Here is a 288,358-nt window from a genome sequence, read left to right as displayed (position 1 = left end):
TAGTAATAGTAGTAGAGGTAATAGAGGTAGTAGTAGTAGTAGTAGTAGTAGTAGAGGTTGTAGTAGAAATAGTAGTAGTAGTAGTAGAGGTTGTAGTAGTAGTAGTAGTAGTAGTAGCAGCAGCAGTAGTGGTAGTGGTAGTGGTAGTGGTAATACTACTAGTAGTAATAGAATAGGTAGTAGTAGCAGTAATAGTAGTATTGGAGGTAGTAGTAGTAGTATTGGAGGTAGTAGTAGTAGAGGCAATAGTAGTAGATGTAGAGGTAGTAGTAGTAGAGGTAGTAGAGATAATAGAGGTAGTAGTAATAGTAGAGGTAGTAGAGGTAGTAGTAGTAGTAGTAATATTAGAAGAGGTAGTAGTAGTAGTAGTAGTAGTAGTAGTAGTAGTAGAGGTAGTAATAGTAGTAGTAGTAGTAGTAGAGGTAGTAGAGGTAGAAAGTAGTAGAGGTGATAGTAGTAGTAGAGGTAGTAGAGGTAGAGGTAGTAGTAGTAGTAGTAGAGGTAATAGAGGTAGTAGAAGTAGTAGTAGTAGAGGTAGTAGTAGTAGTAATAGTAGTAGAGGTAGTAGTGGTAATAGTAGTAGTAGTAGTAATAGTAGAGGTAGTGGTAGTAGAGGTAGTAGTAGTAGAGGTAGTGGTAGTAGAGGTAGTAGTAGTAGAGGTAGTAGTACTAGTAGTAGAGGTAGTAGTGGTAGTAGTAGAGGTAGTAGTGGTGGTAGTAGTAGAGGTAGTAGTGGTAGTAGTAGAGGTAGTAGTAATAGTAGAGGTAGTAGTAGTAGTAGTAATAGTAGTAGAGGTAGTAGAAGTAGTAGTAGTAGTAGAGGTAGTAGTAATAGTAGTAGAGGTAGTAGTAGTAGTAGTAGTAGTAGTAGTAGTAGAGGTAGTAGAGGTAGAAAGTAGTAGAGGTGATAGTAGTAGAGGTAGTAGTAGTAGAGGTAGCAGTAGTAGTAGTAGTAGAGGTAATAGAGGTATTAGAAGTAGTAGTAGTAGAGGTAGTAGTAGTAGTAATAGTAGTAGAGGTAGTAGTGGTAATAGTAGAGGTAGTAGTAGTAGAGGTAGTAGAGCTAATAGTAGTAGTAGAGGTAGTAGTAGTAGAGGTAGTAGAGGTAGTAGTAATAGTAGTAGAGGTAGTAGTAGAGGTAGTAAAGGTAGTAGAGGTAGTAGTGGTAGTAGTAGAGGTAGTAGAGGTAGTAATAGTAGTAGTAGTAATAGTAGAGGTAGTAGTGGTAGTAGTAGAGGTAGTAGAGATAGTAGAGGTAGTAGAGGTAGTAGTTAAGGTAGTAGACGTAGTAGTATTAGAGGTAGTAGTAGTAGTAATAGTAGTAGAGGTAGTGGAGGTAGTGGTAGTAGTAGTAGTAATAGTAGTAGAGGTAGTAGTAGAGGTAATAGTAGTAGTAGTAGTAGAGGTAGTAGTAGTAATAGTAGTAGAGGTAGTAGTAGTATAGGTAGTGGAGGTAGTAGTAGTGGTAGTAGTAGAGGTATTAGTAGTAGAGGTAGTAGTGGTAGTAGTAGAGGTAGTAGTAGTAGGAGTAGTAGAGGTAGTAGTAGTAGAGGGAGTAGAGGTAGTAGTGGTAGTAGTAGAGGTAGTAGTAGTAGAGGTAGTAGTGGTAGTAGTAGAGGTAGTAGTAATATAGGTAGTAGTAGTAGTAGACGTAGTAGAGGTAGTAATAGTAGAGGTAGTAGTGGTAGTAGTAGAGGTAGTAGTAGAGGTAGTAAAGGTAGTAGAGGTAGTAGTAGTAGTAGTAATAGTAGTAGAGGTAGTAGTGGTAGTAGTAGTAATAGTAGGAGTAGTGGTAGTAGTAGTAGAGGTAGTAGTAGTAGTAGAGATAGTAGAGGTAGTAGTTAAGGTAGTAGAGGTAGTAGTATTAGAGGTAGTAGTAGTAGTAATAGTAGTAGAGGTAGTGGTAGTAGTAGTAGTAGTAATAGTAGTAGAGGTAGTAGTAGAGGTAATAGTAGTAGTAGTAGTAGAGGTAGTAGTAGTAATAGTAGTGGAGGTAGTAGTAGTATAGGTAGTGGAGGTAGTAGTAGTGGTAGTAGTAGAGGTATTAGTAGTAGTGGTAGTAGTAGAGGTAGTAGTAGTAGGAGTAGTAGAGGTAGTAGTAGTAGAGGTAGTAGAAGTAGTAGTGGTAGTAGTAGAGGTAGTAGTAGTAGAGGTAGTAGTGGTAGTAGTAGAGGTAGTAGTAATATAGGTAGTAGTAGTAGTAGACGTAGTAGAGGTAGTAATAGTAGAGGTAGTAGTAGTGGAGGTAGTAGAGGTAGTAGTGGTAGTAGTAGTAGTAGAGGTAGTAGTAGTAGAGGTAGTAGTAGTGGAGGTAGTAGAGGTAGTAGTAGAGGTAGTAGTGGTAGTAGTAGAGGTAGTAGAGATAGTAGTAGTAGAGGTAGTAGTAGTAGAGGTAGTAGTAGTGGAGGTAGTAGAGGTAGTAGTAGTAGAGGTAGTAGAGGTAGTAGAGGTAGTAGTAGAGGTAGTAGTAGTAGAGGTAGTAGTAGTAGTAGAGGTAGTAGTAGTGGAGGTAGTAGTAGTAGTAGAGGTAATAGTAGTAGTAGTAGTAGAGGTAGTAGTAGTAATAGTAGTGGAGGTAGTAGTAGTATAGGTAGTGGAGGTAGTAGTAGTGGTAGTAGTAGAGGTATTAGTAGTAGTGGTAGTAGTAGAGGTAGTAGTAGTAGGAGTAGTAGAGGTAGTAGTAGTAGAGGTAGTAGAAGTAGTAGTGGTAGTAGTAGAGGTAGTAGTAGAGGTAGTAGTGGTAGTAGTAGAGGTAGTAGTAATATAGGTAGTAGTAGTAGTAGACGTAGTAGAGGTAGTAATAGTAGAGGTAGTAGTAGTGGAGGTAGTAGAGGTAGTAGTGGTAGTAGTAGTAGTAGAGGTAGTAGTAGTAGAGGTAGTAGTAGTGGAGGTAGTAGAGGTAGTAGTAGAGGTAGTAGTGGTAGTAGTAGAGGTAGTAGAGATAGTAGTAGTAGAGGTAGTAGTAGTAGAGGTAGTAGTAGTGGAGGTAGTAGAGGTAGTAGTAGTAGAGGTAGTAGTAGTAGAGGTAGTAGTAGAGGTAGTAGTAGTAGAGGTAGTAGTAGTAGTAGAGGTAGTAGTAGTGGAGGTAGTAGTAGTAGTAGAGGTAGTAGAGGTAGTAGTAGAGGTAGTAGAGGTAGTATTAGTAGAGGTAGTAGTAGTAGTAGAGGTAGTAGAGGGAGTAGTAGCGGAGGTAGTAGAGGTAGTAGAGGTAGTAGTAGTAGTAGTAGTAGTAATAGTAGTAGCAGTAGAGGTAGTAGAGGTAGTGGAGGTAGTAGAGGTGGTAGTGGTAGTAGTAGTAGAGGTAGTAGAGGTAGTAGTAGTAGAGGTAGTAGTATTGGCAGTAGTAGAGGTAGTAGTAGTGGAGGTAGTAGAGGTAGTAGTAGTAGAGGTAGTAGAGGTAGTAGTAGTAGAGGTAGTAGTAGTGGAGGTAGTAGAGGTAGTAGCAGTAATAGTAATAGTAGTAGTAGTAGGAGTAGTAGAGGTACTATTAGTGTTGTTGTATGTTGTTGTTTGTTGTTATTTCCGCTGCTGTTGTTTTGTTTTTGGAGTGAACCAGATGCAGTCAGGGGGCACGTAGCACGAAGCGAGAAGAAATTATAGGTTGAAGGCTGGAGGCCAAAGGTGGGGTACTTGAGAGATGAGGCACTCTGGGGAGAGGTAGAATACAAGCATGGAGAGGTAAAGTAAGGGTCTGGAGGGTAGCTAGGAGAAAATAGGAGAGGGCTGAGACTAGAGGGAAGGTAGATAGCAGAAAATAGGAGAGGCTTAAAGCTAAAGGGGAGTTACCATAGAGGCCTGGGGTGTTATTGAAGGGGAGGCGGAGGTTGTGATTGTTGCAGCCCGGAGTCTTCAGGGCTTGTTATGAATGTAGGCTTGGTTTCGACAGCACAGAAAAAGTCAGGCAGTCTAAGTGTCGAGCTCAACCATTCCTGTGCCATTATCCTGTCTTCCTGCTGAACTCATAAAGACAGGTAATCAATCTGAGCGATGCCCATGTGTAGGTCAGTGTCAAGGAGCAATACGATCAGGCTGTTTCAGCATCTCCTCTAATCCCCTCCACCTTCAAAAGTCTGGGTTGTTACTCCTGTTTTGAGAGATAGCAATCTTCCCCTTATAACCCATAGTAACCCTTGGCACTCCACTCCTCATCCTCCTAGGATTACTGACTTGAACTGTGGTCAGTGCAGAAGCATTGAAGCTTATCCACAGATACAAGGACGGGGCTGTCCCGTCTGCATTCTATTTCACTTAGCATTCCACCCACTGTTCCACAGCTCCACTCACATGTCCGCCCTCATCAGGCCTGCCTGTAATCAGTGGGGCCGGTGACAGGAAAACACAGAGTGAGTGAAAACAGCAGGGCTTACTTAAAAGAGAAGCCAGGGTAAACAGTGACAGGGCCAATTCAATTTACCTATCTCACAGCAAATAGAATTCAGCAGGTAGATCACCACTGGTTAATGAAGATACGAGGGGAGAGGAGGAGAGGGATGAGAGGAGGAGAGGGAGGGAGGGAGGGAGGGAGGGAGGGAGGGAGGGAGGGAGGAGAGGAGGAGAGGAGGAGAGGAGGAGAAGAAGGAGAGGAGGAGAAGAAGGAGAGGAGGAAAGGGAGGAGAAGAGAGCAGAGCATCTCAACTACGGCAGAGAGGAGAGAGGGTCCAGTGGCTCAGAGATAATGTGTAGTCTGAACACAGACACCACATGGAAACACTGAGGGCAATATCCCCCTCTTATCTGTTTCTCTCTCTTCCATCTAGCTTTTCTCTCTTCTTTCACCTTCCACTCTTCAGTCCTCCTCTCCATCTGTTGCCTCCACCACAGACACAGGCAAGAGAGCATCCAGCCGTTTTCCCTGCAGACTTTCCTCCCTTCCCTCTCCTAATATCTGGCAGCGAACCAGCCAACTTTTAAAACATTACGTGCAAAAAGTACTCCACTTCTGAACTTTTATAACAACCTCCAGCAGCCTGTCTGAGCTGTCATCGATAGGGGAGGGGAGGGGCTCTGTGGCGTGTGCTGCTGTGGCATGCGTGCTCTGCTGATAGGTCAAGAGCTTCTCAAGCATCCTAATAAGATATGTGCCAATTAAAGCCTTCTGGTGCTGCGGCTTCAGCACAGATAATTAATTTAACCCGTGGATCGCTGCTGACAGGTAGCATTTGTTTACACGTCTCTGCTTTCATGAGCTGCCAACCAACCATGCCTCTGACGACTCTGCGTAATATTTACACAACCGCCCCTTCCCATCCGACTACATACAGCATAACACTGTTACCTGCAGTTTCCATGGGAATCACCTATACGAAGGGACTGTCTGCATTCCCTTACCTTGAGCTTGTTATAAACTAATAAGCAGCAGTGTGGTGATGCCTTGGCTAGAACAGCTGTAATGTCTCAGAGCATGAAAGTCAACTACTCTGAAAACAATATACTGAAGATGTTCATGTGGAGGCAGCAGGCGTCTCCAACTTTATTTTAAATAGCTTTCTTTCAGCTTTCGCTGCTTTCAGTTGTATTCCACTGAATATTGATGTGGTTCATTATGCTTAGCTTGTACTCTTACAGCTGAGACATATGAGTCAAGCCATGTGTTATTTATGCTTCTTGGGCTGCTGATTAATGCAGTCTGTTTGTATACATGCTGGCCTGCCCTCAGACTTCCACTAATAAGACTGTAGCCTACGACCCCTGCGATCCTGTCCAATCTCTGACCTTCAGTTAGGATCAAAGGTTGAATAAAAGCCAATACATTTGCAGCGTCATGCAGCGCATATCAATCAATCAAGTTTATTTTATATAGCCCTTCGTACATCAGCTAATATCTCGAAGTGCTGTACAGAAACCCAGCCTAAAACCCCAAACAGCTAGTAATGCAGGTGTAGAAGCACGGTGGCTAGGAAAAACTCCCTAGAAAGGCCAAAACCTAGGAAGAAACCTAGAGAGGAACCAGGCTATGAGGGGTGGCCAGTCCTCTTCTGGCTGTGCCGGGTGGAGATTATAACAGAACTATGCCAAGATGTTCAAAAATGTTCATAAGTGACAAGCATGGTCAAATAATAATCATGAATAATTTTCAGTTGGCTTTTCATAGCCGATCATTAAGAGTTGAAAAACAACAGGTCTGGGACAGGTGGCGGTTCCATAACCGCAGGCAGAACAGTTGAAACTGGAATAGCAGCAAGGCCAGGCGGACTGGGGACAGCAAGGAGTCACCACGCCCGGTAGTCCCGACGTATGGTCCTAGGGCTCAGGTCCTCCGAGAGAAAGAAAGAGAGAAGGAGAAAATTAGAGAGAGCCAAGATTTTCAAAATGTTCATAAATGACAAGCATGGTCAAATAATAATCAGGAATAAATCTCAGTTGGCTTTTCATAGCCGATCATTAAGAGTTGAAAACAGCAGGTCTGGGACAGGTAGGGGTTCCGTAAACGCAGGCAGAACAGTTGAAACTGGAATAGCAGCAAGGCCAGGTGGACTGGGGACAGCAAGGAGTCATCATGCCCGGTAGTCCTGACGTATGGTCCTAGGGCTCAGGTTCTCAGAGAGAGAGAAAGAAAGAGAGAACGAGAGAATTAGAGAGAGCATACTTAAATTCACACAGGACACTGGATAAGACAGGAGAAGTACTCCAGGTATAACCAACTGACCCTAGCCCCCCGACACATAAACTACTGCAGCATAAATACTGGAGGCTGAGACAGGAGCGGTCAGGAGACACTGTGGCCCCATCCGAAGAAACCCCCGGACAGGGCCAAATAGGAAGGATATAACCCCACCCACTTTGCCAAAGCACAGCCCCCGCGCCACTAGAGGGACATCTTCAACCACCAACTTACAATCCTGAGACAAGGCCGAGTATAGCCAACAAAGATCTCCACCACAGCACAAACCAAGGGGGGGCGCCAACCCAGACAGGAAGATCACGTCAGTAACTCAACCCACTCAAGTGACGCACCCCTCCTAGGGACGGCATGAAAGAGAACCAGTAAGCCAGTGACTCAGCCCCTGTAATAGGGTTAGAGGCAGAGAATCCCAGTGGAGAGAGGGGAACCGGCCAGGCAGAGACAGCAAGGGCGGTTCGTTGCTCCAGAGCCTTTCCGTTCACCTTCACACTCCTGGGCCAGACTACACTCAATCATATGACCTACTGAAGAGATAAGTCTTCAGTAAAGACTTAAAGGTTGAGACCGAGTCTGCGTCTCTCACATGGGTAGGCAGACTGTTCCATAAAAATGGAGATCTATAGGAGAAAGCCCTGCCTCCCGCTGTTTGCTTAGAAATTCTAGGGACAATTAGGAGGCCTGCGTCTTGTGACCGTAGCGTACGTATTGGTATGTACGGCAGGACCAACTCGGAAAGATAGGTAGGAGCAAGCCCATGTAACGCTTTATAGGTTAACAGTAAAACCTTGAAATCAGCCCTTGCCTTAACAGGAAGCCAGTGTAGGGAAGCTAGCACTGGAGTAATATGATCAAATTTCTTGGTTCTAGTCAGGATTCTAGCAGCCGTATTTAGCACTAACTGAAGTTTATTTAGTGCTTTATCCGGGTAGCCGGAAAGTAGAGCATTGCAGTAGTCTAACCTAGAAGTAACAAATGCATGGATTAATTTTTCTGCATCATTTTTGGACAGAAAATTTCTGATTTTTGCAATGTTACGTAGATGGAAAAAAGCTGTCCTTGAAACAGTCTTGATATGTTCGTCAAAAGAGAGATCAGGGTCAAGAGTAACGCCGAGGTCCTTCACAGTTTTATTTGAGACGACTTTACAACCATCAAGATGAATTGTCAGATTTAACAGAAGATCTCTTTGTTTCTTGGGACCTAGAACAAGCATCTCTGTTTTGTCCGAGTTTAAAAGTAGAAAGTTTTCAGCCATCCACTTCCTTATGTCTGAAACACAGGCTTCTAGCGAGGGCAATTTTGGGGCTTCACCATGTTTCATTGAAATGTACAGCTGTGTGTCATCCGCATAGCAGTGAAAGTTAACATTATGTTTTCGAATAACATCCCCAAGAGGTAAAATATATAGTGAAAACAATAGTGGTCCTAAAACGGAACCTTGAGGAACACCGAAATGCACAGTTGATTTGTCAGAGGACAAACCATTCACAGAGACAAACTGATATCTTTCCGACAGGTAAGATCTAAACCAGGCCAGAACTGGTCCGTGTAGACCAATTTGGGTTTCCAGTCTCTCCAAAAGAATGTGGTGATCGATGGTGTCAAAGGCAGCACTAAGGTCTAGTAGCACGAGGACAGATGCAGAGCCTCGGTCTGACGCCATTAAAAGGTCATTTACCACCTTCACAAGTGCAGTCTCAGTGCTATGATGGGGTCTAAAACCAGACTGAAGCATTTCGTATACATTGTTTGTCTTCAGAAAGGCAGTGAGTTGCTGCGCAACAGCTTTTTCTAAAATTTTTGAGAGGAATGGAAGATTTGATATAGGCCGATAGTTTTTTATATTTTCCGGGTCAAGGTTTGGCTTTTTCAAGAGAGGCTTTATCACTGCCACTTTTAGTGAGTTTGGTACACATCCGGTGGATAGAGAGCTGTTTATTATGTTCAACATAGGAGGGCCAAGCACAGGAAGCAGCTCTTTCAGCAGTTTAGTAGGAATAGGATCCAGTATGCAGCTTGAAGGTTTAGAGGCCATGATCATTTTCATCATTGTGTCAAGAGATATAGTACTAAAACACTTAAGTGTCTCTACCGATCCCAGGCCCTGGCAGAGCTGTGCAGATCCAGGACAGCTAAGCCCTGGAGGAATACGCAGATTCAAAGAGGAGTCCGTAATTTGCTTTCTAATGGTCATGATCTTTTCCTCAAAGAAGTTCATGAATTTATTACTGCTGAAGTGAAAGCCATCCTCTCTTGGGGAATGCTGCTTTTTAGTTAGCTTTGCAACAGTATCAAAAATAAATTTTGGATTGTTCTTATTTTCCTCGATTAAGTTGGAAAAGTAGGATGATCGAGCAGCAGTGAGGGCTCTTCGGTACTGCACGGTACTGTCTTTCCAAGCTAGTCGGAAGACTTTCAGTTTGGTGTGGCGCCATTTCCGTTCCAATTTCCTGGAAGCTTGCTTCAAAGCTCGGGTATTTTCTGTATACCAGGGAGCTAGTTTCTTATGACAAATGTTTTTCGTTTTTAGGGGTGCAACTGCATCTAGGGTATTGCGCAAGGTTAAATTGAGTTCCTCAGTTAAGTGGTTAACTGATTTTTGTCCTCTGACGTCCTTGGGTAGGCAGAAGGAGTCTGGAAGGGCATCAAGGAATTTTTGTGTTGTCTGAGAATTTATAGCACGACTTTTGATGCTCCTTGGTTGGGGTCTGAGCAGATTATTTGTTGCGATTGCAAACGTAATAAAATGGTGGTCCGATAGTCCAGGATTATGTGGAAAAACATTAAGATCTATATATGATGTATTTTATGTGTTCACTAATAACACTATCCTTACATGTACCCTCTGAGGACCTGTGAAATGGAATTGTGTTTAGATGGAAATTAGGGAGGAGTGGGTATGCAGGAGGTCAGAGGAATTTAGCAACATATTTGAGATTTGTTTCAACATGTATCAGAAGAATGTCTAGCCTTACGCACTCGGGAAATATCTTATTTTTAATTATACCAGAATCATAAGACGTATGATCAGCCATGATTAGCTATATTTTCATTATCACATTCTCTGTTTTTGAGAGTTAAATATCCCCATTTGAAATTCTCTGAATATCTTCTACCGCCCATAACCGGTCATCCCCCTGTATCAGTTCCCCATGACTTCCACCATACAGGAAATCTCTTTTTTTTCCTCATACAGCTGTGCCATCAAGCCGTTTTAAATACTGTCCAATATCGACCAAGGTGATGAGATCATACTGACCTGATGTGTAATTACAGGGTCATAAGAGCCAATCACCATCCTGCTTCGTAAGAGCCATCCAACAGACCGCCCAATAGGCCCACAGACAAACCAGAACTCACTCATTACCAACCCTTCACAGCTGCAGGTCAAAACGGAGAGGATTTTGGCACTAGCTGCCGAATGCTGTAACGTCTTTTTATCTATTATTACAACCTGCAACATCAATGGACCAGAGCTTACAACCTAATGCCACTGTCTGGAGTGATTTCTGCTGTTAAACCACGTCACAGTTAGTCAGTGTAAAAGATGGAGTCTGTATTCCCACACGTTGCGAAGGCATTTCAGAAGCACGAGCGTGTGTGTGGGTGTGTTTGTGTGTCTGTGTGTGTGTGTGGGGGGGGGGGGGGGGGTCATGCGCAGTGCTGCGCCACGTTAATCTTGTATTGCTAATTACTTCAGTAAATGTGAAGCTCAAGTTCCTTGTATTCGGAGACTTCCTTATTATACTGCTGAAGTCATAAGAGCTAAGACACTACAGGCTCTGTGAGCTGAATGACTGATGAAAAGCTAGTGGCTGCTGGCTGTGCTGCTCTTTACCCACCGTGGGCACAGGCCTGGAGGGGGCCTGGACACTAAGTCTCTCTGTCTTCCATCAGGCTCTCTCCTGAGTTTCCTCTGGTTAAGAATAGGGCATTTAAAAAGTTCCTCCCTGTGTCCATGGCAGTGATCCTTCATTTAACAAGCTCATTATTTCACCTTGTTTTTGTCCTTCATGCTCCTCTCCGCCACGACTGCGTTTGCATGAGGCGAGCGGCTGTGGTGGCAGCCATCAGGGGAAGGAAGGAAGCGTTTGATGTGTGTCAGTATCGGAGGAGAGCCGTAGAGAGACAGAGGTCTTTCAGAGGGAAAGGCGGTAATGGATCCCACTAATGATATGGCCTTTGCTTTCATGACTCCCACAATAACACCGACCTGGTTCTACATTGATTAAGATTATGATTACCATGGCGACGCTGAGGAGGTCACGCGTCTTGCCGGTTCCTGCTCCACTTTTTTATTGCAATTTTCCTATTCTACTGAACCATTTACTTTATGTTCGTATTTTTATATTTGATTATTTCTTATTGTTGTTGCATTTTCGAGAAGGAACCTGCAAGTAAGCATTTTGTTGGACGATGTATACCATGCGTATCCCGTATATACGACAAATAAAAAATTATGACTTGAAACATGGATATTCAGGGCCCGTATTGAAAGGATAACCTTGGGAAGCTGAAGGTTCGGGGTGTGGGAATGTAGACTGTTCTCTGAAGGTGTTAGGCAGGAAGACAATGCATCTGAGGACATCACATAACAATGCATTAATATCCATTATCCACCTTCAATTTGCTCTCAATGTCAGCTACTGTAATGGAATATAAAAAGAACTGAGAAAATTGTTATTGAATGAAAGGAAGTATATTTCAGCTATGCTATCCATCACAATGAATATGTTAAGTCAACTTGCATGCTCATTTGATTCACCTGGGTTTTGTACTATTGCTGCAATTTGTGACAGAAATAAAAGACAAATGAACACACGTTTACTTGCATCACTTCGGCAGAGTTTGTGAATTCCTAACTTGTAGAAGCAAATTTGCTGAACCTCATAAGGAAGCAAATTTGAACAATTGATCATTGTTTCACAGCCTGGAGAAAATCAATAGAATATTTTCTTTAAGGGTCAAATTGCAATCAAACAGCAACATATATTAGTTTCAACCAAATTCATGGTATAGACATAAATGTTGCTGACGAAACTAAACACAGCTTTTTACAGTAAGGCATTATGATGCTATTCAGGGCATTGCCTAGCACCCAGACTGCATTGGGAACCAGATAAACTAGGGGAAAGAGAGAGAAAATGTATTAGTAAAGGCAAAGATTCATTTCCTTTTAAATAGAAAAATCAGTGAAAGACTGAGATTTTTACAGCTATCTATTGCACATGCAATTACCTATCCACAAAGTCAATTCCATCTAAATTCAAAGCAATTCAGGAATTGAATTGCAATCAAGTGAAGAAATGTACTCAACTGCATTCAATTCAACAGACAGAAAGTGAACTTGCATTGAACCCAACAAGGAGAACACTGGAATTACTGATTGTACTAATTTGAGGAGAATCCAGCATGGGGTAAAGATGGCTATAATCCAGCACATTAAAGCCACATAATTAAATAGAACACTATTATATTGTTTCTCTATGGATAAAGCTATGGTTGTGACAGTGAGCAACATCACGGACAAAAGCCTGGTCCCAGATCGGTTTGTGGTGTCTTGCCAACCCCATACAACGTGACAATTACTATACAGTAGGAGTTGGCCAGACAGTACAAACACATCTGGTTCCAGGCTAGTGAGCAGAGCAGTATGAGTGACAACACAGTGCTCCTGACAAAAACAGCACTTAGTAGGAAGCCGTTATTAGACCTCAGGAGATTTCAATTACTGGCCTGATGGGGTTCCTGATCAATGGTGAGGCATGTATCTAGATGAGATAGTCCAAGAAAGATGCTACAGTGTGTGTGTGTGTGTGTGTGTGTGTGTGTGTGTGTGTGTGTGTGTGTGTGTGTGTGTGTGTGTGTGTGTGTGTGTGTGTGTGTGTGTGTGTGTGTGTGTGTGTGTGTGTGTGTGTGTGTGTGTGTGTGTGTGTGTGTGTGTGAGCCATTGGAGCCTAGCAGTACTGTGTGTGGTGGACATTTTATCTTGGTAATAGTGTGGTGTGTCCTGTTAGATATGCATGTGTTTTATATTCAACAATGTCAACTGACATACAAGATGCACTGAGCCATTATTAGGGTTAGGAGATCAAATAAGGCTCCGACAGCTGAACAAGATTAGAAAATGTCGAACTGTGTGCCATCACCTCCCTAAACCTGCTACAGAGGAATAAACAGAATCCCAGACACTACAACAACCAACCCCCCAAGCCCTTCTGCAGTGCATACTAATCTAAAACAACATTGTATCTGGCTGTATGGTTGTATGGTTTTCTCCCAGCCCCTCTGAGACGTATCTAAGTGTTAGAGGAGACGGGGGCCTTGCAGATCTCACCAGTTAAGGGGGGTGGTGGGCCGTGACCCACATCTGGGGCCCCCTCACTCTGCAGGTTCCTATTACTTACCTCTGTAGATTGGAAGTGACAGGCCACTCAGGCAAAAGTGTCTGAGCCCCTCTCCCATCAGCAGCTGCACAGCCATCCGCCGAGCATCCAGCCTGATTACACATCAACGAGAGAGGGGGACGGGGGAGGGGATGGGGGACCCCGGGAAAGGAGATGTCCAGCTGGAGAACACACACTAAACACAACGCCTGTCTGTCCTGTCCCACTGGTTGACTGGCTCAGTCACATCTGCCAATAGACACGTCACCACCTGTCTGTCTGTTTGTCCCTCAGCTCAGACATTCCTCTCTGTGTCAAAGAACCAATCTATCTTTTCTAGCTACCCTGCTAAGAAATCAACCTAGCAAATAGTTCACAGACTCCTTACTCACCCCACAACTAGGACCATCAAAACACAACTCATTTACCAATGTTTCATGGTGCTGCAGGTTCATTACTTAAATGGATCTAGATAGCTACCTGTCTCTGTGTCACCCTCTGTGGAAAACAGCTGGTGTGGAGGAGAGGGGAGGAGAGGAGAGTCAGCATCAGGCCTTCTACCTGATATTACAGCAGGAGGAATTCACTCCATTGCCTGGGTCTGATGCATCAAAGGACTGCCTCTCCTCCTCAACAAGCAATAACTAAACATGTTGTCTCGTTTACTTAAGTGCTCACTCTCGCTCTCTCCCTCCCTCCCTCTCTCTCTCTCTCTTCTCTTCTCTTCCCAGGTGTGAAGCTAAGAGGAACAGCTCGGCAGTCCAGAGAGGTACGTTGTTTTCTACTCCTCCTCCTTTCAAACAGAGAGAGAGTGTATATGTTTTTTATCTAATATGGTGTTGAGTGGCAGTGCAGTGTCTGTGTCTGATAACATCAGTGTAGAGAGGCTGACCTGAGGCTTCCCCCAGTGTGCCAGGGGTGGGCCAGCTCTCTGCAGCCCATGGAGAGTAAAGTAGTCTTGGTTTATGTGAGCTGGAATGGCTCATAGGAGCAGAAGCCTGTTTCTGTAGCATGAGGCAGCTTGATGAACAAGTACAACCCCGGGGCAGGATGCTAGTCTATTGCAGGGCCTTACCCCCAGTCTATCTCCTTAATGCTGAGTGCCAAACAGACTGAGGCGCATTTTTACAGTCTTTGGTATGACTCGACCAGGGATCGAACTCCCAAACTTCCAGTCTCAGGGCGGACACTCTAACCACAATGCCACTGAGTTGGTCCAGCCCAGGGAGAGCCAGGGGATAAAGGCTCTGTGGAGGTCTTGGTGTGAGAATGCAGGAGCGAGTTAGAAAGCGAGAGAGAGGGCACAGCCAGGGCTCCGACTACTAGATACTGTAATACCAGCCTGGAGATGAGGGGGTTGTGTCAGTGTGTAGCTGTAGGAGAGAGAGAGAAAGCGAGAGGGGGCACATCCAGGGCTCAAACTACCACCTCTTGTAATACCAGCCAGGAGACGAGGGGCTTTAGTGTGAGACTAGGAGGCTTTGAGGCTGCAGGAGAGAGAGCAGCTGGTTGCTATGTTAGGAACGCTCCTTCTGGTTCCTCTCTTTCCTCCCGCTGACCTCAGTTTGCTCTGGTGTCCTGCTCTCAATAGAGATGAGAGACTTCCATTAGTGTGAGTCCTGCATGTGGGTGTCTGATATGGGCTGGCTACACTGTGGCTGATCCTGCTCTGCTTCCCAAAATGAAACGGTCAGGGAACCATTCCTACTACTGCTTCCTCCTTTGGAGGTTTCCCAGGGGATATAGGTGGGAGTACTGGGCATCTGATCCAATGGATGTCAGATAGGAGATGAGCACAAATTCATGATGTGTTCCCATCACGTTATCCGTTGTACAATTAGGATTATACATGCAATCTATTGCCTTAATGGCGCCATAATGGCTTTTAATTGAAATAAAATGTCAAAATGCATGATAGCCTCAGGCCATCTTACCATGGTAATCTGCCTGTAGATGATTCAAATTTAGATTTCCCAATAAGTGTTTATAAGACATTTACATGACATTAGAGCTCTGTTTATTGGTAGTTCACCCAGTCATTTACAGTGTGTGGCATTTCAATTGGAAAGGTTGGAGAGTTGGTCAAGATGTAGAGAAACAGCGCCACTAAGTGTTGAGTCTGAGCACTACAGAAATCAGGAACGTATAGATTTTTAAAGATTCCACCAAAGGTTTTTAAAAGAGGGTTGGTGAATTAGTTCACAGAACACTATAAAGAGTGTTTCACTGAATAAACACATTTTATTTTGAATGCCAGAGAAGTTTAAATAATAATCAACACCAAATCAATAAAATGTATTTATAAAGCCCTTTTTACATAAGCAGATGTCACTAAGTGCTTTTACAGAAACCCGGCCTTAAACACCAAAGAGCAAGCAATGCAGATGTAGAAGTCTTGCATACATTTTACATCTGTCAGCGCCATTTGTAAAGTCGATGCGTTATCTTTGTCCATCAGGCGCTGTGTACTCAGGACAGTGAGGGTGTGAGAGTCAGCCCAGGCCAGGACCAGAGACTGGCTGTGGAAGGCCTAACCAGCACCATCCCCCCCATGCAGTTCCCTGCCTTCCAGTGGACTAGACATTCAGCCACCCCTGGCTCTAGGGAACAGGACATGGGCTCCCTGCGAGTCACCAAGCGCCACAGGAAACTACTGAAAACCAGCCCTGTGGTCTCTAACAACTCACTCAACTCCTCCTCGTCCTCCTCGGGTTCCCCGGACTCTGCTGAGGAGAGCTGGCAGTGGCACAGACTGTCCCACATCCAGGAAGCTCGGCGGAGGCTGATGAAGGAGGTCTGTGCCAAGTACAAGAGCAGCATCTCCAGGACCATCACACCTCACCACGTGTCCCGGATCTATGTGGAGGACAAGTACAAGCTGCTGTACTGCGAGGTGGCTTATTGATGATCTGATTATTGCATATTGATAATTGGACTTTTGAATATTGCTGTTATATACTGCTATCTATATTTATACAACTTATTGATTATTGGTGTATTTTTGTCATTGTGACTGTGATGCTGGCTGCAATGATTTAACAAACCAATTAATAAAGTATTTTTTAAATCTAATCTTATTTCTTTAGGTGCCCAAGGCGGGCTGCTCCAACTGGAAGAGGATCCTCATGGTGCTGTCTGGCCTGGCGTCGTCCACCCACGAGATCAAACACGACACCGTCCACTACGGCAACCACCTCAAGAGGCTGGACAGCTTCGACCGCCAGGGCATCACGCAGCGCCTGGAGACCTACACCAAAGTCCTGTTTGTCCGCGAACCCCTGGAGAGGCTGGTGTCCGCCTTCAGGGACAAGTTTGAGAACCCCAACACCTACTATCATCCTGTATTCGGGAAGCCCATCATCTCCAAGTACAGGGTAAACGCCTCCAAGGTGGCCCTCAGGACAGGCAGCGGAGTGACCTTCCAGGAGTTCATGCAGTATCTGTTGGATGTGCACAGGCCTGTGGGCATGGACATTCACTGGGAGCCTACCAGCCAGCTGTGCAGCCCCTGTCTGCTGGACTACAACTTCATCGGCAAGTTTGAGACCATGGAGGAGGAGGCTAATTTCTTACTAGGTAGAAGTGGTGCCCCGCATAACCTCACCTTCCCCAGGTTTAAAGACAGGAACCCCAAGGCTGAGAGGACTTCAACTCATTTAACCCATCGCTACTTTGCACAGCTCAGCACTTCACAGAGACAGAGAGCTTATGACTTTTATTACATGGACTACCTTATGTTTAACTACTCCAAACCTTTTAAAGATTTGTATTGATTGACTCTCTAATCTCTGTTTGAGTCCTCAAATCTCCCCTGGCTTTAAGTGGAGGAGCGCACCATAAAAATGACTTCCTTTTACAAGTATTACTAGAAGATCATCACATGAAAACAATGTCTTGGTCAGGCATGTCAATGTGGTCCTGTATTAAATACCGATGCCTAACTGCAAAACATCGAACTCACAAACAATTTATCACTGCACAGTCAGTGACGTGAAAAGACAGTTCAATGCTTTAAAATGTGTTACGTGAAGTGGTACCCACCTATCATTTTTTGCACTTAGTGTAGCAAATTCTTTCTCCAAAAACATATTGACTCAGACTGAGCATTAGTCTGCCACACTACTGCTGGAGAGTGTGTCTGGACAGTCTTATAGGGGAGCATCCCCCTTAAGTATCCCTAAGTACTACTTTACCACACCATCCCACTACCCTTTAGAATAAACATCCTCATCACTGTCATCAAGGCTTTTTCTGACACTAATATTTAAAAACTGTACAAAGGGCATTCAGATGACTATATATATTTTTCTATGTATTTCTATAATGGATATATTCAGTGCTTCTTTGTGGGGATTTAAATTTCTGATATCACTGATTGTTATTTCAGTAATTATATGGTGAGTGTGTTCAGAGAATATCTGGCTATATTTAGGCCTCTTAGGTCCCCCTGTACATCAGACCCTGTAAAACACGTGTCAAACTCATTCCATGAGGGCCAAGTGTCTGCAGGTTTTTGCTCCTCCCTTGTACTTGACTGATCAATGAAGGTCATTTATTAGTTAGGAACTCCCCTCACCTGGTTGTCTAGGTCTTAATTCGACACAAATATAAAGGAAATAACAAAAAACAGCATACAGTCGACCCTCCATGGAATGAGTTTGACAACCCTGTTGTAAAACATGCTGGGTAACACATGGACATGTAAAAATACCACTCCAATCTTTCCCTAATTACCCAATAAGCCCCTGCAGTGTTAGAGAGAGCAGAACACTGACACCATCTCTTATACTGACACTGACAGAGTCACAAAGCAGCTTATCCTACCCATCTCTGCCTGTGTGTGTGTGTTTGTGTGTGCGCGCGCGTGACAGAGAGCGAGACATGTGTGAGAGAGAACAACTGGAGCTGCTGCTATGATCTCTTTTCATGGCTCTGAGGAGGAGTAAGCCCTGGCCCACAGCCCAGACACACTCAGACCTGCTACCGTAGGTCCCACACAAGACAGACAACTGTGAGGACAGCTTTACGATGAGATCTCTCAACAGGGTAACAACTTACACAACCCATAATAGCACATAATCTACTGTCCCACAAACTGTACAGGCAATGGGTTGTAGGATCTGTGTGAGAAAGCTAGTGTTCAGAGAAGCCAGCAATTGGAGCAGTATTTCAAAATATCCTCTTTTACCTCCTATGAACAACACTGATGTATAGCTCCACAGTAGAGTACCACAGCTATTCTGCACAGTGGGAAGGCAGGGAGAGGCAAGCACACTTGGGGCCAATCAAACACAGTTTCCTGGATAAGTCAGAAACATGACTCTTTCCTGGCTACTAGAACGCTGGGTTGGTTGGCTTTGTGAAATCCGTCTGTAACAGAAAGAAACTCAATTGCATATGCTGTTGTGTTGTGAAGTGTATACAGGTCATATTATCAACTTGTCCCTGAATCGTGGTTGCTGCTTTTAACTAAATAGGCCTCTAATAAGTAAGTAGAATGATCCTCATATTCAGTTGTGTTCTACTCTGCAGCTCTAGTCAGAATGAATACCCCAGACAAGCCAGGGGGGGGTCTAAAAGGATACAGCACAGGGGGAGATGCCTTTCTCTATGTGACCAATTACAAAGAAATGCAGATTATTTGAATTATATATAGACACTATATTGAGATTTTATATATTTTTTAAGAAGAAACAGAAAGAGATCACATATTTATGATGGCAAATATTATAGGATTATGTCAATGTAGTGTGTTGGCTTTTGCAGTTCCAAAATCTATATGTTGTTAAGATGGTGGTCTGATTCTATGTAGTTAGCCAGACTCTGTTCCAAAGCTAAATAGCATAATGTAGGTATTACTTTAACCTACAAATGCTCCCTCACTCACCAACCCTGTTCTATGGGGTTTCTTGGAAATGTAAGTATGTGGGTCTATGGGTACAACACAGATATATCAAAACTATTTACGGTAACAAGTGAATGTATACCTGTTTTATCGTTGGTGCAAAAGTGTATAAATACCTGTACATGGTCTGGAACCCTTTGCCTTATTTTACACTGCCAATCAAAAGGTGTATTTCAGGAAGACATTCTGCAGGTGGTTGGTTTCTGTCTGCTGAGTGTCTACTAATAAACTGTCTTTGGCATTTTCACAATGCTGCTTCTTTTTCATGCTTAACACTCAACAAACCATTAAAATGTTATTGTCTCCAACAGTTTCCGCATGTGGAAACAGTCAATAAGACACTTTTTCAGGTAAGAAGACACACTCAAACCAAAGTTGTGCACCCCTGGTTTACACATACTCTTTATTTTGTCTTTCCAAAATATACCTATTCCAACATCCATTGGAAATATACTCAATTCATAGGCGAGGAAAGATGGCCAAGATACTCTTTCCCAGTCCACAAGAAATGTTATATTGAAGGAGTAGGTATATGGCTCCTGTGAATGTAAACAGGGCCGGACTACTGCATTTGGGGCCCTTGGGCCATCGACTTCCTTTTTTAGCAGTTTTACATATTCTGCCATGGGGCTGAGAGAAAATGTTCCATTTCAAAGCAAATTTCAAGCTATTCTACACATTTTGCCATGAGGCTAAGATGTCATTTTTCTGTTTTAAAGCTAATTTCCTATAATTCTACACATTTAGCTTTGTTTTTTAGTGGAGCCGAGTGGTGGATGAATATGTCAACTCAAATTGATCAATATGTAGAGTAGAGAGAATTTGAATAAACGCTGTAGGCTGATTTCCACAACAGGCTTCTGTATAAGTCATGAGAACAGTCAGGAAGTTTAAAATTCTGTTTAAATCCATTCAGAAAACAAAGGCCATCCATCTACCTCATTAGTGGGAGAAATCTCTTGACATGCAGTGGAGTGAACTTCTATGTTCTTTCAGCTCCAGGCTACAGAAAACAAGGAATACAAGAAGTCTGCTGAAGTGAAAACAGAAGACAACTTCTCAACTCATAAACATTGTACTGTGTTAGATATAAAAAATAATCATGATTTGAATTTCAATAATAATTATATTTTCTACTAATGTCATTTAAGCCCACAGCTAAACATTCTAATTCTGCCTGTGAGGTAAACTTTAACATGGCTGAAGAAAATTGTGGCAATGTTTCTGCTGTGAAGAAATAATACAGCTCTCTGTTGGTGAGCGTAAACACTTTTGCACGCACCCATACACACACACAAATGTGCTCGCTCGCACACACACACACACACACAAATAAATGATTGACACTGTGATGGCATGACGACCTGAATCAGATCAACGGGTTGGCCCACTCTCCCATTCATTACCATAACAAATTTGCTGCTTTGCTTTCACTTCTCAATTCAGCGGGTTTTATTCCAGAGACATCTATCTAAATAATATTTCATCAAAGGTTGATGATGTGGGTGAGCTCATCTGATTCATATGCATGCCAGAGTCATTTTCTCACTTTCACATGAATTTCTTGTTTATTTTGACAATGTGCTGGAACACACCCAAGACGCACCCTCTGCATTGAACTATTTGGGAGTAAAGCTCATTAAAATGATTTGCTAGGGGTCTATTAATAACTGTTTGATTCCAAGCAAAACGAAACATAAGAGATGTTTAGCTTTTTCTATTGAAAATCCACAGAACACATCATTATTGTGGACATATCCTTAAACACTCGGCTTTAAGACGTCATCTCATTTGGTTAACTGGCTCATCCACCAACAAGCTGTTGAGCCTGGATACAGGCCTGGTTCAGCATTTGCCAGGATGGCAAGGCTGTGTCTGGCCAATGTCTGAATAGATATTTATTACACGGTTAAAATCTTTGGTAACACTTTAATTGAAGGGCACCTACAGAAGGACGTCATAACATATTCAAAAACCATACATAAACACTTTCATGACAAGTACATTAGCATTTCTGAAATGAATCTGTGTAATTTTATGTTAATTTCTATGGCACATACACCAACGGCCACATTATTGCACTATTCCCTGTTATTGGACAAATCCAACATGAACACAAGGTGGCAGCACATGATCTGAAACAAATGGCATGATGTGAAAATTCTACTGAACAAAGAAATATTGCATACTGGACAGTAGTATCCAGTGCTTCAATAGAACGTGATGTAACCACAGTGTGAGTTCATACACATGCCATGTATAATAAAATTGCCACTTGTTTCAGCATATAATTCAAAAGTTGTCACGGCTGTTGTCAGAGCTCAGATTTGAAAGGAAAACTTCCATAAAATCGGCTGCAACACTTTTAATTAAGCTATATGCTGCCATTGACATGAATTATGCAAGAGCTTTAATGAACTTGTATCAATACACATAGGATCTATAATTAAGCTGGTCACGCAAGCTGGTGGGTGGGCATAGAGTCGTTCTCTAACCTTCAGGCTATAGCTTCTACAGAGGCGATAAAGCTTGTTTGGATCGCTGCAACATTTGGGTGATAAAAAGATACTCCTGTGTGTCTGTTACTATCTAAAGAACAGTAGTATTCCCCTCATGAAGACATTATGCACATGTTTTTTTAATGTAGAAGTACATTTAGGCTGTGTGGAACATCTGTGCAGTGATGAGGATGGACAGGAGTAAGTATTTTCTGATGAGACGGTTTAGAGAGGGAGAGGAGTGGGGAGGAGAGACAGGGAAAGGACAAAGATAATATATTGACACTTGGTAGACAGTTAGTACAAGTTTAGTACAGGTAACTGACAAAATTAAGGAAACACTTAAGTAAATGAGGGATGCAAAGTATATTGAATGCAGGTGCTTCCACACAGGTTAATTAAGTTAATTATGCTTAGGGTCATGTATAAAAATTCTGGGCAGGCCATAATGTTGGCTGCCATGGCTATGGCCCCGTATGATCAGCAGGCATATGATGACAATGCCCCATCCACAGGGCATGAGTGGACACTGAATGGTTTGATGGGCATGAAAACGATGTAAACCATATGCCATGGTCGTTTCAGTCACCAGATCTCAACACAATTGAACACTTATGGAAGATTCTGGAGCGGTGCCTGAGACAGCGTTTTCCACCCCCATCAACAAAACACCAAATTATGGAATTTCTCGTGGAAGAATGGTGTCGCATCCCTCCAATAGAGTTCCAGACACTTGTGAATCTATGCCAAGGTATATTGAAGCTGTTCTGGCTCGTGGTGGCCCAAAACACTATTAAGACACTTTATGTTGGTGTTTCCTTTATTTTGGCAGACACATGTATCTCGTTCTATATATCTGACAGACATACACTAGGATTGGCTCATGTAACCACTAGTCCTTGGTTATAATTTATACATTCCATTAACAACCCTTCAGTTCATAAAGGCATGTTTAGTGATGCTTGTCAAATTGATGATGAAAAAATGGTGTCTCCTTTTTGTCTCATGAAACAAAATCATATTTCATGCATGTATGTATTTGAATGTCTATTTCAAATATCATGTGATGCTTATGAGGGTCGAATTAATAGAACTACTCAGACAGGATTGCCCTAGTCTACAGGTGCAGAGGTTGGCTAGCTTCTGTAAAGAATTAGTCTATGGTGTATAATGTTCTCCATTCGACACCTCCTCACCTTCAGGCACAGCCAACAAACAGGCACAGATATAGAATCTTAATTTGAGCCAGTTTGCTACAGCAGGAAAATAATCCGGCCACAGGAAATGTGAATTATTATGTGGATTTTAATTAAGGGACATTTTTGGGGGGGGTTGAAACATTTGTAGGGGTTGATACATTTTTAAGTGGAAATTAAAATCTTTAGAAGCCTTTTTAAGTTTGTGCAAGAAAATTCTCAATAACAATTTCTCAGTGATAAAAATGAAGATCCGACATCTGTAGGTATCCTATAGCACAATGCAGAAATCCGCAGGGTTCCTTTACCAATTGAAAAAAAATCTCCCTAGATTTTAATCATCGCAGATCAGAGTTGTCTTATGTGTTCTAAAGTACTCAAACTGCAGTCTGAATAACACCTACAGCACACTAACAAGGTTGAAATACTTTGTTTCACTCAGGCTATTTTTCTTGCCCGTGGCTCACAGCATCATTATCTCACACACCTAAAAAGCCCTGCATCTATTTCCCTCTATGCCTTCCTCTACTGCTCCTTTCAAGGAGAGAGAGACATACCGAACACAGCATTCAGTGAATCATTTCCATTCTCTGACACCTTCCTTCCTAGCTGTCTATCTCCTCCATCAAGTAGAATGAGGAATGAGAGTGACAGAGAGACACCTGGCCCTGAACAAGTGAACGACTGCTGACAGAGAGAGGATGGGAAAGAGAGGAAGAAGAGTGAGGGGCCCACATCGCACTGCCTGATGGGATAGAATCGCACGCGGAGGCAACAAACTACATGGGACTATCAGTTATAGTGACAGGGCAGGCGGTGGCGTTCTATTAGCAGGCCGGGGGATAGGCCCAGAGCAGAGCCCGTCCCGCCCAGGATGGATGGGCCTTTCTGGTGGGACTAAATTAATACTGGGGAGTCTAGTCTAGTGAATTGTTTTTGGAACAATGTCCTCCTGAGGAGCTAATCAGACAGGAGTTACCAGAGAGTGCCTGTGGGGTTAGGGCTCTGTGTATCAGGGCTGCCTGGGAGAGAGAGAGCAGGTGCACCACCACAGAAACAGGAACTCATTCCAGGGCAGGAGATAGGAGCTCTTGTCTCGTCCCTCTTGGTCACGATGGTACAGTCTTAGACCACTATATACAGACTCTTTACAATATAGAATAACTAAATGTTTTTGATGTATTCACGAATGGCAATTAAAGGTTGGTAGTTTTACAGGCTGTAAACTTAGATAGTAAACTGATACACCACAAGTAACTTATTGAGGTATCTGAGGACCCTTATAGAAGTATTCACATTTCAAATGTGCCTCAAAATGATGTGGTTAGGTTTCTGTGAAACTGAAGATAAAAACATATTCATTTTAATACCCACTATCAAAGTCTAGTCCAGTCCACTGGCTACTGAAACCTCTGCTAGTCTAATGTGAACTCACAGAAGTAGAATAACTTTATGTATTTCTGAGTTAGGACCTGACAGGATGAGGTCAGGGATAAAACAGAGTGGATAGCAGCACTGAGACCATACATGACTGAGTCGTTAAGATGTGTAAGCGAACACACTGTATGGTTGCTCACAATGGAAACCCGGCGTAACTAATGGCTACTTAACGCAAAGTGTTACTGAAAGAAATCTATGACCACAGGGTGGGGAAGAGAGTGAATGCGCCCCGGCCGGCTAGCGTTCCTTTCAGCCTGACATCAGGCCAGTGCGGCACAGTGGAGAGGCTTGCCTTGCTGCCCTGAGAGAGAAGAGTGCCTCTGGCCAAGTGTCTGTATCACTGCAAACACATTCACAGTGTGATTCACTGCTCACAGGAGACACATCACAGACTCACAGGCTCATGAAAACACATACCATATTCTATTGTAACTGAGGTTTACTGTAGTGTTGGGAATGCTACTGATTGTTTTGGAGCAGCCATTGTCTTTGTTTACCAAAATTGATATTGAGGATTTCCTAATGATAATATATGACTAATAATAACCACTCACTAATGACTTAGGGTCTAAAATGCCTTATCCTGCTCCTTGTAACAAAGGCAAACTCAAAGACTATGATGATATACAGTAGTACTATGTAATATTCTATATGAGGATGAAACAAAAACAAAAACATGATGATTTGTTGCACGTTCAGTGTGCAAAACTGTTTTTTCCATGTGAAGTTGGTGGGATTGCATGTTGTGACCATCAAATGTCATCAGCTAGCAGCTCTAGTCCCTATCAGCCAGCTTGCTGCACAGCACAGAGCTCTCTCCCTTCTCGCCTCGGGCAACGGCCACACTCGCACCCTTCCCCCCTCCTGTGTCTGTCTGTCTGTCTGTCTCTCTGTCTCTCTCTCTCTCTCTCTGTCTGTCTGTCTGTCTGTCTGTCTGTCTGTCTGTCTGTCTGTCTGTCTGTCTGTCTGTCTGTCTGTCTGTCTGTCTCTCTCTCTCTCTCTCTCTCTCTCTCTCTCTCTCTCTCTCTCTCTCTCTCTCTCTCTCTCTCTCTCTCTCTCTCTCTCTCTCTCACCAGGCCCCGGAGACCCCCCCACTGCCCCGGGGCCCTGTGCTCCCACAGTGTCAGGGAGGCCTGAGTGTTGACAAAGCAGCAGGCCTTCAGAAGACACATCAAACCCAGGCCCTGGTTGCGTTTAGGGGCTGAACACTCAACAAAAGGACTCCAAGTTTCAGTCCTAGGCCATTACTAGCCCCAACAACAGAACTACACACCCATAGACAGAGAGAAAGCAGAAAGGCCCTCAAGGGGACATAATATATTATTTTCCCTGTTCGAAACAGGATCCCTGATTGTTGTATGAACTCAAAACACGTCCCATACATGGTGAATATTCAGAAGATGGCTGTGGCGTGATGGATTATCATAAATGTAAAGCATAAATTGAGGTTAGGGGGTTGGTGTCATTTTAACACATGCATCCTAATGACAATTCTGGGTCTCCCTAATGCTGATTTTCTCCCCCTAGGCAACATTAACCGGGCACCTTGCATGGGATGTATATTAGACATGAGAGGAAGCATCACTCTTAACATTGTTACTGTAAATAAAATAGTAGACACCCGCCAGTAACAAAGGAAAGTGTATTTGTTTTATATTGGTCCCTTCAACTTCTAAAAAATTATTGATCAAGTCCCACAATTAGGAATTGAAGAGAATAGTTCTCTTAGAAGACGAGAACATTTTTACTCTATTAGTAGTAGTATACAGTGCATTCGGAAAGTATTCAGACCCCTTCACTTTTTTCACATTTTGTTACATTACAGCCTTATTCTAACATGGATTAAATATTTGTTTTTCTACACACAGTACCTCATAATGACTAAGCAAAAACATTTTTTTAGAAAGTTATGCAAATGTAGAATTTATTCTCTTTTTAAATACCTTATTTACATAAGTATTCAGACCCTTTGATATGAAACTCAAAATTGAGCTCAGGTGTATCCTGTTTCCAATGATCATCCTTGAGATGTTTCTACAACTTACCTGTGGTAAAATCAATTGATTGGACATGATATGGAAAGGCACACACCTGTCTATATAAAGTCTCACAGTTGACAGTGCATGTCAGAGCAGAAACCAAGCCATGAGGTTGAAGGAATTGTCTGTAGAGCTCCGAGACAGGATTGTGTCAAGGCAGAGATCTGGGGAAGGGTACCAAAACATTTCTGCAGCACTGAAGGTCCCCAAGAAAACAGTGGCCTCTATCACTCTTAAATGGAAGCAGTTCGGAACAACCTAGACTCTTCCTAGAGCTGGCCGCCCAGCCAAACTGAGCAATCGTGGGTGAAGGGCCTTGGTCAGGGAGGTGACCAAGAACCCAATGGTCACTCTGACAGAGTTCCAGAGTTCCTCTGTGGAGATGGGAGAACCTTCCAGAAGGACAACCATCTCTGCAGCACTCCACCAATCAGGACATTATGGTAGAGTGGCCAGACGGAAGCCACTCCTCAGTAAAAGGCACATGTGGTGGCAGCATAATGCGGTGGGGATGTTTTTCAGCGGCAGGGACTAGGAGACTAGTCAGGATCGAGAGAAAGATGAACAGAGCAATGTCCAGAGATATTCTTGATGAAAACCTGCTCCAGAGAGCTCAGGACCTTAGACTGGGGCGAAGTTTCACCTTCCAATAGGACAACAACCCTAAGCACACAGCCAAGACAACGCAGGAGTGGCTTCAGGACAACTCTCTGAATGTCTTTGAGTGGCTTAGCTAGAGCCCGGACTTGATCTCTATCGAACATCTCTGGAGAGACCTGAAAATAGCTATGCAGAAACGCTCCCAATCCAACCTAACAGAGCTTGAGAGGATCTGTAGAGAAATCATGAGGAGGAAAATTATGTGGATATATTGAAGCAACATCTCAAGACATCAGTCAGGAAGTTAAAGCTTGGTCGCAAATGGGTCTTCCAAATGGACAATGACCCAAATCATACTTCCAAAGCTGTGGCATAATGGCTAAAGGACAACAAAGTCAAGGTATTGGAGTGGCCATCACAAAGCCCTAACCTCAATCCTATAGAAAATTTGTGGGCAGAACTGAAAAGGCGTGTGCGAGCAAGGAGGCCTACAAACCTGACTCAGGTAGACCAGCTCTGTCAGGAGGAATGGGCCATAATTCACCCAACTTATTGTGGGAAGCTTGTGGAAGGCTACCCAAAATGTTTGACCCAAGTTAAACGAATTTAAAGGCAATGCTACCAAATACTAATTGAGTGTACGTAAACTTCTGACCCACTGAGAATGTGATGAAAGAAATAAAAGACTAAATAAATCATTCTCTCTACTATTATTCTGACATTTCACATTCTTAAAATAAAGTGGTGATCCTAACTGACCTAAAACAGGGAATTATTACGAGGATTAAATGTCAGAAATTGTGAAAAACTGAGTTTAAATGTATTTGGCTAAGGTGTACGTAAACATCCGACTTCAACTGTATGTTTATGCAATAGTTGTTTTTTTGTTGATAGATTTGTTTGTATTTGTATTTTTTTAATTTTAATTTTTTAATTTTTATCCCATTTTCTCCCCAATTTTCGTGGTATCCAATCGCTAGTAATTACTATCTTGTCTCATCGCTACAACTCCCGTACGGGCTCGGGAGAGACGAAGGTTGAAAGCCATGCGTCCTCCGAAGCACAACCCAACCAAGCCGCACTGCTTCTTAACACAGCGCGCCTCCAACCCGGAAGCCAGCCGCACCAATGTGTCGGAGGAAACACCGTGTACCTGGCCCCCTTGGTTAGCGCGCACTGCGCCCGGCCCGCCACAGGAGTCGCTGGAGCGCGATCAGACAAGGATATCCCTACCGGCCAAACCCTCCCGAACCCGGACGACGCTATGCTAATTGTGCGTCGCCCCACGGACCTCCCGGTCACGGCCGGCTGCGACAGAGCCTGGGCGCGAACCCAGAGACTCTGGTGGCGCAGTTAGCACTGCGATGCAGTGCCCTAGACCACTGCGCCACCCGGGAGGCCCCTAAATTTATTTTTTTGAACTATTTTTGCTTTGTCTTTATGGGGTATTGTGTGTAGATTAGGGTTGCACATTTTGGGGAATATTCAGAGGTGGAAACTTTCCTTGGGAATTAACGGGATTAAAGGGAATATATGGGAATAAACGGAAATACATGCAAATTAATATTAACACCATTTAAATTTAGATGTTTTTTGCATTGGATATATTTACCATATCATATGGAGACAGAAACATAAACTTTTTATCTTATCATAGTAGATAATTGCAAATTATTAAAACCTTCCAATAGAAATAAAAAATACAATTTAGTTACGAATTGAACTTTAATTAAATGAGTTGACTCTTCACATGGTGTCACTTCTGCTCCCACTCTTCCCTCCCCTGGGGCTTGAGGGCGCCAGGCTGCCCTGCATTACGCACTCCTGCCATCAATTACACACACCTGCCTTCCCTCGTCACATGCTTCAGCAATGTTGGTGTCACATTCTGACCATAGTTCTTTTGTATTTTCTTTGTTTTAGTGTGGTCAGGGCGTGAGTTGGGTGGGTTATCTATGTTTTGTGTTTCTGTGTTGGTTTTCTCGTTTGGCCTGATATGGTTCTCAATCAGAGGCAGGTGTTAGTCATTGTCTCTGATTGGGAACCATATTTAGGTAGCCTGTTTTCTGTTGGGTTTTGTGGATGGTTATTTTCAGTGTGTGTGTCTGCACCAGATAGAACTGTTTCGGTTGTTTCTTTGTTGTTTTGTTATTCAGTGTTCAGTTTTGGTTATTATTAAATATCATGAACACTTACCACGCTGCACCTTGGTCCTCACCTTCTTCCACCGACGACGGCCGTTACAGTTGGACTCACCTGGATTCACTTATCATCTGTTTTTTTACCTCCCCTATGTTTGTCAGTTTCCCTGCTCTGTTCCCTGCTGATGCATTAATTGTTTTTGTCCGTTCGTTATTAAATGTTTGACTCCCCGTACCTGCTTCGTCTCTCCAGCCTCAACTCATGTGACAGAATGCATCAGCCATCACACGAAGCATCGGGGAGTACTGGCGTTCCGGTTGGTATGGTGGCATCGGCTCTGGGTCGCCACCGATGGAACCGGGGGTGCCAAGCCAGCTTGTTGGGCTTCCATGCCCTAGCTGTCAGTTCTCGTTCGCCCAGCCGGTCCAGGAGTTTATTTTGTTTGTTTTTTGTTTTGTTGGTGACGTCGGGGTGGATTCTGCCGCCGATGGAACCGGGGGTGCCTAAGCCAGCCCGTCGGGCTTTTACGACCTGGCTGGCTCGAGAGGTTTCCTTGCCTCGGTTGGCTCGGCGGCTTCCCATCCCACGTCACTCTCCACCGGATCATCGGGCTCACTCGCTGCAGCAGGATCGACAGGCGTCTTGCCTAAAGTCGGATTGTCTGGCTTCCATACCTCAGCCGGCTCGCCAGGCTCTCACGCTCCCGCCGGTTAGTTGGCTTGCCCAGCACCCATGTCTCGGCCGGTTCGCCGAGACATGTTGGATGTTGGACTCACCTTGACTTACTTATCATTTGTTTATTACCTCTCCTATGTTTGTCAGTTTCCATGCTCTGTTCCCTGCTGATGCATTAATTGTTTTTTTGTCTGTATTACGAGTTTGCTGACACTGTTGCTGTCTCGTTCCATGTCCGTTCTTTATTAAATGTCTGACTCCCCATGCCTGCTTCGTTTCTCCAGCGTCAACTCATGTGACATGTGGGATGATTTCACTGACAAACAAAATAAAGGGAATATTGAATGATCCCCAATGATCCATCGAATCTCCCAAAAACGTTTTCAACATACATCGGTAAAATGATACATACATCGGTAAAAAGTATAGAAACTAAAGCTTTGGTTGTCTTCCTCTCAGGCTTCCATGTCTTCTCCCTGGACCTCCTCAATGTCCACCTCTTGATCATCAGACTCATCTTCACTGTCATTTTCCAACCTTGTTGAGGATGGCTCGTTGTCAGGCTCAAAAAGCCTCAAATTTGCCCGGATGGCCACCAATTTTTCAACCCTTGTATTGGTCAGCCTGTTGCATGCTTTGGTGTGTTTGTTCCCAAATAAGGACCAGTTGTGCTCTGAGGCGGCTGATGTTGGTGGGATTTGGAGGATGATGGAGGCAACAGGGGGAAAGAGCCTCAGATCCACAAAGTCCCTTCCACCAGGTGGCTGATGAGATAAGTTGGCACGACTGCCATATTGCATCTCCATCCCAAAGCCCTTGCTTGGAAGTGTACTTTGCCAGACTGCCAAGAACCTTGCCCGCATTCAGGCCTAGGTGGCGAGACAAGGTAGTGATGAGACCATAGGCCTTGTTGATCTCTGCACCAGACAGGATGCAGACAGGTCCAACATGTACGCTGTGGCGTGTGTGGGCTTCAAGCAGAAGTCTTCACGCTTTTTGATGTATTTCATAACTGCAGTTACCTCTGCTTGGAGCAACAGTGAAGTGTGCAGGGCAGTACGGATTTCTTCTCTTACATCTGCAAGCAGAGTCTGAACATCAGACAGGATGGCAATGTATCCCTCAATCTGTGCAATGGCTACTGCTATAGGTTTCAGGAGTTTCAAGATGCTTACCACTCTCTCCCAAAATATATCATCCAGGAGGATCCTCTTGATGGGGCTGTCCATATCGGCAGACTGTGATATGGCCATTTCTTGGAGAGACTCCTTCCCCTCCAGGACAGTGTCAAACATGGTGACAGCACCACCTCAATGGGTGTTGCTGGGCAGCTTCAATGTGGTGCTCTTATTCTTCTCACTTTGCTTGGTGAGGAAGATTGCTGCTGTAACTTGATGACCCTTCACATAACTAACCATTTCCTTGGCTCTCTTGTAGAGTGTATCCATTGTTTTCAGTGCCATGATGTCCTTGAGGAGCAGATTCATTGCATGAGCAGCACAGCCAATGGGTATGATGTGAGGGTAAGACTCCTCCACTTTAGACCAAGCAGCCTTCATGTTCGCAGTATTGTCTGTCACCAGTGCAAATACAGTACCTTCTATGGTCCAAGGTCATTGTTGACTGCCTTCAGCTCATCTGCAATGTAGAGACCGGTGTGTCTGTTGTCCCTTGTGTCTGTGCTCTTGTAGAATACTGGTTGAGGGGTGGAGATGATGTAGTTAATTATTCCTTGCCCACGAACATTCGACCACCCATAAGAGATGATTGCAATACAGTCTGCTTTCTCTATGATTTGCTTGACCTTCACTTGAACTCTGTTGAACTCTGCATCCAGCAAATTAGTAGATAAAGCATATCTGGTTGGAGGGGTGTATGCTGGGCGAAGAACATTCAGAAATCTCTTCCAATACACATTGCATGTGAGCATCAGAGGTGAACCAGTTGCATACACCGCTCGAGCAAGACATTCATCAGCATTTCTCTGACTACGTTCCTCCATTGAGTCAAAAAACCTTTTGATTCCAGAAAAACCATAAGCTGTTGCTATCGATAGTGTGTCTGATTCTTCATTTGCACCTCGAATAGAAGTAGAGGGACTTTTGTCAGAGGTTGCTTGTTGTGAGCGCTGAGGGAACTTTATGCACTTGGCCAGATGATTCTGCATCTTTGTTGCATTCTTCACATATGATTTGGCACAGTATTTGCAAATGTACACAGCTTTTCCTTCTACATTAGCTGCAGTGAAATGTCTCCACACATCAGATAGTGCACGTGGCATTCTCCTGTAAAGATTAGATAAAAATGTGTAAAAAAAACAAATACAATTCCATGTACAGATAAATAGTTAAGCAGTTAGATTAAACAACTCCTTTGTAAGATAAATGTTTTTAAATGAAACATGTATGGAAACAGGTGAATTAACACTCCTCAGTTAGCAGGCTTAAGCAAGCTAAAACCCACATGGTAGCAAAAACTAAATAGCAGAAATTCTTAACAAGTTAGAAATGATTTAAACACACTTTGCTGTAGGCTACTATTTACTAGTTAACAAAAAAAATGATGTATGTCATATAAAATATATTCACCCCACCCAGTATTGTAATCAAAGCTTACCAGAAAGCATGTAGTCTTTGGCTCAGACAGTGTAATAGTGTGGGTTCAGTACCATCTCATTAGTGTGCAAGGTCTTGGAAATCAGCAGTACATGTGATGGAAAAGTGCACTGCACATGTGATGGGAGAATGCACTGTTTCCGACCCTTTACAACCCTAGTGTAGATTGATGAGGGGAAAAAATATTCAATACATTTTAGAATAAGGCTATAACATAACAAAATGCGGGAAAAGTGATGTGGTCTGAATACTTTCCGAATGCAACGTAGACCTGTCATCTACAGAAGTGAACAGATGAGAGATTTAACTGAATCACTGAACATTTCCCCCTGTGATTAGTGTCTTATAGACCACATGATAGCACTAGAAACGATTCTCTATCAAGACTTGACATAAATGGAAAAGATTCTCCAAACAATGTCAAACTAGAAATAAGGTAAAAACAAAACAGGAATAGCTGAATAGCTAGGGTTAGGGTTGGGGTTAGGGTTAGGGTTGGGGTTGAACCAGGATGTGGACATGAAGCTATGGTTAGGATTAGGGTTGAGAATAGAGTTAGGGATGAACCAGCATGTGGTAATGAAGCTATGCTTAGGGTTAGGGTAAAGTCCAATCCATGTCATAAATGTTATTAGCATTTTTCGAGACAATAAATTGCATGTTGCATTTTTGATCCAACCCAAGTAAATGCTGTTTAGTCTGCAAAACTAAGTTGACATTCAACAGCAGCATCAAACTCTCACCGAGGATAAAGTACCAGCCCTCGTTCTGCACTTTTCCCAACTTAATTGCCAGCATTTAGGACTTGGGGGGAATCACTCTGTGCCTGTTAAAAGGTGTCTCTATCTGTCTATATGCAACACAATTCCACAAATTCTATTAATAAACTGGCACCTCTCATACTGCCTTTGAAATGATGAACAATGAGTGTCGCTGCTGCACCTCAGACACATGCCAACATCAAGCAGAATGTCAAATGACTGAGAAATGGAGCAATTGACAGGAGCGAGACTCCATAAAGCATGCATATTAATAAAAGCAAGTTCTGGATGTTCTTTTAAAACTTCCGCCACACTTGCCAGGGGAAACAGAGGAGTGTCGAGAAGGGGTGCAATACTCGGGTTAGGTTACATTTGTGAAGAGTAAGCAGGCATTTAGATAAAGTGAGTACGACTACAAACTGTTTCCTCTTCAGTGTTTCATACAGTTACAGGGTTCACTCGATGAACCTCATTAAAGCATAAAGGAACAGAATGCTTCAATTCAAAATGTGTGATTTGTGGTCAGGCTGAATATTCAAATGCATTACTTAGACAATGTTTCAAAGATCCTAGCAGGTAGTACTATGTTGCACCTCTCAGGCATTACTGGAGCAGAAAGGCAATTGAGCAGAATGGTAAACAGATTAGTGACTTGTGTTATACCGATGATCCAGGTTTACCCTGCCTGTTATATTGGTGCTGTAACTCAGGTGATGTCCATACAGAGTGTGTATGAGCCAAAGGGGAGAAGTGTCACAGTATATAGCAGATTGGGTTTGGCACCTTGACTGAGATCTGAAGTCTCCCAGATGTTTCTAAACTTTAGCTCAGCAGGTTCATGTGGTCTTGAGTACCACCAACAAATATGTAAACAGTTTTCTCAATGTCCCTCTAAGATATCAAATACGATTTCCCTCAATGCAGACACACATTAAACATCTGAAATAATGGAATGGCCTTTACAGTATGTTTCCTGGTGCACTGTACACAATATTGAAATGTCATCCAATCAAACATATTATCAAACATAAGCTTATACGATGCTGAGTGCAGAGGATGGCAAATTGGATGGATGTTGTAATTCCTGTGCACCAATGCCCCACATCACATCATACAAATGGATCTCCCAAGAGCAAAGTCTCACATACCTTTTGTACAGACCAGAACCAAAAAGCATTCCAATTACTGCATGTGTCAAAACCACACAAACACTTTATCAAATGAATATTCTTATGGGTCTACGAAATCATACAAACCAGGTATAACCGTTTACAAAAGGGACAAAATGTTGGATAATAGAATAGCACAATATTGTAGTCCTCAACATGTCGATTTGGGAATCACTATTAGTGACACCTGGTTTAAACCTCCAGGCTCTTATTATTCTCAACGGGTCATGAATGAATGCATACAGCACATTAACATAGGATCTCTCCAACAGGCCTAGCACATCCTGACTCATTCTTTCTTTCTCTGTTTTCCTGGTGTTAGTACACTGCACTCTATCGTGCAGAATACATTCACAGTTCTGTCTCTGACACTGTATTAATATTCATTTGGCTTTGTGTAATTGTAGGCTACTTTCATTTTACTTAATGAAATACTTGAAGTGTGTAGGCTTTTGAAGGGAATACTATTTAATTTGATCAAAAGGAAGATTATGTTTGTGTCTGACACATTGCAAATATGAGTGTTACAGTAGCTCACTAAGTGGTCAAGTGGTGTGATTTTTTTCATTCAAGGTTGGACTGATACACACTGAATAAATAAGCAATTATTGTTTCAGGAAACACACTGCTAGTTTAAAAATGACCTCATTTTGATTAGTTTACAGACTCAATTACAATATTTTGACACTGTTATTGGAGTGTGAACTCCAAATATTAATGAATCTGCTATTCTAGTGGTCAAAAGGGCCATATATGAGGCCTGTATTAAGTCTACACTACATGCAAATCTTCAAACTGACCTACTTCTTCTTTTCACATCAGACACTCAGCTAAAATCCATAAATTAAGGAAATTAACTGATGGGGCCCAGGGCAACTTTGTAAGCTATTTAAATCTTTAAATTTACAACATCCCTGCATACTTCATGTAATTGAACTAACTGCAGGGCTGTTACTTTAATGAGAAAAAAATCCTGTCTTCTTGCCTCCAGTTTGTACTCCTGAAGACAACAAATGCATGCCAGAGGGCAAGTTTATCTTGCCCTGTTAGGGGGGGCTACTTCCTAAGGCAGCTCTGATTTATATCCAATTCTTAGAACCTTTCAGTTTGGCGCGCCAATCACCAGACATGAACCTGGAAACCACCTCCTCTACGTGATGCGTTTTAATTCGATCAATCAGTTAAATTGGAGTACAAAAGGCAGCCCTTATTGCATTATTATTGTATTCCTTCACTATTATTTTTTTGTTGTTGACCAATAATCATTTCCCACACTGGTTGGCGCCAAATATCAAGAAACCAGATAGCTGAGCGCGGTGGAGAGTCTGGATTCGACAGTAGTCCTACAGTAATTACCGTGTTCAGTGCAACATCAATTATTCACAGTTATTTACACGCAAATAAACAAACACGCAAATAAATAAATAATCACAAGCCTATGTGAGCACCTGTACAGGAAGGAGGAAGATCAAAGGGATATCAATTTGACTTCCACAGGGTGCCTTTCAGCCTACTATAAGTGTGATGCAACATTGATTTATATTTTGGGGGGCATAGCAGCGTTTTATATAACAAAATAAAAATGTTGCCAAACCGTTTTATTAATTTAACATAATGCATCTTTAGGTAAATTAGTCAAATCTTCTAGCTATGCTAGCAGTCTGCCTCGCTGTTTGCATAGGAAATCTTCACTGCAGACATCTCCATCTAGCCCTGTGCTATAATTGAAATGGCGCGTTTAGCTGGAGGCAGGTTGTGAGGGCGCTTTCTGCAATAGCAGAATGCATGTCGATAGACGTCATTTGGTTTTAATGGCCTACAGGACATTTGGTGTTACTACTGGAGACATTAGTGGAGAAGGGACAGGGGAAAATCGCCGCATGAATAGTATCCAAGGATATCTACATATTATTATTGTATTGACACTTTGTCAACAAGTTACTAGTGTGCCTTTATAATAGCTGTAAGTACACGACTAGGGAAGCGTGCCCTGTTTTACTTATTTAACTGGAGAATGGAAATGTATGCCTAGCTGGAAATGCCTGGGGAAATTTTACATCAGAGGAAATGACAATGATTAAAATCTGCTTTTTTCCTGCTCTAAATATATTGAGCGACGTGACACTTGCTTGATATTGAATAGCACTTAACCGTTACCCCCTGCAAACCAGAACGTTAAACCGTTACGGGGGCTGGTATATTTATATTTTTCACCGGAAAATACGAAAAAACTAACATTAATTATTATATCTGGTCATAGACATCATTTTTGTAACAGGGAGAGTGTATCACTTATTCGTTTTTAAAATCTGACTGGGTGCGAGTAGAGTTGAGCTAATTGTAGCCTAATCCTTGCCCCAGAGGCGTTTGGGCAGCCCGGAGCGAGAATTCTTTTTTAGTGCTGCTCTGTTATTTAGAGACAGGATTTTTGTCTTTCTTTTCATAAGAGACCGGCAGTATCATTTAAGCAAAAAGGCACCCAAGAAGCTAAAATACGAAGCAGGATTTGACCGACTCAAATTTTAAGTGCATACAAATAAGAACCGAAAAGAGAAAGGAGAGATCTCTTCTATGTATAAGGTAAGAACGCTGCTTTGCTTCTTCCTGTGTCGCTTTTGTGGAAAGAGCTTGGTCTGAGCAAGTCAGCCAGCATCAGCTATAGATAGATCTTTAAAGCCACAGTGACCCTTCTTTTTAATCAATGTAGATTTCACTGGTAGATTCACATGCTTTAGAACAGTTTGTGGATACAGTGTTGGCAGTTTCGTTCCAAAGGACCCGATTCTACTTGAGGAATGCTTGGGTCAGCTATTGGATGGCACTCTAGTTTTACGAAACTCGGGGCATGTGAAAAAGGGGAACGCAGTCATCAGCTGGGACTGATAGATACTGGAACGGATTCCCTCGGACTCCTACGATGTTTGAAACGGTATGACTAAATTCACATTAAGATACGGCATTTCCTCATGGTATGATAGCCTACAGTATCAGCGAACAAACTATACTCAACACCAGGTAATTTGGAATAACTTCACTTGTAGTAGGGCTATGTTTTGTCCAGTCTGGGAAAGGTGTGAATGTTTGTCTAGGCTGTAGTCTTTCCCTTGTTGTCTATTGATGCTGTTGGCATATTTACGCATTCATTTTACGCATAGTTCGCTTTTGAATCAAACGTCTCTGGATCATAACTTCATGTTGGTAGAAATGAGTAAGACGCCATATTGTGCATCTGGTAGAAGGAGGCTATCCGTGGGCATCCATGTAAACTGTGTTCAAGAGGGCAAAAGTGGATACACTATGGATCTCTGCTACTGTGCATGTTCTTTTGGGCTATTTTATTTTATAACAATTACGCACATTCTAATCTTTGCTTTGTACAATTGTCAAATATCTTTCTTTGGTACACCATTGCCCACAGTGAAACCCAACTCTTGTGAACGTTTCAAACCGGCTTATTGGCTAGAGTTACTACAGCTGGAATGTTGGTCAATAAGAAACTATTATAACACAAAGCCACGGAGCAGATGTCAGTTGATCTCATTCAAACGAGTCAATGGTAATAGTTCCGGTATTTGTCTTTTTTTATTTGAGAACTCTTGTGAGACTATAAGGGAATCGAGTTTCTTGGCTTATAGCCTTTTAATAATGATCATCTTTGCCCCCCCATATTGATCATATATATATATATATATATATATATATATGTGCGTGTGTGTGTGTTTTCCAATATTTCACGTTACCCTCCACTCCGTCAACTCCTCCCATCTTAACCCTGTGTGTGTGTGTGTGTGTGTGTGTGTGTGTGTGTGTGTGTGTGTGTGTGTGTGTGTGTGTGCGCGCGCGCGCCTCCTATCTGGTATATATTCCCCCAACAATATTATCGGTATTGGTTACTGTGGCCCATGGCTAAATGAAGAGATGGGATAGCCTCATACGCCAAAAACTTCTTAAGTCTTTTGAAGTCTTTCCTTCACTGGGGCCTGAAATGTATCATCCAGCGTGCGTATTAAATGATCATTATTCCTGAAGGCTTGGTGGTGTACACAGCGAGGCGGGCAACACCCTGGAAAATTCTGTAGTCTTCAACAACACTTTGTGCCCCAGGGCATCTCGCCTGGAGCAAAGGGCTGAATGAGCCCTAACAACTGCCTTCTGTTGACCTTTTACGGTTAACATTCAAAGCTTAGTAAATGTGCTCTTGCATGGAAGAACTAGTTGATGAAATGCCTTTCTTTCAAATTATAATAATTTAGTTTATTCCAGCGACCCGCCATTTTTGCAGACATGATGGATATATATTTTTTCATGAAACCACATCCTAATGTAAGTTGCTTGACATGTTCTAACTATATCTGTTTCCAATGAAACTGACTCTGATATTAATTAAACTTGTGTGAGTTGAGATGTTGGGATTTAATTGACAGGCATGTGCGTAATTTTCGCAAATTACCAAGTAAATCCCCATGGGAAAACATGTTATTTTGATCAATCTTGATTAAATTCGATTGTGGTGATTGGTTGTACGCAACTATGATCCCCAATACCCACATGTCTGTTGAATAGCCTACATCATTGTTTAACCCAACTCTGACGAACTGTATCCATGCGCCTCGGACTGCGCTGTGGCCTGAAGCGCGCCAACCCACTGTATGCTACCTAGTTTGGGAGGGATTCATGTAACGGATAGTTGACATTCATGAAGTGGTCATATGTTTCTCATGCCTTCCATCCAACATCCCCAATATTCACACCAGCCTGAGGACTTGCATCCTTTCTAGGTTGAACATGTGGCAAAAGCGTGCCCACGTTTCTAAAAGGTCATTGGAGGATTCCCGAGCAATTCATTAAAACTCCTGACCATGTACATTTACATACATTTTCATGACAGATATTATAGAGTTATTAAGTAGTTTGTCTTCACATCTTGGTTGGTCCTGTTATGTTTTATAGTGTTTGATACATATAATTTACCTTGACTCCTATGATATGAGATGCTATTTTTGATGCACCAGTAACTTTTTTTATTTAATTTACATGTATAGGACATTATTGTGTGGGGTTAAAATAAAGAAACAACACAACAGTCTTGTAAGGGATGAATGTTTTCTTATATCTGGTTCAGGAACAGAGTTAATCGGGAACAAATGCCCTGGATTCCGTATTCTCAGATTGGTGGTTGGTGTGTCTGAGCATATCACGTCTAACACATAACACGACCTTTAATTAGAATATTGCAGTTTGTTTTATCCCCCTAGAGGCTGACACCTAGCATTCCTCTTTCGGGAGCCGTAATAATCATCCTCCTATCCTGCCCTCCGGCGTTGAATGAAAAGATGCAAACATACTTCATTAGAACGATGGCAATAATTTGTAGCTAAATATGCGAGCAGACAGACATGGAAGTGATCTGATAAGGATCAGGATCTCACTGGTGGATGATACAGACTTTCTGGAGACCGGAGTCATTTATGATGTCTATGGCTTTTCCATTTACTTGTTTTCAGGAAGGAAGAAGCATGTCACGACTGTCTTTGACCCGGTCCCCGGTATCTCCTATGTCCACACAAGGAATCCCTCTACCGGCTCAACTGACAAAGTCGAATGCTCCGGTTCACATTGACGTCGGGGGACACATGTATACTAGTAGCCTGGCTACTCTCACCAAATACCCAGACTCAAGGTAAGGAATCGGATATTCTCATTCAATAAGTGAAATGTGTTTGACTCGTTTATTATCCACAGTGCCAAGATGTGCCACCCAAGGTGCTTTTGTTGCAGGATTCATTTTGAACATTTTTAATATAGGAGTGTAGCCTACTGATACATATTGTACTTGAAATTGTCTCCCACCATAAACTTAAATAAGTCATTGTGCTCAGTAACACTTTTGATAGGACATGATGCTCCAAACCCCTCATTATAAGTTTTTGATATCAGTGATATACTTGATTGCTTTAATGATTGTTTCTCTCTAGTTTGATATTGTATATTGGATTGCCTAACCTCCATATGGCCTCATTTGAATTGTATTTGATTATAACATGTTTATAACACATGGAAATGTGTTAATTGCAGTTGCTGACTCTTTTATTCACTGAAATGATGCTACAGGTTTATGCACTTGAATTGTACATTATGGAGAGAGAAAATGTCAGCTGTTATTTCCCCATTATAATAACAAAACCAATTTATCTAAAACCATCTCTAATCCATGTCCAAATGATTTGCAACTAAAACCAGCCATGCAACTTTATAGTAAAGCTAATAGTATATGCTGAAGTTAGTTCATGCTTTCTATAGAAATGACCCCTTATGTTATATATTCCATGAGCTACATGCTCTAGTCAATTGCTATTACTTGAAGCCAGAGTTTCAGCTAAGCCAAGGTAAACATACATCAGTTTGTAGGAAAATCTAAGGAAATGCTGAGAGGAAAAGTATCAACATAAGCCGTGGATATTCACACAGCTCTGACAGGAAATCACTGTCAACTACTTTGTTTTCTATGTCCATGAACGAGCATGATTTATCTTGTTGTGAGAAAATCTCCATGCCTATAATAGGCCATTGTTTATCCTTGGTATCATTATGTCATGTCTGTCCTTACTATAAGCTGTGTGTTTGGTTCATTTAAGAGGGTTGGACAGCAAGACAGGACAAGACACTGCAGGTACACAATACCTGAGTGAATGTTTTTGTTATTACTAGCATTATGTGCACATTACCCACCGTTTTATGACATTAGAATTTGAATTTCAGTAAATCAATAGTTTATATATTTGGATGACTTTCCAGATGTTCAAATACTGGTTGTTTCATATACACTCACTGCACAGCCACACATATACCCGGATGTACATTATGCAAATTATACCGTGTTGTTTTACACTTATGTTTATACTATTTATCATGTAACTTTTACACTACCATGTACCTCACACAGTGGCGGTCGGTGCCGTTTAAGACGAGGGAGGACGTTTTTTTAATGAACATGGCCTTATTTGTATTACAGCATATTGGATGACTACTATTTTCCCTATACCAATTATGAGGTTGCTACAACCTAGCCTATGAATGAAAGTTTCTAACGTTGGTGCACACAGGTCGAGAGAAAAATTTGAGGCTACAGACAGTGACACATGGACAGACAGTGACACTTTCAATACCGCCTTGCACACTCTTGCCTGCATCTAGCTGATCTAGGGTGTAACAGTTGCAACAGTTGCAAACAAGAGTTTCTATTGGACAAATTTAGATATGTTTATCCCTGTTTCGTTCTGTTTGCTAAGAAACGTTTTTCAACAGAATCGGCAGAATGAATACCCCTCTGATCATGCGTAAAAACAGTTGACTTTCCTAGCAGCCAGATTGTATTCCTTCTCGCATCTATGCGCTCTCCTCCTCTCACCTTTTCCCTTCGCTTGTGGACTTCAATGCACAACACATCAGCTGTATGTGACCAGGCGAAAAAACCTTTCCAAGCCAAACCATATCATAACCGCTACACACAGCCTACATTGTTGTCACCATATTAGTTAAAGTAACGTCATAGTCAACATAGGTAATAGAACTAACACGTTAGTAAACCCACTACAATCATGCAGTAAAGTTACAGTGTACAGTCAGTAAGCAGTTTAGCACTTACACTGGCGGTCCCCGGTGGCAATAAATAACTAAATCAAAAGCTTACCTTGACTTGGAAGAGTTCCAGTGTTGTGTTAGGCTAAACTAGCTAGCTGCATTTGCTAGCTAAGTAAGTGAAATTGAAAGTGAAAATGATTAAATCCCTCTCTCTATCTCTCTCTTGCTTCTCCTTCATGTTGGAAGAAATGTATTTGTTTAACTGTTAAACTATTCTCTTTCTCTTTATTTGAGTCAACTACTCACCACATTTTATGCATTGCAGTGCTAGCTAGCTGTAGCTTATGCTTTCAGTACTCATTCTCTGATCCTTTGATTGGGTGGACAACATGTCAGTTCATGCTACAAGAGCTCTGATAGGTTGGAGGATGTCCTCCGGAAGTTGTCATAATTACTGTGTATGTCTATGGAAGGGGTTGAGAACTATAAGCCTCCTAGGTTTTTTATTGAAGTCAATGTACCCAGAGGAGGATGGAAGCTATCTGTCCTCCGGCTACATCGTTGTGCTACCCTATAGAGTGCTGTTGAGGCTACTGTAGACCTTCATTGCAAAAAGTGTGTTTTAATCAATTATTTGGTGAGATGTGAATATATTTAGTATAGTTTTATCTAAAAATAATAACTTTTTTAATGTTTTACCATTTTTATTTTTATGAAATTCTGTTTTATGAAATTCATTGAGGACAATGGCCCTTCCCTTCTTCCTCTGAGGAGCCTTCACTGTTCTCACATATTGATGTTGCATAATGATGTTACACATTGCACATACATTATACACGAGGGTGAAAAGCCATACAAATGTAGCATACATGCTGTATAGTAGGGAGTAGCAGTGCTTTTACAGTAAAAGTAATGACAGGATACCACTGTGTATGTGAGAGCCAGTTCTCTCTCTCTTTCTCTCTCTCTCTCTCTCTCTCTCTCTCTCTATCTGCCTCCTCAGTGTTCCACACAGTCTACCTCAGGGGTTCACTTTCCTCTGGAGCCAGTGGAGGAGGAGCCCTTTTATGTGAATTAGGATAATGGCTGACAGAAAGCAAAACAATTATACTGCAATAACCAGACTTATATTCAGTCTTTTTAGAGGACATCCGGTGTGGTGTGCATGGAGGAGTCTAGTCCTAGTCCGCCATTCATGATCCACTGAAACTTGACAATTAAAGAACAAGGTTCAAAGAATTGTAAGTTGATGATTACTTTTAATAGATTGCTGCGTTAATAATGCAGAGTGCGTAGAGAAACTTAGTCTAGTAACTAATGTCTGGGTATTCATCTTCCTCTGAACAGACTGCATTAAGGGACAGGGGTCATCAAACATTGATACCCGCTCTGGGGAGTTCACAGTTAAGGAGATAAGCTTCAGAGCTCCATTCTACTGAGGCTGAGGAAAGTAAATGAGAAGAATATTACACAGACAAGGAAACTATTTTGAAATGACCCTTGACACAAGTTATTACTTATTTTGACAATTTCTCTTGTTTCCATTAGCTATGAGGGATGGCATATAATATAGCTTAAAAAAAAAAAAATCACCTTGGCTATTCAAACCAGCAACCTTTTGGTTACTGGCCCAACGCTCTAACTACCTGCAGCCATCACTGGTACTGTCTACAATGCCAGGGGTTCCCAAACATTTTCACTTATGCCCCCCTTCCAGCATTCGGGACCCCCCCATGTCTATGGGCACAAGCACTGTTCATGACACAAACTGTTCACACTCCTCTTGTTGGTGGAGAGAAACATTTTCTGGTATGAAGCTAATTTTATTGCAATTCTACACATTTTGCCATGTCTAATGTGTATTCATGTAATATTTCAGTGAGTCAAACATGACAACAACAAAATCTATGGGCAAAAAAACCTAGCTAAAAAACCTTAGCTGACATGGGCTAGTTGATCTGGACATTTCTGACAAGTTATAAATATCTCTCTAAGGTATGCAATGACTGACATGACAAGAGGAATACTGATGATGCACTACCCAATTTCAAAATTTCATTCTACAATTTTCTTTTTTTTTGAGGGTGGGGGGGTGGACCCCCACAGTTTGGAAACCACTGTACTGTGCTACTATACCACTTGTTCTACATTCACTCAATATACCACTCTCCAAACGCACTCTACTTTCACTCAATATACCACTCTCTAAAAGTACTATTACTCCCCTTTATGAATGCCTTTTACACATGAACAACATTATTCATTAAAGTTCGAAATAGTCAAGAGTTCAGTAATTTTTGAACATTCAGTTTTAATTTCTGTGTACACTTGACAATGGACTTCCCTACCCAGTTGTAAATCTATTCACAGAGCCAGTGTACACCCTTGAAGTTGGGTTTGATACATTCATCCAAACACACTCTCTGGGCATTTGTTTTCACAGACATATGTAAGATGTCCTGCAATGTATGTCTGAATTAATTGGGAATCTATTGAAGACAGCTCAGGTCTTTCATTTTGGAGACAGTGAAAAGCTGCACGTGTCTTGACCCAACCACATCCCTAGCCATGAGTTTCAGACTCTAATCTGTTAGTCTGACATGAGTGGGTCCATGAGATGCTTACCTACAGCCTGCTCAACCACGCTGCCTCTACTCAGCACCGCTGGGATGGGAGATCAGAGACGCTCCTGTCCTTCACAAACTCCCACTCTGCCCTTCTCTCTCTCTCTTGCTCTCGCTCTCTCACTTACTGTTCTTCTCTCTTTCTCTATCACCGTCTCCCTCCCTCCCTCACTCCCTACCTCACCCTCACTCTCTCTCTCTCTCTCTCTGAGCCAGGCAGGCAGGCAGGATGGTGTATAGCTCTCTCTCTCTCTACCTGTCTGACATGACAGAAACAAAGCTGGGTGAGGGCGGGGGTCCATCTTTCAGGTGTTGAGGGCCCCCAATCGGTGATTTACCAAAAGGAAACACTGAGACCGAGGGAGATACAGAAATGGGAGAGGGAAAAAGAAAGAAAGAAAAGAAAAACAGGCAGCATTTTAATTGCTTTAAAAAAAGTGGAGATGAAAAACAGAGTTAGCCTGGAGGGGTATGGTGAAATTCTAGCTGGAAGAATTGCAAGACCATATGAGAAAGGAACACCTCGGGCATAACAGGGAGATGAGTATTGGTTTTTTATAAAGCATTTTGCATCGATTTTCAGAGAGAAAGGGAGAAAGAGAGAGGGGCAAGGTGGAGAGAAAGAGAGAGAGAAGAGGAAGGAAAGAGAGTGGAGAGAAAGAGAGGGAAAGCATCTTTGAACTGGCTCTCTTTAAACAGTTAACAGGAAAGGAAAAACAGGGCAAATTCTACATGATAGGATTCAGTCTATACCTGATGAAGCCCTTTGATACAGTCACTGTGTGTGTCTTTACAAAGCAAAGGATTGTAATGGAAAGTAAATGCAATTCGCTTTAGAAATTTAAACTATAAAATCAAAACTATAAAACGGTCCCGTGTGGCTCACTTGGTAGAACATGGTGCTTGCAATGCTGGAGTTGTGGGTTCGATTCTCATGGGGGACCTGTATGAAAAAGTATGAAAATGCATGTACTCACTACTGTAAGTTGCTCTAGATAAGAGTGTCTGCTAAATTACTAAAATGTTATACAGCTGTGTGTGTGTAGAGATTCCCATAGCATCTCTCTTTCTTGTGTTATGTCTTATAACAAGATTTAACAGTCACTGGGCGAAAGCAGCTTGTGAGAATGAGACTTTCTGGTGATTTTCTTTGTGGTATAACTGTACTCAGCTGACCTAAAAGCTGTTAGCATGATTAGAGAGCTGATTACATCAAAACAATGATAACAGAGAAGCCTTCTCTCTGCCAAGAGCTGTTTCTGGGAGAGAGGAGGGAAATGTTTCAGTGAAACCATTTTAAACGTTACTCCAACCTGGACTGCCACTTCTACAGAAAACTGTGATAGAGACACCATGTCAATCATGTCTCTAATAATGACCAACATAAAAGTCCTATTTCTCTTCCTTCCAGGTCTATAGCTATTATCACCTAGTGCAGATCTGAGGTGAAATGAATGAACTAATGGTTGAGAGCTACAGTAGCTAATGATGTAGGATCTTAATTTGGGCCAGTTTGCTACATCAGGAAAAGAATCCTGCAGCAACAGGAAATGTGAATTATTATGTGGATTATAATTAAGGGATTTTTTTTGTAAGGGAAAATCAAGTCTAAAATTTAAACGTGGAAATTACAAACTTCAGAAGCCTTTGTAAACGTCAAATACACTACACATTTTTAATTTCCTGCATTGCAGGAAAGTTCTCCTGCAACAGGGTGATCAAATTAAGATCTTACACCTGTACCATGACAACCTCACAAGAGATGAGAGAAATGTGTAGTTGTCCAACCATATCTCAAGGCATCGTATCGACAGTATATGGTGGGATGAAAGCTAACAGATTACATCAATTTCCAGTGTTAGCCAGGCTCTTTATTCACTCCTGGTTACATTTCGAGAGGCCGACTATGGATGGATGCTTGGCAAGCTACAGGTGTCTTATTACTTAGAAGTTATGTCCATAATTCATGGAACTTCCCTCTGTTGTTCTGCATTCTAATGGGAAACCTGCGTCAGTGATTTTAGAGAAATTACTTTTTGAGTGAATGCTGATTTTTATAGTGAATGGCACGAGGTGTAATAGTCACACTTGGGCTCTTACTTGTCTTCAACAATGAACCAAATCAATACATAATTCAGTGGAACATTTGTATTTAAAACACAAATAGGTATCAGAGTATGAGCATCAGAGCATCATGGATTCAAACACTATAGAGAAATATATATCATATTTCATTGTAGCAAACCCCAGGTAAATGTTTTATTTACCCTTTAGTAATCGAGCTTTAAACTGAACCCATAACATTCATTTCTGTAAGTACTGGCCGAGACACTGTATGCTGTCCTAATCACACAACAGAAGGGACACTTCAAACAGGCCTGGAACACAGGAAATGTGCCTTAAGCCCTTTGTTTCAACCAGGATGCTAATACATTTCAGACTTAGCGCTAATAAAATGGAAAAAATAAATGGAGGGTAATTGTTTGAAGGCAGCCGCTCAACTCAACCTCATTCCATTATTTGTGTGTGTGTGATTCAATTTCCAGAATCAGCCGTCTGTTTAATGGCACAGAGCCCATCGTGCTGGACAGCTTGAAGCAGCACTACTTCATCGACAGGGATGGAGAAATATTCCGTTACATTCTCAGCTTCCTCAGGACCTGCAAACTGCTTCTCCCAGATGACTTCAAGGTACATGATGATTTGTATTTGCACACCATAGCATCATGTGTACAGTATGTGCGCTGTATGAACTCACACAGTGTAGAGATATACAAAGGATAGATGATTGATTCAAAGTTTGAACTTCCCTCTCATCTGAGAAGAATGTCCAACATGTTAGTTTTCACTATCTATCAATTTATATTGTAAACATTATTAACATTACATTCACATTCAATATCAGCAGTCATTTTTTTTATTAATAAAACATTGGAAATCAAATTAATCCCCACTGATTTATCATTAAAGTGATGCTTTGAAGGTTTTGTATAATTTCAGCCAGTAGTTCTGAATTTGATATGTTACGAATTGCAAATTATTATATATATATATTTTTTTTAATGCAATTTGTACAATATGTTACAAATTTGTAAGTGCTTAAGATCCCAGACTGAACCTTTAATATACAGTGGAGGAAAGGTGAAAATTCGGTCTAAAACATAACATTGTTCTGTGATGTGAACAAAGCCCAGAGCTGTTGTTTCTCACAAAAAATATATTTCTATAGAGGTGAGGCCAGGTGAAACAGGCTGTATAGCCCCTGTTCCACTTGTTCCAGTCTGACAGTACCACCCAGTCTCCCAGCCACTGCCTCTCTCTCTGCTCTCAATAGAGTGCCATGACAGTTTAAAGGAACTGGGCTTGAGAGGGAAGTAGGAATACTAGAGGAGGCGAGAATAATGTGGTCTTGATTCTGACAGAGGGGAATGTGTGGGGAGGGAGTGTACTGTAGGGGATGTCTACAGACACACACACACACACACACACACACACACACACACACACACACACACACACACACACACACACACACACACACACACACACACACACACACACACACACACACACACACACACACATACACACACACACACACACGTACACACAAAAACACACACTTTTATACAGTGCTCTATCTGGGAAACTGGAGCGACTTTGGTCCATGTTAGCCCACTGTGGCTGCACACACCTGTCTCCTGTTTCAGAGTGCGCATGAGGAGACTCCTTCCTGGATGCGCTTGGCTTAGCACAACAACCGGCTCTGGAAATATACACATATTATTGTTACTAAGTTATTCTACTTAGTAACAGAGCAAAGATTCAGGCCAACGCTCGATCATGGACTCAGGCCAAATCTTCTGTGATATAACAACTTTGATCGATCTAAAACACAATTAGTAAAATGTAAAGTTCCGGTTGATGATGTCTAAGGAGAGCATATTCAGTGCTCCATCTGTTCCTGTCCATCCGGATCCCTTTTAGTTCAGCCTATTATACCCACATTTCCATCTCTTTCCCTGTGGGCTTGGAGTAGTTCATCACTCTGGCTAAGGGGAGTAGAGGAGAGGCAGATCCCCCTGGCTAACTCTCAGGGCCAAGCATTTGTGTGAACTCTAAAAAAAAATGCAAATATGGTTAGGATGACTTGAGCATGTTCTTATCTGAACACAATCAGTGTTGGCGTTGCCCCAGGCCTGGGTCTCTTCTGCTGCTGGCAGCCAACATGCTATGTGTTTAGCTAAATCAATGTGAAAGCCTGCTTAGCAGTATAGTAACAAATATTCAGCATATATCAGTAGATGTAATACAATATTCACCCTTAATGTGCTTTCCACATGACATATTTCAGACATTATTCAGACTACAATGAATCACAAAGTGTGTAAGCAATGCTCAGTCAAATTAGGTGATGGTCCTTGACCATTCTGGTGTGTTTTTGCATGTTACAATTATATTATTTTATCAATGAAGAGTAAGTTCTATCTTTCTCAGTACGATCCAGTAGATTTCTCAGTCACTCACAGTGCTAGACAAACTGTTATTGTAATATTATGGCTAATTAATTTCCCATTTCACATTCATTATCGTCTTGTTCATTATCACTGCATATAGGTCAGTGGTATTGCCATATCCATGTCAAATGACAGTGCAGAAGGTAACTTCTAATTTTGTTGGTTTAGTTACCTGTAAAAAGTATTTTGTTCCTGTTTTGGATCAAGATAATCTCTCTCCGTCTGCTCCTTCTCTGTCGCTCTTTCCCCATCTCTCTATTTTGCTCTCCCTCCACCCCCCCTCCCTCCATTCTCCCTCCATCCTTCCCTGCGATGTTGCCTTGCCAGTGGGTGATCAGGTTGGATCATTATTTTGGAACTCAACCGGCCTGTCTGGACACAGGATTGTGGGATAGATTGTCTCTTGGAGCTGGCAGCATACAGCCAAGACAGAGCTGTTGGGCCTGTCTCCCCTCTCATCCTCACTTCAGCATTACGTTAGGATTATTCTGTTGTTGTCTGTTCTGCCCGGCTCAGGCTCAGGATAACTAAAGTGCCTCGCAGACAGACCCCTGTTAAAAACACATCCATCTCTGGCTTCAGACCTGTGAAGGATGAGGAGCTACACTTCGATACAGAGAGCACCCCTAAGGGGGAACGTCTCTTTATGTATTTTGTCAGCCGCAATGAGAAGGGCCAAGAGAAGGGAGAGAAAAAAAGTGACCGACCCACCTCTTCACATTCTGTAATCTTAAATATTAGAATGTCGGCTTAAGATGTGTTGCGTCACCGCCTGCTTCAGCTAGAGTTGGTTTTGGGCCATTCCTGGTTTTCAGATGGGGGGTTGAATGAGGGTTAAAGAAGCAGAAGGTTTTTCATGTTAGGGTTTTTCATGCAGGGGGATTTGAAAGTGGCTATTTCTTCTATCCTGACTGAGCCAGGCAGGGTTAATAATATGCTGTTTGCTGCTATTGCCGTACCATACTCTGTACCCAGCAGTGTTCTGGAGAGGCGAGGGAAAACTCTTTTTAGATTTGGTTCCCCCAGCACCCCTAGCACCCAACACCCACAGCCAATGATGATGCAGTCAGACTGAAACAGGCACTCTCTCTTTCTTTCCTCTGCACAAACCCTAACTTACTTTATAAGTGCATAAAGACTATAATACACTGCGATCATCAACTTTTCTCTTGAACCAGATTCTTTCATAAAGAGAATGATTAGAAGGTCCTGATACCGACCAAATACATGGAGGGTATGGCAACTCATTATGTCATGGGAAATATTGTTTGCCTTTGTGCTAGGTTGAAGATGACAATTGTTAAGACAACAGGATTCTAATATCTCATAGCTCTTTTCAACAATGTGACCAGCTATGCTAGTTAGCAATGCTGCTGCTAGTTAGCAACAGTGCTGGTCCAAGATTTGTGACGACGTTATCTTAACCTCTGTGTATTTTTAACCTACCCTTTGTACAGGAAATACATCAAATAACATTTTTAGGAATGCAGTTACCATAAATGTAGCAACTTAGAATTGTATAATTTCCAGCTAGAGCTTCCGGTAGCTAAATCAATCACTCATTGTTTTGCAAGCACATTTACAATACTCATTTGACACAATATAAAAGTGTGATATCAGAGCTTAACATCGGGCCACTATTCACATTAGACATTACCATAAAATCCCCTCTGTGCAAAGCATGCATAAAAAATCAACCATGGCTTATATTATAATTATCCTCATGTTCACTTCTTCTCCCATATATATTCCCCTCACCTCCCCTCTGTTAGCTAACTACCAATAGCTTGCCTTTCCTCCTCAGTCTTCCTGGTATTTTCTATGGTAGTGTTGAACGATGGTGCCATCTGGTCTTGTGGGAAATTAGAGGCAAGAGCGCAGGGGCAAATGGCCCCCAGCAAGCACAGCCCAGGGGGGGAGGCAGCTAGGCAATCTGCTGCAGCTAGACTGTCTGCACACAGGAATGTACCATCCCATCCCACATCACTGCAGCCTGGGCTCACTGAGCCTCGCCTCGCCTCACTGACACAGGCCTCTATAGAGTAGAGCTCAATACAACATGCTAGAGGATTACTCAGCCCTGCCACCAGCTACTGTTGGAGTAGAGAGTGACTGGCTGATTGCAGCTATGGCCATGGTTAGCATGGCTGTGGTTCTGGTAATATAAAACAATACAGGCCTTTCTTGTAAACAACTGGAGACTGATCTGGTTTACCAGTGAATTATTCTTCAATCTGAGATATTTTAACGTTCAATGTGGGCCTAACCGAGATCATTTGTAACCAGGAAATACCATGAGATTAATATGAGGGACTATAAAATACACTCTTTTAAAGCCACTTTGATACAGAAGTGCAGGTTAGGAGAATTTACACAGCAAGTTAGGAGAATTAACGTAGCAGGTTAGGAGTCTGAGGTTAAGGTTAGGGAAAGGGTTATTGTTAACAAAAATGCTCTCCTAACTTGCTAAGAAAATCACTTCGTATTGAAGTGGCGTGAAAAGGACAAAGAGGTCTGACATGAAAATTACTTGGATTTGAGTGTCTGTGCATGTTTCCGATCCTGTCCCATCCAGGAGTTCCACCTGCTGTACGAGGAGGCTCGGTACTACCAGCTGTCCCCCATGATTAAGGAGCTGGAACGTTGGAAGCAGGAGAGGGAGCAGCGCAGGACGGCCCAGCCCTGTGACTGCCTGGTGGTGCGGGTGACGCCTGACCTAGGTGAGAGGATCGCCCTTAGCGGGGAGAAGGTGCTCATCGAGGAGATCTTCCCCGAGACTGGAGACGTCATGTGCAACTCGGTGAACGCCGGCTGGAACCAGGACCCCACGCACGTCATCCGCTTCCCCCTCAACGGCTACTGCAGGCTCAACTCTGTCCAGGTAGATACCGTTTTGTCTGTGCATGTATGTCGGCAGCCATCTTTAATCATCACTAGAAGATTTTCTTCCTGGTGATGTAAACCCCAGAGGGCCTCTGTGACTTCTGTTTTCCTATAGTCTTGAGGGAGCAGGGTTTAAAGTGGGTATAGTGGTGTATCACGTTTTACAGGTGTGAAGTTGACTGTTGACTGTTCTAAAGTCATCACTGGTGATCTACAGGACAAGGACTCCATTTTGAAATGCCCATGTAAAGGCATGTGACATGATTTGTAGCCTGCGTGTAGCCACAGACAAGATGACTGTTCTGTAGCAACAACCCCTCATCATAACTCACATGGGATAATAGTTACTCTGATGTGATTTAGAGTGAATTTGTTTAAGATGTTCGGAGATAGTGACATGCTTTTTCAGCCACTTGTAGGCGTATGTCACAGAAATAATATTAATCTTCCTCTCAGAAAGCACTCTTCCCTCTCCAAGGTTTGAATGAGGCTTTAAGGAGCAGAGCAGCCTCTCACCACAGCTCTATGGTATCATCAACACCTCATTGCCAATAGCCATACAGATCAACACATAGAGGAGCCTCACCCAGCGCCCAGCATGCCCCACACTACCCCCAACACGCCAGGCAGGCGTTCTGCTCTGACACCTCCACCGCCCTCCTGCCAATGTGAGAGACCACCTCCGGGGCTGCTGCCTAGCTGCCTGAGCAGCGGGACAAAGTCTTGTCTCCTCTCCACTGTCTGTCTGCCTGCACTGCGGCCATGTTTCCTTCTCGCAAAAATGAGAGGGGTGAAAAAAAATGATATGCATAATTTACGTTTGACTCCTTTTTAAGACACAGCTCCTCTTTTTAAAAAGACTCCAATATAACACCGCCCGGGGAGATTGAAATACACGTATTGCATTTTTTAATACCATACTTACAATTTCTCAAACAGCCTAAACCGGTTTATACTTCTTTTATAGATTTTTAAATGGCTTGCAATATAATTAATTGGCCGCATCAACTAACACAACATTTTCCCACTATGTTTACCGCCGAGTCTGGTCTCAGTGTGCGCCGTACATCTGTCTCAAATGGACTGGGAAGGATCCCTCCTATTTTAGTTTTCATTATCAGGCCTTTCCCACAGACAGTGGGGCTGAGGTGAAACCAACCCACAGACTCGCTCTCTGTGTAGCTGAGGTGAAACAAACCCACAGACTCACTGTCCCTCTGTTGAGCTGAGGTGAAACAAACCGACAGACTCGCTCTCTCTCTGTGTAGCTGAGGTGAAACAAACCCACAGACTCACTGTTTCTCTGTGGAGCTGAGGAGAAACAAACCCACAGACTCACTGTTTCTCTGTGGAGCTGATGTGAAACAAACCCACAGACTCACTGTCTCTCTGTGAAGCTGAGGTGAAACAAACCCACATTCTCACTGTCTCTCTGTGGAGCTGATGTAAAACAAACCCACAGACTCACAGTCTCTCTGTGGAGCTAAGGTGAAACAAACCCACAGACTCACTGTTTCTCTGTGGAGCTGAGGTGAAACCAACCCCATTATTCAGTGTCTGCATCCCAAATGGCACCATATGCCCTGCATAGTGGGGAATATGGCACCTTATATAGGGAATAGGGTGTAATTTGGGACTCAGACAGCGTGTGAATAACTTTGCGCTGGTAGAAACGGAAGCCTGCCTTCTCTTCAGGGTTACCTGTTTGTGATGTTTGTGTTAGTGAATGAGGGACACAGTGGGGCTCTAGAGGGCTTTGTCTCAACATATAGCCTTTGCCCGGATGGGGAGGTGTTGTTCGCGGCAGGGCTCTTTCTCTCTCTGGGCTGACCCCTTTAAGAGAAACGCGCATGCGCACAGACACGCGCACACACAAACACACACACACACACACATACACACACACACACAAACACACACACACACACACACACACACACACACACACACACACACACACACACACACACACACACACACACACACACACACACACACACACACACACACACACACACACACACACACAAGCACACTGCAGGGGTTTGCAGATAGGCTCATTGAGCTGCTGTAGGTGAGGGGAACAGAGAGCTGCTGTAGGTGAGGGGAACAGAGAGCTGCTGTAGGTGAGGGGAACAGAGAGCAGATGGAGGTGTTTTCTGGTGTAAGGGGAGATTTTTCTAAACAACTTCCTCATCCTGTCCTGTGTCATTGTTGCATGAAGGAGTGAGAAGGTTATGAGAATAATCCTCATCTTACCTGGCCAGACAATGTGCCTGTGATCTGATTACAGTCCTGGACCCCGACCCAAGGGAATGCAACCACACCCTGCCTACAGAGGAAGAAAGAGAAGAGAAAAAGAGAGAGAAAGTTTTGAGAAAGAGATGGAAAATAGTGTTGCGAACTTGTGTATTTACATGTTGCCCTGGTTTGGATTCTTCAGTCTCAGTTTTAAATACAGAGTCATCTGATGCCCTTAGTTACAGCATTTCTCTTCCGGTACAAGGGCAAGTACATTCATTATAATTAATCCCCAAAAAGATTTTGGGTGGCTTACTAACTCATTCTGTCTGAGAAATCGTTCTTGCCAACTCCAATGTAATAGAAAACCTATAAACAACCCCACCTTGGTGAGTGAACGATTCATTCCTCCAGTCATGAAAGGAATTTAGGGGGAATAATGCAAACCACCTGTGATGTAGAGCCATGGGAAAACATTTAGCTAAATAGCCACAGAGGTGTACACACACACACACACACACACACACACACACACACACACACACACACACACACACACACACACACACACACACACACACACACACACACACACACACACACACACACACACACACACACACACACAGTCCCGAAGCAGGAGCCAGCCGGTACCCACCTCCGTACATCACAGTGATGGAGCACTGTGATCAAGCCAGACGCAATCCTTCCTTCATCACCCTGACAGCAACACTACTCTGAGACGGCCCCTGTCCTTCCTGTCCCCTCTCACTGCCAGAGCTGCCAGGGCCGAGGACATTACATGGCCCAGCCACTCTTTCTGACACGTCATGTCACATAGCCAGCCTATCAATCCATACTGGGTCAGCTAGTAACAGGGAAAACATGGCTCAAACCTGCAGTCTGCCTCAATCACCACCACCACCCTCACCACCACCACCTCCATCACCCACACTACCACCACCATCATCTCCATCACCACCACCACCTCCACCACCCTTACCACCACCACCACCACCCTCACCACCACCACCTCCACCACCCTTACCACCACTACCACTCTCACCACCGCCACCTCCATCACCCACACTACCACCATCTCCATCACCACCACCCTCACCACCACCTCCACCACCCTTATCACCACCACCTCCTCCACCACCAGCACCACCACCTCCATCACCACCACCACCTCCATCACCACCTCCACTACCCTTACCACCACCACCACCACCCTCACCACCACCACCTCCACCACCCTTACCACCACTACCACCCTCATCACCACCACCTCCATCACCCACACTACCACCACCACCATCTCCATCACCACCACCCTCACCACCATCTCCACCACCCTTATCACCACCGCCTCTATCACCACCACCACCCTCACTACCACCCTCACTACATCCATCACCACCACCTCCATCACCACCACCACCATCACCACCAGCAGCACCATCACCACCGCCATCACCACCACCACCACCACCACTACCATCACCACCTCCATCACCACCCTTCCGGGAAAAAAACACAGAGCACATGATAAACTTAGCTACCAACACTATTTCTGGCCCTCCTGTGTCAAACCTTTACTATAAAACTTATATTGTGAACTTGTCTCTTAGACAAGGCAGCAGTTGTCCCCCCTAGAAATGGAACACTTTGGTGTGATCAGACAACCACTTTCTAATAGGTCTTTTGATGCTTGTGATGAAGTGGAGAATGAAGATGAGGTAGAAACAGCGGTGCGCCTTGTCACATTTTAATGGCCATGTATAGTTAAACAAAGTAGGACTCCCTCCGTGCAGCACCACATTACTCTGAGTCTGCTCTACCTGTCACTCACACCCAGCCCTACATCCTGACAACTGGAGACTTAGACCCCCAGCCCTACGTCCTGACAACTGGAGACTGAGACACCCAGCCCTACGTCCTGACAACTGGAGACTTAGACTCCCAGCCCTACATCCTGACAACTGGAGACTGAGACATTCAGCCCTACCTCCTGACAACTGGAGACTTAGACTCCCAGCCCTACGTCCTGACAACTGGAGACTTAGACTCCCAGCCCTACATCCTGACAACTGGAGACTGAGACATTCAGCCCTACGTCCTGACAACTGGAGACTGAGACATTCAGCCCTACATCCTGACAACTGGAGACTTAGACCCCCAGCCCTACGTCCTGACAACTGGAGACTGAGACACCCAGCCCTACGTCCTGACAACTGGAGACTTAGACCCCCAGCCCTACGTCCTGACAACTGGAGACTTAGACACCCAGCCCTACATCCTGACAACTGGAGACTTAGACACCCAGCCCTACGTCCTGACAACTGGAGACTGAGACATTCAGCCCTACCTCCTGACAACTGGAGACTTAGACTCCCAGCCCTACGTCCTGACAACTGGAGACTTAAACCCCCAGCCCTACATCCTGACAACTGGAGACTTAGACCCCCAGCCCTACGTCCTGACAACTGGAGACTTAGACCCCCAGCCCTACGTCCTGACAACTGGAGACTGAGACCCCAAGCCCTACGTCCTGACAACTGGAGACTTAGACTCCCAGCCCTACGTCCTGACAACTGGAGACTTAGACCCCCAGCCCTACATCCTGACAACTGGAGACTTAGACCCCCAGCCCTACGTCCTGACAACTGGAGACTTAGACTGCCAGCCCTACGTCCTGACAACTGGAGACTTAGACACCCAGCCCTACGTCCTGACAACTGGAGACTTAGACCCCCAGCCCTAAGTCCTGACAACTGGAGACTTAGACCCCCAGCCCTACGTCCTGACAACTGGAGACTTAAACCCCCAGCCCTACGTCCTGACAACTGGAGACTGAGACCCCCAGCCCTACGTCCTGACAACTGGAGACTTATACACCCAGCCCTACGTCCTGACAACTGGAGACTGAGACATTCAGCCCTACGTCCTGACAACTGGAGACTTAAACCCCCAGCCCTACGTCCTGACAACTGGAGACTGAGACCCCCAGCCCTACGTCCTGACAACTGGAGACTGAGACCCCCAGCCCTACGTCCTGACAACTGGAGACTTAGACTCCCAGCCCTACGTCCTGACAACTGGAGACTGAGACATTCAGCCCTACGTCCTGACAACTGGAGACTGAGACATTCAGCCCTACGTCATGACAACTGGAGACTGAGACATTCAGCCCTACGTCCTGACAACTGGAGACTGAGACCCCCAGCCCTACGTCCTGACAACTGGAGACTGAGACCCCCAGCCCTACGTCCTGACAACTGGAGACTTAGACTCCCAGCCCTACGTCCTGACAACTGGAGACTTAAACACCCAGCCCTACGTCCTGACAACTGGAGACTGAGACATTCAGCCCTACGTCATGACAACTGGAGACTGAGACATTCAGCCCTACGTCCTGACAACTGGAGACTGAGACATTCAGCCCTACGTCCTGACAACTGGAGACTTAGACCCCCAGCCCTACATCCTGACAACTGGAGACTGAGACCCCCAGCCCTACGTCCTGACAACTGGAGACTGAGACCCCCAGCCCTACGTCCTGACAACTGGAGACTGAGACCCCCAGCCCTACGTCCTGACAACTGGAGACTGAGACCCCCAGCCCTACGTCCTGACAACTGGAGACTTAAACACCCAGCCCTACGTCCTGACAACTGGAGACTGAGACCCCCAGCCCTACGTCCTGACAACTGGAGACTGAGACCCCCAGCCCTACGTCCTGACAACTGGAGACTGAGACCCCCAGCCCTACGTCCTGACAACTGGAGACTTAAACACCCAGCCCTACGTCCTGACAACTGGAGACTGAGACCCCCAGCCCTACGTCATGACAACTGGAGACTGAGACCCCCAGCCCTACGTCCTGACAACTGGAGACTTAGACACCCAGCCCTACGTCCTGACAACTGGAGACTTAGACCCCCAGCCCTACGTCCTGACAACTGGAGACTTAGACCCCCAGCCCTACATCCTGACAACTGGAGACTTAAACCCCCAGCCCTACGTCCTGACAACTGGAGACTTAGACACCCAGCCCTACGTCCTGACAACTGGAGACTTAGACCCCCAGCCCTACATCCTGACAACTGGAGACTTAGACCCCCAGCCCTACATCCTGACAACTGGAGACTTAAACCCCCAGCCCTACGTCCTGACAACTGGAGACTTAGACCCCCAGCCCTACGTCCTGACAACTGGAGACTTAGACTGCCAGCCCTACGTCCTGACAACTGGAGACTTAGACACCCAGCCCTACGTCCTGACAACTGGAGACTTAGACCCCCAGCCCTACGTCCTGACAACTGCAGACTGAGACACCCAGCCCTACGTCCTGACAACTGGAGACTTATACACCCAGCCCTACGTCCTGACAACTGGAGACTGAGACATTCAGCCCTACGTCCTGACAACTGGAGACTTAAACCCCCAGCCCTACGTCCTGACAACTGGAGACTGAGACCCCCAGCCCTACGTCCTGACAACTGGAGACTTAGACACCCAGCCCTACGTCCTGACAACTGGAGACTTAGACCCCCAGCCCTACGTCCTGACAACTGGAGACTTAGACCCCCAGCCCTACGTCCTGACAACTGGAGACTTAGACACCCAGCCCTACGTCCTGACAACTGGAGACTGAGACCCCCAGCCCTACGTCCTGACAACTGGAGACTGAGACCCCCAGCCCTACGTCCTGACAACTGGAGACTGAGACCCCCAGCCCTACGTCCTGACAACTGGAGACTGAGACCCCCAGCCCTACGTCCTGACAACTGGAGACTTAGACACCCAGCCCTACGTCCTGACAACTGGAGACTTAGACCCCCAGCCCTACGTCCTGACAACTAGAGACTTAGACACCCAGCCCTACGTCCTGACAACTGGAGACTTAAACCCCCAGCCCTACGTCCTGACAACTGGAGACTGAGACACCCAGCCCTACGTCCTGACAACTGGAGACTTATACACCCAGCCCTACGTCCTGACAACTGGAGACTGAGACATTCAGCCCTACGTCCTGACAACTGGAGACTTAAACCCCCAGCCCTACGTCCTGACAACTGGAGACTTAGACCCCCAGCCCTACATCCTGACAACTGGAGACTGAGACATTCAGCCCTACGTCCTGACAACTGGAGACTTAAACCCCCAGCCCTACGTCCTGACAACTGGAGACTGAGACATTCAGCCCTACGTCCTGACAACTGGAGACTTAAACCCCCAGCCCTACGTCCTGACAACTGGAGACTGAGACACCCAGCCCTACGTCCTGACAACTGGAGACTGAGACATTCAGCCCTACGTCCTGACAACTGGAGACTGAGACCCCCAGCCCTACGTCATGACAACTGGAGACTGAGACCCCCAGCCCTACGTCCTGACAACTGGAGACTGAGACCCCCAGCCCTACGTCCTGACAACTGGAGACTGAGACCCCCAGCCCTACGTCATGACAACTGGAGACTGAGACATTCAGCCCTACGTCCTGACAACTGGAGACTGAGACCCCCAGCCCTACGTCATGACAACTGGAGACTGAGACATTCAGCCCTACGTCCTGACAACTGGAGACTGAGACCCCCAGCCCTACGTCATGACAACTGGAGACTGAGACATTCAGCCCTACGTCCTGACAACTGGAGACTTAGACTCCCAGCCCTACGTCCTGACAACTGGAGACTTAAACACCCAGCCCTACGTCCTGACAACTGGAGACTGAGACATTCAGCCCTACGTCATGACAACTGGAGACTGAGACATTCAGCCCTACGTCCTGACAACTGGAGACTGAGACATTCAGCCCTACGTCCTGACAACTGGAGACTTAGACCCCCAGCCCTACGTCCTGACAACTGGAGACTTAGACCCCCAGCCCTACGTCCTGACAACTGGAGACTTAGACCCCCAGCCCTACGTCCTGACAACTGGAGACTTAAACCCCCAGCCCTACGTCCTGACAACTGGAGACTTAAACCCCCAGCCCTACGTCCTGACAACTGGAGACTTAAACCCCCAGCCCTACGTCCTGACAACTGGAGACTTAAACCCCCAGCCCTACTTCCAGACAACTGGAGACTTAGACCCCCACCAACCCCCAGTGTGTGTGTGTGCACTCCGGTGTGTGTGTGTGTGTGTGTGTGTGTGTGTGTGTGTGTGTGTGTGTGTGTGTGTGTGTGTGTGTGTGTGTGTGTGTGTGTGTGTGTGTGTGTGTGTGTGTGTGTGTGTGTGTGCACTCCGGTGGCCATCAATATTACATGACGCTCTGTTTCCAGCCATGAGGCTCATCCACTTTGATTCCTGCCTCACCGGCTTCTCTTGTGTCTCTACTGTGTTCTGTTCCGTTATGATGCTGGGAGGTTAGTGGAGCGAGCTTGATGCGTATCCCCTGCTCATCCCCATGGCGACCCCAGGTTTGAGTGGCAGCGCTGTGATGTCCCTGTATGCTGTACAGGGGGGGTGGGGGTTGAATGTGACAGTGGCTGATCCCTCTGCAGCCAAGTCAACCCTGCAACAGTGAGAATAGTTTAGTAAGCTACAGTAGGCTACGTTTATGAAGGTGCACAGGGGATGAAGTAAGGCAATGCTTTTGTTCACATTCTGAGCTTCAAACATAGAGTCAGAAAAAGGGGAACAGAAAGTGTTGCTACAGTGAAGAACTGTATGCAACTATGCAACTTTCAGAAACCACTGTAACTCCTGGGAAATGAGTTTTGGGTTCTGTGAAAGAGCCAATACCTTATTTACAGCAAGAAGGGTTAAAGACACTTAAACATTGGAACATTTGTCATTTTGAATCAAAGATCAATGTGTTGAAATTCAATATGACATTTTGAGGTTAAATGCAATATACAGTATTTACAGTGTAATAATGCCTCATTATCAAAATGTTTTAATTAAGAGTATCTTTATTGATCGACCCTACTCTCCTTTGTGACTGAACGCGTCGCCTAACGTGACAGAGTCTCACATATGTAAAAAAAAAAAAAAAAAAAGAAAGAAAGAAAAAAAGATATGGGGTGAAAATGCAATGTGATGCAATGATCAAAGCAGGGAGTGTAATATAATTTCCATAATCGTTACTCCTCTCCATCGTCTGTCGTGGATTTGGGGAGCGTTCGTTTGATGCTTCGGCAGGTCTCTTAATTAGTGCCTCTCTTAAGCTCACCATCAGCCGTCTGCCGCCTCTCTTTCCCAGAAATTACTGACTCCGTCATCGTCACAGAGCTCCGGAGGGGAGGGGAGGAGAAGAGAGAGGGAGAGGGGGTAGTTATTGTTATTGGAGTTAGTTAGGTGAAAGAAGAAAAATGCTGCTGGCCCACATTTAATCTCAGGATGTGTCCCAATTGGCCCCCTGGCCTATTCCCTATATAGTGCACTAGTTTAGACCAGAACCCTATGGGCCTTGGTCAAAGTAATGCATTACATAGGGAATAGGGTGTAATTTGGGATGCATTCTCTGCCTTGTTTTTGCATCAGGGCAGGGGGGGGAGCAGGGCGAGGTGGTAGGGGGTGTTTAAACCAGCCATTAATAGTTGAGCAGGCCTGTTTAACAAGTCCTATCGGTCTGTGTGATCTGTGAATTCCTCAGCAGGCATCCTAACCCCTAGACTGAGGAGGCTGCATGGCTCAACCACCAGGACTAATTGTCCCGCTTTAGCCCTCCAATGGGGCCACCACTCTCGCAATTAGAGAGGCCTCACTTGTGTGTGTGTGTATGTGTATGTGTGTGTGTGTGCGAGTGTGTGTTTATTTGGGGCAACAGGCGAAACGCATGTATTTTGCGTGATCTTCGTCTCTGACTTCGTATCTGGCAATATAAAGAGAGGGAAGCTAGCCCTGAGCGAGACCTTTCATTTCCATATGCTGCAACACTCCATTAAAGGAACTGGGGAATATATAAATACACAGCACTCCTCACATTGGGATTTAGAGATACTCCCTCTCCTAAAAAACCCAGAAGGATTACAGGAAATGAAAAAAATCTGAGCCTCACTAACGTGCATCCATCCCTCTCACATCTCAGTTTTCTCCCTCCAGCTCCATTATCCAGTCAGGGGCATATTCTCCCTCTTCCTCATTCATCACGGGTCCCTCACAGCTCTTCACAGCTCCTCACAGCCCCTAACAACCCCTCACAGCTCCTCACAGCCCCTCACAGCTCCTCACAGCCCCTAACAACCCCTCACAGCTCCTCACAGCTCCTCACAGCTCCTCACAGCCCCTAACAACCCCTCACAGCTCCTCACAGCCCCTAACAACCCCTCACAGCCCCTAACAGCTCCTCACAGCTCCTCACAGCCCCTCACAGCTCCTCACAGCCCCTAACAGCTCCTCACAGCTCCCCACAGCCCCTAACAGCTCCTCACAGCTCCTCACAGCCCCCAACAACCCCTCACAGCTCCTCACAGCCCCTAACAACCCCTCACAGCCCCTAACAGCTCCTCACAGCCCCTAACAACCCCTCACAGCCCCTAACAGCTCCTCACAGCCCCTCACAGCTCCTCACAGCCCCTCACAGCTCCTCACAGCCCCTAACAGCTCCTCACAGCCCCTAACAACCCCTCACAGCTCCTCACAGCCCCTAACAACCCCTCACAGCCCCTAACAACCCCTCACAGCTCCTCACAGCCCCTCACAGCTCCTAACAGCCCCTAACAGCTCCTCACAGCTCCTCACAGCTCCTAACAGCTCCTCACAGCTCCTCACAGCCCCTAACAACCCCTCACAGCCCCTAACAACCCCTCACAGCTCCTCACAGCCCCTCACAGCTCCTCACAGCCCCTAACAGCCCCTCACAGCTCCTCACAGCTCCTCACAGCCCCTCACAGCCCCTAACAACCCCTCACAGCTCCTCACAGCCCCTCACAGCTCCTCACAGCCCCTAACAACCCCTCACAGCTCCTCACAGCCCCTAACAACCCTTCACAGCCCCTAACAACCCCTCACAGCTCCTCATAGCCTCTCACAGCTCCTCACAGCCCCTAACAGCCCCTAACAGCTCCTCACAGCCCCTAACAGCTCCTCACAGCCACTAACAGCCCCTCACAGCGCCTCACATCCCCTCATAACTCCTCACAGCTCCTCACAGCCCCTCACAGCTCCTCACAGCTCCTCACATCTCCTCACAGCCCCTCATAACTCCTCACAGCTCCTCACAGCCCCTCACAGCTCCTCACAGCCCCTAACAGCCCATCACAGCCTCTCACAGCCCCTCACATCTCCTCACAGCCTCTCACAGCCCCTCACAGCTCCTCACAGCCCCTCACAGCTCCTCACAGCCTCTCACAGCCCCTCACAGCTCCTCACAGCCTCTCACAGCCCCTCACAGCCCCTCACAGCTTACAGTATCTTACAGGCCTCAGCCTCACTCCTCAACCCCTACTGCTCATTACTCCAATTAGGAGCCCTAGTTATCTCTCCATATACTGAACTCAAGCCATCTCCCTCCAAACACACCTAGCTAACTCTCTCTGATACACCCCCAACCCCCTCCATCTCTTTGAGCTCATGCCCTCATATCATCATCAGCAGATCCTTCAACACCACCCACCACCATGAATATTAGAGACAGTATGACGTCCGACCGCCCCTCCGGCACATATCCATCTATGTGATTGGGTTAGTGACATGTGCTACTGTATACGTGACTCATCACCAGTAAATGTGCTTCGATTGATGAGGAGGTGGTGGGTGGACAAGGTCATTATTATTGATAAGTCTGTGTTAACCCTTTGGGAGTTTCTCCTGGCCACTGTGCTTGTTCTCTACTTGTTCTTTCGGGTCTAGGTCGAGTTACTGCAAAGCATTTTGTGGCTGCTAATGTACAAAGGGCTTTATGAATAGATTTGATTGATTAAACCTCTGTTGTTGCTCTGTCCCTGCAGGTTCTAGAGCGTCTGTTCCAGAAGGGTTTCAGTGTGGCAGCGTCCTGCGGCGGCGGGGTGGACTCCTCCCAGTTCAGCGAGTACGTGCTGTGCCGTGAGGACCGGCGGAGTATGTCCATGAACACCCCCATCAGGATAAAACAGGAGCCCCTGGACTAGAGAGACTTTAGGAGAGGAAAGGGACTAGCCACGAGGGGCTCCTCACCCCCCTACTGGACAGAACAAACCCAAACCCTAATATCCCTCCACCTCACACCACAAAAACCAACCCAGCAAGAAACACCTAAGTATTAGCAGACGCCTGATAACGTTGCCAGCTCTGAGGAACTCAGTGCTCTAAGGGGAATGTAGTATAAACACAAAAAAGGAAAGAAAGAAAGAAAACAAAAGGATTTGATTCTGTTTACTAATAACACCCAAAGAAATATAGGACTATGATGATGAACAGAAAGACTGAAACAGCAGCTCCATCTCTTGAACCATTTAAGCACCGTGACCAATCTCTTTTTCCTCCAGTTGTAAGGCTCTCTGACCCCTTGTGAAGAGGTGTCCTGCAATCAGTGAGGAGCACGGCCCCCTTGCCCTCAGTGCAGCGCATGGCGGTGTGTCGTCCAGTCCCGTACGTGTCTGTGTGAGGCCCATGTGTTGTGTGTGCCGTCCAGTGCAGCTGAGTGGGGACAAGACAGGTGCTATTTAGGGAGGCCTGGCCTGACAAGGGACAGGGCTGGATGAGAGGAAGAGGAGGAAGTGACAGCCATCCAGCCCACATTGCTCTTACAGCCAGCAACCAGGCCTCGCAGCCAAGGGAGGTCCGATTGATTGTCTTTCTTATTTTCATTGTTGTTTATAAAGTACAACTTTTTTCTCTGTTTTTTTGCTGTTTTATCACAACATGGTGTAAACAATTATTAATAGGATTGTTTTATGTTTTTTTACCTCCTATATGAAGGATGTATGAACGTTGTATTCAAAGTCATTAGGTTTGAAAGCTTGAGAGAATGAGAGGCAGAGAGAGAGAGACAGAGAGAGAGAGGCAGAGAGAGAGAGAGACAGAGAGAGAGAGAGAGAGAAAGAGACAGAGAGAGACGAGACAGAGAGAGACAGAGAGAGAGAGAGAGAGAGAGAGAGAGAGAGAGAGACGAGACAGAGAGAGAGAGACAGAGAGAGAGACAGAGAGAGAGAGAGAGAGAGAGAGAGAGAGAGAGAGAGAGAGAGAGAGAGAGAGAGAGAGAGAGAGAGAGAGAGAGAGATGAGACAGAGAGAGAGAGACAGAGAGAGAGAGAGAGAGAGAGAGACTTGGCAGTGGCTATAGAAACACTATTATGTCTGGAGGCTACGTGGCTAAAGCAGCAGTCTGGCTGGTAATGCATTCAGAGCTGGAGAAGGTCTCATTGTTTAAATGGGTCTGCAAGGGAACCTGGCTATTTCTACATCTTTCAGAGGAAACATTTGTAGCATGCATAAAAAGTGCAATGGCTTTGTCGCAATTAGCTGTCAAACATATCTTAAATCAAATAAGATTAACAATGTGAGAGCACATATATTTATTACAAAGTTAAAAGTCAAAAGGTAAAATGATCTGCAATGTGAAATGAGAAAATGGAATGAAATTGTATATGAAGGCTCTGAATGTGTTGCTGGTTGTGGAATGCCAGAATGTTCCTAACTTGAAAAGGAACATGTGAACTGAGGTAGATCAGTGTATCTCCATGATCGTGATGAGATGTACTCTAAATGCTTGATAACTTTGTTTGCACTTATAACACATCATCTACAAAACTTCCGCCACCCCAAAATAACTTCCTAGTATATGTCCTGATGACCAGCGCCAAATCAACCCACACATTATCTCATTGTGTTTATAGTAATTAGCACATATGAATATGTTCAGAGAGCCCAATGTAAGTAATAGCAAACTTCGGTGATAAAGCTAAGTTGCCTATTTGATGATTGTACAAAGTTCATATTTTCATAATTGTTTATTTTACACAGAAATCACTATGATTATTCAAAACTATTTTATACAAACAAACACAGTACAAATAGTCTGACAATTGAAAGAATACTTCAATACTTCAACAATTTAATTCAATACTTCAATCATGGAAGCCCCTGATGTTTGTCTTGCTGACTGTCTCTCATTTAATTTCTAAGGCAGGATTATTTCAATTCACGTGTCTGCAGCAGCATAACCTAAAATGAACTGTAAGCTGAGCATCAGAGCATTGTTTACAGAGAAAAAGAGTGGGAGGCACTTACTCTATCCTGCTGTGATTCCATGGTTTGATTCTCTACATTTGTGGATCAAAGAGAGAAACAAGAAAGAAAGAGTATAAAGTTGTCATACTGTCTGTGTAACTGTGTTTCTTCCATTCCAAAATAATTGTTCAAAAAGAGGCCCATTCTGATCTTGGTTCAGCACCGGCTTGTTAATGAGTTTGTTTTGAAACCTCCTATGGTGTGTGTTTCACTAAACATTACAAAAATTAATTTTTAAAAATTCAAATGGGATGGTACTTTAATTAGACACAAACCAACTCTCCACTTGGTCCTAGTGTTCAGTGTCCTCTCTGTGGATGTCCACTGATTAAACAAGCCGCAGGACTTCTTCCGTCTTCAGTTCTTAAAGATGGCCAGGGTTAGTTAGTTAGTTTAGCTCCAAGAAGTCCAGAAGGCAGCACAGACCTCCTGGGGGGCCTCCCTCCCAATCAGGCTCCTCTTTGTTCTGACCTGCTACTGGCCTGGGCCCTTGCATCCAGTCGCCTCAAAGGGAATGGCCAACCAGGCCTTTCATGTTGCTGAGGGATGTGGGGCTTCAGAGCCCAGCGGGGCCCCCGGGCTCCCATGCACTCCCAGCTCCTCAGCAATGCCAGTAGAGACAAGGGTTGTGTCCCCCACTGCGTCATCACATTTCCTTCTGTACAGAGCACCCTCCTAACGTTACCCCCATGGCTCACTGGACTGCACCACACCGCACCAGACCAAACAAACATTCCCTCCCTATTTTATGTCCTCTGGTATCTCTAGATTCAACTTTAACATCTGAAGGTAACCAGCTCAGTTCTCAATGGTTCTGAATAGTTACAGTATGTGGCAGCATTTAGCTCACCTTCATCAGTTCACTTCCTTGTTGACACAAGAGTAAAGCAACTCAACAATACCTCTTACAGGTGGCAGGTTCTCACAGATACCTCATACATTACTGGGCCATTTCCTCTAACATATTATATGTTTTCACACATACACTCAGAAAAAAGGAGTGTTGTGCAGCACCATTTGTCCCTGTAGGAGAACCCCCTGAAAGTTGGCTCCAGATATAACTGTTTTGGGTTCCAAATAGAACCTGGATTCCAAATAGAACCTGTTAAAGGGTGCTATTTGGAACCAGAAATAGCTCTATCTGATCTTAAATGGTTCTATCTGGAACCTTTTTTCAGATGGTTCCCCTACAGGGACACATGGTGCCACATAGCACTCTTTTTTTCTGAGAGTGTACCATTTTCTTTTAGTAATTTGTGGTCAGTAAGTTGGTAGACCATAATTAACAAGGAGTCATACCACTTCTCTGTGTGGTGTGAAGTCCAGAGACCGGAGGGCAGTTGTACAGTTGTTTGTATATTAAATTGTTATCAGGACTCTTTTACTGAGTCCTCGACCGTCTTATTAAAAAAGAGACCCCTAAGTCCTCTCACTCACTACGAAACAAAAATAATGAAAATAATTTCCAATTTGCAAGCATTATGTTGTGTACATATGGATTGAAAACATTTCAAAAGGGTATACTTAAGGTACAAAATGTATATTATTTAAAATGTTTTAATAATTAGACTGTGGTATTAAAGGGCATGTGTTCACTTACAGTGTGTCCATTTGATTTTTCTTGCATATTTGCGATAATAAAAGGATGTACTGTATATTTTCTGCCTCGGTCCTCTTTGCCTCGGTCCTGTCTGCCTCGGTCCTGTCTGCCTCGGTCCTGCCTGCCTCGGTCCTGTCTGCCTCGGTCCTGCCTGCCTCGGCCCTGTCTGCCTCGGTCCTGTCTGCCTCGGTCCTCTTTGTGTCATTTCTTGGATAATAGGGTGTTGTTTTTTCCTCCTTTCATCTGCACTAACACTGTCTCTTTCAAGAGGGAAAATACACTACACCTCATGCAGTTACATGTAAAACAGATCTCTTGTGGTTTCTTATGTGGTCATTAACTTTTCAGTTTGACTTGTAGTGAACTCTCAATATACTATAATCACCAGAAAAATGTGTCAGACCCCACACAAACATATCTTTGCAGTGCACCAGTGTAGTCGCTGCATGGGTAAAGTAGGGGGCGTTAGGGGTTAAATCAAGATCAGCAGTCTGAGGGGCCAAAGGGACTTTCAAATGGGCCTGCTGCTGCATCTAGAAACCCCCCCCCCCCCCCCCCCCCCCCCGCCAGAATCTGCTCCCAAATCCCTGTGTTTTGCACCGAGTTAAACGTTTTGGTCTTTTCAAAATGCTGCCGCTTAATTAGCAGTAGAATCCGGAGGGGACTTCTTCTTGGTCTCTAGTACTGGTACTTAACTCAATTTGTACTTAGCATGTGTAATGCTAGTAAATGGATATGAAGTTGGTTTCAATAGTCAATTTCAGTTTGGGTACAACTAACTGTCTTGTAAAAACATTACTGTTGATTTTGTGGTTAGATTTAAATAATTAAGAGAAACTGATTACTATGCGTAGCTAACATGCTAACCTGTTATATAGTACAGTAATTACAACACTTAAGCTACAGCTACACAATTTAAGTACAGTACTTTAATAAAGCTGTACTACCAAATCCAGTTACTCTGCTTTAACTACAGAACTGTACTGTATGGTATCAAGTGTTACTAAACATATTACAGATGGATATGGATATTATGGATATTCAAAGAAATTGTACTCAAATCACAAAAGTCTGTGTCTGCTTAATTTAGTAAACAGTTTATTTATTATTTTACAAAATAGGTACAAATACAGAAGTATGTTTTTCACACAAACAGGACATTTTCAGGATATGTACAGAGTTTACCAAAAATAACATAGTCCTAATAAACACATGGTCTTGTAAACAATATTTACAAATTATCCATACATTAAAACATCTTCCAACTGGGTACATCAGTAATCCTTATATTTTGGCTAAAAAGCTGAAGTAGTAGAAATGTTCTCCTGTTTATTTATCAGAAATCATCCAAATAATTATTAAAATATTAACCACTGAACAAATAGGTATTTTTGTGCTTCTTTTAAACTTCAATTTTTTCAACGATAAGTACTTTTGAGATAAAATTGCATTGCCTAAAATGTGGCAAATAAAATGCCAATGAAAAAAGAACTCAAAAGAAAAATATATAAATAGTTAAAAAATAAGTTTCCCTTTCAACACCAACTGACAATACTGTTCGATGCTTAAGAGACAGGAACTCTTTTTTTCTATACATTGGTAACACAGCGTTCTGTTTTTCTCATTGTATAAGTAATAAAAAAACAGTATATAATAGTGCTGTTAGAAAAAACTTCAATGCACTTTCATTTCAAATGTTGCCCATTCAACAAATAAATGACAAAGCGACACAAGACAGAAGCTGCATAGAGGCTAGGCTATTCAAAACCAACCAATAAGAGAAAGGCCATGTTAATAAGAGGATGGTCAGAAACAGGTGACAACACTGAGGCCTTGCAGAGTTGGACCCTAATGACACGGATCTATAACTACTGACAGAGAGGCATTAGTCTCCCACCTCTCATTCTAGAAAGAACATAAAAACATACAACTCTAAAAACATTGCAATGTCAATATTAGGCTAAAATGAAGAATTCTCAAAACTGTACTCCAACAACTGTCCAGCTCCTTACACGTCTGATATGTATTGTTAATAGTCTTGAAGTGAAACAGAGGAAACCCTAATGGGAGCTGCTTGTCGAACGACCATACTGCACTCTGGGCGTCTGCTGAGGGTATGGGCATGGCTTCACAGAATAGGTTCTTCAGACAACCTAAAGTATTGTGGAAATGGGCACAAACAATCAGACAGATGGCCAACATCTAAATTCTACAGGGACATCTTGAAAAAAGAGTCTCTCAAGTCTCTCCATACGTTTGGGTACAGAGAGACTACTGTGCATTGCTCAATGAGGGTGACTGGCCAGAATCCACCATATTGGTGGACTGTGGTAACTCTGACCATTGTTTAATTATTGACCTGTTGGATTGGACTATCTGCATTGCATTAAAACAAAGTTTATAAAGTGAAAGAATACAAAGAATACCATTTTTCCTAATTACAGTTAAATGTTACCTTTCAGATATTTTACATTTGTTCATGTTTTTTAAGTGTACTGTATGTAAATTATAAAGTATTTTTGTCTGTAATGTCTTTTTCGTTTCGTGTCGGACCCCAGGTAGACTAGCTGTCGTCATGGCGTCAGCTAATGGGGATCCAAATAAAATAACATCATAACAAATTTCAATGCACATGAATTTACAGAATCTCAGTACTGAGTAATACATGTACAAGTAATTACATGTGGTAAAAATATCATACATGCTGTTTAAAAGTATTCAAAATTAATATTTACATTTAAAGAGCTCGATTTCTGTTATGCTGTAATTCATTTCTTGAAGATAAACTTTCCAAAAAGCTGCTCTGGTAAGTTTCTGGTATAAAGAATCAGATCCCTCTATGACTTGTTAGTTTTGTGTAACTATATTCACTAAACTTTGTTCAACAAATAAGTTCTAGAGAATATTGTAGGCTGTATTAAGTTCAGAATATGATTATTTTAAAGAAAATAACTTTGAGATGGTTCATTCAGTATTTCGCCTGGGACATCAAATTTACAACTGACATGGAAAAAGTACTGGCTCAGGTCCTTAGACACAAAAACACATCTCTCCTTAAAAACCCAGTCCCAATAATACCCAAGGAGTTTGCATCACCATGGCCTTAAATTCAACACTCTAAATACATATACACTGAGTGTACAAAACATTAAGAACACCTGCTCTTTCCATGACCAGGTGACTCCAGGTGAAAGCTATGATCCCTTATTGATGTCACTTGTTAAATCCACTTCAATCAGTTTAGATGAAGGGGAATAGACAGGTTAAAGAAGGATTTTTGAGACATGGATTGTGTGTGTGCCATTCAGAGGGTGAATGGTCAAAACAAAAGATTTAAGTGCCTTTGAACAGGGTATGATAGTAGGTGCCAGGCGCACCGGTTTATGTCAAGAACTGCAACGCTGCTGGGTTTTTCACACTCAACAGTTTCCAGTGTGTATCAAGAATGGTCCACCACCAAAAGGACATCCAGCCAGCTTGACAACTGTGGGAAGCATTGGAGTCAACATGGGCCAGCATCCCTGTGGAATACTTTCGACTCCTTGTAGAGTCAATACCCCGACAAACTGAGTTGGTCTGGGGGCAAAAGGGCAATATTAGGAAGGTGCTCTTAATGTTTGGTACTCAGTGTATTTATCATGAAACTAAAACAGATAAAGACACATACAATACATTTTATTTGTTTTTTCTCTAGCCTTTATATCAAAAGCTACATTAATATCAACATCACAACACAGACACTGAGCTGAAACATCTGACCCGATTGAAGGCACGTTGCAGGGGTAGAAGGAGATGGTAAGGGAGAGAGAGGAGGGTGCTGGAAGGGAGAGGGTGCTACTTGAGCAGAGCCCGGTAGAGCAGAAGTGAGTGGGCTGTCTCTTTCTCCTGCTCCATGTAGAAGATGAAGTCCCTGAGGTTGACGCGGGTGATGCGTTGACGTTGCCGCTGTGACGACGTGGAGGGGGAGGAGGCGGCACCCGGCGACCCCACTGAGCTGCCTGATACCTGGGGAGAGAGAGAGAGGACAGGGGGTGAGTCCTGGGACAACAGATCCATCTCAACATCATGTACACCTGAGGATAGAGAGGGGAGAGGAGCAGAGGGTCTGCTCCAAGGCTAGCGGCTGTAGGTGGCTGGTAAGAATTAAATAACCAATTAAAGTTAAAAATGTTTCGGTTGGCACTCAAACAGACAGAGAGAAGAGACAGAGAGAGGGGACAGAGAGAAGAGACAGAGAGAAGAGCCAGGGAGAAGAGACAGAGAGAAGAGACAGAGAGAAGAGACAGAGAGAAGAGCCAGGGAGAAGAGACAGAGAGAAGAGACAGAGAGAAGAGACAGAGAGAAGAGACAGAGAGAAGAGACAGAGAGAAGAGACAGAGATAATCAAATCAAATGAAGAGACAGAGAGAGGGGAAGGTAAAGTAAGTAAGGGACAACATATCTCTAACATCAATATCATCCAATCATGACAAGGCTTTCAATACTGTGAACGCCTTCACTGCTCTGTGTCTAAGTCACCCAACCTGTTGAAGATGTACCGTGACTGTTTCCCATGTCTAAAAATGAACACATCCTTGTTAGACAGGAAACATCTGAGTGCTGCATATAGGCTAGCCTCTCTCAACAATTAGGCACATACACTTACTTCACATCAAATTAAATGTTTTTTGTCACATGCGCCGAATAGAATAGGTGTTTACAGTGAAACCCTTACTTCAGTTTTAACAAAGTAAAACCCTCTCGTAGAGTAAGAGAACGAGATCAACGCTGATTCATTAATAAAGTCCAGAACTTTACGTGCATTCTAGTAAACAAAGAAATAATGTATAGCATTACATTGCACTTAAACTAGCAGGATGTGAAGATCATTTAAACTGTCTTTATAGCTCATTATATCGCCCTGGAAATGAACACATTTTGAGCTGACTTCCATTCTGAAAAGGAACTCCTTGTTTGTTCAATTCTATGCAAAGAATTATATTAAAATATAGAATGAGTGTATACAGAACCCTGATATAAATCACAGACAACCGTTTACGTTTCCAAATGAAAAACAGGTGGCAAATCCACCAAAATGACCACTCAGCCATTTCCGTTAGGAACTCCCCATAACACCCTCCCACAAATACATTGATTGCACCGCTCTATAAACATACAGTTGTATAGACAGAGCCTAATTGCAAGCATATGAAAGGTATGGATTTTCAGGACCCAAGACTACAGTGCAGTTGTACAAACTCACCCTATAGACTTTGTATACATGACTGTATCTAGCTTCAAATACCCTGCAAACCCCTGGAGAGTAAGGGTGGCCACAGCCTCCCCGTAGTCTCAATGTGCGTCCCAAATAAAACCTTATTCCCTATAGAGTGCACTATAGTACTCATAGGGCTGTGGTCAAAAGTTATTCCCTATAGAGTGCACTATAGTACTTTGGTCAAAAGTTATTCCCCATAGAGTGCACTATAGTACTCATAGTGCTCTGGTCAAAAGTTATTCCCTATAGAGTGCACTATAGTACTTTGGTCAAAAGTTATTCCCCATAGAGTGCACTATAGTACTCATAGTGCTCTGGTCAAAAGTTAATCCCTATAGAGTGCACAATAGTATAAAATGGCGCCGGAGAAAAGGGCTGACGTTTTACGTGTCCCCAACCTATTTAGTTTTTTTGTTTGTTTGCAACTTATTTTTTTTACATATTTTGTACATAATGTTGCCGCTACCTTCTCTTATGACCGAAAATAACTTCTGGACATCAGGACAGCGATTACTCACCATGGACTGGCAGAATCATTTTTGATACACTGCTTTCTCGGGAACAGGCCCAGATACCCGTGATTTGCGTGAAGAGGAGGTGGAGAAAAAGTGGCCAGAGGGCGGGCTGCCTCCTGAGAATTCGTAGGCGATCGAATAAACCCCCACTTCCTTCCATTCTGCTAGCAAACGTGCAATCTGGAGAATAAAATCGATGACCTACGCGGAAGATTAAACTACCAACGGGACATTCAAAACTGTAATATCTTATGCTTCACGGAGTTGTGGCTGAATGACGACACTATCAACATACAGCTGGCTGGTTATACGCTGTATCAGCAGGACAGAACAGCGGCATCTGGTAAGACAAGGGGCGGCAGACTATGTATTGTTGTAAATAACAGCTGGTGCACGATATCTAAGGAAGTCTCGAGCTATTGCTCGCCTGAGGTAGAGCATCTCATGATAAGCTGTAAAACACACTATCTACCTAGAGAGTTTTCATCTGTATTTTTCGTAGCTCTTTTACATACCACCACAGACTGAGGATGGCACTAAGACAGCATTGAAGGAGCTGTATTCCGTCATAAGCAAACAAGAAAATGCTCACCCAGAGGCGGCGATCCTAGTAGCCGGGGACTTTAATGCAGGGAAACTTAAATCCATTTTACCAAATTTCTATCAGCATGTTAAATGTGCAACCAGAGAGAGAAAAAACTCTGGACCACCTTTACTCCACACACAGGAAAGAATACAAAACTCTCCATCGCCCTTCATTTGGAAAATCTGACCATAATTCTATCCTCCTGATTCCTGCTTACAAGCAAAAATTAAAGCAGGAAGCACCAGTGACTAGATCAATAAAAAGTGGTCAAATGAAGCAGATGCTAAATTACAGGACTGTTTTGCTATCACAGACTGGAATATGTTCCCTGGATTCCTCCGATGGCATTGAGGAGTACACCACATCAGTCACTGGCTTCATCAATACGTGCATCGATGACATCGTCCCCACAGTGACCGTACGTACATAGCCCAACCAGAAGCCATGGATTACAGGCAACATCCGCACTGAGCTAAAGGCTAGAGCTGCCGCTTTCAAGGAGCAGAATCTAACCCGGAAGCTTATAAGAAATCTCGCCCTCCGACGAACCTAAAAACAAGCAAAGTGTCAATACAGGACTAAGATCGAATCGTACTACACCGGCTCTGACGCTCGTCGGATGTGGCAGGGCTTGCAAACCATTACAGACTACAAAGGGAAGCGCAGACGAGAGCTGCCCAGTGACACGAGCCTACCACACGAGCTAAACTAGCTAAACATGCATGAGAGCACCAGCTGTTCCGGAAGACTGTGTGAACACACTCTCCGCAGCCGATGTGAGAAAGACCTTTAAACAGGTCAACATTCACAATGCTGCAGGGCCAGACGGATTACAAGGACATGTACTGCGAGCATGCGCTGACAAACTGGCCGGTGTCTTCACTGACATTATCAACCTCTCCCTGTCCGAGTATGTAAAACCAACATATTTTAAGCAGACCACCATAGTGCCTGTGCCCAAGAACACAAAGGTAACCTGCCTAAATGACTACCGACCCGTAGCACTCACGTCTGTAGCCATGAAGTGCTTTGAAAGGCTGGTCATGGCTCACATCAACACCATTATCCCAGAAACCCTAGACCCACTCCAATTTGCATTCCGCCCCAACAGATCCACAGATGATGCAATCTCTATTGCACTCCACACTGCCCTTTCCCACCTGGACAAAAGGAACACTTATGTGAGAATGCTATTCATTGACTACAGCTCAGTGTTCAACAACATAGTGCCCTCAAAGCTCTTCAATAAGCTACGGATCCTGGGACTAAACACCTCCCTCTGCAACTGGATCCTGGTCTTCCTGACGAGCCGCCCCCAGGTGGTAAGGGTAGGCAACAACACATCTGCCACGCTGATCCTCAACACAGGGGCCCCTCAGGGGTGCGTGCTCAGTCTCCTCCTGTACTCCCTGTTCACTCATGACTGCACGGTCAGACACGACTCCAACACCATCCTTAAGTTTGCCAGTGACACAACAGTGGTAGGCCTGATCACCAACAACGACGAGACAGCCTATAGGGAGGTGGTCAGAGACCTGGCCGTGTGGTGCCAGGACAACAACCTCTACAGGAAAAAGAGGACCGAGCACGCCCCGATTCTCATCAACGGGGCTGCAGTGGAGCAGGTTGAGAGCTTCAAGTTCCTTGGTGTCCACATCAACAACAAACATACATGGTCCAAGCACACCAAGACAGTTGTGAAGAGGGCACGACAAAACCTATTCCCCCTCAGGAGACTAAAAAGATTTGGCATGGGTCCTCAGATCCTCAAAAGGTTCTACTGCTGCACTATCGAGAGCATCCTGACTGGTTGCATCAGTGCCTGGTATGGCAACTGCTCGGCCTCCGACCGCAAGGCACTACAGAGGGTAGTGTGAACGGCACAGTACATCACTGGGGCCAAGCTTCCTGCCATCCAGGACCTCTATACCAGGCGGTGTCAGAGGAAGACCCTAAAAATTGTCGAAGACTCCAGCCACCCTAGTCATAAACTGTTCTCTCTGCTACCGCACTGCAAGCGGTACCGGAGCGGCAAGTCTAGGTCCAAGAGGCTTATAAAAAGCTTCTACCCCCAAGCCATAAGACTCCTGAACATCTAATCAAATGGCTACCCGGACTCCCGGACTATTTGCATTGTCCCCCCCTTTTACGCCGCTGCTACTCTGTTGTTATCATCTATGCATAGTCACTTTAATAACTCTACCTACATGTACATATTACCTCAACTAACCGGTGCCCCTGCACACTGACTCTGTACCGGTACCCCCCTGTATATAGTCTCTCTATTGTTATTTTACTGCAGCTTTTTAATTACTTGTTACTTTTATTTCTTATTCGTATCCATATTTTTTTAAACTGCATTGTTGTTTAGGGGTTCGTAAGTAAGCATTTCACTGTAAGGTCCACACCTGTTGAATTCGGCGCATGTGACTAATACAATTGGATTTGATTTGATTGTACTCATAGAGCTCTGGTCAAAAGTTATTCTCTATAGAGTGCACTATAGTACTCATAGAGCTCTGGTCAAAAGTTATTCCCTATAGAGTGCACTATAGTACTCATAGAGCTCTGGTCAAAAGTTATTCTCTATAGAGTGCACTATAGTACTCATAGAGCTCTGGTCAAAAGTTATTCTCTATAGAGTGCACTATAGTACTCATAGAGCTCTGGTCAAAAGTTATTCCCTATAGAGTGCACTATAGTACTCATAGAGCTCTGGTCAAAAGGTATTCCCTATAGAGTGCATTATAGTACTCATAGAGCTCTGGTCAAAAGTTATTCCCTATAGAGTGCACTATAGTACTCATATGGCTCTGGAAAAAAGTAGTGCTCTATATAGGGAATAGAGTTCCATTTGTCCCTTCCATGTCTCCCTCCACACATCTGTTCCTGTCAGTGATGTTGACATGTCGGGAGGGCCAGTCGGGGTGGAGGTGGACACGGGACAGGCTTCCGTCTGTCTCCTCCGTCCCCAGGGTCCTCACTGGGAAGGAGCGCCCCTACCCGGCTCATCAGGCCAATCACGACTGACCACACGTGAAAGATGGGCCTGCCCGCTGCCATGCCAATTACTGCCACTCACCCCACCGCCCTGCGACACAGCAACACACTCCACCAATCAAAGCCATCCATCCACCTGGACAGACGGGGCGGGTGGCCGCTGGCGTGGAGGGGTGAGGAGGGAGGTGGGGATGGGCAGTAGCCCTGGACATCACTACTAGCCCCCTGGCCTCGTAGTCTGGAGCTCCCAGAATGCCTCACTCAGCTCCTGTGCGGACCCAGTTCATGGCGAGCCTCAGCCTGGGTAAGTGATCCAAATACAGGGAGAAAGGTCAGCCTGCTGCCAGCGAGCCAAGCTGATTTCACTTAGCTAACGCAGCAGCATCGCAGGCAGCCTCTTCTCTTCCTCCTCCCCTCCCCTCATCTTAATAAGCCTCTGCAACCTGCCAGCAACCCAAACACACGGTCTGTTGTTGTCTGTATCTATGGAGACCAATCCCTCTTTCAAATGCATGTTGACTCATGTTAAGGGGGGAAATAGGAAAATACCCTCACAAACACAAAACAAAGCAGATGGTTGAGTGTCAGATATAAGGAGAGGCGAGAAGTCAAAACACCACGCTTTTCCCCTCAACAGCAATTATATAGTAATGGTGTCTGACATTAAATGAACGGCAGAATGGCACGCTTCGTAAGGTCACCGTGGAGAGAGAGATAGAGAGAGAGAGAGAGGGAGAGAGACAGACAGAGAGAGTTTGTCTTTGCAAAATCGTCTTTGCTGCTGAGAAAGATCCACGAGGCAAAAAGCAGCATCTGTCATTTTATCTGTGATGGGTGCTGCGAGGCATTATGTCACATGACATATCCATCGTGCAAAACACACAGGGATACCTCGATACATCCTTTCAGACATTTCAGTTGTTTGGTGCCCTGAGACACACAGACAGACAGAGCTGTGGAGAACCTGAGGAGAGGACAGGGGGCTGAGAGGAGAGGTGACTATAGAGACTGGATACTCTAGAGAAGGGCCCCAGTCCGCTAACACTGGCTACAGCCCTTACCTCCTCACCTCCACACTCTTACATGACAGTGTGCCAATGGGATAGACACACTGCAGTTCACCCTGGCTGGGAGAGACCAGGGAGCGTGGGTGTGCATGTACATCCAGAAACACACAACAATACAACTGACATGATGTGCATAGTGTACAATCAGTATCATTATGGCGCCTACATATTTCAGCACACAAACTGATCAGGAAGACAGCAAGAGAATGCTTACTCTCATTTAGATATTTGTTTTCCATACATTGCTGTGTTATTCACTCATTGCTATAGGATAGTATCTACCATAAAGGGAGGATTTCTTTCTTCCACAGTAAGGAAATGGTGAGCTCAGGTCAGTCTACCTTCAATATTTTCTATCTTCCCTAATCTACTGTTCAACCTTGGGTGCAGAGAGAGCCACGATTAGTCCCCACTTTCCTAAATGTACTTTTGATTAATAATGTATGCTCTCCTCTCCTCTCCTCTCCTCTCCTCTCCTCTCCTCTCCTCTCCTCTCCTCTCCTCTCCTCTCCTCTCCTCTCCTCTCCTCTCCTCTCCTGGCTAATTGTCTGGTGGTGTTGAAGCTCCTAGGTGTCTTAGGAATTAGCATTTGGTCCTTTATTGTTTAGGGTTTTTCTGCTGATCAGCAGCTTTGAACTTGAGTGGCACCGGGCCTTGATGCTGGAGCAAATATTGGATTTGGCTCAGGTCACACCTTAGGGCTGAGGGTTAAAGGCCCACTTTTCCTGGCACACACACAGCTCTACACAGCACAGAGAGGGTTGGGTTGGTTGGCCCAGCAGAGCCAATACTGCTGGATCAGCACTCTGTAGAGAAGAGAGGAGGCTGCAGTCAGGGGCTGCAGACAGGGGGCTGGGAGGAGAGGAGGCTGCAGACAGGGGGCTGGGAAGAGAGGAAGCTGCAGACAGGGGGCTGGGAAGAGAGGAGGCTGCAGACAGCGAGCTGGGAAGAGAGGAGGCTGCAGTCAGGGGCTGCAGACAGGGGGCTGGGAGGAGAGGAAGCTGCAGACAGGGGGCTGGGAAGAGAGGAGGCTGCAGACAGCGAGCTGGGAAGAGAGGAGGCTGCAAACAGGGGGCTGGGAAGAGAGGAGGCTGCAGACAGGGGGCTGGGAAGAGAGGAGGCTGCAGACAGGGGGCTGGGAAGAGAGGAGGCTGCAGACAGGGGGCTGGGAGGAGAGGAGGCTGCAGACAGGGGGCTGGGAAGAGAGGAGGCTGCAGACAGAGAGCTGGGAAGAGAGGAGGCTGCAGACAGGGGGCTGGGAAGAGAGGAGGCTGCAGACAGGGGGCTGGGAAGAGAGGAGGCTGCAGTCAGGGGCTGCAGACAGGGGGCTGGGAGGAGAGGAGGCTGCAGACAGGGGGCTGGGAGGAGAGGAGGCTGCAGACAGGGGGCTGGGAGGAGAGGAGGCTGCAGACAGGGGGCTGGGAGGAGAGGAGGCTGCAGACAGGGGGCTGGGAGGAGAGGAAGCTGCAGACAGGGGGCTGGGAGGAGAGGAAGCTGCAGACAGGGGGCTGGGAGGAGAGGAAGCTGCAGACAGGGGGCTGGGAGGAGAGGAAGCTGCAGACAGGGGGCTGGGAGGAGAGGAGGCTGCAGACAGGGGGCTGGGAGGAGAGGAGGCTGCAGACAGGGGGCTGGGATGAGAGGAGGCTGCAGACAGGGGGCTGGGAAGAGAAGAGGCTGCAGACAGGGGGGGCTGGGAGGAGAGGAGAATGCAGACAGGAGGGGCTGGGAGGAGAGGAGGCTGCAGACACACGCGTACACACACAGACAGACAGACAAAAGTGCATATGCACACAGCAGTCTGCACAGTTTCTCCAACATGGGAAAGTCATCTAATGTGTGTGTTTCACATTCTGGGGAAAAATCTGTAAGGTCAAGAAATAGCTTGGCTTGTGGGCTGTATGTACATATCAACCTACAACTTACACGTTAAACCATCCCTTTCCACCTGTTCATAAAGCCTGAACCTCAAGGCAAAAAAATGAATCTCTGACTTACAAACAGACTTACAATGAAGCCTCTTTATTGACAAGCTAAACCAGGAGTTAATGTGACAAGGCACAGCCAGACATTAATAGTACAACAGTCATGACTGTGGCTGACCGGCTGTGCAACTGGGAACATCAAATGGGGGACCAGTGCTCAGACGGTGGTGAAAGGTTAGTGAGTGTGTTAGTCCCTCTTAGTCAAAGAGCCCGGCCCGCCGCCCTGCTCTGTGAAGTTAGGAAAAGGCCCTCCCATCACCACCGTAGCGACTGACTGACTGTGTGCCAGGAACACAAAGCTTTCCCACATGTTCACCTCCACGCTGCATTTCAACCAGGGAACGCTCCTCTCTTCCCTCTCTCCCTCAGTTCTGTTTATAGTGTGTAGCCCAGCCGTGGGAGTGCAGTCCCTCTCTCTCCACGCTCGGTCTGCACTCTCCGTCTGCACAACAGCCTCTCCCTCTCTCCTACGGCAGCCATTAATCAGCAACAGAGCCCCTCTCTCTTTCTCTTTCTCTCCCTCTCTTTCTCCCTCTCCCTCCATTTCTTTCTCCCTCTCTCTCACACCCACTCTTTTCTCTGTCCCCATCTCTCTCTCCCCCCTCTATCTTTCTTTCTTTCTCTCCCCTATACGCCCACAGACATGCTGGATGAGGCCATTTTGAAAGAGTTAACAGATGTCGGCTGATTTGCCCCGGGCCTTTTGACATCGCCCAAGTGATGTATTTGATGTGCAGTTTATTCAGCTCTAATAAACGTATAAAGAATTAGAATAATAATTCACAGATGTACCATACACCAGATTATATGCCGGAGCCCCTCTTTGAACCACGAAGAGAAGGCAAGCCAAGATTAACAGAACCAGGGGAGGGGATGAAAAGGCTTTGGTTCAGTCTGCTGGTAATCAGGGGGTCAGAATGGGAGAGAGGACAGAGGAAGACTGGACTAATACTGCAGGTTTATGTTCAGACTCGTACACAGATTGCCCTTTATCTGACCTTGTGGAGGGTCAGGGCTCATAGAGAAGTCCTATTCTGTAGGAAACCATACACCAGCAGGAAAGCACTATGACAATGATCATAAAACAGAGAGTGAGAGACAGAGAGTGAGACAGAGAGAGAGACAGAGAGTGAGAGAGACAGAGACAGAGAGTGAGAGAGACAGAGACAGAGAGTGAGAGAGACAGAGACAGAGAGAGTGAGAGAGACAGAGAGAGTGAGAGAGACAGAGAGAGTGAGAGAGACAGAGAGAGTGAGAGAGACAGAGAGAGTGAGAGAGACAGAGAGAGTGAGAGAGACAGAGAGAGACAGAGAGAGACAGAGAGACAGAGAGACAGAGAGACAGTGAGACAGAGAGAGACACAGAGACAGAGAGAGACACAGAGACACAGAGACACAGAGACAGAGAGACAGAGAGACACAGAGACACAGAGACACAGAGACACAGAGACACAGACAGACAGACAGACAGACAAACAGACAAACAGACAGACAGACAGACAGACAGACAGACAGACAGACAGACAGACAGACAGACAGACAGACAGACAGACAGACAGACAGACAGACAGACAGACAGACAGACAGACAGAGAGAGAGAGAGAGAGAGAGAGAGGGCATGCTCAACCATGTTAGGTAAATATATAAATATAGTCATTTTAATCTAAAAAGGGTCTCATATTTTCCCTTTGTCCTGAACAAATACGAGAGAAAAATATTCAGGTCTGGCATTCTGATCATGATAGAAGAACAACAAATCCACAAAAAAATGCCAGTTGCAGAGCATCTTAATACCCACACAAACATAAAAACTGCTACCCAGCTCCATGGCAATAATGCATAGCAACCGTGCAGAATTTCAGTCAAGGAGAAAGAAGGCAAAAAAACACCTTATTACTTCTAACTCCTGCAAGCCATTTTGGTCTCCAAAGGTTTCAGAGCGCCGCAGGCCATGTGTCTGCAGTGTTTCGGGAAATGACTTGCCTTCGCACGAACACTGCTATGTTCTGCAGCACTGCTGCCCCCAGCATCCCCGCTCAATTTCTGTTTAACCCTTTCCTGGCTTTCCTCACACTGACTCACAGCAACAGACCAGCGCTGTAGTCTACACCCAGCTACAGCTCTATAGCCTAGCTGTCACACTGTTCAGCCTCACACACAACACAAACCAACGCAAATCAGAACAGCTTTTTCACGAGCTAACACATTAACTCACCATCTAGTTTGGCTACTTAAGCATGTGATGGCTTAAAACAAACATGGAGGATGAGAAGGCAGAAGGTTATAGGGGCAGATAGAGAGGGAAAGGGAAAAGAGCCTTAAAACAAATCCCTAACAGTTGATTTATGGTGTGAGTACAACAACACAGTTCGAGGCACACTTGAGTGTGTACCAACCATGGATTAAATCTGCAAACTCGTTGACACAACACATAATTAAAACATCTTGCTTTAGGTCAGGAATTTTCTAATTAGTAGTGTACTGACAAAGCTGCAATTCCATCGCCTTGAGTTTCAAAGTCCACAGGTTACTGCTAAGATGAAAGCTGAACCTGAAGCAGTACTCTGGAGGGCTGCTCATACAACTCCTCAGAAGACAGTCACAGGGTCACCAAGCTAAACAGTGTGCAGCACCCGGAACCTTCCTTCCAAACAAAGAACTTCCGTGCCTGGAAACAGAATCTGGGCTGTTTTTTATTTTCCAACCTCAGAGAAACAAACAATTTTGGTTGAGGAGCAAGTCGGAGATGGCAGAAACTACAACAAAAAACATTACATATTTTTTCATGTTTAATTGCATCGCTCTTAGCTGGACTAGGTGACTATCTTACCAAATTAAGAGACTTTAATATATTAACTAGGTTATATCCTCAATGTTAAAGTTGGTAATAGCATTGTGGGATTGATGGTCAGAAGAGCTCTATTGTTGGCCAGTGGTACAACAACAGAGCTGTTATGACCTAAATCAGATTGATTAGACCCAACACGAAATGTCTTTGTCTTTTAACATAAAAAGACATGGATATTTAAACAATAAGACTATTAGACTGTTGAACATGGTACCACCATCCTAGCAACCCATTCTGAAGTTCTATCTAGAGCAATACAACAGACGACTAATAGGATAATCCTGTACTCTACATACTTGATAACCTGGGCAATTTATCTTCAGAACTGCTGTTCATAAAGTATCAGTTGTGCCAAACTTTTTCTGCATTAAATATTCAGAGCGTTTCATATATAAAATGAACCCAATTAGAGTTAAAATGGGGAAAGTGTAATGAGTCTCAAGTCAGAATGCTTGTCTTCAGAAGTACTCTGCTAATGAGCCCTTGTTGGTTTTTACACACTTTAAATGGTGTGGCAGTGTCATTTCTTGCAGTTTTAAATTTTTAATTCAAGTTGAATGAGAGGGTGGTGACTGAGTTAATAACCAAGGCACTGGTTGGGGTGTTTTTCAACTGATGGTTAGCTACATTTAAAGGCCCAGTGCAGTGAAAATTCAGTTTTCCTCTATTTTATATTATATTGTACAACAGCAGATGAAGCTAACACTGTGAAAGAGTGATTTTTAAAAATAATTGTTGGTTGAAAATACAATTTACACAGGGCGGGAGTTTCGGCTTCCATGATGACATCACCATTCAGTAAATTGATTAATAGACCAATAAGAAAGACAGTTCCAAACTTCTTTGCCAATAACAGCTAGTTTTAAGTTTTCCCCTCCCCACTCAGACCCCTCCCAGACTGTACTAGCAAAATTCTTGCTTGAGAAAGTTTTTTGCTAAAAAGCTATTTTTATTTTATTTTAAGGGACAGTATGGTAGTTCATTGTTATCCAGAATTGTTGGGATATTGATATAAAAATGGCTGCATTGGGCCTTTAAGAAAGATGCCAAATGAGGGCTGTGGTCCGACTCTGATGTCTTTGTTGAAGTGAATCACTCCTAAACTTGGACAGGGAGGGACAGGAACCAGCGAACAGAAACAAAGAAGCTACTCAGGAAAGAGTAAAGGATGCCCAGATACTGAACACATTACTGAACACATCCCAGACAGAAATGGCCTAATTGGGGAGAACAAAGTAGGCTAGCGTAATGGTGGCCAACATTAGAGAACTATAGAGCATCGTACTGTGGTACTAATAGATCCTGACTTCACAGGGTAATGGGAGGGAAACTATAGGCACAAGATTAGATCCCAGAGCACCACACTCTACCCATCTACCCAGAACTGTCAATGTTTTACCAGAAAACCACATACGAGAAGCAACACTTTTCACTTCCAAGGAACATGTCATGTAACCCAGTGCACCAAGGGAATGATTATGCAGATCACTGAGATATTAGAGAGGAGTTTTCCAGTGGAGGTTCAAACTCTAAACAGGTCCTTGATCTCAAATAAATGGGTCCTTTTTGCAAGCTATCGCCTCAGCTGTCGTACGCTCTGTCCCTGTCCTGCTCCTGTCACCAATCCCCACCTGATGTAAAGTGTGTATAAAGCGTGTAGCTACAGTGTGTCATTAAAGGCAGGGGGAGTAGGTTACGTCTGAAGAGCAGCTCTGATTAACATCCTGGGTCTGCAGGGGACAGACAGAGATGATCTTCATGTTTTATATAGATGCCCCAGAAAGAACCAACTGAAACTTGAGGAGTTTAATTCTAAAGAGCAACTCCATGTGCATGTTTGACCTACCTACCCAAGTCTGGGTGTCATATTGAAAGGGGTTGTCAAACCTGGGACATTTACAGCACATTTTACATCTAATTTAAAAATCCTTATTTTCTTGACATGGTGTTCAGCTTTGTGGGACTAGGTGGAAAAAAGTGAACAGTACTAGAGAGTATGAGAAGCATAGGTGATTAGGGGATGATTCTAGGCTCCATTCAGGCCAATTAGGAGAGACACCCACAGGGTCAAAGGTTAAGAAGAGATGTCCCGCTCCCAGTCTGTCTTCAGTTATTGGGACTCATCCTCACACTCCCCCTAGCCTTCTTCACGTCCCCAGGAAGCTTAATTTCTCACAAAAGATTTCTCCTGCAGAGGCCCTAAAGGCTTCCTCAGTATACCTGCACAGCGTTTTGGCAACCTGTTCTACAGTAACAGCATTTTGTCTTCTCAGGCAGCTAATCTAACTGTGTGTATGTATAAAACCGTATCTACATATTGACTCGGTATTAAACCCACACCCTTGTCTGCCATAATAATTACATATCATGTAAAAGGAAGTGCTTCATTCTTCCTGCACCAGGGGCGGGCGGCTGCGGGAGTGCCCATCGGCACCCGCCCTGCCGACTAACACCTCCAGCGCTGCCTGATATTCAAACACACCCAAAGCCATTGTGTTCCCAGTCAATGGTAGACTTCCTATTAAACTGCTACTGCACAGCATCCAAATCACCGCGAGCACAGCGCCATGCAATGTGCCTGGTTTACACCGTAGTAGTGTCCTCTGTCAGACAGCAGAGTGGATGTAATGTGCCTGGTTTACACCGTAGTAGTGTCCTCTGTCAGACAGCAGAGTGGATGCAATGTGCCTGGTTTACACCGTAGTAGTGTCCTCTGTCAGACAGCAGAGTGGATGCAATGTGCCTGGTTTACACCGTAGTAGTGTCCTCTGTCAGACAGCAGAGTGGATGCAATGTGCCTGGTTTACACCGTATTAGTGTCCTCTGTCAGACAGCAGAGTGGATGTAATGTGCCTGGTTTACACCGTAGTAGTGTCCTCTGTCAGACAGCAGAGTGGATGTAATGTGCCTGGTTTACACCGTAGTAGTGTCCTCTGTCAGACAGCAGAGTGGATGTAATGTGCCTGGTTTACACCGTAGTAGTGTCCTCTGTCAGACAGCAGAGTGGATGTAATGTCCCTGGTTTACACCGTAGTAGTGTCCTCTGTCAGACAGCAGAGTGGATGTAATGTACCTGGTTTACACCGTAGTAGTGTCCTCTGTCAGACAGCAGAGTGGATGTAATGTGCCTGGTTTACACCGTAGTAGTGTCCTCTGTCAGACAGCAGAGTGGATGCAATGTGCCTGGTTTACACCGTAGTAGTGTCCTCTGTCAGACAGCAGAGTGGATGTAATGTGCCTGGTTTACACCGTAGTAGTGTCCTCTGTCAGACAGCAGAGTGGATGCAATGTGCCTGGTTTACACCGTAGTAGTGTCCTCTGTCAGACAGCAGAGTGGATGCAATGTGCCTGGTTTACACCGTAGTAGTGTCCTCTGTCAGACAGCAGAGTGGATGTAATGTGCCTGGTTTACACCGTAGTAGTGTCCTCTGTCAGACAGCAGAGTGGATGCAATGTGCCTGGTTTACACCGTAGTAGTGTCCTCTGTCAGACAGCAGAGTGGATGTAATGTGCCTGGTTTACACCGTAGTAGTGTCCTCTGTCAGACAGCAGAGTGGATGTAATGTGCCTGGTTTACACCATAGTAGTGTCCTCTGTCAGACAGCAGAGTGGATGCAATGTGCCTGGTTTACACCATAGTAGTGTCCTCTGTCAGACAGCAGAGTGGATGCAATGTGCCTGGTTTACACCGTAGTAGTGTCCTCTGTCAGACAGCAGAGTGGATGCAATGTGCCTGGTTTACACCGTAGTAGTGTCCTCTGTCAGACAGCAGAGTGGATGTAATGTGCCTGGTTTACACCATAGTAGTGTCCTCTGTCAGACAGCAGAGTGGATGTAATGTGCCTGGTTTACACCGTAGTAGTGTCCTCTGTCAGACAGCAGAGTGGATGCAATGTGCCTGGTTTACACCGTAGTAGTGTCCTCTGTCAGACAGCAGAGTGGATGTAATGTGCCTGGTTTACACCGTAGTAGTGTCCTCTGTCAGACAGCAGAGTGGATGTAATGTGCCTGGTTTACACCGTAGTAGTGTCCTCTGTCAGACAGCAGAGTGGATGCAATGTGCCTGGTTTACACCGTAGTAGTGTCCTCTGTCAGACAGCAGAGTGGATGCAATGTGCCTGGTTTACACCGTAGTAGTGTCCTCTGTCAGACAGCAGAGTGGATGTAATGTGCCTGGTTTACACCGTAGTAGTGTCCTCTGTCAGACAGCAGAGTGGATGTAATGTGCCTGGTTTACACCGTAGTAGTGTCCTCTGTCAGACAGCAGAGTGGATGCAATGTGCCTGGTTTACACCGTAGTAGTGTCCTCTGTCAGACAGCAGAGTGGATGTAATGTGCCTGGTTTACACCGTAGTAGTGTCCTCTGTCAGACAGCAGAGTGGATGCAATGTGCCTGGTTTACACCGTAGTAGTGTCCTCTGTCAGACAGCAGAGTGGATGTAATGTGCCTGGTTTACACCGTAGTAGTGTCCTCTGTCAGACAGCAGAGTGGATGTAATGTGCCTGGTTTACACCGTAGTAGTGTCCTCTGTCAGACAGCAGAGTGGATGTAATGTGCCTGGTTTACACCGTAGTAGTGTCCTCTGTCAGACAGCAGAGTGGATGTAATGTGCCTGGTTTACACCGTAGTAGTGTCCTCTGTCAGACAGCAGAGTGGATGTAATGTGCCTGGTTTACACCGTAGTAGTGTCCTCTGTCAGACAGCAGAGTGGATGTAATGTGCCTGGTTTACACCGTAGTAGTGTCCTCTGTCAGACAGCAGAGTGGATGCAATGTGCCTGGTTTACACCGTAGTAGTGTCCTCTGTCAGACAGCAGAGTGGATGTAATGTGCCTGGTTTACACCGTAGTAGTGTCCTCTGTCAGACAGCAGAGTGGATGTCATGTGCCTGGTTTACACCGTAGTAGTGTCCTCTGTCAGACAGCAGAGTGGATGTCATGGACAGGTAATAAAGCCAGCGGGGCCTGTTTAATGCTTGTCAACAGGTCAGCCCCTCAACCGGGGACCACACACACACACACACACACACAGACACACACACACACACACACACACAGACACACACACACAGACACACACACACAGACACACACAGTGCATACGGTAATCCAGTCTGACCCAGGAGGTATGTTTACTTCCCCTGGCTCCCTCTCCTTCATTGTGGGTTTATATAAACACTGACAAAGACCTACCAAGCCTTGCAGCAAGACCACATCTATCGCTCTCAACTGACATGTAATCAGCCGCACTGACGCAATCTGGGCAGACCAAATCCGGTTCTTCACACTCACAACTCAAACTCCCAAAGTTCTATCAGTCGAGAGAGTGTTCATTAGTCCAACAAATACATAATTGATGCAATCTAAAAAAATACATGTGATAATGAATCAAAATGGGAATGAGACACAAAAGCCACAGAGCGAAGTTCTCTCGGGCGATGACAATTCTTTGTTTCGTGTGAACAGTAAATGAACTTGTAAGAACTGGTCAGGAGAGCCTTGGGTTAGTAAGTTACATGTTGGCCAGCTGATCTCACTCCAACCATTTCCAACCACAACAAAGCTCTGTTGTACCGTACTTCTCCCCAGAGAACAAAGACTTAACGCTCCCTCTGGCTTGTTAATGCTTCACTCAGAAATAGGAGCAATCAGTCTGTTTATTTGAATTCTTTGCTCTCAGTTCTAGAACGGCAATTAGGCTATTCAACCAGATAAAAAAAGGCATCATCCAATAGAAATGTAGTTTTCAGTAACGTATGTGGTGGCCCTCTTAAGGAAGTGTGCTAAATTGATCCAACCCACCTGACTGACTATGAAAAGCTTTGTAATGTGATATACTAGACGAATAACAACTTAACCTATGGGGTTGAGCAAAACAAACAATTGTCGAGCACCTCTCCAAAATCACAAGTCTTTAATTCTCCCTCTCCCTCTCTTCATTGAGAGGTAGATGATGATACCGTCTAGGGTGATGATGTCTGAATTCTGCTGAGATTATTTGTCAAAAATGCCCGAATTTCACAGTTAATTGGGCTTGTTAATTAGCACAGGATGTCTAATTCCCATTGCAGTCAGTGTGCTAAATGGTAGAGCTTTATCAAGCGGATGCCTTTCCTTAACACCCAAGATAAAGAAGACAGGCACTCAGGCCCTGTACAACAAGCCTGGCTAGGCTATACTCCACTGTACATTACGGCACCCAGGCCCTGTACAACAAGCCTGGCTAGTTTATACTCCACTGTACAGTACGGCACCCAGGCCCTGTACAACAAGCCTGGCTAGGCTATACTCCACTGTACATTACGGCACCCAGGCCCTGTACAACAAGCCTGGCTAGGCTATACTCCACTGTACATTACGGCACCCAGGCCCTGTACAACAAGCCTGGCTAGTTTATACTCCACTGTACAGTACGGCACCCAGGCCCTGTACAACAAGCCTGGCTAGGCTATACTCCACTGTACATTACGGCACCCAGGCCCTGTACAACAAGCCTGGCTAGGCTATACTCCACTGTACATTACGGCACCCAGGCCCTGTACAACAAGCCTGGCTAGGCTATACTCCACTGTACATTACGGCACCCAGGCCCTGTACAACAAGCCTGGCTAGGCTATACTCCACTGTACATTACGGCACCCAGGCCCTGTACAACAAGCCTGGCTAGGCTATACCCCACTGTACATTACGGCACCCAGGCCCTGTACAACAAGCCTGGCTAGGCTATACCCCACTGTACATTACAGCACCTAGGCCCTGTACAACAAGCCTGGCTAGGCTATACTCCACTGTACATTACGGCACCCAGGCCCTGTACAACAAGCCTGGCTAGGCTATACTCCACTGTACATTACGGCACCCAGGCCCTGTACAACAAGCCTGGCTAGGCTATACCCCACTGTACATTACAGCACCTAGGCCCTGTACAACAAGCCTGGCTAGGCTATACTCCACTGTACATTACGGCACCCAGGCCCTGTACAACAAGCCTGGCTAGGCTATACTCCACTGTACATTACGGCACCCAGGCCCTGTACAACAAGCCTGGCTAGGCTATACTCCACTGTACATTAAGGCACCCAGGCCCTGTACAACAAGCCTGGCTAGGCTATACTCCACTGTACATTACGGCACCCAGGCCCTGAACAAGCCTGGCTAGGCTATACCCCACTGTACATTACGGCACCCAGGCCCTGTACAACAAGCCTGGCTAGGCTATACTCCACTGTACATTACGGCACTCAATGATCGATTCTAAATCTTAATTAGGCAAACGACAAACAAGTGCAGGGCTTAATGAACCGTGTACTTCATCAAACAGCTGGGTGAATAAATTTATTGAGATCAACGTTACATTTAATGATTTGGGCAATTAACTGTGGACCCCTTCTCTAATCTCAGAGGACACTGAGGGGATGGGGAGGGAGGCACCGGGGCCACCGACCTAAATGAAAAGCAGCTGACAAATAATTGTCGTCCCCAGAGTTCTGGAACATAAGAGACTGAGCAGACTTTGTGTTTAGAAATAAATATATCATACACGCACGTCTCAATCCCCAGTGTGGTGAAATTAAAGTCATTTGCATGGCTTGATAGAACTGCAGGGGTATTCTAGTGTGAAGTCTGTAGACCGTTCTGTTTTTGCTGGAGATATCGCTTGTTTAATGTCCAGGAATATCTAGGAAAAAAATTAAATAAAAAAGAAGGAAGAAACAACACTGGAACCTAACAAGGACCTCCAGTTCTGAGCATGGTATTATTATTAGTGCAGTCTGTTTTTATTACCATCCATTCCATTTAAATTGATCAAATGGGAGAGCAGTGGAAAAGCGAGAAGGGAAAAAAAATTAAGCTGGAGCCGAAAAGTGTGACTTGGATTTAATATTTTATAATTGCCAAGGGACATTCCAAGATCAATGAATTTTTTGCCCGGGACGCACATCAGAAAGAGATGTACTTCAGTATTTTTAGGGAACATTGGTCTATTTAATTCCAGTGTCTCATGCATGTGAAATATGCCTTTCATGGCCTCCTTCTGTTCCCCTAGGCACTGCTGCGGGCAGACATTACCACTTTTAATGGGCCGCCATGAGAAGAGGCAAGTCAGCCAATAACCCATCCTCACTAACGGAGCCACTCGCTGCCTTGTTTATTCTCGTGCACCATTTTCAGTTTTCTAGAGGGCTAATTTTAGCCACACTGTTTTTATCATAAAGAATAACAATATGAGAGGAATAAATTGCATCACAACAAATGTATTGAAATGTACAAAACATAACCATGTAAAAGGTTCTTTATAGTCTGGTTGTTAAAGGGCATGTCAGCCATTTGAATGAAGCACTGATTGATATGAGATAAAGGAATGGTGGCTGGCTCTATATTAGAGGGGTAATGCAGAGTAATTGCCAGAACAAGGCAAGTTCTCTCACAGTGGAAGGCTAGAGAGTGAAAGGGGGGTGGATGGGGTCTACCGTACACTAGGGTCTGTAGTACTGAGAGGGGGCTGAAAGGATTGTTTATGATTGAAGTATGTTTATGTTTGAGATGTGAAGCAAGGTATGGAAAAAATATACCCAAGTCTACTCCCACAACAAATGATTCCAATAGAGAGGGAATTATATACATACCACACAAGCAACAATCTATTTACTCATTTGTTCTTCTTTGAGTTCTTCTGCATTGCAAACAGTAACATTTATCATGAATTTGATAGTGGAGAACCAGCTGACAGATTCTCCAGTAATACTTCCACATGCATGCTGTCCTAGTATTTGCCAGACAGGTGCTTTGACTGGCCTGGCATCTCAATGCATAAATTCAATTAGAGTCTTCCTGAAGCGCCTCCATCTGCAAACAATATGGTGCCCTTCTTTTTAATCAAACCTTCCCCAGCAAGCGACCAAAGGCCCTTCAAATTAAAAGTAATATCCAGGAATGCTCTTTCTAACTCATGCTGCGGACACGAGGCACTGAGATCAACCAAAACGAAAGAAAAATTAAAAATCCTAATAAGCAAACTAAGCCTGTCTGTATGTGGAATGTTAATTCTGAAAAAAGTATCTACTTGTGTCTCTAGTCTGCTTAGAGAAAGAGCACGTGTAAGTAATGCTGTAAGTACACTATATAACGATGGAACATTCATTATACAGTCACCTCGTCTTATCTAGAAAGTTGATGCCAGATCTGCTGTTTTTCTTCAGTTAGAGCAGTATACATTAACCTCTACAAGGAAACATACTAAATCAGATCCTGATGTGGAAAACTTTGAATCTCTATGTTTATGTTGGCATTCCTGAAATCTAGTTATTCTGCCTACTGCTATACATTTCAACAAAAAAATGTTCCCTCTGCCCCATGCCAGCTTTTAATGAAAGATCATTTGCAGCATTTTCACTTGTTTCTTTCCCCAAGGCTCCAACCTTTAGAGCTGACAATGTAGCTGACAAAAGTAATCCAGTCAAAAGAAAAACTAACTTTAATAAATAGTAACAAGATATCCAACCGCTTTCCCGGTGAAGTCACAATGCTACGCTGCACAAACCAATCACGGCTAATTCTAACATCAGAGAGAGAACACACTATAAATAACTCCACTAAGTGACACAAGGACACACACAGGAGTTCCTGGAGCGAGTCAAAGCAGCGAGGAGGGAGCATACTCTCTGACTGATCTCTCAGGGGTCCTGCCACTGCAGTTACACAGGCTGCCTAGGCCGCTTCATATCGACAACTTCATTAGCAGCCCTCCCAAACCCTCAATTCATACAACCACGTTATGTTATCACTGACTGAGACTGAGAGACGCAATTTAGACTGGAGACCCAGAGCTCTTAGCTAGCTCCTCCGGGACTGGGGAAAGAAACAGAGAGAATGTGGTAGAAGACAGAAACTAGAAACTGACGGCTATTATAGAGGTATTCTATCTATTCTTTCTCTGTAAGTGGACTGGAAGCGTGGGATGGGATGGGGAGAGGGGGTTTGGAGGACGGCAGTGGGATGTGGAAAGGGGGTTTGGAGGACGGCAGTGGGATGGGGAGAGGGGGTTTGGAGGACGGCAGTGGGATGGGGAGAGGGGGTTTGGATGGGGCCCTGGATGTTGGGATGTCCCCATGTCCCTGGCCAGCAGGCAGCGTCTGTGGGCTGAAGAACCAGGCTTTATCGGCCCTGTCTCCATGGCACCAGTAGCACAAGAAAAACTGCAGCAAATTTCATTCTTCAGAAATTTAATTATATCAAGATTAACAAGGGAGGTAATTAATTTCTTTAAGATGGGTATCTTTTAATTGCCTGGGGCTCAACTTTGTTGTCAAAACTGTATATTTAACCATTATTTCAGGGCAAAGTTTTAAAGGCAGAGAAAAGCGGAGGATCACTGCTTTCACCATGAATATGGAAATACAGGAGTTTCTTATCTAAACGATTATTTTACAGTATTAGCACAAATACACACATTTATGTACATATATAAATGTAAAAATGTATTTATTAATGCCACAAAGAAGTCGACTAAGAATATTGTGAATTCCATAAAAATCTGTTGGAGTTTCACTCTAATTAAAATAATGAGGCATGTTAAGTTTGTATATTTTTCCAGCTTGTACAGACTGCTCAATTCCACTGGCTTGTTACAGGCATGGCCATCTAGTGTACTAAACTAATGGGCTGTGCAGAATGGACAGAACAGCTGGTCTGTGTCTGAAAATGGCACCTTATTCACTATATAGTGCACTACTTTTGGCCAGGGTCTGCATAGGGCTCTGGTCAAAAGTAGTGCACTATATGGGGAATATGTTGCCATTTTGGACACACACCTGGTCTCCATGTCATAGATCCAAGGTTCTAACACTGGCCCATTGTCTGGTTCTGGACCATTCTCCAGGCCAGGATCTCACACTGCCCAGCAGATTGTCTGAGAAATGAGGCCAACTGCTCTACAACACAAACACAAACATGATTACAGTCAAGGGAATGTGGTTAGGTAACAGAGCTGTTGTTGTCTGAGGAGACAGAGTAGGCTGCTGTCTGTTTGAAACCCAACAACAGAACAATGTCTGATCAAACCATTTGTCATAAGTTTTCCGATATGTAAATGTTCCTGACTGAACAATTTCAGTGTACAAGATCACTCAATTCAGCGATGTGATACGATGATGACTGTTATAAGTATTTTACAAGCACAGAGCCAGTGGGAGGCGTGTTACTCTGGAAGGGTTGAAAAGCTTCCCTGATGTCTCTCACTCTGCAAGTATGGACAGGGACCGTTCATCAGTCTGCCGGACAACTGAGACAACTCACCTAATAGCCTCGCTGCCACTATGTCCAGAGTCCTCTCAGCTAGCAATGACGTCCAGCATGGACACAGCAATGTCTATGATAGGGCCATCAGAGAATCCAGCTAATAAGGTAGGAATCTGGTCCAACTGTCCATGTAATTTGACAGTGCTTCTTTAACCCTTTAGGCAAAATCTTCACCGGCATTCCTCTCACCTCACAAACCACTATCATCCTCTGAGCTTGAAGGCATAAGGCAGTAGCCTCTCATGACTACATGGTAACTGTGGTCTAATTTCTTGGAAACCTGTAGCCTCTATTACTCAGTGATTATGAGGTGGTTAGTTGTAGGGTGTGCTTGTTGCGGCCAGGGCTGAGTGTGGACTGGAGGGGGCCAGGGCTTTCAGGAGCTGCAGGAGGACAGGAGCCCCCAGCCACACAGTCACCTACTACAACAGCCATAATTACCTTGGAGTTTCACAGTCAAATAGGCTACCAAGTCTATACATGTGTAAGGGGTTGAGTAATCACTATGGAGTGTTTGTTTCATCCTGTAAGCATTGTTTTGTGAAGTGCATTAATCAGCACAATAGGAATGTTGTTCTTATCATGGAAAACCTGATTGAATATGATCCAAGGTTGGTAATATTCAATGACCCATAGTGTAATTAATCATACTTAATGTCATGTCTACAGGTACACATGTCTACAATATACTCGCCGCACACACACACACACACACACGCTCACCGCATACACACACGTCTTCGCACAACACACACACACGCTTGCCGCACACACACAGTGTCATATCTTTAACACCATGATTCATCACTATTTAACTCTTTCTGATCTTGGAATCTGTTAGTTCTATTTCCATTCATGTGGGAATTAAAAACATTGATTTTAAACTGTGTTGACAGTTTTAGAAAGAACCTAACCAGCCATGCATGGTGATGGCCATCTCATCAATTCATATGTTCTGTATTTCATACATATTCAAAGAGCATGACACAAATACATCGGGAAAAATTGAAACATTTAAATATGAAAGATAATAAAATATGGTATTCAATTCGAACTGTATTCAGTTGCCGGATGTTTGTCTCACAATAACAGAGTTAACTTTATTAAGTGGACAAAAGAATAAAACAAATATTTTCCAAGTGACAAAGATCACAAACAGATGTTAACTGTAGCTGCATTTCTATTCAAGAACTTTAACCAGCAGTCAGCCTACGATCAGTAGTATATAGTACTATAGCATTGCACTGTAATGCCAGGGATGCTGGCTGGCAAAGTGCAGTATGTTACAGCTCTACGAACATGGTATCTGGCCAAGTACAGCAGCTCCTGTAACCCTTCTTAAAGACTCAACTTCATCTCCTCTCTTTGTCCCCGCTCTGGAAAAAGAAATAGAACTGCCTAAAGACAAAAAGTCAAACGAGCATTACGATCTTACTGACATTACGCAACCGATAACAGCCTCTTGGTGCCCCCTCTAATCAGGACTATGTATGTACCATGTTAAAGCTGTAGAGATCACCCACAGGAGTCCTCCTGCATGGCTCATTATATCATCACATTACATATGTAAATGTGGGCTCCATTCCAGAACCTCCTCAAAATTCCATATGTTACTCATGCTGCATTCCTTTCTTTGAGGGATTCAAATGACAGCCAATTGGAGGTCAAGGCCAATGAATACATTGACTGCACCAATCAAATATCATTAAAACCCTCCATATGGTAACAGCAAAGGGAAAAACACTCCGATGCAATACAGTAGTTACTCCCCTGAGCAACATTTTAAGGGCGGTTAATAGAGGAGAGCGCCTATAGCCTCTTCCACTGTGCTCTCAGTGAAATCCCACTGGACGGATGGAATGGGCAGGGGAAAGGAGAGGAGGAGAGGAGGAGGAGGGAGGGAGTGGTGGATGAGGTGGATGTCCCCTCTCTCTAACCAAGCAGCTGGCCTGCATGCCTTAACCAAACAGCCAGCCTGCCTGCCCAGTCCCCTCCTCCTCCTCCCCCAGAACAATTTTCTCCTCTCTGCCTCTCTTTCCTGTTTGTCTGGCTGAAGACCTGGCCGTTTACTCCCAGGCAGCACGTTGGGAGGGAAGGAGAAGGAAGAGGAGGAGAAGAGAGCGAAAAGGAAGGGAAGAGAGTACGGGGGAGGATAGAAGGAAGGGGGGAGGTGGGGGGGTGGGGGGAGGATGGAGGGGAGAAACTGCACACTCCAAGTTGGGATTGATTTACTTCATTAACCGAGATTACAAGTTTAACTTACAAACCAGAGGTCAAAACTTCTCATTAACAAGGGGACCGTGGAGAACCCGAGGGCTTGGAGACCAGTCTTATTACTGACTACACATTTCAATCTGTCTTTGATGTTCCATGTCTGCCTTTCTCCCCCTCTTCTCGTCTCCTATTTTTTGGCAGAGAGGTTGATTTTAATTGTAGCTATAGAACAGAGCATAGTTTGCCTGTAAGCCAGCCTCCACATCTGTAGTGAGTGCAGCTTTAGTGATATTGGGTGCAGTCCATAGCTCGGGGCTAATTTCAATGGTTCCCCTTTCATTGGAGGCTCAGATTGTTTTCCACGTGATTCCTGTTAATTTAGCTGTAGGAAAGGGCATCAGTTTTCCTTCTGCTTTTCCCCTCTCTCTCTCTTTGCCTCTTGCTCTATTGCCTCACTCCATTTTTCTGATCTACACCCTGAAAGTAAGAAGGTGAAATGAATTAAAATGGAAAAATAGACTGCTTGCTATTAAATCTCTTCTTGCCTTACCTTTTCCACCCAGCACTGCCTGGGAGAGACAGATAGGAGTCTGACAGTGTGGTTATACAGTACTGTACAAGTCCGGGCAATTTAGCTGCCATTGTTGTTGTACGTCAACAAACAAGGCTGTTCCTTTGATGTGATAAATGGCCCAACTGTCTAGATGATGATAACTGTGTGCTCGTCAACGTGTCAAGGATATTTCAGAGCTCAGAGCACGTTTTACACTACAATATGTTCCATCATAGTAGAGGCACTGGGATCTTTACATTTAAAAGCTAAAGCGTGTCCTGATATTGGCCAATATTACAGTTCTGAAATTTCACCCTACATTGACACTCTCCCCAACAATACTAAACCTTGTATTCTTCTTTTTAAAGGGATAAAACCACAACATGGGCAGTTCATGCCCAAACAAACTACCGATGAATTACTACTGCTCTGAAACTATTTTGTTTGTGTAAGGAAGGAGACTAGTGATGTAACATAGTAACAAAGTGATGGTGATAGTGGAATAATCTAATGAAAATGGAATAATCCAGTGTTTGTCTGGGTGACTGGACAGTGACCCTGCTCAGTCTGCCAGGCTGGGATGCATGGCTAACCCATTAGCTGTAAATGTCCCATAGTTACTGGAGGCTAGCCATGTCAGGGCTGATACTGTAGGCTGATGTTTGAGAAAGTGTAAAGGTAAAGAGCCTCTATTCACCAGTCCTTCTCCTTCTTCATTCCACATCCTCCTTCCTCTAGTCCTCTTTCATCCTTCTCTAGCCCTCCAATTGGCTTAGTAGAGCACTTCAAAATCCATCCTTCTCAGCGCAGGGGTTGTTGGGGAGTAGTAGGGGGGTTAGTGCTACCGGTGTCTGTGCTATGACCCACAGTCAGGGCCACAGCAGGCCCTCGTCTCTCTGCCCCTGTGAACAGGCCCTGCCATTGGCACCTGGGAACTAATCCGCCCTGCGGAGCCCTGTAAGCCCCCCTTTGTTCCCTCCTGCAGACCAGATCAGGCTGGAGACAGACACTCCAGTCTTGACTAGCTATCAGTTTCAGACCTTTTGGCAGTCTAGTCGAGGCAACCAGGCTCCAGCACAGCAGAGCTCTGGCCAAGCCACCATCAAAAGGAGGTAGGAAAAAAACATGTACCGAAATTGTGTCACCTGAATTGTGTCACGGTCGGAACACGGCGGAAGGGTGGTCGGAAGGGGTAGAGACGGGGGGATTGTTAGTTTCAACAGGAGCTCTCTCTACTATGACAGAACGGAGTAACAGAGAACAGGATCTCAAGAAGGTCATTATCCTCCCTCTCCTAATTTGAGCTCTGGCGCAGCACTGAAGGGCTGCCTTTGTCTGTCTGGGATTAATGCGGAAAGCTCAGGATGCGATGTCAGAGGGAAGTAATCAGCCAGCCAGGCAGCGTGGGCCCTACTCCTTCATAATGCTGCCTGCCTCTGCTGCCTGCTCCTGGCCAGGGCCCCCGGCTCATTTCTGTGGAGATGAAATCTATGACAAGCCCCTCAGTGAAGCTGAGAGCAGGCAACAGTCCAGTAACACCCACAGGGCCTGCAGGCATCCTGTGACCCCCTTAGAAAAGTCACATTCACTTTGCTCTGGAGAAGGGAAAGAGAACGCCGCTGGCGCTTCCAGCCCATGTGAAATGAAGAAATGTGAGGAGGTGAAAATGAAGTGAAAATAAGTTAAGATTCCTCCCTCTTTCTCCTCCCTCTCTCGCAATCGCTCAAAAGAGGGGTGGAGGGGGGTGAGGGAGGGGGAGCAGGGGGGTATGACTTCACTTAATTATAGCCCCCTAATTAAACGGGGACAGGACATTAAAAACAGCTCTGGATATTCATGTTTATGTTGTGTGACTGTTTCTGTTAGATATATAAATCGGATTGTTGTAGTTTTTTTCTTTTCCGCAGAAAGCAGAGGGTCGAGGGCTCGCTAACCAATCAGGGTAAAACATAGTGAAAGAGGTTGGCACTGCACTCAAGGACCAGAAGTAATGCTTTTATTGAGTTATTTCTGCCTTTTTATACTGGGTGCATTACTGTGCTCTTTCTGCAGCAGATTGCAACAAAACTAATGATGTGAAGATACAACCCAATAAGCAGGTTATTAAAATGACCAATTGACATTCAGAAATTTTATTCATCATATTCACAGCAGTAATCAGAGAATATCGTGGGGAGGTTGAATAGTTCAACATTTCTTTCTCTGAGAATGTAAAATTTTTCTTCTTACAGAATAACTGTGTGTATGACAATGTTCAACCCCATATTGGAGAAATGTGATAATCGGGCTGTTCTTTAACCATTTTCAACAGGAGACTATTATTTTATAATAACATAATTCATCTTAATTAACAACAGACAGTTAGTCAGAAGGGAGTAAGTCAACATGCTCTGGTCCTGTCGATGTGGATGTTGGTTCATGTACCACAGATAAATTCCCATCATCTTCCCTGTATTAGCTTACTGAGGTCTCCAATGTGGTGTATTAGATACATGCCCCAAACCGGGCTAATGTATAACAGATTATTTCTGTTAAGGAGGTCTGGTATTAAGAATACAACAATAATACCCCAAAAACAACAACTCCAATCCTTGGATAATTGATAAACAAACTAACAAACCACCATAACTGCTACAAACCCCTCTCTTCATAGAAATAGAATCCCTAGAACATTGACTTGAATGGGGATCCCATTCTAGGGATTGTATTTCTCTGCCTCGCACCATGGTATTGGCTCATGTTTCTAATCTAAAGGGAGACTTCAGAAGGACTCATCTTCATCCACTTTATAGACGAATAAGCATGAGAACAACGTAATGGTTGAGAGGACGGCCTGCACACTGTGTACCAGGCCCACCATAGAACTGTTCCTAAATAATATGAGGACAACAACACAGAGCCAATCAGAGTACAGGGATAAAGGAGGGTTTTAGTACCTCACATTCATTCCCTCCAACATCTGGTTCTTGACTAATGAATACCAATACTGCAGAGCATGTGGCCATGCAATTCATCAATGTTCAGTAGAAACAGAAGAGAAACAGTCCATGGGGTGTGCAAACCTGTTGTGTGTGAACATACCATTCTGGGCATCTAATAGGTACACCTTAGTACCCCTACTGGGGTTGGTGAGTAATTACAATTGACATGCATCTCAACAGTGTGGTCCTAAAACTTGTTTTTAGGGCGACTGAGCGTATAAAAAAATTTGAACAACATTTTATTTGTTACTTTTATTTCAGACGTGATTGTGTAGGTATATATTTTGTCCTGCTACAGCAGGTTAAAGAAAACGACAGAAGCTAACTAGCAGTTGGAGACTTTATAGGGGGGCTCCGGTCTTACCTCGGTACCTGACGGCGTGGCCCCTGGCGAGTCCATCTTGCGTTTCTTCCGAGGTCCGATGGCAGCTAGCGCGGTCAGGTTTGCGTCTCGTTGCCTCACCAGGGCAATCTCCTGTTGCTGCATCTGAGGGAGACAAGGCAACAGGCACACGTTAGCTTAGCATTACTAGCTCAGCATGACCTTCAGTTACATGGATCAACAGATTACATGGGGGTAACGATTCAGAGACAACATTGGTGAGGCATGGGAATGTGCGAAGAAAACCTAGTTAGTAGTTATCGTACTGTACTTGTTGTTTAGATCTAATGGTCTATTGTACATCTACCCTCTATCATAACCAGCTGTAACTATTTGACCAACTCTCAGCTGGTAGTAAAGGCATGACCAAAATAATTTGTCAGGGAAAATGTATTTCTGTCCCATCTGCCAAAGCAGACTAAGGTGTTACATATCATAAATGGATGAACACAATGAACATCATCAGTAGCAGAGGCATGTCTGTGCGCACAGAACAGGTCTTTAGCTGAGAAATGACATGTTAATGTCCATCCCTCCAGTAAATTGCCCATCTCTCTCCCTCCCTCCCCAAACCCAGAGAGAGACAAAATGGCAGCATGTTGTCAGGGATTAGCAGCGTTCATGTCTGTAAGTCTGAGTGGTGCTGCATGGTCACATGCCTCATAGTGATTTTTCAGTTTGTGATGTGTAAAGGGGAAGCAGTGGTGAGGCGCTGCCTGAGGTAATGTCATGTCTGACCTGAGGGCTGAGAGGGAGAAGGGCTGAGGGGAGGGAGGGGAGCGTTGTCTGACCTGGGGGCTGAGAGGGAGAAGGGCTGAGGGGAGGGAGGGGAGCGTTGTCTGACCTGGGGGCTGAGAGGGAGAAGGGCTGAGGGGAGGGAGGGGAGCGTTGTCTGACCTGAGGGCTGAGAGGGAGAAGGGCTGAGGGGAGGGAGGGGAGCGTTGTCTGACCTGGGGGCTGAGAGGGAGAAGGGCTGAGGGGAGGGAGGAGAGCGTTTAACCTGGGAGCTGAGAGGGAGAAGGGCTGAGGGGAGGGAGGGGAGCGTTGTCTGACCTGGGGGCTAAGAGGGAGAAGGGCTGAGGGGAGGGAGGGGAGAATTGTCTGACCTGGGGGCTGAGAGGGAGAAGGGCTGAGGGGAGGGAGGGGAGCGTTGTCTGACCTGGGGGCTAAGAGGGAGAAGGGCTGAGGGGAGGGAGGGGAGAATTGTCTGACCTGGGGGCTGAGAGGGAGAAGGGCTGAGGGGAGGGAGGGGAGCGTTGTCTGACCTGGGGGCTAAGAGGGAGAAGGGCTGAGGGGAGGGAGGGGAGAATTGTCTGACCTGGGGGCTGAGAGGGAGAAGGGCTGAGGGGAGGGAGGGGAGCATTGTCTGACCTGGGGGCTAAGAGGGAGAAGGGCTGAGGGGAGGGAGGGGAGAATTGTCTGACCTGGGGGCTGAGAGGGAGAAGGGCTGAGGGGAGGGAGGGGAGCGTTGTCTGACCTGAGGGCTGAGAGGGAGAAGGGCTGAGGGGAGGGAGGGGAGCGTTGTCTGACCTGAGGGCTGAGAGGGAGAAGGGCTGAGGGGAGGGAGGGGAGCGTTGCTGGGAGCTGGCCTTTCTGCTGCATGGGGCTGGGGCAGGGCGGACGTGTGAGAGCCTGGGGTCATGGCAGCACAGAGGGTGTCAGCTCCACTCCCCCACACCCACGTGCCTCTCCTATCAACTCCAGTCACAGCCACAGCACAGAGGGGAGAAACGCCTGCCTGCCCAACTGCCTGCCCAGTGGGGGAGAGGCCTGGGTTGAAGTGAACAGAGACAATCAATGTGTTCTTTCATGTCTTTCATGTTCTTTTATGTTATCTAAGATCGTGTGTATGTGTATGTGTACAGTATGTGCGTGTTTGTGTACATGCATACGTGTTGTCTGATCAGGGGAAATGTCATGTTGCTTTCAGATGGTGCTCTGTTTCAGCTGTTATGGGCAGCCAAGCTATATGGAGAAGGTGCTTTTTGTATCCTTGTATGCAATACCTTTGAAATGTTAGAATCCTTCTTGATGTAATGTGATTTGTTGATTCAATTTAAGTATTTAAGCTGTGCGTGTGCACGTGTGTATGTGCATGTTGTCTGATCAGGGGAAATGTTGCTTTCAGATGGTGCTCTATAAAAGGTTGCATTGGTTTAGAAAAACCTGATCCAAAATGTGCATGCAGTTGTCTCTGATTTTTAAAAAGCCCCAGGCAAAGCACGCCCTTTAGGGTGTTGCCACTTCACATTTATCAAGGCAAAACCATTGAAAAATTCAAAGCACACTGACAACATAAACTAGGATAAACTAGGAGACAGGAAAAAATGCAATAATACCCAGACAGAAATCCACCCAAACTTTACTGCTGCTACTGTGCATTTTCCATCACATTAAAGTATTGTAGCCGTTTTACAGGGCTGTGTGCTGTAAGCAACACGGGGTCCTGAGGAGAGGAGCAGTTCCACCACGGCTCCCAAACACCCATAAACACGTAACCAGATGACAGGTTCAGGAAGTGATTCCAGGGAGTGTTTGGGTGTGAATTAAGGTAGAACTATGCAAATGAGGAAATCCAGTGGAAAGGAAGGAAGCAGCTGGATGATTCTAGCTAGCTATTATGGCTAGAGATTTCCATTACACAGCTTGGGTGCAGATATCAGATGGAACTCTGGTATCAATGTTAACCCTGTCAAACTTGGTCACATACAGAAAGCTCTGAAGGCTTGACCTCAAAGGATTCTGCTGCCTCCATGGAGTGAGTGAGTGAGTGAGACAGTCAGACAGTCAGACAGTCAGACAGTCAGACACAGACAGACAGACAGGACAGTCTGTGTGTGTGTTACTGCTATCTCTCTGATGGCACCAGGATGCAGGGATGCATCTCTACCCTGCCTGGCAGTTGGCACCAGGCATGGGCTCACACAGCCTGCAGCGTTCTACCCTGCCTGCTCTGCCATTCAGATTTATGACTGTATGATAAATGCAGACCTCATTTCACCATCTGCAACCCTCCCTCAACCCCAACACTCCCTCCTCCAGTCTGCATTTCCCCTCACTGGAGACTGAGGCCATAATGATGCTGGGAGAAGAGACTGATTCCAATCTGATCTGAGGCCTGCTGCCATAGTGCTTCTATAACTCTACATAAGATGACTGCAAACCTGGGTTGCATCTGAAATGACAAACTATTTTCTATACAGCACAGTGCACTACTTTTGATCAGAGCACTATGAGTCCAGGTCAAAACTAAAGTATGGATGGATTTGACCTTACTGGCACCATATTCCATATATAGTGCACTACGTTTTCTCTGTATAATGCACTCCAGTTAACCAGGTCAAACGTAGTGCAGTTTATAGGCCTAGGTTGCCCTTTTGGATGCACCCCTGGGTTGGGCCTGTGTACTGTGTATTATTGACTAGTCTAACCTATGGATGAGAAGCCTCAACTAGATTACCACCAAGGTCACTGAAATACTGGAGTCCGCAGCTCAAAACAATAGAATAAAATAACCAATAAACATACATTTGCCAGATTCGATCATTGGTTCTCCCTAAGTCTCTTAAAAAACAGTTCCTGCAGTCTACCCGCATGCCCTTTGGAAACAGGGAAGGAGACTTGTAAACTAAAATTATTTACAAAGGTCAGGAGAAGTAGAACATTGCTTAGATGTGATGCAAAAATCCCCAGATAGAATCTCCAATCAATGTGTTTGCCCAATAGTCAGGCTACACTTCCTATAGCTAGAGGTCTGGTTTCAATACACAAACAGCAATGTTAACACCTTTAACATCATAACAACATAACTGGAAAAAGTATTCAGTAGATGGATTGAGTGAAGTAAAGAAACAGTCAATATCAGAAGAGTGGATTTGTTTGTCTTTTATAGGCCAATTCTGTCCCATTTGTTGGCTGAGGTTTTCCCATGCTTATTTACTTGGTTGTTCCTTTTTCTGAATTATTTACAGCAGTAAAAAACTCAGTGAGGGCTATGCCCTAAATGCTTCACAAAAAATTCAGCCCTTCAAGCGCAACCCACATAAAAACCCATGCACAGTTCTTTGTCTCCTCACAAGGAAAGAACACGATGTCCAAGTTCTCTACATGATGCAAAAATGTCTGAAACAGGGAAAGGCAGACAGCTAGAGAGAGATCGTTCTTCAGACAGACAGCAATCAGATAAACCCCACATACACAAAGGAGTCAGTTCCATAAGCCACGAAGTCCAACCTGACGTTTTCTATCTGTGCAGTTCGCTTGGTAACAAAGGCTTCACCCCCTGGCCTGGGGGACTAGCTGCTCGCCTCGCAGCCCCCCAGACGCTTACAGACAGATGTCCTTGGTGGAGCAGAACGCAGAGCAGAGAGGAGGCAGGGCAGGCAGGCAGGGCTGACGTCACAGATGGCTGTGGGGCTGTGGAGGAGAGGAGCAGGGGGCTCTCTGCCCTCTAAAAGGGCCCAGGATAAAGGCAGGGCAGGGGGCCTCTGCTGATATCTATCCCCAGCCCAGACCTGGTCTGAGGGCCAAGGGGGCACAGCAGGGAAACTCTAAGGGCCACAACAACCCATATAATAAGCTATATACTGTATACTAAGGGTGTGTGTGCACGCATGTGTGTGTGTGTGCGTGCATGGGTACGTGCATTAACTTCCTACTTATGCAGCTACCTAAATCCATGCATTTGATTTCATCCCTTGACACCCGCAAAGCAGACTTTTTTTTGGTAACTATATGAGGCAGTCTGTCTATCCATTCTATGAACATCTGTGAGCTTTAAGGCCTTTTCTCATTTAAAATGCCTGGTAGTTAAGCAAGGGGAGTCTAAGCTGAATCACCAATCAGATCTCCAACCTCATCTCAACTCAGTAGACATCCAATATGACTGGGCCAATCTGCTGTGTTTCCCCATGTTTCAGCCCTGACCTACTGATGTGGGGGCTGTGTTTGGAAGAGCTACAGTATAGCTGTGGTACACAGGTGACAGTGTCTGTGATTTATTTAGAATTCAAGGTACATTTAAACAGCATGGTTACCACAGCATTCTGCAGCAATACGCCATCCCATCTGATTTGCGCTTAGTGGGACTATCATTTGTTTTTCAACAGGACAATAACCCAACACACCTCCAGGCTGGGTAAGGGCTATTTGACCAAGAAGGAGAGTGATGGAGTGCTGCATCAGATGACCTGGCCTCCACAATCACCTGAACTCAACCCAATTGAGATGGTTTGGGATGAGTTGGACCGCAGAGTGAAGGAAAAGCAGCCAACAAGTGCTCAGCATATGTGGAAACTCCTTCAAGACTGTTGGAAAAGCATTCCAGGTGAAGTTGGTTGAGAGAATGCCAAGAGTGTGCAAAGCTGTCATCAAGGGAAAGGGTGGCTACTTTGAAAAATCTAAAATATGTTTTGATTTGTTTAACACTTTTTTGGTTATTACATGATTCCATATGTGTTATGTCATAGTTTTGATGTCTTTACTATATTCTACAATGTAGAAAATAACAAAAAATCTAGAAAAACCCTTGAATGAGTAGGTGTCCAAACTTTTGACTGGTACTGTATATTCTTCAAAAATCTTTGTGCCTTCAGAAAGTATTCATACCCCTTGACTTATTCCACATTTTGTTTTGTTACAGCCTGAATTCAAAATTGATTAAATAGATGTTTTTTTCTCACCCATCTACACACAATACCCCATAATGACAAAGTGAAAACATGCTTTTAGAATTTTTTGCTAATATTGACAATGAAATACAGAAATATCTCACTCATATACAGTAATTATTCACACCCCTTTGCTATGACACTCCAAATTGAGCTGAGGTTCATCCGATTTACTTTGATGTGTCGCTACAACTTGACTGGAGTCCATCTGTGGCCATTTCAATTGTTTGGACATGATTTAGAAAGAAACACACCTGTCTATATAAGGTCCGACAGTTGACAGTGCATGTCAGAGCTGAAACTATACAATGAAGTCCAAGAAACTGTCTGTAGATCTCTGAGATAGAATTGTGATGAGGCATATATCTTGGGAAGAAATATGGAACTACCCAGACTTTGCCTAGAGCTGTCCCTCTGACCAAACTGAGCAACCGGGCAAGAAGGACCAGGCAAGAAGGACCTCATGGAGTTGACCAAGAACCCAGTTCCATGACAGAGATGGGAGAACCTGCCAGAAGGACAGTCTCTACAGCACATCACCATTCTGGGCTTTATGGGAGAGATGGAAGCCACTCCTGAGAAAAAGGAACATGACAGCACGCCTGGAGTTTGCAAAAAGGCATGTGAAAGGCAAAGGATTCTGTGATCTGATGAGACAAAAATTGAACTCTTTGGCCTGAATGCAAAAAGTTATCTTTTGGAGAAAATCAGGCACAGCTCACCCGTCGAACGCCATCCCTACCGTGAAGCATGGTGGTGGCAGTATCATGCTATGGGGATGCTTTTCAGTGGCAGGGACTGGGAGACTGGTAAGGATAGAGGGAACAATGAATGGAGCCAAATACAGGTAAATCCTTGATGAGAACCTGCTTCAGAGTGCAAACAACCTTAGACTGGGGAGAAGATTTACGTTCAAACAGGACAATGACCCCAAGCATACAGCCAAAGCAACGCTGGAATGGCTCCAGAACAAGAATGTGAAAGTACTTCAGTGTTCCAGCCAAAACCCAGACTTGAATCCCATTGAAAATATGTGGAAAGACTTGAAGATTGCTGTTCACCACCACTCCCCATCTAACTTAACAGAGCTTGAGAAAATCTTAAAGGAAGAATGGGAGAAAATCTCAAAATTCAGATGTGAAAAGCTGACATACCCAAGACAACTCAAAGCTGTATTCGCCTCCGAAGGCGCTTCTACAAAGTATTGGCTCAGGGGTGTGAATACTTACGTAAATTAGATATTTCTGTATTTCTTTTTCAATAAATTTGCTAAATGTTTCTAAAAACATGTTTTTGCTTTGTCATTATAGGGTACTGTGTGTAGATGGGTGAGAGGGAAACAATTGATGTATTCCATTTTGAATTCAGACTGTAACACAACAAAATGTGGAATAAGTCAAGGGGTATGAATACTTTCTGAAGGCACTGTATATAATTTATTAAAAAGTCCAAAAATGGATGTAGCAATCTCAGATCGCCCCTTTAACTGAACTGGATTTGGAAACAAATGATCCCAAATAAATACAGGAAATAAAATTATCTGACACGTAGGACACCGTCTTTCAATTTTTGTTTTTACAATTGTTTTATACACCATAATATGTATTTATTCTGAGTAAACACACATACTGTAGGTAGGTATGAGTCACTGCATTAATGAATGATTATACATAGACATGCTTATCACAATGAATACATGAATGTGTAGTGATTAATACCACATTGAGGAATTTCAGTCAAGGTTTTTCTTCACCATAAAATAGAGAGATGAAGAAAGCATCTGTTTGCTGTCATATACATTATACAGTGGGGAGAACAAGTATTTGATAACCTGCAAAATCAGCAGTGTTTCCTACTTACAAAGCATGTAGAGGTCTGTAATTTTTATCATAGGTACACTTCAACTGTGAGAGACGGAATCTAAAACAAAAATCCAGAAAATCACATTGTATGATTTTTAAGTAATTAATTTGCATTTTATTGCATGACATAAGTATTTGATCACCTACCAACCAGTAAGAATTCCGTCTCTCACAGACCTGTTAGTTTTTCTTTAAGAAGCCCTCCTGTTCTCCACTCATTACCTGTATTAACTGCACCTGTTTGAACTCGTTACCTGTATAAAAAAGACACCTGTCCACACACTCAATCAAACAGAATCCAACCTCTCCACAATGGCCAAGACCAGAGAGCTGTGTAAGGACATCAGGGATAAAATTGTAGACCTGCACAAGGCTGGGCTGGGCTACAGGACAATAGGCAAGCAGCTTGGTGAGAAGGCAACAACTGTTGGCGCAATTATTAGAAAATGGAAGAAGTGCAAGATGACGGTCAATCACCCTCGGTCTGGGTCTCCATGCAAGATCTCACCTCGTGGGGCATCAATGATCATGAGGAAGGTGAGGGATCAGCCCAGAACTACACGGCAGGACCTGGTCAATGACCTGAAGAGAGCTGGGACCACAGTCTCAAAGAAAACCATTAGTAACACACTACGCCGTCATGGATTAAAATCATGCAGCGCACGCAAGGTCCGCCTGCTCAAGCCAGCGCATGTCCAGGCCCGTCTGAAGATTGCCAATGACCATCTGGATGATCCAGAGGAGGAATGGGAGAAGGTCATGTGGTCTGATGAGACAAAAATAGAGCTTTTTGGTCTAAACTCCACTTGCCGTGTTTGGAGGAAGAAGAAGGATGAGTACAACCCCAAGAACACCATCCCAACCGTGAAGCATGGAGGTGGAAACATCATTCTTTGGGGATGCTTTTCTGCAAAGGGGACAGGACGACTGCACCGTATTGAGGGGAGGATGGATGGGGCCATATATCGCGAGATCTTGGCCAACAACCTCCTTCCCTCAGTAAGAGCATTTAAGATGGGTCGTGGCTGGGTCTTCCAGCATGACAACGACCCGAAACACACAGCCAGGGCAACTAAGGAGTGGCTCCGTAAGAAGCATCTCAAGGTCCTGGAGTGGCCTAGCCAGTCTCCAGACCTGAACCCAATAGAAAATCTTTGGAGGGAGCTGAAAGTCCGTATTGCCCAGCGACAGCCCCGAAACCTGAAGGATCTGGAGAAGGTCTGTATGGAGGAGTGGGCCAAAATCCCTGCTGCAGTGTGTGCAAACCTGGTCAAGAACTACAGGAAACGTATGATCTCTGTAATTGCAAACAAAGGTTTCTGTACCAAATATTAAGTTCTGCTTTTCTGATGTATCAAATACTTATGTCATGCAATAAAATGCAAATGAATTACTTAAAAATCATACAACGTGATTTTCTGGATTTTTGTTTTAGATTCCGTCTCTCACAGTTGAAGTAGGAAAAGTAAGCTTTGTAAGTAGGAAAACCTGCAAAATCGGCAGTGTATCAAATACTTGTTCTCCCCACTGTACATATACGTTACCTATGGAAATGAACCCTAGTTATAGTCTCAGCATGTTCTATTTCCTCCTGAGCTGGATGGATACGTCAGAACTATTTCCAGAGCCAACAACCAATTATTCAGCACCATGAGCCCTCCCCGGAGCTAAGGTCATCGTGTGAGGGCCACTATCACGACCCTACGGTTCGTATTTATTTGCAACTTATTTTCAGAAATTAAACCGTGTATAAAGACTGTGTATATAAAATTGATTGTGTATAAAACACACTCCAAAACCCATCCATAGAGCTAGTATTATCATTCTGTAGAATAACATTTGTAGACTATTTTTTTTTAAATACGTTTTTAAACAGAGGAACCCAGAAATCACCGATAAGCATATTCAAGCAGCAGCATTATAAGGAAGCGCCAGGAAAGCGGTGATCATTAAAAATAATGCTTATCTAAGGGAAAATGTCCAACTTGAAATGTTCTTCTTTCACATTGTCTCCCTTTACATGCGACCGTGCTTGGGCTAGCAGTCTTCTCCCTCTCTCTTTCCGAAGAGTTAGATTCGGTGCTCATCACCTTTCTATTGATCACGTATCATTTGCATCTAGGAAAAGATGTGAACTCAGATATTTAAGAGGACGAGGACGATCGCAATGATTTATTCATTTCTAAATCAAAAAAGTGGAAGGTAGATGAGAAGAGAGAGAATCTTCACAGGGAAGCAGGGAGAGAGAGAAGGCAGGCATGCAGTGGAGGGGAGAGGAGACTGCAGGGCACTGAGGCTGGGCTCCTCTTTCACACTAGCCTCCAGGCACGTGGTGTGCAAGTCCTGCTAATTACCAAGGTGAATCATGCTGCCGCTCTCTAATTAGCCAACATGACAATCTAATGGAAACATGCAGGCAGAGCTGGCACACTTAGAGAATCAACTCACAAAGAAAGACCCCTCTCTTTTACACTACCCTCCTCTTCCTTCCCCTGTGAATTTCTATACAAATTATATTTCTCAAATAAAAAGGGGGCAGGCTGGTTGAGCTATTGTTCTCCAGTACAGGTACAGTTTAGAAAGGAAAGAGGTTAAGAGAATATGAGTTGGTCTGGCTGGTCAGGATTTAGCTCTTGTTCTCTCCTCTGTGTGTGTGGTGTTTGTTCCCTAATTGAAACGTGTCCTCAATCCTGCCTCCTCTCCTCTCCCTGTTATCCCGGGAACGGAGGGAGGCTGGCTGGCACCCCGCCACGAGCATAGCTCAGCGTACCCAATTCCCCTGTCGCAGGAGTCCCAAGGAGTGCTACAGCGCACAAAGAAAAAGTGGTCCTACAGGCTTCTTTTGCAAGAGAAGACGAGCCGCAATCTCCCTCTGAGGCAAATCTCTTTTTTTGTTTGTTTTCCTTCTCATTACAGGACTTTGTAATATTCCAAAACACCAAAAGGTATTTTTAAAAGCCTGGTGATTTTTTCTTTATAATATGTCTTGAGGAAAAAAAGAAAGGAAAAAAAACAGAGAAGTTGAAACTCCAGACAACAAAGCAACAAATAAAACAAAAAATAGTGCTAGTGTGGACTATTTAGTAGGCTGTGCATATTGAGGAGTTAATCAAAACAGATCTTCATTCTGAAATAATTAAATGAACAATTAAATAGCCCCGCTTTGATCTTTCAAACAACACTGATGAAACACTTCAACAATGGGAAATATTTGAGAAGACGTGTGGATATGTGATATTTGCATGCATCTACATACACATTTGTAATAACCACTAAGAGGTTAGAGATACTTAACCTCACTGTTTTTCCTGTAGTAGAACAGAATCTTCCATGTACAGAGACTCTCAAATAGCATATTTTAAAAGCCAAACATAAAAGTTCAATGAAAGGGAGAGATTTACTGCCATGTTTTGGTCCTTACAGTATATCACCAAATGTCAGCGCTTTGTTAACTAGCCCAAACTGGCTTCATAATCATAGTGATTATTCTGACAGGCTTTAGCCCTGAGCATACCTAACAGCGAGCACTCTACAATGGGTACGATGACGGGTTCTGTGGGGCCAAACGATGAGAGGCCGTGAACCACAGATACAACAGACACAAAAGTAGTAATAAATGCATGGCACTGTAGCCTTGTCCTCTGACACCTCTGACAATAGAGGAGAAATAGCACTGCATGACGGGGCCTGTTGCACAAGCGCCTTTACAGGCTAAATGTGACCTGGTCATCTGTGGGGGATGCTGGGGAAATCATGTCTTAGAGCCAATGATGTCTTGGAGCACATTGGTTACATCCACAGGTTATAATTAAAATAAGTTGGCTAAATCTACAATATCTCTTGATGGAGGTGGGAAGAGAAAAATGTTGACCAGTGTTTCTATGTCATGTTGATGCTACTGACTACAAGTCAATCCAGTAATACACTATGTGGATGTATGTAGATGTTTATGCATCTGGCTAGGACATACTGTACATATAACGCCTCTTGCTTTTAATTGGTGCCATACAAGGTTGAGAGTTGAGCGTGGGCAGAATTCATTGCTGCGTGGTTCAAGACATTTCATGATCAATCCTGGTGTGCAAACGAGGCAAGAAAAAACTCCCTCTGAACGCCCGAGGAGGAAAAATATTTGAGGAAAATTATTCTAACAAAAAGCTGAGCGATTCCCATTGGACAGCTCTCAGTTTCACACGGGTCTGGAATCACTCTGTGGTAAAGTGGAGCAACGCGGCAAGGACACAGATCCGACTGGCTGGATGAGAAGAGAGAGGAAGGGAAGACAGGGGCTCCCACATCTCACCACCCGCACCCCAACACCCCCTCAGCCCCCCTCTGGCCTGCTGATATGGGGATGTCATTCAGAGCAACCAAGAGCTGTCTTAACAACAGTCTCACTGACAGTCCTTATCGTCAAAGACACAAACTGTATAGTGATATGCCTCTAAATAAACTGGCTATGTTCAATTCTTGTGGAGGATCACCTTTATGTAAAACAGTCTTGGATAGCAGCTGGGCGTGCAGGCTTTCATTCCAGCCCTGCAGAAACACACCTGCTTAGCTAATCATGTCCAGACTGAAGACCATGATTAGTTGATTATTTAAATCAGGTGTGTTTGAGGAAGGAACAAAAGACAGGCTTCTGTGTCCAACTGTCCATCCCCTGATATTCCTCTGCATCAACATGTCACCTGATGATGCCAAAGTTTACCTCTTTCAATTCCTATTTTGCCAGGAAGTTTATCATAGGTGTATCAAGCTATGATAAGTCTGTAACCCATTTTACAACTATTTCAATGATCTAAATGTTTATTTTTGTGGGAAACCTGAAGCAAAAAGCTTGCACTCAGCCTTGGCATTGCATGTGGTGTATAAAATATAATTGGGCTTTTCCAATAACACATTTACCATTAATTATTTATGGTTTTCAACAAATTAGATTCTAAAGCCATGGCCCGAAACATCAATGACCCGCATTTCTTAGCTGGTTTGATCAAGAATGAAATTAGGAGGATAAGGGCCATCATCAAAATAAAAGCCTCTCCTTACAAAGGCAACAAATTCTAGGGAAACCATTTATCCCAATCAGCTGACAGACGTTTGACCGACTCCTCCCAACCAATCATAGGCTAAAGAGCTGAGCGACCTCTCAGTTGTGTTCTCAAAGCCAGAACCATCCCACTGGGAACAAACTGGTTGAATCAACGTTGTTTCAACGTTATTTGTCAATGTATTGTGACGTGGAATAAGTCATCAACTCTTATTTTGAGGGTAAAATTTCAACCACAGGGGTATGTTACCATGGTAACCAAATTGCAACATAGACAAACCTTGTATGAAATATGTTGAATTTGTAACTTTAAAACTACGTCAGATCTTCAACGTCATATCCACTATCAGACAAAAAACAATAGGCTGGGCAGCACCTCCTACTGGAGAATTTATCTATCTACAGGTACCCTTTGGTCTCCCTTCCAGGGTTTTAACCGAGCCCAGCCCTGATCAATTTTGACATTTGTCACTGACTATTACCAATGTGATATCATGAGAACGGTTGTTGAGAGATCTCCACTTAAAAACAAAATAGATTCACTGTTGCTATTGAAGTCATTCCAAAGGGCAGGTTTAACAGAGCAAAATAAATGTGACCAAATCAGTTAAAGAATAGGACTAAATCAAATCAAACTTTATTTAAAGTGCATTTAAAGTTTGATTTGATTTAGTCCTTTTCTTTCACTTAGATTTTTGGTTGAGATGGAGACGTAAATCCAACATATCAATTATTAATTAGTAGACAAACTGGAATTAAAGCCAGACTACATCAGCGGCACAGAGAAGAAACTAGAAGATAAATCTCCTTCAAATGTTAAAATTTGGTTGCACTGACAAGCAAAAACATTTCAATATCACTTCTGAAATGCAATACATTTAGCCTATTAACTTGTTGACAAGTTAACAAATGATACAGTATGTTGATATCACGTCTCCAACTCAACCAAAAATACAATTTAAAGAATGGGATTAAGCTTGTGGTTCAGATGGAACTATCCAAGCGGTAGATACACTACAGTTCAAAAGTTTGGGGTCACTTAGAAATGTCCTTGTTTTTGAAAGAAAATTTAAAAAATTGTCCATTAAAATAACATGAAATTGATCAGAAATACAGTGTAGACATTGTTAATGTTGTAAATGACTATGACAATGACATTGTTAATGTTGTAAATGAATTTGAAGCTGGAAACGACAGATTTTTTACGGAATATCTACAAAGGAGTACAGAGGCCCATTATCAGCAACCATCACTAATGTGTTCCAATGGCACGTTGTGTTACTGTAGCTAATCCAAGTTGATCATTTTTAAATTATGTTAGCACAGCTGAAAACTGTTGTTCTGATTAAAGAAGCAATAAAACTGGCCTTCTTTAGACTAGTTGAGTATCTGGAGCATCAGCATTTGTGGGTTCCATTACAGGCTCAAAATGGCCAGAAACAAAACACTTTCTTCTGAAACTCGTCAGTCTACTCTTGTTCTGAGAAATTAAGGCTAATCCATGCGAGAAATTGCCAAGAAACTGAAGATCTCGTACAATGCTGTGTACTACTCTCTTCACAGAACAGAGCAAACTGGCTCTAACCAGAATAGAAAGAGGAGTGTGAGCCCCCGGTGCACAACTGAGCAAGAGGACAAGTACAATTGTCACATTCCTGACCTTATTTCCTTTATTTTGTCTTTGTTTAGTATGGTCAGGGCGTGAGTTGGGGTGGGCATTCTATGTTATGTGTTTCTATGTTCGGTTCAATGTATTAGCCTGATATGGTTCTCAATTAGGGGCAGGTGTTTTACGTTTCCTCTGATTGAGAACCATATTAAGGTAGGCTGTTCTCACTGTTTGTTTGTGGGTGATTGTTCCTGTGTCAGTGTTTGTACCACACGGGACTGTTTCGTTTCGTTCGTTCGTGTGTTCCGTCCTGTTCGTGCGTTCATGTGTTTTGTTCTCAAGTTCAGGTCTGTTCACGTCGTTTGTTATTTTGTTCAAGTGTTTTTCGTCTTCGTTTAAATAAACGTGATTATGTCTTTAAACTACGCTGCATATTGGTCCGATCCTTGCTCCTCCTCAGAAGAGGAGGAAAACGAACGTTACAACAATAGAGTGTCTAGTTTGAGAAACAGAAGCCTCACAAGTCCTCAACTGGCAGCTTCATTAAATAGTACACACAAAACACCAGTCTCAACGTCAACAGTGAAGAGGTGACTCCGGGATGCTGGCCTTCTAGGCAGAGTTCCTCTGTCCAGTGTCTGTTATTTTGCCCATCTTATTCTTTTCATTTTATTGGCCTGAGATATGGCTTTTTCTTTGCAACTCTTCCTAGAAGGCCAGCATCCCGGGGTCACCTCTTCACTGTTGACTTTGAGACTGGTGTTTTGATGGTACTAGATTTCAGCTATGCTAACATAATTGCAAAAGGGTTTTCGAATGATCAATTAGCCTTTTAAAATGATCAACTTGAATTAGCTAACACAACGTGCCATTGGAACACAGGAGTGATGGTTGCTGATAATGGCCTCTGTACGCCTATGTACAGTTGAAGTCGGAAGTTTACATACACTTAGGTTGGAGTCATTAAAACTCGTTTTTCAACCGCTCCACACATTTCTTGTTAACAAACTATAGTTTTGGCAAGTCAGTTAGGACATCTACTTTGTGCATGACACAAGTCGTTTTTCCAACAATTGTTTACAGACGGATTATTTCATTTATAATTCACTGTATCACAACTCCAGTGGGTCAAAAGTTTACATACACTAAGTTGACTGTGCCTTTAAACAGCTTGGAAAATTCCAGAAAATAATGTAATGGCTTTAGAAGCTCCTGATAGGCTAATTGACATCATTTGAGTCAATTGGAGGTGTACATGTGGATGTATTTCAAGGCCTACCTTCAAACTCAGTGCGTCTTTGCTTGACATCATGGGAAAATCAAAAGAAATCAGCCAAGACCTCAGAGAAAAAATTATAGACCTCCACAAGTCTGGTTCATCCTTGGGAGCAATTTTCAAACGCCTGAAGGTACCACGTTCATCTGTACAAACTATAGTACACAAGTATAAACAACATGGGACCACGCAGCCGTCATACCGCTCAGGAAGGAGATGCGTTCTGTCTCCTAGAGATGAACGTACTTTGGTGTGAAAAGTGCAAATCAATCCCAGAACAACAGGAAAGGATCTTGTGAAGATGTTGGAGGAAACAGGTACAAAAGTATCTATATCCACAGTAAAACGAGTCCTATATCGATATAACCTGAAAGGCCGCTCAGCAAGGAAGAAGCCAGGCTGCTGTTTGCAACTGCACATGGGGACAAAGATTGTACTTTTTGGAGAAATGTCCTCTGGTCTGACGAAACAAAAATAGAACTGTTTGGCCATAATGACCATCATTATGTTTGGAGGAAAAAGGGGGAGGCTTGAAAGCACCATCCCAACCGGGAAGCACGGGGGTGGCAGCAACATGTTGTGGGGGTGCTTTGCTGAAGGAGGGACTGGTGCACTTCACAAAATAGATGGCATCTTGAGGAGGGAAAATTATGCGGATATATTGAAGCAACATCTCAAGACATCAGTCAGGAAGTTAAAGCTTGGTCGCAAACGAGTCTTCCAAATGGACAATGACCCCAAGCAGACTTCCAAAGTTGTGGCAAAATGGCTTAAGGACAACAAAGTCAAGGTATTGGAGTTGCCATCACAAAGCCCTGACCTCAATCCCATAGAACATTTGTGGGCAGAACTGAAAAAGCGTGTTCGAGCAAGGAGGCCTACAAACCTGACTCAGTTACACCAGCTCTGTCAGTAGGAATGGGCCAAAATTCACCCAACTTATTGTGGAAGGCTCCCTGAAACGTTTGACCCAAGTTAAACAATTTAAAGGCAATGCTGGGAATGTGATGAAAGAAATAAAAGCTGAAATAAATAATTCTCTCTACTATTATTCTTATATTTCACATTCTTACAATAAAGTGGTGATCCTAACTGACCTAAAACAGGGGATTTTTACTAGGATTAAATGTCAGGAATTGTGAAAAACTGAGTTTAAATGTATTTGGCTATGGTGTATGTAAACTTCCGACTTCAACTGTAGATATTTCATTTTAAAAAATCTGCCATTTCGAGCTACAATAGTCATTTACAACATTAACAATGTCAAGACTGTATTTATGATGCATTTTATGTTATTTCATGGACAAAAAAATAGCTTTTCTTTCAAAAACAAGGACATTTCTAAGTGACCCCAAACTTTTGAATGGTAGTGTACATCTCCTTCAAATGTTGATGTTGTTTGCGTTGTCAACCAAACACAATTCAAAATGACTGTTGTAATACATTAAATAATAATAATACATTGATCATTTCAACTGCAGTCCAGGCCTATTGGTTCTGCAATTAGATGAAGCACAGTGATAACGCATTAATCGGTTGAATTAATACAACAACAAAAAATCTGACATTGTATTCCCTTTTCAACGTAACTGTGCTTTTAAATGGTTGAAAGCACAGTGATATACTGTACATTTGGGTGACAACTAAAAATCAGACATTGTTTTTCCATTGGAATTTGGTTGTGATTTTATATGGTTGTGCTTTTAGATGGTTGAAAGCATAGTGATAACACATTGGAAATTCAACTAACTTTTGGCTATCTTTTTGACTGGGTTGTAATCTCATTCATCAACGTCTCAACCAAATATTACCAAGTTATCCACGTTGAAATGACGTGATGTGCCCAGTGAGATGTGAGGTCCTGGGGATGATGAGTTTAGACCAGAGAGAGTCTTCCTCTCTCCTCTCCCTGCCTCCAGACGGAGTTCTGATGATGAATCTATGGCCGCAGTGTGTCTGTGTGTCTGACACTGTGATGTATGTAGGCCTGGTCCACTCTCCCCCCACCCCTCTCTCAGTGCTGAGAGGACCTGATGATTAGGCACTGCCTCGCCTCCTGCCTCAGTGGGATTTCAGACAGAGCACACAGACCAGACCAGACCAAACAACAAAAAAATGAGGAATACTCGTTTTGGCCATTGATTTTCACTGGGGGCATTTCTAAAATAGCCCATCTGACCTTTTGGGCGAATGTTTCTGAATGGAGGAAACTGGGGTGCTACACACGTTTGGCCTTATGCCTTTTGCTATCTGCCTGGGCGGTACTGAGGTCTGAGGGGGGAAGGGCGATGGATTAGGTTGAGGTGGAAACTGGAGAGGTCTGATAGAGGCCACATGGAGCCAAGGCTGCCATCACACTACCAGAGTATGTGTCTCTATCATACACATGCTATCATCCCCTCTGACTGGGTGTAATTCACCTGCAAGCGCCTCAATAAAGTTCACCAACACCTCCTCCCTGTTCCCTCCCAATATACCACACCTGCCTTTACAAACAAATCAGGCGCCAACTCAATTTCAACACACATTTCTTGTAACAAGTATATAACACTGTCATAGAAAATTATTTTTGGAGAGAGGGGTGGCAGGATTGTCCACCCGTCCGTCCGTTGCCTGGAAGAGCAGCTCAGCCTCATTATCCTGATTACATTTGTGCAGATGTGCTGAATGAGGAGCCGCCACCGACAGACTCCCTCCGCGGTAACCGTGGTGACACAAACAGCTAGCTCTGTCCCCTTGAGCCAGTCAGGTGATGAAAACCAGAAAGGCACGGGACTGAGAAACGACGGCCATTAAGCAAAAAAAGAGAGAAGGGGGGACGAAAAAACGTAGAAAAAAAACTCCCCCTGTAGTGGTGTCATCCCTGACTGTCGCACTAAACATTACAAAAAGTAACAATTTCACCCCCCCAACCCCCCTCCCTCTGCTCCTTCTGAAATTCTAAAATGAAAATGAGAATGTGCGCGTGCCGCCTTTCTTTCTCAGGAGATAATCTGGCCCCATCCAGATGATGAGCGGCCTGCCACTTAACGGGGAGGAGATCCACTTTGATCACACCGCCCCGGGGCGAACCTATCGCAGCACAGCCTATTACACTGCCTCATTTGCATATGCAGCTAGGGCTTATGGGGAGGCTGAGATCTAGTCTCAAGGTTCTAAACGAATGAACAGAGCCAAGGAAAAGCACCACTCCACCTCACACTGGTGTGGTGGTAGTGTAAGATCTCTTTACAGAGAGCAGAGTGGAGGAGAGAAGATCCCCATTCTAATGTCCATAGCATACCATTTGGATTGCATGTCCAATACATTGCTTCATACTAAGTGGTACACTAGTATGGACATAGAATTTGAATGTGGCTAAGCAGCTCTATGTTGCTAGATCTACTATGGTCTACAGTGCCTTCAGAAAGTATTCACACCCCTTGACTTTTTCCATATTCTGTTGTGTTAGTCTAAATTTAAAATGTATTAAATTGAGATGTATTTGGTCACTGGCCTACACACAATAACCCATAATGTAAAATTGTAATTATGTTTTTAGAATGAAAAGCTGAAATGTCTTGAGTCAATAAGTATTCGACCCCTTCGTTATGTGCAATAATAGTGTTTAACATGATTTTGGAATGACTACCTCATCTCTGTAACCCATACTTACAATTACCTGTAAGATCCCTGAGTAAAGTGTTGAATTTCAAACACAGATTCAACCACAAAGACCAATGAGAGGAAGGAAACCGATCAGGGATTTCACTATGAGGCCAACGGTGACTTTAAAACAGTTACAGAGTTTAATGGCTGTGATAGGAGAAAACTGAGGATGGATCAACAACATTGTAGTTACTCCTAAATACTAACCTAATTTACAGAGTGAAAAGAAGAAAGCCTGTACAGAATAAAAATATTCCAAAACGTGCATCCTGTTTGCAACAAGGCACTAAAGTAACACTGCAAAAAATGTGGCAAAGCAATTAACTTTTTGCAAATCCAATACAACACATAACTGAGTACCAATCTCCATATTTTCAAGCATAGTGGTGGCGGCATCATTTTATGGGTATGCTTGTAATCATTAAGGACTGGTGAGTTTTTCAGGATAAAAAAATTATTAAATGGAGTTAAGCACAGGCAAAATTCTAGAGGAAACCTGGTTCACTCTGCTTTACACCAGACACTGGGAGATGAATTCACCTTTCAGCAGGACAATAACGTAAAACACAAGACCAAATATACATTGGAGTTGCTTACCAAGAAGACAGTGAATGAGTGGCCGAGATAAAGCTTTGACTTATTTAACCCTGATGTCCTTACACAGCTCTCTGGTCTTGGCCATTGTGGAGAGGTTGGAGTCTGTTTGATTGAGTGTGTGGACAGGTGTCTTTTATACAGGTAACGAGTTCAAACAGGTGCAGTTAATACAGGTAATGAGTGGAGAACAGGAGGGCTTCTTAAAGAAAAACTAACAGGTCTGTGAGAGCCGGAATTCTTACTGGTTGGTAGGTGATCAAATACTTATGTCATGCAATAAAATGCAAATTAATTACTTAAAAATCATACAATGTGATTTTCTGGATTTTTGTTTTAGATTCCGTCTCTCACAGTTGAAGTGTACCTATGATAAAACAACTACAGACCTCTACATGCTTTGTAAGTAGGAAAACCTGCAAAATCGGCAGTGTATCAAATACTTCTTCTCCCCACTGTATAACTGTGACAATAAACATATTTCTATCAGCCTTTACAATGCAAATGGCTCTACGGAAAGTGCTATGGTGAATATTAAACCGGTACTCACAACACTGATAGGCTCCCCCAATCTATCTCTTTGAAAGAGCCATGCACAATGAACAGCAGTCTCCAAAATGTTTTTGGGAGCCAGAAAAGAGAGATGGAGAGAGAGAAAGAGAGAGAGAAAAGAGAAGGAGGATCTCTTTGGTGTGGTGTCTCTGTTCTATAGAAACCACTTTTCCAAACGAGGCGGACATCAATCAGCACAAATAATTCCTACAACTTTTTAAGTCAGACCTTTAAATGGCATTACATATGTAGCGAGGCATGAAAAATTTATATGTTGAAGTCTTGGGAAAATGTCAAGGGTAATGATCTCCAGCACAGCGCTTACCTCCTTAGCTTTTTGTTTCAGCCGAGCCTGCTCTGGGTCCTCTTGCCTGGAGCGACTCTGCAGAGTTAAAAGGGGGGAGGGGGACACACAGGTTAACAGCTGGTTTAAGGACCCCCTCATCTGTTGCAGCCAGCACAAAAATAGTACAAAATGGGAACAGGATACAAGGTGTCAAGGACATCGTATTTGGATTCATAGAAGTGCAATTGAGCGCCCGAGGCCAGTGCCCTTTAAACCTGCGCCAAATCCCGCCGTAAATAAGCTGCTGGAGGGAAATTCTAATCAAAGGAGGTTATTAAAAATTCTGCGCGAGCCAGCAGAGCACACAGGGCCGGGAGAATGTGCTCAAACTCAGAAAGTCACAGGCACTCTGTCTGTCCCTCTTTTGTTCCGGTGCCACTGCTCTGTTCTGTTCTGTGTGTGTGTGTGTGTGTGTGTGTGTGTGTGTGTGTGTGTGTGTGTGTGTGTGTGTGTGTGTGTGTGTGTGTGTGTGTGTGTGTGTGTGTGTGTGTGTGTGTGTGTTTTGTGTGTGTGTTGTGTATGCGGATCTCTCTAGAGTCAGGACCAGAGTCCACAGTACTGGAGCGCCACTGTAATTAGTCAGTGAGAGCTGAGCTGCCTGTGCAGCTTGTACCTGTCTGTGTGAGCTGTTAACCACAGGGCTTCCAATTAACCATACAGGGACTCTTCTAAAAGCTCACTGTTAGTGGCACCCTGCCAGATCACCACACTATCACAGTACTAGCCTACTGTAGCTATCAGAGACGCAGTGTACTTCTTCTATGAGTCTATGAAAGAAAGATAGATACACTGTTGAATGCTCCCACAGTTTTATTGTACAACGTTTCGACCCGTAGGTCTTCGTCTATGCTATGGTAATACAGGCAGCTAACAGCCATAGCAATTAGAATAATTCTATAAAAAAATCTACTTCATGTTTCACTAGCATAAATTCATTTAGCTTGAATGAAGGTTAGGGATATGACTAGTAATAGTCCAATGTGTCTTTAACATAGCCTAACCTCTCTAAGAGCATGGTCATCCCGGTGGTGTTAAAGACTACTTCATTAATATCTCTGAACGTGACGCTCCTCCTGATGTTTCTTTTTTCTACTATAAGCAATCAAATGATATTTGCCTTCAGTGGTGCTGGAAAGCAAGAGTCTAGCTACCCGTTCCCTGGCTCCCTCCCTCCCTCCATCCCTCCTTCCCTCACTACCTCATGAACAGATCCAGTCGTCTTGCCCTGCTCCTTGCTAATTGGCTTTAAATATATCAGGCGGTTCACGTACTGGTCGGTGTCTCAACTAAAACGACTGCATTTGCCCTCCAGTCGGCCGGAGCATCCCTGAAGACCTGAGTCATATTTTAAATGGACGGAGGAGTGTGAGCGGAGGAGGGGATTATTTTAGTAGATTCTTATTTAAGAGGTCAAATTATAAGGGAGCCCCAGCGTGGAGCCTGGCTGTCAGCGGGGAGAAAACAGGGACAAAGATGGACTGTTTACAAAGGGCCATGGTGGTACTGACATGCTTTACATCTCCTCTGTCAGCTCAGCTGTCCTGACCGCCCCTTCTCTCTCTCTCTCTCTCTAGAAAGGGAAGGGGACAGGACACAAAGGGTGCATAACAGTACAGTGGCTGGATGCTGGATCCACCCTCACTACTGTTTGAATACCCCAGTTAGATACTGAAATATACTGTAGGAGGTGTATAGTGGAAATGGACAAGTCAAATTAATTAATGTGCCTCAAAACCATCCTATGACATAATAATGAGCCCAGACAATACATATTGCATATTAGTTATACAGTTATACTCAAGATTTTTTCAGGTGTGATAAACTGATGTTTAGTACAACTTCCTGTCATATACTCCTTCTAAAGACACTTGCAGTTAGGCAATAAGATTGCATCTTTTTTTAAATAACAAAATAAAGCTTGGTGCTTAACAGCTTTGCTGTCAAGGCAGTAGTTTCCTAACTACCAACTATAACAGCGGCAAGGCGGGTCATTGTTCATCAGTCTGACTGTTTCTAATGTCCTGCATGGCAGGCAGGACCAGACCATAACAATGCTGTTAACACAGGGAAGTGGTAATGCAATCAGCTGTGGGACATTGTCTCTGTTGAAGATGTATTAAATGAAGCAAGCTTCTCTCTAATGTCTCACCGTGGGGCATTTCCCTTCAAAACACATTCTATTGGTGGTGACAGTATTGAACTTTTGCATCATACTGTATGTCTAATGAATTATGTACCTGTCTTCTTTGATAGATTGTATGAAGTATGTGAGAACTTATTCAAGTCATTTCACAATCTTATACAAGTTAAGTGTGTGCAAGAAGTGTTTACACCAGTCTCAACAGCCTGAGTGTGACTGGATGGACACACATGAGTGTGCAGAGACTGCCTAGATGCAATTCATCTGTTCTGAGACTGTAAGGCTCTCTGAGGCTCCCCTGCCCACTACTGTTGAAGCTGGTTCTCCTGAGTACTGAGATGGCTGACACGACACGCTTTTAGCTCTGGGCGTGTCAGCGGGTATGTGAGGAGGATCAGATCAGAGGACTGTATAGAGTTCCACAGTGGTTTCTCTGCTTGTTGTGTTTGGGGACAATGAGAGGACAAAGGAGCCCTAGAGCGAGGGGGTGGGAGAACACACTGAGGTCACTCTACGGAGGACACACTCGGTTTCATCTGTTAGCTAGGGCCTGGGCAGGAACAGCGAAGACACCACACTGCCCTAGACACTGACAAGGAACACACACCACAGCACAGCTAAACACTACCTTACACACCACCTCACACACAAGTAACACACACAATAGCGCCTACACTGGCCTTCATGGTGTATTAGGTAGACTTGGAAAAGGGGTAACTGAAACTGGTAAGATTTCAGCGTATTGCTAAATTGGGCTAAAGATCAGGATGAATGTGAAAACACTTCATTGACTGTGTGGTTGTAACTAAAAGGGATATATGCCGTTATAACAAGAAGGCGACTAGGACTTACTTTAGCTGCTTTGAGTAGGATCTCTCTCTCCTGTTCATCCTTCCTCTGCTTCTCTATCCTCTCCAGCTGCTCAAAGAACTTTAGCTGCGACCGCACGTCTGCTGACTGCTCATACCCCTCCTCATCCTGCAGAGAGACAGAGAGGGGGGAAGAAAGAAAAAGAGAGTGAGTGGAGGAAAAATAACTTAAGATCCTAAGAAGATCTCATTTTAACCACAAGTTTGGATAAACATATTACTACAACTTTAGACACCGCGTCTCTCTCAACCACCAGTTTGGATAACTAATCACAACTTTTCTTTGTTTACAGGTATCACTGCTTCTCGTTGTGTTAAATATGTTGTTCTGCACTTGGGAGATGGGAAGATGAGACAAGTTTCAGAAGGAAAACAAAGTTTGTGGGTCATCAAAAAGTTAATATGACAATTGTTTATTCCCTGTGTGTGTCTCTGTCTCTCTGTTCTCCCCCAAAACCCTTTATCAGTTTCTCTCACTCTATCTCCCTCTCTGTGGCGATGTGAGGAGCTGGGTGGCAGAGCAGAGTGGAGTGACATCTGAGGGTTTGTCACCACGCGCACGTCTCTCTCATCCTCCCTCCTTTGTTCAGAGCTGAGCCTGCACTCCTCTCCTCCTCCGTAACTCAGTCGAGCCGTGCTCTCTCTTTCAGGCCGCCCGCCCGGTTGGTTTTTTCGCTGATGTCAACAGAGTGGCTTCACAGAGACGAGGAGACTTCACGCATCTAACACGCCTCATTTACAAACCGCAAAAAAGACTAAACAAGACAGGGACAGCTGTAGCCCACCACCCCTCCTCTGCCTCACATACACACAGGAAAACAGCTTTTCAAAGTTGCTATGTTTTTTGCTTTTTTTTTTTTTTACAAGGAGCAGAGTTGAATTAACTTTATTGTAAACCAATTAAATGTGGTTACATTGCTATATTCAAGGCTAAAAGTTAATGTCACCCATGCTGGTGTGCCAGACAGAGGCCTGCAAAAGATCTACCAGGTATTTTTCAAAGTTTTGAAGAATATGTTTCTGTGGAAACTGTGCTATGGTGTTTATCACTTAAGTGTAAAAAGCGCCCACCTCCTCATAGGTATGTCTGTCTCTGGCACAACTACTTACTTTACCGCCGTCCATCCTGTGCTGTGCGATGGAGGAGACCTTCTCCAGCACAGTGCGGAGTCGGGACTGGGTAGCGTGGGAGATGAAGTTCACAGCCTCCATAGGAACCTCTGACACGCCAAACTTCTTAGCTTAGGGTCACAGACAGACAGAAGGACTCCAACATTAATACATGCTGATCTCCCCAAATCCCAGTCTGAAAAGGCTTTTCATACTACTGAACCAAGCTGAGCCGAACCAAACCAAGCTGTAATGAGCTGGCCTGGTTCCACATCCACCATAGTTGTTGGAACCATGCTAAAAAGGACAAAGCAAAACATTTGAGCCAGCACAGTTTGGTTTAGGTCAGGACGATAGTGTGAAAAAGGTATTAGTTTAATAATGATAAAGCTCTGTCTAGACGTTTCACAGTTCTAGTGCCATGTTGAGAATAGTATCCAAGTATGAATTGCCAAGCTCTTACTCTGCAGTATTTCATGTGTGTAGCTGTAAACAACATTGGCCAACCTTAACTTTAAAGGATCATTTCGACTAGTTGTCTGGCAGTAAACAGTTTGTGAAGTCATAATTCAGAGGACAGAGTTTAGGAGGTTAGGATCTGTGTTTCTTCCTTTTTAATATTCCATTAACAGAATGTTCTCTCTGTTACACTTTTAAGTAAACCACACCAATTATTTAAATCAGCTGTACTGTACACACATCTTTTCCCGGTCTAACATCTCGAAAGGATCGAGATCCGTATAAGCCTGATAATTAGTGTGAAAATTCAAAAACATTTTCTCTGGGTCATAAGCGATGTCAAAAGGTAAAATACTAAAGGCTTCCACTCTCTTACAAACTGAGATATTCAAGGCACCGAGACAAAGAAAGCCAAGTTCTCTATGAAATAAATACCTTCCTCAATGTACAATGTAGTCCACACCAGCACCTGGCTTAGGACTATAGGAGAGTCTAAACAGCATTGAATTGCTTTAGTGTTAGTTTCCAACCACCTTAACAGGCTTTATTTTGTACTGTTTTTACTGGTAATCTCATCTGCCCTTAAATAGAGAAAAGTGAACTTTCTGCACTGAACACGAGTGAGTCTCTTTGGAGTTGAGTACTTCTGTATGCGTCTCTGCAGAATTGGACCTCTGAGGTACCAGTGCACATTTACTTTGAGAGGCTATTCTAGAGAACTCCAGCTGTGCATATTTTCTAGGCCCTGGGAGTCAGGAGGGAGTTGCTGCTTGCAGTTTCACAAATGAAACTGGCCCATGGCTCAAGGACAAGCCTGAGGAACAATGGAGAGGGGGGGAGAGAAGAGAGATAGAAAGAGAGAAGGGGGTGAGAGGAGAGAGAGATATGGGAAGAGATAGAAAGAGAAAAAAAGAGAAAGAAAGAAACGGGGAGAGAGAAACAAGCTCCTGGACATTATGAAAGACACAAGGTTCCCTGGTCCTCACCAGGTCTGAATCTACCCTGCCCCGCTGTACATCTCCCTGTCCAGTGTTGGCAGCAGAGAGCAGAGGGCAGCATGAAGCAGAGGGGTGAGTCAGGGCTGTGTACCACTGTGTGAGGAGGACCACATCCCCACTAGCCTCTGATTGAGCAGAGTTGGCAGGCTGGGGAGCCTCCCTTGGTTCTGCTGCCAGCTGAGAGTTCTCCACAGCCCATCACTGACACAACAAAGCCGCCCAAGTGCCACTGCCCCAGCAGGGGGCACCATGGCCTCCCACCCACCCGGCCCCCGCACAGCACCAAGCCCCCAGAGCAAGATTTACATTTTTAACCCCCTCCTCCCCAAGGCGACGGGATAACAACCTCACCAATGTACCGTCTAACAGCACATGACCTCTGGGCCTCATTGTCACCGTCACCGTGGATACTTATTTGAGGTAAAACAAGAAGAAACGTCTTAGCGCTAAAACTCCCTGTTGTGTTTGAATTCTATTCTACTGTGTGATTTTTAATGTAATGTGTATTCAAGACTTAGTTGTTTATGGTAATATTATTGAATTGCACTTTCACACATTAGGCTTAGACATTTCCAACACAGTGCAAAAAGGCCTGAAGTGTAACAAAGTGCCATTTACCAGTACCACCATTGAATGTGCCTAACGAGAGGCCAATACATTGTAGATACTAGTCTATCACATGGTAAACCCTCACATGAATTCTAATATGAACAGAGACTGATTCCACTGGTCCGTGAATCATCTCAGATTCGCAAATAGGACAGTATCTGAATGTGGAGCTCCAATCAAAAAACAGAAGAACAAAATCAAGTCTTGTAACTCTCTTCCTTCAGTCTACAGGACAATCTGACAAGCAGCCTTCAAAAGACAGCTCTATAAAGTATTTATGTCAGGGCCTGGGGTCTAGTAAGTTCAGACAGACACTGAAGAATTCATTAAAGGAGGTGAAAGAACTGTTAAGTGCATCAAGTTTAAAATGAGGGAGGCCAGAAAGGAGCGTCTGCTCGGGCCTGGCCTGCAACATCCCATCAGGGGAAGTAAATCAAACTGTCTGTCTTTAGTGATGACACTACAGATGCAGAAACAACAAGGAGAATACAAGAAAACACAAAGCTAACAGATAGATTTCATCACACACACACAGACAGGGGTCTGGCCTATATTTTCTAAACCAACACACGTTTGAAGGAACATGATTCTGTTTGGTACACATGTTCATGAATAAATTCAAGATAAATCTGAAGATAATAATCACTATGATGAAAATGAAGACCAGCATCATCGGCAACACTTGATGATTATGGAATTATTATTATGGACCTGGATTTAATACTAACCGTGAAGACAACGATACTGTACATGATTCCACCTCAATTCTCTATGATTTAATGACTTTAAAGACTTACTGTGTATGCAACTTCTATTGTTCTATTGCTGTGAACAAGGCCTCATTATCATACACTATATGGGTAGTCTTTAGAGGTTTCTCTAGTGAGGGTGTCATCATGTACTATAACGTACTGTAGTAGTGTACTGTCCGTACCTGTCTCCAGGATGCGTCTGTGTAACAGGCCCGGGTGAAGGAAGGCCTCATCTTTACAGGAGCGGATGTGTGTTCCCACCAGCTCAGAGTTGGTGGCCAGGATACGAGCGCTCTCTTCATTCAGGTTCACCCCCGCCATGGACGCCACATCGTTAATGTCATCATCATCCCTGGAAACAAATAGATGGAGGATTCATTTTTTAAGGGCTCTACAAATGTAGTTTGTTTTTGCAAACTTGTAGTGTATTTGAGTTTTAAAAAGAAATCTAAAGTTGTAATTTCCACTTAGAAATGTCAGACTTGTTTTGCCCTCATGAAAAATGTATCAACCACTACAAAAATGGCAATGAATTATAATCCACATAATAATTCAAATGTCCTGTTGCTGCAGGACTATTTTCCTGCTGTAGCAAACTGGCTCAAATTAAGATCCTACATCTGTACATTAGCTCTTACAACAATGTCTGTATAAAACAATATTGTATGTGTCCCTTTTACAGTATTAGTTTACATGTCCCTATAGACAATTACAGAGCTGTTCCTGTGGAAAACTGACAGATTTTCTCATGTCATTCAAGGTGCAATCGTACAGGGAATGTAGTGTATGCACTTGGTAATGTCATGATTCAGAGGTGTATAAGCTGCTCATAAAATACACTATTTTAATAGGTTTTATTCCATCCAGAGTCCATTTGAGTCAGCATATAGTAGGATTGACAACGTTTGGATGGCGGGGAGCTGGGTAAGGATGCACAGGAGGATTGGAACTGCTGTGTGATGAATCTGGCAATATACTAATATCAACAAACACTGTATACAGACCACTCTGCTGAGAACAGCAATATCATCCAGTACTAGTCCAGTGGAAATATCCACCACCATTTTGATTCACAACACGAGCTGGCTTCTCAATACATTGGTCATTTTCTTAAATATGAGCTTTTTTACAATTCATACATAGGTTTGGATCAGTAAAATGTATTAGATATAGTATTTGAGGTAAACAGTAACAAGGGGATAAAGGACCAGGAAGACCCATTGAGGTCAAGGTCCTCCCCAAGGATGACCATCATTAAAAGAATGGAGTGTCTGACCCAAACAGTTCACCTTTAATTGTAGGTTTTGGGTGAATCTGACATTGACAGTCACCAGGCCTAAATCCTCATTCCAGTCTCTATGAGTGAGTACCCTAACAGGGGAACGAGTGCTGTGGTAACCTGGTTGTGGCTGGCAATGCCCTGTGCTCATCATCCATGGAAACACTGCCTCCCTCCCTCGCTCACTGGGCTGGAGGAACCACTGAGTGGCGGTGACAGAGGGCACAGAGAACCACAGAACACACACAGGGCAGCCGCTCACTGCCTCCCTCGCCCGTTCCTTCGCCTCCCCTCTAAAGTAATTGGCGTTCGCACCGCCAGCAGCCGCTGGTTCCGACCGTCAGAAGTTACGTGTTGCGGGGGCCATGCACGTTGATGCTGCCTTGTTCTCTAGTCTCTGCCCGCAGCGGGCGGGCGTCCATGTGTGGGAACACATCGCCATCGTTAGTGGCAGGCATCGCACCCCGCTGATGTCTTCCTGTTCCTCTGTAAGGCCACGAGCACCTATATGAGTCCTGACATCCCGGCAGGAGGTTGACAAAGACGATTAGAGCTCCTTCCTGCACCAAGAGATCTCACTAGACCCTCTACTCACCCTGCCAGTCCCAGTCCTACTCTCTCTGAGTCTAATAATGAACCTCCATGTAGAATCTACCCAACAACACTCTCATGATACAGGAGATGTTACACTATGTTATTATTATATATCTCCCCTCCTACTGTAGGCTATACACCTTCATCTTCACGACCGTCATCTTCATCAACACCCAACACCCTGGCCTCCTAACCTCATCATCCATTAAATAAATAAACCATCATATGTAATGATGAATAACACATAAAGTTACACTACACAGCTAGTGGACATGGACATGCTATGTTGCTATGCAAATAACTCCCTTATTCCTGTTTCTTAATAGCACAGCTAGATGTCTCCTGTGTTTGGGGGGGCTACAACCAAATGGAAATGCAAGACATGGTTGACATTAAAAATTAGTTATGAAACGCATAACAAAAAGACTCCTGAACGAATGTACAGTACCTTCTCCTCTCACTAATAAAGGTGAGATGTAATTAGGTTCCACTGTGGAGGAAAAGACACCTCTCAATGATTGGTTTGGCTTTGCTGCGGGACATGACACCCAGAGCAACATGAATACATATGCATGCATTTTCCATATCAAACCTGGATGGGAGAGAGGGCACGCCATAGATGGGGAGTTGGATTGCTCTGCCATTTAGAAGGAGCATGTGTATGTGTGGAATGGGGGCATCCAGTCAGGGACCAGGATCCAGGGCCAGACAGGGATCGTCTCTGATACCTCCCCCCAGAGAGTGCCCCCTGTGCCACGGTAGGGGTCGTCCACCGAGCCATCTGAGTGACTAACACCCCTGAGACCCCTCCATGTAGCTAGTCATACCTCACAGTGAGTGAGACACACACACACAGTCACACACACAGTCACACACACAGGCTCAGCCCACAGCAGCTTCCTTAGTTCATCAATGTGCACTACAGCCTGTCGCTTTAGACAACGCTGACTGCTGCCAATATGTATCAAAGCCAGTGTACTGCAGTTTAAGCACGTTCCCTCTCTGTGTGTCCGGCCTGGTCTGGACGTGAATGAGCTGGACGGGGGCCGGGGTAGAGGGACGTATGCCCCAGACCAGACATACAGTGGAGGGGCAGGAGGAGTTGGGGGAATGATGGTGAGCTCACCGCTGGCATTTTAACCTTTATTTAACTAGGCAAGTCAGTTAAGAACAAATTCTTATTTTCAATGACTGCCTATCGGGGAACAGTGGGTTAACTGCCTTGTTTAGGGGCAGAACAACAGATTTTTACCTTAACAGCTCGGAATTCGATCCAGCAACCTTTCGGTTACTGGCCCAACGCTCTAACCACTAGGCTACCTGCCGCGGCATTGGACTGAGGGGGCTGACGTCTGAGACGGCTGAGGGCTGAGAACTAGGGGATGAGGGCCGGCTGTGATTAAAGCGGATGTTGGGTGTTTACAGAAAGCATGGAGGGAGAGACCAGCGGCTTCCACTCAGCACTGTAAACCTACACTGTGGCTGCCTGTCTGTCAGTCTGTCAGTGGTCACCACAGCAGAGCACACTGGAACTCACCGGGAACCCCACAGGCCCTGCGGTCTGAACACAAACCAGCACAACACAACACAACGCAACACATCACAACACAGCACAGCACATAACAACACAACATAGCACTACACAGCACATCCCAACACAGCACAACACAACACAGCACATCCCAACACAGCACAACGCAACACATCACAGCACATAACAACATAACAACACAGCACTACACAGCACATCCCAACACAGCACAACACAACACAGCACATCCCAACATAGCACATCACAACACAACACAGCACATCCCAACACAGCACATAACACAGGACAACGCAACACATCACAGCACACCAACACAGCACATAACACAGCACAACACAACACACCACAGCACATTCCAACACAGCACATAACAACACAGCACAATGCAACAAAATTCAACACATCACAGCACATCACATCACAACAGATAAATAAATACATAGGTCAAGGTGGAGACACTAGAGGGGTTATGCCTGGTTGATTCTATTTGGAGCATGTTTGACTGGTTATAAGCTGAATCTCTGAGATCATAGTCTATTCAACCCCTATCCACTTAGCTACTCAACCCTAGCATTATATTCTTCACAAAGGGAAACAATACAAATCTGATGTTACACAAAACACCATCTACATAGCACAACACTGGGGAGTGGAAGGAGGGGGGAGTATTTAAGATCAAACAAAAAATGCCTACAGTACAATCTCAGTATCATCACTATTTTAAGAGGGGGGAGACTCCCACCATCCCTCTCCATTTCTGGCCTATTGCGCACCAATGCCGGGAAGGAGTGGCTGAGAGTGCTCTGAGGTGAGAGGATATACACACGCCACAGGGCTCTGTTCCAACATGCTCTTATGTCCTCAGGAGGGGAACAGTATAGAGGTACATACAGCCCTGCCCTACCAGGGACTACTACACTACACAGCCAGACAACAGGGATTCCTAATCCATGTCAACAAGCAGAGTAGAGGGGGTAGTGCTGGTGAGGATATATTAACCTTATTTGATTGAGCTGACATGAAACCAGTGTGTAGCCTATGTACTGTATGGTTAGCCAGTATAGTGCACTGCTAGGGCAGGGAGGCAATGCGTGGTTTGTGTAAACATGGAGGCAGAAGCAACAGAGGGAAAAGGTTGTCAGTAACAAGCAGCCCTGACAGCTTAATTATCAAGGCCACTATTGGTTTATCAATCAGGGCCCGGGGCGGATACTTTCCCCTCAGGAGGGGAGGCCATTACCATGAACCTGGTGTCCTACTATGGGCTCGGAGCCAGTGGTGTAAAGTAACGAAGTAAAAATACTTTGAAGTACTACTTAAGTATTTTGGGGGGTATCTGTACTTTACTTTTACTCACCTACATTCCTAAATAAAAGAATGCACTTTTTACTCCTTTTCCCTGACACCCAAAAGTACTCGTTACATTTTGAATGCGTAGCAGGAGAGGAAAATGTACATACATACGCACGCACTCACAAACTACGATGTGCGCAATCACGCATGTACACACACATAAGCACCTACACTTATAGGTCAGATTGTAAAGATCATTTTTCATGAAGACGCTTTTTACAAAGATGAAACGAGCTGAAGAACCTGGAGGGAGGGTGGGGGCAACCATAAACATCTATATTAACAGGGGGCAACCATAAACATCTATATTAACAGGGGGTAACCATAAACATCTATATTAACAGGGAGTAACCATAAACATCTATATTAACAGGGGGTAACCATTAACATCTATATTAACAGGGAGTAACCATAAACATCTATATTAACAGGGGGTAACCATAAACATCTATATTAACAGGGGGTAACCATAAACATCTATATTAACAGGGGGCAACCATAAACATCTATATTAACAGGGGGTAACCATAAACATCTATATTAACAGGGGGCAACCATAAACTAACAGGGGGCAACCATAAACATCTATATTAACAGGGGGCAACCATAAACATCTATATTAACAGGGGGTAACCATAAACATCTATATTAACAGGGGGTAACCATAAACATCTATATTAACAGGGGGTAACCATTAACATCTATATTAACAGGGAGTAACCATAAACATCTATATTAACAGGGAGTAACCATAAACATCTATATTAACAGGGGGTAACCATTAACATCTATATTAACAGGGAGTAACCATAAACATCTATATTAACAGGGAGTAACCATAAACATCTATATTAACAGGGGGTAACCATTAACATCTATATTAACAGGGAGTAACCATAAACATCTATATTAACAGGGAGTAACCATAAACATCTATATTAACAGGGGGCAACCATAAACATCTATATTAACAGGGAGCAACCATAAACATCTATATTAACAGGGGGCAACCATAAACATCTATATTAACAGGGGGCAACCATAAACATCTATATTAACAGGGGGCAACCATAAACATCTATATTAACAGGGGGCAACCATAAACATCTATATTAACAGGGGGTAACCATAAACATCTATATTAACAGGGAGTAACCATAAACATCTATATTAACAGGGAGTAACCATAAACATCTATATTAACAGGGGGCAACCATAAACATCTATATTAACAGGGGGTAACCATAAACATCTATATTAACAGGGGGCAACCATAAACATCTATATTAACAGGGGGCAACCATAAACATCTATATTAACAGGGGGTAAACATAAACATCTATATTAACAGGGGGCAACCATAAACATCTATATTAACAGGGGGTAACCATAAACATCTATATTAACAGGGGGCAACCATAAACATCTATATTAACAGGGGGCAACCATAAACATCTATATTAACAGGGGGTAACCATAAACATCTATATTAACAGGGGGTAACCATAAACATCTATATTAACAGGGGGTAACCATAAACATCTATATTAACAGGGGGTAACCATAAACATCTATATTAACAGAGGGTAACCATAAACATCTATATTAACAGGGGGTAACCATAAACATCTATATTAACAGAGGGTAACCATAAACATCTATATTAACAGGGGGCAACCATAAACATCTATATTAACAGGGGGTAACCATAAACATCTATATTAACAGGGGGCAACACAAGTGTAGACTACACTGTGCCATTTTATTCGATAATGACTTGTTCCTGCTTAACTTTTAGTAGTTCATTATCATTCCTACCAAAGAGTTGGAACAAGAATCCAGAGCATTGATGAGAGTATGAATTACTCTGAATGATCTATTGGCTGGGAGAGAGAGAGTGTTGCTATGTGACAGACGAAGAAAAAGGAGCGATAGAGTGAGACAGACAGAAAGAGAGAGAGATGAGAGAGATAGAGAGAGAGAGATAGAGACAGAGATAGAGACAGAGATAGAGACAGAGATAGAGAGAGTCAGGCAGATGACAGGATGAAAACTCATGGCCTTAGCTGAGAGTGTAGCCTGTAGTCATCCAAGTTATCTTGGTGAAATGCTGCCCCCATGTGCTGGCTGTCCATAACACTCAGTAAGACTCTTTCTCTCTTCTCCTCCCTCTCTCTTTTCCTCCCTACTTCTCTCTACCTGAAGAGGTGCACAGAACCAGCGTTTTGTACCTGAAAGAACCGCCTCCGGGATCGTTCAGCTTGTTTTTCTGATTTCCAGAGCCCTTAACGGCAAAACCCACAGGACTTTTGCCTGCTTGGAACGTGGCTCCCTTGCTGACAGTGCCTGGGGGGAAAAAACACACACACACACACACACACACACACACACACACACACACACACACACACACACACACACACACACACACACACACACACACACACACACACACACACACACACACACACACACACAGAGTAATATTATTATGAGCTGTCCCCTCGTATTGTCATCAAACCTGTTCCTTTCTGAAGACTTTCTTTAACCATCTCTGTCACACTGGGGAGAGAAGAGGGAGACCAGGGGAGACAGAGGCGCAGCATCACAACGTAGGCAGCTCTCCCCAGGTCTGTATAGACAACATCATTCTGTCAATATCACTGCGCTTCACCGGTTCTCCTTACACTCCAAAACCGCATCCTGCTTGAAGACACGTTTTTTGGAGAGGCACAAGGACTGCCAGAGTGAATTTAAACTTGATTTTAACATGCATGTTCCTAGCTAAGAGGCACAAAGTATTTTTAGAAACTTTTCCCACATTCCAATGTATGGGCATAAAACAACCTACAGATCTTTCACTGCAGGCAACATGAGGAAGGGGCAAATCGAATTTGTATGCACCTCTGATCACACACATGCACACACACGCACAAATACACACACCTGAGAGCACACCACACTCTTTGGGGACCAGTATGGTATTTAGGGGATGTTTTAGGGCTTGCTTCAGTGTGTTCAGTCAGTGTTTGTGAATCAGTGTGAGATGGTAGCAGTGTAAATGTTTGATGAAAGGATGGGGTACAGCAGGATAGGAAACACCTGTTCTCAGCTCTCCTATGTGTCTGGTGTGAGATAAGGATTCTCTGTAGTACCATAGGAAATATGTAACAAGGAATGGAGATACGCTATAGTCACCTTGTGTTCTTAATGGTGTGATCATCATGGGCATCCTGACCTGGCAACCAGCGGTGCCCGCTTGCTTGATACCCTGATGGGGGGGGGGGGGGAGAAAGAAAGAGAGAGAGACAGAGAGACAGAGAGAGAGAGAGAAATAAGAAGAATGGTAAATACAATTTAGACAGTTGACCCCATCAATGACAAGCAGGTCGTGTGACATTTAAATTGATTGATCCCGATTCATTTTGACATGAAAAAAGGTATCTCTGTACGGGGAGGGAGGAATGGGCCAGTGTGTGTGTGTGTGTCGGCATTAAACAACGGGAGGAGGAAGAGGACAAACAGCAGAGTGAAAAAGTAAAGACAGAGAAGAGGGAAGTGGAGGAGAGGAGAGGAAAGTGGAGGAGAGGAGAGGGAAGTGGAGGAGAGGAGAGGAGAGGGAAGTAGAGTGGAGGAGAGGAGAGGAAAGTGGAGGAGAGGGAAGTAGAGGAGAGGAGAGGAAAGTAGAGGAGAGTGGAGGAGAGGGAAGTGGAGGAGAGGAGAGGGAAGTGGAGGAGAGGGAAGTGGAGGAGAGGAGAGGGAAGTGGAGGAGAGGGAAGTGGAGGAGAGGAGAGGAGAGGGAAGTGGAGGAGAGGGAAGTGGAGGAGAGGAGAGGAGAGGGAAGTGGAGGAGAGGAGAGGGAAGTGGAGGAGAGGAGAGGGAAGTGGAGGAGAGGAGAGGAAAGTGGAGGAGAGGAGAGGGAAGTGGAGGAGAGGAGAGGGAAGTGGAGGAGAGGAGAGGAAAGTGGAGGAGAGGAGAGGGAAGTGGAGGAGAGGAGAGGGAAGTGGAGAGGACAATAGAAGAGAAGAGAAGAGGAGAGGAGAGGAGAGGAGAGGAGAGGAGAGGAGAGGAGAGGAGAGGAGAGGAGAGGAGAGGAGAGGAGAGGAGAGGAGAGGAGAGGAGAGGAGAGGGGGGCTGCTTCTGCGCTAATAGAGCCACTTCCTTCCTAGCATGCAGCCTAGCTGTGGGACAGGCCTGAGGCCCAGCCATCCATTCACACCAGTTTGCTTCTCACTGCATATTTTTTAGCCTTGTTTTCCATTCCCTGACACATGCTATATTACTGTTCAAGGCTTGAAAAAGATAGAGGCCATTTCTCCCAGAGATCCCCTGCAGGGCCTCAAAGACGAAAATACATTCAGCAGCCAGAATAGAGGAGGGAGAACCTCTGGCAAACCCACAACACAGTTTGAGAAAATCACAGGTAAGTTCCAGAATCGAAAATTGGGGACATTTTTGGGGTTGTTTTAGGAGCACACTATAAAGAACATACAGGGTTCCCTGATTCCAAAACCTGAACCAAGTGTTAGCTTCAGACTGGTGTTATACCAGGAGCTATAGTCTAGTAATTACAACTGCTTTGAATGTCAGACCTTTGGTGATTGAGTTGACACAGGATCAGTCCAGCCAATAGTCTGGTTGGAGAGCAGAGCCCTGTGTTGTTTGTCTGTGTTTGTGTGTGGGGGGGCTGGCAGAGCAGAGTCAGAGTTCGTCTCCTCTCCTCTGTGACAGTGCTCCACAACAGTAACTGCTGTACAGCTGCAGCCACACACAGCAGCTCTCAAACTGACCCAGCTATGACCTAGTTACCTCCCCTCACCCACGACCCTCCCAACCAGCAGCAGCAGATGAGTGGTGCGGAGGGCACCACCACCACCACCACCCAGCCCTGTGCCCCAGCCCAGGCTACCCTGCCAGTCTGTCCTCAGAGAGGGTATGTCCCCGCCAGCATCGGATGCCAGGGGCTCTGACCTTGGGTAGTCTCCATGGAGGCCTCTCCTCTGTGAGCCGGCACTGCACTCCATTGACTCACATGTGTATAAACACACACCGCTGGGCACAGGCATAGCCATACACACACACAAACACACACACCTAACGTACACACACACACACACACACACACACACAAACACACCAAACGTACACACACACAGGCCCCATGGGAGTGCACTGATCCAGCCCCGTGGCCAGCTGCCTTGGCTAAGCCTCTGTATGGTCTGTGGTGTGCTGACCTAGCCTGTCAGTGAAGCCGTTCCCCACTGGAACACATCCAGCTCTGTCTCAGTCTCTGAGCACTGGGAGACACTTCTCTACTACTGGGGCCTGGGGAACCTTACTCATCACTCCTTTGGTGCTTAGGTACATACCAAGACAAATGACCTTGGATTTAGTGAAGACGCAATCAAAACTCTGGAAATCTAGAACAAACACTTATGTACCCCACTGATAAGTAAGTATCAGAGTATTACAGTATCATCAACCTTAACAACAGAACCGTGGCCAAAACATGTTCTATTAGTTCTAATACTTCCACAGGGAGTCATAACCAGGGGTCATCTATGTTTGGGCCAGTGGACTGTATGACTGTGGCTGATCTCTGTGACTGGAAGTGTGAGTGTAGAGACAGCTATGACTGTGAGTGTACTGTACCTACCAGGGCAGCTGTGTGTCCCTGGGCCCCGACACTGGCCCCCGTGGTGCTGACGCTGTTGGGGAGGCGGCCGCGGACAGCTGGGCCGGCCATGATGGCAGAGCTGGTGCCTGTGGTGGGGGTGGCTTTGGCCTGCGGCAGAGGCTGGATCAGGGAATGCTGAATGTTGAGCAGAGACAGCCGCAGGGCCGGGAGGCTTTTCTGTTGACGGGCAGATCACACACAACAACAGAGGCATTAACATACAGTACATAGTAAAAAAAAAAAGACATAAAATGATTTTTATTTATTCTAAATTAGCAAATGTGCAAATTATTATTACATTGTTGTACAAATATAGATATCATTATAACAAATAATTCTCCCAAATCGTGAATATTAAAATGACGTGTATTATACTTGACATGTATGCTCAATGGACAAGTGCTCATCCATTAGCCAAACATTTGGGACAAACACTCCAGCAGTAGACCTGAAAAATGTTTGGTCTGTGGCATATTTTGATGTAAACGTCCTAACATTGCATGACAACATGACTGTGTTTGTGGCTGGCTGGCTCTGCTCTGCGGAGGGAGGGAGGGCTGGGTGGCAGTGGCATGATGTGACACTCATCACGGATGGCTGGAGAGGCCTGCTGGCTACTGGCACGGACAGCTGCAGGGGCCACTGTCACACACAGTCTGAAGTCAGGCCAGGGGAGCGGCCCCTGCCTGGGTCACATGTGCTGGCCTCTCCACTGCCACTCTGGCTGTTTTACGTTCTCCACCTTTCTCCTGAAGGGTACACTTGCACACTTTCTTACATTTACAACGGTAGAAAGTCCCTCCAGACAATGTTTTCACCAACCAATGCTTTTACATCCATGACGAGGAGTGTCCAAATGTAGCCTGAGTAGATACAGTACACACCTTGAGGAAGGGGACCAGGTAGGGCTGAGGAGACGACTTGAGCTCTGACTGCAGTCTGTTGGTGAACTCCTCAGGCTCAATCTTAGCATCCTGTGAGCGGGAGAAGAGAGGGAGGTTTATTAACCCGTCAGCTCCTTGTTATGTGATGTGACACACTTGTACAACAGAGAGCAGAGCATGTGATTGAAGCGATGTGCAATGTGATTTCTGAGCACATTGAGATGAGGTGAAATCACCTAAACGACGGTGTTGATATTGATTTACATTTTAACATCCCCTGGGACACATCTCATTAACAACTCTGAATAAATAATATCCTTAACAACAGCATCACTCTGGATCATGTTAGAGTTTAATGCTGCCATCTACAGATGAAGAAATACATTATATCACACAACCTGTCAATGTCAGAAATATTCTTCCTCCACTTTTAGAAAATAGGTTCCAAAAGGGTTATTTGGCTCCCCATAGGAGAACCCTTTTTGGTTCCAGGTAGAAGACATTTTTGGTTCCAGGTAGAATTATTTTGGGTTCCATGTAGAACCTCTGTGTAAAGGGCTCTACCTAGAATCAAAAGGGCTCTACCTGGAACCAAAAATGGGGTTCTCTTATGTGAGGGTTCTTAAGGGTTCTCTTATGTGAACAGCCAAAGAACTCTTTTCGGTTCTATATAGTACCTTTTTTTCTAGGAGTGTAGGGCAAAGAAAGTAGTAGTCCATGTTTCTCTGTTGATAAGACAGTAATGTAGAGATAATGTAGAAATAATGTAATGATGTGGTAATGTAGAGGTAATATAATGAGTTAGGTAGTGAGACTCACCAGTAGATCCTGGACCAGTGACTTGACATTTTTGGAGGTCTCAGGTGACGGAGAGTTGTGGGAAGCCAGCTTTATCAGGGTGGCCAAGAAGTTCTTACACTTCTTCACATTCTCCTGCATCTCCTAGGAAATGGCAAATTCAATAAGCATGTAAAGATATGATTTTATCAATAAATATGTAGGACACTATCTTTCAGTGTTTGGGGATCGGAGAGGACACCGGGGAAGAGTCTGTGAGTGTATGTACATGTGTTTGTGTGTGAGGCTATGCCCACTATGCCCAGCTGTGTGGGGCCATGGCCATGGTGGAGACACAGCCAGCCTGCTGGCAGCTGTGACAACACTGGGGCTTGAGGAGCCTAACCAGCCCAGTGGAGGCCGGCAGACTGGAGCAGAGCAGAGTACAGACCTGGGAGACTACAGAGGCTCCTGGGGCTACAAGGGCGCTGGTCTGCTGGGGCAGGGCTGGCTGCGAGGCAGCCTGGGCCCCAGCCTGGACCTGGGCCTGGGGGGCCATCACCACGGGGGCCTGTTGGGGAGTCGTCACTGCCACAGCCAGCGCCATGGGGCCCTTCTGGAAGAGCAAGGAGCAGACAGAGAGATAAACAGGACGTGAAGGGAGCTTCCAGCAAGGCCACAGAGAACAGGAGGGAAACAGCACTGCGCTCCTGTCACATCGGGTGTCCTGACTTCTGTGGACATTGCTGAACAGAGAGGAGGGGAGGAGAGGGGATTGGGGGACTTTCAAGCAAAACAGCGCCTCCCAATAATGATGCACCTGACTAGAAAACCCTAAACATACCAGTAATCCCCCACCTGTGTCCCCCCACTGGTCTCGGACAAAACTATGTAAAGTGAAAGCTATACACAAATAATTTAATTTTGACTGAATATATCATTCAATAATTATCTCTCTACTCTGTTAAAAGGGTCAGATGGGATGCACCCAGATTAGATAAACTTCTAGGTTTGTGTTGGTAAAAAGGTGAGGAGGAGGATGAGGAAGAGGAAAAGGAAGAAGAGGAACAGGATGAAGGGATGGAGGGATGGGTAGAAGAGGAGGGTCTGACAGGGATGGAAGGATAGAGAGATGGTAAGTTCTGTAGTGGAGAGTCTGCTCACAGAAGGTGGCGCAGGGGAGGAGGAGATCTGGAGGACAGGGCTAGGAGTGGGAGAGGGAGACGGCACCATCTTGGCCTGGACAGGAGGAGGACATGGCCGAATAGCCTGAGAGGTCACAGGAGACTGCAGAAAATAAACAGAGAGAAAGAAAAAGAGACAGGGTCAGTGCAGGAGGAGGGGCAGGTGAGACCGGGTCAGAGGTGGGGGGATGAAGAAGGAGAGAGAGAATGACAAAGAGAGAGGGGACAGAGAGAAAACACAAAAGCACCGTGCCTTCAAGACGAGGAGAAGGAGAAGTGCAACATGCCCTGAAGACGAAGAAGAAAGGTCATTATAGTAGGAAGTGACAGTAAATCACTTTGGAGCCACAGGATGAAACAGAGAGGATCTGATCTGATCCAGAGAGGAACAGAAGAGAAAACACTGTGATGCTGATGCCATGGGTGAGGTACAGTAATACTATTCAATGGGAAGGACTAAATAAGTTCCTCTAATGCAATGAGGGTCACAACTATTATGAATGAATCAGTGTCCTTTGCTTGCTAATGTGCAAACTTGTTTTTTTGCCATATCGGTATGAAATATCTGTTATTGTTTCAGCCAAGAATCAATCCTATATTGGTACATCCCTACAATTTGTAATGACTCATCACTGCACAGTCCTTTACTAGGCAATCCAGATTATTGTACCCACTGTCAAGACAGAAGCCTCTCTTCACAGCACCAGGGCAGACAGTGAGAGGGAGGCTGGGCACTAACTAACACAGTACCATGCTGGTGGGAGGGCTGTGGCTGGGCACTAAGTAACACAGTACCATGCTGGTAGGAGGGCTGGGCACTAAGTAACACATTACCATGCTGGTGGGAGGGCTGGGCACTAACTAACACAGTACCATGCTGGTAGGAGGGCTGGGCACTAACTAACACACTACCATGCTGGTAGGAGGGCTGGGCACTAACTAACACAGTACCATGCTGGTAGGAGGGCTGGGCACTAAGTAACACAGTACCATGCTGGTAGGAGGGCTGGGGCTGGGCACTAACTAACACAGTACCATGCTGGTAGGAGGGCTGTGGCTGGGCACTAACTAACACAGTACCATGCTGGTAGGAGGGCTGGGCACTAAGTAACACAGTACCATGCTGGTAGGAGGGCTGGGGCTGGGCACTAAGTAACACAGTACCATGCTGGTAGGAGGGCTGGGCACTAACTAACATATTACCATGCTGGTGGGAGGGCTGGGCACTAACTAACACAGTACCATGCTGGTAGGAGGGCTGGGGCTGGGCACTAACTAACACAGTACCATGCTGGTAGGAGGGCTGTGGCTGGGCACTAACTAACACAGTACCATGCTGGTAGGAGGGCTGGGCACTAAGTAACACATTACCATGCTGGTGGGAGGGCTGGGCACTAACTAACACAGTACCATGCTGGTAGGAGGGCTGGGGCTGGGCACTAACTAACACAGTACCATGCTGGTAGGAGGGCTGGGCACTAAGTAACACAGTACCATGCTGGTAGGAGGGCTGGGGCTGGGCACTAAGTAACACAGTACCATGCTGGTAGGAGGGCTGTGGCTGGGCACTAACTAACACAGTACCATGCTGGTAGGAGGGCTGGGCACTAAGTAACACAGTACCATGCTGGTAGGAGGGCTGGGCACTAAGTAACACAGTACCATGCTGGTAGGAGGGCTGGGGCTGGGCACTAAGTAACACAGTACCATGCTGGTAGGAGGGCTGGGCACTAACTAACACATTACCATGCTGGTGGGAGGGCTGGGGCTGGGCACTAACTAACACAGTACCATGCTGGTAGGAGGGCTGGGGCTGGGCACTAACTAACACAGTACCATGCTGGTAGGAGGGCTGGGCACTAAGTAACACAGTACCATGCTGGTAGGAGGGCTGGGGCTGGGCACTAACTAACACAGTACCATGCTGGTAGGAGGGCTGGGCACTAAGTAACACAGTACCATGCTGGTAGGAGGGCTGGGGCTGGGCACAAAGTAACACAGTACCATGCTGGTAGGAAGGCTGGGCACTAACTAACACAGTACCATGCTGGTGGGAGGGCTGGGCACTAACTAACACAGTACCATGCTGGTAGGAGGGCTGGGGCTGGGCACTAAGTAACACAGTACCATGCTGGTGGGAGGGCTGGGGCTGGGCACTAAGTAACACAGTACCATGCTGGTAGGAGGGCTGGGCACTAACTAACACAGTACCATGCTGGTAGGGGGGCTGGGCACTAAGTAACACAGTACCATGCTGGTAGGAGGGCTGGGGCTGGGCACTAAGTAACACAGTACCATGCTGGTGGGAGGGCTGGGGCTGGGCACTAAGTAACACAGTACCATGCTGGTAGGAGGGCTGGGCACTAACTAACACAGTACCATGCTGGTAGGAGGGCTGGGCACTAAGTAACACAGTACCATGCTGGTGGGAGGGCTGGGGCTGGGCACTAAGTAACACAGTACCATGCTGGTGGGAGGGCTGAGCACTAACTAACACAGTACCATGCTGGTAGGAGGGCTGGGGCTGGGCACTAAGTAACACAGTACCATGCTGGTAGGAGGGCTGGGCACTAAGTAACACAGTACCATGCTGGTAGGAGGGCTGGGCACTAACTAACACAGTACCATGCTGGTAGGAGGGCTGGGGCTGGGCACTAAGTAACACAGTACCATGCTGGTAGGAGGGCTGGGCACTAAGTAACACAGTACCATGCTGGTAGGAGGGCTGGGCACTAACTAACACAGTACCATGCTGGTAGGAGGGCTGGGGCTGGGCACTAAGTAACACAGTACCATGCTGGTAGGAGGGCTGGGCACTAACTAACACAGTACCATGCTGGTAGGAGGGCTGGGCACTAAGTAACACAGTACCATGCTGGTAGGAGGGCTGGGCACTAACTAACACAGTACCATGCTGGTAGGAGGGCTGGGGCTGGGCACTAAGTATCACAGTACCATGCTGGTAGGAGGGCTGGGCACTAACTAACACAGTACCATGCTGGTAGGAGGGCTGGGCACTAACTAACACAGTACCATGCTGGTAGGAGGGCTGGGCACTAAGTATCACAGTACCATGCTGGTAGGAGGGCTGGGGCTGGGCACTAAGTAACACAGTACCATGCTGGTAGGAGGGCTGGGCACTAACTAACACATTACCATGCTGGTGGGAGGGCTGGGCACTAACTAACACAGTACCATGCTGGTAGGAGGGCTGGGGCTGGGCACTAACTAACACAGTACCATGCTGGTAGGAGGGCTGGGCACTAAGTAACACAGTACCATGCTGGTAGGAGGGCTGGGGCTGGGCACTAACTAACACAGTACCATGCTGGTAGGAGGGCTGTGGCTGGGCACTAACTAACACAGTACCATGCTGGTAGGAGGGCTGGGCACTAAGTAACACATTACCATGCTGGTGGAAGGGCTGGGCACTAACTAACACAGTACCATGCTGGTAGGAGGGCTGTGGCTGGGCACTAACTAACACAGTACCATGCTGGTAGGAGGGCTGGGCACTAAGTAACACAGTACCATGCTGGTAGGAGGGCTGGGGCTGGGCACTAAGTAACACAGTACCATGCTGGTAGGAGGGCTGGGCACTAACTAACACATTACCATGCTGGTGGGAGGGCTGGGCACTAACTAACACAGTACCATGCTGGTAGGAGGGCTGGGGCTGGGCACTAACTAACACAGTACCATGCTGGTAGGAGGGCTGGGCACTAACTAACACAGTACCATGCTGGTAGGAGGGCTGGGCACTAAGTAACACAGTACCATGCTGGTAGGAGGGCTGGGGCTGGGCACAAAGTAACACAGTACCATGCTGGTAGGAAGGCTGGGCACTAACTAACACAGTACCATGCTGGTAGGAGGGCTGGGCACTAACTAACACAGTACCATGCTGGTAGGAGGGCTGGGGCTGGGCACTAAGTAACACAGTACCATGCTGGTGGGAGGGCTGGGGCTGGGCACTAAGTAACACAGTACCATGCTGGTAGGAGGGCTGGGCACTAACTAACACAGTACCATGCTGGTAGGAGGGCTGGGCACTAAGTAACACAGTACCATGCTGGTGGGAGGGCTGGGGCTGGGCAGTAAGTAACACAGTACCATGCTGGTGGGAGGGCTGAGCACTAACTAACACAGTACAATGCTGGTAGGAGGGCTGGGCACTAAGTAACACAGTACCATGCTGGTAGGAGGGCTGGGCACTAACTAACACAGTACCATGCTGGTAGGAGGGCTGGGGCTGGGCACTAAGTAACACAGTACCATGCTGGTAGGAGGGCTGGGCACTAACTAACACAGTACCATGCTGGTAGGAGGGCTGGGCACTAACTAACACAGTACCATGCTGGTAGGAGGGCTGGGGCTGGGCACTAACTAACACAGTACCATGCTGGTAGGAGGGCTGGGCACTAACTAACACAGTACCATGCTGGTAGGAGGGCTGGGCACTAACTAACACAGTACCATGCTGGTAGGAGGGCTGGGGCTGGGCACTAACTAACACAGTACCATGCTGGTAGGAGGGCTGGGCACTAACTAACACAGTACCACGCTGGTAGGAGGGCTGGGGCTGGGCACTAACTAACACAGTACCATGCTGGTAGGAGGGCTGGGCACTAACTAACAAAGTACCATGCTGGTAGGAGGGCTGGGGCTGGGCACTAAGTAACACAGTACCATGCTGGTGGGAGGGCTGAGCACTAACTAACACAGTACCATGCTGGTAGGAGGGCTGGGGCTGGGCACTAAGTAACACAGTACCATGCTGGTAGGAGGGCTGGGCACTAACTAACACAGTACCATGCTGGTAGGAGGGCTGGGCACTAAGTAACACAGTACCATGTTGGTTGGAGGGCTGGGCACTAAGTAACACAGTACCATGCTGGTAGGAGGGCTGGGCACTAAGTAACACAGTACCATGCTGGTAGGAGAGCTGGGCACTAAGTATCACAGTACCATGCTGGTAGGAGGGCTGGGCACTAACTAACACAGTACCATGCTGGTGGGAGGGCTGGGCACTAACTAACACAGTACCATGCTGGTAGGAGGGCTGGGCACTAAGTAACACAGTACCATGCTGGTAGGAGGGCTGGGCACTAAGTAACACAGTACCATGCTGGTAGGAGGGCTGGGCACTAAGTAACACAGTACCATGCTGGTAGGAGGGCTGGGCACTAACTAACACAGTACCATGCTGGTAGGAGGGCTGGGCACTAACTAACACAGTACCATGCTGGTAGGAGGGCTGGGCACTAAGTAACACAGTACCATGCTGGTAGGAGGGCTGGGCACTAACTAACACAGTACCATGCTGGTGGGAGGGCTGGGCACTAACTAACACAGTACCATGCTGGTAGGAGGGCTGGACACTAACTAACACAGTACCATGCTGGTAGGAGGGCTGGGCACTAAGTAACACAGTACCATGCTGGTGGGAGGGCTGTGGCTGGGCACTAAGTAACACAGTACCATGCTGGTGGGAGGGCTGGGCACTAAGTAACGCAGTACCATGCTGGTAGGAGGGCTGGGCACTAAGTAACACAGTACCATGCTGGTGGGAGGGCTGGGCACTAAGTAACACATTACCATGCTGGTAGGAGGGCTGGGCACTAAGTAACACAGTACCATGCTGGTAGGAGGGCTGGGCACTAAGTAACACAGTACCATGCTGGTAGGAGGGCTGGGCACTAAGTATCACAGTACCATGCTGGTGGGAGGGCTGAGCACTAAGTAACACAGTACCATGCTGGTAGGAGGGCTGGGGCTGGGCACTAAGTAACACAGTACCATGCTGGTAGGAGGGCTGGGCACTAAGTAACACAGTACCATGCTGGTAGGAGGGCTGGGCACTAAGTAACACAGTACCATGCTGGTAGGAGGGCTGGGGCTGGGCACTAACTAACACAGTACCATGCTGGTAGGAGGGCTGGGCACTAAGTAACACAGTACCATGCTGGTAGGAGGGCTGGGCACTAACTAACACAGTACCATGCTGGTAGGAGGGCTGGGCACTAAGTAACACAGTACCATGCTGGTAGGAGGGCTGGGCACTAAGTATCACAGTACCATGCTGGTAGGAGGGCTGGGCACTAAGTAACACAGTACCATTCTGGTAGGAGGGCTGGGCACTAAGTAACACAGTACCATGCTGGTAGGAGGGCTGGGCACTAACTAACACAGTACCATGCTGGTAGGAGGGCTGGGCACTAACTAACACAGTACCATGCTGGTAGGAGGGCTGGGGCTGGGGCTGGGCACTAACTAACACAGTACCATGCTGGTAGGAGGGCTGGGCACTAACTAACACAGTACCACGCTGGTAGGAGGGCTGGGGCTGGGCACTAACTAACACAGTACCATGCTGGTAGGAGGGCTGGGCACTAACTAACACAGTACCATGCTGGTAGGAGGGCTGGGGCTGGGCACTAAGTAACACAGTACCATGCTGGTGGGAGGGCTGAGCACTAACTAACACAGTACCATGCTGGTAGGAGGGCTGGGGCTGGGCACTAAGTAACACAATACCATGTTGGTAGGAGGGCTGGGGCTGGGCACTAAGTAACACAGTACCATGCTGGTAGGAGGGCTGGGCACTAACTAACACAGTACCATGCTGGTAGGAGGGCTGGGCACTAAGTAACACAGTACCATGTTGGTAGGAGGGCTGGGCACTAAGTAACACAGTACCATGCTGGTAGGAGGGCTGGGCACTAAGTAACACAGTACCATGCTGGTAGGAGAGCTGGGCACTAAGTATCACAGTACCATGCTGGTAGGAGGGCTGGGCACTAACTAACACAGTACCATGCTGGTGGGAGGGCTGGGCACTAAGTAACACAGTACCATGCTGGTAGGAGGGCTGGGCACTAACTAACACAGTACCATGCTGGTGGGAGGGCTGGGCACTAACTAACACAGTACCATGCTGGTAGGAGGGCTGGACACTAACTAACACAGTGCCATGCTGGTAGGAGGGCTGGGCACTAAGTAACACAGTACCATGCTGGTGGGAGGGCTGTGGCTGGGCACTAAGTAACACAGTACCATGCTGGTGGGAGGGCTGGGCACTAAGTAACGCAGTACCATGCTGGTAGGAGGGCTGGGCACTAAGTAACACAGTACCATGCTGGTGGGAGGGCTGGGCACTAAGTAACACATTACCATGCTGGTAGGAGGGCTGGGCACTAAGTAACACAGTACCATGCTGGTAGGAGGGCTGGGCACTAAGTAACACAGTACCATGCTGGTAGGAGGGCTGGGCACTAAGTATCACAGTACCATGCTGGTGGGAGGGCTGAGCACTAAGTAACACAGTACCATGCTGGTGGGAGGGCTGTGGCTGGGCACTAAGTAACACAGTACCATGCTGGTAGGAGGGCTGGGGCTGGGCACTAAGTAACACAGTACCATGCTGGTAGGAGGGCTGGGCACTAAGTAACACAGTACCATGCTGGTAGGAGGGCTGGGCACTAAGTAACACAGTACCATGCTGGTAGGAGGGCTGGGGCTGGGCACTAACTAACACAGTACCATGCTGGTAGGAGGGCTGGGCACTAAGTAACACAGTACCATGCTGGTAGGAGGGCTGGGCACTAACTAACACAGTACCATGCTGGTAGGAGGGCTGGGCACTAAGTAACACAGTACCATGCTGGTAGGAGGGCTGGGCACTAAGTATCACAGTACCATGCTGGTAGGAGGGCTGGGCACTAAGTAACACAGTACCATGCTGGTAGGAGGGCTGGGCACTAAGTAACACAGTACCATGCTGGTAGGAGGGCTGGGCACTAACTAACACAGTACCATGCTGGTAGGAGGGCTGGGCACTAAGTAACACAGTACCATGCTGGTAGGAGGGCTGGGCACTAACTAACACAGTACCATGCTGGTAGGGGGCTGGGCACTAAGTAACACAGTACCATGCTGGTAGGAGGGCTGGGCACTAAGTATCACAGTACCATGCTGGTAGGAGGGCGGGGCACTAAGTAACACATTACCATGCTGTTAGGAGGGCTGGGCACTAAGTAACACAGTACCATGCTGGTAGGAGGGCTGGGCACTAAGTAACACATTACCATGCTGTTAGGAGGGCTGGGCACTAAGTAACACAGTACCATGCTGGTAGGGGGCTGGGCACTAAGTAACACAGTACCATGCTGGTAGGAGGGCTGGGGCTGGGCACTAAGTAACACAGTACCATGCTGGTGGGAGGGCTGGGCACTAAGTATCACAGTACCATGCTGGTAGGAGGGCTGGGCACTAAGTATCATAGTACCATGCTGGTAGGAGGGCTGGGCACTAAGTATCAAAGTACCATGCTGGTAGGAGGGCTGGGCACTAAGTAACACAGTACCATGCTGGTAGGAGGGCTGTGGCTGGGCACTAAGTAACACAGTACCATGCTGGTAGGAGGGCTGAGCACTAAGTAACACAGTACCATGCTGGTAGGAGGGCTGGGCACTAAGTAACACAGTACCATGCTGGTAGGAGGGCTGGGGCTGGGCACTAAGTAACACAGTACCATGCTGGTAGGAGGGCTGGGCACTAAGTAACACAGTACCATGCTGGTAGGAGGGCTGGGGCTGGGCACTAACTAACACAGTACCATGCTGGTAGGAGGGCTGGGCACTAAGTAACACAGTACCATGCTGGTAAGAGGGCTGGGCACTAACTAACACAGTACCATGCTGGTAGGAGGGCTGGGCACTAAGTAACACAGTACCATGCTGGTAGGAGGGCTGGGCACTAAGTATCACAGTACCATGCTGGTAGGAGGGCTGGGCACTAAGTAACACAGTACCATGCTGGTAGGAGGGCTGGGCACTAAGTAACACAGTACCATGCTGGTAGGAGAGCTGGGCACTAACTAACACAGTACCATGCTGGTAGGAGGGCTGGGCACTAAGTAACACAGTACCATGCTGGTGGGAGGGCTGTGGCTGGGCACTAAGTAACACAGTACCATGCTGGAAGGAGGGCTGGGGCTGGGCACTAAGTAACACAGTACCATGCTGGTAGGAGGGCTGGGCACTAAGTAACACAGTACCATGCTGGTAGGAGGGCTGGGCACTAAGTAACACAGTACCATGCTGGTAGGAGGGCTGGGCACTAAGTAACACAGTACCATGCTGGTAGGAGGGCTGGGGCTGGGCACTAACTAACACAGTACCATGCTGGTAGGAGGGCTGGGCACTAAGTAACACAGTACCATGCTGGTAGGAGGGCTGGGCACTAACTAACACAGTACCATGCTGGTAGGAGTGCTGGGCACTAAGTAACACAGTACATGCTGGTAGGAGGGCAGGGCACTAAGTATCACAGTACCATGCTGGTAGGAGGGCTGGGCACTAAGTAACACAGTACCATGCTGGTAGGAGGGCTGGGCACTAACTAACACAGTGCCATGCTGGTAGGAGGGCTGGGCACTAAGTAACACAGTACCATGCTGGTAGGAGGGCTGGGCACTAAGTAACACAGTACCATGCTGGTAGGAGGGCTGGGCACTAAGTAACACAGTACCATGCTGGTAGGAGGGCTGGGCACTAACTAACACAGTACCATGCTGGTAGGAGGGCTGGGCACTAACTAACACAGTACCATGCTGGTAGGAGGGCTGGGCACTAACTAACACAGTACCATGCTGGTAGGAGGGCTGGGCACTAAGTAACACAGTACCATGCTGGTGGGAGGGCTGGGCACTAACTAACACAGTACCATGCTGGTAGGAGGGCTGGGCACTAAGTAACACAGTACCATGCTGGTAGGAGGGCTGGGCACTAACTAACACAGTACCATGCTGGTAGGAGGGCTGGGCACTAACTAACACAGTACCATGCTGGTAGGAGGGCTGGGCACTAAGTAACACAGTACCATGCTGGTGGGAGGGCTGGGCACTAACTAACACAGTACCATGCTGGTAGGAGGGCTGGGCACTAAGTAACACAGTACCATGCTGGTAGGAGGGCTGGGCACTAACTAACACAGTACCATGCTGGTAGGAGGGCTGGGCACTAACTAACACAGTACCATGCTTGTAGGAGGGCTGGGGCTGGGGCTGGGCACTAACTAACACAGTACCATGCTGGTAGGAGGGCTGGGCACTAACTAACACAGTACCACGCTGGTAGGAGGGCTGGGGCTGGGCACTAACTAACACAGTACCATGCTGGTAGGAGGGCTGGGCACTAACTAACAAAGTACCATGCTGGTAGGAGGGCTGGGGCTGGGCACTAAGTAACACAGTACCATGCTGGTGGGAGGGCTGAGCACTAACTAACACAGTACCATGCTGGTAGGAGGGCTGGGGCTGGGCACTAAGTAACACAATACCATGTTGGTAGGAGGGCTGGGGCTGGGCACTAAGTAACACAGTACCATGCTGGTAGGAGGGCTGGGCACTAACTAACACAGTACCATGCTGGTAGGAGGGCTGGGCACTAAGTAACACAGTACCATGTTGGTAGGAGGGCTGGGCACTAAGTAACACAGTACCATGCTGGTAGGAGGGCTGGGCACTAAGTAACACAGTACCATGCTGGTAGGAGAGCTGGGCACTAAGTATCACAGTACCATGCTGGTAGGAGGGCTGGGCACTAACTAACACAGTACCATGCTGGTGGGAGGGCTGGGCACTAACTAACACAGTACCATGCTGGTAGGAGGGCTGGGCACTAAGTAACACAGTACCATGCTGGTAGGAGGGCTGGGCACTAAGTAACACAGTACCATGCTGGTAGGAGGGCTGGGCACTAAGTAACACAGTACCATGCTGGTAGGAGGGCTGGGCACTAAGTAACACAGTACCATGCTGGTAGGAGGGCTGGGCACTAACTAACACAGTACCATGCTGGTAGGAGGGCTGGGCACTAAGTAACACAGTACCATGCTGGTAGGAGGGCTGGGCACTAACTAACACAGTACCATGCTGGTGGGAGGGCTGGGCACTAACTAACACAGTACCATGCTGGTAGGAGGGCTGGACACTAACTAACACAGTACCATGCTGGTAGGAGGGCTGGGCACTAAGTAACACAGTACCATGCTGGTGGGAGGGCTGTGGCTGGGCACTAAGTAACACAGTACCATGCTGGTGGGAGGGCTGGGCACTAAGTAACGCAGTACCATGCTGGTAGGAGGGCTGGGCACTAAGTAACACAGTACCATGCTGGTGGGAGGGCTGGGCACTAAGTAACACATTACCATGCTGGTAGGAGGGCTGGGCACTAAGTAACACAGTACCATGCTGGTAGGAGGGCTGGGCACTAAGTAACACAGTACCATGCTGGTAGGAGGGCTGGGCACTAAGTATCACAGTACCATGCTGGTGGGAGGGCTGAGCACTAAGTAACACAGTACCATGCTGGTGGGAGGGCTGTGGCTGGGCACTAAGTAACACAGTACCATGCTGGTAGGAGGGCTGGGGCTGGGCACTAAGTAACACAGTACCATGCTGGTAGGAGGGCTGGGCACTAAGTAACACAGTACCATGCTGGTAGGAGGGCTGGGCACTAAGTAACACAGTACCATGCTGGTAGGAGGGCTGGGGCTGGGCACTAACTAACACAGTACCATGCTGGTAGGAGGGCTGGGCACTAAGTAACACAGTACCATGCTGGTAGGAGGGCTGGGCACTAACTAACACAGTACCATGCTGGTAGGAGGGCTGGGCACTAAGTAACACAGTACCATGCTGGTAGGAGGGCTGGGCACTAAGTATCACAGTACCATGCTGGTAGGAGGGCTGGGCACTAAGTAACACAGTACCATGCTGGTAGGAGGGCTGGGCACTAAGTAACACAGTACCATGCTGGTAGGAGGGCTGGGCACTAACTAACACAGTACCATGCTGGTAGGAGGGCTGGGCACTAACTAACACAGTACCATGCTGGTAGGAGGGCTGGGCACTAACTAACACAGTACCACGCTGGTAGGAGGGCTGGGGCTGGGCACTAACTAACACAGTACCATGCTGGTAGGAGGGCTGGGCACTAACTAACACAGTACCATGCTGGTAGGAGGGCTGGGGCTGGGCACTAAGTAACACAGTACCATGCTGGTGGGAGGGCTGAGCACTAACTAACACAGTACCATGCTGGTAGGAGGGCTGGGGCTGGGCACTAAGTAACACAATACCATGTTGGTAGGAGGGCTGGGGCTGGGCACTAAGTAACACAGTACCATGCTGGTAGGAGGGCTGGGCACTAACTAACACAGTACCATGCTGGTAGGAGGGCTGGGCACTAAGTAACACAGTACCATGTTGGTAGGAGGGCTGGGCACTAAGTAACACAGTACCATGCTGGTAGGAGGGCTGGGCACTAAGTAACACAGTACCATGCTGGTAGGAGAGCTGGGCACTAAGTATCACAGTACCATGCTGGTAGGAGGGCTGGGCACTAACTAACACAGTACCATGCTGGTGGGAGGGCTGGGCACTAACTAACACAGTACCATGCTGGTAGGAGGGCTGGGCACTAAGTAACACAGTACCATGCTGGTAGGAGGGCTGGGCACTAAGTAACACAGTACCATGCTGGTAGGAGGGCTGGGCACTAAGTAACACAGTACCATGCTGGTAGGAGGGCTGGGCACTAAGTAACACAGTACCATGCTGGTAGGAGGGCTGGGCACTAACTAACACAGTACCATGCTGGTAGGAGGGCTGGGCACTAAGTAACACAGTACCATGCTGGTAGGAGGGCTGGGCACTAACTAACACAGTACCATGCTGGTAGGAGGGCTGGGCACTAACTAACACAGTACCATGCTGGTAGGAGGGCTGGGGCTGGGGCTGGGCACTAACTAACACAGTACCATGCTGGTAGGAGGGCTGGGCACTAACTAACACAGTACCACGCTGGTAGGAGGGCTGGGGCTGGGCACTAAGTAACACAGTACCATGCTGGTGGGAGGGCTGAGCACTAACTAACACAGTACCATGCTGGTAGGAGGGCTGGGGCTGGGCACTAAGTAACACAGTACCATGCTGGTAGGAGGGCTGGGCACTAACTAACACAGTACCATGCTGGTAGGAGGGCTGGGCACTAAGTAACACAGTACCATGTTGGTAGGAGGGCTGGGCACTAAGTAACACAGTACCATGCTGGTAGGAGGGCTGGGCACTAAGTAACACAGTACCATGCTGGTAGGAGAGCTGGGCACTAAGTATCACAGTACCATGCTGGTAGGAGGGCTGGGCACTAACTAACACAGTACCATGCTGGTGGGAGGGCTGGGCACTAACTAACACAGTACCATGCTGGTAGGAGGGCTGGGCACTAAGTAACACAGTACCATGCTGGTAGGAGGGCTGGGCACTAAGTAACACAGTACCATGCTGGTAGGAGGGCTGGGCACTAAGTAACACAGTACCATGCTGGTAGGAGGGCTGGGCACTAAGTAACACAGTACCATGCTGGTAGGAGGGCTGGGCACTAACTAACACAGTACCATGCTGGTAGGAGGGCTGGGCACTAAGTAACACAGTACCATGCTGGTAGGAGGGCTGGGCACTAACTAACACAGTACCATGCTGGTAGGAGGGCTGGGCACTAAGTAACACAGTACCATGCTAGTAGGAGGGCTGGGCACTAAGTATCACAGTACCATGCTGGTAGGAGGGCGGGGCACTAAGTAACACATTACCATGCTGGTAGGAGGGCTGGGCACTAAGTAACACAGTACCATGCTGGTAGGAGGGCTGGGCACTAAGTAACACAGTACCATGCTGGTGGGAGGGCTGGGCACTAAGTATCACAGTACCATGCTGGTAGGAGGGCTGGGCACTAAGTATCATAGTACCATGCTGGTAGGAGGGCTGGGCACTAAGTATCAAAGTACCATGCTGGTAGGAGGGCTGGGCACTAAGTAACACAGTACCATGCTGGTAGGAGGGCTGTGGCTGGGCACTAAGTAACACAGTACCATGCTGGTAGGAGGGCTGAGCACTAAGTAACACAGTACCATGCTGGTAGGAGGGCTGGGCACTAAGTAACACAGTACCATGCTGGTAGGAGGGCTGGGGCTGGGCACTAAGTAACACAGTACCATGCTGGTAGGAGGGCTGGGCACTAAGTAACACAGTACCATGCTGGTAGGAGGGCTGGGGCTGGGCACTAACTAACACAGTACCATGCTGGTAGGAGGGCTGGGCACTAAGTAACACAGTACCATGCTGGTAAGAGGGCTGGGCACTAACTAACACAGTACCATGCTGGTAGGAGGGCTGGGCACTAAGTAACACAGTACCATGCTGGTAGGAGGGCTGGGCACTAAGTATCACAGTACCATGCTGGTAGGAGGGCTGGGCACTAAGTAACACAGTACCATGCTGGTAGGAGGGCTGGGCACTAAGTAACACAGTACCATGCTGGTAGGAGAGCTGGGCACTAACTAACACAGTACCATGCTGGTAGGAGGGCTGGGCACTAAGTAACACAGTACCATGCTGGTGGGAGGGCTGTGGCTGGGCACTAAGTAACACAGTACCATGCTGGTAGGAGGGCTGGGGCTGGGCACTAAGTAACACAGTACCATGCTGGTAGGAGGGCTGGGCACTAAGTAACACAGTACCATGCTGGTAGGAGGGCTGGGCACTAAGTAACACAGTACCATGCTGGTAGGAGGGCTGGGGCTGGGCACTAACTAACACAGTACCATGCTGGTAGGAGGGCTGGGCACTAAGTAACACAGTACCATGCTGGTAGGAGGGCTGGGCACTAACTAACACAGTACCATGATGGTAGGAGGGCTGGGCACTAAGTAACACAGTACATGCTGGTAGGAGGGCTGGGCACTAAGTATCACAGTACCATGCTAGTAGGAGGGCTGGGCACTAAGTAACACAGTACCATGCTGGTAGGAGGGCTGGGCACTAACTAACACAGTACCATGCTGGTAGGAGGGCTGGGCACTAAGTAACACAGTACCATGCTGGTAGGAGGGCTGGGCACTAACTAACACAGTACCATGCTGGTAGGAGGGCTGGGCACTAAGTAACACAGTACCATGCTGGTAGGAGGGCTGGGCACTAAGTAACGCAGTACCATGCTGGTAGGAGGGCTGGGCACTAACTAACACAGTACCATGCTGGTGGGAGGGCTGGGCACTAAGTAACACAGTGCCATGCTGGTGGGAGGGCTGGGCACTAAGTAACACATTACCATGCTGGTAGGAGGGCTGGGCACTAAGTAACACAGTACCATGCTGGTAGGAGGGCTGGGCACTAAGTAACACAGTACCATGCTGGTAGGAGGGCTGGGCACTAAGTATCACAGTACCATGCTGGTGGGAGGGCTGAGCACTAAGTAACACAGTACCATGCTGGTGGGAGGGCTGTGGCTGGGCACTAAGTAACACAGTACCATGCTGGTAGGAGGGCTGGGCACTAAGTATCAAAGTACCATGCTGGTAGGAGGGCTGGGCACTAAGTAACACAGTACCATGCTGGTAGGAGGGCTGTGGCTGGGCACTAAGTAACACAGTACCATGCTGGTAGGAGGGCTGAGCACTAAGTAACACAGTACCATGCTGTAGGAGGGCTGGGCACTAAGTAACACAGTACCATGCTGGTAGGAGGGCTGGGGCTGGGCACTAAGTAACACAGTACCATGCTGGTAGGAGGGCTGGGCACTAAGTAACACAGTACCATGCTGGTAGGAGGGCTGGGGCTGGGCACTAACTAACACAGTACCATGCTGGTAGGAGGGCTGGGCACTAAGTAACACAGTACCATGCTGGTAAGAGGGCTGGGCACTAACTAACACAGTACCATGCTGGTAGGAGGGCTGGGCACTAAGTAACACAGTACCATGCTGGTAGGAGGGCTGGGCACTAAGTATCACAGTACCATGCTGGTAGGAGGGCTGGGCACTAAGTAACACAGTACCATGCTGGTAGGAGGGCTGGGCACTAAGTAACACAGTACCATGCTGGTAGGAGAGCTGGGCACTAACTAACACAGTACCATGCTGGTAGGAGGGCTGGGCACTAAGTAACACAGTACCATGCTGGTGGGAGGGCTGTGGCTGGGCACTAAGTAACACAGTACCATGCTGGTAGGAGGGCTGGGGCTGGGCACTAAGTAACACAGTACCATGCTGGTAGGAGGGCTGGGCACTAAGTAACACAGTACCATGCTGGTAGGAGGGCTGGGCACTAAGTAACACAGTACCATGCTGGTAGGAGGGCTGGGGCTGGGCACTAACTAACACAGTACCATGCTGGTAGGAGGGCTGGGCACTAAGTAACACAGTACCATGCTGGTAGGAGGGCTGGGCACTAACTAACACAGTACCATGCTGGTAGGAGTGCTGGGCACTAAGTAACACAGTACATGCTGGTAGGAGGGCTGGGCACTAAGTATCACAGTACCATGCTGGTAGGAGGGCTGGGCACTAAGTAACACAGTACCATGCTGGTAGGAGGGCTGGGCACTAACTAACACAGTGCCATGCTGGTAGGAGGGCTGGGCACTAAGTAACACAGTACCATGCTGGTAGGAGGGCTGGGCACTAAGTAACACAGTACCATGCTGGTAGGAGGGCTGGGCACTAAGTAACACAGTACCATGCTGGTAGGAGGGCTGGGCACTAACTAACACAGTACCATGCTGGTAGGAGGGCTGGGCACTAACTAACACAGTACCATGCTGGTAGGAGGGCTGGGCACTAACTAACACAGTACCATGCTGGTAGGAGGGCTGGGCACTAAGTAACACAGTACCATGCTGGTGGGAGGGCTGGGCACTAACTAACACAGTACCATGCTGGTAGGAGGGCTGGGCACTAACTAACACAGTACCATGCTGGTAGGAGGGCTGGGGCTGGGGCTGGGGCTGGGCACTAACTAACACAGTACCATGCTGGTAGGAGGGCTGGGCACTAACTAACACAGTACCACGCTGGTAGGAGGGCTGGGGCTGGGCACTAACTAACACAGTACCATGCTGGTAGGAGGGCTGGGCACTAACTAACAAAGTACCATGCTGGTAGGAGGGCTGGGGCTGGGCACTAAGTAACACAGTACCATGCTGGTGGGAGGGCTGAGCACTAACTAACACAGTACCATGCTGGTAGGAGGGCTGGGGCTGGGCACTAAGTAACACAATACCATGTTGGTAGGAGGGCTGGGGCTGGGCACTAAGTAACACAGTACCATGCTGGTAGGAGGGCTGGGCACTAACTTACACAGTACCATGCTGGTAGGAGGGCTGGGCACTAAGTAACACAGTACCATGTTGGTAGGAGGGCTGGGCACTAAGTAACACAGTACCATGCTGGTAGGAGGGCTGGGCACTAAGTAACACAGTACCATGCTGGTAGGAGAGCTGGGCACTAAGTATCACAGTACCATGCTGGTAGGAGGGCTGGGCACTAACTAACACAGTACCATGCTGGTGGGAGGGCTGGGCACTAACTAACACAGTACCATGCTGGTAGGAGGGCTGGGCACTAAGTAACACAGTACCATGCTGGTAGGAGGGCTGGGCACTAAGTAACACAGTACCATGCTGGTAGGAGGGCTTGGCACTAAGTAACACAGTACCATGCTGGTAGGAGGGCTGGGCACTAAGTAACACAGTACCATGCTGGTAGGAGGGCTGGGCACTAACTAACACAATACCATGCTGGTAGGAGGGCTGGGCACTAAGTAACACAGTACCATGCTGGTAGGAGGGCTGGGCACTAACTAACACAGTACCATGCTGGTGGGAGGGCTGGGCACTAACTAACACAGTACCATGCTGGTAGGAGGGCTGGACACTAACTAACACAGTACCATGCTGGTAGGAGGGCTGGGCACTAAGTAACACAGTACCATGCTGGTGGGAGGGCTGTGGCTGGGCACTAAGTAACACAGTACCATGCTGGTGGGAGGGCTGGGCACTAAGTAACGCAGTACCATGCTGGTAGGAGGGCTGGGCACTAAGTAACACAGTACCATGCTGGTGGGAGGGCTGGGCACTAAGTAACACATTACCATGCTGGTAGGCGGGCTGTGCACTAAGTAACACAGTACCATGCTGGTAGGAGGGCTGGGCACTAAGTAACACAGTACCATGCTGGTAGGAGGGCTGGGCACTAAGTATCACAGTACCATGCTGGTGGGAGGGCTGAGCACTAAGTAACACAGTACCATGCTGGTGGGAGGGCTGGGGCTGGGCACTAAGTAACACAGTACCATGCTGGTAGGAGGGCTGGGGCTGGGCACTAAGTAACACAGTACCATGCTGGTAGGAGGGCTGGGGCTGGGCACTAAGTAACACAGTACCATGCTGGTAGGAGGGCTGTGGCTGGGCACTAAGTAACACAGTACCATGCTGGTAGGAGGGCTGGGGCTGGGCACTAAGTAACACAGTACCATGCTGGTAGGAGGGCTGGGCACTAAGTAACACAGTACCATGCTGGTAGGAGGGCTGGGCACTAAGTAACACAGTACCATGCTGGTAGGAGGGCTGGGGCTGGGCACTAACTAACACAGTACCATGCTGGTAGGAGGGCTGGGCACTAACTAACACAGTACCATGCTGGTAGGAGGGCTGGGCACTAACTAACACAGTACCATGCTGGTAGGAGGGCTGGGCACTAAGTAACACAGTACCATGCTGGTAGGAGGGCTGGGCACTAAGTATCACAGTACCATGCTGGTAGGAGGGCTGGGCACTAAGTAACACAGTACCATGCTGGTAGGAGGGCTGGGCACTAAGTAACACAGTACCATGCTGGTAGGAGGGCTGGGCACTAACTAACACAGTACCATGCTGGTAGGAGGGCTGGGCACTAACTAACACAGTACCATGCTGGTAGGAGGGCTGGGGCAAGGGCTGGGCACTAACTAACACAGTACCATGCTGGTAGGAGGGCTGGGCACTAACTAACACAGTACCACGCTGGTAGGAGGGCTGGGGCTGGGCACTAACTAACACAGTACCATGCTGGTAGGAGGGCTGGGCACTAACTAACACAGTACCATGCTGGTAGGAGGGCTGGGGCTGGGCACTAAGTAACACAGTACCATGCTGGTGGGAGGGCTGAGCACTAGCTAACACAGTACCATGCTGGTAGGAGGGCTGGGGCTGGGCACTAAGTAACACAATACCATGTTGGTAGGAGGGCTGGGGCTGGGCACTAAGTAACACAGTACCATGCTGGTAGGAGGGCTGGGCACTAACTAACACAGTACCATGCTGGTAGGAGGGCTGGGCACTAAGTAACACAGTACCATGTTGGTAGGAGGGCTGGGCACTAAGTAACACAGTACCATGCTGGTAGGAGGGCTGGGCACTAAGTAACACAGTACCATGCTGGTAGGAGAGCTGGGCACTAAGTATCACAGTACCATGCTGGTAGGAGGGCTGGGCACTAACTAACACAGTACCATGCTGGTGGGAGGGCTGGGCACTAACTAACACAGTACCATGCTGGTAGGAGGGCTGGGCACTAAGTAACACAGTACCATGCTGGTAGGAGGGCTGGGCACTAAGTAACACAGTACCATGCTGGTAGGAGGGCTGGGCACTAAGTAACACAGTACCATGCTGGTAGGAGGGCTGGGCACTAAGTAACACAGTACCATGCTGGTAGGAGGGCTGGGCACTAACTAACACAGTACCATGCTGGTAGGAGGGCTGGGCACTAAGTAACACAGTACCATGCTGGTAGGAGGGCTGGGCACTAACTAACACAGTACCATGCTGGTGGGAGGGCTGGGCACTAACTAACACAGTACCATGCTGGTAGGAGGGCTGGACACTAACTAACACAGTACCATGCTGGTAGGAGGGCTGGGCACTAAGTAACACAGTACCATGCTGGTGGGAGGGCTGGGCACTAAGTAACACAGTACCATGCTGGTGGGAGGGCTGGGCACTAAGTATCACAGTACCATGCTGGTAGGAGGGCTGGGCACTAAGTATCATAGTACCATGCTGGTAGGAGGGCTGGGCACTAAGTATCAAAGTACCATGCTGGTAGGAGGGCTGGGCACTAAGTAACACAGTACCATGCTGGTAGGAGGGCTGTGGCTGGGCACTAAGTAACACAGTACCATGCTGGTAGGAGGGCTGAGCACTAAGTAACACAGTACCATGCTGGTAGGAGGGCTGGGCACTAAGTAACACAGTACCATGCTGGTAGGAGGGCTGGGGCTGGGCACTAAGTAACACAGTACCATGCTGGTAGCAGGGCTGGGCACTAAGTAACACAGTACCATGCTGGTAGGAGGGCTGGGGCTGGGCACTAACTAACACAGTACCATGCTGGTAGGAGGGCTGGGCACTAAGTAACACAGTACCATGCTGGTAAGAGGGCTGGGCACTAACTAACACAGTACCATGCTGGTAGGAGGGCTGGGCACTAAGTAACACAGTACCATGCTGGTAGGAGGGCTGGGCACTAAGTATCACAGTACCATGCTGGTAGGAGGGCTGGGCACTAAGTAACACAGTACCATGCTGGTAGGAGGGCTGGGCACTAAGTAACACAGTACCATGCTGGTAGGAGAGCTGGGCACTAACTAACACAGTACCATGCTGGTAGGAGGGCTGGGCACTAAGTAACACAGTACCATGCTGGTGGGAGGGCTGTGGCTGGGCACTAAGTAACACAGTACCATGCTGGTAGGAGGGCTGGGGCTGGGCACTAAGTAACACAGTACCATGCTGGTAGGAGGGCTGGGCACTAAGTAACACAGTACCATGCTGGTAGGAGGGCTGGGGCTGGGCACTAACTAACACAGTACCATGCTGGTAGGAGGGCTGGGCACTAAGTAACACAGTACCATGCTGGTAGGAGGGCTGGGCACTAACTAACACAGTACCATGCTGGTAGGAGGGCTGGGCACTAAGTAACACAGTACATGCTGGTAGGAGGGCTGGGCACTAAGTATCACAGTACCATGCTAGTAGGAGGGCTGGGCACTAAGTAACACAGTACCATGCTGGTAGGAGGGCTGGGCACTAACTAACACAGTACCATGCTGGTAGGAGGGCTGGGCACTAAGTAACACAGTACCATGCTGGTAGGAGGGCTGGGCACTAACTAACACAGTACCATGCTGGTAGGAGGGCTGGGCACTAAGTAACACAGTACCATGCTGGTAGGAGGGCTGGGCACTAAGTATCACAGTACCATGCTGGTAGGAGGGCGGGGCACTAAGTAACACAGTACCATGCTGGTAGGAGGGCTGGGCACTAAGTAACACAGTACCATGCTGGTAGGAGGGCTGGGCACTAAGTAACACAGTACCATGCTGGTGGGAGGGCTGGGCACTAAGTATCACAGTACCATGCTGGTAGGAGGGCTGGGCACTAAGTATCATAGTACCATGCTGGTAGGAGGGCTGGGCACTAAGTATCAAAGTACCATGCTGGTAGGAGGGCTGGGCACTAAGTAACACAGTACCATGCTGGTAGGAGGGCTGTGGCTGGGCACTAAGTAACACAGTACCATGCTGGTAGGAGGGCTGGGCACTAAGTAACACAGTACCATGCTGGTAGGAGGGCTGGGGCTGGGCACTAAGTAACACAGTACCATGCTGGTAGGAGGGCTGGGCACTAAGTAACACAGTACCATGCTGGTAGGAGGGCTGGGGCTGGGCACTAACTAACACAGTACCATGCTGGTAGGAGGGCTGGGCACTAAGTAACACAGTACCATGCTGGTAGGAGGGCTGGGCACTAACTAACACAGTACCATGCTGGTAGGAGGGCTGGGCACTAAGTAACACAGTACCATGCTGGTAGGAGGGCTGGGCACTAAGTATCACAGTACCATGCTGGTAGGAGGGCTGGGCACTAAGTAACACAGTACCATGCTGGTAGGAGGGCTGGGCACTAAGTAACACAGTACCATGCTGGTAGGAGGGCTGGGCACTAACTAACACAGTACCATGCTGGTAGGAGGGCTGGGCACTAAGTAACACAGTACCATGCTGGTAGGAGGGCTGGGGCTGGGCACTAACTAACACAGTACCATGCTGGTAGGAGGGCTGTGGCTGGGCACTAACTAACACAGTACCATGCTGGTAGGAGGGCTGGGCACTAAGTAACACATTACCATGCTGGTGGGAGGGCTGGGCACTAACTAACACAGTACCATGCTGGTAGGAGGGCTGGGCACTAAGTATCAAAGTACCATGCTGGTAGGAGGGCTGGGCACTAAGTAACACAGTACCATGCTGGTAGGAGGGCTGGGCACTAAGTATCAAAGTACCATGCTGGTAGGAGGGCTGGGCACTAAGTAACACAGTACCATGCTGGTAGGAGGGCTGTGGCTGGGCACTAAGTAACACAGTACCATGCTGGTAGGAGGGCTGAGCACTAAGTAACACAGTACCATGCTGGTAGGAGGGCTGGGCACTAAGTAACACAGTACCATGCTGGTAGGAGGGCTGGGCACTAAGTAACACAGTACCATGCTGGTGGGAGGGCTGAGCACTAACATACCTTAAGGGACTTATTTTACGGGAGCCGTATGGTCAGTGAAGAAAGTCCCATTGCGAATGTACGGTCCCTTACCTGACGTCCGGCGACGTTTCTAAAAATCGCGGACGGCGTCGGGCCGCGGGCGGGAGAGAGCTCTTTCGGGAAGTCATCGAAGAAAACGTCTCGGACGTTCCGTTTCCGTTTTATAAAAATGACAAATTTTTGACTTTTTTCCGCATTCTCGAAAATTCCCACAAGAGGGAAAATAAATCATATTGCAAGCGCACGAGCACGTGGCAAACGCGCGCGGCCTTTTCTCCTAAACGGAAAATATTTCGAAGACGAAACTCGGCGAGCGTAGGTTTGGAGTAATGGGCAGTTGGCCCCGAACGACATGGCGTCGAGGCCTCGGCGCTTTTTGAGTTATGGCCATTTTTCTGGGATTAAAGGTCAAAAACGCAAGTAGGGTGCTAATTTGACCGCTTCACGTCAAAGTACATAAGCATACGGTGTCAGGAAAAAAAGAACCAGCCATTTATCTATCGTAATTTAAGAGAAATCGTACATTGTCCATTTGGTCATGTTCACAAAGAGGAATGTTCTAAACTCCAAAAACTCACAGATCCAGTTGCAGTGTGTTCAGACGAACATTTTTAAAGTGGGTCTCGAAGCTCTGCGAGAATTCTGTGATTTTATAAAATAACACACACTCATTTAACCCTCTTTAAATAAGTCAGTTCTTAACATATAGACTTAAACCTCAATATTATATAAGAGCCTACCCCAAGGAGGGTATGTGTTCACTTTCAGCTTCCTATGTCAACTGGAAGTACCTTAAAATGGTGCCATAGGGTCAGGTTTGAAGGGTAATAAAGGTCAGATCTTTTCAAAACTTCACTTGTGTGATTAGACAACCCTCATGAACTGTAATCAGTCATTTCTCCCAACAGATGTCAAAGAAAAGCTCTCTCACACAAACACACACACACAAAAAGCAAGGATGGAGTGAAAAAGTACGGTGCTTAAAGACACACAAAGCCTGCAATGGCATTACTATTATCTCCAGGCCGTGCCAAGTTCAACGAGATGCCGCGCTTGACCGTAGCTCACTCGGTCTGAGCGCAGCGACAGTGACAAGAAGACAGAGCAAAATGACCCTTTGACCTCAATGTCAATTTTATTTGCTTTTGGGAGACAGAGAGAGAACCGTTAAGGTTAGAAGCACAATTTGACCTCAGGAATGTTCTTAAGGTCCTCCCGATCTGTGCAAGCCCAACCTTGACCTTGTGGCATTAACCCTTAACAGTTAAAAGAAGGTGTTTACATCAAACAGTTTACAATGACATTTCGCCCCATTGGAATACATTGACTGCACCTCTAAATTCAACCTGAAGCCTATGTGGGTTATGAATGTCTTATGAACCTGTCTTTGATGTCAGTCCATCAGGCCACCATGAGGTCTACCTGTGTCGATTCTAAGCTTCCTGGAGCAACCGGAAGTGATTAAATTCACCCTAAAAGTGTTTTGATTTACATAGCCTGCAATTGTGAAAATCACTGCATTCAAAAATGTGTAGATCAGTCAATTTTTAACATACAGAATCCTGAGTTTTAAGTCTGTAACAGCATACTCCATGTTAAACATGTATTGTAAATGTTTATCAGCACAGCATTATGACAGCATTTTCTAAACTGCAGACAGACAACCCTCCTGAACGACATGATGAAATTTAACACAACGAGCGATGGAGAGGAACCACTATCACTGCCCGGCCATCCTGAGGTCATCAGGCCGTTCACTTTTGCATTTCTAAAGTATTTAAGAGAATGCACGTTACATTTGCAATATGATGTGATGTTTTTCACTGTTGAAGCACATTGCAAATGCACGTTACATTTGCAATATGATGTGATGTTTTTCACTGTTGAATCATATTGCAAATGTAACGTGCATTCTTTAAATACTTTAGAAATACAAAATTGAACGTCCTGATGACCTCAGGATGGCCGGGCAGTGATAGTGGTTCCTCTCCATCGCTCGTTGCGTGAAATTTCATCATGTCGATTTTGGTGATGGTACCCCCCGTTGAGACATTTTGCAAATGCACAAAAGTCGACTAGCAAGTCAACTAGCAAGTGTCAACAAAAGTCAACTAGCAAGTGTCCATCAGTCAATTAGATATTTTCAGACACCAAACTGATACCATCTGACTCCAAACTCACTTTTTCCAACTCTTTTAGAAGCCAACTATCACATATTTCAGAGCAGGCTCAAAATTCACAGCGCCTTCCATTTAAACCATAATAAAACAAATAATACGTAGTTATGTTCTAGCTGCGGGTCCAGTTCTCACATTATGTTTAGCCCTATGTGAGGCGACCTCGAATCCCAAGTTTCGGCTCGATAGGTCATTCGGTGCCCGAGCAATACCTTAATTGGTGCTGAAAATCCACTTTTTTCATTGCCTTGCTACGGGGTCCTTGAATGAGCAATCAAACAGGCTTGTTGGGGTCTGTCTCTATGGGCCGAGCCGGTTTCAATGCACCTAGTCTTGAGACTCTGGGACTTTTCTAAATGTCTCCATTTTCGTCATGCTCAAAATGAATTGAAAACATTGCAAATACACGAGGCTTTTTATTGGTCCGAGAACCTTCTAGAGCCACATAACTCACCGTGCACAATCAACCTGAGGTCTAGAACAGGTTTCCAAAGTTTCAGAACTCTAGGTCTGACGGTTCTTTAAAAGTTGGAACAAAAGTAACTACCACAGGCACTGTCTGCCTCTTAGCCCCTCAGTGTGTCCCTCCATCATTTCTGTTTGGGTGTGTAAATTTTTCTTTGAAATCTGATGGGACTAATGACTGATTTACAGTTCAGGAGGGTTGCCTAATCACAAATATGAAGTTTTGGAAAGATTTGACATTTTTAACCCTTCAAAACAGCCCATTTGACACCAATTATGGCACTTCCGGTTGGCACAGGAAGCTGAAAGTAAACACATATACTCACTGGAGTATGCTGTTACAGAATCCTGAGTTTTAAGTCTATATGTTAAAAATTGACTGATTTACATAGGGCTGAATGCACTATTTCTCTCAAACTGCAGGTTGGGTATTGCAAACACTTTTAGGGTGATTTTAACCACTTTCGGTTGCTCCAGGAAGCTTAGAATCGACACAGGTAGACCTCATGGTGGCCTGATGGACTGTCATCAAAGACAGGTTCATAAGACATTCATAACCCACATAGGCTTCAGGTTGAATTTAGGGGAGCAGTCAATGTATTCCTATGGGGCGAAATGTCATTGTAAACTGTTTGATGTAAACACCTTCTTTTAACTGTTAAGGGTTAATGCCACAAGGTCAAGGTTAGGCTTGCACAGATCGGGAGGACCTTAAGAACATTCCTGAGGTCAAATTGTGTTTCTAACCTTAACGGTTCTCTCTCTGTCTCCCAAAAGCAAATAAAATTGACATTGAGGTCAAAGGGTCATTTTGCTCTGTCTTCTTGTCACTGTCGCTGCGCTCAGACCGAGTGAGCTACGGTCAAGCGGGGCATCTCGTTGAACTCGGCACGGCCTGGAGATAATGGTAATGCCATTGTCGGCTTTGTGTGTCTTTAAGCACCGTACTTTTTCACTCCATCATTGCTTTGTGTGTGTGTGTGTGTGTGTGTGTGTGTGTGTGAGAGAGCTTTTCTTTGACATCTGTTTAGAGAAATGACTGATTTACAGTTCATGAGGGTTGTCTAATCACACAAATGAAGTTTTGAAAAGTTCTGACCTTTTTAACCCTTCGAAACAGCACCCATGACACCATTTTAAGGCACTTCCGGTTGGCACAGGAAGCTATAGGTAAACACATATCTTGATTGGGGTATGCTGTTACAGAATCCTGAATTTTAAGTCTATACGTTAAGAATTGACTGATCTACATAGGGTTGAATGCAGTGATTTTCAAAATTGCAAGTCATGTATATCAGGACACCTTTTAGGGTGATTTTAACCACTTCCGGTTGGTCCAGGTAGCTTAAAATCAACACAGGTAGACCTCATAGTGGCCTGATGGATTGTTATCAAAGACAGGTTCATAAGACATTCATAACCCACATAGGCTTCAGGTTGAATATAGGGGTGCAGTCAATGTGTTCCTATGGGAGAGATGTCATTGTAAACTGTTTGATGTAAACACCTTCTTTTAACTGTTAAGGGTTAATGCCACACGGTCAATGTTAGGCTTGCACAGATCGGGAGGACCTTAAGAACATTCCTGAGGTCAAATTGTGCTTCCTATGTGGGTTATGAATGTCTTATGAACCTGTCTTCAATGACAATCCATCAAGCCACTATGAGGTCTACCTGTGTTGATTCTAAGCTTCCTGGAGCAACCGGAAGTGATAAAATCACCCTAAAAGTGTTTTGCCATACCCAACCAGCAGTTTGTGATATATAGTGCATTCAACCCTGTGTAAATCAGTCAGTTCTTAACGTATAGACTTAAAACTCAGGATTCTGTAAAAGCATACCCCGATCAGGATAGGTATTTACTTATAGCTTCCTGTGCCAACCGGAAGTGCCTTAAAATGGGATCATAGGTGCTGTTTCAAAGGGTTAAAAAAGTCAGATCTTTCCAAAACTTTAAGTGTGTGATTAGGCAACCCTCATGAAATGTAAATCAGTCATTTCTCTAAACAGATGTCAAAGAAAAGCTCACACACACACACAGACACACACAGCAAGGATGGAATGAAAAAGTATGGTGCTTAAAGACACACAGAGCCTTAAATGCTTTTAGGGGGGATCCAGACTTCCATACCCGCTCTGGGAGCACTATACTACGGGCAAAAATCAATGGGTGCTGGCCTGAGTGATTTATGGAGGTTTTCAAAAAAAAGTAAAAAAAAAATCTGTTTTTTTTTCTGGAAAATATTTTATGTTTTTTCTTCTCGAGTCAATGGCCTGAGTGATTTATGGAGTTTTTCCAAAAATATTCTAAGTCCAAACTTTTCGTGCACCTGGTATTTTTTTGGGGTTACCAGGTGCCATTTTTCAAGACGGTTGAAATTGCTTTTAGGGGGCATCCAGACTTCCATACCCGCTCTGGGAGCACTATTCTACGGCCAAAAATCAATGTGTGCTGGCCTGAGTGATTTATGGAGGTTTTCAAAAAAAGTCAGAAAATATTCTATGTTTTTTCTTCTGGAATTTTTGTTTTGTTTTTTCTTCTCGAGTCAATGGGGTCCGGCCTGAGTGATTTATGGAGGTTTCCAAAAAAAGTCAAAAAATATTCTATGTTTCATGTTTTGGGTTACCAGGTGTCATTTTTCAAAACGGTTTTAAATGCTTTTAGGTGTCATCCAGACGTCCATGCCCGCTATGGGAGCACTATACTACGGCCCCAAATCAATGGGTGCTGGCCTGAGTGATTTATGGAGGTTTTCAAAAAAAGTCAAAAAATATTCTGTTTCATGTTTTGGGTTACCACGCACGATTTTCAATACAGTTTTAAATGCTTCATTTTGGCCTTTTAAAAAAAAGGGGCTGGGCACTAAGTAACACAGTACCATGCTGGTAGGAGGGCTGGGCACTAAGTAACACAGTACCATGCTGGTAGGAGGGCTGGGCAATAAGTAACACAGTACCATGCTGGTAGGAGGGCTGGGCACTAAGTAACACAGTACCATGCTGGTAGGAGGGCTGGGCACTAAGTAACACAGTGCCATGCTGGTAGGAGGGCTGAGCACTAACTAACACAGTACCATGCTGGTAGGAGGGCTGGGCACTAAGTAACACAGTACCATGCTGGTAGGAGGGCTGGGCACTAAGTAACACAGTACCATGCTGGTAGTAGGGCTGGGCACTAAGTAACACAGTACCATGCTGGTAGGAGGGCTGTGGCTGGGCACTAAGTAACACAGTACCATGCTGGTAGGAGGGCTGGGCACTAACTAACACAGTACCATGCTGGTAGGAGGGCTGGGCACTAAGTATCACAGTACCATGCTGGTAGGAGGGCTGGGCACTAAGTATCACAGTACCATGCTGGTAGGAGGGCTGGGCACTAAGTAACACAGTACCATGCTGGTAGGAGGGCTGGGCACTAAGTAACACAGTACCATGCTGGTAGGAGGGCTGGGCACTAAGTAACACAGTACCATGCTGGTAGGAGGGCTGGGCACTAAGTAACACAGTACCATGCTGGTAGGAGGGCTGTGGCTGGGCACTAACTAACACAGTACCATGCTGGTGGGAGGGCTGGGCACTAAGTAACACAGTACCATGCTGGTGGGAGGGCTGTGGCTGGGCACTAAGTAACACAGTACCATGCTGGTGGGAGGGCTGGGCACTAAGTAACACAGTACCATGCTGGTGGGAGGGCTGGGCACTAAGTAACACAGTACCATGCTGGTGGGAGGGCTGGGCACTAAGTAACACAGTACCATGCTGGTAGGAGGGCTGGGCACTAAGTAACACAGTACCATGCTGGTGGGAGGGCTGGGCACTAAGTAACACAGTACCATGCTGGTGGGAGGGCTGGGCACTAAGTAACACAGTACCATGCTGGTGGGAGGGCTGGGCACTAAGTAACACAGTACCATGCTGGTGGGAGGGCTGGGCACTAAGTAACACAGTACCATGCTGGTAGGAGGGCTGGGCACTAAGTAACACAGTACCATGCTGGTAGGAGGGCTGGGCACTAAGTAACACAGTACCATGCTGGTGGGAGGGCTGGGCACTAAGTAACATCGTACCATGCTGGTAGGAGGGCTGTGGCTGGGCACTAACTAACACAGTACCATGCTGGTGGGAGGAATGGGCACTAAGTAACACAGTACCATGCTGGTAGGAGGGCTGTGGCTGGGCACTAAGTAACACAGTACCATGCTGGTAGGAGGGCTGGGCACTAACTAACACAGTACCATGCTGGTAGGAGGGCTGGGCACTAAGTAACACAGTACCATGCTGGTAGGAGGGCTGGGCACTAAGTAACACAGTACCATGCTGGTAGGAGGGCTGGGCACTAAGTAACACAGTACCATGCTGGTAGGAGGGCTGGGCACTAAGTAACACAGTACCATGCTGGTAGGAGGGCTGGGCACTAAGTATCACAGTACCATGCTGGTAGGAGGGCTGGGCACTAAGTATCACAGTACCATGCTGGTAGGAGGGCTGGGCAGTAACTAACACAGTACCATGCTGGTAGGAGGGCTGGGCACTAACTAACACAGTACCATGCTGGTAGGAGGGCTGGGCACTAACTAACACAGTACCATGCTGGTAGGAGGGCTGGGCACTAAGTAACACAGTACCATGCTGGTAGGAGGGCTGTGGCTGGGCACTAAGTAACACAGTACCATGCTGGTAGGAGGGCTGGGCACTAACTAACACAGTACCATGCTGGTAGGAGGGCTGGGCACTAAGTAACACAGTACCATGCTGGTAGGAGGGCTGGGCACTAAGTAACACAGTACCATGCTGGTAGGAGGGCTGGGCACTAAGTAACACAGTACCATGCTGGTAGGAGGGCTGGGCACTAAGTAACACAGTACCATGCTGGTAGGAGGGCTGGGCACTAAGTAACACAGTACCATGCTGGTAGTAGGGCTGGGCACTAAGTAACACAGTACCATGCTGGTAGGAGGGCTGGGCACTAAGTATCACAGTACCATGCTGGTAGGAGGGCTGGGCACTAAGTATCACAGTACCATGCTGGTAGGAGGGCTGGGCATTAACTAACACAGTACCATGCTGGTAGGAGGGCTGGGCACTAACTAACACAGTACCATGCTGGTAGGAGGGCTGGGCACTAACTAACACAGTACCATGCTGGTAGGAGGGCTGGGCACTAACTAACACGGTACCATGCTGCTAGGAGGGCTGGGCACTAAGTAACACAGTACCATGCTGGTAGGAGGGCTGGGCACTAAGTATCACAGTACCATGCTGGTGGGAGGGCTGGGCACTAAGTATCACAGTACCATGCTGGTAGGAGGGCTGGGCACTAAGTAACACAGTACCATGCTGGTAGGAGGGCTGGGCACTAACTAACACAGTACCATGCTGCTAGGAGGGCTGGGCACTAAGTAACACAGTACCATGCTGGTAGGAGGGCTGGGCACTAAGTATCACAGTACCATGCTGGTAGGAGGGCTGGGCACTAAGTAACACAGTACCATGCTGGTAGGAGGGCTGGGCACTAAGTAACACATTACCATGCTGGTAGGAGGGCTGGGCACTAAGTATCACAGTACCATGCTGGTAGGAGGGCTGGGCACTAAGTAACACAGTACCATGCTGGTAGGAGGGCTGGGCACTAAGTAACACAGTACCATGCTGGTAGGAGGGCTGGGCACTAACTAACACAGTACCATGCTGGTAGGAGGGCTGGGCACTAAGTAACACAGTACCATGCTGGTAGGAGGGCTGGGCACTAACTAACACAGTACCATGCTGGTAGGAAGGCTGGGCACTAAGTAACACAGTACCATGCTGGTAGGAGGGCTGGGCACTAAGTAACACAGTACCATGCTGGTAGGAGGGCTGTGGCTGGGCACTAAGTAACACAGTACCATGCTGGTAGGAGGGCTGAGCACTAAGTAACACAGTACCATGCTGGTAGGAGGGCTGAGCACTAAGTAACACAGTACCATGCTGGTAGGAGGGCTGAGCACTAAGTAACACAGTACCATGCTGGTAGGAGGGCTGGGGCTGGGCACTAACTAACACAGTACCATGCTGGTAGGAGGGCTGGGGCTGGGCACTAACTAACACAGTACCATGCTGGTGGGAGGGCTGAGGCTGGGCACTAAGTAACACAGTACCATGCTGGTAGGAGGGCTGAGGCTGGGCACTAAGTAACACAGTACCATGCTGGTGGGAGGGCTGGGCACTAAGTAACACAGTACCATGCTGGTAGGAGGGCTGAGCACTAAGTAACACAGTACCATGCTGGTAGGAGGGCTGGGCACTAAGTAACACAGTACCATGCTGGTGGGAAGGCTGAGGCTGGGCACTAAGTAACACAGTACCATGCTGGTAGGAGGGCTGGGCACTAAGTAACACAGTACCATGCTGGTAGGAGGGCTGGGCACTAACTAACACAGTACCATGCTGGTAGGAGGGCTGAGCACTAAGTAACACAGTACCATGCTGGTAGGAGGGCTGGGCACTAAGTAACACAGTACCATGCTGGTGGGAAGGCTGAGGCTGGGCACTAAGTAACACAGTACCATGCTGGTAGGAGGGCTGAGCACTAACTAACACAGTACCATGCTGGTAGGAGGGCTGAGCACTAAGTAACACAGTACCATGCTGGTAGGAGGGCTGGGCACTAAGTAACACAGTACCATGCTGGTGGGAAGGCTGAGGCTGGGCACTAAGTAACACAGTACCATGCTGGTGGGAAGGCTGAGGCTGGGCACTAAGTAACACAGTACCATGCTGGTGGGAAGGCTGAGGCTGGGCACTAAGTAACACAGTACCATGCTGGTAGGAGGGCTGGGCACTAACTAACACAGTACCATGCTGGTAGGAGGGCTGGGCACTAACTAACACAGTACCATGCTGGTAGGAGGGCTGGGCACTAAGTAACACAGTACCATGCTGGTGGGAGGGCTGAGGCTGGGCACTAAGTAACACAGTACCATGCTGGTAGGAGGGCAGGGGCTGGGCACTAAGTAACACAGTACCATGCTGGTGGGAGGGCTGAGGCTGGGCACTAACTAACACAGTACCATGCTGGTGGGAGGGCTGAGGCTGGGCACTAAGTAACACAGTACCATGCTGGTAGGAGGGCTGGGCACTAAGTAACACAGTACCATGCTGGTAGGAGGGCTGGGCACTAACTAACACAGTACCATGCTGGTAGGAGGGCTGAGCACTAAGTAACACAGTACCATGCTGGTAGGAGGGCTGAGCACTAACTAACACAGTACCATGCTGGTAGGAGGGCTGGGCACTAAGTAACACAGTACCATGCTGGTAGGAGGGCTGGGCACTAACTAACACAGTACCATGCTGGTAGGAGGGCTGGGCACTAACTAACACAGTACCATGCTGGTAGGAGGGCTGGGCACTAAGTAACACAGTACCATGCTGGTAGGAGGGCTGGGCACTAACTAACACAGTACCATGCTGGTAGGAGGGCTGGGCACTAACTAACACGGTACCATGCTGCTAGGAGGGCTGGGCACTAAGTAACACAGTACCATGCTGGTAGGAGGGCTGGGCACTAAGTATCACAGTACCATGCTGGTAGGAAGGCTGGGCACTAAGTAACACAGTACCATGCTGGTAGGAGGGCTGGGCACTAAGTATCACAGTACCAATGCTGGTAGGAGGGCTGGGCACTAACTAACACAGTACCATGCTGGTAGGAGGGCTGGGCACTAAGTAACACAGTACCATGCTGGTAGGAGGGCTGGGCACTAACTAACACAGTACCATGCTGGTAGGAGGGCTGGGCACTAAGTAACACAGTACCATGCTGGTAGGAGGGCTGGGCACTAAGTATCACAGTACCATGCTGGTAGGAGGGCTGGGCACTAAGTAACACAGTACCATGCTGGTAGGAGGGCTGGGCACTAAGTAACACAGTACCATGCTGGTAGGAGGGCTGGGCACTAACTAACACAGTACCATGCTGGTAGGAGGGCTGGGCACTAACTAACACAGTACCATGCTGGTAGGAGGGCTGGGCACTAAGTAACACAGTACCATGCTGGTAGGAGGGCTGGGCACTAAGTAACACAGTACCATGCTGGTAGGAGGGCTGGGCACTAAGTAACACAGTACACTGCTGGTAGGAGGGCTGGGCACTAACTAACACAGTACCATGCTGGTAGGAGGGCTGGGCACTAAGTAACACAGTACCATGCTGGTAGGAGGGCTGGGCACTAACTAACACAGTACCATGCTGGTAGGAGGGCTGGGCACTAAGTAACACAGTACCATGCTGGTAGGAGGGCTGGGCACTAACTAACACAGTACCATGCTGGTAGGAGGGCTGGGTACTAAGTAACACAGTACCATGCTGGTAGGAGGGCTGGGCACTAAGTATCACAGTACCATGCTGGTAGGAGGGCTGGGCACTAAGTAACACAGTACCATGCTGGTAGGAGGGCTGGGCACTAAGTATCACAATACCATGCTGGTAGGAGGGCTGTGGCTGGGCACTAAGTATCACAGTACCATGCTGGTAGGAGGGCTGGGCACTAAGTATCACAATACCATGCTGGTAGGAGGGCTGTGGCTGGGCACTAAGTAACACAGTACCATGCTGGTAGGAGGGCTGGGCACTAAGTATCACAATACCATGCTGGTAGGAGGGCTGGGCACTAAGTATCACAATACCATGCTGGTAGGAGGGCTGGGGCTGGGCACTAAGTAACACAGTACCATGCTGGTGGGAGGGCTGAGGCTGGGCACTAAGTATCACAGTACCATGCTGGTAGGAGGGCTGGGCACTAAGTAACACAGTACCATGCTGGTAGGAGGGCTGGGCACTAAGTAACACAGTACCATGCTGGTAGGAGGGCTGGGCACTAAGTAACACAGTACCATGCTGGTAGGAGGGCTGGGCACTAACTAACACAGTACCATGCTGGTAGGAGGGCTGGGCACTAAGTAACACAGTACCATGCTGGTAGGAGGGCTGGGCACTAACTAACACAGTACCATGCTGGTAGGAGGGCTGGGCACTAAGTATCACAGTACCATGCTGGTAGGAGGGCTGGGCACTAAGTAACACAGTACCATGCTGGTAGGAGGGCTGTGGCTGGGCACTAAGTAACACAGTACCATGCTGGTAGGAGGGCTGGGCACTAAGTAACACAGTACCATGCTGGTAGGAGGGCTGGGCACTAACTAACACAGTACCATGCTGGTAGGAGGGCTGGGCACTAAGTAACACAGTACCATGCTGGTAGGAGGGCTGGGCACTAAGTAACACAGTACCATGCTGGTAGGAGGGCTGGGGCTGGGCACTAAGTAACACAGTACCATGCTGGTAGGAGGGCTGGGCACTAAGTAACACAGTACCATGCTGGTAGGAGGGCTGGGGCTGGGCACTAAGTAACACAGTACCATGCTGGTAGGAGGGCTGGGCACTAACTAACACAGTAACATGCTGGTAGGAGGGCTGGGCACTAAGTAACGCAGTACCATGCTGGTAGGAGGGCTGGGCACTAACTAACACAGTACCATGCTGGTAGGAGGGCTGGGCACTAAGTAACACAGTACCATGCTGGTAGGAGGGCTGGGCACTAACTAACACAGTACCATGCTGGTAGGAGGGCTGGGCACTAAGTAACACAGTACCATGCTGGTAGGAGGGCTGGGCACTAAGTAACACAGTACCATGCTGGTAGGAGGGCTGGGCACTAAGTAACACAGTACCATGCTGGTAGGAGGGCTGGGCACTAAGTAACACAGTACCATGCTGGTAGGAGGGCTGGGCACTAACTAACACAGTACCATGCTGGTAGGAGGGCTGGGCACTAAGTAACACAGTACCATGCTGGTAGGAGGGCTAGGCACTAACTAACACAGTACCATGCTGGTAGGAGGGCTGGGCACTAAGTAACACAGTACCATGCTGGTAGGAGGGCTGGGCACTAAGTATCACAGTACCATGCTGGTAGGAGGGCTGAGGCTGGGCACTAAGTAACACAGTACCATGCTGGTAGGAGGGCTGGGGCTGGGCACTAAGTAACACAGTACCATGCTGGTGGGAGGGCTGAGGCTGGGCACTAAGTAACACAGTACCATGCTGGTAGGAGGGCTGGGCACTAAGTAACACAGTACCATGCTGGTAGGAGGGCTGGGCACTAAGTAACACAGTACCATGCTGGTAGGAGGGCTGGGCACTAAGTAACACAGTACCATGCTGGTAGGAGGGCTGGGGCTGGGCACTAAGTAACACAGTACCATGCTGGTAGGAGGGCTGGGCACTAACTAACACAGTAACATGCTGGTAGGAGGGCTGGGCACTAAGTAACGCAGTACCATGCTGGTAGGAGGGCTGGGCACTAACTAACACAGTACCATGCTGGTAGGAGGGCTGGGCACTAAGTAACACAGTACCATGCTGGTAGGAGGGCTGGGCACTAACTAACACAGTACCATGCTGGTAGGAGGGCTGGGCACTAAGTAACACAGTACCATGCTGCTAGGAGGGCTGGGCACTAAGTAACACAGTACCATGCTGGTAGGAGGGCTGGGCACTAAGTAACACAGTACCATGCTGGTAGGAGGGCTGGGCACTAAGTAACACAGTACCATGCTGGTAGGAGGGCTGGGCACTAACTAACACAGTACCATGCTGGTAGGAGGGCTGGGCACTAAGTAACACAGTACCATGCTGGTAGGAGGGCTGGGCACTAAGTAACACAGTACCATGCTGGTAGGAGGGCTGGGCACTAACTAACACAGTACCATGCTGGTAGGAGGGCTGGGCACTAACTAACACAGTACCATGCTGGTAGGAGGGCTAGGCACTAACTAACACAGTACCATGCTGGTAGGAGGGCTGGGCACTAAGTAACACAGTACCATGCTGGTAGGAGGGCTGGGCACTAAGTATCACAGTACCATGCTGGTAGGAGGGCTGAGGCTGGGCACTAAGTAACACAGTACCATGCTGGTAGGAGAGCTGGGCACTAACTAACACAGTACCATGCTGGTAGGAGGGCTGGGCACTAACTAACACAGTACCATGCTGGTAGGAGGGCTAGGCACTAACTAACACAGTACCATGCTGGTAGGAGGGCTGGGCACTAAGTAACACAGTACCATGCTGGTAGGAGGGCTGGGCACTAAGTATCACAGTACCATGCTGGTAGGAGGGCTGAGGCTGGGCACTAAGTAACACAGTACCATGCTGGTAGGAGGGCTGGGGCTGGGCACTAAGTAACACAGTACCATGCTGGTAGGAGGGCTGGGCACTAAGTAACACAGTACCATGCTGGTAGGAGGGCTGGGGCTGGGCACTAAGTAACACAGTACCATGCTGGTAGGAGGGCTGGGGCTGGGCACTAAGTATCACAGTACCATGCTGGTAGGAGGGCTGAGGCTGGGCACTAAGTAACACAGTACCATGCTGGTAGGAGGGCTGGGCACTAAGTAACACAGTACCATGCTGGTGGGAGGGCTGAGGCTGGGCACTAAGTAACACAGTACCATGCTGGTAGGAGGGCTGGGCACTAAGTAACACAGTACCATGCTGGTAGGAGGGCTGTGGCTGAGCACTAAGTAACACAGTACCATGCTGGTAGGAAGGCTGGGGCTGAGCACTAAGGAACACAGTACCATGCTGGTAGGAAGGCTGGGGCTGGGCACTACGTAACACAGTACCATGCTGGTGCCCCATGGCGCTACCGGCACACAGCCCACTCTGCCAGCCTGGACCAGGCTTGACACCAGGAGGGGATGAGGACCTCTGTCCCTCAGCTCTCACTTTTATATATATATATATATATATATATATATATATATATATATATATATATATACATGTATATATATATACACACACACACACACACACACACACACACACACACACACACACACACACACACACACACACACACACACGGCCAACCGGGAGACAGGAAAGGGGAGAATGAAGAGGGGAAAGGGGAAAGGGGTTAGACGAAGAGGGCCCCTCCCTCCGAGTCTCTCCTTAGCAGAAAGTTTTGAGGGCTCAAAGAATGTGCAGTTAGGGGGGAAGAGAATGGGGCTCACAATGGTGGAAGAGCCGGGGGGTGCATCGCCCCACCAGCCATGCCTTCCTAACACATTCTCATTCACCAGCTAAAGCGTTGTTAGCTTTTTAAATCAATCAGGCAGTTGGATGATGAATGATTTAACACTTGTCGAAGGAAGGAGCTCGGCTCGAAATGCCTTCCGTTTTCCCTCACGGTCACAGGAGAGACAGACAGCCTGACAGAGAGGAGAGGAACACAGGAATAAACACCATTCCCTTTCATATTCCAGCACCTCTTCTTTTCATGTGTTGATGTTTATGTCAATGCTGGCAGCTCACTAATCTGCTATCAGTGACAGTTTTGAACTTTCGATTCACTCTGAGCCTAAATCACTAACACAACTAACTCTGCAATACCTTGTTACAGTGTTTATCTCAGGATGAACCGGTAGGAAGAAGGGTAACAAGTTCAGCAACTCAAAAATAACCGTCTTAATTTCTACGGCTCATGTGAAAGTAATTATATGCCAAGTCTGAGCATACTGGTACCATAGTGTCTTGAGGTGCTAAGTCCTCCAGTAACAAACACGTACATAGGTTATTACAATGCAATTACCATTTTACTTTGTAATTCTCATATATATAATTTATAATGCTATTATTTTTCAAATGAGTAACAATCCATTGACTTGCAATCACACAGAATTAGAGGCTAAATACAGGTATAATGACACCCGATGGTAATCAAAGGTAGTGCAATGCTCTTTTGTTCAGCTGAATTATGCAAGTCAAGGAAATGCTGCCCCCTGGTGGAATTTATATGTTATTGTCTGCAGGTACCAGACAGGATATCTCATATCAGCGCGTCAAATTGCCATTCCACAAACCCTTTCTGTTCAAAGTAGACACTTCGACAACAGAGTATACAAAATAAACTTTTGTTAAGCACAGTCAAGTTCAGCAGACACGTCTACTGACAAGTTGTCCAACAAGAGTCGTAAAAAAATATGACAATACAATATGGATTCAATACAATAAGTTTCACAATGAATCAGCGATGACACATTTTTTTATTTATAATTAGTTGCCTGTTTGGCATGTTATTTTGTCATTAATACGTGTCACATATCAGTTTGCAAACAATGTAAAAAAATATGTAACAAAATAAAGCTGCATACAAACATGGTCTCTTTTTTCTTTCTTGAGTAAGGCAGTTCCAAAATGCAGGTGTTTCAGCCTAGCTCAGCTTTTTCTGTGGTGGAGCGGCAGCCAGCAAAAAATACAGAGTGCAGGCGTTGGTAATCTTCTCTAGTTGCGCTGTGATTGGCTCAGTGTTCTGTCACTCATGGGACACAATGTCACCTCAGAACCTACAGGGTGACCTAGGCAGTTCAAGCCTCATTGGGTGCTGCCATAGATTTACATGATGAAGTGCCCATCCAAGAAGGCTCAAGGTCATTGGCCACATATAAAAGGACTTCAAATCACGTTACACTATATCTACCATAGCTTTGATTGGACTGATCATGTCAACATCATACTTTAAAAATCTTAGCTAGCAAGCTAGACAAGCAGTCATCATTATGAATCACGTCGACAATCTACTGGCAAATCTTTTTCAATCATTGTCATATGAAGAGAAATTGAAGCTAAGACGTAGCGGTGATTATCGGCTATTGGACATAAACATTACACAACAAGTTGGAAATCGCAAATTCAACAATGAGTGGTTTCGAAGGAATCAGTGGCTAACTGCAAGCGTTTAAAAGCAATCACTATTTTACTTCCCCTGCCTGCTATTCGGTGGAGAGGGTGTGTGGTCCAAGTCTGGGTTTAAGGGTCTAATTTCCAAGCTTAAAAGGATAAACATTCACATGCAATACCATGGGCCACAAAAGGTTGAATACATTGGCCATGCTGTCAATCCAGCAGCATGACTTCTGCCGCGTTCAAAACAACTGGAAACTGGAAACTAAAAAAATCTCAGCCATCAGTGAGTTCAAGACAACTGGGAACACGGAAAAAACGAGCTCAGATGGGAAAAATATGTTTTACGTCATCCAAAATACGTAATCCGACCAGGAATTCCAAGTCGGGAACTTGGGACCCTTTCTAGAGCTCCGACCTGAAGATCACTGACGTAATGATTCAACCTTGTTTTTTCCGAGTTCCCAGTTGTCTTGACAGCACCATAAATCCAGAGAATGCCAGACTTTGATGACAAAGTTTTATCACAAAATTTGCCCACAAGAAGGACCGATGTGCCACCTTCCTGTTCAGTGAGCACAGCACAACAATGGTGAGTCCAAAAATGTATTGTATGCTACTGCATGAATTATGTAATATGCCAGGGAGATACAGTGGGGTGAACAAGTATTTGATACACTGACGATTTTGCAGGTTTTCCTACTTACAAAGCATGTAGAGGTCTGTAATTTTTTATCATAGGTACACTTCAACTGTGAGAGACGGAATCTAAAACAAAAATCCAGAAAATCACATTGTATGATTTTTAAGTAATTCATTTGCATTTTATTGCATGACATAAGTATTTGATACATCAGAAAAGCAGAACTTAATATTTGGTACAGAAACCTTTGTTTGCAATTACAGAGATCATATGTTTCCTGTAGTTCTTGACCAGGTTTGCACACACTGCAGCAGGGATTTTGGCCCACTCCTCCATACAGACCTTCTCCAGATCCTTCAGGTTTCGGGGCTGTCGCTGGGCAATACGGACTTTCAGCTCCCTCCAAAGATTTTCTATTGGGTTCAGGTCTGGAGACTGGCTAGGCCACTCCAGGACCTTGAGATGCTTCTTACGGAGCCACTCCTTAGTTGCCCTGGCTGTGTGTTTCGGGTCGTTGTCATGCTGGAAGACCCAGCCACGACCCATCTTAAATGCTCTTACTGAGGGAAGGAGGTTGTTGGCCAAGATCTCGCAATACATGGCCCCATCCATCCTCCCCTCAATACGGTGCAGTCGTCCTGTCCCCTTTGCAGAAAAGCATCCCCAAAGAATGATGTTTCCACCTCCATGCTTCACGGTTGGGATGGTGTTCTTGGGGTTGTACTCATCCTTCTTCTTCCTCCAAACACGGCAAGTGGAGTTTAGACCAAAAAGCTCTATTTTTGTCTCATCAGACCACATGACCTTCTCCCATTCCTCCTCTGGATCATCCAGATGGTCATTGGCAAACTTCAGACGGGCCTGGACATGTGCTGGCGTAGTGTGTTACCAATGGTTTTCTTTGAGACTGTGGTCCCAGCTCTCTTCAGGTCATTGACCAGGTCCTGCCTGTAGTTCTGGGCTGATTCCTCACCTTCCTCATGATCATTGATGCCCCACGAGGTGAGATCTTGCATGGAGACCCAGACCGAGGGTGATTGACCGTCATCTTGAACTTCTTCCATTTTCTAATAATTGCGCCAACAGTTGTTGCCTTACATTTACATTTTAGTCATTTAGCAGACGCTCTCATCCAGAGCGACTTACAGTAGAGTGCATACATTTTATTACATTTTACATACTGAGACAAGGATATCCCTACCGGCCAAACCCTCCCTAACCCGGACGACGCTATGCCAATTGTGCGTCGCCCCACGGACCTCCCGGTTGCGACAGAGCCTGGGCGCGAACCCAGAGACTCTGGTGGCGCAGCTAGCACTGCAATGCAGTGCCCTAGACCAATGCGCCACCCGGCCTTCTCACCAAGCTGCTTGCCTATTGTCCTGTAGCCCATCCCAGCCTTGTGCAGGTCTACAATTTTATCCCTGATGTCCTTACACAGCTCTCTGGTCTTGGCCATTGTGGAGAGGTTGGAGTCTGTTTGATTGAGTGTGTGGACAGGTGTCTTTTATACAGGTAACGCGTTCAAACAGGTGCAGTTAATACAGGTAATGAGTGGAGAACAGGAGGGCTTCTTAAAGAAAAACTAACAGGTCTGTGAGAGCCGGAATTCTTACTGGTTGGTAGGTGATCAAATACTTATGTCATGCAATAAAATGCAAATGAATTACTTAAAAATCATACAATGTGATTTTCTGGATTTTTGTTTTAGATTCCGTCTCTCACAGTTGATAAAAATTACAGACCTCTACATGCTTTGTAAGTAGGAAAACCTGCAAAATCGGCAGTGTATCAAATACTTCTTCTCCCCACTGTATGTACAGTTGAACTCGGAAGTCGACATACACTTAGGTTGGAGTCATTAAAACTTGTTTTGCAACCACTCCACAAATTTCTTGTTAAACAAACTATAGTTTTGGCAAGTCGGTTAGGACATCTACTTCTTGCATGACACAATACATTTTTCCAACAATTGTTTACAGACAGATTTTTTCGCTTATAATTCACTGTATCACAATTCCAGTGGGTCAGAAATTAACATACACTAAGTTGACTGTGCCTTTAAACAGCTTGGAAAATTCCAGAAAATGATGTCATGGCTTTAGAAGCTTCTGATAGGCTAATTGACATCATTTGAGTCAATTGGAGGTGTACCTGTGGATGTATTCAAGGCCTACCTTCAAACTCAGTGCCTCTTTGCTTGACATCATGGGAAAATCTAAAGAAATCAGCCAAGACCTCAGTGTTGGCTGTGTTCTGTCTCCTAGAGATGAACGTACTTTGATGTGAAAAGTGCAAATCAATATTAGAACAACAGCAAAGGACCTTGTGAAATGCTGGAGGAACCAGGTACAAAAGTATCTATATCCACAGTAAAACGAGTCCTATATTGACATAACCTGAAAGGCCGCTCAGCAAGGAAGAAGCCACTGCTCCAAAACCTGCCATAAAAAAAGCCAGGCTGCGGTTTGCAACTGCACATGGGGACAAAGATCGTACTTTTTGGAGAAATGTCCTCTGGTCTGATGAAACAAAAATAGAACTGTTTGGCCAAAATGACCATCGTTATGTTTGGAGGAAAAAGGGGGATGCTTGCAAACCGAAGAACACCATCCCAACCATGAAGCACGGGGAAGGCAGCATCATGTTGTGGGGGTGCTTTGCTGCAGGAGGGACAGGTGCATGATGGCATCATGAGGAAGGAAAATTATGTGGATATATTGAAGCAACATCTCAAGACATCAGTCAGGAAGTTGAAGCTTGGTCGCAAATGGATCTTCCAAATGGACAATGACCCCAGCTGACTTCCAAAGGTGTGGCAAAATGGCTTAAGGACAACAAAGTCAAGGTATTGGAGTGGCCATCACAAAGCTCTGACCTCAATCCTATAGAAAATTTGTGGGCAGAACTGAAAAAGCGTGTGCGAGCAAGGAGACCTACAAACCTGACTCAGTTACACCAGCTCTATCAGGAGGAATGGGCCAAAATTCACCCAACTTATTGTGGGAAGCTTGTGGAAGGCTACCCGAAACGTCTGACCCAAGTTAAACAATTTAAAGGCAATGCTACCAAATACTAATATAGTGTATGCAAACTTCTGACCCACTGGGAAGGTGATGAAATAAATAAAAGCTGAAATAAATCATTCTCTCCACTATTATTCTGACATTTCACATTCTTAAAATAAAGTGGTGATCCTAACTGACCCAAGAAAGGGAATTTTTACTAGAATTAAATGTAAGAAATTGTGAAAAAACTGAGTTTAAATGTATTTGGCTAAGGTGTATGTAAACTTCCGACTTCAACTGTATACTGTAGCTAAGAAAGTAATACTAAGTGTGTATGTTGTGTAGTAAGCTGTTAGTAGCCAATGTGCATCACTCTAATACTTTGGTCCCTTTCCCCCTCATAACTGGTGGTGCACATGTAGCCTATAGCCTGTTTTAGAGAAATATCCTTGAATAATGTAAGAGATTTCATTGTCTGCTTATATGCCCCCTTTATTTATCCTATGGTTCTGACTTGGTGTAAGAAACTGTAAGAAAGGCCTATGTTCTGAGTTCTGTCACTGTACATTTCAAAAGTGCTGAACAAATAGTTATATTGACTATGTCCGTCTTAGCTCGCGCATTAATGTCTTAATCGAAATTACGAATTGCCTCTTATCCGCTCATCATTCCCTTATGCCATAATTTGTACATCTCAATTTTCAGTAGAAACCACATTTGTTTAAGCAAGTCAGCCATATGAGCTATGTTTTTTAAAAAGGCAGTAAATGAGGCTGAATTAACTGTTTAGCTGCCAGACAAGGTTCCGCTGATAGCCAGGTGTAGCAGTGGTAAGGATTCACTCCATGGTGCTGAAAATAAATCTCTGCTGTTGGGACAGCTTTATGTAGGACCTAACAGTTTGTGGGTACCGTTTGTCACCTTTATAGTGCAATTACTGTATTGTTTAGTGTTGTGTTGTGTAGTGGCTTTGCTGGCATGCAAAAAAATAAAAAAGAGTTTGCCCCACCAAGATTGACATGCTAAAATCGCCACTGCAATTAATAACATTTCCACAGGGGATAATAAGCACATTTCAATGAAATATTTACCAGCTCATTCAATTTTGAAAATAGGAGACCCGGAAGAGTCATTCAAATAAGGTTCTTAAGCCAGAGCTACTGCTCTATCAAAATAATACTATATAATTACACATAAAAACACAATACAAATGTTTGTGTCAAATACAGACCTGTCTGGATAAAAGCTCAATCGGCTAAGACCTGACAAATGTAACATGTCTAAACTGACATAATGTAAGTCAGATAGATTATATTTTGTTCACTAGTTTCAGATCACAGTTTACACTATACGCATACAAATACAATGTTGTTACTACAGCAATTACAGTTACCAGAAGGACATAATGTAAAGTGTTACGACAACCATAAATCTATTCCAATTGTCTCAGAGGCTTCAGTAATGTAAAGTGAGACTACAGAGAGACAGCTAGGTGGCAGGCTATAACCACTTAATCTCTTTTGTTATGTCAGGGAATGTGTCTGCATACATTTGACAGTCAAATTCTTTACAACTATACCTAATGGTAAAACCTAGCTACCTAGAGCAGCCCAGTGTGTAGATTAGTCTTCTATGAAATAGATTACCACTTCAACATCCTATGCAATGCAGGCCTTTCCATCATAAGGAATATCAAATTATGAGTTTCCCAAAAGCCAGAGGAGATATACATTCAGCAACTGTATTTTTCAATGTAATGAACTAAATCCATATTTTTTCATTAATATATCCCTCTGTGTAACTGATTCACTGAACAACTAAGGGCATGTCACACTGTGGTAGTGACAGTGGGGTAGTAACTCTTACCTGTGGGGTAGTTGCTCTGAAGGTGGCCCCTGCAGTGGGTGTGGCAGTTCTGGGGGAGATGTTGTTCTGGGCCTGGGCCTGGGCTTGGGCCTGTGCCTGGGCAAGGGCCTGCTGTGGGACCATCACCAGCTGACCCATCTCAGTGCGCACCAACACCATTCCTAGAGGGCAGACAGAGCAATCACACACAATATACTCAGTCAAAGTCAATACACTGACCTAAAAGGCACCTGGGCTGGCTGTCAATGAAATGCACCTATTTCAGTCACATAGTGACCCTAGAAAGTGACAAGGAGACCAGTGACAAGGAGATAACGTTGGATTTATGAAACAGTAGTCTCAATTCTGATGTTCATTTTGATTTCCTAATGCCATGTTCAATCTGCACATGAGAGCAGTACATTCCATTTACATCAGCATCAAATAGAATGAGAAATGATAGAGATTTTATTACACAGTGTATCTGTTACTGAACATAAATGCCTCAAACAGATTTCCATAAGCCTCCTCTAGATTAACTCAGAGACTCAGAGAAAATGTAACTATATTATACTACACATTTTCTCACTAACACACAAAAGCTACTTTAATCACTGAACATTTTGGGTAGGGTAATGGGTATGCTATAAGAGTAATGTCCAGACACAAGTAGACCCTATGTGACTTACAATATGTGTAGATCTCTGCAGAGGAACAACTGAAACAACAGCATACCACCCTGTATCTCCCTGCTGGTTTGCCTCTGAAGCTAAGCAGGGTTGGTCCTGGTCAGTCCCTGGATGGGATACCAGATAATGTTGGAGGGCTGATAGGAGGCACTCTTTCCTCTGGTCTAAAAAATTCCCCAGGGCAGTGATTTGGGACATGTCCCTGTGTAGGGTGCAGAATTTTGGATGGGACGTTAAATAGATGTGTTGACTCCCTGGCTGCGTTTACACAGGAAGCTCCATTCTGAAATGCTTTCCACTAATTGGTATTTTGACCAATCACATCAGATCCTTTTACATCAAGTTCCTCTAAGGCAAGGTTTCCCAAACTCGGTCCGGGGGCCCCACGGGTGCACATTTTGGGTTTTGCCCTAGCACTACACAGCTGATTCAAATAACCAACTCATCATCAAGCTTTGATTATTTGAATCAGCTGTGTAGTGCTAGGGCAAAAAAAACAAACGGGAGGGGGGCCTTTGGGAAACCTTGCTCTGAAGAATGAACGTGTCCAGATCCTCAAAAAGTTATACAGATACACCATTGAGAGCATCTTGACTGGCTGCATCACCACTTGGTACGGCAACTGAAAGGCACCCAACTGCAAGGCGCTACAGAGGGTGGTGAGTAAGGCCCTGTACATCACTGGGGGCGAGCTGCCATCTAGGACCTCTATTCCAGGTGTTGTCAGAGGAAAGCCCAAAAATGTTTCAAAGATTCCAGCCACCCAAGCCATAGACTGTTCTCTCTGCTATAGTACAGCACAGCAAGCAGTACCAATGCACCAAGTCTGGAAACAACAGGACCCTGAAGAGCTTCTATTCCCAAACCATAAGTCTGCTAAATAGCTAATCAAATGGATACTCAGACTATCTGCATTGACCCTTTTAGCACTAACTCTCTTGCACTCTACGCACACACACTGGACTCTACCCACACACTCATACATACTGTACCTACACCCCAACACACACATACACTACATAATTACAGCCTGAATTTAAAATACAGTAGATTCAATTTAGATGTTTTGTTACTGGCCTACACACAATACCCTATAATGTCAAAGTGGAATTATGTTTTTCTAAATGTTTACAAATTAATAAAAAATGAAAAGCTGAAATGTCTTGAGTCAATAAGTATTCAACCCCTTTGTTTTGGTAAGCCTAAATAAATTCTGGAGTAAAAATGTGCTTAAGAAGTCACATAATAAGTTGCATGGACTCATTCTGTGTTCAATAATAGTGTTTAACATGATTTTTTATGACTACCTCATCTCTGTACCCACACATACAATTATCTGTAAGGTCCCTCAGTCGAGAAGTGCATTTCAAACACAGATTCAACCACAAAGACCTGGGAGGTTTTCCAATGCCTTGCAAAGAAGGGCACCTATTGGTAGATGTGTAAAGATTTTTAAAAAGCAGACATGGAATATCCCTTTGAGCATGGTGAAGTTATTAACTACACATTGGATGGTGTATCAATACACCCAGTCACAAAGATACAGGCGTCCTTCCTAACTGGGTTAATGGAAAGGAAGGAAACTGCTCAGGGATTTCACCATGAGGCCAAAGCAGACGTTAAAACAGTAAAAGTTGAATGGCTGTGATAGCAGAAAACTGAGGATGAATCAACAACATTGTAGTTACTCCACAATACTAACCTAATTGACAGAGTGAAAAGAAGGAAGTCTGTACATCAGAGGAGGCTGGTGGGAGGAGCTAAAAGAGAACGGGCTCATTGTAATGTCTAGAATTGAATAAATGGAACGGAGGCAAACATGTGGTTTCCATTTGTTTGATGTGTTGGATACCGTTTCATCAATTCCATTCCAGTCTTTATGATGAGCCCATCCTCCTTTAGCTCCTCCCAACAGCCTCCTCTGATGTACATAATAAAAAATATTACAAAACATGCATCCTGTTTGCAACAAGGCACTAAACTAATACTGACAAAAATGTGGCAAAGCAATTCACTTTTTGTCCTGAATACAAAGTGCTGTGTTTGGGGCAAATCCAATAGAACACATTACTGAGTACCACTCTCCTTATTTTCAAGCATAGTGGTGGCTGCATCATGTCATGGGTCTGCTTGTAATCATTAAGGACAGGGGAGTTTTTCAGGATAAAAAATAAACGGAAAGGAGATAAGCACAGGGAAAATCCTAGAGGAAAACCTGGTTTAGTCTGTTTTCCATCAGACACTGGAAAATTAATTCACTTTTCACTAGGACAATAACCTAAAACACAATGCCAAATCTACACTGAAGTTACTTACCAAGAAGACAGTGAATGTTCCCGAGTGACCGAGTTACAGTTTTGACTTAAATCTATTTGAAAGTCTATGGTAAGACCTGAAAATGGTTGTCTAGCAATGATCAACTGCCAATTTGACAGAGCTTGAAGAATTTCGAAAAGAATAATGTGCAAATTTTGCACAATCCAGGTGTGGAAAGCTCTTAGAGACACATCCAGAAAGTCTCACAGCTGTAATCTCTACCAAAGGTGCTTCTACAAAGTATTTCAATTAGATATTTCTGTATTTCATTTTCAATACATTTGCTAAAATTTCTAAAAACATGTATTCACTTTGTCATTATGGGGTGTTGTATGTAGATGGGTGCTAAGTTTTTTTTGAATCCATTTTGAATTCAGGCTGTAACGCAACAAAATGTAGAATAAGTCAAAGGGTGTGAATAGTTTCTGAAGGCATTGAATAGTCACCTCAACTACCTCGTACCCCTGCACACCGACTCGGTATTGGTACTCCCTGTATATAGTAGCAATGTTATTTTTAATCTTTATTTAAACATTTTATTCACTGTGTATTCATTCCTCGTGTCAGTATTTGTATTTTTATCTTCAACTTTGTTGTTGGAAAAGACCAGTAAGCATTTCACGGTTAGTCTACACCTGTTGTTTACGAAGCATGTGACAAATACAATTTTATTTGACATCAGATATTTTTCAGAGCTGATCTGATAAGTCAACATACAAAAATATCTGAATTAGGCTGCCTGTGTAAATGCCACATCAGTGGTCAGTAAAGATCCCATGGCTCTTATCATAAGAGTAGGGGTGTTAACCCCAGTGTCCTGGCTAAATTCCCAATCTGGCCCTCATACCATCATGGCCACCTAATCATCCCCCCTCCTCTGAAACTATTCCACAGGTTGTTGCCGTAAATGAGAATGTGTTCTCAGTCAACTTACCTGGGAAAATAAGGGTTGAATAACATAACCAAATAGTCTCTTAAACAGCACGTTGCATGTGATCTGTCCCCTTCACTGTTCTGAGCCTGCCTGAACAGCCTCATAGACAGGTGCTTACTCATTCAAACCCCAGAGTTAGAAAAACAGATCAGATGAACTTGCTAAACAACAGGTGAACTTCAACTTGCCACCTTCAACTCATAAACAAGTAACCTCAATTGAATCCTCTGAAAGCAGGCAATCAGAACACTAAGTCCTTTAGACACAACCTCAATCTCAGTCATAAAAGTGAGCCTCAAGTCATCAGAGCATGACTGGCTCATTGTTTTTAAATGCACACAGCATGGATTCATTCAGACTGTTCATTTAGCGCTTGCAAACACATGGAGACCTAATCATGCGCCACGCTGAGCACATATGCAGCACTCACAGTGGATTGTCTTCAGGCATGTATTGGTGAGATGAATGCAATATGGTCTAGCGGTTGAGAAATGCTCATAAACTCATGAATTGCCAGACAGCGATGTGCTCTGGGACAGGAGTTCCCTGCACTCCATGAAACGTCTCTTCTCCATTTAACTGAGGTTTGAATGATTCTGCAAATCAGAATAGATCATACCAGAGGTATGCATATCCCGCTATTTGTTTATTTTAAATGTGTAACTTTGAGGGTATTATAGGACAGTGGCAAGTCTAATCTCCACTAAGCTCTAGTGAAGATTAGACTTTCCACTGTCCTATAAAAGAGTCATCCAGCTCGGGCGATATGGACAAAAATCCATATTGCAATAAATTGCCTGAATTAATGCAATAACAATAATTTAATTATTCTTTAAACTACTACTAGTTTGATGGTTGTAGCCATCAATTGTCCCATTAACAATCACCCATATTAGCAATCTTATTTCATTTCAAATTTCATATTTCATATTTCTCTAGTATAGGCTACTTATCGTAATGAACAATATCAGCAAAATGCCTGTGATAAGTGATCAGTGCTGTAGGTGTCGATAATTATATATTTTTTAAGTCCCTATTCTAATTCCTATTCTCTACTGAGTCAAAGTTTTTGAGCAATATGAAAAAATGAGCACATACAAAATGCATGAGTAGGCCTAATTGTCTGCTGGGCCAACACAGTGATATTGTTCCTTATGGAACTTGAGTGACTCTTTCACGTGCCTCATGCAGCTCATGGTAACAACTTTGAGAGATGAATACCAATAGAGGAGATCATGTCTTGTGTTTTTTATGTCCTGCCACTTCATTAAACTTGCCCATTGGCAAAATATGTACATGCTTGTGATGTGAGAAAAGTCATTTGATTGGGTGATATCAAGCAGATTTGTGGAACTTTCTTAGAACTGGAATGATGCATGCCATTGTGTACTGTGTTCTGTCATATTGTCAATGCTATTGAAATATACTGTATATTATATACAGTATACCAGTAGGCATTTTTGTCACCATACCAACTGAGCAGCGAACATTTTGCTCACATGCAGTCTTGGTTGTGATCTTTGTGTTGTACTGATAATGGGTGTCATGAATCATGTAATAACTTTATTCAATTTCAGATATGTCTTCAACATTATACAGAATTAACCTAAAATCAATACAGATGTAAAGGAGAAGATTTTTTGTTTTTTTTAACAACCAAATCTCATTTTTTTTTATGTAAATGATGGGTTATTAGCGTCCAGACAACCTTTTTATGATTTCACGTGTTTGAGAAACTTACCCCAAACAGCAAATAACTTCCTCATCTGTGTTGTGTAGTATGGGGGCCCCCAAAAAAACATGAACAAAGGCTCCAGAAACAACCAAATACATATTTTTAGAAAAATCAAAGCTCTCAGTATAGTGACGCATCTCTTTAGATGTTCTACACAATAAATTGTGTCATTCTGAACATTTATTCCGCTATGTTATATTCCCCTTTGCGTGACTCGGGCAGTTTCCCCTATCCAGGTGTTCCATTCTCCATGTAGCCTGCTGCTACAGGTAATTGCCAAGAAAACACCAACATAAAGCATTTTAATAGCACGTTGGAACACCACAAACCACAAAAACAGCTTCAATGTACCTTGGCATAGATTCTACAAGGGCCTGAAACTTCCTGTGTGTAAGCACCCCATGCTTTCAGTATACTTAGTATCCATAATTTACTCAAGTGGTTCCTTTATTTTGGCGGTTACCTGTAAAATGGACGGAGAGGTATCGCTCGTCACAAAAAAAAATTATATATAATGTTGCGGATAAAGTTCGGAATTGCACATGGCACATATGTAAAACAACTAAAGACCTGCATCATTATACTGACAAAAAAGGACACATTTGTTTTTGGAGCCTTTGTTCGTGTTTTTCAGGGCCCCTATACTACACAACGAGGATGAGAAGAGATTTGCTGTTTGGGGCAAGTTTCTAAAAAACATGTGAAATCACACAAAAGGTGTCTGGACCCTTCTATAACATGACATTTAGATCAAAAACAGAGATTTGGTTGTAAAAAAACTGCTTCTCCTTTAATCTGTACAGAATGTACAGATTTAAATCTGTATTGACAGGTGTTTTATCAAATGAATGCTACTTTGCCCAAAGCACATTCAGAAGCTGCTGCGTCTTTGGGAATCTTCAGGAAGTGAACAGGGAAATGATGAAGGAACACATCACATGTCCAGGTAATGTTTTACATTAAAGTACAAAATTGATGTAATGACAAAGCACAGGGCTCTCAAAAAGACCTGCCCAGTTTCATTGTTTTGATCTGAGCAGATTTCCCCTCTCTCTGATTTGAAGAGAAATTCATCCTCCTAACACCTTACCCGGTGGGATGGTAAACCCAGGTGGCAGTTGAATGGTCGTCTGTTGTTGTTGGGGGGGTCTGACAATCAGCTGGGGGGCAACAATCCTTTGAGCTGCTTGGACTCCCAGTTGAAGCAGAGGCTGTGTAGCTGTGGCCACAGACGGTGACGCTGGCCTTACCATTCCAACCGTTGTAGTGACAGTTTGTCCAACAACATTGACAGCAGGCTTTGCCATGACAAGACTTGCAGTAGAAGTCGCTGCTAGGTTGAAAACAGCAGAGGGAGAGGAAACAGAGCTTATTACGGAATTGACAACACCTAAAGGACTGGACATTACTATTTTGGACTGCACGGGAGCGTCCGACTTCGCTTCAGAACCCTCTTTTTTGTGGTTCACTTGCGAAGCTGCTGCAGATGTGATCGGTCCTATCGCGCCTTGTTTAACCAAGGCCGAGACGGTAGTGCCATTTCCATTATGTGCGATGCTCGCTACAATGTGACTTGGTAGTCTTTGCAAAGCAATAGTAGGAGTCCCCTTATCCAGGGGAATCGCTGATTGAGTTGAGGAAATGCTGGAGCTAGATAAAGTGAAATTCGTCGTATTTACACAAGATGTAACGTCAACGGTCCGACTTGAGTTTGCTGCACTTGCACTGCTAGACACAGTGCCAACGTTATTAATCAACGCATCAGTTCCCGCCGCAGGGGGATTATTCCTTGACGTTGCCGCTCCTCCGGTACCGTTCAAACTCTGTATTCCCGCCAATGCACTCCGTAACGATGCAGTTATGCGTTTTCTTGGATGATCGACACTGTCTGTTGATGTCTGACCTGAAGCCAGAGCGGAACCTCGGCTGGTGGTGGTGCTGCTGATGATGCTGCTGCTGTTGACAAGCGGAGAAGTTGCTACACCACCAGATGCAGGTACTGTTGTGATAGATGATGTTCCATGCGATTGCAAACCGCTCTTGGTAGCGTTTACCCCGGTCCCTGAAGTGGTGGAAGCTTCCTCAAAGGACGGAATAGAACTCAGCGAAGAAGATGTAACAGTTTTCTCTGAGCTAATTTCGTTAGAGTTCATCTCCTGGTGCATCCCAGCTTTATGTTGTCCTTGTTGTTGTTGCTGCTGCTGTACTAGTGTAGTAACGTTACCCACTTGGGCTGGTAGCGTTTTCCCTAAGTGATGGTTTGCAGTGACTGTAGACCCAGCACCTCTGTTTTCAGACTGAGTATTTGCAGGGTTGCTTCGTCCAACAAGTTGTGACTCCAAAGAGCCCACTAAATCGCTCACAGCTTTTTCATCCACCTCAGAAAATAGCATATCTTCCAGTGGGTCGGAGGTGCCCGCCATCTTTGATCATAGATCGCTGTCTAAAGATTGTAAATTAATGAAATGCGCATGCGTGTTACTAGGCATTGTGGGAATTAATCTGACGTCAAAGCGATAATATTGATGTTTTTTTTCTCATTTCATTGATTAATAAATGTATTACAAAACATAATAGTGTAGTAAGGAAATTGTTTAGCGGGTTACATTTCAGCACGTAATAAAGTGGGAGTTCTCACATAAACTCAGAAACCGCACATTTTATTATGGCACTGAAAATAGGCTTTAGTCTGGGCGGTCTTTTTTATTTTTTTATTTCACCTTTATTTAACCAGGTAGGCCAGTTGAGAACAAGTTCTTATTTACAACTGCGACCTGGCCAAGATAAAGCAAAGCAGTGCAACACAAACAACAACACAGAGTTACACATGGAATAAACAAGCGTACAGTCAATAACATATGTGTGCAAATGAGGTAAGATTAGGGAGGTAATGCAATAAATAGGCCGTAGAGGCGAAGTAATTACAATTTAGCAATTAACACTGGAGTGATAGGTGTGCAGAAGATGAATGTGCATGTCGAGATACTGGGGTGAAAAGGAGAAAAAAATTATAGTACTATGGGGATGAGGATGTTGGATAGGCTGTACAGGTGCAATGATCTGTGAGCTGCTCTGACAGCTGATGCTTAAAGTTAATGAGGGAGAAATTAGTCTCCAGCTTCAGTGATTCGTTCCAGTCATTGGCAGCAGAGAACTGGAAGGAAGGACGACCAAAGAAGGAATTGGCTTTGGGCGTGACCAGTGAGATATGCCTGCTGGAGCGCGTTCTACGGGTGGGTGTTGTTATCGTGATCAGTGAGCTGAGATAAGGCGGAGCTTTACCTAGCAAATACTTATAGATGACCTGGAGCCAGTGGGTCTGGCGACCAATATGTAGCGAGGGCCAGCCGACTAGAGCATACAGGCCGCAGTGGTGGGTGGTATAAGGGGCTTTGGTGACAAAACGGATTGCACTGTGATAGACTGCATCCAGTTTGCTGAGTAGAGTATTGGAACCTATTTTGTAAATGACATCGCCCGAAGTCAAGGATCGGTAGGATAGTCAGTTTTACGAGGGTATGTTTGGCAGCATGAGTGAAAGATGCTTTGTTACGAAATAGGAAGCCGATTCTAGATTTAATTTTAGATTGGAGATGCTTAATGTGAGTCTGGAAGGAGAATTTACAGTCTAACTAGACACCTAGGTATTTGTAGTTGTCCACATATTCTAAGTCAGAACCGCGAGTAGTGATGCTGGACGGGCGGGCAGGTGCGGGCAGCGATCGGTTGAAGAGCATGCATTTAGTTTTACTGGCATTTAAGAGCAGTTGGAGGCCACAGAAGGAGAGTTGTATGGCATTGAAGCTCGTCTGGAGGTTAGCTAACACAGTGTCCAAAGAAGGGCCAGAAGTATGCAGAATGGTGTCGTCTTCGTAGAGGTGGATCAGAGAATCACTAGCAGCAAGAGCGACATCATTGATGTAGAGTTGGCCCGAGAATTGAGAAAAGAATTGGCCCGAGAATTGAACCCTGTGGCACACCCATAGAGACTGCCAGAGGTCCGGACAACAGGCCCTCCGATTTGACACATTGAACTCTGTCTGAGAAATAGTTGGTGAACCAGGCGAGGCAGTCATTTAAGGAACCAAGGCTGTTGAGTCTGCCGATAAGAAAGTGGTGATTGGCAGTCAAAAGCCTTGGCCAGGTCGATGAATACGGCTGCACAGTATTGTCTTTTATTGATGGCGGTTATGATATCATTTAGGACCTTGAGCTTGGCTGAGGTGCACCCATGACTAGCTCGGAAACCAGATTGCATAGCGGAGAAGGTACGGTGGAATTCAAAATGGTTGGTGATCTGTTTGTTAACTTGGCTTTTGAAGACCTTAGAAAGGCAGGGTAGGTCTGTAGCAGTTTGGGTCTAGAGTTTGAAGAGGGGGATGACCGCAGCAGCCTTCCAATCTTTGGGGATCTCAGACGATACGAAAGAGAGGTTGAACAGGCTAGTAATAGGGCTGCAACAATTTCGGCAGATACTTTTAGAAAGAGAGGGTCCAGATTGTCTAGCCCAGCTGATTTGTAGTGGTCCAGATTTTGCAACTCTTTCAGAACATCAGCTATCTGGATTTGGGTGAAGGAGAAATGGGGGAGGCTTGGGCAAGTTGCTGTGGGGGGTGCAGGGCTGTTGACCGGGGTAGGGTTAGCCAGGTGGAAAGCATGGCCAGCCGTCGAAAAACGCTTATTGAAATTCTCAATTATCGTGGATTTATCGGTGGTGACAGTGTTTCCTAGCCTCAGTGCAGTGGGCAGCTGGGAGGAGGTGCTCTTATTCTCCATGGACTTTACATCAAATATAGAGTAGCATATGGTCCCTAGGACATATTCTATTTGTTGTCAAAGAGATTTTATTTTGACACTTGCCACAGACACGACTGGAAATATTTAGTAGACCACATAATTTAATGTGTCAATGATCTCTTCCATCAACATGTCAAGGTTTGTTGCTGCGGCTAGCTGTGGCTGAAACTGCTGGAAGGACATTTTGCGAGATGAAGAAGATTGCAACTGCACCCTAGTCTTTAATGCAGATTACAGTAAAATAAATTATACATTGTGGAAATTGCTTAATTAAACAAACGTTGTCTTTTTATGTATTTTTGTGCATAAGGGATGGGCGAGAGAGATGGGCAATAAAATATCCAGTGGCAGCAATGAAAAATGTACATAAACTCTAGTTGGCAGTCTCAGATCTAGGATCAGTTTCCCTCTCCCAATCCCAGAAAGTATTCAGTAGGGCGAGAAACACAAAACTAACTTTAGACCAGTAATCTTAGAAAGGTAGCATGATCCCGTGAAAACTCGCGATATTTACGGTTTACAGAGACGATTTCCCACCATTCTATGCGGTGAGGCAAGGCATCATATGAAAACGGCCATGTCGTGGTGCTAGCAAGTTAGTGGAAGAACGAACGGGCAATATTCTTTGTTAGAATTGTACAAACAGGACTAAATAAAGTAGCTAGTTACTTGCCATATACTTTTGTAATATATATTTATTTTCCACACTCAAAGAAAAAGGAAGACGGTATGAGTGGAGGGACGCCCTACATCGGGAGTAAAATTAGCCTAATCTCGAAGGCCGAGATTCGTTATGAAGGAATTTTATACACAATTGACACCGAAAATTCGACTGTTGCTCTCGCCAAAGGTAAGTTAAAACGTATACCTTGCAAAAAAATAAGTCGATAAATTGAAAACACCTCACTTTTTTACTAGTAATGGGGTGCAGGCATTTAGTCTGTCACTGTCAAATTGTTCACAATGCTAGTTAGCATAGCTAGTAGTTAGCTTTGTCGAATGCTTAATAATGCTTGTAGCAGGCTAGTTTAAGTTAGCAGAGCTAATTTAGCTAGCCCGTTTCACTGCAAATGCCCTGGCCTGTTTCATGCATACTTTGTTGTTGCATTAGTTATTTGACCGGGTTTTCGTTTCAGCTAACTTGCATGATTAGTTAGCTAACGTTAGCGGTTAATGTGGTGATGGGAAATCAGATCCTGCACGGTGTTTCATTTTGTTATTACTAGACTATACAATGAATAGCGGATTATCTGTCAGACAATCAATGATAGTGACTGTTGTAATCTCTCTGTCTGGTATTTGTTTATCCAAACAGTCCGCTCCTTTGGCACTGAGGACCGCCCTACTGACAGGCCAATTCCACCACGAGATGAAGTCTTCGAGTACATCATCTTCAGAGGGAGTGATATCAAGGACCTGACTGTTTGCGAGCCACCGAAAGCCACCAGCTCCCTACCTCAGGACCCTGCCATTGTTCAAGTAAGCAGGCCATTGCTCTAGTCAATGATGATTCATTTGTAAATGTATTTTCTTTTTATGTATTTAATAGTTCTGTATGTGGTTGTTTAACATGTTGTTTTACTTCCCCAGTCCTCTATTGGATCCACCAATGCTCCACCCCCATCATTCCAGTCTGTGGGCTCATATGCACCCTTTAGCAGCAGGGCTCCTGTCCCCCCTTACAGCCAGTTTAACCCAAGCCCCCTGGTGTCCCAGCAGTTTGGAGTTGTTGGTGGAGGTTGGTACATTCATCTTGTTGATTCGCCATTCTATCATCTCTGAGATGTCTGAAATGAAGAATGATCTTGAAAGCTCTTGTATTGTCAGTGTGTAATGCAATGCTGTTGGAACTAGTACTTTTTTTCCTTTAGCATATCTGCCTCTCAATATTATACAATTTTATGTGGTATGCTGCTTGTAGTTAACATCAGTGGAGCACTGCACTTCTTGCATTATTATAATCACATCCCTGCCTAGCCTTTGATCACTCAGTTCCAGTACAGTACACAAGTAATTGGATGATGGTGTCTTCTGTATGGGGGAGTTTTGTTAAGAACCCCAACGCTCGGTCTGAACATTAGCACGCATCACTTGCGGTACAGTTTTAGAAGCATAAGGGTCTTATCTTTCATATCAGAGAAATTATTAAAGAAAAGGTTAGATTTATAGGGTTAGTGCTCCCATACGGCCGTATCTCCATGTTACAGCGTGTGTTTACGGAAGACGGAGGAACCACCTGTGCAAATTAGCTATCTAGCATGCTCCAAACACCTGTGTGTAACTGAAGAAGGCTTCCAGAAACGTGTCACTGAAAAATACTGTTGGCTTCAACTGTGATAAAGCTGGTTAAAACAGTATACTGTAACTGTATATTTTGCAGTTGTGAAATTATTTTCAAAGTGAGGGGCTTTATGTTTCTAGAACCGTATCGCAGTTTAGAATATATTCATGTTTAAATTGAGTGTTTGGGGCTCCCGAGTGGCGCAGCGGTCTAAGGCATTGCATGCAGTAGTGCTAGAGGCGTTACTACAGTCCCGGCTTCATATCCCGGACTGTGCCACAACCGGCCGTGGTCAGGAGTCCCATAGGACGGCGCACAATTGGCCCAGCGTCGTCAGGTTAAGGGAGGGTTTGGCCGGTGGGACTTTACTTGGCTCATCGCGCTCTAGCGACTCCTTGTGGCTGGCCAGGTGCCTACGGGCTGACTCCATATGCCAGTTGAACTGTTTCCTCTGACACATTGGTGCGGCTGGCTTCCAGGTTAAGCTGGCAGGTGTTGAGGAGCGCGGTTAAGTGGGTTGGTACACGTTTTGGAGGATGCATGTCTCCACGTTCGTCTCTCCCGAGCCCGTTGGGGAGCTGCAGCGATGAGCCAAGATCGAATAATTAGGGAGTAAAAAAAGGTCAAATACAAACTAAAAATGTTTTGTGTGTGTATATATATATGTATATGTTGGCTGCTGGAGCCAGTCTTCCTTTGAATATATCATATAAGGTCATTGGACCTTATAGGAGTAATGGTAGGCTCCTTAAGAGTACATCTTGGGCTAACCCCTGCCTTGTCATCTAGGTCGGACCAGTCCCCAGCTGGACCCTCTGAGGAAGAGCCCTTCCCTGGAGCAGGCAGTGCAGACTTCCCCCACCACTGCCCCTGCACCAGTGGGACAAAGGAGCCCAGCTGGCCCACCAGCCAGGCCCATCACTACCCCGGGCAACCAGAAGCCTCCAGACATCCTGGAACAGAGGAGGGGTGAGGCTGGCAGGGGAGGCTGTAGCCAGGCTTGGCCTTAATGTCTACAATACACTGCTGTCACACAGACTAGTCTATATTGCCTGTTTAAAACAATTGCTTGATCAGCTAGCTCTAAGTGAAGCACCTGGCCATATGGCTTTCTAGTTTAGAATATTGTTGTACTTGACTGATATGCCAAAATAATTGTGAGTTTGGTCCTTTATTTTGTACTGTTTAGGCCCTGAGGTTCAGAAAATACCCAGACCAGATTCTGAGCAAGGTGGTGGCGACAACCGGAATAACCGTCAATGTGGTTGGTTCTCATGAAACTACCAGTGTACTTGTTAACCTGTTAAAACTCTCGCCCTAGCTTCTGTTGTATACTGCCTTACTGGTATTAATGTGTCCATGTTTTTCTGTCAAGATAAGATCTACATGGATTCAAATAAACGATCATCTAAACGCTGCTTTGTTATTATTGTCGGGCTCTGGTGTCCTGTCTTCCCAGCTGGTGGTCCTCCCCCTCAGCGCCGTGGTCGTGGAGGTGGTCACCGTGGAAGAGGCCGCTTCAACCCACACAGGGACGGTCCCATGAAATTTGATCAAGACTTTGACTTTGAGACTGCCAACGCTCAGTTCAACAAGGAGGAGATTGAAAAAGAGTTTCAGAACAAACTCAAACTGAAAGGTACTATTTGTAATTATTATAGCATGTTCCATGCAGCAGTTATGTCATGGCCTAGCCTGGGTTCCTACCTGAAATCCCAGTCTGCCACTGTTGATTTGGAACTTGTCGATATTTTGTGTACTCTTTTTATCCTCTTAGCTTAATCCAAATTTATGAAGAAAATTGTTTACCCCCTTTTAATTGTCCAACATAGACGACAAGCCTGATAAACCAGAGAAGGCTTTTAATGGAGATGAGAAGGCAGATTCTGGAGTGGAGACCCAGAACAGTGAATGCAATGCTGAGGAAGAGGAACCTGTAGTGGCCAACGTTTACTACGACAAGACTAAGTCCTTCTTTGACAACATCTCTTCTGATGATACAAGGCATGTCCCTTTTGCTCTCTTAACCAATTTTTGTATTTTTATTTATGTGCTTTGTGGTATTGATAGTCTCATACTAATGGAAATCCAAAGCATGTCGGTAGGTTAGTCTTTGGCATTAAAGGTCTCATTTTGTATTTACAGGAAAGCAGCTGAGCGATCTGGAGGTTCAGGATTCCCAAGGAGGCAGACTTGGGCTGAGGAGAGGAGGATGAATTCGGAGACCTTTGGCATCCCACTGAGGCACAACCGAGGCCGAGGAGGCTTCAGAGGAAGTCGTGGCGGCATGGGCTTCCGTGGGGGCAGAGGGCGTGCCATGAGCAGAGGTTCCTTTGGACCCCCCCGTGGGGCCCCACCCGGCTTCAGGGGAGGATTCCGAGGAGGCAGCAGAGGTGGCCGGGAGTTCGTTGAATATGAATACAGGGTAAATCATTCCTTACCATTTGGTTTACACCACATTTAAAATTGTTGGTGATTTTATTATTCAAAAGTTAAATGTACATGTGCACACACTTGCAACAAAGGACAAGACAACCCAACATCACACTTATAATGCAAGTAAAGTTCAATATGATGCAAGTCTTTGTCTCCATATTAAAGGCTGGTTGTGTGTTCACAAGTCTAAACGTGTTTTGCTTTTTTCCAGAAGGATAACAAAGTGGCCGCGTAGTGCACCAGAGAGACGGATCCACCAAGAATTGTAGCCCTTCATGGTCCAGAAATATTTGTCCAAAATAATGAAGACATACTCTGTAAATTTGCCACCAGCACGGGGGTTGACTGCTTGATTTCAACGGGTGTGAATGCAGCTTCTTTAAAAATTTCTTTTTTTCTCTCTGAAAAATACAACAAAGGAATATAATGTGCTTTTGAAAATTTGAGTGTGGTTTGATATTATCCAGTAATCAGAGGGATAAGAACTTGTGTAAATACCGTACTCCAGTGTAATTATTCAGTATTTTTGCATCTATTTGAGTTTCTTACTAAAATTGTATTTGATAATGTTGTGTAAAGATGTATGCAGAAGCCCGCTGATACTGTGAGTACTTTGATCCCTGAAAATAGCTTTATTTTTTGGATATATCCTGCAATGTACCTTAGGAGCACTAAAATGCTACATAGCCGGCCGGGGTCACAGTTTTTGTTTTTTATATTCTCCTAGTCTATATCTCAGTAGCCATTTATCCTGTGTTTTGATGTTCTGCTGTACTTTGCCAAGTTTCTTAGTCAGAGAAACTCTTGTTTCGGTGTTCCTGCTAAAAGACTAAAATGTAGATGTTTAAATCATAGCCTCACTTCTTCTTTTTTTTGTAGAGATCCTGCCTTCAAATTAAGGTAGTCAGTTCACACCTTTAACATAAGCTATTTATACAAGATTGGAGTAGGTCAGACATCCTGAAAACACTTTGGATTATGGAGCATTTTCAGTAATCGGGATCATTCGTTTTATAATCTTACTGAATATTGAAGGAATGTATTTTCTAGTGCATCACGCTGTTATTTCTGCCCCAAAGATATTGTGTGGTTGCTACTTAACTTCTAGTTTTAGAAATGCATATGAAATGAATTGATTCAGAGCTGTTGGGAAGTTTTCTCTACCCCCCCCCCCCTAATAATGCCCAGTGTATCCCAACATCTGCTAATGCTGGTCGCCAACTACAGGTCATGTTAGAAAGGACTGCAGTCTTTGTGATGGCGTGCGCTGCACATATTTGCTCTGGCATATTTTTGTTAAATGTAGTGTTGGTGACTATTGCTCTTTAGTGTAGTCAAGGGAGGCTTTTCTGCAACAATCATGACTGGACTTGGAGCATCAGTCATTAGAAATGTCTGTCTAGCCTTCTCCATCTCCCCAGCGCTTGAATATGAATTGAATTAACGGCCATGTTTTAACTAGGTGCTTAACAAGTGTCTATGGAATTAAGTCATTGTTGACCTCTAAATGTTTGCCCTGCAAGAGAAGATAGCTGGTTCTGACTTAGACTGCTGTGTAAGCAGATTGGTCTTGTCTGCAGTATGGAATGGGACTGGGAGCATTGGGCTACTTATTCTGTTTGTTTCAAAACAATTTGCAATTCAACAAGTGTTACTGATGTATGTTAACATTTTTCTAGCAGACTGTCTTTCTTTACCTGATGGTCTATTGGCATGCTTGCCCTTGTATTGTATCTAAAACAACAATCTGGTGTGCTCAACTCTAAACCAAAAGATGCTGGTGTTTTTGTTTTTCAGTCCCACTAATGCAACTTCAGTGAAAAATTGTCTCATTCGCCAGCTGTATGGACTGCGTAGTAGCCTGGCACAGAAGTGATTCTCATACAAGCTTGTCCTGAAAAAAGAAATTGAGAACTGCCCATCTATTCGTTGAAGTGACAAAATATGTTGGAGAGTAAGGGCTGTATAACTTAGGAAAAATCTTCATATTCAGCCATCAGCGATAATATTCTGCACAGCTAGGTTTGGGTATAGATTTATTTTGTTTAAGTCCAACCACTAAATTTACATGAGGTTGAAGGAAACAAATGAAAAAAAGTGAAGTTACTCCAGGCCTTAAAACCAATCTACTAAGCTTCTGGAAGAATTCCTAGTGATCCAATTCCAGCATTTGTAATAAACCGCATCGGTGCTTTAAGCTTGCTATGTTTGTCCATTTCCCCATGCTTGGGGAAGTCTATTGAGCACGGTCTATTGTCCAGCGCTAGCAGTTTGGAGGATTATCCATCAAATCACACCTCTTCAAGTGATTTATATGGGATATTTTATTTTTACTTATAAGATACAGGGATGTGAACTGGATGTTTAAACCAGCGGAGAATGGGGGTGGATTGTTTCAGATATTCTCACTTTTTGTCAGTATGTTTGGGAGTGCTAGGAGGGTTATGTATTTATCTTTCTCTTAATTGACCTGCGGTATGATGACAATATGTAACATGTACTATTTGAAAACACTACAAAATCAACCTGATCTAGATCATAAAAAAATGTTGGGCAACTAGGCCAATATATCCCATAGTTCAAAGAAGCAGTTTTACTGAATTGTTGTACAGATTGATAATACAGAGCAATGTATGGCAGCCTTAGCCTTGTAAGAATCACCCTGATCTGTGAGCTCGTGAAATCAGGATGGCTTGTACGAGGCTATGGCAGCCTTGCCTTGTGATTAAACACAAAATAGTGACTCCGAACAAGGATTATACACAGGAGCCTGGGCAGTTGCAATAACCACATCGGTGTAAGGTCCAGAGCTAATTTGAGATTTCAAACAGTGCATATTACCTACATATTGCTGTAACGTTTTGATTCCATGAGTTACTCCTACCGACCTCTGGAATAATAAAGCCAGATATTGTTTCTAAATAAAGCAGTTGAACAGCATGGTGTACTTCAAGTGGGCCGCCCTCTGCAGACAAGTTTTTACTCAAGATAAAAAATAAAATAAAACAATTGTTCAATAACCATTTCCTTGTTTTTATTATATTGATAGTCAAGAGTTGCCTTCCAAGAATTGTGGACACTGCATGTTCTACACTACTCAGTTCACATATTTTTCAAGATCTTAGGAGAAATTTAATTATTGCCTTCTACCAAACCTTCCATGCTCATAGCATTTGTGTAGGTCCATGTTTTATAATTACTCTTTAGGGCTCTGACTTCAGTTACTATTTGAAATATGTTTATGGTCTTTTATAGAGAAGGGGGAACACGTATATGTAGTTTGGAAATCTATTTGAGTTATATTTTTTTATAGACATGCTTCTGTGGAAAGCAATGGGTTGAGTTTTTCTGAAGTTTCAGTAGTTTGTTTACAAACATTAGATTTTGACATGCGCACGGGCCTTTACTGTTTTTTTCACTTCGCTCCCTAGCTACTTCTCGTCCTACTCCTTTCCAAAACAACTGGATAGATGAAAGCGATATAGCGGAAGCTATGTGCCCAAGAACACTAAGGTAACCTGCCTAAACGACTACCGACCCGTAGCACTCACGTCTGTAGCCATGAAGTGCTTCAAAAGGCTGGTCATGGATCACATCAACACCATTAACCCAGAAAACCTAGACCCACTCCAATTTGCATAGCGCCCCTACAGATCCACAGATGGCGCAATCTCTATTGCACTCCACACTGCCCTTTCCCACCTAGACAAAAGGAACACCTATGTGAGAATGCTATTCATTGACTACAGCTCAGTGTTCAACACCATAGTGCCCTCAAAGCTCATCAATAAGCTAATGGCCATGGGACTAAACACCTCCCTCTGCAACTGGACTTCCTGACGGGCTGCCCCCAGGTGGTAAGGATAGGTAACAACACATCCGCCACACTGATCCTCAACACGGGCCCCTCGGGTGCGTACTCAGTCCCCTCCTGTACTCCCTGTTCACTCATGACTGCATGGCCAGGCATGACGCCAACAAATTAAGTTTGCTGATGACACAACAGTGGTAGGCCTGATCACCGACAACGACAAGACAGCCTATAGAGAGGAGGTCAGAGACTTGGCCGTGTGGTGCCAGGACAACAACCTCTCCCTCAATGTGATCAAGACAAAGGAGATGATTGTGGACTACAGGAAAAAGAGAACCGAGCACACCCCATTCTCATCAACTGGGCTGCAGTGGAGCAGGTTGAGAGCTTCAAGTTCCTTGGTGTCCACATCCCCAACAAACTAACATGGTCCAAGCACACCAAGACAGTCGTGAAGAGGACACGACATAACCTACTCCCTGTCAGGAGACTGAAACGATTTGGCATGGGTCCTCAGATCCTCAAAAGGTTCTACTGCTGCACCATCGAGAGCATCCTGACTGGTTGCATCACTGCCTGGTATGGCAACTTCCTGCCATCCAGGACCTCTATACCAGGTGGTGTCAGAGGAAGGCCCTAAAAATTGTCCAAGACTCCAGCCACCCTAGTCATAGACTGTTCTCTATGCTACCGCACTGCAAGCGGTATCGGAGTGCTAAGTCTAGGTCCAAGAGGCTTCTAAACAGCTTCAACCCCCAAGCCATAAGACTCCTGAACACCTAATCAAATGGCTACCCAGACTATTTGCATAGCCCCCCCCCCCCCCTTTAAGCCCTGCTACTCTCGGTTGTTATCATCTATGCATAGTCACTTTAATAACTCTACCTACATGTACATATTACCTCAACTAAACGGTGCCCCCGCACATTGACTCTGTACCAGTACCCCCTGTATATAGTCTCGCTATTGTTATTTTACTGCTGCTCTTTAATTACTTGTTACTTTTATTACTTATTCGTATTTTTTAAAACTGCATTGTTGGTTAGGGGCTCGTAAGTAAGCATTTCACTGTAAGGTCTACACTACACCTTGTATTCGGCGCATGTGACTAATACAATTTGATTTGATCAATTAGCCTATCCACAGGTTAGCGGGATCCTATATCAGGGTAAGGACAAGGGACTATGGATTGAAATTGAACGGGCACATTTTCGACTAAGAAATGAACGAAAATCCGTTTCCACTAGTTACCACAGCCACAAAGTCATGATGGCTATATCGTAAAAAATCATAAAAACAAAAATTTTCTTTTGGGTCATAAAGTTAAGGTTTGGGTTACGCTTAAAGTTAGTGGTTAAGAAGAGAAATTGTAGAAATGGGCGGGGTTTATGACGTTGTGACTGTGGTAAGGTGACAACCGAAAATCCCAGGCAGTACTAGCAAAGATGGTGGATGTCCTCTAGCTAGCTAATATTAGCCCAGTCGTAGTCACAGCCACTGGCTACCGTTTGTCATTCAATGTAAACTCAAAATGTCTGTCGCTTTTGTACCGAAAAGACATAGAGGAAAAGCTCAGATCAACCAAGAAACCATCCAAAGAGTAAGTAACGTTAGCTATCAGTTTGGTTATGTTAATCTGTGTAGCATTTAGCTAGAATGTTTACAACTGTGTCTAGCTCATTAGCTAGCTGTACAGTTGGTTTGTTATTTGGCCTACATTCTATCATAAAAGGTGGTAGCTTCAGTAAACAAGTTGCCAGCTGTGTTAACAGTTTTTCATATTTTCCAAATTTCAGTTGCTGGACGAAAATGACCAGCTGGTAAGGTGCATCACAGAGTACATGCAAAAAGGACGAGCAATGGAATGTGTACAGTAAGTTCAACTTCATCCATATCTATGTGTTATTTCCCCTAGAGTTGGTGATGTCAACCCTTCTCCTGGAGCTGTTGGGTTTGCAGGTTTTTAACCAGCTCTATACGAACACACCTGATTCAGAGTGGTGCAGCGTTCTAAGGCACTGCATCTCAGTGCAAGATGTGTCTCTACAGTCCCTGGTTCGAATCCAGGCTGTATCACATCCAGCCGTGATTTAGAGTACCATAGGGCGGTGTACAATTGGCCCAGCATTGTCTGGGGTAGGCCGTCATTGTAAATAAGAATCTGTTCTTAACAGACTTGCTACTTGCTGTTATCTATGCATAGTTACTTTAACCCTACCAACATGCACATTGACTCAGTACCAGTACATATTGCCTCATTTATTTTTTACTTTAAGTAAATATTTTACTAACCCTTTCTTAACTGCATTGTTGGTTAAGTAAGCATCTCACGGTAAGGTGTATTGTATCCAGTGCATGTGACAAATACAATTTGAAGTTCCTGATGAGTAAATAATTATGGTATAGGGTGCTGAGGAATAGGGTTGGCCTCCCTGCCGTGTTTTAACTACCATACTGTAAACAACTTTTCTCCACCAGATATCAACAGATCTTGCACCGCAACATTGTTTACCTGGGAACCATAGCAGACGCCAGCCAAACTTGGCTCCAACCACAAACGTATGTTTTGTCCATCAATGAAAATGCAATCAGCTACATTCATTGCTTGACCGTTGTTTCTCTTCTTTGTCGATGTTAACCAGTGACGGGTTGCAAATTGACTCATATTCCAATTTTCAGATCCCCACCAATGGAGAGGCACCAACATTGACAGCCCAGATTGGACATAAAGCTTACATACATAATGGGCAATTTCCTCAATTGATTCACATCTTTCATCTTATTGAAAATAAAGTTGGCTTTTTTCCTGACCTACTAAAGTAACACAAGGTGCATTTAATAGAGTTTGGGCATATTGAGCTTTCGCAGAATATCATCATCATTACTCCCAACAGGTCAGTTCGTGAGCAAGTCACCACCGGCATTGGGTCCCAGAATTGTTAAGTTTGAAATACACTACTAGGGGTAGCCTTGGACAATGGCTATTATATTACTGAACTTCAACCCAAGGTAAAAGATGTTACAGCCAAGTTCTGACTTCAAGCCTGCTAGTTGACACCACTAGAGGAAGCTAGAAAACTAGATGTACAACAGCCTACTAGGCAGCCTGTCACCCCTCAAATAAAAGGATCATACAGTAATTTGTGATGGCATGAAGTCATAGAAAATACCAACATATTCAATTGCTAGTCATTTTTATTCATTTTTGTTGCATTGCTGGTACACTTGGGAAGATTCAGTTGCCAGCTCAAGAGAACAATAAACATAAGCCAAGCAGTCCCCCTTCATATCTTCTGTCAGGGAAACTTTTTTTGTAGATGCCACTAGTAAACCATTTTGACACAGCTAAAAAATACTAACGGTTACAGTCCAAGGTCTTTAAAGATGTTAAAAAAAAAAAAGGCAGCAAAAGTTTGGGAAATAACAGACAATGCAACAAACCCTATATTTTGATTGTGCAAAGCACAACTATAAAATGATATTTATACAGCAAACAAAACTCTGTAAACATGGTATGTTAGTTTTCAGAAAACATGGTGTCATGTCATAAATACAGGCAACATTGGCATCCGATAACATCACAAAAAGTTAACATTCTGTGGCCATAGAAACTGAAGAAACATGGGCAAAAAAATACCCTACACAATGTTTGTGTTTATAATGGCATATTTGGTAACCTTTATAGATATGGTGTAGTTAAACTCTGAACTAAAGAAATGAATGTGCCTTCACATCTTGGGGGGGGGGGGGTGGAATTGTGTTATGTAACATGTTATACTAACATATACAGTAATTGTAGAACATGTAAGAAAATACAAAAATAAGATTAATACTGTCAATATTTGTACAAGAAAATATTGTATTTTAAAGGAGCAAACATTAGGTTTGAGTTAGTGTCATTCTGAAGTGAACTGCCAATCAGGGAAAGAAAAGGAAATTGTTTTTGATCATAAAGACTTTCCCTAATGCTCTAGGGCTCGTAACTTTATTAATGATCAATATAATAAACGGACTTATTATCTCTTCAGCACCATTTATCTTCTGAACAACGCTTTGGTTGGAAAATAATATTATGCAAGTGCTATTAATACCAACATGGCACATAGTTACTGCTATATATTTTTTACTCTGTCAGTCGTTGAAAAAGTAGTATTTTTTTTTCAATTACACCTCTGCAATGATTATAATATTTATGCTGAGCCTGCTCAAAGCCTCTTAATAAAAAGAAGTAAATTATTATTTATATTTCAACTTCAGTAATTTACAAGCTATGGAACAGTAGATGTTAGCTGTAGTCTGAGTCATCTTACATGAGATTTGGCAGTTACAGCTATGTAGACAGTATAGAATTATGGGGAAAACTGGAGTGTCTCGTTTAGAGCCCACCCACTAAAATCTTATCCCTTACATATTTCCAGCTGGAGAAGAAAAGTGGATGATGGCCATGCATGTTTCAAGCTCTTGTCTGAGGAAACACAGTATAAACTTTATCAGGCAGACTAACTGCTGCCAGCATGACATGCATTGCTTACAGCTTTTACATGGCAGTTTAGAATGTCTTTTTCAAAAAGGGGGCATTTGAAATGGAAAAATACATACAAAATGTTAAGCCAGTATGAACAATGCAATTTTGCCTGAAAACACAGACTGATGTTTTCAATTTAATGGTTATTCCAAAAGGGCAACATTACTAATGGTCGCAGCAGAACTTGCTTCAGAAATATAGCTACAGCAATTCTACCATACCAATGGACTCATTTGTTTGGTCTGTATCAGTACTGGTGAAGGTAGGAGGGCCTGTGCTCATGTTTGATGGGAAAGGATTTAAAGCCCTTGCTGATGGGTTTGTGCTGTTGTTGCTGATGCTGCTGGGTGTAGGGAGAGAAGCCAGAGGAGATCCCGGTGGAGTGAGGGCAGTCACTGGCAGTGGACCACACCGGAGACTGCAACATCTGCATGGAATCACTCCATTGGCTGGAAGGGATGTTCATCTGGTACAGGGAAGAGCTTGGATTGGGCATGGTGTTGTGTTGAGTGTGAGCGGAGTGTTGCCATGGGGCCTTCGGCGGCCAAGTTTTAGTTTTGCTTTCCTGTGGAGTAGAATGGATGGAAATGGGAGTTGATCAACACAAGATCTTTAGCAAAAACTAAAAAGGGGGTAAATGTTAACATTTAAAGGGATTCAATATAATCATATATACAGATGCAGTGAATGATAGAGGCTTCAATTTTCTGGCCCAATTACTGCACACAGACTGCTAAGTACACACTCCTTCCTTACCTGGTTATTATCATCTCCCAAGTGATGGAGGGGAGGAGAGGGCAGGGTACACACCTCCTGCTCGCCACAGCTGTGTTTTCTACAGGCAGAAGAGGAGACATGAAGCTCTACAGCACAATATCGATAGTTCACTTCATGAATAAAACAGGTTGGAGGGAAACCAAAAGAACAGTAACACACTATGGTGTACGTTTAACACATGGTGACTCAGTTGTACCTTCTTTGTTTGACGGCTGCAACAAGATCAGGTCCAGAGAACATGGAGAACAGGCTGTCCCCATTGGCTGAGGACGTCTCATCACTGGAGCTGGCAGAGTCTCCCTGATTGGCTGACCAGCTGCTGTGGACCGCCTCCCTGTTTCACATAAGTGGCATTCTCAGATAGAACTACTTGAAACACTATGAACATCTTGTTCTTACCATTCTACAAATCGAACATCACTAAGAGGCATGTAAGATTGATTGGCATACTTTCTAGAGAGATGTTATATACAAAGAGGTGTGAATAAATTGTACTAGTGTCATGTGTGATGGAGTGGTGTATAGAGCCTTGAATGAACATACCCTGTAGTACTACTTTTGGCAGACTTTATAGAGCCCTATGCCATATACAGAGATGTGTGTATCAATGAGATGTTAGGTGTTGATTGTGATTGGTGAACGTACCCCTCGCTGTAGTACTCTGGGTGGGACCAGGTCCTGTGCTGCTCAGAGACGGGCCAGTTGCTGCGGGTGTTGCTGGGTCGACGGATGTGCTGCACCTGCCGTTTCTGCTGCATGGCCTGGCTGACTCCGGCAACGTAACGCGCAAACTCAGGGTCAGAGCCAACTGCATATGAAAGGGAGAAAACACACGGTTCAGTTTGACATCCTCAGCTTTTCTCTGTGTGTGTGTGTGTGTGCCCCACAGTTCAATCCATTCAGCCAGACTGTCTACCATAGCAGAAAAAGCACAAAAGCCGTAAGTCAGCTGAACACAATGGCCTCTGCTCTGAAATAAAAAGAGTCTGCTGCACTGTAAAAACAGCAACTGACATTGTAAATTCAGCATAACATTTAAAATTACAAATCAGAACTTCTGGGGGGGGGGGGGGGGGGGGGGGGGAGACAGCTGCTCACTGTCAGACAACCTACATTTACAGTGCATTTGGAGAGATACTAGTAAGGTCCTGTAGTTCAGAGTTTTTGAAAATGTATCTGAATGGGAGATGTGGCTATGAAAGTTTTTCACTTCCTCAGGTTGCACCAGATAATGGCCGCTATTCATTCAGGAAATCACAGACAAACTAGATCATAAATCTTTCTGTCAGCGAAATATCACCACCCCAAATGGCTTTAATGGTTACAATGAGATTATGTAAGCACATCTCCAAACCACAAAACCCCAAGAAAAATCAAAAGCAACATATCCTCTCCAGGCATAATAATGACTGCAGTGCTAAACAGTAGTGTCTCCTTTTTCCTTCTCAGTCTTTGTAATGAAACAGCCCAGTCAACACAGCTCAAAGCCCCACCACTGCTGACACAGTTCTCTCCTACCATGGAATCCCTGGAGGCTGTGAGCTGCCTGCCTCTCACCACCACAACCCAGACAGCCTACTGATAATGGGGAAGGAGGGGGAATAACACCGTCCTAAAGGAGGCCGCTTTTCTTTATCGGAGGTCAAGACACTGTATCTCACCCTGGCTACAATGACCAACGATGTGCAGGAAGGAGCCAGCTTTCATTGCTATTATATGGAGCCTTTGTAGTCGACTGCATCCTTCAACATGACAATATGCAGGTCACACACTGCTCTAAAGTGTTATTATCAACCACCTAGGTTATGTTCAGTGAGGAACACCGCAGTACCTCCCCGCTTCACCATAGTACCTCCCCGTTTCACTCTGTTCCAAAATGTTCACTCCCTACTGAACACCACCCACATTAGTCAGAGGAACCCAGAGTGTTATCTGGGTTTGTGGATAAGGGATAAAAATAACTCACCTGCGGGGTCAAAGGGCAAAGTGTCTCCCAGCACCCCAAACACACCCTCGTTCTGGTCCCTGTTGGGCCAGGTGTTGTTGCGGGGACCTTGTGGCTTCTGCCCCAGCATCTCAGACATGACACTGTCCATGTAGGTGCTGACCAGCCCCAGGCTGTATAGGTCCGAGCTCAGGTCTGGGAGGCCAGGTGAGCCCCACTGGCCAATGGGCCCCAGGGGGGAGAGCCCTGCTGGGGGAGGTGGGCCCTGGGGAGGAGGCTGCTGCTGGCTGGAACCACTCAGCCACTTACTTGGCATTCTCTGCTGTGGAAGAGCCTGGGGTGGAGGCTGTTGGGAGGGCAGCTGAGGTGGAGCATGCTGCTGCTGACCAATAGGCTGGAGGAGGTGTTGGTAGTACTGCAGTACCTGCTGGGAGGGCTGCTGCGGTGGTGGTGGCTGCTGCTGCTGCTGCTTCTGCACTGGCTGCTGATGCATACTCTGGGTAGGGGGCTGCAGTGAACTGTGGGAGACCGCTTGAGAGGTTGGGGTTCGGTCGGTGGCTCCGCTCGGGGGCTTCAGCTCGGCAGCATTGGCAGACGCCACAGAGTTCCTCCTTTTGACCAGTGGGGAGGCTTGCTGGGACTTGCCCATATTGAAACCTGAGAGAAAGTCAATGACGTCCTGCATCTCCTGGTCCGTGGGGAGGTTCATGCCCTGGTCGTCACACACTGAACCGTTCTGGGGCTGGGTGGGGTCAGGGTTGCTGGACATGTTGCCCAGCTGTAAGATGCTCTGCAGTCTCCCGTCTACTGCGTGACCCAGGCTCTTAAACTGCTGGTCTTCAGAGCTGCTGCTAGAGGAGAGCATGCTATGGGACGGGGTGCTGGGGATGGAGTAGCTGCCCCCACCACCACTGGACACAGAGCTGGAAGAGGCCTTCTTTGTGAATTTGGAAGTTAGCTTGGAGATAGTTTTGGGCAGGCCACTGGAGGCTTTGGAGCCATTTCCAGGAGGCAGGTCTACCTGCATCCCGTAGTCAGGGCTCTCCCGCTGTAACTGCATCTGAATGGTGGGCAAGGCCTGTTCTCTGTGGAGGGAGAAGATACATAAGCATTCAACGGCATGGAAAATTACAACAGCTAACTAGCTTTTTCAAGATTTTCTTTCAGGGCAAATGTAAACTAGAGCTTGAGAATGAGAGCTACACCTCTGTCAGCCCATGCCAATGTGAACACACAGCAGGTTGATTCTTTCTAGGAATTAAAAATGCAAACGGACAATACACATCCACTCACTTGCACTCCCTCCACCTATTGATGTCAAAGACGGCGGTATATAGCACGTCCACCAGGCCGAGGGTCTTCTCTGGGTCCAGACTCCGCTGCAACAGAGACATGGTGGCTGGGTCCTCTTTCAGGCACCTACACACAGGACAGTCAGGACACAGCACAACTGGCATGTCCAACATAACACAAATACATTTATAAGTCTGTTAATACTTCACTTTACTGTCCAAATGTGATAGTTGATTGAGTTGAGTGTTGGCTTATGCGGATAAAAAGTATGTAGTTTGCTGATTTAGCCAATTGTATGTCTAAGGGTTCTGAATATTTGGAATTCCCTTGCTAAGATAAAACTAAAGCAAGCAAATGTATTTATTTGCCAAATAATTTTTTGGACCTGTAAAGCAAGCAGATTGTTTTTCCACAGAGGGCAGAAGAGACAAATATGAATAATCCTACTCACCATGTGGAGGGTACTTGTACCACAACTCTGGAGCCCTCCAGAGCAATCTGTGGAGCATAGGCTTCCTTGTTTTCGATCTGAGCAGTGTCAACAACCACCTGTCCACACATGCACACAGTCATTCAGAGAGCTGCATCAGCACAGCTTCTAATATAATGCATTCCCTCACAGCCAGTTATGCTTGCACAAGCAACTCTACAGGATTATATTGGCCCTTTTTATCTCAACTCTGACTAAGCAAAGCAGATATTGTGGAAAGAAATTGGTACTCTAACACATCAGTGTCCTCTAAAATAGATATAATGAAATAAGATATACTACTAACTCTGCCCATAGTCAGAGCATGTGGGCAAAGGCAATGGAAGCTACTTTGGGTGAACAACAAATATACACACTTCCAGGTATCCAGACCAATATTTTCCAGCAGTTCTTTGAAAGAGGCTCTACCTTCTAGACAAATGCAACTTGGGGAGGAGGGAGGACCCTTCCTGTCTCACAGGAAGTCAGCCTATTGTCATTTATATAGCAGGTGTATCCTCAGGACCCCTGGGCAGTCAGAGTGCTGAGTTCAGGCCTGTGAGAGAAACACATCCACCAGGTCCCTGACTCACAAAGTCACAGGCAGAGAGAGAAAAAACGAGAGCGAGATGCAGCAGCATAGGCCCCCCAAAAAAGGAGGAGAAGAGGCCAATTCAGGTGTTGAAAATAAATGTCCCAGAAAGAACAAAGCCATTTTCACTGTCTGGCAGATCCGCTCTATGAGTAATGTTAAGAGAAGGTGGTCTTCGCTTAGGCTGCTATGCAGGCTCCCACTGTCGGTGTTCTTCAGAGCTCATAACTCAGATAAGGAGTTCATGTAAAGCTCCCATCCACCATGACCCCATCCTTTACCCAGATGCTGCAGGAATGTTGGCTTCACTGTGTCTACAATGAGTTTGTTTACACCTCTTGGCCATTCAAAGGAACCCAACATACCTTCCCATCATCTCAATTACACACCTCCCAAACAATGGGCTCTAGGTTACAATAGACTACAACTTGCAGCCTGGCCCAGAGCTATAATGTAGAGGCTTCACTAAGCAGAGGCTGTAGAGTTAGTGAATCTGCTCAAGGCAGGGACCTCTATCGAATTAAATATTCCTTTACATTTTCATAAAATAAGTGAAGTTGGTTGAACCACATGGCCCTACTGCTAAAGCAAAACAATCCATCAGCTAATTTAAGTTGAGACAACAGCTTATGTTGACATCTAACAGACGAGTATTTTAAGCTGGGTGACTTTGCTGCCCTTGTTGACATCTTAAGTGCCTTGTACTCACCAGTCCCGCCTGAGCGAACAGTAATTGGACGGCGGTCTTGCAGGCCATTCTCCAGCTGGAAGGGCAGACCTGGTTGAGGACCTCAGTGACGGGGGAGTCGTCCCGGGGGGTCACTCCGTTCTGCCCCACTGCCTCTTTAATGAGCTGCAACATGGTGTGCTGAGGATACAAAACAGGGTGGCCGGTGTGAAAACACAAGACTTCTGGCTGCTGATGCAAGGCACTAATATGGACCTGACAAAGATCCACTTTGGATTGAAACTTCGTTCATTTTTTTGCCAAATAAAAGCTATGGTGGAGCAATAGTGAGTGTGTGGGTCCTATTCATCTCTTCTAAAACACTAACATAGACCAGAACAGGAAACAGTAGCAACTACAAAGAACAGGGACTAAGTCCCCTCTTGTTAAAGTGTCTAGGCTCTCTAGTTTAAAGGGTCCTGATGAATGTGCTGTTATTTCTGAATCCGGTAAATGGTGAGTCAGATAACTGACAGATAGTGTGTGCAATTACCATACGAGTTAGTTTTGTCCCACAGACTGGGGGAAGAATCCATCTGTAAACTAACGAAGCAGATGCTGATTCTATCCAGACCCAAGGCATCAGATGTACCATGGAATAAGTGTTAAGACATCCACATCAAAACATTAAAGCCTTGCCAAATACAAGACTCACAGCCCACGTAAGTCATCAGAGGTTGAAATGAGCGTCTAAGCGGCTCTCATTTCCTAGAGAGAGCAGAGTGACCCATTCTGGTCAGCAAGGTCAAACCATGAAAGACTTAGGAAACCACCCATCACAGTAGCCTAGCGCCAGGATGCCAGCGAGCCAAGGCCAGGGGTGTATTCAGAATGTTGTAGATAGAAATGTAATGAATAGAGCTGAATACGACTCCCAAGCTGATGACTCCCGATTTAACATGACAGACAATCATATATGTTCTATGCAATATCTGAACATTCTATAACATCAAGTCCTCCATAACAGACCGCAGGGCATACCGTTTTCAGTTTGAGGTTGTCAGCCGCCGATTCGTTGAAGGACACTCCTTTGAGGAAGTGGGCGCCAATCTGCACAGGGATGGTGGGCAGCTCACATTGAATGGGCTGGGAGATGGTCTGCATCCTGCCAGCCTGCTGGGCCTCTGCCTCACTGCAGCAACCCTACATAGTAGACAGAGAGAGAGACACAGGCCCAGACACATGATGTACAAATAGGTTAGAGACAGGGTTTTGCCCTTATCACAGCCACTATAATCCAAGGCTTTACCATTCCTAATGAGCTGTAATACGTCCTGTGCTTAGAGTAAAGAGTAAACATACCTGTAAAGCTGCCTCCACAGATTTGGGATTGAGGTGAAAGCCAGCCTTCAGTGCATATTCACTGTGGCCCATACTTTCTAGTGCTGCTTTATAAGCCTGGCGAGAGAAAAGAGAAAATAATTTGTATAAAATGTAATTAAGTCAGGCTAGCTATTGCTTCATCCAGTCCTTTCATATCCAAGCCATCAACACATTGATTTGAAGCAGCCTTTGTTCTGTAGGGCACTAGTGACCAGTCAGAAATGGCACCCTATTCCATATATAGTGCAATACTATTGACAAGAACCCTGATTAAAAATATTGCACTTTACAGGGAAAATGACCAGGAATAAGGCTCTGGTCAAAAGCAGTGCACAAGCCTATATTGGGGAACAGGGTGTCATTTCAGACATTGACCAAGGCTGTGGTGGTCCTGCGGGGAGCGCCATCTACCTGTAAGGCATTGTCGATCTTCATGTTGAGCTCCTTCAGATGGTGATCAGGGATGTTGGGGTTGTTGGAGCAGAAGAGCTGTTGGACCTGGATGCCTGCCAGGCAGCCATCACGTCCCCTCTCCCTCAGACGTCCCGTGGCCTGGAACACAGCACACAGTCTCAGGTCACATAGCAGTTTACACACAGCATCACATACCCTAGTACAACCCTTACACACCCTGCATCTGCTCTGTACTGCTTATCTGCATTACAGCAAGCTGCGCAATATGCATGAGAAAATGTGTCAGTGAGTGGGTCACGAGTGTGAAACTGAATGGGAAAAATACAAATACCCTACCATTTGGATTTTATATACCTTCACCCATTTCATCTGATTTCTAATATAGGCCTACGGTACAATTGTCATTTCAAACATCTAATCTGTGCTTCAGAACCAAAAAGTTGCACATATTGATTGATGACCAGACAAAAACAAAGTAGGCCTATTGTTTGTATTATCCAGATAAAACACAGTTTAGAAATCTACTACAGAGGCATCTTTGCCAGAACAATAACAGGCTACCTAGAGATTTTCATTGATCATTTCCATATTTCAGATAGGCCTAGTTTGGGTGGCTACATGTCTAAAGATGGCTGTAACGTCGCACTGCATTCAATATTATGGGTGATGATGTAACATTCTGGCAAATTAATTACGGTATTTGTGAGGAAGAAAAGGGTTCTGGACTCCAGAGAAGTGACATCCATACTAGTAGATATTGGCTGCTAACCTTAAATGACTTTCAGCTACAAATGTAAAATGTGAATAAAACATTCAATATTATGTTTTGCGTTTGAAAATGCATCACCGTTTACGGCTGTAATGACAGGCTACATTGGCGCAGAAATTGTGCGTGCATGTACATGCGTGAGGTCACGAGCTTTGAACCACTGCTTTTTGGGGGTTGCGGGTCAAAAAGTTTGAGAACCAATGAGCCAACGGACAGATTGACGATTTTCTGTAGAGCTACAGGATTGGGTGCAGTGCAAATGTCAAACCGTATGGAGAGCGGATTGCCATAAATATCCAGCGGCAAAAATAGTTTGGTGATCAAGAATATTAAACTGTTTACTTTGCAGGCATTAATTACTAGTATAGGCTTACTGGACTTTTGGTATGTTATACTGGTCTTTGGTATGTCAAAATAGCTTGAAATGTATTATTTATGAAGTTTGCATTTGGAATTTGTTGTTAAAATGAATTATTACAAACTCAAAGTGTGTTGTAGACAAAATAATGAAAAGGGCTGTCTGGTAGCCTCTAACAGACATTGAGGCTACCAGACAGTCATTGCATGTATAGATTACATTTTTTTTTACTTGACTCACACTTAGAATGCACGACTTGGACTTGACTCTCGACCCATTCTACTTGTGACTACTCGAGACTTGGACCTTGACATGCTTGTGACTCGGTCACACATCTGGTAGATTGTACATTTTAGAACAGTGTTGGGCCTAGATTTGTGAATAACTGCTTCTATAGGGGGGAAACCGACCGCCTCCCTCTTTGAAAACTGCCCAACATTGCAGTGAGGCCCGGCCATGCCCAGCCTGGACATATCGCAGCAGCACATTCCAGCAGGATATCCAGCCCCGTTCCCTCCAGGGCTAACACCCCACATGCCAGGGCTTAACAGATCAATCAGGCCACTCACGATTCTCCATTCTGGCTCCACTGTACAGAACAAAGCTCCAAATGTGCCAGGGGGACTTTTATTAGCTACGGGATTAACCAGCTAGCTCCTCTCACAAAATGGCCTCCATTTCAGTTAGCTAGGGTTTGTTTGGGGATGTGTAGGCCTAGCTTAAAGTGGAGGGAAAACTAGCAATACAGGCTCATATACTGTATATACAAACTTCTCAACGGGAAATAGGAGGAAATTGTGGCTGGAATGGTAGCTGACTGCATTTCATAGGAATGTATAACAGTCAGCTTGTCACGTTTTGAACACAGCCTATTTCCACCAGCTAGTCACACCAGGAAGCTCCTTGAAGAGTCCTGGGGGCACCCTGGCCTCCATGTCTAAATACCTCGGCTGCACCCTTCCATGATCGTGAGGCCTCCTCCAGCTCCGTCAGGGGCCCAGGGCAGGAGCTCTGGGAGCGGACATTGCTGCGTCGCTCCTGGGCCTGGGCAAGGGCCTCCGCCAGGCACGACTGGGCCACAGGCTGCACCTTCTGCAGGGCCTGGGATAGGAACTGGAAGTGCACCTGCATCACCGTCAGGAAGCACCGACCCAGCACCTGGAGAGAACACATAAGATTCAAAAGGTTGTGATCAGGACAATAATATTAGGAGAAAAATAAATAAAATCACACCCCTGACAAGATTACATTAGTGGGAGCATTGATCATTCATCATTGTTTTCTAAGAACACCGGTTCTCAAAGCATACGGTCTTGGCATTCCTTGTTTTTCATTACTCAGAAACTAACTTAAGTGATGTTGGCTTCAGTGACTTGGATGTTTAAATTCTCCATAAAAACAATGATATCTTTGATAACCCTCTGAGTCCTCTTAAATCAGATCTTATAAATAGAATAACATGCATTGCATCAATTTACTGCTTTAAAGATGCTCCTCTTGTTTGAGGAAAACCCAGCTTGAGAACATTACATTATTACACACAAAAACAACTTGTGAAGGGCTATAACCACAAAACAGTTCAAGGCTGGATAAAGGCTGCATTACAGTGAGCCACTGAAGAGAATTGTCTATTTAAGAGTTAGAACATTATGGAAAACATTTGACAGGCTAAAATTGTACAAAAAAGGCTAGATGAAATAAACATTTTTTTAAAGTCTATATCAAGGCCATGTTCTGCTTGTTAACATGTCCTCTCATTTTCCACACAACAACACCAGTCTACAGTGCAGTGTTACCCCAGCAAATAACTTTCTACCATAATAGGGAAGCGCAGTTTATGTTATAAATCAGTCTACTCAGAGCCAAGGCCTAGCACTGTAGTCGTAAAGCACAAGCAATGCTTACAACAAACAAAGTGTGTTTGCTCTTCTCCTTCAACTTAATAGTGGAGCAGATTTTTCCACATCATGATGGCACCGTTCCAGACCCTGTGCAACGGGTGATTCATTTAAGCAATAAGGTTCACATTTACATAAGTGAAGGAAAGAATTGTAAAGCTGTAGGAGTCAGACATGTTTGTTGTCCAGTTAGCAAAAAGAGGAGCAAAACGAGAGCAACAGGACACCACAGCCGGCTCACTGTGGTCACAGGGTTCTTTTCAGGTACGTGCTGAAAATATATTTTGGCTGAGTTGTTAAGGACAGAAATATGCCACCCTGTTTAAAAGCAGACAGGAACAACAAGGCTGGGCTGTCCTCATTCTTTAACACATCATGGGGGCACAGACACCGACTAGGCCTATACCCTTACTGACCATTTCCAAGGCTAGGTCCAAACCCTTTAGAGCCCTCTTCAGCTCAGATTCTGAAATAGGACCAAATAACAGTTCACGTAAAGGAATTGGTCTTACATGCAGTATTAGTTCTGAACCATGAGTTATGAGGGTGTGAAACACGTGCTGCTTATGTTGGACTGCTAATCACAGTATAAACACTGGTAACACCTCACTCTCAAATGACTAATGCATACCAAACACTGGCTCAATGAATAATGATATGAGATGGTCCCTCTTCCCTCATTTTCCTAATGCAGACTATCAAACAAATTGTAGGCTGTCAAGGAATTGAGTGGCGAATTGTTTAACATAAAATGTCTTAGCGGTCAAATTGAGTCCACTTGATCAGTGAATGTAACAAAAGCCCTATTATTACAGATTATGGTTAAACAATTTGAATGCTTTCTTCATTTCTAACAGATATTTTGAGAACAGTGTTTTTCCGCTAATTGCATTTTGGAACATTCACACATAACCAAACAGCCATGTGCGCATTGTTGAGTTAATAATATGAAGAAATAAAACATTATCAACCATAAAATGGTCTGATCAGCCTCATTGCTTTTTTAAGTGCAGTGGTTGTATGGATTTTGGATGTGTCATCCCAGAACTGTCACAGTGTCTGTTTTGAAACGTAGACATATTGATCGTGCCCTTAAAATAATTGCCTCCAGGGCTGGTAATTATGAAGACATAAAAAGTATTTGGTTGTAATTGTAATGTTGCAATATTTTATAGGCTACCAAAGGTGGCCAACCATCTTCCAGGAGAGCCTTAAAGGGGCAGTGTTGTGTTTTCAGACAGGCTTGAATACGCAAAGAAGCCAATAGACACGAGTGTAGCCAACATTTGTCTGTTTCTCTATGGTTAAAAAGATGGTAATGCATTTTATTTTGCAGTCATACAATGATGTACAAATGGTGTTAAATCCCATTTATTTATTTATTTTAAGTGACTTACACTTTTGGACAAGTAAAAATGTCCAAAGGACAAGTGGCAAAAAAGGTCATGAAAAGCCCTGCATTCTGAAAAGTGATGTAAAATTGCTTATAATACCATTAATACTATTATTTTTGGACCAGCTGTACAGAACACTATAAAAAGGACAGAACAGACAATTCAAAAAACTATAAGGACATGATTATCTAGCAAGAAAAATGTAAAAGGTTGCAACAAAAGATAATTAGTCACACATGGGGATAAGATTCAATTTCAAATCGGCTCATGGAAAATATGAGGAATAAAACTACAGGGCCAAGCCAACGTTTAGCCGCATACAGGGCTGAAAGGCAGGCTTAAACAGTGAGAAGAATGAATCAAACAACTCATCTTCCCCATTAAACTAAGGACACATCTATTGTCTTCTTGAAGTGGAAAATCATCATCATCTATCCTAGGAGAGTGAGACTAAAAACCAGATGCCTTCGTGTTTCCTTCCCGTCTAAAATACTTATTTAGTGCTGTTAGTGAGTGGCCCTCACCATCCTAGCCTGTCTTCTGTAGGATGGCCATTTCCAAAGGTAACATCTATTAGACCCTTTTCCAGTACACGACACACTGACGTCACGTACAGATGCATGGGACTCTTGGCGGCAGTAAGAAAACCATCGCGATCTGCATCCCTTCAATAGCCTAGATTTATGTTTTTATTACTTCTAAAAAAACTTTTTGGGGTTCTCATACACTTATGACGTTTTGATTCTTGCTTGAACAGTCGCTAAGATTATATTTGGTTGTGATCTTTGCAAAATAACTAATTTGGGATGTAGCAGTTCGCTATAATGCTAACGCTCATTGATATAGGCTGTAGCAAAAGCTAGCCAAAGACCCATTTTACTGGTTGAAGTGCTTTTTAAGTATAATGCTGTTGATTTGCGATGATGACACCAACATTATATTAAGCAGGACATTAATACAAGCCTTAAAATCCAATCATATTCCAAAAGTAGTTTTAAATGCACTCATAAGCGACATGTAAATGGATTTTTTTTTTTGCCGTTCTATAAGAATTCCCCCTTGTTCTGCCACCAACTTGCGTGCATCGCCCTTGTACGGTAATGTTTGCAAACACAGAAAGGGGTCTATTAAACCAAAACAGGAAGTGCTGGTGCTAGTGTCTTGCATATCAAACATGATACTCATCTATTGTTTTGACACAGATTTAATTTCTCTTATTAAAGAAACCGGGTGACGTTCGTTACATACAAATTCGAGGTTGTAATCTAATAATGGCAGCTGTGAGCGTGGCCATAAAAATCAGAGGTAAAGGAGTAGTAACCTAAGAACACTAGACTGACCATGTAGTAGACACTTGATATGAACGAATCTTATCAAGTAACAATTCAACGGTTGAGAAAAATGATACAGAATCCTTGAAGCCCGCTGAACTAGGTCAGATGTGTTTTTTCAGGGGCGTTTCGGGATTGCTGCTTGTGCAGTTGTCTGCCTGGCTCTAGCCCTGCCTGCACTGTAGTTGCCTCATGTTCAGAACCAGAAGATCTCAATTGCATTCTCACGTCTTCTCATCTCTTTCCTTCTCCTCCAATGGGTTTTGAGGAGACGAGGATGGAAGGAGTATGCAATCAAAATCTTCCCCAGGACTCCTGTCTGGCTGGCCTGGTCATCGCTCCCTCTGTGGTTTCGCTCATACACTCAGTAGACTGCCCCCTAATAAACAATGACATTTTCATGCATATTTGGCAGCTGAGACACTGAGCAGCCAGGGTAGCCAAGCTCCGATAAAAACACACGTTTTGTTTTCCATACTGAGTGGACTTTTGGGATTTTGGGGGGGGAAATTATCCTGCTTCCTTCAACATTCCACAATTCTCCAAATTCAAAATAGCTTTTTTGTTCTTACAGACCCAATTCTATCTTTTACATACAACTGCCAAGACAAATGTTCATACACACACACAAATGGAAAAGCCCTTTCCGTCACAAATGAAGTAAATCTCTCTGGGGGCATGGAAATGGCCAACTGAAGGTGCACCATGTACTTATGTGAAAAGCAATTCTACATAAACAATATTTAGCTTCTCATGGAGGAAATGGAGGTTAAAAAAGTGATGCCGTAATGATGAGTGAAACTCACTGGTCTAGTCAAAATACACAGTAGGCCTATATGATGCACATGGCCATTTTGGGCTTTGTCTTTTGTCTGTTGATAGATTCCTTCTACTCAACCAGGTCTGAATATCTTATTCATCCCTCAATTCCTGCACATTGGCAAGACTGAGGTAGAGCAAAAGCACACTTTTATTTGACAAACGCACTGTTGTTATTCACAGACGCTAGCTGAAGCCAGAGTGAGTCAGTGTGGCTGCCAGACAGTCCTGCCGCAGTCTGAACTTTCACTGAGTTGGGCTTCCCCTCCTTTAATATTTATCTGTGCATATCCAAGACCACAGAGTCAAAATGACAGATTGTGGTGCAAAAGTCCTTCCTGCTCTGGGCACAACCACATCCACTGAGGCCCTGCAGTCCCTCTCATAAAACAGCCCTGGCCTGAACATTCAGCTTATTCACTCACTGTCTGCCACTGAGGCCTTGCTCCCTAAATCTGTTTAAATCTCCAGGATGAGAGCATAGACATCTCAAACATTCACTACACAAGAGGCAATTTGCTTGCTGCCTAAACAGATGTATTAAAAATAAATACATAAATTGGCATTTCTTGTAGAAATATTTAGGAGTGGCACTACCCTGGAACCTCATTTCTGACTGGCTAGGCAGTAGGCACAGCTGTAGCATCAGGAGCACATAAGGCTTCTCATCCACAAATGCCAGTGAAGTCTAATATTCAGTTACTATTTTCCCAAACAAACACTCAATGCAAAAAATTAAAAATACAACTTTAAGAGCAGCAATTCACAATTGAGACGTAAGCAACTTTGCTGGCCTGTAATAGACAGACCAATCACCCTGCATGCTCAGTCAGACTGTCTCAGCATAAACGATGGTTCCTGCCCTCTTCTCCTATCCTCAGTGCTTTTCGCACCTCACCCTCAAATCCTAGCACCCTCTTAACATTGGGCGCCAGGTCCTAATTTCAGCCAAGAACTTCTGAATCAAGGAGCCATGCATTCTGAGAGACTTTAGCTGGGCATCTTAGAAGCAGCCTTGCCCTAGAAAAATGGAACATAAGAAACAAAGCAAAAAGTGCAACAACAAAAAATTTGACCAAAAATTCTAGTCTAGACCCTCATAACAAAAATTTGGTATTTTTTAAAAAGTTCCCTTTGGCAAAACATGCTCTATTGACAGCAGGTGGGAGGAGCTATAGGATGACAGGCTCATTGTAATGGCATAAATGGAACTGTATCAAACATATGGAAACCATGTTTGACGTTCCATATATTCCAATTCCAGCCATTACAATGAACCTTTCCTCCTATAGCTCCTCCTACCAGCCCCCACTGATTGACAGGGAAATGGAAAAGACTCAACATGTTATTTTACAGGTAGGCCCAATTGTCAGGATAATGTAATAACTTTACTTTGACTGGTGTTCAGTGTGTGTCCAGGTCGGTAACTGTAACCCTGGCAACCCGTTACCTCTACATCCTGCAGGCTGAAGTCGTTCTGGTCTTTGAAGTTGGCAGCCCCAGCGCTCAGCTCCATCAGCATCTTGGCGATCTCTGGCTTTATTGCTGCAGTCAGCCGGCTGGCCGCCTCCATGACATGTTCCTGCACGTCCTTAAGTTGCATAGCTGCTTTCGAGTAGTGTGAGTTCCTGAACACGCTGCTGAACAGGTCCGTGAGAAAGGCGCTGGCCCGGCAGAACACATTCAGTGCATCCAGGTACTTGGAGATGCCCTGCTGGATGTCGGCGACCGCAGTGGTGTTGGGGGTGGAGGGAGGTGGTTGGCAGCTGCCGGGCATGCCCACCCCGGTGGAGCCACCCATGGGGGAGCAGGTGGAGCCCAGGGGGGCACTGAGGGTCCGGCTCAGCTCAGGCATCTGGTACTGCTGGTGCTGCTGCACTTTCTGCTTGGACCCGCCGAGCAAAAAGCGCCGCTTGTAGTCCATTTTACTTTCCTGCGCACTACAACAATACATAAGTGTCAGGCTGACTCTGGAAGCTCCGGATTTCAGCCAACCAGAAGCTCTTTCTCTCGCTCTCTTATAGAAAACAACAACCCAATAGTCCTGGAATTTATGTAAAAAGACAAATTAAGGGCTCCATCTGCCAGAAGCTCATCTCAAAATGCTTTGTAACTAACAGAGCGATGCAGAGAGCAGAGTACAGACTTGCTGACCGAGTGTGATGTTTATGTGCAGCCCTGCTGCAGCTCACGGTAGACAGTCCCAGCAAAAATAACAGGCAGAAACGCACCTTTCCAAATCTGTATTTTCTGCCTGAAAGGGAGTCAATGGTTTATGAGAGGACAGATCAAAAAACTGAAAACACTCCACGATTCTCTCATTCCAAGACAAGATTCATGTGCATAACAATTCCTTCAAAGAAGCAGAAAATGTCTTCTTTGTATAACATGTATATAGTTTGTATATTTAGATATTTTTACTGATAGAAAATCTTTAAAAGCTGTAAGCAAAAAACAAAAGCCAAGAATCTGAAAAGAAATGTGGCACTGGTCAACAGCAAGGAGTCTGACAAAAAGAGACAAAATCTGTTCTCCGGTAGGACAATGGCGCCTTGATACTTCACTTCCTCTCTGCAATGGCAGCCTATTGGCTGTGTTTATGGAGCAGAGCGAGGGCAGACAACCAGTCCGTCAGAGATTCTCTTCACACTGTCTGTGGCGGTGAGCAGAAGCCAGCTGATAGGACTACTGTTGGAAACTTCGCCGGCCTCAACGTCCTCAGCGTTTCCGTCTGCTGGCTGAGGTAGTTATTAATCACTGAGGAAACTAAATGTGCTCCCAGATCTCGCCGCTTCTCCTCCACAAAACGCAGATTAGAAGAGCGACAAAAGCACAAATGTATCTGTAAGGCCTCTATGTCATTTCCTAAGGGAGGAAAAGGGAGAAACAAAAGAAAGTTACAATGATTTCAGAGGAAGGATGAGCTTTGTTTCAAATGTGCTGTTTTTTTCCAATAAAAAAAACTTGGCAGTTTTGAGTCAGTTCTTGGGAAGATAAATTGTGAATGCTTAGAAACTGAAGTAAGCATTTAGTCTAAGGAATTACACTAGGTTTTGTGACAATATTGTGCAACTACGTACAGTAGCCCAACTCAACAGCAACAATAAAACAAGATACAACAAGAGATAAAAGAACATTGAGGGTTTAGCATAATCAGGTGTTAATTCTTGCTCCCATTAGACTAATTTCATATTAACCATCATAAATAAAGGGAGCATATCTGAAGAAGAATTAACCCCTCTACAAAAAGGAAATACAGCCACAGACAAATGTCTGCAAGCGGTCATTGTTGGAAAACAGTGACGATCTGTCTTACTGGAACACATACAGTGGGAGTTAACAATATCCCCTTTCAAAATCTAAGCAGCAAATGTCCATAGAAACCCGTTTCTCCCCTTGGTAGTTTTATGTCATTATGCAAATAAGTATAATCCTATTTGCCTGTTTAGGAGAAACAAATGCCAGCATGTATCATTACCTAGCTTGAGAACAATGGTGATAATATGTCACAGTAGTGGAGAGATGTCCATGTCAATACTCGGAAATGTACCCGTTTTCTTTCTAGATGTAGGCCCTAGCTTTTATTAATTCTGTTGTGGAACGCGGCGAATCAGAGTTATCACCCAGCCCCAATGTTTTGGGATGAGGGAGCAACTTGTGGAAAGAAAACAAGCCACAGCTTTTCCTCAGGATAACACCAAGACATCCGTCATTGTGTGCTGCTCAGACAGCCTGTGCATTGTACATGGCCTTTATCAACCACAAACATTCCACCACTGTTTGTATCTACAATGTTCCACTGATCTTCAAACTTCACTGTCTTTCACAAACAGAGGGGTGTGTAGACAGAGCCTGACAGCCTACACCAACAGAACAGACCCTGCCTTGGAGACAGAGGGGACCGGACATGCAGGGAAGCTCATGGACCTACCATGTCATAGGAGGCAGCAGCGGAGACAGACGTCAAATCAAATGTACTTATAAAGCCCTTTTTACATTAGCAGATGTAAATACAGAAACCCAGCCTAAAACCCCAAACAGCAAGCAATGCAGATGTAGAAGCACAGTGGCAAGGGAAAAACTCTAGAAAGCCAGGAACCAGACTGAGGGGTGGCCAGTCCTCTTCTGGCTGTGTCGGGTGGAGATTATATGAGTATATGGCCATTAAGGCCAGATTATTCTTCAAGCGGTTCAAACATCCATAGATGACCAGCAGGGTCAAATAATAATCACAGCTGTTATAAAGGGTGTAACAAGTCAGTACCTCAATTTCCAAGTGAGCAAACTGGTTCCAAAAACCATTAAGGTCATTACACCTAATGTCAAGTTTAACAGTTCTCTCTATAACCAAAGGTAAAATGTCACTCCTTTTTGTCATTTTCTCTCAAAATAAAACATGAGATGAGCAGTCTACTTCAAACACGGTGCTTTGAGAGAGGTAGTCTAACTAGTGAAATGAGCAGTCTCTAAATCCCAGATTAGAGTGACTGCGGTAACTGCCAGATGCCCAACACTGCTTAAAATAGGGATATTAAGGATACAGGAGTAAACAGGAAACAGGAGCCTGACTAGCCAGGTCCAGCCCAAAGGTCCTAAATCCTAGAAACTGCAGAAAAGGGAAGTTGCGTCAGAGGTCTTTGAATCCAATAAGGAAACTTGTGAAATACAGTAGGACTCAGGTCATAACAAAGGAGGCAGAGCCAGCCAAGTATTGTGATGAATAAACAAAGCCAATATTGCCTCTGATAATCTCATTTTGACTTTTCAAACCATGAAGTGTAGGCTGTCAGGTTTGTTGTTCTGACTCCAAAGTGAGTTTGTGGGTCTTGGTGTCCTGCTGACTGGATCAGACGCCCAGTCATGCGTCGGACCATTAAAAACTGTTCAGTTTGTGTCCATGTGAAACACTGCTGCCCTGCCTGCCTAAGGTCTGGCTAAGATGAGCAGGCACGGCACGGCATCAATATTGATGTGACCCGTCCCACTATCCTCTCTATTGGCAGCCAAGCTGATTGTTCCAATGCGGAAAGTATTAGAACTTAAACCCAAACAAACATGTAATAGGAGGGTCCCCAGTCTGTGCTGCTGGCTCAGCGCCCAGTTTAACGTCCTTCCTTCGGCAGTGTGCACTCAGGGCTAATGTTAGCTCTGCCTCCACCACTCACTGCATCTCAGCTGCTGCTACTTGGACAAGGAGCTTAGGTTTCCGGGAGCAAGTTCTCTGTCGCCATATACAAAATGAGCTCCGAAGTATGATTTACCTGTGCTATATCTTCGAGGAACTTGTCAGCACTAAAAAGGTCAACTGAAATGTAAAAGAATGACACAGGCAGCATATACCAAATGTGTATCCATGACTCTTTTCAAAAATCAACGACTAAAGATAACCTCATGGTGGTGGACGGGGCAGCGGTTCCTCAAGCTGACAGCTCCTTCTGCCACTGAGGCACCAGGCCACTGACGGCAGGGTACAACCACATGGCCACCATTAAACAACCCCTCAGTCTCCTCTCATGGGGTCAATTTCAGCCTCCTCGGCCAAACAGCTGCCCTACACTAGACAGTACCATACCGCTTTTAGGACTCAGTCTCAGCTCAAAAATGTCCTCTACATCTGTTGCCAATGAAGAAAAGGAATGCTTTATGTGGATTCAAACAAGAACACTTCAAAAACAAGTAGAGACCATTTCAATCCCATCATACCCTTTTATATAGTCTGTTCCCCATTTCATTGATAGTCTACTTCAACAGAGATTTATAGTCTAAGGTAATGGGTATCGACCTAAATATGCAACGAATACGACAAGGAAAAAAGTTCTCAAAGAAGCAATAAGCACAAATTGCTTTTCAACAATTAAAATGAGCAGGAAAACAATGAAAATATAAGATATTACTAGTAATTTGTAGTTAAACATTCTTACAGTCACATTGTAGACGGATGGGATATAGTGTAGCCTAGCCCCAGACTCCGAGGCAGCAGACAGGTCGAGGGTCAAGCCAATCGCTGCAAGCAACTGTGTGACAGAAGCAGAGCCAGGCTCTGCCTGCCCAGAGAACACAAGGAGGGCATTGTGGCAAGCACCGGCCTCCTCCATACCGCCACACAGAAAAAAAAAACACCCTCAGCCAGCTGCAGCAAGATTCTCATAGAAAAAGGGCACAATATGGTCTATAATTTGAATGTTTATCTTCAAAATACGTAGTATATGGGAGAGTCTCATTCTGAAATTACGTTGGCTAACTGGCTGTAGACTAGTAGGCCAAGATATAACATGTGATATAAGAAGCTTATGTCCGTAAAAATAGCAGGCTGGCTGCTGAAACAAAGGAGGGGATATGCTTGGAGACCAAAAAGGCCTGAGGCTCCTAACTATGTAAGCTTACATTCCGTCGCCAACAGTGCACTTGTTTATATAGCTCGAAGGACAAAATGTTGGCCCTGGTGTTCAATCGTTTCCTAGACTAGCCATAAGGAGATGCTCATTTTCAAATTGTTAACTAAAATGTCCTACTGTAACTTCCCTTATAGGTTTCACAATGTTGACAAACTGGTATAGGTGGCTTGAGTAACTATTTGAAGGCAAAACGCAAACCTAAATCGTACAAGAGGTCAGCAGCAACTTCAACCCAACAACCACTTACAGGATGTATGGAGAAACCGAAAGGACTTTAAAAGGATTCCTACAGTTCACTACGACTGAGTTATAAAAATAAACAAAAAAGATCAGAATAGAGGAATGCTCAGATAATCCCTCATCAATGGTAGTCATGAGTAAAGCACATGAACTGTGTTGGGCATAGATAGAAGCACAACGCCCAGCCCTGCCCTGGAGACTACAGTGACCTCCTGACTCGAGCAGCTTCCTATTCAAAGCCTTCTCCTAACTACAGGTCCGTTTCAGCAACAGGCTAATAGCGAACGCGGCTCACATTTCACAGACCTCTCGAGGCACAGCATTGGAAGAGGGAGCTCTGCTGGCTAGCCTAGCGGATGGAGTTTAAGAGTTTCTCTACTACATAAGCATGACATCTGCAAGCATCCTCGAAGGAAGCAATGTCATTCTTAAAAAAGGGGAATCTGTGTGATATGTAGATACTTTTATCCCCATATGTAAAATGGCACAACTTGAAGGCTACAGAACAACAAAACTGGATGCCATATCCATTCAAGACATACCGTGGAAGACGGAAAGGGCTCACTTAAAGAGTAAGGTCAAAGGTTTCATGATTTGCCAACCACCATTTTATTTTTAGCCAGGACAAAAGTAAGAATTTTCTATTCAACTCCAGGAGTGGACAGGATATGGGGTTCCTATGGAAACAGAGCCCATACATGCCTCTTACTACACAGAATGAGAAACCTACTGCCCCTTCGTAAATAAACAGTACACTATGTAGCCAATACTACCCTTCTCACAACTGTTACCTAGTAGACTCAGTACCATGATTTACAGATGACAAACATCTGCCATTTAATTTGTACATGTGCATACTAACAGTGAGTAACTTCATTGACAACACTTCCATGCATCACACTGGTGATGAAGCAAAAAAAAAATTTACCTCCCGTAATGACCATCCTAGGGAAAGGGTAATTTTGTACATGTATGAAACTGCGAGTTTGACTAACTCTAGTCTAATTGCTTAGGGTGTCCAGGGTCCTTCCCGGGATCATTTGTATGTAGGAGGACTGATAAGCTTAGTTCTGGAGACTTTTAAAAAGGATATATTCCAAAGTGAATGAAAATAAAATTATGCCTACACAATCAAATTGAAATTTCCACCTCAGAAATGAGCCCAATAATATATTGGTTAAAAAATAAATACATTAACATATTGGACCACGCATATAGCCTATGCATGCTATTAGCAATAAACAGTATCACCTGTAGCCCAACTGATGCAGCATAGTGCCTATAAATACATAGAGATGGATAAGCCCCATGCTTCAGCCCATTTACCCCAATGCACACTTATTATTCATAATTATTAAATGATGATTAATTACTATTCCCTCCAATAGATTTTTTGGGTTACTATTACAAAGTATGTAATTTAAGAGCGCTATGCCTAATGACCTCGATCACGCCGACAGCGTCAATGCATTTTGGTACACCAGAAATGCATTAATTTCCAATGCAACGTTGCGTTTGTCTTGCAGAGGCAGTGCGTTCTGTGTGGTGCATACGATGGAATTATCAAAACATATGCGTCAAACTGTATGCATAGACTGCTTGACAGAAATGGTAGCAGAAGGTAAATGTTGAACATTTGTTCCACACATATCCAGATGCTGCTGTGTACTATTTTGCGCAGTGACGCTAATCGGTGTGATTAAGGTGTAAACCATGCTTAAAACTCCGGTTGTAACGGAATTTCTAAATTGATGCTGCAAGCAATTTTTAAGAGTAAAGAAATAAAACGCAGTAACAGTTAGGGATGTGCCCAAAAATATATTTAATAAGTTCACCGTTTAAAAACATACACTGCCTTCGGATTAAGACCCCTTGACTTTTTCCACTTTAAGTTACAGCCTCATTCTAAAATTGATTAAACCCCCCCCCCCCCATCAATCTACACACAATACCCCATAATGACAAAGCAAAAACTACATTTTTTATATTTGCCAATTTAAACTGAAACGTGACATTTACACAAGTATTAAGACCATTTACGCAGTACTATGTTAAAACACCTTTGGCAGCAATTACAGCCTTGAGTCTTCTTGGCTATGACGCAACAAGCTTTGCACACCTGTATTTGTGGAGTTTCTCACATTTTCCGCCACAGATCCTCTCAAGCTCTATTAGGTTGGATGTTCGATCTGGTTCAAGTCCAGGCTCTGGCTAGGCCACTCAAGGACATTCAGAGACTTGTCCTGAAGCCACTCCCGTGTTGTCTTGGCCGTGTGCTTAGGGGCGTTGTCCTGTTGGAAGGTGAACCTACACCCCAGTTGGAGGTCCTGAGCGCTCTGGTTCACGTATTAATCAAGGATCTCTGCACTTTGCTCCTTTCATCTTTGCCTTGATCCTGACCAGACTCCCAGCCACTGCCACTGAAAAACATCCCCACAACATGATGCTGCCACCACCATGCTTCACCAGAGAATCTTGTTTCTCTTGGTCTGACAGTCCTTTAGGTGCCTCTAGGCAAACTCCAAGCGGGCTGTCATGTGCTTTTTACTGAGGAGTGGCTTCCATCTGACCACTCTACTGTAAAGGCCTGATTGGTGGAGTGCTGCAGACATGGTTGTCCTTCTGGAAGGGTTTTGGTACCCTTCCCCAGATCTGTGCCTCGACACAATCCTGTCTCGGAGCTCTACGGACAATTCCTTCAACCTCATGGCTTGGTTTTTGCTCCGACATGCACTGTCAACTGTGGGACCTTATATACACAGGTATGTGTGCCTTTCCAAATCATGTCCGATCAATTGAATTTACCACAGGTGGACTCCAAGTTGCAGAAACATCAAGGACGATCAAAGGAAACAGGATACACCTGAGCTCAATGTCTAGTCTCATAGGAAAGGGTCTGAATACTCACAGTACGAGTCAAAAGTTGACACCTACTCATTCAAGGGTTTCTTTATTGTAGAATAGTCTAGACATTACAACTATGTAATAACATATGGAATCATGTAGTGACCAACAAAAAAAAGTGTTAAACAAATAAAAATATATTTTATATTTGAGATTCTTCAAAGTAGCCACCCTTTGCCTTGACACCTTTGCACACTCTTGGCATTCTCTCAACCAGCTTATTGAGGTAGTCACCTGGAATGCATTTACATTAACACGTGTGCCTTGTTAAAAGTTCATCTGTGGAATTTCTTTCCTTCATAATGTGTTTGAGCCAATCAGTTATGTTGTAACAAGGTAGGGGTGGTATACAGAAGACAGCCCTATTTGGTAGAAGACCAAGTCCATATTATGGCAAGAACAGCTCAAATAAGTAAAGAGAAACGACAGTCCATCGTTACTTTAAGACATGAAGGTCAGTCAATTCTGAAAATTCCAAGAACTTTGAATGTTTCTTCAAGTGCACTCGCAAAAACCATCAAGAGCTATGATGAAACTGCATCTCATGAGGACCGCCACAGGAAAGGAAAACCCAGAGTTTCCTCTGCTGCAGAGGATAAATTCATTCGAGTTACCAGCCTCAGAAATTGCAGCCCAAATAAATGCTTCAGAGTTCAAGTAACAGACACATCTCAACTTCAACTGTTCAGAGGAGACTGCGTGAAATCAGGCGATCGTGGTTGAATTGCTGCAAAGAAACCACTACTAAAGGACACCAATAAGAAGAGACTTGCTTGGGCCAAAAAAAAGAGCAATGGATATCAGACTGGTGGTAATCTGTCCCTTGGTCTGATGAGTACAAATTTTAGATTTTTGGTTCTAACCGCCGTGACTTTGTGAGACGCAGAGTAGGTGAACGGTTTCTCTCTGCATGTGTGATTCCCACCGTGAAACATGATGGTGGTGTGATGGTGCCTTGCTGCTGACACCATCTGATTTATTTCAAATTCAAGACACACTTAACCAGTATGGCTACCACAGCATTCTGCAGCGAAACGCCATCCCATCTGGTTTGCACTTACTGGGACTATCATTTGTTCTCAACAGGACAATGACCCAACACACCTCCAGGCTGTGTAAGAGCTATTTGACCAAGAAGGAAAGTGATGTAGTGCTGCAATAGATGACCTGGCCAATTGAGATGGTTTGGGATGAGTTGGACCGCAGAGTGAAGGAAAAGCAGCCAACAAGTGCTCAACATATGTGGGAACTCCTTCAAGACTGTTGGAAAAGCATTCCAGGTGAAGCTGGTTGAGAGAATACCAAGAGTGTGCAAAGCTGTCAAGGCAAAGGGTGGCTACTTTGAAGAATCTCAAATATATTTTGATTTGTTTAACACTTTTTTGGTTACATGATTCCATGTGTTATTTCATAGTTTTGATGTCTTTACTATTATTCTACAACGTAGAAAATATTAAAAATAAAGTAAAACCCTGGAATGAGTAGGTGTACAAACTTTTGACTGGTATGTAAATAATGTATCTGTACTTTGTTTTTAATAAATTCGCAAAACATTTCTAAAAACCTGTTTTCACTGTCATTATGGGGTATTGTGTGTAGATTGCTGAGCAAATAGTTTTATTTAACCCATTTTCGAATAAGGTTGTAACGTAACAAAATGTGGAAACAGTGAAGGGGTCTGAATACTTTCGGAAAGCACTGTATATCCATGTGAATTCACAAGACAGCTGCGCTGCTGCCAACGGTTTGGGTCTAACAGTGGTTCCCTTTCAGATGGTTTAGTGTTGCACCTGTACTACCATTACTGTAGCTCAAATCCACCTCCGCAAAGATTACATTTCCTTCTCAAAGTATAGCCATACAGGACTTCGCTGCTGTTGCTTGCCTTTCTCTGCTATTTTTTCCAACTGGTAACGACCACACAAAAAAAAATAAGATTACTTCACTCCTTGTACTTCGGACTCCCGTTCTCGACTCCCATTTCTAAGTATCAAGAGTCACTTCCACTAGGAATTGACTCCTAAGACACTATTTTTGGAACATAGGAGACTGATTAGTTGCCGTACCTTCGAGAACAAACACTCCCATCTGTCATAGTGAGCTTGCGAGGGACGGAGAGGGGCACAGTATAGGCAAGTCAGCCAACAGGCAGACATTCAGAACCGTGCACTAGGCCCATCTATAGGCAGTCAAAAGCTGTATCTCGCAACGGAATGCTGCATCTCGCAATTTCTTGGTTGCAAGGTCTTGCAACTTCAGTAAAGCAGGGCCTAATCAATGAATAGGCTAGAATATTCTACAAACAGACCGAAGACTGAACACACACTTGCATCATCAAAGAGATGGGGTGTAATCATTAGTCCAAACAGTTGCAACATTTTGCAACTAAAACAAGTTTCTATTGGACAAGTCCAGGCAAGTCCCTTCCCATTTCGTTCCGTTTGCTTCCATATAAGAAACATAATGAATACGCCCCAGGCGAGCCAGCGCGAGGGAGAGAGAGGGGGCGGGCAGGCAGGCAGGCAGAAAAGTGGTACACATACTTTGTGATGTACATAATGTAGATAGATACCTTCTCTCGTCAAACATATCATTCCAAAATTATGGGCATTAATATGGAGTTGTTCCCCCCTTTGCGGCTATAACAGCCTCTACTCTTCTGGGAAGGTTTTCCACTACACGTAACATTTCCGCAGGGACTTGATTCCATTCAGCCACAAAAGCATTAGTGAGGTCGGGCACTGATGTTGGGCGATTAGGCCTGGCTCGCAGTGGGCGTTCCAATTCACCCCAAATGTGTTCGATGGGGGTTGAGGTCAGGGCTTTGTGCAGGCCAGTCAAGTTCATCCACACCGATCAACAAACCATTCTGTATGGACCTCGCTTTGTGCATTGTCATGATACAGGAAAAGGGCCTTCCCCAAACTGTTGCCACAAAGTTGGAAGCGCAGAATCGTCTAGAATGTCATTGTATGCTGTAGCGTTAAGATTTCCCTTCACTGGAACTATTATTTATCCTCCAAACCTTAGTTGGCTCTATGCATTCAGGCAGGTAGCGTTCTCCTGGCATCCGCCAAAACTGCCAGATGGTGAAGCGTGATCCATCACTCCAAAGAACGCGTTTCCACTGCTCCAGAATCCATGGCAGTGAGTTTTACACCACTCCTGCCAACACTTTGCATTCCCATGTTGATCTTAGGCTTGTGTGCAGCTGCTCGGCCATGGAAACCCATTTCATGAAGCTCCTGACGAACTCTTATTGTGTCGAAGTTGCTTCCAGAGGCAGTTTGGAACGTGTTAAGTTAGCGTTGCAACCGAGGACAGGCGAGGTTTACGCGCTTCAGAACTCAGTGGTCCCGTTCTGTGAGCTTGTGTGACCTAACACTTCGCAGCTGAGCTGCTGTTGCTCCTAGACATTTCCACTTCACAATAACCACACTCACAGTTGACCGGGGCAGCTTAAGCAGGGCAGAAATTTGCTAAACTGACTGGTTAGAAAGGTGGCATTGAAGTTGAGTCACTGAGCTCTTCGGTAAGGCCAGTCTACTGACAGTGTTTGTCTATGGAGATTGCATGGCTATGTGCTCAATTTTATGTGGCTGAAATAGCCAAATCCACTATTTTCACAAATGTCCACATACTTTTCACAAATTCACTAAAGTTTGCCTCTTCCTCTGGTCCTCAAATTTCCCCATGCCTTTATAGTTAGTCTATAACACGGACAATAATATGGTTTTTGATAACTGCACTGCAATTTAAATTAATAATAGCAAATGGGATCCCCCTCTTTAAAAAAAACAAAAGGCCAAAACTGCTTTCAAAAGAGTTTTCCCGCAATTGCATTAAGAACTGTTGTGCAATGACTGCTTGTCAGAATACATGTTTCCCTCCCTATGGCTCTCGCAACTTAAATGCACCTCGAGAAGACTATTTCTAGAACACACAACAAGCAGACTAGGTAAAAACAATATATATAATAATGAAAGAAAAAAAAATAAGTCAACTGTTCTACTATGGGGCTGTTGGATTTTGTTTTAATAACATTACATGGTAAAAACAGTAGCAATGGAAAGTTACATCCTGAGTGATAAAGTATAGGCTTTGAATTACTTTGCCAGCAGCTACAGTAGGCTACACAGCGCTGTTTGAGTTGAGCGCCGAGGTGCTGAGCATTTGACTATTTAATAACCATTCATCTGAAATCGGGAGTGTCAGCAACAATCATACATGTCAGTTCAGTGCACACAGCGTAACAATTATTTATTTTTTAAAATCAGAATACACTTATTTAGGAATTTATTTCATAGAACAACAATGCTTCAGTATGTATTAGGCTGAAATCTACAAAAAAATTGACCTCTCCAGAATCCATATGATGGAAATCAGTCAGAGTGACAAAGAACTTTAGCCCCTCTGACAGACTCACAGGGAGGAAAATAGCTGAGAGCAGGCTTGCACTGGTTTCCCAGGATACGGCAGGCTGAGATTTCCCCTCTGGAAGCCCCTCAGTTCACCATCCCCCATACTAGAGACTGACTGCGGAAGAGTCTGGATTTATGGGGTGTCCTTCAGCTTTGACGTATTACAATGCTATATTTATGTAACCATCTTAAGTATGTGTAACTACAAAAAAGGTCATTGGGGAATCATGAATTTTGCTTGATATGAACCTACAGGAAACTGCTTGTGCATTCTGAAAGATTCCCTGCTGCTAGCTAGGCTAACTTATCAAAACATTGTCAATGAATGATCAATTCCCCCAAGAATACTATATTTTTAAGACCAAGAAACCTATCAGGTCAAGACTAGCTGTGTGTCTTAAAAATGGAAATGCCTCCTGAGACGCAAATGCTGTATTTGGCCTAGACTTGAGCAGTCCATGGGTAAGTCAAAGGGGAAAATAAGCTTGTAGCATCTTGTACTAAGCCTGACCTGAAAGTGAATGACAGCTCTAGCCTTTGATTTTCAATAGCTGGAATGATGCCCAGACACACATGAAGAAGGATTTATGGTTCAAAGATAGAAGTATAAGCTGTTTTGGAATAGGCCTAATTCATCTGTATTGGTGTCAGGAAACTGTTAATATCCTAGGAAGGGGTGTTGTTGACACTTACTTTGCCTACGTATAACCTCCACAAAAAGACAAGGAGTCCCAGGGCTTCTCTTTGAGACATTTTTTAAGTTGTTATTGGCACTACCACTGTCAGAACCTAGGCAATGTGGCTGTGGCATGCATAAGGCCTATTCATCAATGTGATTTTTCTGCCAATAACAAACAGAAAAGCCATGTTTACCATGTGCCATGTTTATGCCATGCCTAACATTTACTCTACAAATATGACGCACAGATTATGTATGGAAATCATTTCTGACACACAAAAATACTATTGCTGTTTAATTTGATGTAGTCTACTTAGCCTACTGTATGGGAATAGAGCAATAATTAATTGTTTGGTCTCAAGAGAGAAATCTCATTCAGGGTTAGCACTGATTAAAGGGCACAGAGATTTAAATATGTTATTGAGAAATACAGGATGAGGCAACCTCCACTTGTATGGCTTCATTTCTGACCCAGTAGCCATGGCCTTCACATGTCTGAAAGACATTGATAGTTGAAGGATTATGTCAGACCCTCAACCTAGCTGATTGGAGGGACTGGATGGAACTAATCATCTATCAAGCTATTTCAGATCTGTGAACACCCAAGGGGAAGGGAATAAGGTTTGAAATGGGACCTGGTTACCGTCTTTCCAGGCGTAGTTTTGAAGAGGTTCAAACCTGGCTAACATTGCCTTCCTGCTACACCTGTTTTTTCTATGACATTCTTGAGAGTGCTGCTTCCCTCAGGATCTAGGAATTCATCTGAGACTAGCCCTCGGGGGCCACCAGTCAGAAACTCCAGTGAAAATTGCAAAACAAAAGTCTTGCCATTTTTGCTAAAAGCTGCCATCAAACTACAAAACCCTCGTAGTCCTATATTTCATAGCCAGAATTAGGTGAAAACAAAACCATGCAACACTAGAATCAATCCTGTTCATCTGGGATTTGTTACACCCCCTCCCCCATCAAAGATTCCATTGTGACATTCTAAACCCTGATGAGAGTCTGAGAGAACAGCATATTCTAAGCATTGCAGCATGAGCAACACTAGAATGCTTTGTTAACTTTTGGGGTAGGGGGCAGTATTTTCACGTCCGGATGAAAAGCATGCCCAGAGTAAACGGCCTGCTTCAAAGCCATAAAAGCTAGAATATGCATATGATTAGTAGATTTGGATAGAAAACACTGAAGTTTCTAAAACTGTTTGAATGATGTCTGTGAGTATAAAATAACTCCTATGGCAGGCAAAAACCTGAGAAAAAATCCAACCAGGAAGTGGGAAAACTAAGGTCGGTGGGTTTTCAACTCAGCTCCTATTGAAGATAGTGGGATATTGGTAATGTTGCACTTCCTAAGGCTTCCACTAGATGTCAACAGTCTTTAGAACGTTGTCTGATGCCTCTACTGTGAAGTGGGAGCGAATGAGACGGGAATGAGTCAGAGGTCTGCCAGCAGCCACGAGCTGACCATGCGCGTTCACATGAGAGTTAGCTCCCGTTCCATTTGCTTTTCTGAAGACAAGGAAATTCTCCAGTTGGAACATTATTGAAGAATTATCTTAAAAACATCCTAAAGATTAATTCAATACATCGTTTGACATGTTTCTACTGACTGTTACGGAACTTTTTTACATTTCGTCTGCTTTTAGTGAACGCGCTTCGTGACTTTGGATTTGTTTACCAAACAAAAGTAACTATTTGAACAAAAATGATGGACATTACCGAACAAAACGAACATTTCTTGTGGAAGTGGGAGTCCTGGGAGTGCATTCCGACGAAGATCAGCAAAGGTAAGTGAAGATTTATAAACGTTACTTCTGACTTCTGTTGACTGCATAATATAGCGGATATATATTTGTGTCTTTATTGGGCTCTGAGCGCCGACTCAGATTATTGCATGGTTTGCTTTTTCCGTAAAGCTTTTTTGAAATCTGACACAGCGGTTGCATTAAGGAGAAGTGCATCTAAAATTCCATGCATAACAGTTGTATCTTTTAGCAATGTTTATTATGACTATCCCTGTAAATTGATGTGGCGCTCTGCAAAATCAAAGGATGTTTTGGAACTTCTGAACGTAAGGCGCCAATGTAAACTCAGAATTTTGGATATAAATATGAACTTTACCGAACAAAACATACATGTATTGTGTAACATGAAGTCCTATGAGTGTCATCTGATGAAGATTATCAAAGGTTAGTGATTGATTTTATCTATATTTCTGCTTTTTGTGAATCCTCTCTTGGCTGGAAAAATGGCTGTGTTATTCTGTGAATAGGCACTCACCTAACATAATCGTTTGGTTTGCTTTCGTCGTAAAGCCTTTTTGGAAATCGGACACTGTGGCTGGATTTACAACAAGTGTATCTTTAAAATGGTGTAAAATACATGTATGTTTGAGGAATTTTAATTATGGGATTTCTGTTGTTTTGAATTTGGCGCCCTGCACTTTCACTGGCTGTTGAAGAGGTGGGACGCTACCGTCTCACCTACCCTAGAGAGGTTAATGGAAATATCACTCTGGTTCGTCCAGTTAGTTGAAAGAATAGACAAAGCCATGAGACAAAAATAGATATCTTGTAACTATTGGGCTCATGGGCTGACTCACACACGTAACAGGACACAAAATGAAAAATGATCTGCTGATCAATACATTAGTTACACTGACAACCAAAACTAACAACTGGTCCATGGTCAGAGACAGGGCATTGGATCAGGTCAGGGAGGAGTGAACACAGAGGCAGGAATCTGCAGAGCAATGCATTTATTTCCATAGCAACAGAGCAGTGACATAAATCAACAGGGATATCTGTGATAAGAGGGTTTATCTAAGAGGAACATGATGCAACAAATCAAAGAGCTTCTCAGTATTGTTGGAAAGATGCAGTCTGACAAAGTCCTCTCTCTACAGGCAAACAAATCCAGGTGAATATTAGGCCAATTGTCCTACCAGTAGTGTTTCCGTCAAACTGACTTGATGCAGATAAAAATCAGTGCATGATGACAGTGCATTCGGAAAGTATTCAGACCCCTTGACGTTTTCCACATTTGTTATGTTACAGCCTTATTCTAAAATAGATTAAATAGAATCCTCAGCAGTCTACACACAATACCCCATAATGACAAAGCAAAAACAGGTTGATGTGTTTGCAAATGTATATAAATGTTTAAAAAAATTAAAAAATAACCTTATTTACGTAAGTACTCAGACCCTTTCCTATGAGACTCAAAATTAAGCTCCGGTGCATCCTGTTCCCATTGATCGTCCTTGATGTTTCTGCAACTTGGAGTCCACCTGTGGTAAATTCAATTGATTGGACATTATTTGGAAAGGCACACACACCTGTCTATATAAAAAAGGTCCCACAGTTGACAGTGCATGTCAGAGCAAAAACCAAGTCGAGGTCCAAGGAATGGTCCATAGAGCTCCAAGACAGGATTAGGTCGATGCACAGATCTGGGTAAGAGTACCAAAATTTCTGCAGCATTGAAGGTCCCCAAGAACACCATGGCCTCCATCATTCTTAAATGGAAGAAGTTTGGAACCACCAAGACTCATCCTAGAGCTGGCCGCCCGGCCAAACTGAGCAATCGGGGGAGAAGGGCCTTGGTCAGGGAGGTGACCAAGAACCCAATGGTCACTCTGACAGAGGTCCAGAGCTCCTCTGTGGAGATGGGAGAACCTTCTAGAAGGACAACCATCTCTGCAGCACTCCACCAATCAGGCCTTTATGGTAGAGTGGCCAGACGGAAACCACTTCTCAGAAAAAAAGCACGACAGCCCGCTAGGAGTTTGCCAAAGGGCACCTAAAGGACTCAGACCATGAGAAACAAGATGATCTGGTCTGATGAAACCAAGATCGAACTCTTTGGCCTGAATGCCAAGCATCACATCTGGAGGAAACCTGGCACCATCCCTACGGTGAAGCATGGTAGTGGCAGCATCATGCTGTGGGGATGTTTTTCAGTGGCAAGGATTGGGAGACTAATCAGGATCAAGGCAAAGATGAACGGAGCAAAGTACTGAGAGAACCTTGATGAAAAGCGCTCAGGATCTCAGACTGGGGCAAAGGTTCACCTTCCAACATGACAACAACCCTAAGCACACAGCCAAGACAATGCAGGGGTTGCACAAGTCTCTGAATGTCCTTGAGTGGCCCAGGAAGAGCCCAGACATGATCAAACTAGAGGTCGACCGATTAATCGGAATGGACGATTAAATCGGGGCCGATTTCAAGTTTATAACAATTGGAAATCTGTATTTTTGGGCGCCGATTTGCCGTTTTTTTTTTTTTTTTACACCTTTATTTAATCTTTATTTAACTAGGCAAGTCAGTTAAGAACACATTCTTATTTTCAATGACGGCCTAGGAACGTTAACAGAGTTTTAACCTTGTCAGCTCTGGGGATTCAATCTTGCAACCTTACAGTTAACTAGTCCAATGCTCTAACACCTGATTACATTGCACTCCACGAGGAGCCTGCCTGTTAGCGAATGCAGTAAGCTAAGGTAAGTTGCTAGCTAGCATTAAACCTATAAAAAACAATCAATGACTGTCATTGCTCCAATGTGTACTAAACCATAAACATCAATGCCTTTCTTAAAATCAATACACAAGTATATATTTTTAAACCTGCATATTTAGCTAAAAGAAATCCAGGTTAGCAGGCAATATTAACCAGGTGAAATTGTGTCATTTCTCTTGCGTTCAATGCACGCAGAGTCAGGGTATATGCAACAGTTTGGGCCGCCTGGCTCTTTACGAAATAATTTGCCAGAATTTTATGTAATTATGACAACATTGAAGGTTGTGCAATGTAACAGGAATATTTAGACTCATGGATGCCACCCGTTAGATAAAATACGGAACAGAATAAACGTTTCGTTTTCGAGGTGATAGTTTCCAGATTAGTCAAAGGTATATGGTTTAGAGAGAAATAGTCGACGCGTTATAATTCCTGTAATAACTTGCGGCTGAATTTCAAAAGGGGTTCCTTCGTTATTTTACCGTTCATGTCTTCCATAGAGAATGTCTTGATCTACTTCAAATAAGGTCTGTGTTTCGTGCAGGCTTAAACCGCCTCGACGTTTTGATACCCGTGTAAATCTCACTAGGATAAGGTAACGTTTGTCAACATATTTTCATAAATCCACTCTACAAAAAAACTGATCTTCACTTATATTTAGCCAATATTGATCAGAGTTACCTTGTCCTATGGATATCTACACAGTTATAAAATTGGCACGGTGATGTAAGCCTACACGAAACAGACCTTATTTTAAGTGAATCTAAAAAATATCCTATGGAATAAATGAAGGAACCGCTTTTCAGATTTTGCTAGAAGGTGTCATGGGAATTATGACTCGCACTTTGGTTGTCAATTCTTACCATGCCCATTATTAAAATAGGATTTCCTGCATATAGAAATTAAAGTTTTTGTTTTTAACATTCATCACAGGTAACTTAAACTATTTTTATTCAAACAGTTGAGAGTATTTGTCTCCTAAGCAGACTCTTCAGTCTCATTGTCACTTCAGAGCTGTGTGTGTGTGTGTGTGTGTGTGTGTGTGTGTATTTATGTATTATATTAAGTTAAAATAAGTGTTCATTGTTCATTCAGTATTGTTGCAATTGTCATTATTACAAAAATGTGTGTGTATTATATATATAAAACATTTTTTATTTTTTAAATATATCGGCCGATTAATCGGCACTGGCTTTTTTTGTCCTCCAATAATCGGTATCGGCATTGAAAATTCATAATCGGTCGACCTCTAGATCAAACATCTCTGGAGAGACCTGAAAATAGCTGTGCAGCAACACTCCCCACCCAACCTAGCAGAGCTTGAGAGGATCTGCAAAGAGGAATGAGAGAAACTCTTCAAATACAGGTGTGTCAACCTTACGGCATGTCACCATGTCGAACAATTTTACAGAATTTTCCTGTTTCCATCACAGCTGTTGTAATTTATTTGATTTTTTATTATACAGTATGACTTTACTTGCATGAAAACTGGATGGAAACGTGGTTTAAGTCAAGTCAATCTCCATAGAGGATGATTTCTCCAATCTGCATGTAGTAAAACAAACTCCTGTAAAGTACAATATCTCCTCAAGCTATGGATGACAGGCAATAATGCAATGTCTGAAAATGTGACAAGCTCAAAGCAAACAGAAACCCAACGGTAAAGAGGGGGCAGTGACAAATCTGTGTGTTGGAAATGTTGGTTTACTACAGAGGAGAGATGAGATGACCAACAACTGGTCTATACTCAAAAACTCAGTGACACATTTAGGCTACTAACAGTATTTGGCCTATTTATATATATATATATATATATCTCAAAACCAGAGACAGTAGCATTGACAACCTGATTCCACAATGATAAAATGGCCCAAAAATGAGATGTTTATATTGGTAAAAACTTGCCCATTCTTCAGATCACTTGTGGAGCAACAAGATATTAGGCAGAAGGTCATACTTTTTCCCCCCTCTCTCCAAACTGCAGCAACCCAAACAGGAAATACATTCCCCAAGACCAAAGGAGGCAGACATGGCAATAGAAGCTGCCTTTAGCTCAACAACAATACCAAAGACCTCTGGGTTGTAGTAGCATATATGAGGGGATTATTCAAATCCTTTAATAAGGTTGTCAGTTGAGTTGGACAGTACTGATTGAAATGTGTCTTACGTGTGTAACATTCAGCCACACTGAGGTGGGGAAATTAGTGAGAATGCTATTCATGGACTACAGCTCAGCATTCATCACCAAGATAGGGACCCTGGGATTGAACCCCTCTGCAACTGGATCCTGGACTTCCTGACTTGCCAGCCTCAGGTGGTGAGGGTATGCAACAACTAAGGCTGGCTCAATTATCAGATAATCGTGTAACTGACAATTATGAACAATAACCATGAACAAAAGCAATTCATTATAATATTCTTAATACATTCATTTTTAGGAGAAAGGGGAATTCAACTTTATATTCAAACAGATAAAGTTTACCCAATAGCAGTTAAGTTTTACATGAAGTGGGTAAAATTGGTAATCATTTCACGAGCAGAGCGGCACAGTCGGGAGGAGAAGCTTCATTTCCAAAAGTCCCTAGCGGTCAAAACCCATTCGGTTTTGAGATGCGTTTTCACCAAAGCTGTGTTTTATTCATTACATATGTCGAAGATCATTTTCAAAGATGCATTTAAAAGCTCAAAACATTTAACAATAATGAGAATTATGATAATGACAGGTTACATTTGCATAACAATTAATCGTTACCCAAAATTCCATAATCGTCACAGCCCTAGCAACAACGCCTCTGCCACGTTGACCCTCAACACGGGGGCCCCTCTGGGGTTTGTGCTTCGTGGTCTCCCTGTTTACGAAGACTGCGTGGCCACGCACGACTCCAACATCATCAAGTTTGACGACAACACAGTGGTAGGTCTGATCACCGACAGCGATGAGTCAGCCTATAAGAAGGAGGTCAGAGACTTAGCAGTGTGGTGCCAAGACAACAACCTCAATAAGACCAAAGCGATGATCGTGCACTATAGGAGAAAGAGGGGAGAGCATGCCCCCATCAACGGGGCTGTTGTAGAATGGGCCGAGAGCTTCAAGTTCCTTGGCGTCCACATCACTAAGGACTTAAGGATGGTCCACACAGTCATGAAGAGGGCAAACCAGCGCCCCTTCAGGCTGAAAAGTTTTGGCATGGGCCCTCGGATGCTTCTACAGCGGCACCAGCGAGAGCATCTTGACTGGCTGCATCAGCACTCTGTATGGCAAATGCACCACCCTTGACCTCACAGCGCTACAGAGGGTGGTGCAGACAGCCCATACATCACTGGGGCCGAGCTTCCTGCCATCCAGGAACACTATATCAGGCAGTGTCAGAGGAATGCCCGATTGCCTAAGACTCCAGCCACCCAAGCCATAGACTGTTCACTCAGCTACCGTTGGGCAAATGGTACCAGTGTATCGGCTCTCGGACCAACAGGTTCAGAGACAGCTTCTACCCCCAAACCATAAGACTGCTACATAGCCAACTAATGGTACCTGAACTATCTGCCCTGACTACCTTGCACTGACCCTATGCGCATGTGCACACATACACAAACTACATCCCACAAAACCTCCCACACACATTCCTTCTAGTCTGTTCTTTATTTTACTCTTATTATCCATCCTGATGCCTAGTCCCTTTACCCTGCCTTCATGTACATATCTACCAAAAATACCTCTTACCTCCGCACATTGATCTGGTACTCCATGTATATACTGTAGCTCCATTCTTGTGTATGTTATTCCACGTTACCATTTTATTATTAAACTGCATCGTTGGGAAGGACTCATAAGCAAGCATTTCATGATAACGTCTACACCAGTTGTATTCGGATCAAGACAAATAAAATTTGATTTGAGTGGGAAGATACTGTACTACTGGCATATATCTTGGCAAAATGTGTCAAATTCTCAATCCAACATTACCGCCCAAGCAGAAACTATAACAGTCAACAAATCATGCAATACCCAGATCAATGTATTACATCGAAAACAACGGTGCAGCATTATTGATATTATCTATCAAGCAAGCTACCAAATGCACCGGATAGCAAGGGCTTCTCCCGTTCTGAGGATGCAGCAAACTTGTTTACCTGTCACTCACTGGTTAGCTTGCTATAACACAAGCAAATGTTTGTGAAAGCGAGACATAACGCAACCTAGATATACTAGCACGGCTAAATACCGATAGAGTGTAAAGTCAGTAGATATCTAGCTAACTACAATAAGCAGATATGAGCTCGGAATACCAGTTGTGGGGTGGTTGATTTTCTTTCAAGTAAAGAGGTCGCAAAATTTCCCAACCAGCTCGCTAATTGTTATAAAAAGCAACATTAGATTTGACCTACTATAAATCGGTGATAATCTTTCAAATCCGACCAGCTTGGTACTACCCGGTTGTGAGGTCAGTTCAAGTGAGCCGACATAACCAGCTTTGAAGCATAGAAAAATGCATAGACGTAGCTCGTAGGCTAGTATTTATGAATCTGATCACTATTTAGCAGGAAGGTGCAATTAAATCTCCGCAAGCGCAGTACACCGGTTTCATCGAAACTCATGCAGACAACACGGGGCACTATGTTGCAAGCTATTAATATGGCCTTTTAACGCCCTAAACTAAAACGCCTCTGTCAGGCTCGAGTGGAGAAAAAGTTCGGCAACATAATAGTTACACAAAATACATAAGAAACTATCACTGTAACAAACGCTACCCGGTTTGGAAAAGCATTTTTTATTGTATTTATTTAACCTTTACTTAACTAGGCAAGTCAGTTATGAATACATTCTTATTTACAATGACGGCCTACCGGGGAAGAGTGGGTTATCTGCCTTGTTCAGGGGCAGAACGACATATTTACCTTGTTAGTTCGGGGATTCGATCCAGCAACCTTTCGGTTACTGTCCCAACGCTCTAACCACTAATCCCCATAATTCACACACCCAAAGATCTAACGTTAGCAGCCAGGTAACTAGTAATTTTGGCTGTACATTTTCAGAATTACCATAGACTATTAGGGTTCCCTACCGATTATAGCTTAGTTACCTAGCATTAGTTAGCTGACTATCTACCTTCCCTGACACTCGAAAGACACTCCTTGAAATTGCCTCGCAGGGAGGGCAAAGAAACAACATATTTGCAAAAACAATGTCCCGAAACCAAACAAATCACACTAGCTAACGTTAGTTAGTCCACATCTACATTATATCAGGGATATCTTAAAATACATACTAAAAGCCAGTTCACTACCAAGCATTCATAGTTTGGATATCTTAGAATTTCTAGCAACTGTTGCTAAAATTGTAGGTTTCTGGTTAGTAGCTACTGAACGACCACAGCTAACTAGCTAGTTATCGACAACTAATGTTAGCTGTCTAGGTACTGTAGCTAGTACTCTGCGACGTTTTTTTTTAAGCTAGCACACAATACAAACAAATCTAATACAACTGGCACAGTAGGGTACTATCCCTTGTTACAACAACTGTTATTTGTGACGAGAGTAAATGTGTTAAGCGCTTTCAGATAAAACGTTTTTAATCAAAGTACAGTTGATAGGCGCATCACTTACCAGTTAGCTAGGCATCCACCCTCTTGACAGCGAATGAAGTCTGTATACAACGGATGTGACGTTTCTCTATATAAACGAGAGCGCGTGAGCTAAACTACAAACCTTCGGTTGATCACACGGTTCAGACACACTCAAAAACCTCGAATTCGAAGTGAATGCAGAGGTGAACGCTTCAGATATTAACCAATTTTTATAACAGCATTACTTCATCACAAATATTATGTTTTATGTAGATAACATGGCATGACATTAGTTACAAATTCAAGTGTGGAAGAACAATACATTATGCTTCTAATAACTAATTTCATCAAGATTTGAATCGATTATTTGTATTTATAAACAAACCCACTGAAACGGTAGAAAATATTTTTTGCTCCAAGAATCGAATTGTCACACAAAGGTATTTAGGTATATTCTGTGGAGTTATCCGTCCTCTAGTGGTCTTTTTAAACCGAATAGGCGAAGTATCACTTATCAAACGCTAGAGTGCTACAAAGATTCGACACTAACATGTCTCCCACTGGACGAAACGCACTTATGTGGTCCACACATTGACGCTGTTCTAATAATATAACAATCGGGAAATACAATTTTCAGCATGAATTGACATTTCCCTTGGTCCTATGTTTAAAAACATAATTTCATAAAATAGTATCACATCAGGAGGCAATTACAGTTTATTAATTCGATTTTACTTGTGTGCAGTGACGTTTATGTAACTTTAGAAGTTGACTTCATCTTATTCAATGATACTGTTGTCACTCCATTTTATAATTGACTTGTGAAGTTTTTTTTGTAATGGAATTTGGTAAAACTACTCAATGTCTTGAATTGTAAGTTTAGTCAGTTGGTAATGTTATGGACTTAGCTACATAACAGTCTTGAACGCTGCATTACTGATACAGTATGTGTGGCTGTGCTGCACGATCCGAAGTATCGTGTTATTATAGGAGGGGCAAGTGTAGCGGGTTGGTTGCCCTTCAAAAGCCTCTCCTCTCGCGCCTTACAGTCTCACTCAACCAGGGTAGTTGAGCTGAAAGGACCGCGCCCAGCACCTCTAGCACCATGGGACTCACACACGACCCAACCTTCCAGAAACTGGAGAAATGGTACCATGAACATGCTCTGCACCTTAACATGAGGAAGATGTTTGAGGAAGACAAGGAGCGATTCCACAAATTCAGGTATCTTTATGGTTGACTTATTTTGAAATTGTCCGTGTTAATTTGTTGAAGATACACACAGTATCCTTATTCTAAAAAAACATAACATCACCAGTGTAACATGTGATTTCAATTAAAATGCTGTCCATTAGAAAATGTTGTCTTCACTTCAGGCTACCTTTAGACAAAGCACATAATGTGTCATCATTAACAGATGCTACTGCCAATAAAAAACAACTGTACAATTTGAGATCTTTGCTATTGCATCAGTGACATAATTCATTCAGGTGCAACTGTCTCCTTCCCCGAAATATGTGCCTTTTATCAGAGTAGCTTATGGGCTTCCACACCATTAAAAATGCAGCACTTCTGGCTGAACTCCCTTCATGTACTGCTAGTGGTGTGGGGGTTTGTTGTCTGATGTCTGTCTGTATTGCTATCTGTATTGTAATAACCCTAACCTTCTTAAGTGCATTACAAGCACTTCCACATACACAAGCAAACAGTATAATTGGGATACCCTGCTTGCCTTGGAATTATAAATAAGTGGGTTTAGGTTTCGATTGGGCTACCCCTCAAATTCACTACAAAATGCTTGTGGTGAAACAAAACAGATTTATATTTGTTTCATGGTAAAGGGCTGTTTGATTTTGTAACTTGTGGGCAAAAGGTTATTGAGTTAATTGCCTAAATCCAGAATCAGACAGAATTACATATAGAATCCCTCATTTAATAGGATCTCTGTGGAAACAGATCACTCACCCTGTCAAATGTTCTGTGTCTGAATAGCACAACACTGAAGACAGATCATGGAGACATTCTGATTGATTACTCTAAGAATCTCATCACTGAGGATGTCATGAAGATGTTGGTCGAACTGGTAAATCGCTGCTTCTCTATCATAATGATTCAAATAACACAACAATTACAAATAGCCATACTGTATTTGGCATTTACCTACAGTCATTACAAAAACAGTCTTCTTCTGCTGTGCGTCCAGTAGCCTATCAACCTTCCTGACATCGAAGGCCTATTTGCCCACCAATAGATGTATATATGTTTTCTCTAGGGCAAGTCGAGGGGGATTGAGGCCGCCAGGGACAAGATGTTCCATGGAGACAAGATCAACTTCACTGAGGTGCCTATCTGAGCTTTAGCCTGAGCGTGGTTTATTATCAATGTTATTATCATTGTGATAATGAATGGCCAAATGTAACACACCTGACACCTCCTCAGAAATTGGTTTGAAACAAATCAATGGCACTACTTACATTTGCTGTAAGTCGCATATCAGTGTGTGTGTCCTTACTGTATCTTCTCCTCCTCCTGTTTGGTTAGGGCCGTGCTGTGCTCCACGTGGCTCTAAGGAACCGCTCCAACCATCCCATCATGGTTGACGGACATGATGTGATGCCTGAGGTCAACAAAGTCCTGGAGAAGATGAAGGGCTTCTGCCACGTGAGTGGGAGCTGACCCAAGGGTCTCAATTTCGTAGCAACCCTCCAAATCTCTTAGTGAGGCCATTTGTGTTTTCCAATTTGAATAGTTACAGTACGGTTTATACATAGAATTGCTAGCTATCTCCCTGTGGCATTCAAGGCATAACAAATGCAATTTGACTGAATTGTGTAGGCACTTTTTTCAATGGTCTACTCGTTTGTGTCTGGTGTAGAAAGTTCGCAGTGGCGAGTGGAAGGGCTGGACTGGAAAGTCCATCACAGACGTTGTCAACGTCGGCATTGGTGGATCTGACCTGGTAAGTAAAATTCTTGCGTATCATTTGTTAAAGTGTCAATATTTTTATTTATTTAACCTTTATTTACCTAGGCAATATGATGTTTCACTATTAGGTGTGAAAGCTGCCTCTGCCATCACTGTGTATTTGTTGTGTCTTCTTTGCCAGGGTCCTCTAATGGTGACTGAGGCTCTGAAGAACTACTCCAAGGGAGGTCCCCGTGTGCATTTTGTCTCCAACATTGACGGCACACACATCGCCAAAACCCTGGCTGAGCTCAATGCTGAGACCACCCTGTTCATCGTGGCCTCCAAGGTGCCTGCTTTTGGTTGTCTTTACCGTACCAGTGCATTCACTGGTTTTATTGTTTAGTCTGAACACTTGAGAGAGAGATATTCGTCTTCAAAATTGGCCTAAAAAATTGACAAGAAAGACAAACAAAAAATCATTGACAAAGAGCAAATAAACTGTACAGCTGATAATATGGAAACTCATAAAGTTCCACTCAGCTTTAGCAGCAACAGTTGTTTGATACAATGGACGTTTCCATTGAAACAAAGGGATCAGTTGGTGCTGCATGCCACGTCGTACCTTCTCTCCTATGCCTCTGTAGAGTTGCAGCCAAAGTTATGTCTGAATGGCTTTCCTATTTTCATCCTATTTTCAGACTTTCACCACCCAAGAGACAATCACCAATGCAGAGTCTGCCAAGGAATGGTTCATTGAGCACGCTAAAGATGTGGGTAGCCTTTTTACCTTTAGAAAAATACAGGGAAATTGGTTGAATGCAAAGTATGTTAAATTAAACATTGTCTTCTTTACAGAAATCTGCTGTTGCCAAGCACTTTGTGGCGCTCTCCACTGCCGGCGTAAGTTCTTATTTTTGCAACACACCATCATAAATGCAGTGAAATGCTCTGCATGTGTTTCTGTAAAATAAAATAACATTCTAATTTGGTTCTTTCTCCTCTCTTCTGCAGCCCTTAGTGAAGGCCTTTGGCATTGATCCTGACAACATGTTTGGCTTCTGGGATGTGAGTGCTTGTTATCTGATGCAGAATGTCATGTGTGTATTTCATTGGGGGTAGTACAGTGCTCTTCCTGCAATCACAGGCTTTTGACGGGGGGACTTAGGCAACAGCTATATATAGCGTAGACTTCTGACTGAATTAGGTGCCTGGGCTCACAGGCTGGCAGCTGTGGGGTAATCAGAAGCCGCCCTCTCCAGCTCTGCCCTCAGAGAGTATTATATTATTGGTAGCGACCTTCTCCCTTGGAGAGGTTACTGTAAAGGCTGGGTCACATCAAAGGTCAGAAAGCTACATTTAGTTACATTGTTGGTATTTAAAGGGTAATGGCTCTAACATGCCATGCCCTTTCACGTCGAAGCAAAGATAGCTGCTTGCTCTCAGAAGTAATATGTATAAAAGCAGCAGTGTGTATTCATGGATGCCAAGGGAAGCCAGGCTTCCCCAAAATGGACCAAGAAAAAAATATTTTTGGTCTATTCTTAGTTTCATAAATGTCCTTGAATTTGCAAGAGGCTGATTGCATGTTACCGGAGAAAGCATCCGAGCGAACGAAACAGCGCCCCTCTGTCAAATCAAATCCAATTTTATTGGTCACATACACATGGTTAGCAGATGTTAATGCAAGTGTAGCGAAATGCTTGTCTTCTAGTTCCAACCATGCAGTAATATCTAACAAGTATTCTAACAATTTCACAACACCTACCTTATACATACAAGTGTAAAGGAATGAATATGTACATATAAATATATGGATGAGCGATGGCCGAACGGCATAGGCAAGATGCAGTAGATGGTGTAGAGTACAGTATATACATATGAGATGAGTAATGTAGGGTATGTAAACATTATATAAAGTGGCATTGTTTAAAGTGACTAGTGATACATTTATTACACCCTTTTTTTTGTTATTAAAGTGAATGGAGATTTGAGTCAGTATGTTGGCAGCAGCCACTCAATGTTAGTGATGGCTGTTTAACAGTCTGATGGCCTTGAGATGGAAGCTGTTTTTCAGTCTCTCGGTCCCAGCTTTGATGCACCTGTACTGACCTCGCCTTCTGGATGATAGCGGGGTGAACAGGCAGTGGCTCGGGTGGTTGTTGTCCTTGATGATCTTTTTGGCCTTCCTGTGACATCGGGTGGTGTAGGTGTCCTGGAGGGCAGGTAGTTTGCCCCCGGTGATGCATTGTGCAGACCTCACTACCCCCTGGAGAGCCTTGTGGTTGTGGGCGGAGCAGTTGCCGTACCAGGCGGTGATACAGCCCGACAGGATGCTCTCGATTGTGCATCTGTAAAAGTTTGTGAGTGTTTTTGGTGACAAGCCACATTTCTTCAGCATCCTGAGGTTGAAGAGGCGCTGTTGCGCCTTCTTCACCACGCTGTCTGTGTGGGTGGACCATTTCAGTTTGTCCGTGATGTGTACGCCGAGGAACTTAACTTACTACCCTCTCCACTACTGTCCCGTCGATGTGGATAGGGGGTGCTCCCTCTGCTGTTTCCTGAAATCCACAATCATTTCCTTTGTTTTGTTGACGTTGAGTGTGAGGTTATTTTCCTGACACCACACTCCGAGGGCCCTCACCTCCTCCCTATAGGCCGTCTTGTCGTTGTTGGTAATCAAGCCTATCACTGTAGTGTCGTCTGCAAACTTGATGATGAGTTGGAGGCGTGCATGGCCACGCAGTCATGGTATGTCTAGCGTATATCTGATGTTGTCTGGTCAGAAAGAGTATGACATTGTTTCCACCTGTAGCATTGAATGCAAGGGAAGCCAGCGAGCATTTGGCCTCCCGTGATAGAAAAATAAATAAAATAATAGCCAATCAGCATTGAGCAAAACTGAGTGAGCTCAGCTGTGAATCGTCCTGGCGCACCAAATAAATTGTCAAGGGAAGCCAGTTTGGATTTGGCTTCAGACCAATCACATCATAAGCCAAACATCATTATTGACAGAAAAAAACTTTAATTGTGGTATCTCGTTGTGCTAGTTAGGTAAAATCATCCCTTTCCTAAATTAGCCATCGATGGAGATAGGGATTTGGACTCGTGGTTTTACTTAATTTTCCGTACTGGTCAATGATTATAACGGCGATACTGACCCAACCATACATTCATACATTGTGCCCCTGGTCTGAGAGGATGGAAGCTCAACATGTAGCTAGATGTAGTATGGTAATGTTAACTAGCAGGCCTGCATATCGTTGCCCATGAAAGGAAGGCTAGCGAGCAAGTATTTTAGCTAGGTAGCCTAGGACAACAAAAACTAAAAGCGTGTACTGTCATAGACCATTTAGGCAACATAAAAGAGGAGGATGGCATTGGCGTCTCTCTACACGTAGGGTGAGTCAACATGTTTTTTATACTTACACACACACACACACACACACACACACACACACACACACACACACACACACACACACATATATATATACATACACAGTTGGAGTCGGAAGTTTACATACACTTAGTTTGGAGTTGTCACGCCCTGGCATTAGTTATCTTTGTTTTCTTTATTATTTTAGTTAGGTCAGGGTGTGACATGGGGGATGTTTTTGTCTAGTCTAGGGTGTTTGTATTGTCTTGGGGGTTTTGTAGAGTTCATGGGGTTGTGTTCAGTGTAGGTGTTTATGTAAGTCTATGGTTGCCTGGATTGGTTCTCAATTAGAGACAGCTGTCTATCGTTGTCTCTGATTGGGAGCCATATTTTAGGCAGCCATAGGCATTAGGTAGGTTGTGGGTAATTGTCTATGTTTTGACGTTAGTTGCTTGTGTCTGCACTTTCGTTTGATAGCGTCACGGTTGTTTTGTCTAGTTTGTATTAGTGTTCGTTTCTTCTTCTATTAAAAAGATGTATTTATATCACGCTGCGCCTTGGTCCTCTCTTTCACCTAACGACGATCGTGACAGGAGTCATTAAAACTCATTTTTCAACCACTGCACAAATTTCTTGTTAACAAACTATAGTTTTGGCAAGTCAGTTAGGACATCTACTTTGTGCATGACACAAGTAATTTTTCCAACAATTGTTAACAGACAGAGTATTTAACATATAATTCACTGTATCACAATTCCAGTGGGTCAGAAGTTGACTGTGCCTTTAAATAGCTTGGAAAATTCCAGAAAATTATATCATGGCTTTAGAAGCTTCTGATAGGCTAATTGACATAATTTGAGTCAATTGGAGGTGTACCTGTGGATGTATTTCAAGGCCAACCTTCAAACTCAGTGCCTCTTTGCTTGACATCATGGGAAAATCAAAATAAATCAGCCAAGACCTCAGAATAAAAATTGTAGACCTCCACAAGTCTGGTTCATCCTTGGGAGCAATTTCCAGATGCCTGAAGGTACCACGTTCATCTGTACAAACAATAGTACGTAAGTATAAACACCATGGGACCACGCAGCTGTCATACCGCTCAGGAAGGAGACGTGTTCTGTCTCTTAGAGATGAACGTACTTTCGTGCAAAAAGTTCAAGTCAATCCCAGAACAAGGACCTTGTGAAGATTCTGGAGGAAACAGGTACAAAAGTATCTATATCCACAGTAAAATTAGTCCTATATCGACATAACCTGAAAGGCCGCTCAGCAAGGAAGAATCCACTGCTCCAAAACCACCATAAAAAAGCCAGACTACGGTTTGCAATTGCACATGGGGACAAAGATCGTATTTTTGGAGAAATGTCCTCTGGTCTGATGAAATACAAATATAACTGTTTGGCCATATTGACCATCATTATGTTTGGAGGAAAAAGGGGGAGGCTTGCAAGCCGAAGAACATCATCCCAAACGTGAAGCACGGGGGTGGCAGCATCATGTTGTGGGGGTGCTTTGCTGTAGGAGGGACTGGTGCACTTAACAAAATAGATGGCATCATGAGGTAGGAAAATGATGTGGAAATATTGAAGCAACATCTTAAGACATCAGTCAGGAAGTTAAAGCTTGGTCGCAAATGGGTCTTCCAAATGGACAATGGCCCCAAGCATACTTCCAAAGTTGTGGCAAAATGGCTTAAGGACAACAAAGTCAAGGTATTGGAGTGGCCATCACAAAGCCCTGACCTCAATCCTATAGAACATTTGTGGGCAGAACTGAAAAAGCGTGTGACCCAAGTTAAACAATTTAAAGACGATGCTAACAAATACTAATTGAGTGTATGTAAACTTCTGACCCACTGGAAATGTGATGAAAGAAATAAAAGCTTAAATAAATCATTCTCTCTACTATTATTCTGACATTTCACATTCTTAAAATAAAGTGGTGATCCTAACTGACCTAAGACAGGGAATTTTTACTTGGATTAAATGTCAGGAATTGTGAAAAAACTGAGTTTAAATGTATTTGGCTAAGGTGTATGTAAACTTCTGAGTTCAACTGTGTATATATATATATATATGTGTGTGTACACACACACACACACAAACACACACACACAGAGAGAAATCATTACCATGGACAGCCACATCATATTTAGCTAACGTTGATTGGACTAAATCGTTTTTGGTATCGTTTAGATGTCACTGTGTTAGACTAAGAATAGGTGATTAGATGCTGTTGAAATGTTGAAGTTAAAATGGTGCTGGAATAGTGGAGGCAGCTCCTGTTTTCTTTACAACTTGCGGTAACTCTCTGTGTTCTAAATCAATAGTTGTTTAGTTGTCCAAAAATGCAATATGTTCTGTGGACTTCACCGGACAGATGTTTCTCTTTTTGGTTTTGTAATGAAACAAATGTGTGGTTGATTTATTCTGCCACTGTCTTCTTATTGTCTCGGCCTTAGGCCTATATAGTGTAGCATGGTGTCATAGCGTATGAACTAACAGATTATAGAGCAAACAATGCAATTATCACAACACTTGAGTTGTAATATGGCTTTTTTTCTGGATTGGCTTCCCCAGGGATTTTACCCACGCACCACTACTGATAAAAGGTGGCATTCACATTGAAAATAATTATGAGAAGTGAGAATATTTAGAAGTTGGGGTCTGCCTTTTCATATATAGGCCTACCTAGCTATTTATACCTTATTACACACTGTGTTTATTATATTATTACCCAAATGAAGTGCTGTGTAATATGGGGGATTTATTCTCTGCAGTGGGCTGAAATGTGTCACCACAGATGGATAAGGGTTCATGTTAAGGAATTTCAAGACAATGGTATGGAATTTTTAGAGGCAGGGGGCCTCTTTCTGGGGCAAGCTGAAGGACCAAGTGAGTTTGGGCACAGTTCCTCCGTCTCTGTGTCACTTTCAATTACGTAAGCTTCAGAGTGCTCTGAGGTTTCTGAATCCTCTCAGGACACCACCAGACACCAATTAATATAAAATATATAGACCAGAATGCACAGCACTGAAATAGTAAAGGAATTTGAGTAAGAGTAACGATTCTCAGGTACATAACATTGGTGTTAGGGTCACTACATTTCGGGGGGGGGGAAATACATGTTGCATATTCAAAGTTGTACTGTGAAAATTATTAAGCTCAAGAAATGTTTGTTGATTTTGTGCACATTTCTAACCAGATTGTTGTTGTTTTTTAGTGGGTTGGTGGACGTTATTCCCTGTGGTCTTGTATTGGATTGTCCATTGCTCTGCACATCGGTATGTACATTATGTTGTAGGTTGATTCTCCCGGTTTAGATATTCTAATGCTTTGATCAGCTGCCTGTACTCTACCTGAGTAGAATAACCTTTGTAATCAGTTAAAAGGAGATATTTGAAGTATAACTCAAAGTCTCTGGTCTTTTCTTTCTCCCTAGGCTATGACAACTTTGAGAAGCTTCTAGAAGGAGCTCACTGGATGGTAAGTACAGCCAATTCTTCTCACTGTCCAAAGACTTGGAACCTTTTCTATTGGTCAGATGAATTTGTGTGAGTTGACCCCCTCTTGTTCCTGTAGGACAACCATTTCAAAACAGCCCCTGTGGAGAAGAACGCTCCCATGCTCTTGGCTCTGCTGGGTGTCTGGTACATCAACTTCTTCCAGGCCGAGACCCACGCCATGCTGCCTTATGACCAGTACATGCACCGATTCGCTGCCTATTTCCAGCAGGTCCGTCAGTCACTACCAGGGTTAAGAGCCTTTACTAGGGTTAAGAGTCATTACCACAGTTAAGACATGACTGAGTGTAAAATAAGTAAACAGCCAAAGCAAAACACAGTGAAGAATGTATCAGTCTACTTTGGCAATTTACTATAAAATCTATACACCCTTGGGTCTCTCCAGACCTGACTGCCCTTGACCAGCACAAAAACATCCTGTGGCGTTCTGCATTAGCATCGAATAGCCCCCATGATATGCAACTTTTCAAGGAAGTTAGGAACCAATATACACAGGCAGTTAGGAAAGCAAAGGCTAGCTTTTTCAAACAGAAATTTGCATCCTGTAGCACAGACTCAAAAAAGTTATGGGGACACTGTAAAGTCCATGGAGAATAAGAGCACCTCCTCCCAGCTGCCCACTGCACTGAGGCTAGGAAACACTGTCACCACCGATAAATCCACTATAATTGAGAATTTCAATAAGCATTTTTCTATGGCTGGCCATGCTTTCCACCTGGCTACCCCTACCCCAGTCAACTGCCTTGCACCCCCCACAGCAACTCCCCAAGCCTCCCCATTTCTCCTTCACCCAAATCCCGATAGCGGATGTTCTGAAAGAGCTGCAAAATTTGGACCCCTACAAATCAGCCGGGCTAGACAATCTGGACCCTCTCTTTCTAAAATTATCTGCTGAAATTGTTGCAACACCTATTACTAGCCTGTTCAACCTCTCTTTCGTATCATCTGAGATTCCCAAAGATTGGAAAGCAGCTGCGGTCACCACCCTCTTCAAAGGGGGAGACACTCTAGACCCAAACTGCTACAGACCTATATCTATCCTACCCTGCCTTTCTAAGGTCTTCGAAAGCCAAGTTAACAAACAGATTACCGACCATTTCAAATCCCACCATACCTTCTCCGCTATGCAATCTGGTTTCAGAGCCTTTCATGGGTGCACCTCAGCCATGCTCAAGGTCCTAAACGATATCATAACCGCCATCGATAAGAGACAATACTGTGCAGCCGTATTCATCGACCTGGCCAAGGCTTTCGACTCTGTCAATCACCACATTCTTATCGGCAGAGTCAACAGCCTTGGTTTCTCAAATGATTTCCTCGCCTGGTTCACCAACTACTTCTCTGATAGAGTTCAGTGTGTCAAATCGGAGGGCCTGTTGTCCGGACCTCTGGCAGTCTCTATGGGGGTGCCACAGGGTTCAATTCTCGGGCCGACTCTCTTCTCTGTATACATCAATGATGTCGCTCTTGTTGCTGATGATTCTCTGATCCACCCACTACGCAGACGACACCATTCTGTATACTTCTGGCACTTCTTTGGACACTGTGTTAACTAACCTCCACACGAGCTTCAATGCCATACAACTCTCCTTCCGTGGCCTCCAACTGCTCTTAAATGCAAGTAAAACTAAATGCATGCTCTTCAACCGATTGCTGCCCGCACCTGCCTGCCCGTCCAGCATCACTACTCTGGACAGTTCTGACTTAGAATATGTGGACAACTACAAATACCTAGGTGTCTGGTTAGACTGTAAACTCTCCTTCCAGACTCACATTAAGAATCTCCAATCCAAAATGAAATCTAGAATCGGCTTCCTATTTCGCAACAAAGCATCCTTCTCTCAAGCTGCAAAAGCTTCGTAAAACTGGCCATCCTACCGATCTTTGACTTTGGCGATGTCATTTACAAAATAGCCTCCAACACTCTACTCAGCAAATTGGATGCAATCTATCACAGTGCCATCCGTTTTGTCACTAAAGCCCCATATACTACCCACCACTGCGACCTGTACGCTCTCGTTGGCTGGCCCTCGCTTCATACTCGTCGCCAAACCCACTGGCTCCAGGTCATCTACAAGTCTTTGCTAAGTAAAGCCCCGCCTTATCTCAGCTCACTGGTCACCATAGCAGCACCCACCCGTAGCAGGCGCTCCAGCAGGTATATCTTACTGGTCACCCCCAAAGCCAATTCCTCCTTTGACCGCCTTTCCTTCCAGTTCTCTGCTGCCAATGACTGGAACGAACTGTAAAAATCACTGAAACTGGAGACACATATCTCCCTCACTAGCTTTAAGCACCAGCTGTCAGAGCAGCTCACAGATCACTGCACCTGTACATAGCCCATCTGTAAATAGCCCATCCAACTACCTCATCCCCATACTGTATTTATTTATTTATCTTGCTCCTTTGCACCCCAGTATCTCTACTTGCACATTCATCTTCTGCACATCTACCATTCCAGTGTTTAATTGCCATATTGTCATTACTTCGCCACCATGGCCTATTTATTTATATATATTTTTTTTCACCTTTATTTAACTAGGAAGGCTAGTTGAGAACAAGTTCTCATTTACAACTGTGACCTGGCCAAGATCAAGCAAAGCAGTTCGACACATACAAAAACAGAGTTACACATGGAATAAACAAACATACAGTAGAAAAAGTATATACAGTGTGTGCATATAAGGTAAGATAAGGGAGGTAAGGCAATTGACCTGCTATATTATAATTACTTCGCCACCATGGCCTATTTATTGCCTTAACTCCCTTATCTTACCTCATTTGCACTAACTGTATATAGACTTTTAGTTTTCTTTGTTCTACTGTATTATTGACTGTATGTTTTTGTTTATTCCATGTGTAACTCTGTGTTGTTGTATGTGTCGAATTGCTATGCTTTATCTTGGCCAGGTCGCAGTTGCAAATGAGAACTTGTTCTCAACTAGCCTACCTGGTTAAATAAAGGTAAAATAAAAAATATAAAAAATAAAACACCCAGTCCTTGCCCTGAAGGTAGGATGTGGTCATATATTGTCAGATTTGTATTCATCAAATGGAAATGTGTTCTACTGTGCATACCAAGTCAAGGTTAAATAGCCTGATAATGTTGTTTTAGTATTAGTTTAAATTTAACTGAAACGGAACACCGAAGATGTTAAATTCATGTGATGTCTATAGGGTGACATGGAGTCCAATGGAAAGTACATCACTATCCATGGCAAACGTGTCAACTACCATACCGGCCCCATTGTATGGGGGGAGCCTGGCACCAATGGACAGCACGCCTTCTACCAGCTCATTCACCAAGGTACTGCCTCCTTAAAGTAACTGTCCAGTTAAAATCTGACTTTTGAAAGTTCATATTCTCTTAACTCATACCCAAAAAATGTTGCTGACTGGTCCATAAGTTCTTCAACATATTGATTAATGGTCAGCTGAAATGGATGAGTATGTATGTTATGGAAGAGTAATATGTTATATTAGTCACAGATGCAGTGTGACTGCTGTGTCCTCCACAGGAACTCGCATGGTCCCCGCTGACTTCCTCATCCCTGCCCAGACACAGCACCCCATCAGGGAAAGTAAGCACCATAAGGTAGGCTACCCCTACAGGACACATCTTCCAGCACTACCAACCCACTGGGAAAAAACTGGTTAAATCAACATTGTTTCAATGTAATTTGTCAACGTATTGTGACATGTAATCTACGTGTAAAATACATTGGATCTAAAATATGTTGAATTTGTACCTTTAAAACAATGTCAGATCTTCAAAAGAATAGGCTGGGCAGCTCCTCCTACTGGAGAATGTATCTATCTGCAGCTACCCTTTGACCTCCCATCCAGGGTTTTAACCATGCCCAGCACTGCTTAGCTATGATATTTGTTACGGACAATTACCAATATGCTATTGTGAGAATGATTGTTGAGAGATCTCCACTTAAAAATGAATTAGATTTACTGTTGCTGTCAAGTCATTCCAAAGAGAAGGTTTAACAGAGCAAATGAAATGTGACCATACTTTACCACTCATATATCATCAATGATGCTATTTAGGACTATATAGCATTCTCAAAATAATCAACAGCTATTGTTTTAATTCAACCCAGAATTCAACTAAAAATAGACCATACAATAGGCCTTGGGTTTCAAGCTGTGGTTGATTTCAAATGTAATGATATTTCGTTTTATTGAATTGTTTGGTTGTCAACGCTTCCAACATTTGAAGGAGATGTATCTTCTGCTTGGACAGTTCCATCTGTGCTGTTGACTTTGTCTGGCTTGTTTACAAATGAATAATTGATATGTTGGATTCCCGTCTCCATCTCAACCAAAAATTGAAGTTAAAGAATAGGACTAAATCAAATCAAACTTTATTTCAAGTGCATTTGAAATTTGAATTTATTTTATTTAGTCCCATTTTAATTAATTTAGATTTTTGGTTGAGATGGAGATGTAATCCAGCATATCAATTATTCATTTGTAGACAAACTAAAATTAAAGTCCAACTAAGTCAGTGGCACAGATGGAACTATCCACAATGAAGATAAGTCTCCTTCAAATGTTGATATTTGGTTGCGTTGACAACCAAACACAATTCAATATCACTTTTGACATACAATAAATACAGTAGCCTATTATTAACTTGTTAACAAATGATATGTTGGATTGACGTCTCCAACTCAGCCAAAAAGTTAAAGAATGGGATTAAGACAGTGGCTCAGATGGAGCTATCCAAGCAGTAGATACATCTCCTTTAAATGTTGAAATTTGGTTGCATTGTCAAGCAAACAAAATTCAGTACTACTTTTGTAATATAGTAAATAGCCTAAAGTTAAGGCTTTCTTACAAACTAATGTAACGTTCAACCTTAAAATTAGTAACACATCCATGGCCACATTATGAAGTTACTGTAACCATCCATACATTTCTTCTTTCTGTATGTAATCATATAAAACGTGCATGTTGCTGTAATAATCTATATAGAATCTCAAACCGCATTGATCACTTGCACCATGTACATTTAAAAAGTCTCAACTTCCATCCAGGTCATTTGGTTCAGCTATTAGATGAAGCACAGTAATAACACAATCTGTTGTATACATAAACAAAATATCTGTCAGTGTATTCCCATTTTAACTTTGCTGTGCTTTTAAATGGTTGAAAGCGCAATGACAGACACTTGGGTGACAGCTAAACCAAAAATCAGACATTGCTTTTCCTTTGGAATTTGGTTGTGTTTTTAGATGGTTGAAAACATAGTGATAACACTTTGGAAATTCAACAAACTTCTGGCTGTCTTTTTGAGTGGGTGAATATAGGTTGTAATCTAATTGATCAACATCTCAACCGAATATTACCCAATTATCCACATTGAAATGACGTGCTGTATGTGGGAATGATCTGGGAGTAAATACCTTCCCATTCAGTGACTAAGCTAATCATTCAGTTATTCAAGTGATGCCTACTTTTACTGTCTATCTGACAAAAGAGCCTATGCAGTGTTCATGCTGTGTGATACAGGGGATAATGCACAGGGATAATGTCATAATGGGATAATGCCTTACCTGTTGTATCCTCTGTGTCTGTAGATCCTGATGGCCAACTTCCTGGCTCAGACTGAGGCTCTGATGAAAGGAAAGACCACAGAGGAGGCTAAGAAGGAACTGGAGGCCGGCGGCCTGACAGGAGAGGCCCTGGAAACCATTCTGCCACACAAAGTGAGTGGGAGCAGATCCCTCATGGCGCAAGTCCACTGCAGCCCCAGTTCGGCCTAAGACTTTCTATGGGCTTAAACCCTGTTGTTATACTGGGGAGATTGTGTGTCTATTGCTAGGGCAGACACTGTCGCTCTGATAGGGACGTGCGTCCTCTTAATGGACAAAATAAGTTTTGCATGAGGTTGGAAGAAGCTTCAAACAGGGTGCAACACTGTATAATTACAAGTATGCAACAACTGTCTTAAAACAGGTTGTGTGATTTTAAAATGTTTCCTCTTGTTCTGCTGTAAGGTATTCCAAGGAAACAAGCCAACCAACTCTATTGTCTTCAAGAAGCTGAACCCATTCACACTGGGAGCACTTATCGGTAAGAGCTGAATATGGATCTGTGAACCAACAACTAATGATAGTTGAAATATTGATAGAAATAATGTATTTACTTGTTATGCTCCCAGTAAAAATATATGGTGTTGTTTGTTTCACAGCCATGTATGAACACAAGATCTTTGTCCAGGGTGTTATGTGGGAGATCAACAGTTTTGACCAGTGGGGGTAAGTGTGACTACTTGAAAGCAAGCTCCTCTATAATGTGTAATCTATGACAGATTATAGACAGAGCCTTTATCCTATGAAATTGTATGAACAAATGTTTCATTGACATTATATTCTGTCCATTATTATGTCTCTCTATATCTATCTACAGTTGAAGTTGGAAGTTTACATACACTTAGGTTGGATTTTTCAACCACTCCACACATTTCTTGTTAACAAACTATAGTTTTGGCAAGTCGGTTAGGACATCTACTTTGTGCATGACACAAGTAATTTTTCCAACAATTATTTACAGACAGATTATTTCACTTATAATTCACTGTATCACAATTCCAGTGGGTCAGAAGTTTACATACACTGAGTTGACTGTGCCTTTAAACAGCTTGGAAAATACCAGAAAATAATGTCATGGATTTAGAAGCTTCTGATAGGCTAATTGACATAATTTGAGTCAATTGGAGTTATACCTTTGGATGCATTTCACGGCCTACCTTCAAACTCAGTGCCTCTTTGCTTGACATCATGGGAAAATCAAAAGAAATCAGCCAAGACCTCAGAGAAAAAATTGTAGACCTTCACAAGTCTGGTTCATCCTTGGGAGCAATTTCCAAACACCTGAAGGTACCACGTTCATCTGTACAAATAATAGTATAAACACCATGGGACCACACAGCCGTCATACCGCTCAGGAAGGAGACGCATTCTGTTTCCTAGAGATGAAACGTACTTTGGTGTGAAAAGTGCAAATCAATCCCAGAATAACAGCAAAGGACCTTGTGAAGATGCTGGAGGAAACGGGTACAAAAGTATCTATATCCACAGTAGAACGAGTCCTATATCGACATAACCTGAAAGGCCGCTCAACAAGGAAGAAGCCACTGCTCCAAAACCGCTATAAAAAAGCCAGACTACGGTTTGCAACTGCACATGGGGACAAAGATCGTACTTTTTGGAGAATTGTCCTCTGGTCTGATGAAACAAAAATAGAACTGTTTGGCCAAAATGACCATCGTTATGTTTGGAGGAAAAAGGGGTAGGCTTGCAAGCCAAAGAACACCATCCCAACAGTGAAGCATGGGGGAGGCAGCATCATGTTGTGGGGGTGCTTTGCTGCAGGAGGGACTGGTGCACTTCACAAAATAGATGGCATCATGAGGTAGGAAAATTGTGTAAATATTGAAGCAACATCTTAAGACATCAGTCAGGAAGTGGGTCTTCCAAATGGACAATGATCCCAAGCATACTTCCAAAATTGTGGCAAAATGGCTTAAGGACAACAAAGTCAAGGTATTGGAGTGGCCATCACAAAGCCCTGACCTCAAGCCCATAGAAAATTTGTGGGCAGAACTGAAAAAGCGTGTGTGAGCAAGGCCTACAAACCTGACTCAGTTACACCAACTCTGTCAGGAGAAATGGGCCAGAATTCACCCAACTTATTGTGGGAAGCTTGTGGAAGGCTACCCAAAATGTTTGACCCAAGTTAAACAATTTAAAGGCAATGCTACCAAATACTAATTGAGTGTATGTAAACTTCTGACCCACTGGGAATGTGATGAAAGAAATAAAATATTAAATAAATAATTCTCTCTATCATTCTGACATTTCATAATCTTAAAATAAACAGGGAATTTTTACTAGGATTAAATGTCAGGAATTGTGAAAAACTGAGTTTTTAAATGTATTTGGCTAAGGTGTATGTAAACTTCCGACTTCAACTCTATCTCTCTATCTCAGAGTTGAGCTGGGTAAGGCTCTGTGTAAGAAGATCGAGCCTGAGCTGCATGGCTCCAACGAGGTCCACTCTCACGACTCCTCCACCAACGGGCTCATTAACTTTATCAAGAAGAACCACGCCTAACCTGCCCACCACCGTCATCCATCCTCCCTGTCCTGCCCCCCTGCTGACGGGGGTGTCTGGGTTGTAGTGAAGGTAGACTGCAGCATCAGTCACCACGCAGAGGAGTATAAGCACTTTCTATGTTTGTAATCATCTGTCTGTGTCTTGTCTGTTTGTTGTGCCATCGGACTGTATTTTATGTACCGTTGTATGTTTAAGCAATAAGGCCCGAGGAGGTGTGGTATATGGCCAATATACCACGGCTAAGGGCCCTTCTTAAGCAAAACGCAATGCGGAGTGCCTGAACACAGCCCTTAGTCGTGGTATATTGGCCATATACCACAAACCCCTGAGGTGCCTTATTGCTATTATAAACTGGTTACCAACATAATTAGAAGGGTAAAAATAAATGTTTTGTCATACCCGTGGTATACGGTCTGATACACCATGGCTGTCAGCCAATCAGCATTCAGGGTTTGAACCACCCAGTTTATAATGATGGGTTTACCACTGTAAAGGGGAACGCTACTGTAGAGTGAGCCTGTGGAGGGGAGTGTAAACTACATCCCAGACTATCCCACTCCACTGATGGAGAGTAAGGCTTTTAATAAACATATTTACACCAAGCTATTGTATGTTTCCTTAGTTGATTCTAGCCTGCATTCAGTTCAGAAGTTTGCAGTTGCTGACAACCCTAGAGGATAATGATGCATTTATGTATGAATAATGGAAACCACTTTCAAACCACACTCTCAATAAATCCAATGAGTTTTACTCATAGGGGAATGTAAGTGTTCCTTTATATCCAAACCATCACTAGATGGCATTAGAGGACCCCAGATTTTGCCCAGTGTAAACCAAACCAGCCTCAGAGTTTATTCTTTGGAACACAGGGGCAGAGGTCAATCTATCTCCTCTATTTTCCATCCCCACAAATCCCCAGACATCACAGACTGTTAAGTAGCATCCATACTCAGAGAAAAACAAACAGCAGGCAGAAATACATCTGGAATACATCATGTGATATGCAGGCCCCTCAATGTGAGACAGTTTAATCATCATTAAGCTCTATGATATGCGGCTAAAACTCCCATTAAACAAAATACTCTGTGAATTTCAAACAAACAATGTCTCATCAGAATTTCTGCTTGTACATAACAGATTACTTTGTTGTGTAATGCATGAATATGTCTCATCATAAATCCAGCAAGTACATTACCATGATGTTGTATGCAAGAATACACTGAGTGTACAAATGATTAATAACACCTTCCTAATATTGAGTTGCAGCCCCTTTAGCCCTCAGAACAGCCTCAATTCATCGGACATGGACTCTACAAGGTGTCGAAAGCATTCCACACGGATGCTGGCCCATGTTGACTCAAATGCTTCCCACAGTTGTCAAGTTGGCTGGATGTCCTTTGGGTGGTGGACCATTCTTGATACACATGGATAACTGTTAAGTGTGAAAAACCCAGCAGTGTTGTAGTTCTTGACACACTCAAACCGGTGTGCCTGGCAGCTACTATCATACCCTGTTTAACGGCACTTAAATATTTTGTCTTGCCCATTCACCCTCTGAATGGCACACATAAACAGTCCATGTCTCAATAGTCTAAAGTCTTAAAAATCTTTCTTTAACCTGTCTCCTCCCCGTCATCTGCACTGATTGAAGTGGAAGGTGACATCAATAAGGGATCATAGCTTTCACCTGGATTCACCTGGTCAGTCTATGTCATGCAAAGAGCAGGTGTTCCTAATGTTTTGTACACTCAGTGCATGTCTCATAAGACCAGCAAGTACATTACAGATGACTTTGCTGCGCACACGCTTTTTCCATAATACTGTATGCAAAATTATGTGATGTTTGTTTCAACCAACCTAGAAGTACTATTTTTCTCTGTACCAAACTGCTCCTGGTTATAATTTATTGAGTGCCTAAGAGCACAAAGAGAAAAACCCAGGGACCCAAGACACTGTGATGGGCTAAGCAATCCTGTTGCTTGGCAACAACTCTATACTTCAATCATAACTTAGCCTGAGTTATTTCAGGCTCAGTGGCACAGAATATAACAAGTGAGTTTTGATATCACTTTGGAGTGAAAGAGAGACAAAAAAGTTTGATTCATATTTGCACCTGCTTGGTCAGAGAAAAAAGTATTTGAGTAAGTAGTCTGCCGAATAGCCTACCAACCCGTTCTAGGACCCATGCACTTTTCAAGTTACATTCAGGAATGCAGCTCAAACTGTTCCATTGAAACCATGAATTTTGAACATGAATACGACTGCCAGTTAAGAGCATGTTCCTGAGATGTTTCAAGAACAATGCCTACTGCATTCCCTCACATTCCCCCTGCATGCTTTTTTGGTTGACCTGTCAGTCATTCTCACTGAGGCCTGTTTAAGAGCTCCCCTTCAACCTCCCCAACACCACGGTCGCCAAGGCAACGTCACCCCTCCAGTCTGTACACACATTCCCAAGTTCACAGAGGTGACAGAAAGTAGGACCTGGGAGTGGATCTGTGTTAACTGGCTATTAGCCAGCTGGGGTTTGTGTTTGTCTATGCCTCATCATCACTTGAGAGATGATTTGAATTCCTATTTTTTAGCTATGTGCTTAACAATGAGGACTAGCACAAACCTCCCGGAATATTTTGAAGTCAATACTGTATGTATGACACATTTCTGCATGTGTAACACGTACCATGAAAACTTAATTCTGAGGAAAGGTTCACCCTGCAGTTCGACAGTTATGTTTGCTAGTCACTTGAACTTTGCAGGAATGCCATTGATCAAATATGATCTCATATCTCAACACACTTTCCATGGGATATTTTATTTCTAAGGCAAATATTACTCCTGAAATACTTGCAAAGCGAACTCACAGATTCCCCTCTTATAACCCAGAGGACGGCCCTCTCATTTTCTTAGTTGGTCTCCAGTCTGAATCTGCATTTGACATCCCTCACATGGCGGACCCTCGGCCTACAGCTGTAAAAAGGGGCCATTTAGTCAGGCCCTGTTCCATATTTCCCATGGCTACTAGAGTTATATAAAGGTTAGTCTAAGTGCGTGGGCAGGCATTGCTCCTCGCATCATACTGCTGACTAGTATAAAAGCTAGGGGGACAGTGGGAACAGTGGGGCTGGGGGCCTGAGGCTCTGGGTGGTCCCTGGCATTGTGGATCCCAGTCTGCCAAGGGTGGCAGTGGTATTTTCAGTCACATCTCTGAGACATCCAGGCCTGGTTTTTCTGACCCCCACGACAATCAACTTTTTGACTTGATTTCCACCAACTACCAGACAGACAGCTGTGGCTTGTTTAGTCTCACGGGCCCGTGGCCGCCTCTCTGTCATTTATTCAAGCCATGTGATTTTGGAGTGAAGAGTAAATCGACTTGAGCCTTCAGTTGGCGTTCTATCGCTCCAGCACGGTGACGTTGTTGATGGTCATAGAGGACAGTTATACACATTGATATTAACAGGTCAGAGGTCACGTCCTGATGTTTAACTAGTTAAGTATTTAACATCTAACACATTTCATTGGTTCACTTTTAGATACAACACCACAGACTAACGTGTCTGTAACCATAGAATCATGTTGGGTATGAGGTCATTCTGTTGTGTGCATATTTCAGCCTGGGCTCCTGGTGTTGGAGGGATCTCTATGCTCCAGAGGGAAGGCTTCCTTTGTATGGTGTAACAGATCTCACCTCACAGTGGATCCCTGGGGCTCCAGCTATACCGCACACACAGAGCTCCCTGAGTAACAGGGCGGTACCCTCACACATACATAAAGACTGCTTTGTGCCCCAACTCCTGGAGCTGTCAACCAACACCAGAGTTCTTCTTCACGAAGACTGAACTGAACATGACGGTTCATGAATCAACATTCCCGTTGATTCAAGAAAATGTTCCTCTGCCACTGACTTCCTGACTTCCTTAACTGTCTTAACCTGGTACAGCATGCCAACAACTCCACACAATCGTGGACATCACTGGAGATTCCCCTGCCTCAGACCTGGATATACATGAGGTAGGTGTATGTGACGATAGAGATGTGACAATGTCTGTGAGTACTACTGCACTTCAGCTCCGCCCAAGCACACTATTCAATTCAGAACCATCAAGTCCCTTGACACGTCCATCTTCCAGGAGTCTACAAGCTGACTACTGCCCTACAAGCTGACTGTCATGAGTCAACCCCTGATGAGGTGGTTGACCTGTATAATAGCGCTCTAAGGAACAACTTAAACAGCCTTGCCCCTGAAAAAACATGTCAAGTATTCTTCCAATGGTCCTCCCCATGGTTTACAGAGGAGCTGTGCAGAATGAAGAGCCATGGCCGCAAGCTAGAGTGTCTGTGGAGAATTACTGACCTAACTGTCCACCAACTGGCTTATAAAGACCAACAGGCTTGTTATTTCAAAGCAATAAAAGAAGCCCACTCCACGTTCTACTCCGCTATGATTGACAATAACAGAGGAAATCCCAGGACCTGGTTATCCATCATCAGATATCTCCTCCACCCTACAGACTCTGGCCATCCCACAGCAACTACCGAACAACGCTACATAAACTCAGCAAAAAAAGAAACATCCTCACTGTCAACTGCGTTTATTTTCAGCAAACTTAACATGTGTAAATATTTGTATGAACATAACAAGATTAAACAACTGAGACATAAACTGAACAAGTTCCACAGATATGTGACTAACAGAAATGGAATAATGTGTCCCTGAACAAAGGGGGGTCAAAATCAAAAGTAACAGTCAGTATCTGGTGTAGCCACCAGCTGCATAAAGTACTGCAGTGCATCTCCTCCTCATGGACTGCACCAGATTTACCAGTTCTTGCTGTGAGATGTTACCCCACTCTTCCACTAAGGCACCTGCAAGTTCCCAGACATTTCTGGGGGGAATGGCCCTAGCCCTCACCCTCCGATCCAACAGGTCCCAGACGTGCTCAATGGGATTGAGATCCGGGCTCTTTGCTGGCAATGACAGAACACTGACATTCCTGTCTTGCAGGAAATCACGCACAGAACAAGCAGTATGGCTGGTGGCATTGTCATGCTGGAGGGTCATGTCAGGATGAGCCTGCAGGAAGGGTACCACATGAGGGAGGAGGATGTCTTCCCTGTAACGCACAGCGTTGAGATTGCCTGCAATGACAACAAGCTCAGTCCGATGATGCTGTGACACACCGCCCCAGACCATGACGGACCCTCCACCTCCAAATCGATCCCGCTCCAGAGTACAGGCCTCGGTGTAACGCTCATTCCTTCGACGATAAACGTGAATCCGACCATCACCCCTGGTGAGACAAAACAGCGACTCGTCAGTGAAGAGCACTTTTGCCAGTCCTGTCTGGTCCAGCGACGGTGGGTTTGTGCCCATAGGCAACATTGTTGCTGTCTGGTGAGGACCTGCCTTTACAACAGGCCTACAAGCCGTCAGTCCAGCCTCTCTCAGCCTATTGCGGACAGTCTGAGCACTGATGGTGGGATTGTGCATTCCTGGTGTAACTCAGGCAGTTTTTGTTGCCGTCCTGTACCTGTCCCGCAGGTGTGATGTTCGGATGTACCAATCCTGCGCAGGTGTTGTAACACGTGGTCTGTCACTGCGAGGACGATCAGCTGTCCGTCCTGTCTCCCTGTAGCGCTGTCTTAGGCGTCTCACAGTACGGACATTGCAATTTATTGCCCTGGCCACATCTGCAGTACTCAGGCCTCCTTGCAGCATGCCTAAGGCACGTTCACGCAGATGAGCAGGGACCCTGGGCATCTTTCTTTTGGTGTTTTTCAGAGTCAGTAGAAAGGCCTCTTTAGTGTCCTAAGTTTTCATAACTGTGACCTTAATTGCCTACCGTCTGTAAGCTGTTGGTGTCTTAACGACCGTTCCACATGTGCATGTTCATTAATTGTTTATGGTTCATTGATCAAGCATGGGAAACAGTGTTTAAACCCTTTACAATGAAGATAGTTATTTGGATTTTTACAAATTATCTTTGAAAGACAGGGTCCTGAAAAAGGGATGTTTCTTTTTTTGCTGAGTTTATTTGCTTAGTTCTTCAAAGCTAAAATCAACACCATCTGAAAAAACATTGTATCCTCCAACCCTAATCTCACTCTGGCTCCTACCCCACCACCCATATATGCTCATCCTCTTAGCGACTTTGTTCTATTTTCACCTTCTGCTGTGTTAGAACTAATCTCAAAAATGAAAACTACCAGTGACCCCCTCGACCCTATTCCAACATCACTGTTCAAAACATGCTCAGCCGCTCTCATCCAGTTTGTAACCAACCTGTTCAACAAGTCCCTCCACACTGGGCAGGTGCCATCACGAAATTGCTGCCATCACCCCCTTGCTCAAGAAACCATCCCTTGACCCAGACCTCCACTCAAACTACAGGCCTATTTACAACCTCCCATTTCTATTTAAAGTCCTGGAGAAGATAGTGGCAGCTCAACTTCCCTCACACCTCAGCACTAACCAGCTTTATGAGGCTCTCCATTCTGGCTTCAGGCCCATGGTACTACAGTACTGAGATAGCATCGGTGAAGGTTGTAAATGACCTGCTCATGGCTGCAGATACAGATATTCTCCTGGACCTACAGTACCATTCAACAGTTTGGACACACCTACTCATTCAAGAGTTTTTCTTTATTTTTACTATTTTCTACATCTAGTAGAATAATAGTGAAGACATCAAAACTATGAAATAACACATATGGAATCGTGTAGTAACCAAAACAGTGTTAAACATATCTAAATAAAGTAGCCACCCTTTCCCTTGATGACAGCTTTGCACACTCTTGGTATTCTCTCAACCAGCTTCACCTGGAATGCTTTTCCAACAGTCTTGAAGGAGTTCCCACATATGCTGAGCATTTGTTGGCTGCTTTTCCTTCACTCTGCAGTCCAAATCATCCCAAACCATCTCAATTGGGTTCAGGTTGGGTGATTGTGGAGGCCAGGTCATCTGATGCAGCACTCCATCACTCTCCTTCTTGGTCAAATAGCCCTTACACAGCCTGGAGGTGTGCTGGGTCGTTGTCCTGTTGAAAAACAGGTCCCACTAAGCGCAAACCAGATGGGATGGCGTATCGCTGCAGAATTCTGTGGTAGCCATGCCGGTTAAGTGTGCCTTGAATTCTAAATAAATCACTGACAGTGTCACCAGCAAAGCACCCCCAGACCATCACACCTCCTCCTCCATGCTTCACGGTGGGAACCACACATGCGGAGATCATCTGTTCACCTACTTTGCGTCTCACAAAGACACGCTGGTTGGAACCAAAAATCTCAAATTTGGATTCATCAGACCAAAGGACAGATTTCTACCTGTCTAATGTCCATTGTGCATGTTTCTTGGCCCAAGCAAGTCTCTTATTCTTATTGGTGTCCTTCAGTAGTGGTTTCTCTACAGCAATTTGGCCATGAAGGCCTGATTCACGCAGTCTCCTCTGAACAGTTGATGTTGAGATGTGTCTGTTTGTTGAACTCTGTGAAGCATTTATTTGGGCTGCAATTTCTGAAGGTGGTAACTCTAATGAACTTATCCTCTGCAATAGTCTTCTGTAGCGGTCCTCATGAGAGCCAGTTTCATCATAGCGCTAGATGGTTTTTGCGACTGCACTTGAAGAAACGTTCTTGATTGACTGACCTTCATGTCTTAAAGTAATGATGGACTGTCGTTTCTCTTTGCTTTTTTGAGCTGTTCTTGCCATAATATTGCCTTGGTCTTTTACCAAATAGGGCTATCTTTACCACCCCTACCTTGTCACAACACAACTGACTGGCTCAAAAGCATTATGAAGGAAAGAAATTCCACAAATAAACATTTAACCACGCACACTTGTTAATTGAAATGCATTCCAGGTGACTACCTCATGAAGTTGGTTGAGAGAATGCCAAGAGTGTGCAAAGCTGTCATCAAGGCAAAGGGTGGCTACTTTGAAGAATCTCAAATATAAAATATATATTGATTTGTTTAACACTTTTTTGGTTACTACATGATTCCATATGTGTTATTTCCTAGTTTTGATGTCTTCACTATTATTCTACAATGTAGAAAATGGTACAAATAAAGAAAAGCCCTTGAATGACTAGTGGTATCCAAACTTTTGACTGGTACTCTAAGTGCTGCTTTCTACACAGTAGATCACACCATTCTACTGCAGCACCTCAGAAAGCCATCTGTGGGACTGCCCTAAACTGGTTCACCTCCTACCTCTCTTACCGCAAGCAGTACTTCACCCTTGGTGAGGCAAGATCAGAGGAGTTCACCATAACTTGCAGTGTCCAACAAGGGTCATTGCTAGGACCCATTCTCTTCCTGCTCCCACTTGGCCAGATCTTCAGACAACATAGTGTCCAATTTCACTACGCAGACGACACACAGGTTTACATTAAAACCCTGACACAGCATCTGCTCTGTCAACCTTGTCCAACTGTCTGGAAGAGGTCAAATACTGGATGCAGAATAACTTCCTCCAACTCATCAGCAGCAAGACAGAGGTAATGCTGATAGGCACCCCACAGCAGATCACCAACTCCTGAAGCATCTTCCATGCCGTAGATGGCCACATCATTCGCCTCTCCTCAGTTATCACCAACCTGGGTGTGAAATTTGACCCTGCTCTCTCTGTCAATGTCCACATTAGTCCGCCTAAGACCCTGTCTCACCACTTCTGATGAAAAAAGCTTATCCATGCATTCGTTTTCTCCAGAATTGATTATGGGAATGTAGTATTTGGGGGCCTGCCTTTACACTCAATTCATAAATTACAGCTCATTCAAAACAGTGCTGCATGGCCTTTGACACAAACACAAAGTCTGCCCACATCACCCCCATCCTTGCTGACCTCCATTGGCTGCCTGTCCCTCAAATAATTGACTTTAAAATTCTCCTCCTGTTCTACAAAGCCCTAAATAGGGAATCTACTCTCCCCCTATGAACCCCCATGCACCCTATGGTCAAGCAAAGCCAAAATGCTTCATGTACCCAGGACCCGGCTCCGGACAATGGAAGACCGTGCTTTTTCCTCCCACGCACCACGCCTTTGGAACTCCCTTTCTGACAATCTCAGGGCTGTTCAGACTTCTGGGGCTTTTAAAGAAGGGCTTAAGACACATTTTTAATTTGCTGGCCTATATACAGTTCATTGGGAAAGTAATTCCACATTTTGTTACGTTACAGCTTTATTCTAAAATTGATTAAATTGTTTATTTTCCTCATCAATCTACATACAATACCCCATCCCTATGGCGAAGCATGGTAGTTGCAGGATCATGTTGTGGTGTCACGATCGTCTTTAGGTGAAAGAGAGGACCAAGGCGCAGCGTGATATAAATACATCTTCACTTTATTAGAAGATGAAATGAACACGAACACTAACACAAACTAGACAAAACAACAAACGACCGTGAAGCTACAAAACGAAAGTGCAGACACACGCTACTAACGTCAAACATAGACAGACAAAAACACATACATCCCCCATGTCACACCCTGACCTAACTAAAATAATAAAGAAAACAAAAATAACTAAGGCCAGGGCGTGACAGTACCCCCCCCCCCCAAAGGTGCGGACTCCGGCCGCAAAACCTGACACAGAAGGGGAGGGTCCGGGTGGGCCTTCTTACGGCGGTGGCTCGGGTGCGGGACGTGGACCCCACTCCACCATAGTCAATCCCCCGCTTTGGTGGCGCCTCTGGAACGGCGACCCTTGCAGCGAGTCCCGGACTGAAGACCATCCCAGAGGGCGCCACTGGACGGAGGGGCAGCTCTGGACTGAGGGGCAGCTCTGGACTGAGGGGCAGTTCCGGACTGAGGGGCAGCTCCGGACTGAGGGGCAGCTCCGGACTGAGGGGCAGCTCCGGACTGACTGACGGCTCTGGCAGATCCTGGCTGACTGACGGCTCTGGCAGATCCTGGCTGGCGGGCGGCTCTGGCAGATCCTGGCTGGCGGGCGGCTCTGGCAGATCCTGACTGGCGGGCGGCTCTGGCAGATCCTGACTGGCGGGCGGCTCTGGCTGCTCCTGACTGGCGGGCGGCTCTGGCTGCTCCTGACTGGCGGGCGGCTCTGGCTGCTCCTGACTGACGGACGGCTCTAGCGGCTCCTGACTGACGGACGGCTCTGAAGGCTCAGGACAGACGGGCGGCTTTGAAGGCTCAGGACAGACGGGCGGCTTTGACGGCTCAGGACAGACAGGCAACTCAGACGGTGCTGGGCAGACGGGCAGCGCAGGCGGCGCTTGGCAGACGGACAACGCAGGCGATGCTGGGCAGACGGACAGCGCAGACGACGCTGGGCAGACGGACAGCGCAGACGGCTCTGGGCAGGCAGGCAGCTCAGATAGCGCTGGGCAGACGGCAGACTCTGGCCGGCTGAGGCTCACAGTAGGCCTGGTGCGTGGTACCGGAACTGGAGGTACCGGGCTAAGGACACGCACCTCAAGGCTAGTGCGGGGAGCAGCAACAGGACGCACAGGACTCTGGAGACGCACAGGAAGCTTGGTGCGTGGTGCCGGAACTGGTGGTACCGGGCTGGAGACACGCACCATAGGGCGAGTGCGTGGAGGAGGAACAGGGCTCTGGAGACGCACTGGAAGCCTGGTGCATGGTGTTGGCACTGGTGGTACTGGGCTGGGGCGGGGAGGTGGCGCCGGATATACCGGACCGTGCAGGCGTACTGGCTCCCTTGAGCACTGAGCCTGCCCAACCTTACCTGGTTGAATGGTCCCCGTAGCCCGACCAGTGCGGGGAGGTGGAATAACCCGCACTGGGCTGTGTTGGCGAACCGGGGACACCATGCGTAAGGCTGGTGCCATGTATGCCGGCCCGAGGAGACGCACTGGAGACCAGACGCGTTGAGCCGGCTTCATGGCACCTGGCTCAATGCCCAATCTAGCCCGGCCGATACGAGGAGCTGGAATGTACCGCACCGGGCTATGCACACGTACAGGAGACACCGTGCGCTCTACCGCATAACACGGTGTCTGCCCGTACTCTCGCTTCCCACGGTAAGCACGGAGAGATGGCGCAGGTCTCCTACCTGACTTCGCCACACTCCCTTGTAGCCCCCTCCCCAAGAAATTTTTGGGTTTGACTCTCAGGCTTCCAGCCTCGCTTCCGTGCTGCCTCCTCATATCGCCTCCTCTCGGCTTTAGCTGCCTCCAGCTCTTCACGAGGGAGGCGATATTCTCCCGGTTGTGCCCAAGGTCCCTTACCGTCCAGTATTTCCTCCCAAGTCCATGAATCCTGTGTATGTTGTTCCTGCTGCTGCTTAACACACTGCTTGGTCCTTTTGTGGTGGGTAATTCTGTCACGATCGTCTTTAGGTGAAAGAGAGGACCAAGGCGCAGCGTGATATAAATACATCTTCACTTTATTAGAAGATGAAACGAACACGAACACTAACACAAACTAGACAAAACAACAAACGACCGTGAAGCTACAAAACGAAAGTGCAGACACACGCTACTAACGTCAAACATAGACATAGACAAAAACACATACATCCCCCATGTCACACCCTGACCTAACTAAAATAATAAAGAAAACAAAGATAACTAAGGCCAGTGCGTGACATGTGGGGATGTTTTTACCAGCGGCAGGGACTAGGAGACTAGTCAGGATCGAGGAAAAGATTAACAGAGCAAAGTACAGAGAGATCCTTGATGTAAACCTGCTCCAGAGCGCTCAGGACCTCAGACTGGGCTGAAGTTCACCTTCCAACAGGACAACGACCCTAAGCACACAGCCAAGACAACGCAGGAGTGGCTTCGAGACAAGTCTCTGAATGTCCTTGAGTGGCCCAGCCAGAGCCCGGACTTGAACCCGATTGAACATCTCTGGAGAGACCTGAAAATAGCTGTGCAGCAACACTCCCCATCCAACCTGACAGAGATTGAGAGGATCTGCAGAAAAGATTTGGAGAAACTCTCCAAATACAGGTGTGCCAAGCTTGTAGCGTCATACCCAAGAAGACTCGAGGCTGTAATCGCTGCCAAAGGTGCTTCAACAAAGTACTGAGTAACGGGTCTGAATACATATGTAAATGTGCTATTTCAGTTTTTGTTCGTTTTTTTGCCAACATTACTAAAAACCTGTTTTTGCTTTATCATTATGGGGTATTGTGTATAGAATGATGAGAAAAATAAACAATGTAATCAATTTTAGAATAAAGCTGTAACGTAACAAAATGTGGAAAAAGTCATGAAACATTTTTGTTTTGGCTCTGTGCTCTGTGCTCTGTGCTCTGTACTCCAGCACTTTGGGTTTGAAATGATAGTAATAATAATCCTTTATTACATTTGTAAAGAACTTTTCATTACAGAAGAAAAATGTCAAAGTGCATAAAATAAAAAATAAATAATAAAATGACTATGAAGTTAAAGTGCAGACTGTCAGATTTAATTTGAGGGTATTTTGATTCAAATCGGATGAACCGTTTAGAAATTACAGCACTTTTTGTACTTGGTCCCCCAATTTTAGGGGACCATATTCCTAGAACACAATGACTACATCAGGCTTGTGACTATTTGCGGTTTGTTTTGGTTGTGTTTCCGATTATTTTGTGCCCAATAGAAATTAATGGTAAATAATGTATTGTGTCATTTTGGAGTCACTTTTATTCTAAATAAGAATAGAATATGTTTCTAAACAATATTACATTAATGTGGATGCTACCATGATTATGGATAGTCCTGAATGAATCTGAATAATGATGAGGGAGAAAGTTAAAGGCGCACAAATATCATACCACCAAGACATGCTAACCTCCCCCCATTACAAGAGGGGTATGATATTCATGCCCCTGTAACTTTCATTTCAGAATTATTCACGATTCACGATCACGATCACAGAAAAAATATTTTTGGATTTCAAAGTATCTTATTATGTGCTTATTTCTGACCTAATGTGATGCCAAAAGATAAATTATAAATTGTCAAGTGGGATGACACACACTTAACAACCTCAGAGACTGTCACAAAGAAAAATATATCAAACACCACTTCTTTTTGCACACCAAATCTCCATAGGCCCAATGTGTGACTGTGTGGTATTTGTACAGTGTACTTGAGGTGGCTCCTCCAGGCTTGTGGTTATTATGAGGTATTATAGAGCTGGGGGATTCACTCAAGAGTTTAAAAGGAGCATTACAGTAATCATCCTACTTTATGCTCCAATTGGCACAAATGTAGTCCAACAGGACGTTAATTTAAGAATCCGTCTTAAATCCTCTCACTTGTACAATAGGAAACCGTGGGGGTGCCATCTTCTTGTTCATCTAGACAGTTTGCTAATTTGATTCAGTTTATAATCTCTGTCGTGTTATTTAAACCTGATTATAGACAGAAAACAAAGGGTAAATGAGCAGAAACGGACCCAGAGCAGGTTGTCTGTGTGTGTTAGATGCTTCTACCTCGTTTTATGATTCAGAACTTGTTGAGTGAGTTGATGGTCAACCCCAACTCATCATAACTAAAACTTAGTAACCATGACAAGCCCAGTACTGTGGGTCTGGGGCTGTAATTATCAAGCGTCTCAGAATAGGAGTGCTGATTTAGGATCCGTTTTGCCTTATAGATCACAATGGGCAAATGGAAAATGATGCCACCAATCGCAGTCTGAGATGCTTGATACATATGGCCTCTGATTCCAGTAAAGTGCAGATGGACTGTTTACTTCCAGAGCCAACAATACCCCAGAGACTGCCCTATCAGTGATGACTGTCAGGAGCAGAGCTATCATACTGTACATACCACGGTGGGGGCTGCTCTCTGCTCTGCTCTCTGAGGGATCCTCCATCACACCACTTGCTGGAGAGACTTGCGTGCGGGGATGTAATTACACACCACAATTGCAGTAGCTCTGATCTGACGATGATATCTTTCTAGAACAAACATCTCTGAGTACACAGAGGTAACTGGAAGGCATGAACAACAGCATGGGACTTTCATCCAGAGCTGGGATTTTTCATTTTTGTAAGCATCCATCTTCTCCACAGGGAGACAAGGCACGGCCACGGGAAAGTCAGTTGTCCATATCACTCCCAAGTTCAGGCTAAATCATTCCCATATCCTTCCCAGGTTTACCACATTTCGTTGTTAATTTATGTCCAATGGCAGCACTACATTACAGCATGCAATAAAATGGTAATAACATGATAATAGTATGGTAACAAGGTATTTGTGTTGTAGTTCAACAAAGTGCCATCATTTGGATAGAAATGATCATATGACTTCACATACAACAAAAAAGACATCATCATTTAGTTTAAGTTAGCTACAAAACCACTTTATTTAAAAAGCAGATTATATAATCTACAGTTAAATGATACGTCCTGATTTTTAATACATTAAATAACTTTTGACTTTTTCATGTATAGATAAATAAATCTAGTTTCCTTTTTTATGAACCATCTAGGTAATCAAACACTTATACAAAAGTGATGTGACAGAGGTGTCATATGTGCTTATTGAAAACTACTGGTAGGATAGAGAAGTCTTCACTTTCAGAGTGATTTATGACAGAGGATGAAAGAATAACTAGCCTCTTTATGCACAGGTATGGGGAAACTAGCTGTGTGCTATGCAATAGAAATGGAATTGAAGTAGTATTTTTAAAAAGAGGTGTATTAAGACATCCTGAAAGGGGATCAACTCTTGTCAAGTTTAAAAATGTTCTGCTTTAATGAAAAATGATTTGAGATTGATATGAGTGGGTCTTATTGTACTATTCAAACTACAGTTCAGAAAATGCCATTGCCTCATTTTCAAGTATATTACACATGCCTTGACTAGGAGTCTCATCATACTATGCTGAGATTCAGTTTACCTACCATCAAAGGGAATTTCCCAGCAAAAACATGTACTCCAGGGATACTTAGCCTTTTCACTTTTGCAAATGTACAACTGGAAGCAAAGCAAAAAATAAACAATAGTTTGCCAAACATACACTAATAATTACATTCCAAAGAATCTCATCGAGGGATACATCAGAAAGCACATGATGCCTGTGTCGGCCCCTCCTCTCCGTAATCTCTACGCCAACCTCCTTGTCTGTTAGATTCAGTAGTATGAGAGGACAGTTCCTCTGACTAGGCTACTGTGAGCAGGTACTGGGTAGGCCTGAGTCAGAACCTTAACCCATTTTTGTTAGAGAGAGATTGAGAGAGCATGGGTCTTTTTGTGGAGCTGGGTGGCCGTTGTCCTGCTCACTCAACAAGGTACATGCACCATGGCACTGCCACTGGTGCGCACGTACGCACGCACACACACACACACACACACACTTCTGTACACACTAGGTATACCAAACATTAAGAACACCTTAATATTGAGTTACACCCAGTTTGCACTCAGAACAGCCTCAATTCATCAGACATGGACTCTACAAGGTGTCAAAAGCGTTCCACACGGATGCAGGTCCATGTTGGCTCCAATGCTTCCCACAGTTGTGTCAAGTTGGTTAGATGTTCTTTGGGTGGTAGACCATTCTTGATACACACGGGAAACTGTTCAGCATGAAAAACCCAGCACCGTTGCAGTTCGTGACACAAACCAGTGCGCCTGACACCTACTACTGTACCCCGTTCAAAGGCACTTAAAAATATTTTGTCTTGCCAATTCACCCTATGAACGGCACACATACACAATCCATGTCTCAATTGTCTCAAGGCTTAAAAATCCGGTTTAACCTGTCTTCAACTACACTGATTGAAGGGAATTTAACAAGTGACATCACCTGGATTCACCTGGTCAGTCTATGTCATGGAAAGAGCAGTTCTTAATGTTTAGTACACTCAGTGTCTATAGACCAACAGACTAACACACACACACACACAGACGCACACAACAACACAACCAGTGAGGGAAAACACGGGGGATGGATTCTCCAGGGACACAGTTTGGACCAGCAACTCCCACAACCAACCAGACAATCAGATCAACCAGTAGGTATGACACAGTAACGTCTGCATGAGGAGGATATGTGGGGACTCTCAATGGTCAGACACTCACTTACTCAGTGCTACCATATGGGTCAAATAACCAGTGTGTGAAACTGTACATGTTAACAGGTCAGTGGATCGCATGACCAAGCAGAGCGACAACACAGAGGCCTCTAGGACGTGTCCTTGAGGAGAAATTAAACAACGGACCAATACCCTTCAGAGGACCGTTAAGACTGTGACAGCTCGTTTGGCCTCCGATTCCATTTGATAATAATAATGCAGCAAAAGAATACAATACACTTCTAGAATCTTATGTGGAAAATGTCTGCAAAATATATAGGCATGTATAAAAGACAATCTACGTGCTTCTAACTTTTTTTCTCGTTATATAATCGTTGAGACACTTGTGAATCTCTCGAGGTCACGTCTTCTAAGACTGCTAAGTGGAATGAGTGCCTGCCCAGGCTAGCGCTGTGGCTACTGACTACTGACAGCACATGCGGTGCCACGAACATCCGCTATGCCAAGGAGCACTGGAGCAAATGGATGGTACAGGAAAGTGTGTCACAGAGTCACATGAAGGGATGGTACAGGAGAGTAGGTCACAGAGTCACATGAAGGGATGGTACAGGAGAGTAGGTCACAGAGTCACATGAAGGGATGGTACAGGAGAGTAGGTCACAGAGTCACATGAAGGGATGGTACAGGAGACTGTGTCACAGAGTTACATGAAGGGATGGTACAGGAGAGTAGGTCACAGAGTCACATGAAGGGATGGTACAGGAGAGTGTGTCACAGAGTTACATGAAGGGATGGTACAGGAAAGTGTGTCACAGAGTCACATGAAGGGATGGTACAGGAGAGTGTGTCACAGAGTCACATGAAGGGATGGTACAGGAGAGTAGGTCACAGAGTCACATGAAGGGATGGTACAGGAGAGTGTGTCACAGAGTCACATGAAGGGATGGTACAGGAGAGTAGGTCACAGAGTCACATGAAGGGATGGTACAGGAGAGTAGGTCACAGAGTTACATGAAGGGATGGTACAGGAGAGTAGGTCACAGAGTAACATGAAGGGATGGTACAGGAGAGTAGGTCACAGAGTCACATGAAGGGATGGTACAGGAGAGTAGGTCACAGAGTTACATGAAGGGATGGTACAGGAGAGTAGGTCACAGAGTCACATGAAGGGATGGTACAGGAGAGTAGGTCACAGAGTTACATGAAGGGATGGTACAGGAGAGTAGGTCACAGAGTCACATGAAGGGATGGTACAGGAGAGTGTGTCACAGAGTCACATGAAGGGATGGTACAGGAGAGTGTGTCACAGAGTCACATGAAGGGATGGTACAGGAGAGTGTGTCACAGAGTCACATGAAGGGATGGTACAGGAGAGTAGGTCACAGAGTCACATGAAGGGATGGTACAGGAGAGTGTGTCACAGAGTCACATGAAGGGATGGTACAGGAGAGTGTGTCACAGAGTCACATGAAGGGATGGTACAGGAGAGTAGGTCACAGAGTCAGATGAAGGGATGGTACAGGAGAGTAGGTCACAGAGTCACATGAAGGGATGGTACAGGAGAGTAGGTCACAGAGTCACATGAAGGGATGGTACAGGAGAGTAGGTCACAGAGTTACATGAAGGGATGGTACAGGAGAGTAGGTCACAGAGTCACATGAAGGGATGGTACAGGAGAGTAGGTCACAGAGTCACATGAAGGGATGGTACAGGAGAGTGTGTCACAGAGTCACATGAAGGGATGGTACAGGAGACTGTGTCACAGAGTCACATGAAGGGATGGTACAGGAGAGTGTGTCACAGAGTCACATGAAGGGATGGTACAGGAGAGTGTGTCACAGAGTCACATGAAGGGATGGTACAGGAGAGTGTGTCACAGAGTCACATGAGGGGATGGTACAGGAGAGTAGGTCACAGAGTCACATGAAGGGATGGTACAGGAGAGTAGGTCACAGAGTCACATGAAGGGATGGTACAGGAGAGTAGGTCACAGAGTCACATGAAGGGATGGTACAGGAGAGTAGGTCACAGAGTCAGATGAAGGGATGGTACAGGAGAGTAGGTCACAGAGTCACATGAAGGGATGGTACAGGAGAGTAGGTCACAGAGTTACATGAAGGGATGGTACAGGAGAGTAGGTCACAGAGTCACATGAAGGGATGGTACAGGAGAGTAGGTCACAGAGTCACATGAACGGATGGTACAGGAGAGTAGGTCACAGAGTCACATGAAGGGATGGTACAGGAGAGTAGGTCACAGAGTCACATGAAGGGATGGTACAGGAGAGTAGGTCACAGAGTCACATGAAGGGATGGTACAGGAGAGTAGGTCACAGAGTCACATGAAGGGATGGTACAGGAGAGTGTGTCACAGAGTCACATGAAGGGATGGTACAGGAGAGTAGGTCACAGAGTCACATGAAGGGATGGTACAGGAGAGTGTGTCACAGAGTCACATGAAGGGATGGTACAGGAGAGTGTGTCACAGAGTCACATGAAGGGATGGTACAGGAGAGTGTGTCACAGAGTTACATGAAGGGATGGTACAGGAGAGTAGGTCGCAGAGTCACATGAAGGGATGGTACAGGAGAGTAGGTCACAGAGTCACATGAAGGGATGGTACAGGAGACTGTGTCACAGAGTCACATGAAGGGATGGTACAGGAGAGTAGGTCACAGAGTCACATGAAGGGATGGTACAGGAGAGTAGGTCACAGAGTCACATGAAGGGATGGTACAGGAGAGTAGGTCACAGAGTCACATGAAGGGATGGTACAGGAGAGTGTGTCACAGAGTCACATGAAGGGATGGTACAGGAGAGTAGGTCACAGAGTCACATGAAGGGATGGTACAGGAGAGTGTGTCACAGAGTCACATGAAGGGATGGTACAGGAGAGTGTGTCACAGAGTTACATGAAGGGATGGTACAGGAGAGTAGGTCACAGAGTCACATGAAGGGATGGTACAGGAGAGTAGGTCACAGAGTCACATGAAGGGATGGTACAGGAGAGTGTGTCACAGAGTCACATGAAGGGATGGTACAGGAGAGTAGGTCACAGAGTCACATGAAGGGATGGTACAGGAGAGTAGGTCACAGAGTCACATGAAGGGATGGTACAGGAGAGTAGGTCACAGAGTCACATGAAGGGATGGTACAGGAGAGTAGGTCACAGAGTTACATGAAGGGATGGTACAGGAGAGTAGGTCACAGAGTCACATGAAGGGATGGTACAGGAGAGTAGGTCACAGAGTCACATGAAGGGATGGTACAGGAGAGTGTGTCACAGAGTCACATGAAGGGATGGTACAGGAGAGTAGGTCACAGAGTCACATGAAGGGATGGTACAGGAGAGTAGGTCACAGAGTCACATGAAGGGATGGTACAGGAGACTGTGTCACAGAGTCACATGAAGGGATGGTACAGGAGAGTAGGTCACAGAGTCACATGAAGGGATGGTACAGGAGAGTAGGTCACAGAGTCACATGAAGGGATGGTACAGGAGAGTAGGTCACAGAGTCACATGAAGGGATGGTACAGGAGAGTAGGTCACAGAGTCACATGAAGGGATGGTACAGGAGAGTAGGTCACAGAGTCACATGAAGGGATGGTACAGGAGAGTAGGTCACAGAGTCACATGAAGGGATGGTACAGGAGAGTAGGTCACAGAGTCACATGAAGGGATGGTACAGGAGAGTGTGTCACAGAGTCACATGAAGGGATGGTACAGGAGAGTAGGTCACAGAGTCACATGAAGGGATGGTACAGGAGAGTAGGTCACATAGTCACATGAAGGGATGGTACAGGAGACTGTGTCACAGAGTCACATGAAGGGATGGTACAGGAGAGTAGGTCACAGAGTCACATGAAGGGATGGTACAGGAGAGTAGGTCACAGAGTCACATGAAGGGATGGTACAGGAGAGTAGGTCACAGAGTCACATGAAGGGATGGTACAGGAGAGTAGGTCACAGAGTCACATGAAGGGATGGTACAGGAGACTGTGTCACAGAGTCACATGAAGGGATGGTACAGGAGAGTGTGTCACAGAGTCACATGAAGGGATGGTACAGGAGAGTAGGTCACAGAGTTACATGAAGGGATGGTACAGGAGAGTAGGTCACAGAGTTACATGAAGGGATGGTACAGGAGAGTGTGTCACAGAGTCACATGAAGGGATGGTACAGGAGAGTAGGTCACAGAGTTACATGAAGGGATGGTACAGGAGAGTAGGTCACAGAGTCACATGAAGGGATGGTACAGGAGACTGTGTCACAGAGTCACATGAAGGGATGGTACAGGAGAGTGTGTCACAGAGTCACATGAAGGGATGGTACAGGAGAGTAGGTCACAGAGTTACATGAAGGGATGGTACAGGAGACTGTGTCACAGAGTCACATGAAGGGATGGTACAGGAGAGTAGGTCACAGAGTCACATGAAGGGATGGTACAGGAGAGTAGGTCACAGAGTCACATGAAGGGATGGTACAGGAGAGTAGGTCACAGAGTCACATGAAGGGATGGTACAGGAGACTGTGTCACAGAGTCACATGAAGGGATGGTACAGGAGACTGTGTCACAGAGTTACATGAAGGGATGGTACAGGAGAGTAGGTCACAGAGTCACATGAAGGGATGGTACAGGAGAGTAGGTCACAGAGTCACATGAAGGGATGGTACAGGAGAGTAGGTCACAGAGTTACATGAAGGGATGGTACAGGAGAGTAGGTCACAGAGTCACATGAAGGGATGGTACAGGAGAGTAGGTCACAGAGTCACATGAAGGGATGGTACAGGAGAGTAGGTCACAGAGTCACATGAAGGGATGGTACAGGAGAGTGTGTCACAGAGTCACATGAAGGGATGGTACAGGAGAGTGTGTCACAGAGTTACATGAAGGGATGGTACAGGAGAGTAGGTCACAGAGTCACATGAAGGGATGGTACAGGAGAGTAGGTCACAGAGTCACATGAAGGGATGGTACAGGAGAGTAGGTCACAGAGTCACATGAAGGGATGGTACAGGAGAGTAGGTCACAGAGTCACATGAAGGGATGGTACAGGAGAGTAGGTCACAGAGTCACATGAAGGGATGGTACAGGAGAGTAGGTCACAGAGTCACATGAAGGGATGGTACAGGAGACTGTGTCACAGAGTCACATGAAGGGATGGTACAGGAGAGTAGGTCACAGAGTCACATGAAGGGATGGTACAGGAGAGTAGGTCACAGAGTTACATGAAGGGATGGTACAGGAGACTGTGTCACAGAGTCACATGAAGGGATGGTACAGGAGAGTGTGTCACAGAGTCACATGAAGGGATGGTACAGGAGAGTAGGTCACAGAGTTACATGAAGGGATGGTACAGGAGACTGTGTCACAGAGTCACATGAAGGGATGGTACAGGAGAGTAGGTCACAGAGTCACATGAAGGGATGGTACAGGAGAGTAGGTCACAGAGTCACATGAAGGGATGGTACAGGAGAGTAGGTCACAGAGTCACATGAAGGGATGGTACAGGAGACTGTGTCACAGAGTCACATGAAGGGATGGTACAGGAGACTGTGTCACAGAGTTACATGAAGGGATGGTACATGAGAGTAGGTCACAGAGTCACATGAAGGGATGGTACAGGAGAGTAGGTCACAGAGTCACATGAAGGGATGGTACAGGAGAGTAGGTCACAGAGTTACATGAAGGGATGGTACAGGAGAGTAGGTCACAGAGTTACATGAAGGGATGGTACAGGAGAGTAGGTCACAGAGTCAGATGAAGGGATGGTACAGGAGAGTAGGTCACAGAGTCACATGAAGGGATGGTACAGGAGAGTAGGTCACAGAGTCACATGAAGGGATGGTACAGGAGACTGTGTCACAGAGTCACATGAAGGGATGGTACAGGAGACTGTGTCACAGAGTTACATGAAGGGATGGTACAGGAGACTGTGTCACAGAGTTACATGAAGGGATGGTACAGGAGAGTAGGTCACAGAGTTACATGAAGGGATGGTACAGGAGAGTAGGTCACAGAGTCACATGAAGGGATGGTACAGGAGAGTAGGTCACAGAGTCACATGAAGGGATGGTACAGGAGAGTGTGTCACAGAGTCACATGAAGGGATGGTACAGGAGAGTAGGTCACAGAGTTACATGAAGGGATGGTACAGGAGAGTGTGTCACAGAGTCACATGAAGGGATGGTACAGGAGAGTAGGTCACAGAGTCACATGAAGGGATGGTACAGGAGAGTGTGTCACAGAGTCACATGAAGGGATGGTACAGGAGAGTAGGTCACAGAGTTACATGAAGGGATGGTACAGGAGAGTGTGTCACAGAGTCACATGAAGGGATGGTACAGGAGAGTGTGTCACAGAGTCACATGAAGGGATGGTACAGGAGAGTGTGTCACAGAGTCACATGAAGGGATGGTACAGGAGAGTAGGTCACAGAGTTACATGAAGGGATGGTACAGGAGAGTGTGTCACAGAGTCACATGAAGGGATGGTACAGGAGAGTAGGTCACAGAGTCACATGAAGGGATGGTACAGGAGAGTAGGTCACAGAGTCACATGAAG

At 44.9% G+C, this 288,358-nt stretch overlaps 7 protein-coding genes across 9 annotated transcripts; 5 read left to right on the top strand and 2 right to left on the bottom strand.

Moving 5' to 3' along the window:
* Nucleotides 1–13,470: 13,470 nt before the first annotated feature.
* LOC120024793 (carbohydrate sulfotransferase 8-like) lies at nucleotides 13,471–16,781 on the top strand. Its single transcript, XM_038969078.1, has 4 exons — nucleotides 13,471–13,549; nucleotides 13,740–13,777; nucleotides 15,467–15,901; nucleotides 16,095–16,781. Exons 1-4 carry the CDS (start codon nucleotides 13,471–13,473, stop codon nucleotides 16,779–16,781), a joined length of 1,239 nt encoding a protein of 412 aa, XP_038825006.1.
* A 22,771-nt stretch (nucleotides 16,782–39,552) lies between these two features.
* On the top strand, nucleotides 39,553–63,958 carry LOC120024865 (BTB/POZ domain-containing protein kctd15). Its single transcript, XM_038969198.1, has 4 exons — nucleotides 39,553–39,728; nucleotides 46,800–46,944; nucleotides 51,346–51,651; nucleotides 63,800–63,958. Exons 1-4 carry the CDS (start codon nucleotides 39,565–39,567, stop codon nucleotides 63,956–63,958), a joined length of 774 nt encoding a protein of 257 aa, XP_038825126.1. The 5' UTR covers nucleotides 39,553–39,564.
* Nucleotides 63,959–71,104: 7,146 nt separating this feature from the next.
* LOC120025361 (transcription initiation factor TFIID subunit 4-like) lies at nucleotides 71,105–193,633 on the bottom strand. The gene is made up of 14 exons (XM_038969903.1): nucleotides 192,291–193,633; nucleotides 185,548–185,708; nucleotides 140,450–140,614; nucleotides 140,041–140,163; nucleotides 139,222–139,311; nucleotides 138,317–138,514; nucleotides 135,859–135,931; nucleotides 134,892–135,006; nucleotides 128,065–128,234; nucleotides 125,065–125,195; nucleotides 123,938–124,063; nucleotides 120,925–120,981; nucleotides 100,322–100,444; nucleotides 71,105–71,663 (listed from the first exon to the last, which is right to left on the bottom strand). The coding sequence occupies exons 1-14, from the start codon at nucleotides 193,621–193,623 to the stop codon at nucleotides 71,493–71,495; spliced, it is 3,036 nt and encodes a 1,011-aa protein (XP_038825831.1). The 5' UTR covers nucleotides 193,624–193,633; the 3' UTR covers nucleotides 71,105–71,492.
* A 2,921-nt stretch (nucleotides 193,634–196,554) lies between these two features.
* On the top strand, nucleotides 196,555–203,737 carry LOC120024857 (protein LSM14 homolog A-like). 2 transcript variants are annotated; one of them, XM_038969184.1, is made up of 9 exons: nucleotides 196,555–196,847; nucleotides 197,313–197,476; nucleotides 197,588–197,735; nucleotides 199,068–199,247; nucleotides 199,468–199,542; nucleotides 199,738–199,917; nucleotides 200,111–200,282; nucleotides 200,424–200,703; nucleotides 200,929–203,737. In XM_038969184.1, exons 1-9 carry the CDS (start codon nucleotides 196,727–196,729, stop codon nucleotides 200,947–200,949), a joined length of 1,341 nt encoding a protein of 446 aa, XP_038825112.1. In that variant the 5' UTR covers nucleotides 196,555–196,726; the 3' UTR covers nucleotides 200,950–203,737. The 2 variants fall into 2 exon arrangements, with proteins under 2 accessions (XP_038825112.1, XP_038825111.1); XM_038969183.1 differs by having other exon boundaries at nucleotides 200,926–203,737.
* A 2,199-nt stretch (nucleotides 203,738–205,936) lies between these two features.
* On the top strand, nucleotides 205,937–207,348 carry ss18l2 (ss18, like 2). Its single transcript, XM_038969918.1, has 4 exons — nucleotides 205,937–206,125; nucleotides 206,322–206,398; nucleotides 207,004–207,084; nucleotides 207,205–207,348. The coding sequence occupies exons 1-4, from the start codon at nucleotides 206,057–206,059 to the stop codon at nucleotides 207,233–207,235; spliced, it is 258 nt and encodes an 85-aa protein (XP_038825846.1). The 5' UTR covers nucleotides 205,937–206,056; the 3' UTR covers nucleotides 207,236–207,348.
* A 354-nt stretch (nucleotides 207,349–207,702) lies between these two features.
* Nucleotides 207,703–247,968, bottom strand: LOC120025374 (granule associated Rac and RHOG effector protein 1-like). 2 transcript variants are annotated; one of them, XM_038969916.1, is made up of 14 exons: nucleotides 247,926–247,953; nucleotides 224,610–226,024; nucleotides 218,663–218,875; nucleotides 216,588–216,728; nucleotides 216,156–216,251; nucleotides 215,835–215,996; nucleotides 214,836–214,994; nucleotides 213,517–213,614; nucleotides 213,066–213,191; nucleotides 211,794–212,857; nucleotides 210,473–210,635; nucleotides 210,024–210,161; nucleotides 209,807–209,885; nucleotides 207,703–209,615 (listed from the first exon to the last, which is right to left on the bottom strand). In XM_038969916.1, the coding sequence occupies exons 2-14, from the start codon at nucleotides 225,111–225,113 to the stop codon at nucleotides 209,298–209,300; spliced, it is 3,261 nt and encodes a 1,086-aa protein (XP_038825844.1). In that variant the 5' UTR covers nucleotides 225,114–226,024; nucleotides 247,926–247,953; the 3' UTR covers nucleotides 207,703–209,297. The 2 variants fall into 2 exon arrangements, with proteins under 2 accessions (XP_038825844.1, XP_038825845.1); XM_038969917.1 differs by lacking the exon at nucleotides 224,610–226,024 and having other exon boundaries at nucleotides 247,926–247,968.
* A 1,022-nt stretch (nucleotides 247,969–248,990) lies between these two features.
* LOC120025179 (glucose-6-phosphate isomerase-like) lies at nucleotides 248,991–266,028 on the top strand. Its single transcript, XM_038969631.1, has 18 exons — nucleotides 248,991–249,109; nucleotides 249,878–249,968; nucleotides 250,158–250,226; nucleotides 250,427–250,546; nucleotides 250,761–250,844; nucleotides 250,992–251,138; nucleotides 251,491–251,562; nucleotides 251,648–251,692; nucleotides 251,804–251,857; nucleotides 257,394–257,454; nucleotides 257,613–257,656; nucleotides 257,753–257,905; nucleotides 260,872–261,001; nucleotides 261,213–261,289; nucleotides 263,286–263,414; nucleotides 263,706–263,781; nucleotides 263,900–263,966; nucleotides 265,701–266,028. The coding sequence occupies exons 1-18, from the start codon at nucleotides 248,991–248,993 to the stop codon at nucleotides 265,822–265,824; spliced, it is 1,662 nt and encodes a 553-aa protein (XP_038825559.1). The 3' UTR covers nucleotides 265,825–266,028.
* Nucleotides 266,029–288,358: the final 22,330 nt, after the last annotated feature.

This window comes from Salvelinus namaycush, chromosome 30 (assembly GCF_016432855.1).
Source record: "Salvelinus namaycush isolate Seneca chromosome 30, SaNama_1.0, whole genome shotgun sequence".
Taxonomy (NCBI): domain Eukaryota; kingdom Metazoa; phylum Chordata; class Actinopteri; order Salmoniformes; family Salmonidae; genus Salvelinus; species Salvelinus namaycush.
This window is presented reverse-complemented; position numbering and strand designations above follow the sequence as displayed.

Excerpts from the sequence above, each read along its gene's own strand:
- LOC120024793 (XM_038969078.1), top strand. The coding sequence starts at position 13,471 with ATGGATCTAGATAGCTACCTGTCTCTGTGTCACCCTCTGTGGAAAACA. Across the intron at positions 13,550-13,739 it reads GGAGAGGGGAGGAGAGGAGA|GTGTGAAGCTAAGAGGAACA; the intron begins GTCAGCATCAGG and ends TTCTCTTCCCAG. Across the intron at positions 15,902-16,094 it reads ACAAGCTGCTGTACTGCGAG|GTGCCCAAGGCGGGCTGCTC; the intron begins GTGGCTTATTGA and ends TTATTTCTTTAG.
- LOC120024865 (XM_038969198.1), top strand. The coding sequence starts at position 39,565 with ATGTCACGACTGTCTTTGACCCGGTCCCCGGTATCTCCTATGTCCACA. Across the intron at positions 39,729-46,799 it reads ACCAAATACCCAGACTCAAG|AATCAGCCGTCTGTTTAATG; the intron begins GTAAGGAATCGG and ends TTCAATTTCCAG. Across the intron at positions 46,945-51,345 it reads TTCTCCCAGATGACTTCAAG|GAGTTCCACCTGCTGTACGA; the intron begins GTACATGATGAT and ends TGTCCCATCCAG.
- LOC120025361 (XM_038969903.1), bottom strand. The coding sequence starts at position 193,623 with ATGGCGGGCACCTCCGACCCACTGGAAGATATGCTATTTTCTGAGGTG. Across the intron at positions 140,164-140,449 it reads GAGCCTCTGTAGTCTCCCAG|GAGATGCAGGAGAATGTGAA; the intron begins GTCTGTACTCTG and ends GCCATTTCCTAG. Across the intron at positions 139,312-140,040 it reads CACTGGTCCAGGATCTACTG|GATGCTAAGATTGAGCCTGA; the intron begins GTGAGTCTCACT and ends TCCCGCTCACAG.
- ss18l2 (XM_038969918.1), top strand. The coding sequence starts at position 206,057 with ATGTCTGTCGCTTTTGTACCGAAAAGACATAGAGGAAAAGCTCAGATC. Across the intron at positions 206,399-207,003 it reads CGAGCAATGGAATGTGTACA|ATATCAACAGATCTTGCACC; the intron begins GTAAGTTCAACT and ends TTTCTCCACCAG. Across the intron at positions 207,085-207,204 it reads ACTTGGCTCCAACCACAAAC|ATCCCCACCAATGGAGAGGC; the intron begins GTATGTTTTGTC and ends TCCAATTTTCAG.
- LOC120025179 (XM_038969631.1), top strand. The coding sequence starts at position 248,991 with ATGGGACTCACACACGACCCAACCTTCCAGAAACTGGAGAAATGGTAC. Across the intron at positions 250,227-250,426 it reads ACAAGATCAACTTCACTGAG|GGCCGTGCTGTGCTCCACGT; the intron begins GTGCCTATCTGA and ends CTGTTTGGTTAG. Across the intron at positions 251,563-251,647 it reads TCATTGAGCACGCTAAAGAT|AAATCTGCTGTTGCCAAGCA; the intron begins GTGGGTAGCCTT and ends TCTTCTTTACAG.
- LOC120024857 (XM_038969183.1), top strand. The coding sequence starts at position 196,727 with ATGAGTGGAGGGACGCCCTACATCGGGAGTAAAATTAGCCTAATCTCG. Across the intron at positions 197,477-197,587 it reads AGGACCCTGCCATTGTTCAA|TCCTCTATTGGATCCACCAA; the intron begins GTAAGCAGGCCA and ends TTACTTCCCCAG. Across the intron at positions 199,248-199,467 it reads CATCCTGGAACAGAGGAGGG|GCCCTGAGGTTCAGAAAATA; the intron begins GTGAGGCTGGCA and ends TGTACTGTTTAG.
- LOC120025374 (XM_038969916.1), bottom strand. The coding sequence starts at position 225,113 with ATGTATTGTTGTAGTGCGCAGGAAAGTAAAATGGACTACAAGCGGCGC. Across the intron at positions 215,997-216,155 it reads CTGTGGAGGCAGCTTTACAG|GGTTGCTGCAGTGAGGCAGA; the intron begins GTATGTTTACTC and ends TCTACTATGTAG. Across the intron at positions 213,192-213,516 it reads GTACAAGTACCCTCCACATG|GTGCCTGAAAGAGGACCCAG; the intron begins GTGAGTAGGATT and ends TCCTGTGTGTAG.